The 231,335-nt window shown below is 43.9% G+C and overlaps 5 protein-coding genes across 8 annotated transcripts; 4 read left to right on the top strand and 1 right to left on the bottom strand.

The window, feature by feature from the left end:
• The first annotated feature begins 5,977 nt into the window (after window positions 1–5,977).
• On the top strand, window positions 5,978–72,121 carry slc9a1a (solute carrier family 9 member A1a). Of its 4 annotated transcripts, none has more exons than XM_072247384.1 (12): window positions 5,978–6,319; window positions 37,967–38,427; window positions 39,454–39,704; window positions 40,453–40,670; window positions 44,658–44,854; window positions 46,621–46,710; window positions 55,372–55,442; window positions 57,367–57,531; window positions 57,793–57,907; window positions 61,841–61,942; window positions 63,127–63,199; window positions 68,692–72,121. In XM_072247384.1, exons 1-12 carry the CDS (start codon window positions 6,034–6,036, stop codon window positions 68,940–68,942), a joined length of 2,280 nt encoding a protein of 759 aa, XP_072103485.1. In that variant the 5' UTR covers window positions 5,978–6,033; the 3' UTR covers window positions 68,943–72,121. The 4 variants fall into 4 exon arrangements, with proteins under 4 accessions (XP_072103485.1, XP_072103486.1, XP_072103488.1 ...); XM_072247385.1 differs by lacking the exon at window positions 68,692–72,121 and adding an exon at window positions 66,831–67,817; XM_072247386.1 differs by lacking the exon at window positions 5,978–6,319 and adding an exon at window positions 23,639–23,907.
• A 12,722-nt stretch (window positions 72,122–84,843) lies between these two features.
• wdtc1 (WD and tetratricopeptide repeats 1) lies at window positions 84,844–155,153 on the top strand. Its single transcript, XM_072247340.1, has 16 exons — window positions 84,844–84,968; window positions 96,012–96,203; window positions 96,875–96,958; window positions 98,058–98,104; window positions 98,519–98,630; window positions 100,815–101,002; window positions 104,336–104,518; window positions 107,795–107,889; window positions 110,227–110,330; window positions 113,075–113,147; window positions 137,397–137,493; window positions 140,042–140,215; window positions 144,959–145,194; window positions 149,536–149,710; window positions 151,260–151,452; window positions 153,420–155,153. The coding sequence occupies exons 2-16, from the start codon at window positions 96,153–96,155 to the stop codon at window positions 153,612–153,614; spliced, it is 2,007 nt and encodes a 668-aa protein (XP_072103441.1). The 5' UTR covers window positions 84,844–84,968; window positions 96,012–96,152; the 3' UTR covers window positions 153,615–155,153.
• Window positions 155,154–163,075: 7,922 nt separating this feature from the next.
• LOC140190543 (TMF-regulated nuclear protein 1-like) lies at window positions 163,076–163,679 on the bottom strand. Its single transcript, XM_072247204.1, has one exon. It carries the CDS (start codon window positions 163,600–163,602, stop codon window positions 163,174–163,176), a length of 429 nt encoding a protein of 142 aa, XP_072103305.1. The 5' UTR covers window positions 163,603–163,679; the 3' UTR covers window positions 163,076–163,173.
• A 5,911-nt stretch (window positions 163,680–169,590) lies between these two features.
• LOC140190479 (V-type proton ATPase subunit d 2-like) lies at window positions 169,591–189,469 on the top strand. Its single transcript, XM_072247093.1, has 8 exons — window positions 169,591–169,736; window positions 174,607–174,778; window positions 176,504–176,682; window positions 180,545–180,624; window positions 181,550–181,627; window positions 187,038–187,214; window positions 188,074–188,151; window positions 189,308–189,469. Exons 1-8 carry the CDS (start codon window positions 169,610–169,612, stop codon window positions 189,467–189,469), a joined length of 1,053 nt encoding a protein of 350 aa, XP_072103194.1. The 5' UTR covers window positions 169,591–169,609.
• Window positions 189,470–197,417: 7,948 nt separating this feature from the next.
• On the top strand, window positions 197,418–225,250 carry kdf1a (keratinocyte differentiation factor 1a). The gene is made up of 4 exons (XM_072247089.1): window positions 197,418–197,600; window positions 220,429–221,526; window positions 222,380–222,454; window positions 224,051–225,250. Exons 2-4 carry the CDS (start codon window positions 220,446–220,448, stop codon window positions 224,125–224,127), a joined length of 1,233 nt encoding a protein of 410 aa, XP_072103190.1. The 5' UTR covers window positions 197,418–197,600; window positions 220,429–220,445; the 3' UTR covers window positions 224,128–225,250.
• Window positions 225,251–231,335: the final 6,085 nt, after the last annotated feature.

Here is a 231,335-nt window from a genome sequence, read left to right as displayed (position 1 = left end):
CTTTATCGTTTAATTTATCGAAATTACTTCTTTAAGCCTTCTTTGAGTGATCCAATTTTCTTACTTTGGAAAAATAAAGGTATTAATCATGTTTAATATCACTGGTATACGTCATGAAATTTGTTAATTTTACAGCAATAATACAATGCAATACATTATAATATTGAAAAAAATGTGTCTTGTAGTGTGAGGCCTCCGTTGGTCAGAGTCGACCGTGGATATTGCATCCTAGCTGTCTAGATATGCAAGCCTGGGCAGTTCAATATGGAGGGCAGGCTGTTGCCCATGTGGCAATTTCCCCCTCTCCATGCAGAGACCAATACTGTTTGGTACCAGCAGCGTCGCAGGAGTTGTCAGTCATCATTGAACTCAATGTAGGACTGCCTTGGGGAATCCAGCTCCGGATTTTTCCCTCGGGGTTCACTCCCGAAGCCTTCCCCGTGAGTGGGTATAGCCACAAGGCAGCGGAGGTTTAAGATTGGAGATTTCCTTCTCCGAGATGAGCTGCCAACCACAGATGATGAGCTCCGTCTGATTGGTTTTAAGGTGCCAGTAACCTGACTTTGCCCCTTCTCCTGCCAGTAGAACTTGGTCAGCTGGATTTGGTTGTCAGAGGCTATTTGAGGCCCACGCCATTGGGGGCATTTTCTAGGTAGTGGAAACTTGTCCCCAATACCACCTTAAGGGTGTAACAATCTTAAGGAACTTACTGTCTTACAGTAAGTGTGTATGTATATATATATAATAGTTAAATTAAATGGGTAGTGCAAAAAAGAAAACAAAATAGAAATTAAAAAGTAGTGAGGTAGTGTTTATGGGTTCAACGTCCATTCGAAAATCTGATGGCAGAGAGGAAGGAGCTGTTCCTGAATTGCTAAATGTGTGTCTTTAGATTTCTGTGTCTCCTTCCTGATGATAACGGCGAGAAGAGGGCATGATCTAATTGGTGGGTGTCCTTAATGATGGACACCGCCTCTTTGAGGCTTCGCTCCTTGAAGATGTCTTGGATACTGCGGAGAATTCACTCCATTATATCTGCCCTGACCCGTCGTATTGTTTATCTTCAGTTGGCGAAACAGCATGCCGCCCCAGTGACCCCACAACCCCGGTTAAACCAAACCCAATCACGGGACAATTTACAATGGCCAACTCACCGACCCAGTACATCTCTGGAATACGGGAGGAAAACGGTGTATAGGAAACAGGCAGGCCCTCCTGCCCATCTGGTGCCTATCGGACCATTTAATCTGCTGACTCCCATCGACCTGCACTGGGACCATCGCCCTCCACACCCCTCCAATCCGTCTCCCTGTCCAAACTTCTCCCAAACGTTGAAATCGAGCTCGCGTGCACCACTTGTACAGGCAGCTCGTTCCACACTCTCACCGCCCTCTGGGTGAAGAAGTTTCCCCTCCTGTTCCCCTTAAAGCCGGGAAAAACCCGAGCATTCCACAGGGAGGATGTACAAAGGCTCCTTGCAGAACAGCGCCAGAGCTGAACTCTGAACTCCGTAACACCCTGAGCTGCGATAGTATTGCGGTATCTGCTCCACCATCGTGGCATCCATCTTCCCCACTATCCGTAGCCTAATGATGACTAAGATACTTGTAAACGGTTAACACTCCTGCGTGCCCAGGGTTAGTTGGTTCTCCAAGGCCGGATTGGAAGTGCGTTACATTCAGTGTTAATTGGCCATTCCTGCCCTGGCGGAGGGTGAGAGATTTTTGGCTGCAGGTTGGCCAAGCTGAGGATTGTGCTGGTGACCTCTCCATTAAAGCCATTTGGGTTACAGAAATCCTCCTTGCACAATTCACAAATCACTACCAAAAAATTTGAGATATGAAATAAGGTTTGCTTTTATGGATACTTCTCCTCCAAGAGAACCACAATCTTGCCGTGGTTTGGAGGCTTGCGTGCCTCAATGACCTGGAGAGCTACGTTGGCTGGAGTCAGGGCTTTATGCTTTGGCTCTTGGTAGGGCCACCCATGCCAAACTGGCCAAAGGTCAGAGGGCAGATGAAGAGTGGTCTTCTCAGGTTCTCTAGGTTCAGGGATTCAGCTCAGGGTTGACAGGTAAAACAAAATTGTTATGGAAACAGCAATGGGCATGACAGTATTCAGAATCAGAATCAGGTTTATTATCACCAGCGTGTGATGTGAAATTTGTTAACTTAGCAGCAGCAGTTCGATGCAATACATAATCTAGCAGAGAGAGAGAGAGAGAGGAAATAATAAATAAAATAAAACATAATAAATAAACAAGTAAATCAATTACATTTATTGAATAGATTATTTAAAATGTGCAAAAACAGAAATACTGTATATTAAAAAAGTGAGGTAGTGTCCAAAGCTTCAATGTCCATTTAGGAATTGAATGGCAGAGGGGAAGAAGCTGTTCCTGAATCGCTGAGTGTGTGCCTTCAGGCTTCTGTACCTCCTACCTGATGGTAACAGTGAGAAAAGGGCATGTCCTGGGTGCTGGAGGTCCTTAATAATGGACACTGCCTTCCTGAGACACCGCTCCCTAAAGATGTCCCGGGTACTTTGTAGGCTAGTGCCCAAGATGGAGCTGACTAGATTTACAACCCTCTGCAGCTTCTTTCGGTCCTGTGCAGTAGCCCCTCCATACCAGACAGTGATGCAGCCTGTCAGAATGCTCTCCACGGTACATCTATAGAAGTTTTTGAGTGTATTTGTTGACATGCCAAATCTCTTCAAACTCCTAGTGAAGTATAGTCACTGTCTTGCCTTCTTTATAACCACAAGGATATGTTGGGACCAGGTTAGATCCTCAGAGATCTTGACACCCAGGAACTTGAAGCTGCTCACTCTCTCCACTTCTGATCCCTCTGTGAGGATTGGTATGTGTTCTTTCGTCTTACCCTTCCTGAAGTCCATAATCAGCTGTTTCGTCTTACTGACATTGAGTGCCTGGTTGTTGCTGCGGCACCACTCCACTAGTTGGCATATCTCACCCCTGTACGCCCTCTCGTCACCACCTGAGATTCGACCAACAATGGTTGTATGGTCAGCAAATTTATAAATGGTATTTAAGCTATGCCTAGCCACACAGTCATGTGTATATAGAGAGTAGAGCAGTGGGCTAAGCACACATCTCTGAGGTGCGCCAGTGTTGATCGTCAGTGAGGAGGATATGTTATCACCAATCCACACAGATTGTGGACTTCTGGTTAGGAAGTCAAGGATCCAATTGCAGAGGGAGGTACAGAGGCCCAGGTTCTGCAACTTCTCAATCAAGGTTGTGGGAATGATGGTATTAAATGCTGAGCTATAATCAATGAACAGCATCCTGACGTAGGTGTTTGTGTTGTCCAGGTGGTCTAAAGCCGTGTGGAAAGCCATTGAGATTGCATTGACCTATTGTGGCAATAGGCAAATTGCAATGGGTCCAGGTCCTTGCTGAGGCAGGAGTTCAGTGAGTCTCCACCCAGGACTTGCATGACTGACAGTAGTGAAAACCAAGGAAGCTACTGACATGATGAAGGAAGCCTTGAACACCACTAGAGAGAGGGAGGACCTTCATTTCTGCTCTGAACACCAGGAGAGTAACAGGCATGTGAATGTGAACAAATCATGGCTACTATGGTTGGGGAATGATGTGTACTCCTGGGTGACAAGTGGCAGTCTGGATGTAGATGTGAATTATAAAACTAGGCAGTGAGCAGCTTCCGTCTCAGATCTGCAAACTCATTGTCTGCATTTGAGAAGAGAGAGATGGCTAGGGGACCTAATCGTGGCTATAACTGGGAGCATCTTTAAAGAGAAAGTCAACTAGTAAGGATCTGACGTTTCTATTGCCTGCAGGAATTCAGCTCCTTATGCCTGCTTAATGAGGGCATGCATGCCTATGAATTGATTTACGGTCCCACAATGGAGCTGATTTAAACAGACTAATGTTAACCTTCTATCTGCTTCCAACAGGACAGGTCTGATGGAGAAAGTGTTCTATTCCTCACCTAGATCCAACAATCAAGGTCACCCCAATTTTGGTAGGGCTGCAGTGTACAGATGGACCCTGAAAGCATACCAACGTGAAGCCTGCAAAATTTCTTCAAAACCACAGGAATGAGGGATAAGCAGGCCCTCCCAAGTCCTGAGCCCCCAGCTATACTCAGTCAGATCACATGCCCCAAACCAAACTCTCAAAACAAACACACTACTTCAAACTCAGTCATGCGAGAGATCACTAGACACAATTCGCCCTTGAGAAACAGTCCATTGACTTGATGAACTCTAACTCATGACTGTTCAAAGTGGAGCAGGACATTCTTGACTTATTGCCTGTTACATCGCAGGCGTTCAGAGCAGCAATGAAGCTCCTCCCTCTCTGTCGGTGTTCAGGGCTTCCTTCATCATGTCATTAGCTTCCTCTCGGTTTTCACTACTGTCAGTCATGCAAGTCCCGGGTGGAGACTCAGGAATACCGTTGCACTCAGATGTAGAAGGATTCTTCATTGCCGTTTCTGTAATAGTTTTGTTTGATCAGTCAGGGTAGTTAACCCTGAGATGAACCCCCGAACCTGGAGAACCAGTGGACCACTCTTAGTCTAGCCTCTACTCTTTGATCTGTTTGGCATGGGTGACTCTACCAAGAGCCAAAGCATAAAGCCCTGACTCGAGCCAACGTAACTCCCTGGGTTATTGAGACACGCAAGCCTCCAAATCCTACAACAAGGTTGTGGTCCTCTAGGAGAAGTGCCTTATTTTCTGGGCTCTTTCAGCTCTTGGTCCATGCCTCAAGAACACACAGAAAAGTTGAAAGTAAATTTTATCATCAAAGTACACCACATACAACCCTGAGATTCATTTTCCTGTGGGCATACTCAGCAATGCTATAGAACAGTAACTTTAACAGGATTAATGAAAGATCAACCAGAATGCAGAAGACAGCAAACTATTCAAATACAAATATAAATAAATAGTAATAAATAAGGAGAACATGATGATTAAACTGTTCTTCAAATTCATTCGTATGCTCCGGGAATGTTACAGTTGCACCATAAATAATTAAATTGTAATAAAACTATAAATAGTAACAGCGAGAAAAGATCATGACCTGGGTGGAGGTGATCTCTGATGATGAATGCTGCTTTCCTACGAAAGCCTAAATGGCAGAGGGTGCAAACCACTTCACAACCAGAATCAGGTTTAGTATCACTGGCATATGTTGTGAAATTTGTTAACTTTACAGCAGCAGTACAATGAAATACTTGATAAATAAATATAGAAAAAACTGAATTACATCGAGTACAGTATATATGTCAGAATCAAGTTGATTATCACTGGAATGTGACATGAAATTTGTTAACTTAGCAGCAGCAGTTCAATGCAATACATAATTTAGCAGAGAGAGCCAAAAATAATAAATAAAATAAAACATAATAGTAAATAAACAAGTAAATCAATGACATATATTGAATAGATTTTTTAAAATGTGCAAAAACAGAAATACTGTATATTAAAAAAGTGAGGTAGTGTCCAAAGCTTCAAAGTCCATTTAGGAATCGGATGGCAGAGGGGAAGAAGCTGTTCCTGAATCATTGAGTGTGTGCCTTCAGGCTCCTGTACCTCCTCCCTGATGGTAGCAATGAGAAGAGGGTACGTCCTGGGTGGTGAGGGTCCTTAATGATGGACGCTGCCTTTTTGAGGCATCGCCCCTTGCAGATCCCTGGATGCTGGGGAGGCTGGTCCCCAGGATGGAGATGACTAATTTTACAAGTTTCTGCCCATGCCAGGCGGTGATGCAGCCAGAAAGAAGTTTTCGGGTGTTTTAATTTGAGAAACCCAGTCTCCTCCAACCCAGGCAACTTCTTGCAGTGGGAGAACCCGCAGCCAGGTTGACTCGGCCACTCGCCGCCCCGGGCGTCTGGGATGACTGGCGCTGCCCGCCGGCCAGGGGGGCGGGTCCTCCCGGGCGGCAGGCGGAGCTCTAGGCGGGACTGGCGCCGGCGCCGTCGCCGCCTTCGTGAGCGGCCGCGCTCTCCCGGTTCCGAGCAGGATCGTGGCTGCTCGATGCGTGGCGGTGGCTGGCGGCGGGGGGCGACCATGGCCGTGATGTCGCTGCGCGTCGGCCGCCGGCGGCTCCTGGCCGGCCTGGTGGTGCTGGCGGCGCTGGGCTGGTCAGCCGGCGTCTCGGCATCGGACACCGCAACCCCCGGCTGCTGTGATTCCGCCTCGGCGGAGCGAGTCGCCAGCAACAGGACTAAGGCCTTTCCCGTCGTTACCTTTGACTTTGATCATATCCGTCCCCAGTTCATGGTGGCCCTGTGGATCTTACTAGCCTCCTTAATGAAGCTAGGTGAGTGACACAGCGGGGGGACAGGGGACGGGGGACAGGGACGGGCGGTTGTGCTGCAGAGTGGCGGGAGGGGGGCGAGGATGACCAAAGGCTTCAATGAGAGAGGGGTGAGCTTCCCGGGATGAACCGGGAGATGTATTGTCAGGTATGTGTGTGATTACCCTAACAATCCTCTACTACTACTACTTCGGACCCAGCTAGTCTCACATGGACGCATTTGAGCTGTTCCCTACCGATAGAATTAAGTTTGATTCGGAGTGCAACTTTAAAACCAAAGTTTTGACTAACAGCTGGCCCCCCACGTTAGTAAGAAAGATGCTCTGTCGGCTCCCAAACGGACTAAAGTTTGAGTGGATGCCGTCCAATAAGGTTTCTAGCCTAGGGCGCAGTTGGAGAAGGAACGCTACGGACTTGGCCAGATAATCGTGGCTATCCAGCAAAAGAAAATGTCGAAGCCCATCTGTCATGCAGACCGTGCTCTCCCCACAGTGATCGGCAGGTTCACATTCTTCGTTTGGTGAATACCATGTTTTGAGCAGGTTTTGTGAGTCGACTTTCGGCTTGCACCTTGATCTCTGGTGGCTGGTTAAATTGCTCGGAGCCAGGCACCGGGCTGATTAAGTTGCTAGGACGAAGCACCACTTATCTACATATAATCACTACATGCTACTCCTGTTAGTAGTGATTGAGCCTGCCGATGCCTCAGGCAGCTTTTAAATTCGGATGTTTCCCGGGGGGCGGGATTTAAAACAAGGCCCTTTGTTAAGATAGGAAGCAGGAAAAGCTTTGTTGGTAAAAGTAGGAACTAAATTAGTATATTTCTGCAAGGTTCAGAACTGTTCTGCCTTTCGCCGAAGCTGTGCAGCCAGGTCCTTTGAGCGACTTCCTGTAGGTTACTATTGGTGCCTTAGGGTGAACATAATTCCTTATCAGTTTAGCGTTATTTCTCTTAACAACAGAGGGAGTGTGCAACGATGTTTCGCCGCAGAGTGGTTTACCATCCAAAAAGGATTTTAGATTGTAGAAAGTTCAAAAGGCTGCAGGCCAAAACAAGCAAAGGCTGATTCATGTCTCAGCTTGAGGAAAATTCTCAGAAGCCATTGCGTGTTTCTTGTACAGATGTTAATCCCGCAATTCATATTTTTCTCCTATTTCTAAACATACACAACTAACAGACTTATTGCTGCCCCCCCACACACAAATTCTAAACAAGATGTAGGTTGAAGTAAATTAAGGCTTTAGGGTTATAAACTAGTAATTTGGAACTGTTTCTTGATAATAGCTGAGGAATTGAAATTCAGTTAGATGGGTAGATACGTTATTGATCCCAAAAGAAATTACAGTATTGAAGTAGCATTACAAGTGCACAGATATACAAATATTAGAAAAGTTGATTAAATAAACAGTTTATTTTATTGATTTAGAAATCTTGAAAGCAGAGGATTATTTTAGAAGGCCAATGTCCAGTTGGAAAGGAAGTCTCCGCTCCAAAAGGGTCTGGAGACCTCCTGAAATGTGACCATCTCTCCGGGAAAGGTCTTGTCTCTTTGCTATAGGACTCCTGTATTAAGGCTGGACTGTAAAAGCTGTTGCTGCTCGCACCTAATTCCTGGAAATTGTTAGCACTATATATATATACATGTATCTATTACGTATTATGTATTGTATTGTACTGCTACCGCAAAGTTATCAAATTCCATGGCATATGCCAGTGATATTAAACCTGATTCTTTCTCTCTCTCTCTCTCTCTCTCTCTCTCTCACTCTCACTCTCACTCTCACACAGAATTGGGCCATTTAGCCCATCGTATCTACTCCCCTTTTCCACCTGGATCTCACTCAACCCCGTACACCTGCCTTCTTGCCATATCCTTTGATGCCCCAACCGATCAGGAAACTAGTCTCCGGCTAAAAATAATTCCTCCTTACCTCTGTTCTAAAAGATCCCCTTCAATTCTGAGGCTGTGCCCTCAAGTTCTGGATACCCCCACAATAGGAAACATTCTCTTCATATCCACCTTATCTAATCCTTTCAGTATTTGGTAGGTTTCAATAAGATGCCCACACATTCTATTAAATTCCAGTGAATGCAGAACCAAAAACTGCCAAACCGCCTCGTATGTTAACCTTTTCATTCCCAGAATCCTTGTGAACCTCCTCTGGACTCTCTCCAATGACAACACATCCTTTCTGAGATAAGGGGCCCAAAACTGTTGGCAATACTCCAAGTGCAGCCTGACTAGTGTCTTATAAAGGCTCAGCACTATCTCTTTGCTTTTACATTCTATTCCCCCTTGAAATAAATGCCAACATTGCATTTGCTGCCTTTGCCACAGACCCAACCTGTAAATTCACCTTCTGGGGGTCTTGCACGAGGACTCCTAAGTCCCTCTGCACCTCTGATGTTTGAATTTTTCCACATTTAGATAATAGTCCGCACTGTTGTTATCGTACATTTCCCAACACTATTCCATCTGCCACTTTTTTGCCCATTTTTCCAATTTGTCTAAGTCCTGCTGTAATTGCATTGCTTCCTCAGCATTATCTACCCCTCCGTCTATCTTCGTATCATCCACAGACTTTGCCTCAAAGCCATCAATTCCATTATCCATTATCCATTGGCAAACAACGTGAAAAGTAGTGGTCCCAAAACTGACCCCTGAGGAACACCACTAGTCACTGGCAGCCAACCAGAAAAGGCCCCATTTATTCCCACTCGCTGCATCCTGCCTGTCAGCCATCCCTCGATGCATGTCACTATCTTTCCTGTAATGCCATAGGATTTTATCTTGTTAAGCAGCCTCGTATGGCACCTTATCAAATGCCTTCTGAAAATCCAAGTAAGTGACATCCACTGCCTCTCCTTTGTCCACCCTGCTTGTTACTGCCTCGAAGAACTCTAACACATTTGTCAGGCAAGGTTTCCCTCAACAGAAACCATGCTGACTTTGATTTACTTTATCTGTCGTCTCCAACTACCCCAAAACCTCATCCTTAATAACGTGGCCAAGTGGTCAAGGCATTGGACTAGCAACCTGAAGGTTGTGAGTTCGAGCCCCAGCCGAGGCGACGTGTGTTGTGTCCTTGAGCAAGGCACTTAATCACACATTGCTCTGTGACGACACCGGTGCCAAGCTGTATGGGTCCTAATGCCCTTCCCTTGGACAACATCGGTGTCGTGGAGAGGGGAGACTTGCAGCATGGGCAACTGCTGGTCTTCCATACAACCTTGCCCAGGCCTGCGCCCTGGAGAGTGAAGACTTTCCAGGCGCAGATCCATGGTCTCGCAAGACTAACGGATTCCTTTTAATAATAAACTCCAACACTTTACTAACCACTGAAGTTAGGCTAACTGGCCTATAATTTCCTTTCTTTTGCCTTCCTCCCTTCTTAAAGAGTGGAAGGATATTTGCAATCTTCCAGTCCACTGGGACCATGCCAGAATCAAGTGTTGCCTGAAAGATCATGACCAATTCATCTGTTATCTCTTCAGCAACCTCTCTTCAAGACTTCGGAAGTAATCCATCTGGTCCAGGTGATTTATCCACCTTAAGACCTTTTGGTTTGCCTAGCACTTTTTCCTTTGTAATAGCAATGGCACTCACGGACCTCTGGCACACTACTGGTGTCTTCCACAGTGAATACTGATGCAAAGTAACCATTAAGATCATCTGCCATTTCTTTGTCCCGCCATCACTACCTCGCCAGCATCATTTTCCAGTGGTCCAATATCAACTCCCACTCTCTCACCTCCCTTTTCCTCTTTATATAACTGAAAAACGTTTAGTATCCTGCTTTATATTATCGGCTAGTTTGCCCTCATAGAAAACCTACAGCACAGTACAGGCCCTTCGGCCCACAATGCAGTGCTGAACACGTACTTACCTTGGAAATTACCTAGGGTTACCCATAGCCCTCTATTTTTCTAAGGTCCATGTACTTATCCAAGCACCGGAAGACTTTTGCACTGTGTGTGTGTGTGTGTGTGTGTGTGTGTGTGTGTGTGGTGCACTCCTGTGCATGGATGCAGATACAATCAAACATTCAAATGTGGGAAACAAATGTGGAGCCTGGTCCCTGTGTTCATTCTTTGCAAGTCTCCATCCCCAGCAGTTTCTTTTCTAAATGTCTTAAAACCTTTCAACAATTTTCTTGTGTATCTTTTACTTGTATTGTGGATGTGGTTAATTTAAGGTTTATTTTTAGTGATTCTAAGCAATGTGTGCCCAGAGAGGCTGGCAGCCTGCAATGTCTGCTGTTGAGCTTTGAGTTAATTGGTAGGTAACATCTGAAGATTGTACGTTGTGTGACAACTTGGTTGTGCAGTGGGATGACTGTGAACCAGTAACCTCTCTCACAATATTTTTCCAGCACGTGAGGCAGTCTAAATGTAAGTCTATTTTTGTTCAGGAATTAAAACATTCTATGATGGTTAAATTCAAAGCTTTTAAGTTATCTTATTTCTAATATAAATAACAAGAGTGTCCCACAGAAATGGCAGTGACACAAGAGAATGGGGTTTGGAGAGAATTTCCTCCACAATTCATATCTGCAAAAAACACAAACTCTGACAAAATGTTAACCAGTACCTGGAAGTCTCAACGAGATCTGCTATTCAGGAATGAGGCAGGGCGGGTGACAGAAGTTTGTGTAGGGGAACACTTTGCATCTAATGATCATAATGCGATTAGTTTCAAAGTAAATATGCAAAGAGATTGCTCTCGTCCGTGGATTAAGATTCTGAATTGGAGAAAGCCCAGTTTTGATGGTATTTGAAAGGATCTGGCAAGTGTGAATTGGGACAGGCTGCTTTCATGCAGAAGTGTACTTGGTAAGGGGGAGGCCTTCAAAAGTGGAAATTTTGAGAGTACAACGCTTGTATGTGCCTGTTAGAATAAAAGGTAAAGATAATAGGTTCAGAGAACCTTAGCTTTTGAGAGATTTTCAGGCCCTGGTTAAGAAAGAAAAGTTGCATAGCAGATATAGGCGGGTAGGAACAAATGAGGTGCTTATGGAGTATAAGAAATGCAAGAGAACACTTGGAGAAATCAGGAAGGCTAAAAGTAGGCTTGAGGTTGCCTTAACAGACAAGGTGAAGGAGAACCCTAAGGGATTCTACAGATCCGTTAAGAACAGAAGGATTGCAAGGGACAGAATTGGTCCTCTGGAAGTTCAGAATGGTAATCCATGTGAGGAGCCAAAAGAAATGGGAGAGATCTTAGATGAATTTTTTTTGCACCTGTATTTACTCAGGAGATGAAAACAGAGTCTATACAAGTGAGGCAAAGCAGCATTAACTTCATGGACCCTGTACAGATTACAGAGGAGGAGATGTTTACTGTCTTGAGGCAAATTCGGGTGGATAGATCCCCAGGCCCTGACTGGGTGTTCCATCAGACTCTGCAGGAGGCATGTGAAGAAATTGCTGGGACCCTAGCAGAGTTATTTAAATCATCCTTAGCGAAGGTGAAGTACCAGAGGGCTAGAGGATAGCCAGTATTGTTCCGCTGTTTATAAAAGGCTCTAAAAATAAACCAGGAAGTTACAATGAGCCTGACATCATTAGGGGGAGGGTACTCTAAGGCAGGGCTCCCCCCAACCTTTTTTGCACCACGGACCGGTTCAATGTTAACAATATTCTTGCGGACCGGCTGACCGGAGGGGCGGGGGCGGGGGGTGTTCAAGTAGGGTTAAACTCACCTCAACATGTCTTTTACAGTTAGGGTTGCCAACTTTCTCACTCCCAAATAAGGGACAAAAGTAGCAGTCAAATCCCAGAAACAGGAGAAAATCTGCAGATGCTGGAATTTCAAGCAACACACATAAAAGTTGCTGGTGAACGCAGCAGGCCAGGCAGCATCTCTAGGAAGAGCTCCTGTACCTCTTCCTAGTCAAATCCCGGGACACTTTACCCCAGGAAAGACTACCATGACCATGAAGCCTTGCGCGTGAGATATGCGCATGCACGTATGTGCTGATGTTTTTCCCACTAATCAATTTTGCCTTCATCTTCCTGACTATACATACATTATTTCTACTTTATATAGGCTGTATTTATCATATCATTCCTGCTTTTACTATATGTTAGTGTTATTTATTTTCGGTTTTATGTGTTATTTGGTATGATTTGTTAGGTTATTTTTTGGGTCTGGGAATGCTCAAAAATTTTTCCCATATAAATTAATGGTAATTGCTTCTTCGCTTTACGCCATTTCGGCACAAAAGGTTTCATAGGAACGCTCTACCTTAGCGGGGGAAGTTAGGGACAAGCCAATTTAGCCCAATGTATGGGATGTCCTGGCAAATACGGGACAGTTGGCAACCCTATGTTCAAGTTCAACAGTGCCTGACAGGGAATGAGGAAAGGTGCAGCTGACTCATATCGTTTCCTCGTGGCCCGGTAGCACATGCTTTGCGGCCCGGTGGTTGGGGACCGCTGCTCTGAGGGACCAGGTAAATGTGTATTTGGAGAGACTTGGACTAATTAGGAATAGTCGGCATGGCTTTGTGTGTGGTAGGCCATGTCTAACCAATCTTATAGTCACCTGGCATTCAAGGTGAGGTTATAAATTGGATTAGATACTGGCTTTGAGGGAGAAGCGAGAGAGTAGTATCAGATGGTTGCTTCTCTGACTGGAGGCCTGTGACTGGTGAAGTGCCGCAGGGATTGGTGCTGGGTCCATTGTTTGTCATCTTTATCAATGATCTGGATGATAATGTGGTTAACTGGATCAGCAAGTTTGCAGATGACACCAAGGTTGGGGATGTAGTGGACAGTGAGGAAAACTAGCATGGCTTACAGCGAAATCTGGACCAGCTGGAAAAATGGGCTGAAAAATGGCAGATGGAATTTCGTACAGACAAGTGCGATGTGCTGCACTTCAGTAGAACCCATCAAGGTAGGTCTTACACAGTGAATGGTTGGGCACTAGGGAGTGTAGTAGAACAAAGGGATCTGAGAATACAGGTCCATACTTCATTGACAGTGGAGTCAGAGGTAGATAAGGTCATAAGAAAAGCTTTTAGCACATTGGCCTTCATAAATCAAAGTATTGAGTACAGGATTGTTTGAATAGGTACAGGGATGATAGGGGTATGGAGGGCTATTGTCCTGATGCAGGTTGATGGGAGTAGACAGTTTAAATGTTTGGCATGGTCTAGATCAGGGGTGGCCAACCTTTCACATTCCATGCGTCAATTTTGTCACACACGAGTTCAGATGCGCCATACAACTCTTGTACCCCCATTCAATTCTTGTAAAAATTTGTTAATATAGACATCTTTAGCATTTTTACATGATATATTGATTTAATATAAAAACAAGATAAACATTACTTACCTTAACGAGACTTTTGAGTCTGTTTTGATTTAGCCAAGCTTTTAATGCTTGGAGTTAAATTAGTTACTGAGAGCAGCAGAGAATCCTTCAAATTTGAATCAGTCAATCGCGACTGCGTTTTGTTTTTAATCAATTTCATGGCTGAAAATGCTTGTTCACATCTGTACGTCGTTCCGAAATGACAGGTATAACTCTGGGCAAATTTTCTCAGTTCTGGAACATGTTCACGGTAATGATCGCCAGCAATTAATCATGTCAGGAGCATTTGGGACTGAGGGAAGCTCATCAAATTGCATGTTCAATAATGAATTTGTTTTCAATTCAATAAGTTCCATTTGTATGTTACTAGGTATCTTCATGGTTTTTTTGTTCACTAAGTGAAAATGGGTTTAGAAATGCAAGTATGCAGTCTTCTTCTTTAGCAAAATCACGAAAACAACTTTCAAATGACTCTTGCAATAACCTGATTTTTTTCAATATATTTTGTAAAGTTGTCATTATCTTCAGCACATTCACTCTGCTCTTTTAAGTCCGGAAACTGGCTCAAATCCTCATTTTCTAATTGAGAGGTGAACAGTTTCAACTTCATCTTGAATGCATTGCTGTCATTTATTAAGCTAACAATTTGTTCTTGCCCTGGAGTTTCAAATTTAGATAATTGAGATGGCTGGTAGCATCAACTAAAAATGCTAAATCAAATAGCCAATTGTTATCACATAAAAGGGCTTTTTCCTCAGGCAAACAACAGGAATTCTGCAGATGCTGGAAATTCAAGCAACACACATCAAAGTTGCTGGTGAATGCAACAGGCAGCCCATTTTTCTCTTCTAGAAAATGATGAACAGTATTTTTGAGTTTCCAAAATCTACTCAGAACCAGTCCTCGAGAAAGCCAGCTCACCTTCCAATGAAGGATGAGATCGCCATATTCCAAATTTAGCATTTCACAATATTCTCTGAATTCTCATCAGTTTAACTACTGACACAGAGTCTTGTCATCTTCAGAAGTTTCCTGATGACTCTACCATAGTTGGATGTGTCAACAAGGGAGATGAGGCTGAGTACAGGGCCACGGTAGGAAACTTTGTCACATGGTGTGAGCAGAATCATCTGCAGCTTAATGTGAAAAAGGCTAAGGAGCTGGTGGTAGACCTGAGGAGGGCTAAGGTACCGGTGACCCCTGTTTCCATCCAGGGGGTCAGTGTGGACATGGTGGAGGATTACAAATACCTGGGGATACGAATTGACAATAAACTGGACTGGTCAAAGAACACTAACGCTGTCTACAAGAAGGGTCAGAGCCGTCTCTATTTCCTGAGGAGACTGAGGTCTTTTAACATCTGCCGGACGATGCTGAGGATGGTCTACGAGTCTGTGGTGGCCAGTGCTATTATGTTTGCTGTTGTGTGCTGGGGCAGCAGGCTGAGGGTAGCAGACACCAACAGAATCAACAAACTCATTCGTAAGGCCAGTGATGTTGTGGGGATGGAACTGGACTCTCTGACGGTGGTGTCTGAAAAGAGGATGTTGTCCAAGTTGCATGCCATCTTGGACAATGTCTCCCATCCACTACATAATGTACTGGTTGGGCACAGGAGTACATTCAGCCAGAGACTCATTCCACCGAGATGCAACACAGAGCGTCATAGGAAGTCATTCCTGCCTGTGGCCATCAAACTTTACAACTCCTTCCTTGGAGGATGAGACACCCTGAGCCAATAGGCTGGTCCTGGACTTATTTCCTGGCATAATTACATATTACTATTTAACTATTATGGTTTTATTACTATTTATTATTTATGGTGCAACTGTAATGAAAACCAATTTCCCCCAGGATCAATAAAGTATGACTATGACTATGACTAATCCTCTTGCTCTAATTTTATTCGTGCATTTCACAACCAGTAACACAACATGCTGCAAATTTAAAGTTTTTCCACACAGTGACTCTTGGTGTATAATGTAGTGATATTTTAGCAGAGGACGGCCTAAAAAGTTTTCAAGCAAATTTGTCGTCCCAGCAGCTTTACCTATCATTGACGGCGCTCCATCAGTGCAAACACCGATGACTTTACTAGGATCTAGTTGTAGATTTTCTAGGCATGATTTTACTTTGTCAAATATGTCTGATCCTCTTGTTTTTCCATGAAGCGACTCAAGACCGATAAGTTCTTCAATGACACTAAAATTATCATCAATTCCTCTTCTAAAAATGCTTAACTGGGCTACATCACATAAGTCAGCAGGTTTATCCAAAGTTAAAGAAAAGAAAGTGTAAGCATGGACAGGGTCTTTCAGTTGCTCAGATACATCCTGAGAGAGTTCTTTGGTGCGTCTCGTAACTGTTTGCTTTGACAGAGCAATTTCGTCTCCTTTCCTTTCGATATTTTTATCACCAAGACATCTTGCAAATATTTGGAGACAAGGCTTAACAATTTCTTCTCCATCAGAGAAAGACCTCCTTTTTTTGGCCAACGCTAAAGCAATTTCGTAGGACACTTCTGTCGTCGCCAAACTTTCACAACTTCCTGCTTTTCTTTTGCTCATTTTCTTTTGCACTGTGATGGGTAACAATGTAAAAACGAGGGTTAATTTTTGAACAAGTATGAAACTGCAAATGTTTACAAAGGACGAACAAAGCACAACTCCACAGTGCACGAGTGTCAATTGTAAACTGGCTGGCAAAAACCTGCGACGCACCGCTGGTGCAGATGCCTGGCGTTCCATAACTGCTCAATAGACGTTTGATACTTGTTTGATCCTGACGCGCCACTGCAGAACAAAAGTCCTCCTTTCCTAGTTTAACTCATTGAACATTTTTTAAAATTGAAAACAGGTTAGTGTGAAAGAAGATAATATTCGCCAAAAGATGTGCACGAAATAATAAAATCACTGAAAATAATTGCTAAGTTTTAGATTTATTCTCAGTAAAACCCATTTCTAGCTCTAAGCTACTTGAATTCCTGTTAAAGAGTTCTTTTCTACAAATCGGTTTTTGGTGAATACTTTTTGCATGAGTAGGCTTACTTTTTTATTATTATCACTAGGGTGAAATGCGCCACTTATCATCATCCAGTGGGCCACAGGTTGGCCATCCCTGGTCTAGATGGACCAAAGAGCCTATTTCTGTGCTGTACTTTTCTATATGCTATGACCATTTGACACAGTGGGAAAAATGACAAAACAGAAGTTGCAGGGAAGGGGTAGAGAGAACAGAGAGTTCCTTGCCATCAGCTGCGGACCAAAATTGTCCAGGTAACAATTACTTAAAAGAAACAGTAACTGGGGACAGAAGACAAAAAAAGAAACAGTTTGAAACAATAGGAAAAGGACACCTGTTTCGGGGTTGGGGGTGGTGTCAGGGCAGAGGGGAGGGGGAAGAAGTAGTGACTGTTAAATTAAATTAAATTCACTGTTTGGCCCGCATATAGCCGAATACACTCCCAGTCCTTGAGAACATTAGAACAGTGCATGAGGTTGAAAGTGGGAATGAAGCAGCGAATTAATGAGATTGTTCACTAAATGCAAGGTCACCCTTGCAGATTTGCTGGTGGGTTTCTGCAAAGCAGTAACCCATATACTTTATACTTTACTGTCGCCAAACAATTGATACTAGAACGTACAATCATCGCAGCGATATTTGATTCTGCGCTTCCCGCTCCCTGGATTACAAATCAATAGTAAATATTAAACAATTTAAATTATAAATCATAAATAGAAAGTATAAAAATGGAAAGTAAGGTAGTGCAAAAAATCCGAGATGCAGGCCCGGATATTTGGAGGGTATGGCCCAGATCCGGGTCAGGATCCGTTCAGCAGTCTTATCACAGTTGGAAAGAAGCTGTTCCCAAATCTGGCCGTACGAGTCTTCAAGCTCCTGAGCCTTCTCCCGGAGGGAAGAGGGACGAAAAGTGTGTTGGCTGGGTGGGTCATGTCCCTGATTATCCTGGCAGCACTGCTCCGACAGCGTGCGGTGTAAAGTGAGTCCACGGACGGAAGATTGGTTTGTGTGATATGCTGCGCCGTGTTCACGATCTTCTGCAGCTTCTTCCGGTCTTGGACAGGACAACTTCCACACCAGGTTGTGATGCACCCTAGACATTTGATTTCTCCAGTGTAGGAAATATCATAATAGTACAAACCAAAGGCAGTGTGCTTGTTTTATAGAAGTGCAACCTCATCAGGTGGCACTTTCTTATGATACAGAAGGTCGTCTTTGGCTCATTGATTCTATGTTAGCTTATCGAGCAATTCTATTTGCCTCTCTGTTTTTTCTCGAGATTGATCTGCCTGCATTCCCATCAATTTCCTCCTCCTCCCCCCACCCCAGCCCAAGAAAAGATTGCACCACCCACTTACATTATGGGGCATTTACAATGTCCAATCAACCCACCAAGTAGCATAAACACAAGAGATTCTGCAGTTGTCTAGTGCTGGAGGAACTCAGCAGGTCAGGCAGCATCTGTGGAAATTAGTAAACAGTCAACATTTCAGGCCGCGACCTTTCATCAGGACTGGAAAAGAAGGGTGCAGAATAAGGAGGGGGAAGGAGGAGGAGTATTCATACTGGCTGAATTAAAACTAGAATATGCAAGGAAACCAGATGGCCTAGAGAAATACGAAGTTCAAGTTTAATTGTGGTTCAGCTAAATCGAACAGCGTTCCTCTGGGACCAAGATGGCAAAACACAGCTCAGTACCGAATAGACAACTTCCGGCCCAACCAGCTGTCTAACTTTTTAACCCTTGCCTAACCACACTGTCCATTTAACCCGCTAATCAGCACGTCTTTGGACTGAGGGAGGAAACCCACGCGGTCACGGGGAGAACGTACAAACTCCTTACAGGCAATGCCAGAATTGAGCTGTAAATTCTGGAACGCCCTGAACTGTAAGAGCATTGCGTTAACTGCTACTCGTCCAAAATGCGCCCCCTCACCCCCCACACACACACGCGCTGTGTTGTGTAGGTGTTATTACAGCACTTCCAGTCACAATAATATATTAGCACCAGGCAGCAAACGAAATGGTGCAGAAACTCAGCAGGTCAAGTGAATAGATGGTCAACGTTTCGGGCTGAGACCGGTCTTCGGGTTAGTAGTACTAGTGTCCAGGATTGGAGCAGCGAGGTGGAAACTTCCCGCTGTGTCTTTGCCACTCCGGAGGTAAAGGTGGAAGTGGACCAAATAGAGTGGTCCCTTCGGAATGCTGTAAGGGTAGGAAGGTGGTGACGTAAGAATCAGCTCTTCATTTGTAGATGTTGTTTCTCACCCCTTCCACTCTCTCAGACACAGCACATCTTTCCAGCACTAATTCAGTACTAACGCTAGTGTAACGGGCAGCACGACTCTTTACGGTACCAGTGACCCGGGTTCAATTCCCCGCCGCTGCCTGTAAGGTGTTTGTACGTTCTCCCTGTGACCGTGTGGGCTTCCTCCGGGTGCTCCGGTTTCCTCCCACGTTCCAGGTTGGGGGTTAGTAAGTCGTGGGCATGATGCTTTGGCATTCGAAGGATGACAACACTGTGGGCTTCTCCAGCGCATCGCAAACGATGATGTGAACTGAATGTTTTGATGTTACAATCTACGGTACTGTGCACGAGTCTTAGGCATGTATGTGTAGCTAAGGTGCCTAAGACTTTTGCACAATAATGTAGTAATTTTATGTATTGCTGCCATACCAAAAAAAAAGGAACAAATTTCATGAAGTGAGAATCAGCTTTTTAACCTGATTCTGATTTGGGTCTGTATTGTGAGCTGAGAATGGGAAGTGGACAGGGAGAGGGGAATCATGGTTGGGAAAAGGGAAGGGGGAGAGGGGAGGGAGCAGGAAGTACCAGAGAGACATTCTGTAATGATCGATAAACCAATTGTTTGGAATCGAATGACCTTGCTAGTGTCTCAGGGCTGGGTGTGTCTGCACCTGTGCCAGCCCCTGCCCCTGGCACTCCTTCTCTGCCATCTGCCCCACACCCCTCCACTCCATGTTGACATATACAGTCTCTTGCAAAAGCCTCAGGCACCCTCACTCTGTGTGTGAGGGTTTTGCACAGTACTGTACTTGATCTGTGAGGACTTCCACCTGCTTCTGTTTGTTTTTTGTGGCATTTTGACAGGAGTGCAGACTAATGATGATCTGCTTGCTTCAGGAGTTAATAGATTATTGATAGAATCAACATCTGCATCCTCTGATGGTGCCTTGAGTTGTTGACATTTCACACACAATTCTCATTTCAGTCGAGTCCCAGTTAGTGAAGACGGCTGAAAAGGAAAACTTGCACTTGTATTTATATTTTACGTATTTTACAACATAGAAGATTGAGGGGAGATTTGATAGAGATATACAAAATTATGAGGGGTATAGGTAGGGTCAATGCAAGCAGGCTTTTTCCACTGAGGTTGGGCAGGACTACAACGAGAGGCCATGAGTTAAGGGTGAAAGGTGAAAAGTTTAAGGGAAACATGAGGGGAAACTTCTTCACTCAGAGTTGTGAGAGCGTGGAACAAGCTGCCAGTGAAAGTGGTGCATTTGAGCTCGATTTCAACATTTGAGGGAAGTTTGGATAGATACAAGGTTGGTAGGGGTATGGAGGGCTATGGTCCTGGTGCAGGTCGATGGAGATAGGCAGCTTAAATTGTTTGGCACAGACTAGATGGGTTGAAGGGCCTTTTTCTGTGCTGTACTTTTCTATGACCCCTATGTCTTTACAACCACTAGTTTTAAAATTGAGTCACTTGTAGAAAAACCACAATAGCTGCTGCTAATGCCGTTGACAGTAACACACATCAAAGTTGCTGGTGAACGCAGCAGGCCAGGCAGCATCTCTAGGAAGAGGTACAGTCGACGTTTCAGGCCAAGACCCTTCCTAGAGATGCTGCCTGGCCTGCTGCGTTCACCAGCAACTTTGATGTGTGTTGCTTGAATTTCCAGCATCTGCAGAATTCCTCGTGTTTGCCGTTGACAGTAGCTCATTTGATACAGTACATCTAGGTGTCCACGATCCCCTCGGTCCATGGCATAAAAATATTTAGGAACCTCTAATCTAGATTAATAAAATTTCCTGGGATCTGGGACCTGTTGGGTTAAAATATTCTGAGGGAGAAAACAAAAGATAAAGGTTGAGAGAGATTTCAGTGACTTGGTGTCTCGCATTAGGACACTTGCTTTCTGTGATGTAGTGGATTCGGTTTACTGGGCCATCGGCTAATCAGAGCAATCGCTTATTTGGGACAAGAACAAAATCAAATTGATAAAATAACTGAGATTCCCTTCGTTTATTTGGGACATTTTGCTGCTTAATTGGGACAGGAGACTGTTGCTGAAGTTTCTAACTAGCATCTGTCGCCTGTAGTGTTTCACCATGCTTAGAGCGGGCGGTTTTTAAATGTCGTCGGTTCCGTGTGCTTGTGTTGAAAAAGCAGTGATTTTTGTCACTGGTAGTTGGTGAGAAATAAGCAGTAAGATAATTTGGAACTGATCTGCTCACTGCAGTTTCAAGCAGTCAGGCTTAGAGATATCAGAAATGGTCGGGAATGAAAATGCAATGATTCAACAAGTTAGGAGCTGCAAAGAATTTGAAGACATTGACAAGCATCTTGAACGTTACAATGAAAATGAAGGCATGGAGGATGCAGTCAGTGAAAGCATTGTATGAAGACAGTCCATTATCTGCACTAGGTGTCTGCTGATTTTGTTAATTTACAGTCAATCGGAAGAACGCGGCAGTGTCCACTGATTGAATTCCTCTGTCAATAACTATTAGTCGTAGTCATACTTTATTGATCCTGGGGGAAATTGGTTTTCATTACAGTTGCACCATAAATAATTAAATAGTAATATGTAAATTATGCCAGGAAATAAGTCCAGGACCAGCCTATTGGCTCAGGGTATCTGACCCTCCAATGGAGGAGTTGTAAAGTTTGATGGCCACAGACAGGAATGACTTCCTATGACGCTTAGTGTTGCATCTCGGTGGAATGAGTCTCTGGCTGAATGTACTCCTGTGCCCAACCAGTACATTATGTAGTGGATGGGAGACATTGTCCAAGATGACATGCAACTTGGACAACATCCTCTTTTCAGACACCACCGTCAGAGAGTCCAGTTCCATCCCCACAACATCACTGGCCTTACGAATGAGTTTGTTGATTCTGTTGGTGTCTGCTACCCTCAAACTGCTGCCCCAGAACACAACAGCAAACATGATAGCATTGGCCACCACAGACTCGTAGAACATCCTCAGCATCATCCGGCAGATGTTAAAGGACCTCAGTCTCCTCAGGAAATAGAGACGGCTCTGACCCTTCTTGTAGACAGCCTCAGTGTTCTTTGACCAGTCCAGTTTATTGTCAATTTGTATCCCCAGGTATTTGTAATCCTCCACCATGTCCACACTGACTCCCTGGATGGAAACTAATACACAGTTTTATAGTACTGCAGTAATACTGGTAGTGTTCTGATTCATTCTGTATATTATTTAAATGTATAATTTATTATTCAGTTAAACAGTAGTTTGTCCTTTTTATTCATTTTTAATTATTTCCATGAAACTTTGGCTAATTGGGATGGTTGCTTAATTGGGCCAAAATGTACTGGTCCTGATGTGTCCCAATAAACAGTCAGTATATGTTATTGGTATTTTAACCAAGGTGTATAAAATTGTATATGTCAATGAACAAATCAGACCTTTTTCCCTGATCAGACAGGACACTAATTTGGGGCCCCTGGATTTAAATTAATTGGTAGAAGAATTAGGGAGGAGTTGAGATGTTTTTATTCAGGAAATTAATATAGCGGGGGTGTGCCTAAATCTCACTATGAAAAAGGCTGTAAGAGTCAGAAAGCTTTGAAGAGTTTACAAGGATTATTGTATTGGTTTGGTACTGGTTTATTATTGTCATATGTACAGTGAAAAGCTTCACAAACATGAGAAAATCAGCAGATGCTGGAAATCCAAAGCAACATGTACTCAGGTTGGAGAAGCAACATCCTGTATTCTGTCTGGGTAGCCTCCAATCTGATGGCATGAACATCGATTTCTCGAACTTCCTGTAATTGCCCCCCCCCCTTCCCCATTCCTGTTTCCGTCTCTCACCTTATCTCCTTACCTGACCATCATCTCCCTCGGGTGCTCCCCCTTCCCCTTGTTCCATGGTCTCTGTCCTCTCCTGTCAGATTCCCCCCTTCTCCAGTCCTTTATCTCTTTCACCAATCAACTTCCCAGCTCTTGACTTCACCCCTCCTCCTCAGTTGGTTTCACCTGTCACCTACTACCTTGTACTTCTTCCTCCCGCCCCCCCCCCCCCACCCACCATCTTACTCTGACTTCTCATCTTCTTTTCCAGTCCTGATGAAGCGTTTTGGCCAAATACCAACTGCTGACTTCTTTCCAGAGATGCTGAGTGCCTCCAGCATTTTGTGTGTCTTACGGTGAGAAGCTTGCCTTGCATTCTGTTTGTACAGGTCAAGTCATTACACAGTGCACTGAGCTAAAATAATAACAAAACAGAATAAAATGTGGAAGTTATCAAGAGAGTGCAGTGCAGGAAACGATGAAGTGTAAGGTCATATTGAGGTCAATGATGAGGTCAAGACTCCATCTTATCACCCAAGAGATCTGTCCAAGAGTCTGATAACAGTGTGATAGAAGCTGTTCTCAGGCTGGTGGTGTGGTCTTTCAACCTTCTGTATTTTCTGCCCGATGGGAGAGGGGAGAAGAGAGAACGCCCAGGGTGTGTGTGGTGTTTGATTATACTGACTGTTTTACTGAGACAGAGTCCATGCAGGGGAGGCTGTTATTGTAATGTGATTTAGATCAGCGGTCCCCAACCACCAGGCTGCAAAGCATGCACTACCGGGCTGCGAGGAAACGATATGATTTGGCAATATGAGTCAGCTGCACCTTTCCTCATTCCCTGTCACGCCCACTGTTGAGCCATTACGCACGCGAGGTCATTACGCACACGTCATCCATGTCGGTGCGGCAAGAAGATCAACTCCTCGAGCTTGCGAATGACGACGGGCTGAAAAGTATGTTTGACATAACATCTCGGCCGGCATTCTGGATCAAAGTCAAGGCTCATGAGATATATCCTGAGATAGCCACGAAACCACTGAAAACGTTGCTTCCATTTCCAGCATATCTCTGCAATGAATGCAACGAAAACTAAATTGCGGAATAGACTGGACATAAGGAACCCCCTTCGAGTATCGCTGTCTCCCATCACCCCTCGATGGGACCGTCTTGTTGCAGGTAAACAAGCCCAGGGCTCCCACTGATTCAGCGATATTGGTGTGTTGCCATGATTTTATATGTTCATACGGGGAAAATATGTGCTGTGTGTTTAATATCAAAACGTTACTTAAAATGTTATGATGCTATTGACTTATATAACCATATAACAATTACAGCCCAGAAACAGGCCATCTCGGCCCTTCTAGTCCATGCCGAATGCTACTCTCACCTAGTCCCACCGACCTGCACTCAGCCCATACCCCTCCATTCCTTTCCTGTCCATATACCTATCCAATTTTTCTTTAAATGATAATATCGAACCTGCCTCTACCACTGTGTTCAACACTTCAAGCTCCCCTGTCCTCCCCTGATAATTGACTTATCACTATATTCATGCGAGGAAAATATGCGCTGCGCTGTGTGTTTAATATTAAATTCGTTAGATAAACCTTTTTAGAAACGAAATTGAGTGTATTAGCCACTTATCACCGATATTCCGGTCGTGATTAACACCACCCCCGAACAGAATCACCAAAAACGATTTATAGAAAAATAGCGGCATGTACACGCATGCGCACTGATGCCCGTGCAAGGCTTCATGGTCATTGTAGTCTTTTTCGGGGTAAACCCAACATATTTGACTGCTACTCTTGTCCTTTGTCAACCCTGCCACCCCCCCCCCCCCCCCCCCCCCGGTCGGCCGGTCTGCAAGAATATTGTAATATTGTCAATGTGAAACCGGTCCGCAGTGCGAAAAAGGTTGGGAACCCCTGATTTAGATCACTTTGTAGGAATCTGTTTTCACTTTGACACGAGAGTCTGTTTCTGTTGATCACTGTCAAAAAAGCCAAATTAAATCCATTTTGATTCAATGTTGTAAAACAATTAAACATGAATACTTCTTGGGGGGGGGGTTGAATTATTTTTTATAGGCACTGTTTTTACCATGAGACTGAGTGCATATCATTAGAAATTGGGATTTTACCTCATTGTCACTGTTAATGGGGCTTCACAAGTAAACAGTTACAACATACTCTCCAATGCACTGTAATTACTCCTACTCTCACCATCTTATCCTGCACCTGAATTAGTTGTGACTCATTTTCCACAGGAGCATGCCTTTCAAGATTCATGATGGGTTGACGTCATTTCCAGTACTCAAAGGAGAGCGAAGTAAATTGTTACTTCAGATCCAAAGCAGCATATCCAAGCATGCTAAGATAAAGAACACAATAATTTAAATAATGCAGTAAATATAAATACATAAAATAGCTTACATACAGTACATTGATTATATATAAATAGGATGGATGCAAGCACAGGTGTGTCTGTACGTAAGGTGACTGACAAGAAATGATAAAGTGGTGGGCGGAGGTGTTGATCAGCCTTACCGCTTGGGGAAAGTAACTGCTTTTGAGGCTGGTGGTCCGGGTGTGATTGCTACATAGCCTCTTCCCCCACAAACAGTCAGTGCGTGAGCAGGGCGGGTGCAATTGTCATCTCAAACATTTACCTCTGAGAATTCACTCTCACACTGTTAATGCTCATATCTAGTTGCGGTTTAAAAAGCTGATTTTTTTTGAATGACGGAAGTTACTGCTGCAATGCTGGTAGATGAAGGTTTGCGGGTAGACCTATCTGTAATGAAGGAACAGTTCATATCTATCCAAATCAAGATGGTGTGACATGTGATTCCCCCCCCCCCCGCATAAGCCACCTGGTGGTAGGAGTTGCAGGAGTGAAAGTTGGCAAAAATATCTTGCCAAATCACAGCAGATAATCCCATAAATGAGCTGGCTGGTGGCGTAGTGGCATCAGCGTTGGACTTCGGGACGAAAGGTCCAGAGTTCGAATCCAGCCAGCTCCCCGGCACGCTTTCCCTCCGTGCTGGGTTACGAGTTGGTGATCTCTTTGGAAACTCACCCGCCAGAAGGCAATGGCAAACCATTGCTGTAACTTGCCTCGTACGCGGTTCCCCACTACATCAGAGAGGCGTGGAGGGAAATTGTCCGCTAACCGGAGAAACTCCGGACGCCACGTACCTTTCCTTTATCCCATAAGTGGTATAAACTACAGCCACATTGCATTATTAAAAGTGTAGATATTTAAGATAGTGAGTTAGGTGTCATGTTTTGTAACTCCATAACATCAAAATAAAAACACAAAGCCAGAAGATAACTTCCGTACATTTGTTTTTACTCTAAGCAAGGCATGTACAGATGATGTGACAGCATAATAACGTATGGCATTTACATACTTTTACATATAACCATAATGAATCATTTAAACGAAGAAAGAATACTTAATCAGCAGTAGATTTATAATATTACTCAAATATTAAATACACAATACTCCTCTCTGATTAGCTATGAACTACAACTCAATTTAGAATGTATCTCAACATACATGGTATATATATTTCATTTAATGCTACTTTACTCTTATTATGTTTGAGTTTGCAGTGCTATCCTTGAACACTGCTGTGGCATCTAGTAGTTTTCTTAATTCACTTTCAGCTGATTCTATAGCTGGGAATGTGGCATATGAATTGTGAATGGATCTCCAATCAGTTGTCGTCGTTTCAGCCAATCCCATTCCCACAATGTTGGCCTCTAGTTTTTACCACATACAAGCCCAATGTGGCTTGTTGGTTGTTGTACGTTACTGTTATGAATGTTACTCCCACAGAAGTTATCTTTTCCACAGTGTAAGTTCTTAATTGGATATCTACAGGCTTCAGTTCAGTATCTTTAAAATGCCATTCAAATTAATTTTGTGGAATGACTGAAACAGCCGAGCCAGTGTCCAATTCCATTTTAATTAATTCGCCATTCTTGTCTTGTGTAAGCCATTTTGTTTGTCTGTTGTTAGTTTTCAAATTGTGAATATGGCTATCCTGTCCTGTGTCAATCTCATCATTATCAGATTTTTCATCAACAGCATACAGATTAGTGCTCTTTTTGAAAAAACAACTTGACTTTTTGTCTCTTCCCTGTGCAGTTCATTAATTTTTGTCTGCCTGGCATGATCTTTGAATGTGCCCTACCTTGTTGCATTCTCTGTAGGTTTCGCCTTTAAACCTGCATTGGTCCGGTGTATGTGAGGCCTTGCCAAACCGGTAACATGATTTGTTTGGCCAAGCTAGTTTCTGTTTAGATGCTGCAATTTTGTTCACCCTCACTTTCATTCCTGACTGCAACTCAATTGCGTCTCTAGCTGCTGTTTCCATTGATACAACAATTTCAACTGCTCTTTTAAATGTAAGTTGTGCTTCAGTTTGGAGCTGTTTTTGAATGCTTCCTTGAAAGATTCCACAAACTAAAAGATCTCTCAGTGCATCATTAAGCCCTTTACTGAACTGACAGTGCACAGACAATCTCTTCAATTCAGCCATGTAAGCTGAAATGGACTCACTTTCCTTTTGATTCCGCTTATAAAACTTAAATCATTCTGCAATTAACGATGGTTTCAGTTCTAAATGTTCCTGCATTACTTTCATAATATCAGCAAAGCTCATTTCGACTGGTTTGGTTGGAGCATTCAAACTTGCAAGCAAACTGTATGCTTTTTCACCTGTTACACTCAATACCTCCAGCACTCATTCCTCATTGGCTATTTAATTTGCTTTAAGAATATGGCTCAATTCACTCAGTGTACATATTCCTGGGTGGCAGGGTGGTGATACGTCTCTATCAAAGGAGGTGTAAAGCACTCCTTCCCTTCACTAGTCAACAGGTTACACTTGGATAAGGTGTAGCAACTGTTTCTCCCCCACTAATCTGTCCCTCTAATTGTTCCTCCCCACTAATCTCTCTCTTGGCACATATCCCTGCAAGTGGCCAAATTGCTACACCTGCCCATTCACCTCCTCCCTCGCCTCCATTCAAGGCCTATTCTGCGCTGCTTGTCAACAAACAAATAAATAAATCCCAAATTTCCATGTGACGCTGGAGAAGTCCATGCTGCCTCACGGAACAATCCCATCACCCCAGTAATTTTCCGATGTTACCTATTCTCAGAATCAGGTTTAATATCAACCTGACATATGTCCTGAAATTTGTTGTTTTGCAACGCATAATAGAAAAAATAAATTCAATATATATTCAAGTAGTGTAAAAGGAGAGGAGATAACAAAATAGTGAGGTAATGTTCATGGATTCATTGTCCATTCAGAGAACTGATGGCAGAGGGGAAGAAACGGTCCCTGAATCATTGAGTGTGTGTCTTCGGGCTCCTGTACCTCCTCCCTGTTGGTAACAATGAGAAGGGGGAAGGTCCTGGGTGATGGGGACCCTTAATGATGGATGCCACATTTCTGAAGGTGTCCTCGATGCTTGGGAGGCTCGTGCCACTGATGGAGATGGTGAGGTTATAACTTCCTGCAGTTTATTCCAATCCTGTGCAGTGACCCCGCCATACAAACTCAGTGTTGCAGTGGGTTAGAATACACTCTACGGTACATCTGTAGGAATTTACGTGTGTCTTTGGTGACATACCCAATCTCTTCAAACTCCTAATGAAAATTAGCCACTGTCATGCCTTCTTTGTAATTGTGTCAATATGTTGGGCCCAGGACAGATCTTCAGAAATGTTAACACCCAGAACTTGAAACTGCTCACCTTTTCCACTTCTGCTCCCTCGATGAGCACTGCTGTGTGTTCTCTCGATTTCTCTTTCCTGAAGTCCACGATCAATTCTTTTAATGATGTCGAGTGCAAGATTGTTGCTGTGATGCCAGTAAACCAGCTGATCTATCTCACTCGTAAACACCTCCTTATCACCATCTGAAATTCTGCCAACAATTGTTGTGTCATTGTCAGATTTCTAGAAGGTGTTTGGGCTGTGCCTTGCCACACAGTCATGGGTGTAGAGAGAGTAGAACAGTGGGCTAAACACACATCCCTAAGGTGCGCCAGTGTTGATTGTCAGTGAGGAGGCAATGTTATTAACAATCTGCACAGATTGTAGTCTTCCACAGAAGAAGTTAAGGATCTCATTGCTTAGCAGGGTACAGAAGCCCATGTTTGGAGCTTGTTGATTAGAACTGGGGGTATGATTCTGTTGAACACTGAGCTGTAATCAATAAGGAGCATTCTGAAATAGGTATTACTATCTTCCAGGTGAACCAAGGCAGAGTGGAGAGCCAGTGCGATTGCATCCATTATAGGAAAATTGAAGCGGATCCAGCTCCTTGCTTAAGCAGGAGTTAATTTGGGCTACGACCAACCTTTCAAAGCACTTCAACACAGTAGATATGAATGCTACTGGACAATGGTCATTAAGGCTTCTCACTCTGCTCTTCTTGGGCACCGGTATCGTTGTCGTCCTTTTGAAGCAGATGGGAACCACAGAAGTGAGGGACTGCAGATATCCTTGAGTGCTCCCACCAGTTGGTGGCACAGGTTTCCAGTGCCCTGCCAGGTATATGATCAGGGCCTGACATGTCAGCCTCTGAGGCAGAGCTCACAGGGTCACTAGATGCTGCAGGGATTCACACAGTTGTAGTTTTATTCTCCCTTTTAAAGCGTGCATCAAAGGTGTGCTCCTCTGGGAGTGAAGCGTCACTGCCATTCATGATGTTAAGTTTTGCTTTAAACTAAGAAGTAGTGGCCTGCAAACCCTGCCAGAACGGTCGTGCGTCTAATTATGTTTCTAACCTCAATCGGAATTGTTTTTCGCTCTTAAAGTAGCTTTCCGTAGGTCGTACCTAGAGTTATTGTACGGTTCTCTTTATCTTTTCAAAACAATCTGCCCTCTTGCTTCCTCACACCCTCCACCACCAGATTGAACTTAGCTGTCCGTTAAGGACAATTTGCAATGGCCAGTAAATCTGCCCAGCTGCAACTCCCTGGGATGTAGGAGGAAATGGGGCTTCTGGAGGAAACCCATGCAATTACAGGACAAATGTGTTAACTCTGGAGTACAGGTCTCCCCCGCCATCCGAAGGTAGAGTGTTCCTATGAAATGGTTTGTAAGCCGAAATGTCGTAAAGCGAAGAAGCAATTGCCATTTATTTATATGGGAAAATTTTGTGAGCATTCGCAGGCCCAAAAATAACCTACCAAATCATGCCAAATAACACATAAAACCTAAAATAACAGTAACATATAGTAAAAGCAGGAATGATATGATAACTACACAGCCTATATAAAGTAGAAATACAGTACTTCTCTACAACGACTGCTTGCACAGATCTCCGTAGCGAAAATCTCACGCAAGCGCTGTTGGCATAAACGCGCTCTCCAGTAACCTTTAAACTATGAAGCTGCCAAATCTACAAATAACACGTAAAAATACATAGCCGATATAAAGCAGAAATAATGTATGTACAGTGTAGTATCACTTACCGGAATTAGGAAAACAGCGCCAAGCCCACTGATGATGGTGTGTTAGACTGAGTCGTCGCAGGCTGAGTGATGCAGTGGCTCCCACCCTCCGGGCCGCCGACCCGATACATTGCCACGAAGAATGCAGCAGTTGCCGGGAGGCACACAGCACATCATTAAGAAAAAAGTCGAAATAAACATGCTAATTAATTAGGTGCCGCTGGCACATAATTGTCTGCCCAGATCATAGGCGATGCATTCGGAAGTCGGCACTGATCTGGGCCGACAATTACGTGTCGGCGGCACCTAATTAATTAGCATGTTTATTTCGGCTTTTTTCTTAAAGATGTGCTGTGTTTGCTCCCAGCTACTGCTGCGTTGTTCGCGAATCGGTACAGTATCTGTCCGGGGCCCGGGTGTTGGGGTGGTGGGACACGGGGGTGTCATCTCATCGTCGATGAGGGCAGACAGCTCATCTTCTGCTATGACTGCCTGCCTCGATGTCGAAGGTCGAGGTTCGTCATCTGCTGTGGCTGATGTGGAAGGCTTGCTTGACTGCTGAGCCTCGCACGTTTTTCTATCATATAGTTGTTTGTAAGCACTCAAACCATCCTGCAAATATCCCCTAAACCTACGTACCCTTTCAAGATTAAAGTTGTACTTTATCATTGCAGCGAAAATCTCACGCAGTTGCTTCACTTTCTGCATTCGGTTTCGATCGTTATCCTTTCCTCTTCCAATTGCATCAGCTCTTCATCTATCAGTTCTTGGTCATGGGATGCCAAAACCTCTTCATCATCATCTTCGTCAACTTCCACAAGCCAAACTCACTTTGTCCTTGCTTCGTTCACCACGATCGAAACGCTTAATTATATCTAGTTTTACGCTAAGTGTAACACCCTTACTCTTTCAGGCTTTTCCGACACCTTAGAACTCACCTTGCTAACGGCTGCTCAATACAACGTGTTTCAGCAATGCCGTTCCGAATCCGGGGCAGAGCAGCTGCTCGGGGCGCACGCTGCCTTTTATCGCGCGCTGTCTTTCTTCGTAACAGCGAAAACACCTTCTGAAAGCGAAAACAGGGTACTAATGTAGGTCTTTCGTAACAGTGAGGTTTCGTAAAGCGAACATTCGAAAAGCGGGGGACACCTGTATAGTGATCAAACCTGGGTCATACTCAACATTTCCTCTAATACTTTTTTTTACAGTTTTGCTCTGAGCAGGAATACTTTACACAGCCTGAAAACTGCATGGCACTTTAAATGTGTTTTTTGAAAAATATGCATACTATGAATATTTAGGATGAAATTTGAGAAATCAAATATTTTTGATTTTATTTATTAATGGAAAGGTAAAATGAAATACAGTACACCAAAGAAAATCTTTCATGTTTCGTAAACTTTTATTTGTCTGCCTTTATTGCAAATCCATTGTCTGTGAACCCTGTCCAGATTGATTTCACATCCCGATGAAAGGTACATCTTAGTCCTCATCCTCATTCGATTACGCAGATGTTTCACTTCGAATCTTTTTTTGGATTTACATTTGATTAAAGTCATAAGACTGAATCCACGTTTGCTGTCAGCACTAGAAGCTTGAAATGTTCTAATAATGTCAAGAAGAATGGACAGTTCTTCAAATTCCTTGTTTCTAAGCATGTGTCAGTGAATGTCTTAATTAAACAAGCCTTAACTTAGTCGGAAAAAACAAATTCAAAATCACAGTTTTGCTGTGATATTTTTCAGGTAACATTTTCATTGTAATTCCTAATAGTAGCTGAGTATTCTTCTGTTAGTCGTACAACGTTCTCTTCCCCAAATTCAAAATTGGCGGTGTTTTCAATAGCAACAAGGTCAAAAGCTTGCTATTCTCGTAACTCATCATCAGGAAATCTATTATCAAAGTGATTACACACTTGGTTAATAGATTAAATGAATTGAATAATAGGTGCAGTATTGATGTCAGAACCTGTAAATGCAAACAAATCTTTCACTTTGACACTCCGATAAACGGTATCACCAAGTTACTGTGACCAGAACTTTTTAATTATTGCTTTTGCATACTGTAGGGCTTCAATTGTATTCAAACAGCTTTTCTGAAGGAATTTACAAAGTGATGCCAGATCTTCTAAAACATCGTTAAGGACAGTTATTACTACTCGATTTTGGTGGATTGATCAAAATCTTCAGATTGTAGTTGCAGATTGGATCATTACGTTCACTAACTTGCTTTTTGTAATACTGGATCAAAATGTCATATATCCTTATTAAAGGCAGCTCTATAAAACTCTGGTTAGGCCACACTTGGAGTACTGTGTCCAGTTCTGGTCACTTCGCTATAGGAAGGATGTGGAAGCATTGGAAAGGGTACAGAGGAGATTTACCAGGATGCTGCCTGGTTTGGAAAGCATGCATTATGATCAGAGATTAAGGGAGCTAGGGCTTTACTCTTTGGAGAGAAGGAGGATGAGAGGAGACATGATAGAGGTGTACAAGATAATAAGAGGAATAGATAGAGTGGATAGCCAGCGCCTCTTTCCCAGGGCACCACAATACAAGAGGACATGGCTTTAAGGTAAGGGGTGGGAAGTTCAAGGGGGATATTAGAGGAAGGTTTTTTACTCAGAGAGTGGTTGGTGCGTGGAATGCACTGCCTGAGTCAGTGGTGGAGGCAGATACACTAGTGAAGTTTAAGAGACTGCTAGACAGGTATATGGAGGAATCTGAGGTGGGGGCTTATATGGGAGGCAGGGTTTGAGGGTCGGCACAACATTGTGGGCCGAAGGGCCTGTACTGTGCTGTACTATTCTATGTTCTATGTAAAGCAGTACGTGGCAAAATGTCTCGACAGCCATCTGACCTCGTCCAATGATCTAAATGACATATCACGTTCAATGAAACTAGCTAATTCTTCTAACTTTACTTTTTTAACCAACCTGCCGAACATTGTATATACTGGTTGTGGCAGTGTTTCTATACCCTACATAATAGATACTTTTGTTCCATGTGTCATCTAAACTCAGACCTTCTCTGTGTGTAATGTAATATTGATTAGACAAATGCTTTATTTCTCCTCAAAGAATTGTTGCTACACCATTATTTTTTTTCCAAGCACTGACTAGATGGGCCAAAGGGCCTGTTTCTGTGTTGTACTTTTCTATAACATTTGTCCTGTCTGACATAAACATTGTCATATGAATATCAAGATTGTTGTTGATACACATTTTTGTATTGCTTCAACAATAGTGATTTGGTCACGTGTAGCTAGTTTCAAAGTAACTACCAACACAGTTTTATAGGAAGTTTCGTTTTCCACTCGAAACTTAAGATACAGAATTAACACCTTGTGTACAGGAATGTCTATTTTCAACAGCAATTAGTGTATAGAAAGCAGATTTCGGCAATTCTCCAATTATCTGTTTCTGAAGCGCAAAATTGATGCACTCAACAAATTCAAACTCATAGTTCTTGCTGTGCCAACTCTCTGGTATGTTTAACCCAGCAGGCTAACCTAATTTTATAAGCAAGTTCCATTTGCGTAGCAACAAAGACTATGTGTGCAGGAGCATTTCTGTTGCTGTGCGGCCACTCACCTGCGCAGCTTAGAGGGGACAGTGGTCATACTAGCTGTGATAGCGTACCACCTTAGGTCTAAAGCTGTATCGATCATAAAATATGTCCCAATATTTATATTTTTCTGCACTTTCGATAAACCATTATAAAATATAGGAACAGAATTAGGCCATTCAGCCCATTGAGTCTGCCTTGCCATTCAATCATGGTTGATTTGTTTCTCTCTGAACGTCATTCTCCTGTCTTCTCCCTGTAACCTTTGACATCTTACCAATCAAGAACCTATCAACCTCCACTTTAAATATACCCCCAATGACTTGTCCTCCACCGCCGTCTGAGGCAATGAATTTCACAATTCCCCACCCTCTGGCTGAAGAAATTCTACCTCACCTCTGCTCTAAAGGGATGTCCTTTGAGGGCTGTGCCCTCTGGTTCTAGATTCTCCCATTAAAGGAAACGTCCACTCCTTATCCTCTCTGTCTGGGCCTCTCAATATTTCATAGTTTTCAATGAGATTCCCCTCCTCCTCATTCTTCTAAATTCCAATAGCACAAGCCCAGAATCGGCTTCCTCATGCATCAAACCTTTAATTCCCAGAATCATTCTTGTAAACTATGCAAATCCTTCTGCACACTCTCTGCTTCCTGAACACTACTTGCCCCAGCACATCTGCCAACTTACCCACAAACAACAGAAGATATCTCAATGCAGGTCAACCAGTTTGTGTAGGTGTCAAAAAATGTTGCTAAAAATACAGGTCTGGCAGCATTCTGTGAAAGGCATGGGTTAACTTTTTCAAGTTAACTCTTTATTGGAACTAGGGAATTAAAAGTGTTTAAATCTAATCTAAATGTGCAGATAAACAGGAACAGTTGTAGATTGAAAAACAGAGTAATCTATGAGAGATACAGCACAACAGTTGTTGAAATTTGAAATGAGAGTGAATGTTGGAAATGAGAGAGAGAAAAGCTGAGATGAGCTGGATCACCTTGCATCAGGGCAAGCCAGTTCCAACACAAACAGAAAATGCCAGTAATCTGAGATGGTTGAATTCTATATTCTGATCCAAGACCTGCAAAATACCTAGAAGAAGGAAGCTGTATGGTGGAGGGCATTCCAACTGGCTGCGTCACCGTCTGGTATGGGGGGTGGGGGGCTACTGCACAGGATTGAAGTGAGCTGCAGAGAGTTGTAGTCTTAGCTCCATCGTGAGCACGTGCCTCCGTGGTATCCCGGACATCTTCAAGGACCGATGTCTCAAAAAGGCGGCATCCATCATTAAGGGCTCCCATCACCCAGGTCAAGCCTTGTTCTCATTGCCACCATCAGGAAGGAGGTACAGAAGCCTGAAGGCACGAGAGTTGCAAACTCATTTTCGCCGTATTGGTGCATGACAAATTGTACTATGCAACGACAATAAAGGTATTTCATTCCATTCATTCAACCATTCAGGAACAGTTTCTTCCCCTCTGTCATCAGATTTCTGAATGAACAATCAACCCATGAACACTAGCTCACTACTTTTCATTTCTATGTTTTCACTGTTTATTAATTTAACTATATGTATGTATATGAGTTACAAAATACACGTGGACGAAGATGTTAACTGTCCTGTGCTATACATATATGTGTATGTATATATGTATATATACATACACACATACATGGGGTAATTCATATTTTTTCTATTATTATGTTTTGCATTGTACTGCTGCCCCAAAGACAACAAATTTTACAATGTATGCCAATGATTTTAAACTTGATTCTGACTCTGAAGTGCTGAGATAGAAAGCTAAAGGAACAGTCTTGTGAAACCTGTGGTCACTCATCTGGACTGAGCAGAGGTGTTCCACAAAGCCTTGACTAACTTCTTTGTGTGTTCTCCAGTGTAGAGAAAACTGCTCTGCACCAGATTACAACATAATGCTCTAAACTGGAGAAACGGCAGATGAATTACCGTTTCACTTGCAAGGACAGTTTCATTGACTGGATGTTAGGAAGAGACCAGGTACACGGGCAGATATTGTAATTCTCACACTGATTCCAATAAGGACTGCATTCTGTCCTCCCATTTCTTGCTCTCCGTCGTGGCTGTCTTGATGATGAAACTTTACACACTAGAGCAGTCCACGGCCTCCTCTTTTGCCACGATGAGGCCACCCTCAGGGTGTGGAGCAACAGCTTATAGCCTTTACAAATCGATAGTAAATATTAAAAATTTAAATCATAAATCATAAATAGAAAATAGAAAAGGGAAAGTAAGGTAGTGCAAAAAAAAAACTGAGAGGCGGGTCTGGATATTTGGAGGGTACGGCCCAGATCCGTTCAGCAGTCTTATCACAACCTTCAACCTGAAGGCATGAATACTGATTTTTCTTCCCAATAAAAAGAATTCCCAACCCCTTCCCTCTTTTTCTATTCCCCATTCTGGCCTTTTACCTCTTCTGTACCTGCCTTTCACCTCCCCCTGAGTCTTCTCCTTCCTCCCTTTCTCCTATGGTCCACTTTCCTCTCTTCTCAGATTCCTTCATCTCTAGCCCTTTACCGTTCCGACTCACCTGGCTGGCTTCACCTATCACCCCTCCTCCCGTCTGGCATTTCACACACTGATTCCTATAAAGACTGCATTCTTTTCTGGCACCTGCCCCCCTCCTTTCCAGTCCTGAAAAAGGGTCTCAGCCCAAAACGACGACTATTTGTCCATTTCCACGCATGCTGCCTGACCTGCAGAATTCCTCCAGCATTTAGTGTACATTACCTCAGGTAGATTGCTTTTTCCACAACCGTGGCTTCCTCTTGATCATTATTAATGGAGTCATCGGTCTTATTTGCCCCATTTCCCACATTCCCACCTGACAGAGGTCAAGATTAAAGTTCCCTTTGCCTTTACCTTCTGTCCTCCACATTCAATAGCAATGCGATTTCTCCATGATTTCTGCCCCCTTCGACAAGATTCCACCACCGTACAAATCTTATTATTAAAAGTCTCAGGTCTCTTAATCTTGCCTCTGACTCCCCATGATTCAAACCTTTAATCACTATGGCGGGGTGTTTCTGTTTACTCTGCCTCAGCCAGGCAGGTTTCAAATACCTTAATCAAGTAACTCAGCTACGATCAGAAACACCTAAGGCCTGCATTTGTACTTCAAAGTTTCAAAGTACATTTATTATCAAAGAATGTATAAATTATACAACATTGAGTTTGTTTGTTTACGGGCAGCCACAAAGCAAGAAACCCGAAAGAACCCAGTTAAAAAAAAAATAAAGTCTAATAACCGATGCACATAGAAAGGGGCAAAAAAACCCACAAATCACACGAACAGTAGAAGTGGGTTAATGAGGTTTTATATGGATGAGAGGTGGGGTGGAGATACGTCTCTACCAAAGGAGGTGTAAGGCGCTCTTTCCCTCTGTTAGCCTGCAGGTCACCCTTGGGCAAGGTGTAGCCCCTGCTTAGCCCCCCCCCACCCCTGAATCGGGGTCACGTGAAGCCATGGGAGCAGGTGGTGGATGGTCGTATGAGCAGCTGGTGCACATCACAAGTCCTGGTTATGTGACCACTGACGCCAGGCAGACAATCTCTGAAAGAGTATTGATAATGGCTGGGGTCACCTGTCTCTGTCCAGAAGAAGACAGTGGCAGACCTCTTCTGTAGAAAAAATTGCCAAGGTAATTGTGATCATGCGACCTGGCACATGATGATGATATAGATTCAACATTACATTATCTATCTGTCTATCTATCTACCTCTCCCCCTCCCCCTCCCCCCACTCTCCCCCTCCCCTCCCCCTCCCCCTCCCCCTCCCCCCTCCCCCCTCTCCCCCTCTCCCCCTCTCCCCCCTCTCCCCTCTCTCCCCCCCTCTCTCCCCCGCTCTCTCTCCCCCCTCCCCCCCTCACACCTACACCTACAACTTACAATGGTTGGTTAACCTACTCGCTGCCCTTTGGAATGTTGGAGGAAACGCGTGTTCACGGGGAGAACATGCAAACAGCACCCAAGGTCAGGATTAAGCCTGGCAGTGGCTCTGTGGCACTATTTCAGTTTAAAGATGAGTTTTGTTGACTTCTAGGGAGGGTGGGTAGTTTGTGATCTAGAACATCACTTTCCAACAGTTACCAAATTTTTTTTGTTATTAAACGGAATATTTTTACCAATTCATCATTTTTATATTTTTTTAGGTTTTCACTTTTTTCCGAAGGTGCCCTCGATTGTCCCAGAGAGCTGTGTGCTGGTGTGTGTGGGCCTCGTTGTCGGAGGTCTGATAAAGGGCGTAGGGGCCGAGCCACCAATCCTGAAGACAGATGTGTTCTTTTTCTTTCTCCTTCCCCCCATCATTCTGGACGCCGGCTACTTCTTGCCAATCAGACCATTCACAGAGAACCTGGGAACGATACTGAGCTTTGCGGTGATCGGAACGCTGTGGAACGCGTTTTTCGTTGGAATGCTGATGTACGCAGTGTGCCAGTTTGGTGGGAGCAAGCTGCAAGATGTCAGCCTGCTGGCCTGCCTGGTTTTTGGCAGCATCACTTCAGCGGTGGATCCTGTGGCGGTGCTGGCTGTCTTCGAGGAGATTCACATCAACGAGTTGCTGTACATCTTGGTGTTCGGAGAGTCTCTGCTCAACGATGCAGTGACTGTGGTGAGTCTAACATACTTGATTCCATTGGAGACTCTTTCTGTTGTGTGGCCTCTACCTTTTTGTTCATTGTCTCTCCCCACCCCATCCCTGTGCACAGTTTCTCCCTCCCCCACAGCATAGACCAGGGGTTCCCAACTTTTTTAATGTGATGGACCAGTACCATTAAGCAAAGGGTCTGTGGTCACCAGATTGGGAACCCGCAGCTTAGACGTTATTTACTGCCCCTTACGCCGCTGGCATTTAGGGCAGCAATGAAGGTCCTCCATCTCTGGCAGTGCTCAGGGCTTCCTTCATCGTGTCAGTAGGCTCCCTCTCGGTTTTCACTACAGTCAGTCTTGTAAGTCCCAGGTGGACTGTGCCTACTGTGCATATTGTCTTGTTTATTATTTATTGTACTGCCCTGCACTGTCTTGTGCACTTTATGTAGTCCTGTGTAGGTCTGTAGTCTAGTGTAGTTTTTGTGTTGTCTTATGTAGTCTAGTGTAGCCTTGTGTTGTCTCACTCAGTCTAGTGTAGTTTTGTGTTGTTTCATGTAGCACCATGGCCCTGCAGGAACGTTGTTTCATTTTTACTGTGTACTGTACCAGCAGTTTATGGTTGAAATAACAATAAAAAGCGGCTTGACTTGGAGATTCAGGAATACCATCACACTCAGATGTAGAAGGATTCTTCATTGCTGTTTCCCTAACAATTTTGTTTTATCAGTGAGGGTAGTTAGCGCCCTGAGCTGAACCCCTGAACCTGGAGGTCTTAGTGGACCACTCTTAGTCTGACTCCTACCCTTTGACCTGTTTGGCTTGGGTCAAAGCACAAGGCCCTAACTCCAGCTCTCTGGGTCATTGAGGTATGCAAGCCTCTAAACCAAGACAAGGTTGTGGTCCTCTTGGAGGTTAGACTGTTTAGCAGAGGATGAATCCTGAATTCTCCTCAACCAATCTGTGCAGGAATTGTGCCTCTATGAGTGGGAACAATTATGCAGGGCTCTTGAACTATATAATTTAGTTGATGTGTGTTTTATTCAAATAGGTGCTCTACCACCTTTTCGACGAACTTGCTGGTGCCACTACAATCGGAGCCAAGGAAGTGGTCCTGGGATTCCTGTCATTTTTTGTGGTGGCTATTGGAGGTGTCCTTGTTGGAATTTTCTTTGGAATTTTGGCTGCCTTTACCTCCCGCTTCACATATCGCATTCGGGTTATCGAGCCCCTCTTTGTTTTCCTCTACAGTTACATGAGTTACTTGTGTTCGGAGCTCTTCCATCTTTCAGGAATCATGGCGTAAGTGACCTTGAAACTACTGTACTGAAAATGTTTTGTCATCATGTGAGAATGTTTTTCCATCATGATTTACCTGCTTACTGCCCATTACGCCACTAGTGTTTCGGGCAGCGATGACGGTCCTCCATCTGTGGCAATGTTCATGGCTTCCTTCATCTTATCAGTAGCTTCCTCTCGGTTTTCACCACTGTCAGTCATGCAAGTCCCGGGTGGAGACTCAGGAATACCGTCGCACTCAGATGTAGACCAGTCAGGGTTATTAGCTCTGAGCTGAACCCCTAAACCTGGAGGACCGGTGGACTGCTCTTAGTCTGGCCTCTACCCTTTGACCTTTTTGTTATGGGTGACCCTACCAGGAGCCAAAGTATAAAGCCCTGACTCCAGCCAACATAGCTCTCCAGGTCAATGAGGCATGCAAGCCTCCAAACCCAACGACAAGGTTATAGTCTTCTTGGAGGTCCAGTATGATTTATTCTCCACATAATTGGTTTGAAGTCCTTTCTTGTTGATGTTCAGTGAGAGCCTGCAGTTAGTTGGGTAGAGGCAGTGTTGGAGTTGGACTATTCCTCAACCATGTGGTGACAATGGGAAGGTATGTTCTGGGAGGTGGTCCCAGAAGGTCTCTTCTTCCTCTTGTCCATTATTTATTTGTGTTCATCCTTTGGCCTAATTTAGAAATACGGCCATAGGGATATTTTGTGCACATTCAGTGTGTTTCACTGAGCTAGGTGTTACTTGTGTTTTGCAGCCTCATTGCCTGTGGTGCAGTCATGCGTCCTTACGTGGAGGCAAACATATCTCATAAATCGCACACCACCATTAAATACTTCTTGAAGATGTGGAGCAGTGTCAGTGAGACTCTCATCTTCATCTTCCTGGGTGTGTCCACTTTTGCTGAGAAACATGATTGGAATTGGACCTTCGTGACCAGCACAGTGCTATTCTGCCTGATCGGTCGAGTCCTCGGTAAGTGGAGGAGGTGTGGGCTACTTGTTAAACTACAGAGCTTATTTAAGCTGTAGCAAGCTATTGTACAGTTTCAGCCATGATAGAGACGAATGTAAAAGAGACAGATTTCTAATCAGAGAGCTGCACTTCGAGAGATCACACACTCATCCCACTCAGGCAATATGGGTAGAATTCAAAATAAGAAAGAAGCGATTACTCTAGGGTTATACTATCTGCCTCTTAATAGCAGCTGGGTGATTGAGGGACGGATATGTAGGCAGATCATGGAAAAATGTAAAAATTGGTTATCATAGTAGGACTGGGACTTCCTTAGAACAAGAGGCCTAAGATGGGACAGAATTAGTTACATTCATCCAAGAAGATTTCTTGAAATGGTATGTAGATGATCTAACTCAGGGGTTCCCAACCTTCTTTATGCCATGGACCAATACCATTAAGCAAGAGTTCTGTGGATCCTAGGATGGGAACCCTTGATCTAACTAGAGGAGATGCCATACTACAGCGGTCCCCAACCACCTCAACCACAGCAAAGCATGTGCTACCGGGCCACGAGGAAACGATATGAGTCAGCTGCACCTTTCCTCATTCCCTGTCAGGCACTGTTGAACTTGAACATAGGGTTGCCAACTGTCCCGTATTTGCCAGGACATCCCGTATATTGGACTAAATTGGTTTGTCCCATATTTCCCCTGCTAAGGTAGAGCGTTCCTATGAAACCTTTTGTGCCGAAATGGCGTGAAGCGAAGAAGCAATTACCATCAATTTATATGGGAAAAATTTTTGAGCGTTCCCAGACCCAAAAAAAAACCTAACAAATCATACCAAATAACACATAAAACCAAAAATAAATAACACTAACATATAGTAAAAGCAAGAATGATATGATAAATACACAGCCTATATAAAGTAGAAATAATGTATGTATAGTGTAGTCGGGAAGATGAAGGCAAAACCGATTTGTGGGGCAAAAAACCTGCACTTACCGCATGCGCACGTCACGCATACGCACACAGGTGCCCGCGCAAGGTTTCATGGTCATGGTAGTCTTTACTGGGGTTAAGTGTCCTGGGATTTGACTGCTACTTTTGTCCCTTATTTGGGAGTGAGAAAGTTGGCAACCCTAACTGTAAAAGACATGTTGTGGTGAGTTTAACCCTACTTGAACACCCCCCGCCCCCCACCACCGGTCGGCCGGTCCGCAAGAATATTGTCAATATTAAACCAGTCTGCGGTGCAAAAAAGGTTGGGGACCCCTGCCACACTATACTTCTATATTGGGATTAAAACCTGTCCAGATGATTGGGGATTCAGTGAGAGAGTATTTTGGGACCAACTTCTTAAGTTTAAAGATGACTATGAATAAAGGATAATTCTGGTCCTTGGAATGTGGTCAAATAAAGGAAGGTACAACAAAAGGCAAATTAAAACGTTAGGCAGGAGCTAAGCGTGGAAGATTGAAGTAGCTCCAAGTCCACATCTCACACTTTGGTGTCATTTAAAGACCCTGATCAGAATCCAGGGCCAGAATGTTCCAGGAGGGAGGAAGAAGGCTGGCAAGGTATCAGAACCATGAATGACAAGGGATGTTGTAAATTTAGCCAAAAAGGAAAAAGCAGCATAGGTATGCTTTAGAAAGCTGAAATCAGTCAGGAACTTTAAGGAATATAAGGAAAGCTGTAATTAACTCAATCGGGGAATTGGGGGGGGGGGTCAAAGGGGACCGTGAAATGTCCTTGGTAAGTATGATTAATGCAAAAAAGTGTTTTATACATACATTAAAAACAAGATGGTATCTAGGAAGAGAATAGGGTCATTCAAGGATAAAGGAGGAAATTTATGCCGAGAGCCAGAGGTACTAAATGAGTACTTATTAATATTGATGAAAGGAAAGGGCATGAAGGATGGTGAGATCAATGTGAGGTATGCTAATCAGCTAGGGCATGTTGAGGTGGTGTTGGGTCCACTGAAGAACATTGGAGATGAGACCCAGGAGTCTGATGGGATTTATCCCATGTTATTGAGGGAGGATAGAGGAGATTGCTGGAGCCTTGACAAAGATCTTTGTATCCTCTCTATAAAATAGATAAGTAAATAATTCAAAAATAGAAATTAACAAAAAAGTAGTGAGGTAGTGTTGATGGGTTCAACGTCCGTTTAGAAATCGGATGGCAAAGGGGAAGCAGCTATTCCTGAATCGTTGAGTGTGTGCCTTCAGACTTCTGTACCTCCTACCTGATGGTAGCAATGAGAGGGGCATTTCCCGGGTGATGGGGGTCCTTCAGAATCAGAATCAGGTTTATTATCACTGGCATGTGACGTGAAATTTGTTAACTTAGCAGCAGCAGTTCAACGCAATACATAACCTAGCAGAGAGAGAGAGAGAAAAAAATAATAGTAATAAATAAAATGAAACATAATAAATAAACAAGTAAATCAATTAGGTAGATTGAATAGTTTATTAAAAAATGTGCAAGAACAGAAATACTGTATCTTAAAAAAGTGAGGTAGTGTTCAAAGCTTCGATGTCCATTTAGGAATTGAATGGCAGAGGGGAAGAAGCTGTTCCTGAATTGCTGAGTGTGTGCCTTCAGGCTTCTGTACCTCCTACCTGATGGTAACAGTGAGAAAAGTACGTGCCCTGAGTCCTGGATGCATGCTGCCTTTTTGAGGTATCACTCCCTGAAGGTGTCCTGGATACACAGAGGCTGGTGTCCATGATGGAGCTGACTTAAGTTTACAACTCTCTGAAGTACTTCTATCCTGTGCAGCTCCCCCCGCCCCCCCCCCCGCCTTTTCCATACCAGACAGTAATGCAGCCAGTTAGAATGTTCTTCATGGTACATCTGTAGAAATTGCCAAGTGTTTTAGGTGACATACCAGGTATCCTCAAACCCTTAATGAAATATAGCCACTGTGTTTGTAGGTGCATGGATATGTCAATAATTTAGTGTGGAGGGCTGTTAATTCTGAGGTGTCCACAGCAATCAGTGCTGTATGTAACTTGGGACAAAAATGTGGATGGGCGGTTATTGAGTTGGCAGACAATACAAAAACTGTGAGTTGTGGTTAGCATAGCAGAGTGTCAATGGGTACTGTAGGATGTGAATCAGCTACAGGCATGGACAGAGAAATCACAGGTGGTGCTTAATCCACATATGTATGAGGCGTTGTACTTTGTAAAGTCAAATGCAAGAGAAAAATGTACAATAAATGACAGGACTATAAACGTTAATATAAAGAGGGATCTTGAGATACCAGTCCATAGCTTCCTAAGAGTGGTAACATAAGTAGGGAGGCTGTTAAGGAAGGTGTATCCCTTGCTGGCTCTTATTGGGCGGGACATTGAGATTTAGAGTCAGGAAGACATGATGCAGCGGTGTTAACTTTGGCTAGGCCACATTTGGAGTATTTCATTTAGTTGAGGTCACCACATTATAGAAAGGACATGGAGGCTCTGTAGAGGGTGCAGAAAAGGTTTACCAGGATGCTGCCTGGGTTAGAGAGTACCAGCTATAGGGGTGGAGGGATAAGCTTGAACTGTTCTCTCTGGAGGCTGAGAGAAGATCTGGTTTATATAATAATGAGGGGCACAAGTCAGATAGGTAGAGTCTTTTGGGTGGAAATGTCAACTACTGAAGGGCGTGACATTAAGGTGAGAGGAGATACCTTGAAGCAGAAACAGAGAGGTAGGTGCCTGGAACCCACTGCCGGGGGTGATGGTGGAAGCAGATAAGATAGTGGTGTTTCTGATACAATTAGATACGGACATGAACATGCGTGGAATGGAGAGATATGGATCAGATGATTTTGCTTTAATTTGGTGTCATGGTTGGCACAGACTTGGTGAGTTTGGGGCTTGTTCCTGTGCTGGTCACCTCTGTGTTCTGTTCATTCTGTGATGTTGGACTTTGCTGATGAGTATGGAATCAGGTAAATGTTATGGAAGCCAAAGTGCATTCTACTAACTCTGCAATTTTCTTTCAGGTGTTCTGGGTCTGTCTTTAGTACTTAACAGATTCCGCATTGTGAAGCTCACTCCCAAGGACCAGTTCATAATTTCATATGGGGGCCTACGAGGAGCTATTGCCTTTTCACTTGGCTACCTGCTGAACAAAAATTTCCCTCGACCCATGTTCCTCACTGCCATTATTACTCTCATCTTCTTCACTGTCTTTGTTCAGGTCTGTATATTTTTTAGCTAACCTCTACTTATAATCTGCACGTGGCGTCACGGTAGCAGCGCAAGGCCGTTACAGTTCAAGACGTCGGAGTTCAGACTTCACTCTCGGCATCCTGTTGAGTTTGTATGTCCTCCCCATGGAATGTGTGGGTTTTCTCTGGGTGCTCCAGTTACCTTCTACAGGCTAAAGACCCATTGGTTAGTAGGTTAATTGTTCATTGAAAATTGTTCCATGATTAGGTTAGGGTTAAATCGGTGGGTTGCTGAAGGGCCTATTCTGCGCCATATCGCTAAATAAATAAATAATGGCGCGCCCTGCAGTTCGTGAGTTACAGCGTAAGCAAGGGGGTGGGTGCTTCACCTCCTGGTTTGTGGGTAGACCCTTCGTTATTCTGTGCAAGGTCGTTGCTGCTGGGTCCCAGATCACAAACAAAATACCCGTTTGCCCCGAGATATTTCAGCTGAGTGATTCCGCAATTCCACAAGCCACACAGATGCACCAAGGGATTTTTGGAAAGATGATCTAATCTTGTCAAAAATTTTAAGGGGCGGCTATACGGGAAGAAAAATGTGGGAAGGAAACTAGCATTAATGTTGTTAAGTGAAGTGATGCAAGTTGGAAGCGTGGAAAAAGCCTGAGTTCAAAAATGGCATTGACTTCCGAGGGCTGGAGAGGGTCTAAGCCGTGTGGACACATGAAAGTGAATAAGTATCTTACAGGACCAGAAGCCACAAGATTACTCGAGTTTAATTTGCATACTGCAATGGTAATTAACCTTTTACATTATCGAATTTCAGAATAACGGCAAAGGCTTTGTATCCCTTAAACAGCAAATTATGAATGACCTTATGGTCTACTTGTATATTTATCAAAAGATGAATTCTGTCCTTTGAGTATAATCACACCATGATAGCTCTTTCAGAAGACTAGGTCCTACACTTTACTACTTCCTCCTTCTGCCACAGTATTTCTACCCCTCTTAAAACCCACACATTCCACAGGGAGGACGTTGCTGGATATATTCTTTGGGATTTAAAATCTTCTACATTAAAGATATAAATCCAAGTTGTTTTAAACAAAATCAGTGATGATATGCCCGAGAGTGTAATGGAGTCCTTCAGAATCTCCACATGTAAACCGGGGGACCGCGTTGTTGAGCACTTCCACTCCACCCACCGAAAGCAGAATTTCCCTGTGGCCAACATTTTAATTCCTATCCCAGTTCCCGTTCCAACTTGTCCATGGCCTCCTCTTCCGCAATGAGGCCACTCTAATGCGTGGAGGAGCAACACCTAATATTCTGTCCAGCTAGCCTCCAACCTGATGACATGAACATCGATCTCTCCTTCCAGTATTTATTTTCTCTTTCCCCTATCCCTTTCCTCTTCTGTTTCCCACTCTGGCCTCTTATCTCACCCTAGTGCCCCCTCTTCTTCCCTTTCTCCCATGGTCCACTCTCCTCTCCTAGCAGATCCTTTCTTCTCCAGCCCCTTTACCTTTCTCACCCACTTGGTTGTCCTACTTCCCCTCCACCCCACCTTTTTATTCTGCCGTTTAAGCTCCTTCCTTTCCAGTCCTGCAGAAGGGTCTCCGCCCAAAAACGTTGACTGTTTATTCCTTTTCATAGATACTGCTATGTCCTGCTGAGCTCCTCCAGTATTTTGAGTGCGTTGCTTTGTATCATTAACCATTGTTTTCTGTGGAACTGAAAGTAAACCCACAAGAAGTTTTGAACTGCACTAACTGACTTTAACCATGGCCGGCAGGGGATGACCATTCGACCGTTAGTTGAATTGCTTGCTGTGAAGAAGAAACAAGACACCAAACGTTCCATTAATGAAGAGATCCACATCCAGGTACGGAATGTTGTCTGTGCTCTCTGGACTCAATCAGTCACTTCTGAAGGACTATTATCTCTGAACTTCTTCCTGTACAGTGGGCGTTACAGTATGTGTGTAGGTTTCTTAAAAAGTAAGATCAGTTAGTAGATTAATTGGCCATTGTAAATTGCCCTGTGATTAGGCCAGGGTTAATCGGGGGTTGTTGGGCGGTGCAGCTTGAAGAGGCAGAAGGGTCTATCCTGCACCATATCTCAATAAATAAATTAAATGAATAAAAACAGTACTGTGCAGAAATCTTAAGCACATGTATGATTTTTACACAGTACCGTACTTGTCAATATAGAATGCAGAGTGAGTTTGTAAACCTGGTGGGAGCAAAGGTTGTGGGACAGGTAGCAGAGGAATCCCAGGGGCAGGGGGTGACACTGCTGCAGACACACCCAGCCCTGACACACCAGGCAAGGTCATTTGATTCCAAACAATTGGTTTATTGATCATTACAGAATGTCTCTCTGGTGCTTCCCGCTCCCTCCCCTCTCCCTTCCCCCTTTGCCAACTGTGATTCCCCTCTCCCTGCCCCCTTCCCCCACTCAGTCCACGATAGAGACCCATATCAGAATCAGGTTTATCATCACCCACATATGTAATGAAATTAGTCTTTATACTTTTGCACACTACTGTAAATAAATGCAAGTCTGCCTGGAGAGACTGAATGCTTTCTTTTAGTGTGTGTCTGAGCCCTCTAATGAAGATGAGTAATATTGCAGTGACTGGGCTGAAGATCGAGAACACTCATGAGTTCAAGGGACTTTTCTTCACTAAGTAAATACTTCAGTGAAAAACTGTGAAGCATGGGAGCAGAATTAGACCATTTGGCCTGTCGAGTTTGCTCTGCCATTCCATCCTGGCTGATTTATTATCCCTCTCAACCCCATTCTCCTGCCTTCTCCCCATAACCTTTGACACCCTTACCAACTAAGAGTCTCTCAATCTCTGTTTTAAATATAACCTATGACCTGGCCTCCACAGCCATCTGAATTCCACAGATTCACCACCCTCCGGCTAAAGAAAAATTCCTCCTCATCTCTGTTGCAAAGGGACATCCTTCTGTGCCCTCTGGTCCAAGACTCCTTTATAGGAAATAATCTCTCCACATTCATTTTGTCCAGGCCTCTCAGTATTCGATAGTTTTCAAGATAAGAGGCACTGTCAGCAGGTGGTAACATCAACCATTCTACCTTTTCCCAATCAAACCAATCTTGAATCTACTCATCTAATCAGTGACACGAGGCAAAATTATCTGAAAACATGTCATTAGCTTCCTCATTAATGGTGGTGAAACTCAGCTTTGACTCACCAATGATTTCTCTTGACCTTCTCCCTGACTTTAATTTGACAAGCGCTTGTCAGCACTCAATGCTGGATGAGTGTAAATTTAGTTTGTGAAATTTAGTTGTCCCCTTGTAACATTTGACTGCTCGTGCAGATTCCTGACAAGCCGCCTGTATTCATCAAAATCACCTGCCCAGAAAGTCCTGCTCACTGAACCCTGATGCTTGCTGACTCCTCGTTTAGTATAACCTTGATTTTAAAATTCAGAGTCCTCCATGATCACTCCCTCTCTATTTCTGTAATGTCATGAAATTTGTTGTTTTGCAGCAGCAGTACTTTGCAATACATAATTTTTAAAAACTGTCAAATACAATGTGTGTGTGTGTATATATATTTTAAATGCATCCGTAAGTCTTGCGAGACCATGGATCTGCGCCTGGAAAGTCTTCACTCTCCAGGGCGCAGGCCTGGGCAAGGTTGTGTGGAAGACCAGCAGTTGCCCATGCTGCAAGTCTCCCCTCGCCACAACACCAATGTTGTCCAAGGGAAGGGCATTAGGACCCATACAGCTTGGCACCAGTGTCGTCACAGAGCAACGTGTGATTAAGTGCCTTGCTCAAGGACACAACACGTTCCCTCGGCTGGGGCTCGAACTCACCACCTTCAGGTAGCTAGTCCAATGCCTTAACCACTTGACCACGTGCCTATATATATAGTGCAAAAAGGGAGGAAAAAATACTGAAGTAGTGTTCATGGTTCACTGTCCATTCAGAAATCAAATGGCAAGGGGGAAGAAGCTGTTCCTGAAATGTTGACCACGTGCCTTCAGGCTCCTGTACCTCCTTGTTACTGGCAGCAATGAGAAGAAGACATGTCTTGGATGATGGGGGTGCTTAGTGATGGATGGTGCTTTTTTCTGAGGCATCGGTTTTTGAAGGTGTCCTCGGTGCCGGGGAGGCTAGTCCTGTGATGGAGCTGACTGAGTTTACAACTTTCTGCGGCTTTTTCCGATCCTGTGCAGTGGCCCCTCCGTACCAGAGAGTGATGCAGCCAGTTAGAGTGATGTCCACGGTGCATCTGTAGAAATTGGCAAGTGTCACTGGTAACATACCTAGTCTCCCACAAAACTCCTGATGAGAGTAGGGCAGTGGACTAAGCATGCATCCTTGCGGTGCACCAATGTTGAGTGTCCTTTTATTTGCAATTGTGCCTTGAGTTGCAAAGGCTCATTAGGTTTTGAGAAGGAATTTCAGTACTTTGTGACTCGTTTTCTACCTTTAAGATACTCCCAGTGACCGATTCTTTGACCATGTCTTGGTGTCAGATTTTGATAGCACTCTGAAATACTGTGGAATGTCCTTGATATGTTAAAAGCAATGTATAATTGGAGGTTCTTGTCTTATATGTGTAATTGACTGTAGTAATCAGAAAGGTATTAAGGGAACTGGACTCAGTTCAAACTACATTTACTATGCTGTATACAACCTTGAGATTTGTCTTCTTACAGACAGCCACAAAACCTAATACAACCCATTAAAAAAAGACTCCTAATGTGCGAAAAAAAGAGATCGTGCAAACAATAAAAAGTAAATAATTAACACGTTAATCTAAATTCCATGGCAACAAAGTATGTTCATCATTGCAACCAGTCCAGGAGCCTGGCCTGTTAGTTGTAGGCAACAGCCTTAGTTCAGCGCAAAGATGAGTGAACCTCGCGGAGCAGTGAGCTGAACACCAGCTCGTACCTCACCCAGACCTCTTCAATCGGCCTTGTGCTTAAATCGTCCAAACGTCAGCTCCTTCCTCACTCTTGGACTCGGGCCCTGCTGCTTTGACTCGGCTCCAAGCCTGCTCCAGCAATGGCTCATTCCTTAAGTAAAGTAAATACTTTATTTATTTAGAAATACAGACCCTTCCAGCCAACCAGCAACCCACCTATTCAAACCTACACGCTCACGGGAAAGACGTACAACTCCTTAAGAGGACGTTGGAATTGAACTCTGAACTCCAACGCTGCCAGCTGTAATAGCGTCACACTGACTGCTCCACTACTGTTGTGCCCCCTTGCTGCTGTTATCTCCGAACTCAAGAGTGGCACGCTGTGGCTCCTGAATCTGAAAGCCAAATGCTCAAGTCCTGCTCTGGGGACATTTGCATTGAGGTGTGCCGTCCTTCAAGTTCAGGGGGTAAAAGATCAAGTGAATTGTAAAAAATATGCCGGCCAATATTCAGCCTTGAGTCAATAACACAAATCATTTTCTTAATTGTTTCTGAGACCATATGACAGTGGACCAGATTTTTTTCATATTGGCTCTGGTCATTTATTTTGAAATAGTTACTATACTTCAATGCATTTAGTTGACTTAAAACTTATTGGGATAGGTGAGAGGCACCCTTTTTGGAATGGAAATGTTGTAAGTACCCTGATTAACTTATTACCCCTATTAACTGAATTAACTCATAAAAATGGGTTGATTTGTGAGAAGGGGAAATGAGTGGACAACTATTAGGAGATCTATAATGTCTAAACTTGGGTGAAGCTATTTGTTACATAGGGTGATTTAAAGCCTGTATGCTAATAAGAGATTTCACTCTACAGAGAAGCTTTTAATTACCTATTCAGTGCATGGTTATTATGAACAGAATCAGACATTTCAGCCTCTTGACCTGGTTCTATAATTCACTTTTATTGTAGCTGATCTGTTTGTGCAAACCGCATATGATTTTATACCCTTGAAAGGCCATGCCCCCTAAAAAATTAATCAATCCAATTCTAAAATATCTACTTGTGTTAACATCTTGTTGGGAAAAGCAATGTCAGGTTTTCATTTCTCTTTGTGACAAGGAGAGTTTCTTGATGTCGTTCCTGAACAAGCTAACTGTAGTTTAGTTAAGTACAATATTGTGGAATTTTAATGCCAGAAATGAGATAGTTACACTGTTCAGCTTATCAAATCAGTTAATCAATTGAAGCATTTAAAATTCTTTTGGCAATAGTAGGGCTAGGGTTCAGGTTCTCTGTCAATCTATGCATTTGATCAAATCTATGCATCTCATTCTCTCTAATCTCCTCTGCTTGCTTTCTAAACTTTTCTAGTTCTGATGAGAGGATATAAACTGGAAACACTAACTGCTTCCGTATCCTTAGATGCTGACCTGCAAAGCATTTTATGTTTTTAATTTCAGAAATTGGTAATTTCGCCCAATTTGCTACTCTGGTTTCTGCCCCTTTACAGATGTCTCATTCCGGCCTTTCAATACAACTTTTGGGTTATATACTTGTACTGCCCCTGCTGTGGTTTTGTAATATCAACTAGACAGTCAGCCATACTCAATTCAAAACTGGCATGAGAGTCAGTGTATAGCCTCCTAGCTCCTTGATCTTATTGCAGACTCAGTGGTGTGACGTAGCGAATAGGGAGTGAAACAGAAAGCAAACAAAATACAGTGTAATTGTCGCATTGTTCCATTCACGCAAGTAAATATACACAGATAAGTAAGTACTTAGTTAGGTTTCCTTCTGCAGAATAAAATTGCCAAGAACAATCATGGTCACGGAAAGACCATGATCATCCACGTCAAACGACACGGCATGTAATGAAGAAGTCATTTAACACTGCACATAATGATGATGTCATTTAACACTGCACATAATGATGATGAAAATAATCTTAAATTATGAATAACATGGCTGCACCACTTAATTTCATGGAATACTGCTTTCTACCTTACTTCAATCTAAATAACTACCCTTCACCCCTATTCTCTACTTTATGTTTTTTTTTCATTTAGCTAATTTGCTATCCATTCTGCTATTTGTCCCTGATTCTACATTCTCTAACCCTTGTCCTGAGTCTACCGTCTGGTCCCTTGTCGAAGACCTTTTTGAAAGTGAAAGTGAATGAATCTTCATTAGCCTTATCTGCTCTTTCCATAACCTCTTCAAAACTATTATCAGGTTAGTTAAGCATGTTGGAATTTTCTGGAATCCATGCTGATTGCTTTTTTTAATTCTGCTTCTAGATGTTCTGTTAATATTAATATAGTTTCTAGTAATTTTCCAAAGTATGGTTTGTAATTTTTTTAATTTGTTATTCCTTGTGCTTTTATCTGGTTATTGACTATTTTTGTTCAGCATTTTGTTGTTAATTTTTTTTCTTTAAAAAATTTTAAAGTTGTGTTTCTGTAAATCTTAGCATTCTCCCAAGTCAGTGTCACCTCACTCTGTCAAATTATTCATTTAAAATTAGCTTGCTATTCTACTGGAAGGGTGTAGGTATAGCCTAACCCAAAGATGCAGCTCCTTTCTGTCCTAGTATGCAATTAACCCATGTCATCGAATCTGCCTTCCCGCGTTACCCTTTTATTTACTTACAGATACAGGCCGGAATACACCCTTCCGGCCATTCAAGCTGCGCTCCCAGCAACACCCAATAATTAACCCTACCTTAATCACGAGACAACTTACAGTGACCAGTTAACCTCCTGACTGGCACATCTTCGAACTGTGGGAGAAAATCGGAGCACCCAGAGGAATCTCACACATTCCCCGGGGAAGACGTATGACCTCCTTACAGAGGACGCCAGGATCAAACTCCGAACTCCGACCTTCGGAGCTGTAACAGTGTCGCGCTAATCATTATGCTATCGTGGCACCTGTTTCATCCCAAGTCAGTTTTTTCTGACTCAGTGATACTGAGAAATTTTACTTATTAAGTTTTTTGATTGTAAATTCTGCTCTTAGCTCCTGATATTCACTTAGCAAAGCCACATCCCCACCCTTTGTGTATAATTGTTTCAATCAGGAAGCATAAAATCTTTATTATTTTCCCTCTATATCCATTTTCCAAGTCATTCCACCTATTACACAATGATTCTTCTCCTAATACCAGAGGGCAAACATAATAATTGGGATTCATGATCCTGACTGTAAAGATTCCAAATTATAAACCCATTATTACTATAATCTTTCTTTCTCTGCACCTCCTCTATTCTTCAATTCCACAAGCTCTTGGTCAAATTCTTGATGTCCTTCCAACATACAAAGGGTATAGGGCACTCTGTACCTGTTGATTTAAGGGGTGAGTTGGATCTTTTATTTACTCGTTTAGAAATGTGTGCAGAGCAAAGCTAGCACCATTTAACCATCCCATGTTGCTATGTAAGGTATGGGAACAGGAGTGTGCCGCGAGCCTGCACTGTTGCTCAGTCAGATTTCTGCCTGATCTGATCTTTGCTCTCAATCAACACACATAAAAGTTGCTGGTGAACACAGCAGGCCAGGCAGCATCTCTAGGAAGAGGTACAGTTGACGTTTCGGGCCGAGACCCTTCGTCAGGAGCTAGTAAGAGATTTGAAAATGGGAGAGGGAGCGGGAGATCTGAAATGATAGGAGAAGACAGGAGGGGGAGGGATGGAGCCAAGAGCTGGACAGGTGATTGGCAAAAGGGATATGAGAGGATTTTGGGACAGGAGGCCTAGGGAGAAAGAAAAGGGGGAGGGGGGAAGCCCAGAGGACGGGCAAGGGGTATAGTGAGGGGGACAGAGGGAGAAAAAGGAGAGAGAGAAAAAGAATGTGTGTAAATAAATAAATACTGGATGGGGTACGAGGGGGAGGTGGGGCATTAGCGGAAGTTAGAGAAGTCAATGTTCATGCCATCAGGTTGGAGGCTACCCAGATGGAATATAAGGTGTTGTTCCTCCAACCTGAGTGTGGCTTCATCTTGACAGTAGAGGAGGCCGTGGATAGACATATCAGAATGGGAATGGGATGTATGGCCACTGGGAGATCCTTGCTCTCAATGTTGTCTTGATTGCTCAATCCCTTTGTACCCCCTCCCCTTCCCCAAGTCTTGATTCTCCTGTCATCAAAATCTGTTCTTCTCAGCTCTGAATACATTTATCATCTATAGGTCCTTGTGATGAAGAATTCCAAAAATTCACATCCTTTGAAATAAATTTGTCCTAAACTTAGTCCTGTGGTCAACCCCTTATCATTACACACTCTACCCATATTCTTGACTTTCCCATCGAAGTATCTTTATTCAGTCTAATATGTCAAGTGCTCTCAGAATCTTGTGTTTTAATGAGACAACTTCCTATTCTTCTCAATTTCACAGCATATGCACTCAATATTTCCTACTCTGCTGAATCAGATGGATTTGCTATTTCCTGCGTTCTCACTTTGTTTTTGTATTAAATTCAGCATGCATGACGTTTTGCATTTCACACTACCTTTGTCAATAAGCTTGCTTCATCTTGCTTGAATACAATGGAGTCTGGTTAATTTGGCCATTGGTTAATTGGGACAGCCACTTATTCGGGACAACTCTTAACGCCTAACCGGCGGAATTGAACCCATTCAGTAGTCCTGTGATAGTGTTACACTAATGACTACACAATCATGCCACCCACTTATACTGGAACACTTATTCAGACTCCTGTTGTCTCTACTCTTATGTCGGAAGCAAGTCAGGCTTGCATTAAGTTATCAGTCATTGCAAACTGTATTTTTTATGGTGTGACTGGGCTCATGAGCTTGCCAAAGCTTATCTGCTTGCAGAGTGACCGATGTTAGCTCCTGATATGAAAATATCTGTTGGCATAACCCTCCGTATTTCCGAAAGCTACTCCATCCTAAAATGTTCATGTCATCAGCACTCCGTGACTTCTGACCTGCTGTGCATCTTTGATTTTAATAATAGTATCTTTGATGGATGAAAATTTATCAGCATCCTACAGCAAACTAGATGTATAGATCTAAAGGCTCCCAGAGCTCTGGAATTCATATCCTAAACCATAAACTCACTTTTCCTTTTCTGCAAAGTCTCCTAAAATCTAACAGTTCAATCATCTTTTGGCTCTATGACTTAGTATTAAATTTGCCTGATTACAGTCTTGTGAAACTCATTGGGATGTTTACTGTGTTAAATGTGCCATATAGTTTCAATAATTTCTCCTACATATGATCGGGACTTCATATCTCTAATCCATTCAGGCTAAAATTTGAAAGAAAAGATTTCATATTATTGTGTTTTCTTCAGGAGCAAGTTAAAGAAAAATAATGATTATACAAACTGAACTAGGTGAGGAGACGTTTCAGAGCCAGTATGAACACAAGAGATTCTGTAGGAAATCTTGAGCAACACACACAAAATGCTGAAGGCCGTTGACTGTCTATTTCCCTCCATGGATGCTGCCTGATTTGCTGAGTTAATCTAGCATTTTGTGTGTGTTTCAGAGCCAGCAGATGTTTTACCATGGTTTGAAGCTTTTGATTCTGTAATCCTGGTAAGAATTGACCACATTTCTAATTGGATATTAACGGTATTCATCTCTCCTCAGTTCCTGGATCATTTACTGACTGGTATTGAAGATATATGTGGACATTATGGACATCATCACTGGAAGGACAAGTGAGTCAAGCTTCATCAGCTGCTTGTCAGACTTCCTGGTAACCAGGACATCGATACCTCACTTCCTCATTATGCATGCCACAATTTAAAACAGGCCTTTCTGGCCTTTGAGCCATGCCGCCCAGCAAACTGATGTAACCCTCAGCTAATCACGGGACAATTTACATTGACTAATTGACCTACCAACTGGTACATCTTTGGACTGTGGGAAGAAACCGAAGGACTTGGAGAAAACCCACATTCCAGGGGGAGGACGTACAGAGCCTCCTTACAGATGACATTGAAATTGAACTCCGAACTGCAACGTCCCTAAGCTGTAATAGCGATTCACTGTTGCGGTACCGTTGCGCCCTATAAGGAGTCAATGAGTCACTAAATGCGCCACACCAGCCTCCATAGTACCTAAAACATCTTCAAGGAGCAGTACCTTAGGAAGGCAGCGTCCATCATTAAGGACCCCCACCACCCAGCCAATGCCCTCTTTTTTTTAGATTATGAGGACACTCAGTCCTCGTTTATTGTCACTTAGAAATGCATGCATTAAAAAATGATACAATGTTCCTCCAGAATGATATCACAAGAAACACAGGACAAACCAAGACCAAACCACATAATTATAACATATAGTTACAACAGTGCAAAGCAATACCGTAATTTGATAAAGAGCAGACCATGGGCACGGTAAAAAAGCACTGTCACTGTCAGGAAGGAGGTACAGAAACCTGAAGAGACACTCTCAGTTACTCAGGAACAGCTTTTTCACCTCTGCCATCCATTTTCTAACTGGACATTGAATCCATGAACTCTACCTCACTACTTTTTCATTTCTGTTATTTTGCACTACTTGTTTTAACGTAACTATTTAATAGACATATACATACTTAATGTAACTCTTTGTTTTTCTCTATATTCATTTATCAGGCATTTCATTGTACTGCTGCCATAAAGTAAACAAGTTTCACAACATATGCCGGTGATGTTAGTGCTGGCTCTACACTACGGGTAGCGGAGGCATACCTACAGGAATGCATTATACCTCATTGCACTTAACAGCTGACTTGCGATTCCCCTTTACTCGACACCTCTGCCCTTTCTCAGTGCAGATACAGGACGAGTTTTCCATTTCTCAGCAGAAATGCTGAGTTTTCCATTTCTCATCGTTGTGTCAGAGCTAAATGGGTTTACCTTTGAATATTTACGTTTAGTTCATCTCAGCCATCTGGAGGAGTATTATATACTCGGGCTACACATGCTCCAAGGAGCAAATACAACAGGGTTTTGTTTTGTCAGAATCAGAATCAGGTTTAATATCACCGGCATATGTCATGGAATCTGTTAACTTAGCGGCAGCAGCACAATGCAATACGCGACAAATATAGAAATCAATAAATTACAGTAAGCATATATATGTGTATTAAATAGTTAAATTAAAAATAGCAGTGCAAAAACAGAAATAACATATATTAAAAAGGTGGGGTGGTGCTCATGCGTTCAATGTCCATTCAGGAATCTGATGGCAGAGGGGAAGAAGCTGTTCCTGAATCACTGGGTGTGTGTCTTCAGGCTCCTGTACCTCCTTCCTGATGGTAGCAATGAGAAGAGGGCTTGTCCCTGGTGATGGGGATCCTTGATCATGGACACCGCCTTTCTGAGGCATTGCTCCTAGAAGATGTCTTGGATACCACAGAGACCAGTACCTATGATAGAGCTGACTAATTTTACAACTTTCTGTAGCTTCTTTTGATCCTGTGCAGTAGTTCCCCCCCACCAACCCAGACAGTGATTCAGCCTGTTAAGTGATTGATTACATTATATCCTCGCTGAAGTGTATGCTCCAGTCACTGAAAAATAACATTTGCTAAGGAAGACACTTCAGAACATGCACACCAGAAATGATTTTCATTTCAAACTGTTTTTTTTCCAGGCTGAGCCGGTTTAATAAAAAATATATTAGGAAGTGTTTAATTAGCGGCGAAAGGTCCAAGGAACCACAGCTTATTGCATTTTATCACAAAATGGAGATGAAAAATGCGATTCAGATGGTAACGACTGGTGGCCTGCCCAAGGTTCCAACGTCAGTGTCCATTCAGTAAGTGACCACAACAGAGAGAACGGGAAGAAGGGTGTTCGGAAGGAAGACGTGGAGAGGGTGATGGGAGGGATTTTAATGAGAAGTCCTAATCATAAGATAGAAAAAGTTTTAAGTACAAAAAAATTATATTCAAAGGATAAGCATGAAGCTTTGGATTCTTATTGAAATAGTGGGATTTTTTTTTTTGTAACTGCTTTCTCACTTCTTTCCCTTAGCTTGATGGTTAACTCTCTTCTGTTTCAAACTCTTTTTCGATAGGGATATGACAAGAAAGGGTACAGCTACTGAACGACTGCTGCCCACACTTTCTAAAGAAAAAGAGGAGGAAGTCCGGAAAATACTTCGAGAGAATCTCCAAAGAACGAGACAGCGGGTACGAATATGTTCAGGTTAAAGATTATTCACTGACCACAGGTACTCTCCAACTATGCAGTTACCATGCAGAGTAGTGGAGAAGTAGAAAGCAGGAAAATGGAGCAGGAGCGGGAGCAAGAGTAAGGATAACGGGATTATGGTATAAATTCTGAGCAGGGGGGCAACTTCCAATAGAAAAGCTAGCAGCTCTACTAGGCTGAGAGCAATGACTCCTGGGGAGGATAAGCCAGTATTGTGGAGGAAAGTTACAATTAACTTTTGACAGGTGAGCATCAATGTGCTATATTGTTGCAGTTGGCCATTGTGTCTGATGATGACAGGGAACCAGTGCGGGAGAGTTTATAAGGTGAAGAAGTCGTTGCACTGGGCAGTTCCACTTTCTCGACCTCAGAAGTCCGAATCCAGTGGTACAAACAACCATCACAAACTGGGGTCTTTCTTGGTTGTAGTGGATGACCGTGATGTCTCCTGTGCCTTGTCATGCCCTTCTTTCTCCATGGAGCGTTGCAGTACTGCCTTCCTAGCCGTTGGATTTCACTGTAGTTCTCATTCGCCCAGTCCACTGGAGCTACTTTGCACGTTAGGACAGGCATGTCCCTATCTCACCAGGGTATGAGGCCACCAGCTACCCTCACCCGGTTTAGCCTGCTTAAGCGGTGTACCGGGGTGTGGCTGCTGTCGCATGCAAACGGTTACTTGGAGACACGGGTGAGAGCTGAGTGTCCGGTGGGGACCAAAGGTGAGAGAGCTGCCCCGGAATGGACACAAGCCCCTTCACCAGAAGTGCTACCCCTCCCTGGAGCCCTCCCATACACTCCAGCATGCTATATAAGAGAGAAGAGATAAGATAGAATACATAGACATGAGTAGCACTGCAACAACTACCAGGTGGCCTGAGACTGATATGAAGTATATGCATATAAATGCAGAAAGTTTTTGGTAAGCAAGTGTGGTAAATTGCAGATAAAAGTCAATGAGCAATAACACAAAGAACAAAAAGATTGGGATCCTAATATTGCTGGTTACAATGCATTTGGGAATGATTTGAAAGGGAAAAAAAACTTGTTGCATGACAGGGAAAAATCTAAGCGAGGAGCTAAATATTATGATTATGTTATTGGAACTCAGAACTGCAGGGCCAGAGGAACTTGCACAGTGATATACACCTCCAATCACGTGGATATTTTTCTGTTGATGTCTTTACTTACTTTCTGCCCATTACACCATTGGCATTTCGGGCAGCAATGAAGATTCTCCATCTCTGGTGGTGTCCATTGTGCCAGTAGCTAACTCTCGGTTTTCATGACTCTCAGTCTTGCAAGTCCCAGGTGGAGACTCAGGAACACCGTCGCACTCAGATGTAGAAGGATTCTTCATTGCTGTTTCTGTAACAGATTTTTTTTATACCAGTCGGTGTTGTTTAATGCTGAGCTGAACCCCCTGAACCTGGGAGACTAGTGGACTACTCTTAGTCTGGCCTCTACCCTTTGACCTGTTTGGCGTGGGTACCCGACCAAAAGCCAACACGTAAAGCCTTGACTCCAGCCAACATAGTTCTCCGGGTCACTGAGGCATGCAAGCCTCCAAAGCCCCACGACGAGATAGTGGTCCTCTTGGAGGTCCTTTGCTGTCCAGTTGACTTCATATTTGCAAGGGCATTTGATGCCACATTCAATCAACTGCTGTCTCAATGTCAAGAGCAGTCACTCTCACCCCAGCTTTGGAAATCAGCACTATAGTCCATGTTTTGTCCAAGAGGAGTAGATGCCAATATTTTGACCTTACTGGCAATGTAAGCTAGTATAGATCTGGAGTTTAGACCTTCAGTACTACAAGTAGTATGTTCTCTAGTCGCAGATCCTTTGCTCTTGGCCATGTCTTACTTTTACGAGAGTAAATTGAGATGGCCAGAGACAGACTTCTATGTGGGTTGGATTCAAGATGGAAGGAAACCAAGGAGCATCACCAGCTGAACATCATGACCAATGAACACTTCAGTCTGAAAGCAGATTCACCAAACGTGTGCAGGATCAATACATACTTGAAGAAAAAATATTTGGAAGTTTTTTAAAGCATGGGGTATAGTAATAACTGCACTAAATGATCAAAACAAACTGGAAAGGACAACAGGATTTTTCCTAAGGCGTCACGGTAGCATAGTGGTTAGCATACGCTATGATAGCTCGGGGCGTCAGGAGTTCAGAGTACAGTCCCAGCATCCTCCCGAAGGAGTCTGTGTACATCTTCTCCATGGAATGTGTGTTTGTGTTTTTTTTTCCACCGCTCCAGTTTCCTCCCACAGTCCAAAGATGTACCAGGTAGGTTAACTGGTCATTGTAAATTGTCCCATGATTAGGTTAGGGTTAAATTGGGCTTGTTAGTGGTTGCTAGGGTGGCGTGGCTCAAAGGGCCAGAAGGGCTTATTTTCCACTCAGTATCTCTAAATAAAATTAAATAAGTAAATACATATAGTATACTATGATTCTGTGTTTATGTTGCAAAATATGTGGCTTGCCAAATGTTTCTTACAGATTTTCCATAATGCTCCCAACAGAGCCACAGCTGATTAAACAATACCATCTTCATCCCATTACGAGATGCAGAAAAATTTGTATCATTTGCAAAACAAAATTGCCTTGGTTACAACTCAGAAGCATATGTCAAAGGCTAAAATAACAATGACATTAGTGTTGTTATGTGGTGCCTGTGATCTATAAAATAATGGACATTTCAAACACCAAAATATTAGGAACTGTAGCAAAGGCTGTTTTAATTGTCTCACTAAAATGAATTATTTAAAATTGCTCTTTAATAAACTAGTGCAAATGACAAGAACTTGCACGTTATTTTGTTAATCCATACTTGGTCTCTAAAGCCTTCAGGCACTTCAGGATTAATTGTGGCATTCGCTACGTGAAGAGCAACATTCACAGCAGAGATTTAAAAACCACCACCTACTCATGTCGATAAGGCACGTATAGAATTAAAGAGACAGAATCTTTCTTTTTGCTGGCCTAGGTGCATAAAACATACTTGTCAGATTTATTTATTTGCTGAGGTATACAGTGTGGAATAGGCCCTTCCAGCTCCTCAACAATCTGCGGATTTAATCCTAGTCTAATCACGGGACAGTTTACAAAGGCCAATTAACCTACCAATCAGGACACCTTTGGACTGTGGGAGGAAACCAGAGCACCTGGAGGAAACCCACACAAGTCCCAGGGAGAACGTACAAACTCCTTGCAAGCAGCGGCAGGAATTGAACCCAGGTTTCCTGTCCTGTAAGGCGTTGTGCTAACCACTACGCTACCTAGCCGTTCTAGATGATTTCATCTAGATCTCCATATAATTGCCACTTTTTTTTCCAGTAAACCATCTTTTTGCACAAATAACTCTCAGAAATTGTTCAGGTTCACCAAAAAAAAATTGAGTCCAGCTGTTGTATGGTACTGTCACTATTCAGGCATTGATAATTCATGACAGTTATTTGTCAGGATAAAGATGGGAGAAAGATTAGCTCATGACAACAAGTGCTGTCAGGATAACACTTCCCATTTGTTTCCAGAGTATTTGTTATTGATTGAGTTATGTGTTTTCCTGCACTATGTTAGACAGTGGTGACTTTGAGGAACTCTTGCAAATAATCCAATACTTTGCTGTGTGAACCAGAGAGTAGGGGAGGGAGGGAACGTCGACTCAGACCATGAGAGGCCTGCGTCGGGCATTTTCATGCCTTACAAGGCGCAGATTGGAAGTCTGTGTGGGGCGCCACTCCTCGCACAGACTAGAGCAATGTGGATTAAGTGCCTTGCTCAAGGGCACAAACACGCCACCACAGCTGAGGCTCGAACTAGCGACCTTGAGGTAACTAGACGAACGCCTTAACCACTTGGCCACGTGCTCAGAGAGTAACTTCAGCTTTATTTTTCAGCTTCGATCCTATAGCAGGCATACTCTGGTTGTTGACTCATACGAGGACCACTGGAGCCAAATAATTCTGAAACGTCAAAGATTGCAGAGCTCTGAGCCACGGGTAAGTGACCGATTCAGATTCACTGTGAAGATAAAATTTGCTTTAGTTTGTGCGAACGCTTAACATATTTGCATATTCAGTATCATTCCCCACTGCTACTGTTAATCAAATCTTGGAGCAATATCACTGTACTCAAAATCTTTATCTCTTCACTTTAACGTTTGACAATTCCACGAAACCCTTTTATTTCCCAGGGAATTTTATTGAATAGGGTCCATATTAGAAGCTTAGAATAGATTAGATTAGATTCAACTTTTATTGTCATTGTGCCGAGTACAGATACAAAGCCAATGAAATGCATTTAGCATCTGACCAGAAATGCAAAGAATAGTGTTATTTACAAAATAACTGTGAATTAAAAAAGTGCGACAGCACACAAATATAAAGGTACTGAGACAGTACAATACAGATGCAATACTGCTTAGCGCTGTGATGTGACGTTCAGCAGGGTCACAGCCTCAGGGAAGAAGCTCTTCCTGTGCCTGCTGGTGCGGGAGCAGAGGCTCCTGTAGCACCTACTGGATGGGAGAAGAGTAAAAAGTCCATGGTTAGGGTGAGATGCATCCCTGATGATGCTTTTCGCCCTGCCCAGGCAGCGTTTATAGTAGATGTTCTCAATGGTGGGCAATTGGGTGCCGATAATCCGCTGGGCAGTTTTCACCACACGCTGCAGTGTAGTGTGTCTAATTACTGAAAAGGAGATGATTTAATATTGTAGAGAGATAATTAATCAAATTTGAAATTAGTTGTAGTTGGGAGTGCATTAGTGCTAAAAGTATGGTTTTAAAACAGGAGCTTAATGTCTCCAGTCTCCCCAACTTGCCCTAATCAAAATTAGACAAAATAGCAATAAAAAGGGAGTAACCAGAAACCGGAAACACATGTAACATGCAGAGCCCAATCCACAAACCACAAGGATTAAATCTTGCCCAAGACCCAAGACTCCAGCACCATCCTCCGTCAGCAATGAGAGAGACCGGTCGAACGCAGTCACCTTCCTTAGGCAGCAGCAAGCAAATGAGTGAGAGAGAGTGAGTGAGTGTGAGAGTGAGAGTGAGACTGACTCTCTCTCTGACTGACTAGTCACGCGCAGGCAGATGGCGCTGAATACCTGCTCGTCTTACACTCTCGTCCTTGCTCGACACTTAATTCTTACTTGAACTCCTTGGATGATCTTTTTACAGACACCTTCTCAGGTATTAACTCAGCCTCTCGACTGGGAATCCCCAAGAGCTTCCAATCTAAAAGTGGAATCAGGTAATGCCATAGGCACCATCTCTTGCTTTACTCTCCTAAACAGGATTTACAGAGGGATCTTAACCAGCTGAGTTAGTGGGTGGAGGAATGGCAAGTGGAGTTTAGTTCTGATTAGTGTGAGGTGTTGCATTTTGAAGACAAATGAGATTAAGGCATTTACAGTGAACAGTCGGGCCTCGGGAGTGTTCGAGATTAGATTAGATTAGACTAGAACAGAGAGACCCAGGAGTTCAAGTGTTTAGTTTCCTGAAAGTGGTGCCACAGGTAGATAGTAATGAAGCACACTGGCCTTCATCGGTTAAGGCGTTAAGTATAGACGTAGGTGTAGTGGTTACTTGTAAGCAAACCAAAACCACTGAGGGACCAAGCACGGGAGTTAACACTGTGATGTGCTTCGAATATAACAGAGTTCCAACTCAAAAAAATGTATGTTCGACCCTTTATTACAAAACCAGCAAAGACGAGTGATCTTTCAGCAGTTAAGTACTAACAGAACTAAATTAGCAATATAGCAAAATAAGAGTAATTAGCATTAAATTAGCATAACTAGGCGAAGATCATAAATAAGTGTAACTAAGCAAAGATCATTATAACAAAATAAGTGGTCAGCAAAGAAATATCACCCTCTGGTTTCACTCCCTCTCCACGAAGCTGAACTGAGCTAACGAAGACAAAGCAAGAATACGTTACTCTACTCATTTGCTTCTACCACACCCCAACCCTCACGACAAATTGCCCATAATGAATGTGCAACACAAAACAATACAGACAGATAGAAAATAGATATATGGCTCCTACAGGGGGAATGTTATATTGCAGTTGTACAAGATATTGGTGAGGCTGCAGTTGGAATATTTTGTTCAGTTTTGGTCAGCTTGCTATAGTAAAATGTCATTAGGCTAAAAAGAGTGCAGAGAAGATTTGTGAGGATGTTACCAGGGTTCAAGGGTTAGGATTTGCTGGAACTTCATTCATGGCTGGGGGCGGGTGGGGGGGGAAGAGTCAGGAGCTATCTTATCAAGGTGTACAAAATTCTGTGGGTTATGGACGGGGAGAATGTGCAGTCTTCTTCCCAGGGCTTCAGAATCATGAACACAGGCTTTTTAAAGTGAGAGGGGAGAACTTTAATAGGTAACTGAGGGGTAGCTTTCTCACACAGAGAAGTTCATAGTACACTTATTATCAAACTATGTATACACCATACGCCTTGAGATTCATCTCCTTACAGGTAGCCACTAAACAAAGAAACCCTAAAGAACCCATTTAAAAAAAAGACCATCAAACACCAAATGTGCAGAGAAAAAAAAACAAATCCTGCAAACAATAAATGCAAGCAAATAGGACACAACTGATCTCCACAAAGGGAGTCCACCCACAGACCCATAGTTCAACATAGAGCCTAGTAAACACCCTATGTTGCCGGTATACAGATTTGCGTTATCAGAGGGAGTAGCTGTGGCAAGTACATTAGCAACATTGATAAGGTGGTTGGACAGTACAGATAAGTTGGACTGGACAGATAAGGTAGATGGATGAGAAAGGATTGGATGGATGGGGGCCAAACATGGCAAATGGTACTCGCTTAGATGGGAATTTAGTTGGTGTGGATTGGTTGGGCAGAAGAGCTGTGTGACCCTTTGACAGTTTTAGTGTGAAATTAAGGTCGTTAGTTCAATACACAGGTTGCCTGTAGGAATTACAGGAACAGAAAATATACACCTTCTGCTTTTCTTTCCTTGGGATCCCTAGCCCTTCTCTTCCTCCGCCTTTCCATAGGACCAAAAAATATATAGGAACAGAATTAGGCCATTTGGCCCATCGAGTCTACTCTACCATTTCATCACGGCTGACCCAATTTTCCTCTGAGCCCCAGTCTCTTGCCTTCTCCCCATATCCCTTCATGCCCTGACCAACCAAGAATCTATCAACCTCTGCCTTAAATATACACAAAGACTTGGCCTCCATAAAGCTGCCTGTGGCAAAGAATTTCACAGACTTACCGCTCTCTAGCCAAAGAAATTCCTCCTCATCTCCATTCTGAAAGGACACCCCTCTATTCTGAGACCTTGTCCCCGCGTCTTCGACCCTCCCACCATAGGAAACATCCTCTCCACATCCACTCTCTCAAGGTCTTTCACTATTCAATAGGTTTCAATGAGGTCACCACTCAAACTTCTGAATTCTAGTGAATACAGGCACAGGGCTATCAAATACTATTCATATGACAAGCTATTCAATCCTGGAGTCCTTTTCATCAACCAACCAGAAAAGGCTCCCTTTATTCCCACTCTTTGCCTCCTGCCAATCAGCCACTGTTTTATCCCTGCTTGAATCTTTCCTGTAATACCATGGGCTCGTCACATATAAACAGCATCGTGTGCACCTTGCAAAGGCCTTCTGAAAATCCAAGCACACAATGTCAACCGATTCTCCTTTGTCTATCCTGCTTTTTATTTCTTTAAAGAATTTTGATGGATTTGTCACGCAAGATTTTCCCTTGAGGAAACCATGCTGACTACGGCTTATTTTATCATGTGTCTCTGAGTAGTGTGGGACCTCATCCTCAATAATCAACTCCAATATCTTCCCAACCACAGAGGTTAGGCTAACTGGCCTATAGTTTCCTTTCTTCTGCCTCTCTCCCTTCTTGCAATTTTCCAGTCTTATGGAACTATTCTAGAATCTAGTGATTCTTGAAAGATCATTACCAATGCCTCCATGATCTCTTCAGCCACCTCTTTCAGAACACTGGGGTTTACACCATCTAGTCCAGGTGACTTATCTACCTTCAGATCTTTCCACTTTCAAAGAACCAACACTTCATGACCCCCGACACCTGAAACTTCCACCATACTGCTAGTGTCTTCCACAGTGAATACTGATGCCAAATACTTCTTCAGTTCATCTGCAATTTCATTGCCCCCCATTACTACCTCTCCAGCATCATTTTCCAGCGGTCCGATAACCACTCTTGCCTCTCTTTTATACTTTATGTATCTAAGAAACTTTTGGTATCCTCTTTAATATTACTGGCTAGCTTACTTTTGTATTCCACCTTTACCCTCTTAAACAACAGGAATTCTGCAGATGCTGGAAATTCAAGCAACACACATCAAAGTTACTGGTGAACACAGCAGGCCAGGCAGCATCTGTAGGAAGAGGTGCAGTCGACGTTTCAGGCCGAGACCCTTCGTCCTGACGAAGTCTCGGCCTGAAACGTCGACTGCACCTCTTCCTACAGATGCTGCCTGGCCTGCTACTTTACCCTCTTAATGTCTTTTGGTTGCTTCTGGTGGTTTTTAAAAGCTTTCCAATCCTCTAACTTCCCACTAATTTTTGCTCTATTATATGCCCTCTCTTTGGCTTTTATGCTGGCTTTACTTTCCAAAGTAAAGCTTCACCTTCAGACTTCTGGTGACTGCAACTTTCTTCTTCTGCTTATCGCCTCCCCTGGTGCCCCTCCTTCTTTGCTTGCTCCCATGGTCCACTCTCCTTTCCTATCAGGTTCCTTCCTCTCTCGCCCTTTACCTTCCCTACTCACCTGGCTTCACCTGTCACCTTCTAGCTAGTCGTCCTTCCTCTAATGCTCCCTGCACCATTTTATTCTGACGTCTTCTCCCTTCCTTTCCAGCCTTAAAGGAAATTGTTGGCCTGAAATGTCAACCGTTTACTCATTTCCATAGATGCTGCCTGACCTGCTGAGTACTTCCAGCATCTTGTTGCTTTGGATTTCCAGCATCTGCAGGATCTTTTGTGTTTCTACTTGGCCAGAAGCCTTGAGGAGGAGAATTGGAACGCAGAAACGTGGGAGAAAGTCAACTGATTCCTTGGTCCTGCCCTACTTTTCAGTATGATCGTGGCTGATCCTCCATTACAGTATTGTAGCGGCAAAACTAATCCAAAAGCAACTGCCACTTGCCTGCAACTGTACAGACTGTTATACATGAGTGACACACCCACGGCTGCAATGATTGCTCCAAAAGTCAAACCCTTTATTAGCAATTAGCAAACACTATTAATCATCATTGAGTGTTATCTCAGTGATCAGCAAAAGATATGACCTCTGCTGGTCCCAAGCTACGAACTGTAACAAACTAAGCAAGGATACGTAACTTACTCCCCTACCAGGCCCCCACTCATGTGACTAGTTACCGTGATAAACATAGTAACCAAGCAACACAGAATACAAAACAGATACATCACTCCTACAAATATCCCATTCTTGCTTTCGTCCCATATCCTTTGATTCATTTAACATAAAGAAATAAAAATAAATCCGATAAGTGAACCACTCTTTGCTTGGGTGTCTTTACTCATGAAAAGGAACAATATCCCAACATTTTTTATGCTATGGACCCCTATCCTGAGGGGTCTGTAGACCTCAGGCTGGCAACCCTCGCTCTAAGTACTTGAATTTATGCAATGCTTTTTAATATCCCTGAGCTTAAAGCAGTTTGAAGCCACTTTAAATGCTCCTGAAAGGTAGTCACTGCTGTAGGCAAACATCTCAGCCAACACACACAAGATGCTGGAGGAGCTCAGCAGGCCAGGCAGCACCTATGGGAAAGAGTGAACAGCTGACGTTTCAGGCCGAGGCCTTTAATCAAGACTGGAACAAGAAATAAGAAGTCAGAGTAAGAAGGTGGGGGGAGGGGAGGAAGAAGTACAGTGGTGATCGGTGAAACCAGGAAGGGGTGAAGTCAAGAGCTGGGAAGTTGATTGGTGAAAGAGATAAAGGACTGAAGAAGGGAGAATCCAATAGGAGAGGACAGAAGGCCATGGAAGAAAGAGAAGGGGGAGGAGCACCAGAGGGAGGTGATGGGCATGTAAGGGGGAAATGGGAATGGGGAAGGGTGGGGCGGGGCTGTTACCTGATGTTTGAGAAATTGATGTTCATGCCATCAGATTGGAGGCTGCCCAGATGGAATAAAAGGTGTTGCTCCAACCTGAGTGTGGCCTCATCGCAGCAACAGAGGAGGCCACTGGACTGCCATGTCCGAATGGGAATGGGAAGTAGAACTGAAAAGAGTGGCTGAAAACATTTCAGCCACTTTGCCCATAACACCTCAAAAAAAGTGAGGGAGGGGGAGACAATGAAATGATCTCGTGATGTTAGTTGTGGAGTAAGTATCAGCCTGGACAGCAATGAAGCACAGCCTGCTTTGATATCACAAGTTTCATGAAATCTTTTGCACTCAAGCTGCCTGAATAGCAAATACCTATTTTTTGAGTAAATTTGTCTGTCTCTAAGCCAGGAGGGGCTCCCAACCTTTTTTTATGCCTAGACCCCAGGTTGGGGACCCCTGGTCTAAACCATGCAACTGGCCATAGTGAAATAATTTGTAAACCTAAGAGTAAACTGGGTATAAATTTTACAAAGCTACATAGTTTGAATAGGAATTTTCAGATTCCGTTTTCCCAGGTTCCAATTACAAATAGCCAAATGAAATACGAGGGGCACATTACTGACCACCCTTCCTCTCTTCATTCAGATTCCATGAACAATGAAGGCATTGATCCTGCAGAAAACGTGCTAGTGGTCTCTGTTAAATTGCCCACCGATTCCTCCTCGTCGACAATCGATACTTTACGCAAACCGTCTGCATTAGAGCAGGAAGACGGAAGTTTCGATGTTACACGTTCACATTCGCCCGTCCCGGCTGCCTCAGCCAGTCAGCGCATCCTGCGCTTTGTGAGTGACCCAGGACCAGACAGCAAACCTGATGACAACGACCAGTCATAGAACCAACGAAGAGGTGGCCACTAAATCTCAGTTCCTGCCAATGCCATTCGTCAGCCAAATTATGTTTGAAGCCTGTTTCTCATGGTGTATTTTCAGAGATAAAATTACCGTGTCACGGAGCAGTGTAAATACCAATCTTATAACAGGGAGTAGGGGACAAAAAAAAGTACTGAAATTCTGTTTGTGGTAGATATATTTTTGGTTGATATTATTGAGAATCCAGTTGATATAATTAATGGATAACATCCTGTACAGCAATTTGTCAAGTATTCATTCCAGGAGCTGTTCCCTGGTAAATCTGTCAACATCTCTTCAAATGGCAGAACTGGGGCATACAAAAGAGCCACAACACTTCGAGAAACAGGCTCTGGTTCAAAGGTCAGCATCAGGTCAAGCGCACAAAATGTATGCCTTGAAACCAAAAGACAAATTTATTTTTCTAGTTGTTATCAGAGACTGCTTTTCATCGGATTGTATTGAAGTAGTTCCATTTTAAATTGTATATTCTCATTGTGATAGAAAGATAATCACTGCTAAATGTCCGCAGGGCCCAATTACATATAACGTCTAATCAGTGCCAGTATTTCAACTTGTGGAATGCACTATTCACTGGAGTCGGGGACCAAATCACTGGCAATTCTGGTCCAGCCAGCGATTCCAGCTTAAGCCATTTTAACCGTGCACCCTTTATTCCAGATGTTGGCATTAAAGGGCTCACTGGAGCTCCAGCTGGCGGAGTGAAAAAGGACAGGCGTTGGGCGTGCAGCAAGGTTTAGTGCAGAGGATTTAGTTTGTCGGAATGCAAAGGGGAGGTGGGGGGGCAGGGTGGCTGGGTGAGGCGGTGTGGGTAGTTTGACTGAGCCCAATAGGAGGTTGAATGTAAGGAATGGAGCTGAGCACATTTTGAGGGAGAGGTTTGGGATGACTGATTGTATTGTGGGGGTTGTAAGAGGGAGAACATAATCAAGGGCTGGTACGGGGAGGTAAGATTTGGTCTGGCTAAATAAAGTATGAAGAGATGGGGTGGCTGGGAACAGAGATAAGGGATAACCAGGTGGGGATGGGGAATGAAGGAGCCTAGAGGGATGAGTTAGTAGTGTGCTTAGGTTGGGGATGGGCACAGTGGGTAATGGTTCAGGTGCAACCCACCACAATTTAAGTTTGTTTGGGACATTTTATAAATATAACTTGAACTACTTGAACTTGAAATTGGCAGCACAAAATGAACCAGAAGTGACACCCTGTTTAGGACAGTGGTGAATGTTGGTAGCTTGGGTTGGGGCGTTTGACGTCGCCGTGTTTGACAAGCTTGGCAATTAGCGTGCAGATGTTTAAACACCAGTTGAGGTGACGTCCTCGGTGCATTTGTATAGCACCCCCCCCCGCCCCGTTTGCCTGCACAGTCCTGATTGGCTACCCCTCAGTTGACCTTTGAATTCTATTGACTTGCATTTCATTGGCTCTTAGATGTTCGTAGATGGGGTCTTTTTTGATATGTTCGTTTATGGATTTGAAGGTCAACTGAAGAGGTAGCCAAACAGGACTGAGGCAAGCAAATGGGTGGGGGGGGATTGGCAGGGGCTATATAAATACAAGCACTCCCAGAGAGAAGTACCAACAACTGCACACTCAGCACATCACCTCGACTGGCGATGAACTGCCAAGCTCGGTGAACACCATAACATCGAATGACACCCTGCGTTGAAATCGAGCTCAGGCTTGGGGGTCAGATCAGGAGATCAGGTGTCAGCTTCTAATTCACAGAGGGAATCAGGCCCAAACTCGGAGTGTTATAGGACCCAGTAAACGCCCATAATTTTTGTTGACCGTCATTCGGCATTCCTGAAACAGGGACACTAAACATCTCTAAGGGAAGATGGTCATTGGGAAGTATGTTGGTATTGAATGATTTGCTGCTCTCACTGATTTGCTTTCAAGAATATTAACTAAGTGATTAATTTATGCACTTTTTTTCAAAATAACTTGTTTACATATGTTTCAGTACACAAGGAGGAAAGTAACTTGTTGTGCTGTGGGATATTTGGAGATTCTGGTGAGTTGCTGTAATGCTGGGATATTGATTTTTTTTATGCTTGTTTTTCAGAAGCTTTTATATTTGTGGAAAGATATATATTCAATTAATTCTAATATTGCCGTGCCTGTTCAGTATGTCAATTCAAAAACTTGAAGTGTTCTTCCCCTGCAACACTAGGGAGTACATCAAGTAAGGGCTTTAGCTAAGATCTGTAAACTATAAGTCTGTATACGTGGTCGTGGAAGGCCCACCCTGTAAGACCATGTGTGAATCAATGGTCTCCTGTCCATCTCAGTTTTGGACCAGATCTCAAGAGGGAAGCAGGATGGAATCAGATGTCTGGATCCACCAGCTGCAGATATCACAGAATCCAAAACAGAGAAGCTTCATTCTATCAAATGCCTTCTCAAAAATGGATTAATAAACTGCAACCAGGCTCACGTGATGAGTCTGAGTTCCATTTGAGAAACGGTTGTATGTAGAAGGTCCAACATAGGGGCTTTGCTTATATGAGAAGATTCCCTGTTGGGAAAAAATCCATACTTTGTAAACAAACAGGGTTGCACTGTGTATGTGAATATGAGTGGGATTCCTTACAAGCATTGACAGAAGCCTTGAGACTCACTACAAACATAAATTGAGGGGGGAATTTGCTAAAGATGACACAATAGGAACTAGCCGCACAAATGAAACAGCTGAAGTTGCACCATCTTGCACGTGGGTGGCAACATCGGACAAACTCCACAGTACACGACTGGGAATGGGTTAAAGGTGGCAGATGGACCTAACCTACGGCACAGAGAACATCTCTGCACATTTAGACAAATGGATAACCCTTACCCTGAAGAATAAGCAGCCAATGCATAGATGAGTAGCAATATTGTAGGATTTTGTGAGTTTGAGGGCTTTAATTGCGATTATGCTCGTGTTATGTGTATCTAATGAAGTTGCTGAAATCGAGTTGTTGGTAAAAGTTTTGTTTTGTTTGGTCTCCAGCTACTTGTGGCATTTCTGCCATACTCTGATTGTGTACGGCAGTACTTGTTGTCTCCGATTCCTAGCCCACATGGTGGCATCCTTGTACTAGACAAATGCAGGAGTCAGTTTTGATACTGTGTATGTATCAGAGGCAAGGTATAATTAATAAAATTATACACATAATTTTATATACTATGGTTTCATTTATAGGTAGAAATCTACGTTTTGTAATATTTGGAGGTTCTTGGTATCATGACAAATGGAAATGTATGAGAAACTTTGTTTTGCATGCCATCCAGTCAGATTGTCCCAGACATAAACACATCAAGTAGTACAAAGGGAAAAGCAGTGATGCAATGCAGAATATAAAAGGATCTGATGCAGTGGTTGAAAGGATCAAGCAGTTAGTTTTATAAAATATATTTATGTAGCACCCCTGGCCACCCTCAGGGTCGCCCGGCTCGCTGTCGTCTAGGGAAACAACCCTCGGCCCCACCAAACTGGGTAATTAGTTTGTGTGGATGCTGTGTGATGTACCCCACCCCGCCCAAATACAGTATCTTCAAATACACCAAAATCATAACAACTGTCCCAATTGGTTCATAACATCTTCTTATCAGTGATGTGATTCAACAAACTGCTAGTGGGAAGAACTTTCTCAGAGTTTAACATAACAAAGAAGCATTCCTAAATATAACATAAGCCATTTGAATTAACCTCCGCAGTAACATAAAAGACAAAACCCCCTTACATTTATTTATTAGTTTATTTGGAGATACAGCATGCTAACAGGCCCTTCTGACCCATGAGCCGGTGCTGCCCAGTTACAAGCCGGTGACCAATTAACCTACTAACCTGTACATCTTTGGAACGTGGGAGGAAACCCATGCAGCCACGGGGAGAACATACACACTCCTTAAAGACAGCGGCGGGAATTGAACCCCGGTTGCTGGCACTGTAACAGCTTTACGCTACTGTGCTGCCCCAGTAGTTGCCTGAACTACTTTGAAAGAACCTCCAAATACACAACCTCTTCCACCAAGAAGGACGAGGGTAGCAGGCACACAGCAACACCTGTGCTTGCACAATTTCTTCCAAGCTGGATGAGAATTTGAAAGAGGTTTACAATTAGTTGTACTACCCTTCTTTTTCTTATACCCAAACATTTTTCTGAATATATGTTCAGTTTGCTTTTTGGAAATTGCGAAAAAGTGATGTTTTTGGAAATGTATGGCAATTTCATCACTCAGATTAAATCCTAGAACTCACTACCCAAAAGCGTTGTGAAGATACATTCACCAGAAAGATGGCAATGGTTCAAGAAAGTAGTCAATATCTAAAGGGTGGATAATAATTGCTGACATTACCTGTGACACTCACATCCAAAACAAAATGTATAACTATTTAATAACAGGTAACCATGGGCACTCGCATGTGTCCTAGCTATGCCTACCTGTTTGTCGGCTACGTGGAACAGTCTATGTTCCAAGCCTACACTGGTGACCATCCCGCACTTTTCCTACGCTACGTCGACAACAACATTGGTGCTGCTTCCTGCTTCCTGCACTCGTTGACTTCATCCACTTTGCCTCCAACTTCCACTCTGCCCTCAAATTTACCTGGTCCAATTCCAACACCTCTCTCCCCATTCTCAATCTCACTGTCTTTATCTCCGGAGACAGCTTATCTACCAATATCTATTATAAACCCATGGACTCTCACAGTTACCTGGACTATACCTCATCCCATCCTGTTACTTGTAAAAACACCATCCCTTCTCCCAGTTCCTCCGTCTCTGTCACATCTGCTCTCAGGATGAAGTTTTCCATTATAGATCGAAGGAGATGTCCTCCTTTTTCAAAGAAAGGGGCCACCCTTCCTCCACCTTTTAAATCTACTCAGCTTTTTTCTCCAGTCCTGCCAAAGGGTTTCGGCCCGAAATGTCGACTGTACTCTCTTCCATAGATGCTGCCTGGCCTGCTGAGTTCCTCCAACATTTTGTGTGTGTATAAATATACCTTTTTAAATTATAATTAATCTTTGATAGTAATTTGGCAGGTCAGGCGGGATCTCTGGCGGGATAAACAACATCTCAGTTAAGTGACCTTTCACGATAACCAGAAAATATTAAAGTTTTGATTATATGTGCAAGGGAGGCAGCGAGACCTGTGGAAAATGAATTAAATTATAGGGTGTTCTGATGAAGTGGAATAGAGAATTAAAAGAAATGTCAAAGAGGTGTAAATAAGAATCGCCCAATCATTTGAAATATTGAACATGTTAAGTTCAGAAGGCTGCAAAATGGTGTTGATTTGAAATGATGTGAGACTGAGATGGGGTGGAAAGGAAAATTAAGGTCAGGTTTGCCGCCACAGTGGAGGTGTTCTGCCTGATCTTCAGCACAACCATCATAAAGGGATCTGCAGCAAAAGCAATGAATACACTATACAAAGTTATAAGTATTGGAAGTAAATTTCTGTGTCTCTTGGAAGAGATATTTGAGGATCTAGATTGACCATAAGACATGAGAGCAGAATTAGGCTCTTCAGGCCATCAAGTCTGCTCCGCCATTTCATCATAGCTGACCCATTTCCCCCTCAAGCCCGTTCTCCTGCTTTCTCTCTGTAACCTTTCATACCCTGACTAATCAAGAGCCTATCAACCTTCGCCTTAAATACACCCAATGACTTGGCCTCCACAGCTGCCTGTGGCAATGAATTCCACAGATTCACCACCCTCTGGCTAAAGAAATTCCTCCTCATCTGCGTTCTAAAGCAACATCGCTCTATTCTGAGGTTGTGCTGTATAGTCCCCCAATACACGAAATATCCTCTCCACATTCAGTCTATACAGGCCTTTCAATATTCAATACATTTCAATGAGATCCCCCTCATTCTTTTAAATTCCAGCGAGTAAAGGCCCAGAGCCATCAATCATTCCTCATAAGATAAGCCTATCATTCTTGTGAACCTCCTCTGAGCCCTCTCCAACGTCAGCGCATCCCTTCTCAAATAAAGGGGCCAGATCTGCTCACAGTACTCACCAGTGCCTTATGACAGGAAGGGAGAAGATAAAGGGACATCAGCATTTGTTGATTCGGAAGATACAATTGCATCTCTGTCTACACGCACCTTCCCACCTGCGATTTTCCATGCAGATGTTTCTAATATGTTCTGAGAATTTCCCTTGATCGTAGTTGACAATATTCTTCACTATGAGCAGTTTCAAGTTCCTGGGTGTGAACATCTCTGAAGATCTCTCCTGGATCCAACATACTGATGCAATTACAAAGAAGGCACAACAGTAGCTATACTTCATTAGGAAGTTAAAGAGAATTGGTATGTTGCCAAAGGCTCGCAAATTCCTACAGAGAGCATTTAACTGGTTGCATTACTGGTAAGGAGAGGCCACTGCACAGGATCGGAAAAGGCTGCAGAAAGTTGTAAACTCTGCCAGCTCCATCGTGGGCACTAGCCTTCCCAACATACTTCAAAAAGGCAACATCCATCATGAAGGACCCCCCAATCACCCAGTACATGTCCTCTTCTCATTGCTACCATCAAGGAGGAAGTACAGGAGCCTGAAGGCACACACTCAACATTTCTTTCCCTCTGCCATCAGATTTCTGAATGGTCAATGAACCCATGAACACTACCTCACTACTTTTTCCTCCCTTTTTGCACTATATAATTATATACATACTTATTGTAATTTATAGTTTTTATTATTATGTATTGCAATGTACTGCTGCTGCAAAATAACAAATTTCACAACATACGTCAGTGATATTAAACTTGGTTCTGATTCTGAACAGCGAGTCACAAAGAGAATGGTGCTTTAACAATTTCCCGTTTCTGATTTCCTGCAGATCAAAAAGGTATCTTGTATGGCACTTGCTCTCGTCTCCTCCCGCACCAAACGCCAAAGCTAAACATGCCTTTTTCCCTCCTCATCCCCTGGCACTGGCATGTTCCCATAAGAGATAACAGCTACCCCTTCACCTTCGTCCAAATCAAACTGATTGTCACTCGCACAAGTACATTATGCGCAGGTGCAATGAGAAACCCATATACAGCATCATCACAGGCACTTAACATCACATACACAACATTCACAAGAAAAACAAATTAAACATAAATTATACACAATTTTTTTACAGGAAAGGACATGATTGGAACATAAAAAAGACAAAGCTCTTTGCAATGTAAAAGGATCACTCTGTTGCTATATAGAGGTAATGATTAGGGTTGTGTAGGTTGTTTCAAGATCAAGATGTTTGAAGGGAAGTAGCTGGTTTTGAACCAGGTGGTGTGGGACTTCAGGCTTCTGCACCTCCTGCCCAATGGTAACTGTGAGAAGAGGTTCCTAGATATCATCTAGTCTTTGTAGGTGAGACAAAGATTCACTTTGTCTGCTGCATCCAGCGCTCACGGCGTGGCCTTTGCTACATTAGTAGATGGGCTACTGTTTTGCAGAGCACATGGGTTTTGTCCTCAACAGCAATCTGCCAAGCTTCCATTTACATGTCATTTTAATTCTGTTTCCCATTCCCACCCTGACCTGTGTGTCCTCTGTTGCTGCAAAAAGAACAAAACCGATTTGGAAGAAAAACATCTCATATTCTGCTTGGGAAGCTTACACCCCAATGAATTTTCCAATTTCAGGCTACCTACATCCCTGCTATTCACAATTAAAGTTTTTGTCCTCATTCAACGATCTATATTGTCATCACTCCTCTAATGTTATTTGCATGGCATGTAAATACATCCTTCTTCAAACACTACAAAGTATGTAATTTTCTCAAAAGCATTTAAAGTAAATTTATTATCAAAGTGCATATATGTCACCATATACAACCCTGAGATTTGTTTTCTTGTGGGCATACTCAGCTAGTATCAATGAAAAACCACACCCAACAGGACAAGCAAACAACCAGTGTGCAAAAGACAACAACCCGCAAATACAAAAGAAAAAATAAAGTAACAAATAAGCAATAAATATCAAGAACATGAGATGAAGGGTCCATGAAAGTGAGCCCATAGGTTGTGGGAACAGTTCAGTGATGGGGCGAGTGATATTATCCCTTCTGATTCAAATGTGTGATGGAGGAGGGATAATAATTGTCCCTGAATCTAGTGGTGTGGGTCCTGAGTCTCCTGTGCTTTCTTCCTGATGGCAATGTGTGAGGAGAGCATGGCCTGGAAGGTGGGGTCCTTGATGGATGCTGCTTTCCTGCAACAGCAGCCGGTGTAGATGTGTTCAGTAGTGGGGCAGGCTTTCTCCGTGATGGACTGATTCCTGTTCTGGTTGGTACAGTAAACTGCGTTAGTAAAGAATGCAAAACCTTACAATTTATTCTCAGTCCACCACTTCGAGAGTAATGGACTGCATTATCTCCTTACAAGAAACGTAGCCAAAAATTTTTCAAATGTTCTGTCTCTTGCCCTTCCCTCTTCATCAGCAAAGATTTTCCCACGTGAAAGGCATTGTATAATTTTAGCATGTCCAAAGCTACCTGCTCTTTTAGTTCCTTGAGCAACTATTTCCCATAGTTCCCCTTCTTCCCAAAGCCTCTGATCTTCCCTGTTCACTTTTCTTGCAGTGTAAGTCTATTCCTTCCTTTAGGTTTTAGCAAGGTATAGCCTGATTGCATAAAATATTATATTCAAAGGCATCTGTTAACAGCAGTAGGTGTCCACCGTTTTCACCTTACCTACACATCTCCGTCAAACCATCCCCACTGAACCGCTGATACTAAGTGCCATCCTGGCATCCACGTTGGTCGGTCTTGTTAATAACCCTCTCCTTAGATAATGTCAACGCTCTCCTCCCATTCTTCATATCTGCTGTTAACTCTGTTTGAAAAATGTTTGAAGATAAGTGCCCACTTTTCAAACCTTGCTTGCCCATGAAAAATCCTTAAAATTATTGAAATTCCTTAAATATCTCCAATTAGAGCAGGGGTTCCCAGCCTTCCTTATGCCATGGACACCCACCATTAGCCAAAAGAGTCCATGGACCCCTGGTGGGCAATGTTATGTTTGTCATGGGGTTTTCAATATTTAGGTAGTTTGGAAAAATCAGGTTGGTACTGGATCCCAGGGGAAGGAATTTGTAGACTGCTTAGAAGATGGCTTTTTAGAGCAGCTTGTTCTTGGGGTGGGGGGGAAGGCAATTTTGGATTTGGTGGTGTGCAATGAACCAAATTTGATCAGGGAGCTTAAGGTAAAGGAACCCTTAGGAGGCAATGATTGCAATATAATGGAATTTACCCTTCATTTTGAGAGGAAGAAGCTAAAAGCAGATATATCTGTATCACAATTGAGCAACATTTTTTCTACTGCTGCATGCACCACCGTAGCTCTGAGCAGAAAATTTTTACGTCGCCTGAAAACTCTGCAACACTTTAATTGCCGCTGGAACCCCTTTCTTCCCTTCCCCCACCACCATTCTACAATTCCATGTCTTTCAGACCCCACCATCAGCTCTTGGGTTCTCGGAACCTACATCTACCTCTCAGCCCACCTTCCCTGAACACCCCAACCCACCCCTCTCCTCTGACACTACCAATCCCCTTCACCCCTCTGATCCCAGCTCTCATCCATGCCAGGTCTTCACCATCCTCTCTGACCTTCCCCTCTGAGGCAGACATTCTGTCCACAGTAAAGGCCTCACCTTTGTCCCCATATGCCCACACCTCAGTGAGTTCTGCACCCTTCATGACTCTGAGCTCTTCTTTCGCCTCCTCCGTCTCTGTGCCTACTTCTCTGGTAAGGACTCTCCACCCGCAGTGATGACCCCTTCTCCAGTCTTCAACTCTCCTCCTCTTCCTAAACAGCCTGCTCTGGTCTTCTGCCTGCCCTGGATCTTCTCATTGCCAACTACCAATGGGACATTAACCATCTAGACTTTAACACTCCTCTCTCTCCAATTCCAACCTCACGCCTTCCGAACACTCGGCTCTCCACTCTCTCCGCACTAATCCTAACCTCACCATCAAATTCTCAGATAAGGGGGGGTGCACCTCTACTTTGCTGAAGTCCAGCGACAATTGTCAGACACCTGCTCGTACTTACCCCTTGAACAGGATCCAACTTAGAAGCACGAGACCATTGTCTCCCACGCCATCACCAACCTTACTAATTCTGGGGATCTCCCATCCACTGCCACCAACCTCATAGTTCTCACACCCTGCACCTCCCGTTTCTATCTCCTACCCAAGATCCACAAACCTGCCTGTCCAGGTAGACCCATTGTTTCAGCTTGTTCCTGCCCACTGAACTCATATCTGCATACCTCGACTCTTGTTTTATCCCCCCAGTTCAGTCCCTTCCTACCTTCATCAGTGACACTTCAAATGCTCTTAATCCTTTCAGTGATTTCAAGTTCCCTGGCCCTGAGCATCTTATTTTCACCATGGATGTGCAGTCCCTATTCACCTCCATCCCCCAACAGGAGGGCCTCAAATCTCTCCATTTCTTTCTGGACACCAGACCCCTACCAGTTCTTCTCCAACTGGTGAAGGCTGTCCTGATTCTCAGTAATTTCTCCTTTGGCTCTTCCCATTTCCCTCCAACAAAAGGTGTAGACATGGGTACTCACATGGGTCCCAGCTATGCCTGCCAGTTTGTCGGCTACATGGAACAGTCTATGTTCCAAGCCCACACTGGTGCCATTTCCCAACTTTTCCTACATTGATGACTGCATTGGTGCTGTCTCCTGCACCCACGCAGTGCTTGTCGACTTCATTAACTTTCTTGATCTCTCTGTCTCGATCTCTGGAGACAGTTTATCTACTGATGTCTATTATGAACACACTGACTCTCAGAGATACCTGGACTATATTCTTCTCACCCATTATCTGTTAAAATGGCATTCCCTGCTCTCAATTTCAACGTCTCAGCCGTATCTGCTCCCAGGATCAGACTTTTCATTCTAGAACGAAGGAGATGTCCTCTTTCTTCAAAGAAAAAATATGGTGAGGGTCATGTTTTTTGACTTCTCCAGTGCGTTCAACACCAACCGCCCTGCCCTGCTGGGGGAGAAGCTGACAGCGATGCAGGTGGATGCTTCCCTGATATCATGAATTCTTGATTACCTGACTGGCAGACCACAGTACGTGAGCTTGCAACACTGTGTGTCCAACAGAGTGACCAGCAGCACTGGGGTTCCACAGGGGACTGTCTTGTCTCCCTTTCTCTTCACCATTTACACCTTGGACTTCAACTACTGCACAGAGTCTTGCCATCTTCAGAAGTTTTCTGATGAGTCTGCCATAGTTGGAAGCATCAGCAGGGGAGATGAGGCTGAGTACAGGGCTATGGTAGGAAACTTTGTCACATGGGGTGAGCAGAATTATCTGCAGCTTAATGTGAAAAAGACTAAGGAGCCAGTGGTGGACCTGAGGAGGGCTAAGGCACCGATGACCCCTGTTTCCATCCAGGTGGTCAGTGTGGACATGGTGGAGGATTACAAATACCTGGGGATATGAATTGACAATAAACTGGAGTGGTCAAAGAACACTGAGGCTGTCTACAAGAAGGGTCAGAGCCGCCTCTATTTCCTGAGGGGGCTGAGGTCCTTTAACATCTGTCGGACTATGCTGAGGATGTTTTACGAGTCTGTGGTGGCCTGTGCTATCATGTTTGCTGTTGTGTGCTGGGGCAGCAGACTGAGGGTAGCAGACACCAACAGAATCAACAAACTCATTCGTAAGACCAGTGATGTTGTGGGGATGGAACTGGACTCTCTGACGGTGGTGTCTGAAAAGAGGATGCTGTCCAAGTTGCATGCCATCTTGGACAATGTCTCCCATCCACTACATAATGTACTGTTTGGCCACAGGAGTACATTCAGCCAGAGACTCATTCCACCAAGATGCAACACAGAGTGTCATAGGAAGTCATTCCTGCCTGTGGCCATCAAACTTTACAACTCCTCCCTTGGAGGGTCAGACACCCTGAGCCAATAGGCTGGTCCTGGACTTATTTCCATCTAGCATAATTTACATATTATTATTATTTATGGTTTTATATTACCATATTTATAATCTATTCTTGGTTGGTGTAACTGTAACGAAACTCAATTTCCCTCCGGATCAATAAAGTATGACTATGAAAGAGGCTTCCACTAACAATACTGCCCTCAACCACATTTCTTCCATCTCACACACGTCTGTCTTCACCCCATCCTCCCACTACCACAACAGGGATAGGGCTCCTCTTGTCTTCACCTACCACCCCACCAGTCTCCACGTCCAGCACATAATTCTCCATAACTTCTTCCAGCAGGATCCCACTACCAAGTACATCTGTCACTCTCCCCACTTTCTGCTTTCTGCAGGAATCGCTTCCTACACAACACCCTTGTCCATTCGTTTGGCACCCCCCCCCCCCCCCACTGCTCTCCTTCCTGGCATTTATCCTGCAAGTAGAACAAGTGCTACGCCTGCCTCTACACCACCTCCCTCGTTATCGTTCAGGACCCAAAACAGTCCTTCCAGGTGAGGCGACACTTCACCTATGAGTCTGTTGGAGTCATCTACTGTATCTGGTGTTGCCTCCTGTACATCAGGGAGACTCAACGCAGATTGGGAGACCGCTGCACTGAGCACTTAAGCTCCATCTGCCAGAAAAAGTGGGATCTCCCAGTGGCCGCCCATTTTAATTCCACTTCCCATTCCTATTCCGGCATGTCAGTCCATAGCCTCCTCTACTGTCGCAATGAGGCCACACTCAGGTTGGAAGAGCAACACCTTATATTCCGTCTGTGTAGCCTCCAACCTGATGGAATGAACATTGATTTCATGAACATCTGGTAAAGCCCCTGCCCCTTCACCATTCTCCATTCCTATTTCCCTCTCACCTTATCTCCTTACTGGCCCATCAACTCCCTCTGGTGCTCCCCACCCCACCTTTGCTTTCTTCTAAGGCCTTCTGTCCTCTCCTATCGGATTCCCCACTCTCCAGCCCTGTATTTCTTTTACTGATCATCTTCCCAAGCTCTTTACTTCACCCCCTCCCAGTTTCACCTATCACCTACTACCTTGTACTTCTCCCTCCCCTTCCTCCCCCCCTCCATCTTCAAACTCTGATTTCTCATCTTTTTTTTTCCAGTCCCGATGAAGGGTCTCAGCCTGAAACTTCCACTGTTTACTCTTTACCATAGGTGCCGCCTGCCCTGTCGAGTTCCTCCAGCGTTTTGAGTGTGGCACTTTAAATGTTTTTTTGTAATATGCATACAATGAATATTCAGAATAAAAATTGAAAATCATATTTTAATTTTATTTATTAATTGAAGAATACAATGAAATACAACAAAGAAAATTGTTTTGTCAACATTTTCTAGCTGCATCCAATTCCAGCTGCGTGGCAACAAGGGCTATGTGCATGGGAGCATTTCAGATACTGTTAGGCCTCGCACCTGTGCTGCTCAGAGGGAACAGTGCTGTTGAATAAAGGGAACTACAGAGGCATGAGAGGGGAGCTGGCCAGAGTTAATTGGAAAGGGTTCCTAGCAGTGATTAGATTAGATTATGAGGATACGCAGTCCTCTTATTATCATTTAGCAATGTATGCATTAAGAAATGATGCAATTTGTTCCTCCAGAATGATATCACAGAAACACAAGACAAACCAAGACTAAAAAACTGACAAAAACCACATAATTATAACATATAGTAACAACAGTGCAAGCAATACCATAATTTGATAGAAGAACAGACCATGGGCACGGTAAAAAGTCTCAAAGTCTTTCGAAAGTCCCATCATCTCACACAGACGGTTGAAAGGAGAAACTCTCCCTGCCATGAGCTTCCAGTGCAGCTAACTTGCAGATGCAGCATCCTGGAAGCACCCAACCACAGTCCAACTCCGAGTCCATCCGAAAACTTCAAGCCTCCGACCAGCCCTCTGACACCGAGCACCGAGCACCATCTCTGCCGAGCGCTTCGACCCTGGCCCCGGCAACAGGCAATAGGCAAAGCCGAGGATTTGGGGCCTTCCCCTCCGGAGATTCTCGATCGCACAGTAGTAGCAGCAGCGAAGCAGGCATTTCAGAAGTTTCTCCAGATGTTCGTCTGTGCTTCTCATGGCTATCTCCATCAAATCAGGATTGTGCATGGCACCCTAGTTCACAAATACAGATATCATTCGGAGCGGCCGCATGCGCTGCGTCGTGCCACCATCTGCTCCTCCCCCTTTCTCCCCGTTTCCCTGTGAGCAGCAATGGTTGGAATTTCTGTAGGTAATTAGGACACAAGGTCAGTTCATCACAAAGAAGTAGTATTTTAAAGGGACGATGAGGCAACCGTGGCTGACAGGGGAAGCAAAAGACAGTATGAAAGTAAAAGAAAGGACATACAATAGAGAAAAATTAGTGAAAAGCTAGACGATTTGGGGAAGCTTTTAAAAAGCAACAGAGGGCAACTAAAAAAGTAATAAGAGAATAGATGAAATATGAAGGTAAGGTTTCCGGTAATAGAAAAGAGAATACCAAAAGATTTTCAGATATATAAACTGTAAAAGAGAGGCAAGAGTCGACATCTGATCAGTAGAAAATGACACTAGAGCGGTAGTAATGAGGAACAAAGAAATATCGGACAAATAGAATAAATATTTTGTGTACGTCTTCGCTGTGGAGGATGCCAACAGTATGCCAGAAATTTGAGTGTGTCAGGGGGCAGAAATGAGTAGTTGTTATTACAAGAGAGAAGGTGCTTGGGAAGCTGAAAGGTCTGAAGGTGGATAAGTCAGATGGACCACAGTTCTGAAAAAGGTGGCTGAGAGATTGTTGGGGCATTAGTAGGGATTTTTCAAGAATCATTAGATCCTGGAATAGTTCCAGAGGAGTGGAAAATTGCGAATGTCACTCCACTCTAAGAAGGGAGGAAGGCAAAGAAACAGGAAGTTATCGGCTGGTTAGCCTGACTCCAGTGGCTGGCAGGATGATGGGATCCAATATTATGCATGAGGTTTCAGGGTACTGGGAGGCACATGATAAAAAGGGCCAAAGTCAGCGTGGTTTCCTTAAGGGGAAATCTTGCAGACAAATATGTTGTGTTCCACAGAGGTTAGTGTTGAGCCCACTACTTTTCATGTTTTATGGTACTGATCTGGTTGATGGAATTGACAATTTAGTGGCCCAGTCTGCAGAAGATATAAAGAAAGGCAGAGGTGTAGATGGTGTTGAGGAAGCAGCAGGTCTGCGCATAATTTCAACAGAAAGAGAATGGGCTAAGAAGTGGCAGATGGTACACGGTTTCAGGAAGTGCTTGTCGTGCACTTTGCTAGAAGGAATAAAGGCATAGCCGATTTTCAAAATGGGGAGTGTCGGCCACAGGGATTACTACAGTCTACAAATTAGTGGGCTTGAATGAATCAATGATGGTGGAAGTAGATAAAACGAACTACAGTCCACAAATAAGTGGACAGGGGAAGCAGTGAAAAAACACAATTGTCTTCGTTCCCCCCCCCAACCCCCCAATTCTGTGAACTCTGAACCAATTCTTGCTCAGAGCAAATGAATATTTATTCTGTTGGCAAGAAGGAAGAAACTAAAATCTATTGCTGTTGGTGCTGTCACCCCGTAGAAGCAATAGCATGGAATATAGATTAAACGGTAACATTCCCTGAGACTTAGTTCCTCGCATCTTTGGAGGGTCCAGTCCGAAAATCCAGCTCCAGATTCGCTGGGATCCGATCCGGGATCCGGGATCCAGGTTTCCATGCTGGAAACTTCAGCTCCCAAAATACTACTGTCCTCATCCACCTTTGCACAAACAGCCCCGAGACCTCGATAGTTCTGATTGGTCGGAGATGAATGACTGGGGCGGGTCGCGTTGGTGATTGGGCGGCGGCCCGTCAATCAGGCTCTGAGCGCCGGCGCCGGGGAGCGGGGGCAAAGCCAGCGCAGTGACGCAGTTTGTATACGCGGTGAGCGGCCTAGCGGAGCCGAGACCGGGAACCCACCTCAGCGAGTTGGCTATGGATTTAGCGGCTGCATGGAGACGATAGGTAGGAGGCGGGTCCGGTTCTCACCCATCAGCCTCTGACAGGAGTGAGGACTGCAGCCTGAGCCGGTCTCCCAGTCCCGGGACACCCTCTGCAGCCAGAGCCCGGGGCCCAGGAGAGCCGGCCGGGAGACTTTAACTCGGGAATTAACTGACCCGGCACGTCTGAGGTCCTCCGCACCACCTCAGCGGTACTTACCCCGCCAGCCGGTGATATCCACAGCTGGGTCACCAACATCCAGCCCTGTTGGTGCGGACACCCACCCAGTGTCATAGCCCCGCTCTCTCCGGATGTGATCGCCAACTGGGCCCTCTCCCGGCCGCTGTCATGACCCCTATTCCTCTCCTGCGCTCCCCACCCTACCTGCAGCACTTGCTCCGATCCCTTTAACCTTCTGGCACAGCAACCAACTCTCACCACCAACCCACCCTCCCAACCCTCGCTACTTTGTCTCTCACAACATCGCCCCTCTTCTGGTGTCAGTGGCAAGACTCTGGCCAAACCCTCTCACTGTCCTCCCCCCGCCCATTGTCAGGGCACTCTGTCCCCTTCTTTCCACCCTCTCCCCAACACGCAAACAATTTGTCTCTGCTCCACTACACCAACTGGTTTATTTGCCGTTCCATTGTTTATCCTTGTTTACCACAGTTTTTAACCATGGGGAAAGGCAGATTAGAGGGCCTGTGGAAACTCGGCATATGAGAATAGGGTTGTGGAATTATTGCTTATTTAGAGCAACGAGCCGCACCGCCCAGCAAATCACCTATTTAACTGGAGTTGAGGTGTGCCTTAAATGGAAGGGCAGCTTGTCAAAAGAACACTGCAGCACAGAAACAGACCCTTTGCCCATCTAGTCCGTGCTGAATCATAAACTGCCCTCCTGTCGACCTGTATCTGGACCATAGACCTCCATACCTCTCCCATCCAAACTTCTCTTAGATGTTGAAACCGAACCCTTATCGTCCACCACTTGCACTGGCAGCTTGCTCCACACTCCCACCACCCTCTGAGTGAAGCTCCCTCTCATTTCACCTTTCAGCCTTAACCCATCACCTCTAGTTGTAGGCTCAGCCAACCTCACTGGAAAGAGCCTGTTAGTGTTTACTCTATCTACACTCCTCATAATTTTGTATATCTTGTCAACTGTGCTGTGGTGCAGAAGACTTACTGAAATTGGGGGCGAAGAGTTGAAGGAAGATATTAGTTGAAGTTTTTTTTCTCTGTTTTCTGGGAAGTGGGTCTGCCTGCATTTATTGTCTACCCGTAATAGTCTTTAAAATGTGATAAGCAACCGTCCTGAACTGCTGCAGTCTTACTGGTGAATATACACTCGCAATGCTAACGGGAAGAGAATCCCAGGATTTACACCAATGACAATGAGATGAGGATGTTGAGTGAAGCAGAAGGAAATTTGCAGGTTATGTTGCTGGCCTGTTGTGCCTGTCCTCTTGTGATTGGGGTGTGAGGTAGAGAGGAGCAATTCTAAGTGCAGTGGATGGTGCACTGTGCAGGCACAGTACGCAGGTAGTGGAGAGAATGAATGTCTATGGTGACAAGTGGTCTTTGTTGACCTGAATGAACGTCTGTGGTGTTGGATGGTCTGTGTCGACCTGAATGAACGTCTGTGGTGTTGGATGGTCTGTGTCGACCTGAATGAACGTCTGTGGTGTTGGATGGTCTGTGTCGACCTGAATGAACGTCTGTGGTGTTGGATGGTCTGTGTCGACCTGAATGAACGTCTGTGGTGTTGGATGGTCTGTGTCGACCTGAATGAACGTCTGTGGTGTTGGATGGTCTGTGTCGACCTGAATGCTGCCAAGCTCCTACACTTTGGGGTTTCACTGAATGAGTCAAGTAGACTGCTGTACTATCATATTTCTGACTTATGGCGGAAAGGGCCTGGAATGTCAGGAGGAAGGTCCTATCCTCCCTTGTGTTGTTGAGGTCACGGTATTTCTGTGGCTGGTCTAGTTCAGTGGCAGCTTTTCCCTTACTCCTGCTCCCCATCCCACCCCAAGGTATTGATATTTGGGCACTTTGCAATACTGTTGCCATTGAACATCAAGGGTGAATTTGTTGGCAAGGTTCTGTCTTTCTCAGACCTGGCCGTTGCCAGGCATGTTCTGTCATGAATGTTACTTACTTGGCACCTATCAGTCCATGCCTCAATCTTGCTGTATGCAGGCAGTGACTGAGGAGCTGCAATTAGAATGGAACATTGCAGTCGTCAGTGAGCTGGACTTTACACATCCATGCTCAACGTCCTTCTACAGATGCACAGTAGGGAGCATCCTAACAAGCTGTGTCACTGCTCGGACTGCGCTGTGGCGGACAGGAAGGCTCTACGATTGCCCCAGTGCATCACTGGCACCTGCCTATGCAGCATCAAGGATGTATATAAAGAAAGGTGCTGGGAAAGGGCCAGTGACATCATGAAGGATCCCACACACCCTGTCCTAGACAGTTTGACACACTCCCATTAGTGAGGAGGCCGTGTAGCATCCACGCCAGGACCACCAGACTCAAAGACAGTTACTTTCCCCAAGCAGTCAGGCTGATCAACACCTCCACCACAACTTTATTATTTCCCATCAGTCAAGTCAGCTTATGTGCAGGCTGGTGTCATTTTACAATCAGTCTATCTAGCTACCTTAATGTATGTATATTTATTGTGTGTTTTTTTAAATTACTATTGTGATCTTTATCTGTGTGTGTGTGTGTGTGTGTGTGTTTTGTGCTGCATCAGATCCGGAGTTACAATTATTCGCCTTACACTTGTGTACAGGACATGACATGAAAAAACATTGGTTCTTGAATGTTTCCACTTCTAACCTTCGCATGGAAAGAAGGGCACTGATGAAGCGGCTGAGTACAGTTGGCCCTTTGTCACTGCTGAGGAACTTGTGGAGCATAGGCAGGCCTGATGGCCTCGCCTGTCATTTGGAACTCTACCCTTTGCAGGTTTGGACCAGGGTTTGATGAGCTCGAAATGCAGGTGGTCAGGACATCAGTGAGTGGGTTATTGGTGCTAGTTCACACTATTAATAACAACTTCTTTTGCATTGATCATTTTTGTGAGTGGACTCGACGAATGTGTTTATCTTTTTTTTATGAGCAGGGCATGCCTGGGCAATTTTTCACGTCAGTTAGATATTTAGTTTTGTTAGTGTATTGGAACAGCTTGGATAGAGCCATGCCTCATCCTGGAGTGCCAATCTTCAGTATTACAGACACAACCTTAAGCAACACACACAAAAACTAATGTCCCGATGAAGTATCTCAGCCCAATCATTTCCCTCCATAGATGGTGCTTGACTTGCTGAGCTTCATCAGCATTTGGGTATTTTTCCTGAAGATTATCTTGTGTTTACAGACCAGATCTCATCTGGTTACATATCCTCTGCTGCTTCTAATACTTTCAGCTGCTGTTTAATATCAGATGACGTGGAGTGGAATGAATCAGCTTAAGACTGGCTTCTGTGATGCTGCGGATTTCAGAATGATGCTGAAAGGATTACGTGGTCGGCATTTTCAGCTCAACTTACTCGTGAATGCTTCAGTTTTGTCCTTGCATCCAAAGTTCACTTATTATCAAAGTATATTTACAGCATACAACTCTGAGGTTCGTCCTCCTGCAAACAACCACGCAACAAAGCAACACCATGGAATCCATTCGAAGACCCAACACAGAGAAAAGGAGAAACACCATGGAATCCATTCGAAGACCCAACACAGAGAAAAGGAGAAACTCCATGGAATCCATTCAAAGACCCAACACAGAGACAAAGAGAAACATCATGGAATCCATTCAAAGACCCAACACAGAGACAAAGAAGAAATTACGCAAATGGCAAGGGAGCAAGTGAACAACGCAGAGTATCAACGTATCAAACCAGGAGTCCAGGAGTATTCAGTTCAGTCTAGTTCAGTCCCCCAAAGTTCCCCAATAATGAGTCCACAGCCACAAACCTCGTCAGTCAATCCTTGTAACATGGATCCCAAGACTCCTGCATTTTCCTCTGACAGCAGCTAGCCAGAGGGAGAGGAACACTGGTCAAATACAGACAGATGACACCGAACACCCTCCTGTCCTTGGCTCTCATCATTGTCGACTTCAACCTTACTCGATGCCTTAATCAGAGAGAAGCAATAGAGACGATCAAGGGCTCGTGCCCCATCTCCAGGCTTCCAGCCCTCCAGGTCGCACACTCTGCTCCCAACCTCACTGAACTCCCTGAGAGACAGCAAAGCGCCAGATCGCTCAATTGGCCCAAAACCCCTCTGGTAAAATGTAAATCACAGGCTCCAGTTGCCCACAGCTTGGAAGTACAATTGTATTTGAAAGGAGTAGTAAGAAGTCTTGAGCTTGATTGTCTTAGAGGAGAGACATGTTTTTGGAGCTGCTACCTTCTCTCAGGGGTTGCCAACCTTTTTATGCCATGGAGTCTGACCATTAACTGGGGGGTCTGTGGATCCCAGGTTGAGGATGTAAGACTTGGATGTTTAATTATCAAGGACCTCTCACAATAAGATGTGATTGGATTGTAGAGGTTTGATCTGGTCCTTAGGCTGTGGCCTCAATCCTCTGTCTATTACTTTTTAATATCAATGTGTGGCTTCATCAGTTTAGCACCTCTCCTGCTGTTTTCCCCCATGTCTTTCTGGACTTGTTGAATCTGGGTTGATTGGCTGGCGTGAATGTAACAGTAGAGTGAGAGTTATAGCAGGACTTGGGGATGTCTGCTAATGCTGATGTTTTCCCTTGTCTTGTGGATTCCCAACTTTTCCCCACTCCTGAATCTTTACCAATCATACTAACTATAGTGCCTCTCAGCCCCGTGATGTGTGTCCTATATGTGAGGCAAAACCTCTTTGTAACTAGGGTAGATGGTCCCAATGGTACTTTGCCACCCAGTGTCAGGGTGAGAAACATCTCAAACCTGCTGGGGAGGCCATATTCAGTTGGCCACAGCCTTGGCTGGGACCAACAAAGCAGATAAGAGGGCTCCCAGATAAGGAGCTGGGAAGTAGAGTCGCAGAAAAAGGCCCTGGCCCAACTAGTCTGTGCAGAACCCATTTAAACTGCCTACTTCCATCGACCTGCACCATCTATGTATCTATCCAAACTTCATTTAAGCGTTGGAATCAGGTAAACTTAAAACAAATCACAGTACCTAAAGAATCATAGTCTGTAGGTTATTTTTGTTTTAACTTTTATGCTGGTTGAGATAAGTTTGGCTCAAAGTTAAGTTTATTGTCACATGCAACACGTGTATTGAAAAGCTTACTTGTAGCAGCAGCATAGACACACAGCATCCTATAAGCAGCATTCACAAAAAAAACCTAAATTAAACATAAATTATGCAAAGGTGAATTTCATGTGTATTCAGTTAGCTCTTTGTAAGAATGTTTCCTAGAATATTCAAAGGCTCCGGTTGTGTTAAATTTTGTCTGGCTTAGGATCTGTTACAATTTATGAATAGGTGTATAAAAGCTATCAAAGTGTGATTGAGTTTATTGCAGTGTTTATAGGCTCAACTGGTAACTGTCAAAGGAAGTGAGAATAAGTTCAAAAGAAATGTGAATATTGACAAAATTGTCATGGATCCTGGCAAATGGAAATGTGTTGGTAAATGACAGCAGAAGCTGAGAAAACAGTAGGTGACAGCAAGGTTTCATTTCTGAGAACTGTTCGAACCTGAGGAGTTTGCAAGTCGGAAATGCAGTATACCTTTTTAAAAACAGGCCAACCAGGGGCAATGTGTAGTGAAAGCAGGGCATTTAACTCTGCCAGGTGCAAGAGGCAATGATCCCATGAACCAGTTTCCCATATGATGGGAGATGCAATGGCTGGAAAATCCAGCTAGCCGCTCTCCCAAACACTCGTTTGTTTGGAAGGGACATATATATTTTGGGTGTTCATAACGTGGAGTGGACCTGTAAATGCTTCAAAGAGAAGTGCATAATAAACTTCGAAAAGGTATATAATTTTTTCTAACAGTTGTATTCAGAAAAAGAGGATGGTTAGGAACAATGTGTAAAAGTGAGAATGCAAATGAAAAATATGTAAATAACAGGTTGAGTTTTTTTTCCAAGTCCCTAGCTGTGGATACACTCTTTATCATCTTCCACTGCAATCTATGTTCATTCGTTGTGTGCTGTGTCGTATGATGTAGGCGATCATGGTCCTTCCATGACCATGATTGTTCTTGGCAAATCTTTCCACAGAACTGTTTTGCTGTTGCCTCCGTCTGGGCAGTATCTTTACCAGACAGGTGACCCCAGCCATTATCAATACTCTTCTGAGATTGTCTGCCTGGCACCAGTGGTCGCATAACCAGGACTTGTGATGTGCACCAGCTGCTCACATGACCGTCCACCACTTGCTCCCATGGCTTCAGGTGACCCTGCAGCTAAGCAGGTGCTACACCTTGTCTGAGGGAGACCTGCAGGCTAGCAGAGGGAAGGAGCACCTTAGACCTCCATTGATAGAGACATATCCCCACACTGCCACCTACATCAATGAAGTGGAATAATTGGTTTACATCATTGATTACAGTGGAAGACGGTAAAATGCTGTGTATCCATGGCTAGGGGCTTGACAAAAATTATATAATCAAGGCTATAAAATCAAAAAATCTTTAGCATCTTTTTAAAATCCCATGGTTTTAATGGACATTTGTGAAGATTTTAACAATGATCTATTGAACTTTTCTGGAATTGCAACAAATTTCATGCCATATGCTAGTGCTATTAAACCTGATTCTGATTCTGTTAATCTTTTAAAGTGAGGGTCATGAATGCTTTTAAAATCACAATTTAATCTATCTGGAGGAGGATTCACAGGGAACTGGATGATTGAACTATGATATACTGAACCCTGTGTCTGCTGAAAATCTGAAATAAAAGACGGTACTGGGAATACTCAGCTGATCAGTTACCAACTGAAGAAAGTAAAAATAAAGTTACGTTACTGGTGAATCTCCTTGCACCAGTCTGGCCTAGATACTTGGAATTACTGTATTTGAGGTTGACTCTTGAGGGCTGTAATGTTCCTGCATTGAAGATGTTCTTTGATCTTCCTTGTTGATGTTCCTTGAGTTGGCATTACACTTCATTGTAACAGCATAGAAGGTTGAAGAAAGTGAAATTATAGTGGGAGTGGTATTGAAAAGTTAAATGAGCAGGCAGCTGGAAGCTCGGAGGTTACTCTCATGGTCTGAGTGGAGGTGCTGAGCAAACTCAGACTGTATTTGGTTTCTTCAGTGTAGAGCTGACCACATAGTGACTACCTAATGCAGTATACTAGAGTGGGTAAAATGCAAGTGAATCACTGTTTCTCCTGTTTGGGTCCCTGGTGGATGGAAAAGAGTAGGTAAATGGGCTGGAGGGCATTACCTCCTCTGCAGATGCATGAGTAAGTGCGCTGAGATTGGGAGTCGTTGGTGGAGATGGAAGAGTGGATCAGGGATTTATAGAGGGGATGATGTCTTTGAAATACTGAAAATGGTGTCTTGGTGGTAGAGTCTTGTTGATGAACATTACAATGAATGTGTAGCAGCTGCTCAAGCAAACCAGCACTGCTTAGAGACTACGTGGGGGGGGGGGGGTTGATACAGTACAAAGCACTCTCTGATTCAATAACAAAGTTCAAATATCAAAGAATATGTTCACTCTTCTATGAAGAAAAGCACAAATCAATCTTGAAACTAAAACTAGCAATATAACACAATAAACAGTCTTAGCGTATTAAACGTACTTAATCTAAGCATTCTTAAATAATTCAAGAATATTCAAATGTATTTAAGCCGATTCAAGTGATTTTAAGTGTTTAAGCTTTCTTAAATGTAATTAAGCAAACTTAATCCCTTAGCTCTACCCAAACTGGACTGCCCCCAAAGACAAACTATGAATACGTAATTAAGCTCTCAGCTTCGACCACGCCCCAACCTACATGAGTAACTACCATACTAAACATAATAAATGTGCAACACAAAATACAATGCAGATAGAAAATAGATACATGGCTGCTACAGAATGATCCATTGAACATGAAAGATGAAAACAAGGAAAGCTCTTGGTCTGGTTAGGAGAATATGTAATGCAACCAGAAGTTCAAAATTCAAAGAGCTTGAAGTAAGTTTATTATCAAAGTACATATGTCACCATATACAACCCTGAGATTCATTTTCTTGCGAGGCATACACAGTAAATCCAACAAACACAATAGAATTAATGAAAGATTGCACCCAACAGGACAGACAAACAACCAATGTGCAAAAGACAAACTACAAATACAAAATGAAAAAAAAATAAGCAATAAGCATTGAGAACTTGAGATGAAGAGTCCTCGAAAGTGAGTCTATAGGTTGTGGGAACAAACCTTTGTGCTGCAAATGGAAGGGTGAGGCCTGCCAACAATGATAAATGGGCAAGCCATAGTTAAGGAAAAAGAAGGATTTCACAGAAAGACTGGTAAGTCTCATAATCAGCAAGTGTGAAGGAACCAGAAAACAGAATAGTTTCTTGGTAGGAGGAGTGTAGCTAAGACTAACTGTAAGATCTGTTGACTTGCATTTTAACTTCATTACAAATCTCATTTTTGGAGATGGAGACATCTAAAGGGGGATGGACAATGTCAGATATGGTCTGTGTGAAATTAAAGGCAAGGTGGAATTGGTAGCAAAGGTATTGAGATTTAAATTCTGCAGGAAAAGCAGGTCAATATCGTCATAACTGTATTGGAAAAAGGTGAAGGAGGCAGCCTGAGTTGGACTGAAACAGGGAGCATTCTACATATCTGTCAAAAAGACAGGCAAAATAGGGCCCATGAGAGATCTCTTTGATTTGGGGAAAGTGATAAGCTAGGGGAGAAGTTGTTGAATTTTACCCAAAAGGATAGGAGATAGTGAAGGAAGTCTGTTCTAGAAAGGGGTGAAGAGCTCTGACCATTAGCTGTGAGGTGGAGCTGGAGAGGGAATGTGGTGTGAAGATGAAGTAGCTGGGACAAGGAATAGTAGGCTATTCAGGCTATAGAAGTGGGAAAAGGCTGGACAAAAGGAGCAAAATAATGTTAAAGTAGGAATCATTTAGTTACGTGGAACCAGAATATGTTGAAACAATGAGTCTTTGGGGCAGTCCTACTAATAGACCGAGGAGGAACTAGAGGTGAGATATGAAGTGTTAAGAGATATGAATTATAAATCTATTTGCATAAACTCTGTCTTAGCAAATTGGATAACTTGATTATCTTGAAACTGGTCAATTGATCGGAAGGCCACCGTGGCATTTTAAGACAAAGGTTATGCAAATTGAACTGATTTTAAGTTATTTAGTATGTCTGAGAATGTTATTTACATAAATTTCTGGAAGGCATTTGGTGAGGATTCTTTGCTGTAAACTAAAGTTAAAGCAATTTGTTTTGAAGCCATGCCATTCACTTAGGGAATTTGCTAAGCATTGGAATAGGAGATAAAACCGAAGCAACACACGGAAAATGCTGCAGGAACTTAGCAGGTCAAACAGCATCTATGGAAATGAATAGATAGTTGATCTTTCGGGCTGAGACCCTTCTGAGAATGTAGGGGAAAGATGCCAGAATAAAAAGGTGGGGAGAGGGGAAAGGGGCTAGCTGGAAGGTTTATAGGTGGGTGGGAAAGGTCAAAGGCTGGAGAAGAAAGAACCTGAGAGGAGAGGAGAGTGGACCATAGGAGAAAGGGAAGGGGGGGGACCCAGGGGGAAGTGATAGGCAGGTGAGAAGAATATAGGGAATAAAGGAAGGGGGTGGAAGTTGTTTTCCGGAAAGAGAAATTGAAGTCAGGTTGGAGGGTACCCAGAAAACTGGAGGTGATTAGCATCATTTTGTGAGGAGCTGTGTAGGGCTTCAAGTCTCTCAGTGTGTTTGTTAGCACTTAAATGACTTACTATCTCATTATCAAATCTAAGTTTGGCGATGTAAAGATGAGCAGCATAATAAGCCATACTAATGGAAACTTTAAATTATGAAAAGTATTAGTTAAGAAAACAATGAAACTCTAGAAATGGTTTTAATTTCAGGCAAAAATGAGGACATCTGCACTGGATCTGAGAATAGGTCAAAGTACCTTACAACTGGAGGTAGTGCAGGTCCAAGAAAATTTTGTGATCTTTGTGGAGAAGTACAAGTAAATAGTCATATGGTCTTCAGACTGCAAGAAGCTGGAAGTAACGCCACAGCTTTATAAAGCAGAGAGCAATTCTGGGTACTATGTCTCAGGATGTACTGTGTCATTGGAGGGAATGCAGTGTAGATTAGTCCAGTATGATATACATTAAGTCCAAGGAGTAAAATACAAGAGTAAATTCCCTAGAATTTAGAAGGTTAAGGAAAAACTTGGTAGAAATTTTGAAGCTATTGAGGGTAATTAACAGGGTGGAGTAAGAGTATATCTTGCAGTTGGAGAGACTGGAACATGGGGTGGTCTTCCTGTGGTGAAGCCAGGAAAAGTAGAGGATGGTAAAACTTCAGAACCAACTTCTGCATTTGACATTTGATAGCAGGTCAGTTGTTAACTTTAACTCTAACCTCTGGTTAGCCACTATTAACAAGTGTTGTGGAGGGGAGTGGGATATGGTCTTATATCAGCCATGATCTGATAGAATTGGGAAATCTGCTCAAGTAGCCAAGTGCCCTGTTGCAGTTCCTGAATTTCCCATTGCTGGTTTTGCATCACTGTTGTCCTGTCCAGATCCACCTTTCTCTCCTACTGTCTCCCAGGCACTATCTCCCTCCCTAGTCACCCTGACAGCCACTTGCACCGTGCCCCTCCCATCCCTTCATCCTAGAACCCATCAGTGGCCCATCAGGCCTCCTTTGTGATCTCTACTCTGCTTCCCAGCCCATTTCCCAATGCCTATTCCTGAAGAAGAGCATCGGCCTGAAACATTGACTGTTTATTCCTCTCCATAAACGCTGCCTGACCTGCCACTCTACAATTCTTTTAACGAAATGAGTGCTTTCCCCATATCTCGGAGTTCTGTTATTTTAGTTCTCTGCTGTCTTTTCAGATCCCAGTGCTGTGTGTTGTTCCACGCTTGGATTCAATGCGGACTGTTCCTTTGCTACTGCGCTCTATGACGCCTGGTGGTGAGCTACAATACAGTGAAAGTTGATCATTTGTTCATCTGTGAGCTTCCAGCCAAAAAAAAATGATGGAGCTGCCCAATATAACCAAGGACATCATTCAACGGCAGATAAAGGTACTAAATATTTCAGGGTCTTTCCTACTTCAGGTGCTAGCAAAGAGAGAGAAGCTGACCAAAGAGGTGAGAGAAGCTTGTATGGTGGGTGGGTGCACGTTGCTGGAATGAAATGCTGGATGCTATATGAGCTAGTTCCACGCTCGAGGGATGTCTCTCTTTTGAAGATGTCGGAGAATGTTACTGTGGTTCTGGGTTTATGGATTTGGACTGTGGACTTTTTCAGTCTTATGGTTTTCGTATTCTGTGTTTTTGCCCATTCTTTCTCTTTTTTTGTGTGGGGGGTGTTTTGGGGGCTTAGGTTCTTGTTGCATTTTGTATGGAGGGTGGGGACGGCTTGATCGTATTGCTGCTCTTTTTTTGTGTGGGTGGAGGGGTTTTGGGGGGGTTGATGATCGTGTTGCTATTTCTGTTTTGTGCGGGGGAGGAGTGGGTTTGCTGTTTCTTTGAACTGACTTCCAAGGTCGTCTTTGTTTCTTGGCAAACAGGAGAAGATGATTCTCAGAGCTATATACTGCATATATACTTTGCTAATAGGTGAACTTTTGAACCTTTAGTATGGGAGTTGAAGGAGTGGATGCCATTTGTGTGTGGGGAAGGTGGTGATACTTTGCAGTCTGACCCCCTCTCCCCACCACATCTCACTCATTCACGCTTTTTTCTATCTCAAGGAGCGGAACACTCTGCAGTTTGAGCGTCGATACCATGTCATTGATCCGTTCATCAAACGATTGGGCCTGGAATGTGAGCTTGAGGTGAGACAACTGAAACAGTCTTATCCATAATTACTGCCCTGTATGTGCCCCTCCAAACGCCCCTGTATTATAAATGGTTTGGTCTTGGACCATGTTGCTCATGACAGCTATCTGAAGGAGTCAGACATTTATCACTTTCCTGCCATTGAGGCATGGCAGTGGATATATTTCATTAAGAGTTTGAGGAGAATTGGTACGTCACCAAAGACTCTCGCAAATTTCTACAGATGTACCATGAATAGCATTCTAACAGGTTGAATCACTGTCTGCTATGGAGAGGCCAAAGCACAGAGCTGCAAAATGCTGCAGGAAGTTGTAAACTCAGCCAGCTCCATCATGGGCACTAGCCTCCCCAGCATCCAGGACACCTTCAAAAGGAGACGCCTCAAAAAAGTGGCGTTCATCACCCAGGACGTCCTCTTCTCATTGCCATCAAGGAGGAGGTACTGGAGCCTGAAGACATGCACTCAGTGTTACAGGAACAGCTTCTTCCCCTCTGCCATCAGGTTTCTGAATGGACAATGAACCCATGAACACCACCTCAGTATTTTTCCCACTTTTTACACTACTTAATTAATTTTTACATAATATAATACATATATTTATTATAATTTTAGCTTTTCTAGAATTATGTAGTGCAATCTATTACTGTTGCAAAACAACAAATTTCACAACATATGCCAGTGATATTAAATGAGATTTTTGATTCTGGTTTCCTTTGAGCATTGTAAGCTTTTCAAGCATTTATCCAGTTCACTTTTATAAGTTATTACTGAACCTATAAATCTTTTTCCATTTTCAATTCATCAGCACCTTTTAGATCATAATAATTTGATGCTTCAGAATAAAGTTTATTATTTCTTTTCATTTTCCATTTCCTCCTAAACTTTTGGTCTCTGAAATGATTTGGTTCCTGAAACATTCCCATCTAGCTGCATATAATTTATGCACCTATATTAAATGACCTTTCTATTTTAGTGCTCAAAGAGAGCATCCCAGCATTGTTTGTAAATGTTGTGACTGGTGTTTTGAGGTATCTACATTATGGGCATTTGTTTAACATCTGAATCTTGTTCTGTTCTTTCACTTTTTCCCACAGGGTCACTCTGGTTGTGTGAACTGTCTGGAGTGGAATGAAAAGGGCGAGTAAGTGATGCTAACCATTTCTTTTAACTTCCCTGCCCCAGCACCAGCCCACATTTATCACCTCAGCCAAGTTATTGCTACCAACCTGCCCTCCTCCCAACATCTCCACTAAGTATATTGTAGTCTCACGCACCCCCCCCAACCATCCCCGGTCTCTACTCGTGACACATCCTGTCTATTTTTAGACTTCCTTTGCAGCACAACTTTATTGCAATGCACCTCCCAAACATCCTGATATCAGTGTGTTCCCCGCTATCTAATCATGGCAATTCTCATCTACCCTCTCCCTTTTCTACAGTCATCGACTACTTCCCTTGAGAACAGTTTGTTTCTCCCGGCTCCCCCCTGTTCTCCACTGGGCCTCTTGTGTTGCCAAGTCAGCTGCTTACACACTTTTGTGGTCTTCAATTACAGTTTGCTGGCCTCAGGATCAGATGATCAGCACACTATTCTCTGGGATCCTTTCAGCTCCAAGAAACTGCTGACTATGCATACAGGGCACACTGCTAACATATTCACAGTGAAGGTATTCTCTTGTCTCTTATTTAATGAATTCAGTTTTGAATTTGTATTTAGATTTGGTTGTACAAGTGTGCAGCTACTGAATCTCTACTTTAGAAACATCCCAGAGATCAAATTCAGGCATCCTGACTTTAGTTTAAGGTTCAAGGTAAATTTATTTTCAAAGTACATAAATGTCACCAGATACTACCCTGAGATTAATTTTCTTGTGGGCATACTCAATAGATCTATAGAATAATAATCATAACAGAATCAATGAGAGACCGCCCAACCTGGGAGTTCAACCAGAGGGCAGAAGAGAACAAACTGTGCAAATACAAAAAGAAATAAATAATAAAAATAAATAAGCATTAAATATGGAGAACATGAGGCGAAGAGTCCTTGAAAGTGAGTCCATTTTGTTGTGGAAACATTTCAGTGATACGACAAGTGAAGTAATCCCCTTTTATTCAAGAGCCTGATGGTTGACGGGTAGTAACTGTTCCTGAACCTGGCGGTGTGGGTTCTGAGGCTCTTGTACCTTCTTCCCAATGGCAGTAGAGAGAAGAGAGCATGTCCTGGGTGGTGGGTGTCCCTGAAGAATGATAATGCCCATTTATTTAAGATTTATATTTGACCTGGTAAATGTGCCTCACCTGTTTCTATTCTGACTGGGCCCCCTCAATTCCAGTGGCAACACCATGATAACCTATATTTATTTAGCTCTGATTTTATCCAGAAATGATCAAGTTCACCATAGAAGTGCTTCCGCAAGTGTAATTTTGGAGAAATTTCACCATGTGGTGGACTGTAACGAGTGAAAGGATTAATTTCCTATTCTGTACAAAATTTGATTTACCAGTGTTTTAAGTAGAATGTAGTGATTTAGTGCTCTTGCTTGCTCAAATGAGAGAGTTCAAACACCCTCCTTTTGAGCTGTATGATTCTGTGATTTCAGTTTTTACTGCCAGCTAATATAGGGAGGAGGTTGCAGCTAATATAGGAAACATTACTTTCTCAAGAAAAGAAGCTCTCTTTCTTCAACAGGTGCTGGAACTACAGGGTAACACACCAAAAATACTGAAGGAACTCAGCAGGTCAAGCACCATCTATGGAGAGAAATAAAAATTTGATATTCTGACATTGGAAGCATCAAATTTTTATTCATCAGGACTGGTACAGGAATCAGGAATGGTACAGAAGCAGTCCTGGTGAAGGGTCCCGGCCCGAAACATTGACTGTTTATTCCTCTCCATAGACGCTGCCTGACCTGCTGAGTTCCTCCAGCATTTTGTGTGTGTTGTGATCTTTCTTCAAAGTGTGTTGTCTGGAGCCAATTCCAAGATTCCAACCTATTGTTCCTGAATTAAGGACTTCTCTAGCCACTCTCCATCCATTCTGTGGCAAATAGAGTAAATGTGGATTTCTTTCTATAAGCTACTTCACTACCTTCTCCTTCAGCCTGGATTTTGATTGTACCTCCCAGTACCTACAGATTTATGTTAAGAATATAGAAGATAGACATTGTATCCATTCCCCCCTCCCCCCTTGTGTGTTAATGAAACAGCCTGGGAAGAAGAAGCATGGATTAGACATACAGAAATGGAATGAAACTCTACAGAATCAACAAATGTCCTCAGTATTTTGTACATGTTAGTATAAAATGCAAGTATAAACTCTGCACAGACCTATGAAATAGTCCCAAGGGCTTTGACATACTGTAGCTATTTTGTAGACACATTATGGCAATATAAGGAAATCAGGCATTGGAACCATGAAATAAACAATTAGATAGTTATGTCAGGTAACATTAATTGAGAGAAGAATGTTAGTGCAAATTGAATTGGGTTAAGAGAATGGTCCAGATTATGACCACCACAAATCCCATTTAAAATATGTCCTTTTATAATTAGAAGGAGAATGAATGACAGAAATGTTTACCACAGAAATGGGTATTACTGTGATACTAAGTGATTAATATTCTGTCTTGATGGTGATAAATATTGGCAGTAAGTAGCTGGTGATAGTGGCCATTTTGTGCAAGTCTGTCAACCAGTCCGTCAGATTTCATTGTGTTTTGACCAGGGTACCTATCTTTGTTCAATGTAGTGAACCTCTGTTAATGGAAGCTACACCTCTCTGTATCTACGCACTCTTTGTATTGATATGGTAAGGAGTTGATTGCTCTATGAAACTCCTTGTTTTCCAGTTCCTTCCCCACTCGAATGACCGCACACTGATCACTGGGGCTGCTGATTCCAAAGTGCACGTCCATGACTTGACCGTAAAGGAAACTGTTCACATGTTTGGCGAGCACACCAATCGGGTGAAGCGAATTGCAGCAGCTCCCATGTGGCCCAGCACATTCTGGAGTGCAGCAGAGGATGGAACAGTCAGGTATCTTTTGCAGCCTAGGCTCATGTACCATGTACAATCAAAGAGATAAAGAACAGAAATGACCATTCAGCCCACAGTTCATGACAGCCATCAACCACCTACTTACACTAATCCTACATTAATCCCTGCTGTAGTTTGTCACCAGTCCACATTACATTCTTCTCTGCTTGTCATTGTTTTTACAATTCAGCTCACTGATAGAATTTTAAGAACATGCGTTTTGGCTTCATTCTGCCTTTATAATAGACGCTGCCTCTTCCTTGGCTTACTAACCACCACTTTACGCTTCTCTTCATTATGTGCTCCAAGATCAGAATGGAGACCTGCCATTTCTGCGCCACATGGGCTCCTTTCATTCTGAAGCACAACGGCAGCTTTCATTCGGTACCTACAAGAAGAACATCCTAACGACTTAAACCTAATTAGAGCAAACTCACAACCTCAGAGACAACAGAACTGTCATGTGAAAACTTGGAGATTTTAAGAAAGGGGTTAGAAATGGTGATACAGTGGATTCTGATTAATTAGGCAATTGGTTAATTGGGACAGCCACTTATTTAGGGCAACTCTTAAAAAAACAAAAACTAATTGGATTTGCTTTGTTTATTTGGGACACCATGCCTTTTAATTGGCGTAGGAGACTGTTGTTGATCAGTTTCTGGCTAACGTCAGATATGTGCACTTGTGTGGCTGTTAGACACTGCACTGTGCTTAGAGCGAATATTTTTAAATAGCATTAGTTGTGTGTACTTATGTTAAAAAAGCAGTGACTTTTGTCACTGATACAATAGTCAAAGTAAATTTATTATCAAAGTACATATATGTCACCATATACAACCCTGAGATTCATTTTCTTGTGGGCATGTTCAATAAATCTACAGAATAGTAACCATAACAGAAAGACCACAGTGAAAGCCCACACCAACTTGAGCATTCAGCCAGAATGCATAAGACAACTAACCACGCAAATACAAAAAGAGAGAAATAATAATAAATAAGCAATAAATATCAAGAACCTGAGGTGAAGAGTCCTTGAAAGTGAGTCCATTGGTTGTGGGAACATTTCAATGTCAGGGCCAGTGAAGTTGAGTGTAGTTATCCCCTTTTATTCAAGAGCCTGATGGTTGAGGGGTAGCAACTGTTCCTGAACTTGGTGGTGAGTCCTGAGGCTCCTGAACCATTTTCCTGATGGCAGCAGCGAGAGGAGAGCATGTCCTGGGTGGTGGGGGACCCTGATATTGGATGCTGCTTTCCTGCAACAGCATTTCATGTAGATGTAGTCAGTTATGGGGAGGGCTTAACCCGTGATGGACTGGGCCATATCCACTGCTTTTTGTAGGATTTTCCGTTCAAAGGCATTAGTGTTTCTATATCAGGCTATGATGCAGCCAGTCAATATACTCCCCACTACACATCTATAGAAGTTTGTCAAAGCTTTAGATGTCATGCCAAGTATCCGCAAACTCCTAAGGAAGTAGAGACACTGTTGTGCTTTCTTTATAATTGCACTTACTTACCAGGCACAGGGCAGATCCTGCAAAATAATAACGCCGAGGAATTTAAAGTTGGTCGACCCTCTCCACCTCTGATCCTCTAATGAGTATTAGCTCATGGTCCTTCTGGTTTCCGTCTCCTGAAGTCAGCAATCATCTCCTTGCTCTTGCTGACAATGAGTAAGAAGTTGTTGTTACGACACCACTCAGCCAGATTTTCAGTCTCTCTTACATGCTGATTCATCACCACCTTTGATTCGGCCTGTGACAGCGGTGTCGTCAGCAAACCTGAGTGTGGCATTGGAGCTGTGCAGGGGACTAAGCACACAGCCTTGTGCACATTTACTAATGGAAATCGTAGAGGAGCTGTTGTTGCCAATCCATACCGACTGGGGTCTGCAAGTGAGGAACACAAGGATCCAATTGCACAAGGAGATATTGAGGCCAAGGACTTGGAGCTTGTTGATTACTTTTAAGGGGATGTTGGTATTGAATGCTGAGCTGTAGTCGATAAAGAGCATCCTGATGTATGCATCTTTGCTGTCCAGATGTTCCAGGGTTGAGTGAAGAGCCAATGAGATGGCATATACTGTGGACCTGTTGCTCCGGTAGGCAAATTGGAGAGGATCTAAGTCGCTTCTCAGGCAGGAGTTGATGTGTTTCATCACCAACCTCTCAAAACACTTCATCACTGTGGATGTAAGTGTTGCTGGGCAATAATCATTGAGGCAGGTCACCACGTTCTTCTTGGGCACAGGTATAAATTGAAGCAGGTAGGTACCTCAGAATGCCACACTGAAAGGTTAAACATCTCAGTGAACACTCCAGCCAGTTGATCAGCACAGGGCTTTAGTACTCGGACAGGTACCCTGTCTGTGTCGGATGCTTTTCGTGGGTTCACCCTCCTGAAGGCTGCTTGCACATTGGCCTTGGAGACTGAAATAGGATCATTGGGGGGCTGTGGGAATTTGTGATGGTTCCTCCATGCTTTCACGGTCAAAGCAAGCATAGAAGGTATTGAGCTCATCTGGAAGTGAAGCTCTGTGGCTTGATTTTATTTTATAACAGGTGATAATATACAAGCCCTGCCACAACTGTTGGCAAGAAATGAGGGTTAAGACAGTTTTGAACTGTTTAGATCACTGCAGTTTCAAGCATTCAGGCTTGGAGATGCTAGAAATGGCCAGGAGTGAAAATTAAACGATTTCACAACAAGTTAGGACCTACAAAGAATCAGAAAGTATCAGCAATCATCATGAATGTTACAATGAAAATGAAGATTTGGAGGATGTAATCATTGATAGCATTATATGAAGGCAGTCCATTATCTACACTAGGTGTCTGTGCTGATTTTTGTTCATTTACAGTCAGTCGAAAGAACGTGACAGTGTACAGATACACTGGCTGAATACCTCCGTCAATAGCAATTGGGAACTAATACAGATTTATAGTACTGTAGTAATGTTGATAATGTATTTCATTCAAATACATAATTTATTACTTAAACAGTAGTTTGTCTTTTTATACCTATTTCCATGAAACTTTAGCTAATTGGGAAAGCCGCTTAATTGGGCCAAAATGTACTGATCCCAATCTGGAATCCACTGTACTTAGGGCGGGAATCTAAAGCATGAATAAATGAATTCATGCCCACCAACAGTAAGATTGAGGAATAAAACAGTACAAGTATAAAAAACCAAAAATCTTTGCAAGTTGTAGAACTAGAAGGGATTCCAGAGCCTGGGAAGGATGAGGGTATAGAAAATTATGATGTCACAGAAGATCAGATAATAGACAAGCTACCTTTGCCTCCATTGATATGCAGTCTTTTCTGTTGTAGACAATATGATCTCAGAGAGAGCAGCAAGCGCTCGCAGATACTGGTGGACCTCACAGAATACTGTGGACAACAAGTGGAGGCCAAGTGCCTGGCCATTAATCCTCAGAACAACAACTATCTGGCTGTCGGGGCAAGTGGGCCCTTTGTTCGGGTCTATGATGTTCGCATGATTCACAATCATAGGTAAGTAGGATGGCACAGCAGGTACATTCAGGTCAGTATTTGATTTAGGTGCCTAGAAACTGTAAATTTTGTGGTCCTCTCTGATGTGGAACTCAGTACTACCAGCTGGGATGGCTAGTTTTTATTTTTGGAACAATCGAACCATCATTCTTTGAGATGGCGTATATTCTGGCACTTGTTTTGGGAAGTGCAGGAGCTGCTTGTAAATGTCCACTTTTAATTAAATATAAAATCTGAGTAGTGTTGGTCAGCAGGTTTCTTTGAAGGTTAATCATATCCAAACAGTTAGAGCTATGCCTGCACAGCACAATATCCAAAGTGCTCCTTAACAACCGATTACATTGGGTTGGTTATATGTACATTGCTGAATTCTCCACAAGGAATCACCAGTTTTAAAGATTAAAAAGATTAAAGGTTAGCTTTATTTGTCATCAGAATATGTCATTTGCGTGAAATCAAACCAGCGAGGGTCATGCTGGACAAGCTGTAAGTTTCGCCATGCTTCCAGCGCCAACGTAGCACGCTCACAACTCACTAACCCAAACCGTACTTTGGAATGTGGGAGGAAACCAGAGCAAACCCACACAGTTACAGGGAGAACGTACAGACTGTGGCAGGATTGAACCCCGATCTTACAGCTATTGCTGAAAAGTGTTGTGCTAACCGCTACACTACCATGCCACCCATTGCCAAGGTCCTCCTTATTTTACAGATAGGTTTGCCTCTGACTCCCCTTTCCTTCATCTCATGGCAGAATCCTTTTTGTAGAACCTGTTTTGCTATACTTTGGTTCTAGGGAACAAGCTGCAATTTTACATCTTTGTTACAGTGGTAAGTGTAGAATGAAAGTGGTAGCACATTACATCACTGGAGCTGCGCATCATGTTTGAGCAGATTGTCATCCTCACAGATAGGCCCATAATTAGGGTGCATGATTGTGCTATTGTGGCATAATTTGCTGAAGGGTGCATTTTGTCCATAATTGATCAACAACACTGTGGAACATTTACAATTTATTATGTGCTTGATGTTGAAAGGAAGAGTTTGGAAATTATGAGCGATGATTTCCTCAGCTTACTAGTTCTATCTGATTTCAGTCAAATGTTTGATTTCAAGCTCTTTTTTTCTTAGTTGTTTTTTTAATGTCTTGTTACCGTCCAGAAGAAGGTAAAGAAGCTTGAAGGCTCACACCCGGCGATTCAGCAACAGCCTCTTCTCCTCTGCCATCAATTTCCAAATGGACATTGGACCCATGAATACAACCTCACTACTTTTTTATTTCTGTTATTTTGCACTATTTATTTTAACAACTATTTAATAGACATCTTTATATATACTCAATGTAACTCAGTTTTTTCCCTCTATAATTATTTATCATGTACTGCTGTCATAAAGTTTACAAATTTCACGACATATGCTGGTGATATTAAATCTTATTCTGATTCTTGTACATCTCCAACAAAAGCCCATTCTTTACATACCATGTTTTAGGGAATGGTGAACTGGCATGCCTGCTGCTAATTACATCAATTTCAGCTGTTCAACTTCAAAAGGATGCAAAATGGACCCCGGCTAATTTACCCCACATTTCTGGGAACCCTATTATCTCCTGTATGTAAATTCCCAGGACTAACTTGTTCAGATATCACTTGTCTATTATATCAGATAGTGAACTAATAACAAGCTAGGGAGGAGGCATTCCTCCTGGGCTCTTATCTGACACATATGTTATCACTTAAAAAGTCTGGTTCTGTACTAATGCAAGAATCCTTTGACTTTAATAATCCCTTTTTAGTTGATGGTTATTGGTCATTATATAATTCCCTTAGTTATATTCATTGGATTAGATAAGTCACACCAGATTCCCACAGTATCACTGTTGGTGCATAGCAGTTATGCTGGTTCATTCTGTCTATATGATCATTAAAACAGGCACTGTTCAAATATTTTTGTGTTTAGCATAAGCAAGCATTTAACTAAAGTAGGCTTTAAGATTTTACTACACTCCTAATATATTTTTTGGCTAAGCCTTTTGGATACAGCCCAGTCTGTCACAGACAAAGCCTTCTCCACCATTGAGCACATTTACAAGGAGCACTGCCACAAGAAAGCAGCATCCATCATCAAGAACCCCCACCATCCAGGCTATTCTCTCTTTGTGTTACTACCATTGGGCGGGAGATACAGGAGCCTTGGGTCCCACACCACCAGGTTCAGGAACATTTATCAACCATCAGATTCCTGAACCGGTATGGATAAGTTTACTCACCTCAACTTTAAACTGATTCCACAACCTACAGACTCACTTCCTCTGAAATTCATGTTCTCAGTATTAATTATTTACTTATTTAGTTGCACAATTTGTCGTCTTTTGCACATTAGTTCTTCGTCAGTCTTTGTTTATGAAAAGTTTTTCATAAATTCTATTGTATTTATTTTCCTGTAAATGCTTGCAAGAAAATGAATCAGGGTCGTATATGATGACATATGTTTAGATAATAAATTTATTTTGACTTTGAAATCTCTACAAGAGATAACAAAGATGGACATAATATAGTTAAATTATTTTTTAATTAGGTGCTAGGGGCAGCATAGTAGTATAGTGGTTAGCTCAACGCTCTACAATACAGGTGACCCGTGTTCAATTCCCGCCACTGCCTGTAAGGAGTTTGTATGTTCTCCGCGTGACCGCATGGGTTTCCTTCCACAGTCTAAAGACGTAACATCAGTAGGTAATTGGTCATTTTAAATTGTTCTGTGATTAGGCTAGCATTATCCGCCCAGTATCTCAAGAAGTAAATTGCTTATTTATTACTCAGAAATTTCAGGATTTCAGGATGTATGCTGTATGCATTTCTCTGACATTAAATTGTATCTTTGAACCTTAACGTATTCATTCTCTGAGGAGCATAAGCAAGGCAGTGTTCATTGCTCATTCCTATTGGCCTTCAGAAGATGGTAGTGAGCTGCCTTCTTGTAGCCCTTTGATGGAGGAGTTCCTCAGGCGATCATGGAGAAAGTGCAGACTCCACATAGACAGCATTGGAAGTCAGGATTGCACTTTGGACTCTCTGGCACTGGTTCCATGGGTTCTACCACAGTGGTTATCATCAAGAGTTTAAGTAGAGATTCACTCAAAGAATCGTTTGGTATAGAAGTAATTTCTTTCCACTAGTGGATGGATGAATGGATATTTTTACATCTGATTGCAACGTTTGTTTGTTCTTCAGTCTCCAACTGGTGTTGATTATAAGTTTTCTTTGTTTCTGTTTGTAGAAAAGCAGTAAAGCAAAGCTCAGTGCCTGGAGTGCATACATTCTGTGACAGGTACAAATCTGTGCCAGATGGAGCTGTTCAGTATTATGTAGCAGGTATGCATACACTTTTAATATTTCCAAAATTTATATTTGACAGACCTAAAAATATATAATAATCTTTGGCACAAGAGATTCTGTAGATGCTGGAAATCTGGAGGAACTGAGCAGGTCAGGTAATGCCTATGTAGGGGATAAACAATTGATGTGTTGGACTGAGACCCTTCTTCAGAACGAGGGGAAGAAGGAAAAAGACAATGAGGGGGTGGGGGAGAGAGGAAGGCATTCAAGTTGGCAGGTGATAAGTGAAAGCAAGTGAGGGGGAAGGTAGGTGGATGAGTGAGGTAGGGGTGCCGAAGTAAGAAGCTGGGAAGTGATAGATGGAAGAGGTAAAAGATTGAAGAAGAAGGAATCTGATAGAGGATGGTAGACCATGGGAGAAAGGGAAGAAGGAGGGGCACCAGAGGGAGATGATGGCCTGGTGAGGAGAAGAGAAGGTGTAAGAGGGGAGCCAGAATAGGGAATGGAAAAAGAGGTGAGGAGGAGGGGGGAGAAATGCCATCAGGTTGGAGACCACCAGGCAGAACATGAAGTGTTGAACCTCCAACCTGAGTAGTAGTAGAGGATGCCATGGACTGACATCTCAGATTGAGAAATGGAAGTCAAATTGAAATGGGTGGCCACCAGAAAATCACACATTTTGTAGCAGATAGATGGAGCGATGGTGCTCAATGAAGCAGTTCCCCAATTAACATTGGATCTCACCAATGTGGAGGACACCATACCAGGAACACAAAATACAGTAAATGACCCAAACGGATTTGCAAGTGAAGTGTAACCTCACCTGGTGTGGTGGACACTATTAATATTTGGTGTGTACCTGATGGTCCTAGAGATTTTTATTAGGAAATTCCAACCCAAAAATGAAACCAAGGCAAGTGATAGTGGGAACACTAATCTGTCCTTGAGGTGAAGAATAGGATATTGAGAAATTATATTTTCTTCGTAACAGCGATATAGAATGTCTTGTGCCTTTCTGCATTGGGGATGCAAGGAGTTTCCTAAAACCTAGAATAAGCCAGCAGAGAAAGTGTTTGTCTCAATAACTGACACCTTTCAGAATCCATGACTTTCTGCCTTCAAGTTGTTCCTGCATCTCATAGTCAAAAACCAGTAAGTTTCAAGATAGTTAAAGAAATAGAGAGTAGTAAAGTGGTAGAGATTTAGTTGATATATTCTTTTATATGGCATTTTAAGAACAAGTTGCTGGGATTGAGCATCACTCCTGATGCAGACTGTAATTGTGAATGGGCGGGGGGTATTATTGATGAATCTGTTAATAATATCTGTAAGGGGAGAAATGGGAGATATTCAACATATGAATCCTGACTTGAAAATAAAAGTTCCCAACCAACCTCAAATTTCAAAGTAAAATTTATTGCCAGAGTACATACAACACTGCATGTGGCCACGTACAGCCATGAGGTTTCTTCTGTGGCATACTTAGCAAATCTATAGAACAGTAACTGTAAACAGGATCGATGAAAAACAAGCTGTGCAATTGCAGACATAAATAAATAGCAATAAATAACTATCATGAAGTAACAAGATAAAAGGGTCCTTTAATGAGTGTAGTTATCCCCTTTTGTTCAAGAGCCTGATGATTGAGGGGTAGTAACTGTTCTTGAACCTGGTGTTGTGAGTCCTGAGGCTCTTGTACCTTCTGCCTGATGGCAGCAGCAAAGGAAGAGCATGACCTAGGTGATAAGGAACTTTGATAACGGATACTGCTTTTCTATGGTAATGTTTCATGCAGATGTGCTGAATGGCTGGGAAGGTTTTACCCGTGAAGCACTGGGCTGAATCCACTACCTTTTGTAGGATTTTCTGCTCAGAGGCATTCGTGTTTCCATATCAGACCATAATGCATAATTTCCACCACACATCTATCAAAGTTTGCCAAGGTTTTTGATGACAACCTATCAATTCAGCATTAATTTCCTGGATTATTACATACGCGAGCTATGCATCTGTAAAGATGCTTCCATCAAATTTTAATTGTAGCATGTAAATCTGCTGGTTAAGGGATTGTTTAGCTGTCACCTTACTTTGAATGGATATCTGAATATTCCAGTCACTTTTAGTAAATGCTGGAGAGCAGCTATTGGTGCAATATTGCCTGCAAATTCAGTGTGGTTCTAGGTTTGGTTGTATTTATCCCTAATCGAAAACCAGTGAATTGTGCATGAACCTTAAGTAAAGCCAGTGATTCTATATAGTTCATTAGTTTTCTATCACTGGAAAATTGAGGCCTAAATAAGACTGTCGAACTACAGAATGAGTTGCTTAACTGTTTTGTGAATCGTCTGTCTAGTTCCTCCTTTTTTCCTTCAGGTCATCTCCCAGATTATAATAACCGTCTTCGTGTGCTTGTGGCCACTTACGTGGCCTTCAATCCTGATGGAACTGAGCTCTTGGTCAACATGGGAGGGGAGCAGGTAGGAAAAAGTGCAACTCATCATTCCTTTGTCAAAAGGCACCCCAGCACAGTTGCAAAACGTTTAACATAATATTATTACAGCAATCAGCAATGAGGGTTCAATTCCCACCACTGTAAGAAGTTTGTGTGTAACCCTGGTGACCGCGTGGGTTTCTTCCAGGCATTTGGGTTTCACCCCACATTCCAAAGTCATACATTTTAGAGTTAATAAGTTGTGGCAATGCTCTGTTGGTGCCGGAAGCACGGGCTGTCCGTCAGCACATATTCAGACTCTGTTTGTTCGAAGATAGTGGGTTGGAAAATACAATGCCCAGGGAAATTGTCTAGAAAAGAGTGTGTTTGCATCACCTCCAGCCAAATCCATGCTGTGATAATGAGAGGATTAGCAAAATTTTAAGATGGGAGATTTTTAAAAATTTTGCACAGTGGCCTCAAGATTTGTATTTCATTAAGACCAACAAGACATACGAGCAGAATTAGGCCATTCTCCCCATTGCGTCTGCTCTGCCATTCCATCATGGCTGATTTACTTATCCCTCTCAATCGTGTTCTCCTGCCTTCTCACCATAACCTTTGGTGCCCTGACTAATCAAGAACCTTTCAACTTCTGCTTTAAATATACCCAATGACTTGGCCTCCATGGCCATCTCTGTCAATGAAATCCACAGATTTACCACTCTCTACCTAAGGAAATTCCTCCACATATCTGTTCTGAGGCTGTGCCCTCTGATAACAGACTTCCCCAGTATAGGAAACATCCTCTCTACATCTAGGCCTTTCAATATTCAATAGGTTTCAATGAGATCCCTCTTCATTCTTCAAATGATAGAAGGACAGTCATTTTGAAGAAGAGCAAGATTGCCTTCATTAGAATCCTGTCCTGAAGAACTCCTCCAGCAATATCCTGAGCTAAGATAATTAACCTCCATTGAGAGCCATCTTCATCCGTGTAGGAATAACTTCAGCTAATGCAGAATTTATCCCAAAATTCTGGCTGTCAAGAACTCTCATCTCATCTTGGAAATATAGCTCTTTTTTCCAAGTTTGAACTGAACGCTAACTAAAGGCACTAACTAAACACATGGCAAACCGTATACAGTTGATGAGTTATACTTGGGAAGAAATTGAAATGGAAATGTCACAATGATTGCTACAGGATTATGTTGATGCAGCAATGTTTTGACCAATAGCAGAAATCACTGGAAGGAAGAAAACACTCTTTCAATCCTTCTGCTCCTTTTCGATTGCCTTTACAGAAATAGGTGGTGTTATAAACAGTGATGATCGTTATCAGGATTTACAGAGACATCTGTATAGGTGGACCGAGGAATGGCAAATGGAATTTAATTCAGATATGTGAGTTGTTGCACTTGAAAGCAAATGAACTCAGGGTTTTCATAGTGAACGGTAGGGCCCCAGGGAATGTTGTAGAACAGAGAGATCCTGTGAGTACAAATGAGCACAGGATTTTCAAAGTGAATGGTAGGACCCCAGGGAGTGTTGTAGAAAAGAGAGACCCTATGAGTACAAATGAGCACAGGATTTTCACAGTGAACAGTAGGACCCCAGGGAGTGTTGTAGAACAGAGAGACCTATGAGTACAAGTACATGGTTCCTTGAAAGCAATATAGGTGATGTCCTAATAGGGAAGTCTTTTGGTTTGCTGGTCTTCATAAAGCTGGAATGTTGTTCTATGACATGTTAATGTGGCTATATTTGGAATATTGTGTGCAGTTTTAGTCGTCCTGCTATAGCAGGGATTCCCATGCTGGGGTCTATTGACCCATTGCTTAATGGTACTGGTCCATAGCATTAAAAAGGTGGGAACCCCTGTGCTATAGGAAAAATGCTATTAATCTGGAAAGAGTGTGGAAATAATTTATGAGAATGTTGCTGGGACTCCAGGGATTGAGTCATGAGGAAAGGTTGAGAAAGTTGGAACTTTATTCATTGAAGTGAAGGGGATGTATGATTCGCCCAAATCATACAGAGGTGTAAAAATTCATGAGGGGCCTAGATAGAGCATATGCACTCAGCCTTTTTCCATGGTTTGTGGAATCAAGAACAAGAAGTTTGAGGTGAAGAGACAGATTTAATAGGAACCTTAAGGGACATTTTTTGTTACCTAGAGAGTGGTCAGTATATAGAATGACCTTCTTCTTCTTCTCTGTCTTGTTTTGTGGCAGTTGGCACCCAGCTTAATGGTGCAATACCGCCACAGATAGAGAGAGTGGTTGAGGTGGGTATATTAACAGCATTTAAAAGACATTTGGATAGCCATATGTATAGGAAAGGAGGGATGTAGGTCAAACACGGGTAAATGGAATGTGCTTAGATGGCACCCTCAGTCAGTATAGACCAGTTTCTGTACCGTACAACTTTGATTCTGTGTATTTTAATTAACAACTGTGATCTTTGTCGATTTGTAGCAGAAGTGTTACTGGACACAGAAACATATTTAGCTAATGCTTGCTGTGTGTGTTAAAGTTCAACCTTTAATTGGATTGATTTTATGGTATGCCATTTGTTAGCGTATTTTCCTTTGCTTGCCCAGTCTAGTTATATCTAAAGAGGTTAACCATTCCAACCCATAATCCTGTTCTTCATTGCCAGTCTGCTTATGGAGTTCTGTTGAAACATGATAATATAGTTGATTTTGTGTTTGACTGCTCTCAGCTGGTTAGGTTTTAGAAATATGATACAAAGGATACTTCACGGCAAATGAATGTCTTCTGTTTACAGGTTTATTTGTTCGATCTAACAAACAAGCAAAAGCCCTACACATTTTTGCTACCCAAGAAGTGCCACTCTAGTGGTAAGTTACATCTTAAGTGTAATTTTAGTAGTAGATAAAGAGATTGTGTATCATAGTAATAGCTGACTTCAGCTCCCTGTGTGCATAGCTGAATTCCTATCATGGTATTAATTGTACAGTGTAGGACTCTGAGCTTGATGGTTGGTAGGATTTTTTCTGTGGCTGCAATAGTGGTTTGTGTAGATTTGTTTGCAATCCCCTGCTGTAGTAATAGTAAGCTGCCTGCAGGATTGTGTACTTTAAATCTAAAATGGCAGGACTACTGGGAGTAATCCTGATATAACTGAACTGTTGTGTATTTTTCTCAGAATGATGAATCTGTGAAGCAGACTTTCAGTATAAGGATTTACTGTGACAATTAACTTTTTAATTCTGGATAAATAAGTTGTCTTTTGTTTGAAATCCATATTGCAATGTATAGATAGAATTGTAGGACTCTGGAAGCAAGTGGTAACGCTGATCACTGTCGGTTGGGTAACTTGCATTGCTTGCATATTGGAAGAGCGGTTGTCTTTTAAACTATTTAGTGTTGGAGTAGCTGACTTTATAGTTATAATATTTCAGGGTTTTTTTCAGAACTATGCCCAGCATTTTTTTGCACTGAACTATATATGATTTTAAAATTTCAAAAATTATAATAAAGAGCAGAGCGACCAATTAGAATCCCATCCTTTTAGATCCCATTTAAGGGCAACTCAATGTGACCAGTAACTTTGTAATTCATTACATTTTGAAATACAGTGCCTTCTGATTTATTGGGATATATCGGCACCAGTATAATTTGGTTGCAATTTACCAAAGTTTCATGAAAGTAGCTAAAAAGGTTTTTTTAAAAAAAAAAGGCAAGCTACAGTTAACTGAGTAACAAATTACATATTTAAATGAATACAGAGCAAATTAGAATACTATCAATACTAGTACTATAAAGCTAATAATTAATCGTGTTCTTGTGATTGACTGTAAATTTTAAAAATCAGTACAGAAACCTAGACCAATTGCAGGAGGAGATAGAAAAGGCATGTCAGAAGGGCAGTGTCATGAAAGGCATGTCAGAAGGGCAATACTACAATTTTTTGAGGAAATCACAAGCAGGGTAGACAAAGGAGATGCAGTAGATGTGGTGTACTTGGATTTTCAGAAGGCCTTTGATAAGGTGCCACACATGAGGCTGCTTAGCAAGGTAAGAGCCCATGGAATTCCAGGGGAGTTACTAGCATGGGTGGAGCATTGGCTGATCGGCAGAGAGTGGGAATAAAGGGATCCTATTCTGGCTGGCTGCCGGTTACCAGTGGAATTCCACAGGGGTTGGTGTTGGGACTGCTGCTTTTTACAATGTATGTCAATGAGTTGGACTGTGGGCTTAATGGATTTGTGGCTAAATTTGCCGATGATACAAAGATAGGTGGAGGAGTGGGTAGTGTTGAGGAAACAGAGAGCCTGCAGAGAGACTTAGATAGTTTAGGGGAATGGGCAATGAAGTGGCAAATAAAATACAATGTTGGAAAGTGTATGGTCATGCACTTTGGTGGAAGAAATGAACGAGCAGACTATTATTTAGATGGGGAGAGAATTCAAAATGCAGAGATGCAAAGGGACTTGGGAGTCCTTGTGCAGGATACCCTAAAGGTTAATCTCCAAGTTGAGTCAGTGGTGAATAGGCAAATGTAATGTTGGCATTATTTCTAGAGGTATAGAATATAATAGAAGGGATGTGATGTTGAGGCTCTATAAGGCACTCGTGAGACCACACTTAGAGTATTGTGTGCAGTTTTGGGCTCCTTATTTTAGAAGGGATATACTGACATTGGAGAGGGTTCAGAGAAGATTCACAAGAATGATTCCAGGAGTGAAAGGGTTACCATATGAGGAACGTCTGGCAGCTCTTGGGCCGACTTCCCTGAAGTTCAGGAGAATGAGCTGGGATTTCATTGAAACATTCCGAATGTTAAAAGGCCTGAACAGATTAGGTATGGCAAAGTTATTTCCCATGGTAGGGGAGTCTAGGACAAGAGGACACAGCTTCAGGATTGAAGGACGTCCATTTAGAACAGAGATGCAGAGAAATTACTTTATTCAGAGGCTGGTAAGTCTGTGGAATTTGTTGCCATGAGCCGCTGTGGAGGCCAAGTCATTGGGTACATTTAAGGCAGACAGAGATAGGTTCTTGATTAGCCAGGACATCAAAGGGTATGGAGAGAAAGCAGGGGAGTGGGGATGACTGGAAGAATTGGATCAGCCCATGATTGAATGGTGGAGCAGACTCGATGGGCCGAATGGCCTGCTTCTTTTCCTATATCTTATGGTCTTAAATAACGGACTGCCTTCATATAATCCTTTCAATGATTACAACCGCCAAATCTTCAATTTCATCTTAACAATCAAGATGATTGTCGATACCTTCAAATTCTTTGTAGTTTCTAACTTGTTGAAGTAGTAAAATCGTTTCATTTTCACTCCTGGTCATTTCTGGCATCTTCAGGCCTGAATGCTTGAAACAGCAGTGAGCAAAACAGTTCCGAATTGTCTTACTGCTTATTTCTCACCAACTATCAGTGACAAAAATCACTACTTTTTCAACACAAACACACAAGCAACCGGCACTATCTTAAAAACTGTTTGCTCTGAGTACTGTGTAGTGTATAACGATCACACAAGTGCACTCAATTGATGCTAGTTAGTAAATATTTAGCAACAGTCTCCTGTCACAATTAAGCATCATGGTGTCTCAAGTAAACGAAGGGATTCCCAGTTATTTTATCAATTAGTTTTTGTTCTTTAAGAGTTCAAGTGTTTCAGATAGTTCAATTTAGTTTAGTGGCTCGATGGATGCAATTCAGTATTCCTGTTTCAGCCTGATACAGCCAACAATCACAACTGCTTCCACGGTTTGTACAGTTACAGTGCGATTGAACAGTCTATGGCTGCTTAAAACCAACGGAAACAATGCTGATTGTGGCCGTACTTCTCGTCAGATTCCTCAATGGAAACGTGGCTGCCGATCAGGGATACAGGTGCATTTAAGAAAATGGGGTTTTCAACTCCCAGTACTGACTATCATGCTGGCAGACGTACAGTCTCTAGTAAATAAAATTTAAGATCTCAGAGCTAGGCTGCTGTATCAGAGGGCCATTAGGACCACTTGTGTCCTTAGTTTTACGGAATCCTGATTAACCCCTTCTGTACTGGATGCAGCAATTCAGATTGACAGGTTCACTATGGACCATCAGGATAGGACTGTCGAGTCTCTCAAAAGCAGAAATGGAGGTTTATACCTCATGATCAACTCCTTGGTGCAGAAATGTATCAGTGTTGTCCCAGTTCTGTTCACCAGACCGAGAATATCTCTCAGTTAAGTGCAGTCCATCTTACCTGCCACAGGAGATTTCAGCGATTATTTTGGTAGCTGCGTACATTCCATGTCAAACAGCCTCTACATGATCTGAGCAATGGGATCAACATGTGTGAAACAGCACACCCTGATTACCTTCACCATTGTTTTGGGGGATTTTAACCAGGCCAGCTTGAAAAGATCACTAAATAATTACCATCAACAAATCACTTGTAGTACCAGAGGAAGCAACACACTGGACCACTGTTACACCACCATCAGGAAGACCTACCGTGCTATTCCACGCCGTCACTTCGGAAAATCTGATCACCTCACTGTACTTCTAATCCCTGAGTATAGGCAGAGACTGAAAACTGCAACACCAGTAGTGAGGACCAAAAAGGCATGGACAAGGGAAGCACAGGAGCGCTTACAGGACTGCTTTGATTCGGTGAACTGGACTGTGTTCAGGGATTCATCTTGGAATCTGGATGAGTGTGCCACAGTTGTTACTGATTTAATTAAAACCTGTGTAGATAAGTGTGTGTCTATAAAAACTTGCTGTACATTCCCAAACCAAAAGCTGTGGATGAACCAGGAGGCTGGTCATCTGAGGGCTAGATTTGTGGCATTTAAGTCTGGTGACCCAGGTCTGTACAAGAAAACCAGGTATGACGTGGAGAACTATTTTAAGAGCGCAAAAACGTTTCCGAGCAAGATTGGAGGCAATCTCAGATGCAGGTCATTGTTTGCAGGCCAGTACTTCCTACAAAATGAAACCCAATAGCATGAATGGCAGTGATGCTTCACTACCAGATGAGCGCAATGCCTTCTATGCCAGCTTCGAAAGGGAGAAGATCCCTGCTGTACCAGGTGACCCTGTCTTTAAAGAGCATGAACCCTCGCAAGGCAGCGGACCCCGATGGATTACCTGGTAAGGCTCTGAAAACCTGTGCTAACCAACTGGTGGGAGTATTCAAGGACATTTTCAATCTCTCACTGCTACGGTCGGAAGTTCCCACCTGCTTCAAAAAGGCAACAATTATACCAGTGCCTAGAATAGCAGTGTGAGCTGCCTTGATGACTGTCACCCAGTAAGCACTCACATCTACGGTGATGAAATACTTTGAAAGGTTGGTCATGGCTAGAATGAACCATTGCCTCAACAAGGACCTGGACCCACTGCAGTTTGCCATAAGACATAGGAGCAGAAATCAGTCATTTGGCCCATCAAGTCTACTCCGCCATTCAATCATGGCTCCTCAGCCCCACCCCACTCCACGGCCTTCTCCCCGTAACCTTTGATGCTGTGGCCAGTCAAGAACCTATCAATCTCCGCCTTAAATGCACCCAACAACCAGGCATCCACGGCTGCCTGTGGTAACAAATTCCACAAGTTCACCACTCTCCTAGCTAAAGGAACTTCTTCGCATCTCTGCTTTAAATAGATGCCTCTCTATCCCAAGGCTGTGCCCTCTTGTCCTCCCCCACCACGGGAAACATTCTTTCCACATCTACTCTCTCTAGGCCTTTCAACTTTCAAAAGGTTTCAATGAGATCCCCCCTCATCCTACTAAATTCCAATGAGTACAGGCCCAGAGCCATCAAACATTCCTCATGTGATAGACTTTTCATTCTCGGAATCATCATTGTGAACCTCCTTGAACCCTCTCCAATGCCAGCACATCTTTTAGATAAGGAGCCCAAAATTGTTCACAATACTGTAGGTGAGGACTCACCAGAGCCTTATAAAGCCTCAGCATCACATCCTTGCTCTTGTATTCTAGAGCTTTTGGAATGAATGCTAACATTGCATTTGCCTTCATCACCACGGACTCAACCTGCAGTTAACCTTTAGATTAGATTATGAGGACACTCAGTCCTCGTTTATTGTCATATAGAAATGCATGCATTAAAAAATGATACAATGTTCCTCCAGAACGATATCACAAGAAAACACAGGACAAACCAAGACTAAAACTGACCAAACCACATAATTATAACATACAGTTAAAACAGTGCAAGGCAATACCATAATTTGATAAAGAGCAGACTATGGGCACGGTAAAAAAAAAGTTTCAAAGTCCCGATAGCCTCATCGTCTCACGCAGGCAGAAGAAGGAAGAAACTCTCCCTGCCATGAGCCTCTAAGCGCCGCGAACTTGCTGATGCAGCATCATTGGAAGCACCCGACCACAGCGGATTCTGAGTCCGTCCGAAAACTTCGAGCCTCCGACCAGCCCCTCCGACACAGCCTCTCCAAGCACCATCCTCTGCCGAGTGCTTCGACTCCACCCCGGCTGCCAAGCCACAAGCAAGGCCGAGGACTTGGGGCCTTCCCCTCCAGAGGTTCTGGACCACACAGGAGCAGCAGCAGCGAAGCAGGCATTTCAGAAGTTTCACCAGATGTTCCTCCGTGCTGTCACGTCCGTCTCCACCAAATCAGGATTGTGCATGGCACCCTACTTGACAAATAACAGACATCACCACCGGAGTACCATCTCCTTGTCCCACGTTATTACTTCTCTGGCCCCATCTTCCAGCAGTCCTATATCCATTCTCATCTCTCTTTAATATACTTGAAAAAGATTTTTCAGTCCATCTTGATTATTGTTTGGTAGCTTGCTTTCGTATTTCATCTTCTCCCTCCTAATGATTCTATGGAAGATGCAATCTCAATGCTCTTCACACAGCCTTAGAACACCTGGACAATACAAACACCTTAATCAGGTTGCTGTTCATTGACTTTAGCTCAGCCTTTAGCACTATCATTCCCACGATAAGTTGCTGAACTGGGCTCTGTACCTCCCTCTGCAATTGGATCCTCGACTTCCTAACCAGAAGACCACAATCTGTGTGGATTGGTGATCATTTCTACTCCTTGCTGACGATCAACACTGGTACACCTCAGGGCTGTGAGCTAAGCCCACCGCTCTACTCCCTCTATACCCATGACTGTGTGGCTAGGTAGAGCTCAAATGCCATTAATAAGTTTGCTGATGATACAACCATTGTTGGTAAAGTCTCAGATGGAGACGAGAGGGCGTACAGGAATACCAGCTAGTTGAGTGGTGTCACAGCAACGACCTTGCACTGAATGTCAGTAAGACTATAGAACTGACTGTGGACTTCAGGAAGGGTAAGATAAGCGAACACTAACCAATCCTCATGGAGGGATCAGAAGTGGAGAGAATGAGCAATTTCAAGTTCCTGGGTGTCAGTATCGTCTGAGGACCTAGCCAAGACGTAACATATTGATGCAGCTATAAAGAAGGCAAGACAGCAGCTATATTTCATCAGGAGTTTGAAGAAATTTGGTTTGTCATCCAAAACACTCAAACTTCTATAGATCTACCACTTACAGCATTCTGTCAGGCTGCATCACTGTCTGGTATGGGGAAGTGGGGTGGGGGTGCTACTGCACAGGACCAAAAGAAGCTACAGAAAGTCGTAAAATTAGTCAGCTCCATATTGGGTATCAGCCTCCATAGTATCCAAGACATCTTCAAGGAATGGTGCCTGAGAAAGCAATTGTTAAGAGCCCCCATCACCCATGACATGCACTGTCCTCATTGTTACCATTGGGAAGCCTGATTGAATTGAATTGACTTTATTTCTTACATCCTTCACATACATGAGGAGTAAAAATCTTTATGTTACATCTCCATCTAAATGTGCAATCATAGTAATTTATAATAAATAGAACATTCAGTGTAATATAGAGTACATTCAAGTCAGCATGAGTTCTTCAGTCTGATGGTTTGTTGGCAGAAGCTGTCCGAGAGCCTGTTGGTCCTGGCTTTTATGCTGCGGTACCGCTTCTCGGATGGTAGCAGCTGGACTAGATTGTGTTTGGGATGGCTTGGGTCCCCAATGATCCTACGGGCCCTTTTTACACACCTGTCCTTGTAAATGTCCTGAATCATGGGAAGTTCACAATTACAGATGTGTTGAGCTATCCACACCACTCTCTGCAGAGTCCTGCGATTACGGGAGTTATCATTCCCATACCAGGCAGTGATGCAGCCAGTCAGGATGCTCTTAATTGTGCCCCTATAGGAAGTTCTTAGGATTTGGGGGCCCATAACAAACTTCCTCAACCGTCAGCTTTTTCATCACACAGCTGGTGTGTACAGACCACATGAGGTCCTCAGTGATGTGGATGCCGAGGAACTTGAAGCTGTTTACCCTCTCAACCCCAGATCCATTGATGTCAAGAGGGGTGATCCCTTCTCCATTCCTCCTGTAATCCACAACCAGCGCCTTTGTTTTTGCGACATTGAGGGAGAGGTTGTTTCTTGACACCACTGTGTCAGAAATATGACTTCTTCCCTGTAGGCCACCTTGTTATTGTTTGAGACAAGGCCAATCAATGTAGTGTCGTTGGCAAATTTAATTAGCAGATTGGAGCGGTGAGTGGCGATACAGTCATGGGTATACAGGGAGTAAAGGAGGAGACTCAGTATGCAGCCCTGAGGGGCTCCTGTGTTGAGAGTCAGAGGGTTAGAGGTGAGGAAGCCCACTCTTACAACCGACTGGCGATCTGGCAAGTAGTCCAGGATCCAGCTGCACAAGGCAGGGTCAAAGCCGAGGTCCCTGAGCTTATTGTCGAGCCTGGATGGAACTTTGGTGTTGAATGCTGAACTGTAGTCCAAGAACAGCACACACTCAGTGATTCAGGAACAGCTTCTTTCCCCCTGCCATATGATTCTTAAATGGACATTGAACCCACGTGTGTCCCAGTGGCCACACATTTTAAATCCACGTCCCATTCCCATTCTGACATGTCTATCCACACCCTCCTCTACTGTCAAGATGAAGCCACTCTCAGGTTGGAGGAACAACACCTTATATTCTGTCTGGGTAGCCTCCAACCTAATGGCATGAACATTGACTTGCTTAACTTCCATTAATGCCCCTCCTCCCCTTCACACCCCATCCCTTATTTATTTATTTAATATATTTTTAATATATTTTTTATTTTTTCCCCTTTTTTTCTCTCTCTGTCCCTCTCACTATAACTCCTTGCCTGCTCTCCACTCTCTGGGCTCCCCTCCCCCTTCTCTTTCTCCCCAGTCTTCCCGTCCCATGATCCTCTCCCTTCTCCAGCCTGGTATCCTTTTTGCCAATCAATTTTCCAGCTCTTAGATCCACCCCTCCCCTCCTGGCTTCTCCTATCATTTCAGATCTCCCCTTCCCCCTCCCACTTTCAAATCTCTTACTATCTGTTCTTTCAGTTAGTCCTGACGAAGGGTCCCGGCCCGAAACGTCGACTGCACCTCTTCCTACAGATGGTGCCTGGCCTGCTGCATTCACCAGCATATTTTGTGTGTGTTGCTTGAATTTCCAGCATCTGCAGATTTCCTCGTGTCTGCGTTTTTAAACAAATGCAACAGTTTACCAACCCAATGAGCGGAAAATATCCCAGAAGGCACAAAAAGAATTTTAAAAAAGCCAAAACCAGAGGGGAAAAATAGAAAAAGTATACCCCACATAAAAAGATCATCTTAGGAGATGAAAAGCAAATGGCTCAGTGATTTATGATTTTTAAGAGGTGAAAGGAGGAGGTAAGAAGGGGTGGGGAGAAAAGGAAATAGGAAACCATGGTATAGCTGGATGGTAGTGTCTGCAGAAGCTGGGTGAAGAAGGAATCTGATTAGATTCTGTTAGCAGGCTATCTGTGGCCATACCACTTTCTGAGATCTGAAGTGAGGAATCAGAGCTGTTGTAGACTTGGGAGACAAAATGGAGTACATGCTTGACTGAAATTTCTTATACTCATTTCAGTTGTGTTACTATCAGCAGCAAGAGAAGCCATTCCATAAAGCCTACTGCTCAGAAATCAATTGATCACCTCTACACTATAATTAAACTATCGCCTAACCATATATTGTTATCCTTCCATAGATAAAGAAGTTTCTTCAGATGATCCTATTTTATATTTTAAAAACTACTTTATATTTGAAGCCTCTAACTTTGGACTTGCTTGTGTCAGATCTGAAATTATTGCTGTAATTCCGTTTAATTGTTAGGAGTGTAAATACTTAAAGTTCCTACCCATATCTGAGTTGAGTGCTGTTTTTACCTCCTAAATCTCCAACTTGAAGGAATAGTGTAGCAGTTACTTGAAAACAAACCAACAGCTCTGAGAGACTGAGCCAGGCTTCAGTTAACGAATTTCCATCTCGAAAGAGGTACGTTCAATCCTTTAATACCAAACCAGCGAAGAGGAATGATCTTATAGTGATAAAAGCTAACAAAACTAAATTAGTGATATAGCAATCAGAGTTCAAATCAGTGTAGTTAGCAAAATAATTAGCATTCCAATAACATCCCAATTAGTGGACAGCAAAACAATATCATTCCCCGTGGCGTACTCACTCTGAACTAGACTAAACTAAACAACTAAGCAAACAAGAATATGTAACTATACTCATTTGCTTCTACCACACCCCAATACATGTGACAAAATACCATACATAATAAATGCAGCACAAACTGCAATGCAGACAAAAAGATTCATGGTTCCTACATTCCAGCCCCTTAATTATTACACTATAATAATTACAACTGCGTACTACTAAAATAGGAGGCATGAAACCTTCAAGAACAAACATCTTAACATTTATACAAATGTCCTCTTTCTTCTTCCAGTCAAGTCATGTAACAGTCGTCCAGGCCAGATGTTAACCAACACTTAGCCCAATGCAGTGATCTTTACCACCACTCTCAAGTCAGTCAAGTCAAAGTCATGAGGGATCTAGAGCTGTAGCTTCTGAAGCCTTTCCCTTCTATAGAAGGCAAGTTTCAGTTATAGACCTGTCCAGATAGCTGTTCTTGGTCTGACCTGGTGCACAAATCCTCTTCTGTCTGGAAAGACTTGAATGACTCTTCCCACCATACATGGGTTTCAAGGTGCTGTGTTGTCAACTATAAGCACAGATGTCTCCTGGGAGGAAATTGTGTTTTATACCTGACCATTTCTGATGTTCCTGTAACTTGTGATAAATACTCCTTGACCTACCATTTCCTAAACAAGTTTGACATATTGGACCTGCTTCCATCTGCGACAAGCATAAATATCTTCCTTTTGGAGCTCTCTTCTTGCTGGTAAGTATGGTGGGGACACCGGGAGCACCAGATAAAGTAGATGACCCCAACAGACTCCCAGGTGCAATGTCGCCTCACTTGGAAGGACTTTTTGGGGCCCTGAATGGTAGTGAGGGAGGAGGTGTAGGGGCAGGTGTAGCACTTGTTCCGCTATGCCAGGAAGAAGGTCAATGGGGAGGGGCGAATGGATAAGGGAGTCACGTAGGGAGTGATCCCTGTGGAAAGCAGAAAGTGGGTGAAAGGGAAAGATATGCTTAGTGGTGAGATCCCATTGGAAGTATCAGAAATTATGGAGAATTACGTGCTGGAATTGGAGGCTGGTAGGGTGGTGGGTGAGGACAAGAGGAACTCTATCCCTGGGGGAGTGATGGGAGGATGTGTGTGGAATGGAAGAGATGCGGTTGAGGGCAGCGTTGATGGTGGGGGAAGGGAAGCTGCTTTCTTTGAAGAAGGAAGACACCTCCTTAGTTCTGGAATGAAAAGTCTCACCTTGAGAGCAGAAAGTTGATGAAGTCGATGAGCTCCACATGGGTACAGGAAGTAACATCAATGCAGTTGTCATTGTAGCGTAGGAAAAGTCGGGGTGATACCAGTCTAGGCTTGGAACACAGACTGTTCCACTTAGCCGATAAGCAGGCAGGCGTAGTTGGGACCATGCGAGAGTCCATGACTGCATTTTATGTTTGATGGAAGTGAGAGGAGCAGAAGGAGAAATTATTGAGAGTGAGGACATGCTCCACCAGACGGAGGGCACTGGATTGCAGAGTGGTGACGGCGGTAGGGGAGATGGGTTCCAGCGGCAGCACACGAAGACCCTGTCAATCAAAGCTGGAGTAGGAGTTGGAGGTTGCACAATCAGCACTTTGAAGGTGTCTGTTTGTTGGAACCGGCATTGATGGCAGTGGAGTCCGGGTTCTGAATCTGCTTGGGATTGTTAGAACCGTTGAGGTTGGCAAAGGGATCACAATCTGGAGATATCTGTGCCTGCCAGCGTAGGAAGCAGCAGATTCTGTAGTCTGTAAACAGGTGATCTTCCGATCCTTGCAGGATGTGAGAAAGTTGAAGAACTGGTGATTGAAAGTGTGGATCTGGTCGAGGATAAAGTAGTAGGGAGGTGCATCACAGGCAGCAGAGAGAGATCTCCATTTTAGCCTTTCTGAGCTCCTCCACTGAGAGAGATTCTCGGCTGATCTGACCTTTGGCTTTCTTAATCTCTATCTCTCTCTCTCTCTCTATCTCTCCCTCTATCTCTCCCTCTATCTCTCCCTCTATCTCTCCCTCTATCTCTCCCTCTATCTCTCCCTCTATCTCTCCCTCTATCTCTCCCTCTATCTCTCCCTCTATCTCTCCCTCTATCTCTCCCTCTATCTCTCCCTCTATCTCTCCCTCTATCTCTCCCTCTATCTCTCCCTCTATCTCTCCCTCTATCTCTATCTCTATCTCTATCTCTATCTCTATCTCTCCCTCTATCTCTCCCTCTATCTCTCCCTCTATCTCTCTATCTCTCTCTCAAGAATACCCTAGTTGTTCTTCAGCCAAGTCAGACTGAACAGTGCAACATTTACTTGCTTCCTCTTCTGACTGAGAAACAAGAGCAGGTTATTAAATTTTAAGAATCCAAGTCACTGTCTTCCTCAAACAGGTCCAAGATGAGAAGTGGATTCTACGTGTTATGGCATCCACCTCCTCTTAATTGCATCAGCATTCTTTGTAACATTCCTCTTGACTTCCCGATCATATAGTGGTTCTCCAGAACAATCAGGATTTTCAGGCCATTGGCTTTCAGGCTGAAGAAGGTTCTGAGGCCTTGATGCACATGTCTAATTCTTCAGAAATGCTTTCGCCTTCAACCCTCCAGAGGCCACATCTGCCAGGTTGTTTGAACTGTTTACATACCACCATTGAGATGCTTGTGAGATCTTAAGAATTTCTGAAACTCTGTTTGCATCAAAGGCTCGGAACCTGGAAGTTTCATTCTTGATATACTTCAGCACAGAAGTACTATCAGTCCAAAACACTGAATCCTGAAGCTGCATGTGCAACTCCTTCCTCCACATTGTGTCCATACGGCTTGCCATCATAGCAGCGGTGAGCTCCATACAAGGGATGGAAACTGACTTCAACAGAGTTGCCCCGGATTTTCGCATGATAAAGGCACTGCACCTGAGAGTGAGTGTTGTGCAACGAAGACTGTCTTTGCTTGAATCTGTAAAGTGGTGTAATTGTGTCTGTTAAAGTGGTGTATTTCCTCCAAAATCCAGGAGTTTCAAACGTCTTAACAACCCTGAAGTCTTCCAACTGGCAGAGTTCTTCCAGCCAGCGCATCCACTCATGAGCAACTGATGTTGGTATAGCATCAACCCAGCCTAGCCCTTTCTTACATTGATCTTGTAGGATCTTCTTGGCAGATACCACCACCAGACTCAGGATTCGTAAGGGATCATAGATGGAACTAAGGGTAAGAGTAGAGAGGATTCCCCCTTCTGATGAGTGGTCCGTCTTAGATTGTGAATTCAAACTTGACAGTATCAGACGGAGTGCACCATTGCACACCCAGTACTGTTTCTACTGAAGGAATATCTTGATCCAAATCTAAATCCTTCATGTCTTTCACTCTTTACTTTTCTGGTATCTCTGCTAGCACTCTTAAGTTGTTTATCCAGTTTGTGAGATGAAAGCTGCCTTTAGCATAAATGGATACAAGGACATGATAGAGAGACAATGCTTCTTCCTCAAAGGACACTAACACAAGGCAGTCATCGACACCTCACAGCTGAACTGTTCTTTATTGTCTTCTGTGCATTGTCGAAGAGCAAAGTTGGCACAGCTTAGTGATGAAGTTGCTCCAAGGAGATGTACCACCATTCTAAAGTTCACCACATCTTGGCTGAGGTCACCATCAGCCCACCAGAGAAACCTCAGCAGATCTGTATCTTCCGCTGGTACTTTAACCTGGTGAAACATTGATTCAGTTTCTGCTATGATCACCACTGGTTCCTGTCTGAATCTGGTTATGACTCCAGTCAGTGAGCTAGTAAAATCTGGCCCCTGTAAAAGCTGAGCATTAAGTGATATTCCCTGAAAAGTTGCTCCGCAGTCAAACACAATACAATGTTTCTCTTTTCTGGAGTTGTAAACACCATGATGTGGAATATATCAGACTTTCGCATCACTGCGTTCCAGATCCTCTGCTGGCACTCTTTTGACATAACCATTGGAGATGACATCCTTTGTGAAAGCTGTGTGGTCAGTGGACTAATCCTTCTTAAACCTCTTCCTTAGATTTAGAGCATTCTGTCAGCAACCTTCGTATTACTTAGCATGTTAATCTCTTCCTTTCTCAAAGGTAAACTAATCTGTTAGTGTTTATTCATCAGTTTTGCAGAATTTGTAACCGGCTGCATGAACTCGTGATCGCCTCTTGACAAGCCAGGTTTATCCTGACTGCATTCAGGGAAGTCTACCTTCAACTACTGCTGCCAAAGCTCATCCAACTTCAAAACTGAAATCCTGTTAACTGTTAGCTCTGGCCGTGCACTGTCTCTTCCAGTGGTCCTTTCACAATCAACCCAACATTGTTCTAATTGCATAGGGGGGGTCCATCACTAACACTGCGAATCACTTGTAACTGCTGCAATGCTTTAGGCACGTTCATCTTCATCAGCAGCTCAAATCAATCTCTGGCAAATGGACGTGTTTCAGGTGAGACCACCCCTGGAAATCCTTCTGTTGTGGAATGTTCCATTTGTGGACAGGCATACGTTCCTGTGTATAGATGTTAGATAGTTCACAATAGCTTTCACCACCTAAGCCAGCCATTTCCAATCCTGAAAGAATGTAGCTACCCACAATCTTCTCTTGACCCATGATGTGTAAGAGAAACAATGTCGTTTTTCCATTGAGCTTGTTCATTAGGCTCGCTGTGCAGAACACTGTTGTACTTCCTTGATCTAGGAAAGCATAAGTAACCACTGTCTTGTTGCTCTTCTTAGACTTCACTTCTACTGGAATTACGGGAAGTTTACAGTCATGACTGCCAGCCCCTGTAAGGTCATTAGATACCAGGGCACTGCTCACTGCTATGATTCTTTCATGGCTTGTTTTGATTCTGCACACTTTTCATTGAGTGAATATGAAGTGTGCTGGGATGCTTGCCACTGCATACCTTGCATGAAAGACGCTTCCTGTAATCCTTCTTCACAATCAGCCAAACCAGACACCATTTTTTTTTCTTCTCACTATGAGCCCTTTTCTCCAGCTGAGGGCATGAATCCAAAGTGTGTTCACCTTCACAGAACAGACAAGCCCTTTTGTCTGACCAGATCATTTCCTTCAGTTCGTTCCAGGTTTAGTTTGAGCTTTACTTCTCACAGTGGTCTCAGTAGTGGCAAAGCTGCTTCCTTTAGCCTTAGAATGATACTGTGTCTTAGTTTTGTTTACACTTCGCTTATTGCCGGTGATGTACCATCCTGTATATTCCCAAATACAGGTCTGTAGCAGTCTTTGCTTGCCTTTCTATAAAATCAACAATGTCAGTGAAAGTAATTTTACATTTGTGCCTTTTTTGCAGTTTACAGACCACCGTTTTCCATTTATTCCTCAGCATATAAGGCAGTTCCTTTACAGCAATCGACATTTTAGCAGGCACATCCAGCTCGCACATGGACTGCATTTCTTCCACAGTATTGCAACAGCCTCTAAGTAAAAGACTCTAGCCTTGCAGAGCTTTCTGTCTTCAGATTTGATAGATACTCACAAAAGAGCCTTTTGCATGTGGGCAGGTGTAATTTTCTGTTCATCACCAAAATGTCCCTGTAGTAAAGCCTTTGCTTTTACATATCCTTTCTTAGGGTAAACATGCTGACAAGTTCTCTATGGCGACCTCTAGTGTACTGTTCAAGGAAATAGAGACAGTCACTGCATTTGTCAGTCCTGCCTTCAACACTGTTTTCTAAAGTCCTTATGAATGCATGATCCAGGAATAGATAACCATCAAAGATTTAAATCTCTCTTGTAGGTAAAGATGAAATATGTTGCGGTTGTACCAATAAGGTTGTTATTCCATTTTGTTTCCTCATAATATCGTTAGAACTATTTTGACCTCTATCATCTAAAACAAGTGAGTTTCCCTGCTGTAAGTTAATGTACGCATGAGCACTTCGAGCTGTTGGTTATGACATTGATTCAGAGTGCCTCATTAGTGCAGGCTGAGAGTAAACATCCTGAACTACCTCCTGGGGGTCTTGTTCATGTTTCACAGACACTTGAGGAACAAATAAATCAGCATTGACATTGTGTGTTTGTGTTTTTGTTTTTCGTTATCTTTTCGGTATAGGAACTCACACACAATAGGACTGTCATGCTGGAGCTCTTTTAGCGCTCACCACATGTGAAGCCCTTAGCACATTAATTTTAGCCATATGTGCGTCAATTTCTTCCTCCAACTTAAGCTGTTCCTTCCTTTTCCGTAGATGCTCCTCTTGGTGTTCCATCTGCTCCTCTTGCTCTTGCAGTGCATGTTTGTCCTTTAGTAATCGTTGATATGCGATTCATGCAGCTAAATCAACCTCTTTTTTAATGTGTGCAGTGGAGGTAGTAGATGCAGCAAAGCTTCAAGCGCTGACATTAGACACAGTTGGTTTCACATCATCTTGTGGGTCACATGCTGTATGAGTAGTCAAAATATGCCATGGAATTTGAGAAACAACTGATGAAAGGTGAGACACATATTCACTTGTTGCAGCAACATGATCTTCAATGTAATATGTTGGGGTCAACGATTGTTTTGTTTCCTCAATGTACTGCAAGAACAATCAATGTTTGAAAACCATCTGTGTGGTCTTTCTTGCTCAAGCTTGGAAGGTAATGGGATTTACATGTCATGTTGCTCAGAAACAGCCTTATATATAATAGTTAACACCTCAAGATGAAATTGTACTTGTACAGCAGTTTCTTTAATTTTATTGACATTTGTTTCATACTCCTTTTGAAGACTTTCATTTGGATTAGCCTTAGCTTTAGCTTTAATTTTTCTTTTGCAAGCCCCCATTCCAGTGTTTTTGGGGCAGTTTCATGCTTCAATACACTTGTGTTACTACCTCTATTTGTGTGACTTACAATTAGCACTTCGTTCTCACACAGCACGGGCAATATTTGATTCAATAATGTAGTGAACAAACAAACTATTTGCAGATCTACAGCACTTAAACTAGACTAAGCAAACAAAGTGACAAACTCTCAAGCAAAAACCGCATGATCGAGCAGCAGTCCCCAATGGACAGCAGCCCTGACCATTCAAAATTGTGTTCAAACCACAAACACAAAATTAACCTCAGAGTTGTATATGGTGACATGTACTTTGATGATAACTTTTTCTTTGAAACACGGCATGAATCAACAAAGGGTTGCAGATAATCCTACTGCAAGCTGCTCCTGTTTCAGATCTGTTCTCAGTATTGCGATTCCAATTTCACCTACCAGTCCAAGGCAGTCCTTTGCTGGAGACTGGTGTTTTTTAGTATAACTGTTTTTGTTGATACAATGCAGCGTTTACTTGAAAACAAACCAAAACCACTTAGAGACTAGGCCAGGGTACTGGACACTGTATAACGTGCTTCCAAATAATGAATTACAAAATCAAACAAGGTACATTCATAGTGTCATAGAAAAATACAGCACAGAAACAGGCCATTTAGCCCATCTAGTCCATACCGAACCATTTAAACTGCTTACTCCCATCGATCTGTACCTGGACCATAGCCCTACCATCCATGTACCTATCCAAATTTCTCTTAAACATTGAAATTCAGCTCGCATCCATCACTTAAGCTGGCAGCTTGTTCCACACTCTCACAACTTTCTGAATGAATAAGTTTCCCCTTGTGTTCACCTTAAACTTTTTACCTTTCACCCTTAACCCATGACCTCTAGTTGTAGTCCCACCCAACCTCGGTGGAAAACCCCTATCTGTACCCATCATTATTTTGTATGTCTCTATCAAATCTCCTCCCAGTCTTCTATGTTCTAAGGAATAAAGTCCTAACCTATTCAGTCTTTCCATATAACTCATGTCCTCCAGACCTGGCAACATCCTTGTAAGCTTTCTTTGTACTCTTTCAACCTTATTTACATCTTTCCTGTAGATATGTGGTTGACCAAAACTGCACACAACACTCCAAATTAGGTCTCACTAATGTTTTATACGACTTCAACATAACATCCTATCTTGTGTGCTCAGTACTTTGATTTATGAAGGCCAATGGGCCAAAGGCTTTCTTTATGACCCTATCTACCTGTGATGCCACTGTCAATAAATTATGGACCTGTATTCCCAGATCCTTTTGTTCTACCACACTCCTCAGTGCCCTACCATTCACTGTCTAAGACCTACCCTGGTTGGTCCTACTGAAGTACAAGACCTCACACTAGTCTGCGTTAAATTCCATCTGCCATTTTTTTCAGCCTATTTTTTCAGCTGGTCCAAGTCCCAGTACAAGCCATGATAGTCTTTCTTGCTGCCCACTACGCCCCCAGTCTTGGTATCATCTGCAAATTTGCTGATTCAGTTAACTGTGTTATCATCCAGATCATCAAAAAAGGACCCAGCACCAATCCCTGCAGCATGCCACTAAGTCACAAGCCTTCACTCAGAGAGGCAACCATCTACTACCACTCTCTGGCTTCTCCCACAAAGCTAGTGTCTAATCCAATTTACTACCTCATCTAGAGTGCCGAGCAACTGATCCTTCTTAACCAGCCTCCCATGTAGGACCTTGTAAAATCTCTTGCTAAAGTCCATGTGGACAACATCCACTGCCTTGCCTTTGGTAACTTCCTTGAAAAACTCAATAAGATTGGTTAGACATGACTTACCATGCACAAAGTCATGCTGACTATCCTTAACCATGTCTATCCAAATACTCATATATCCAGTCCTTTAGAATACTTTCCAATAAGTTTCCCACTATCAATGTCAGGCTCATTGGCCTATAACTTCCTGGTTTATTTTTAGAGCCTTTCTTAAACAGCACAACAACATTGGCTATCCTCCAGTCCTGTGGTACCTCACCTGTCCTTAAGGATGATTCAGATATCTCCGCTAAGGCCCTGGCCTCCTGCAAAGTCTGAGGGAACACCTCATCAGGCCCTGGGGTTTTATCCATCTAGTTTGCCTCATGGCAGCAAACACCCTCTCCTCTGTAATCTGTATATGGCCCATCAAGTTGATGCCATTTTGCCTCACTTCTATAGACTCTGTGTCCGTCTCCTGAGTAAATACAGATGCAAAAAATTCACTTAAGTTCTCCCCCATCTTTTTTGGCTCCACACATGGATTACCATTCTGATCTTCGAGAAGACCAATTTTGTCCCTTGCAATCCTTTTGCTCTTTACATATCTGTAGAATACCTTAGGATTCTCCTTCACCTTGTCTGCTAAGGCAACCTTGTGCCTTTTAGCTGTTCTTATTTCTTCCTTAAGAGTTCTCGTACATTTCTGATGTTACATAAGCACACCTGCCTATACCTGCAGTGTACCTGCAGGCCTTAATACCTCTTGAAAGACAAAGTTCCCCACACCTGTTATCTTTACCTTTTATTCTAACAGGCACATACAATCTTTGTATTCTCAAAATTTCACTTTTGAATGCCTCCCACTTACCAAGTACATCCTTTGTCAGGAAACAACCTGTCCCAATCCACACTTGCTAGATCCTTCCCGATGCCATCAAAACTGGCCTTTGTGTAATTTAGAATCTTAATCCAAGGACCAGAGGTAGCTTTTTGCATATTTACTTAGAAACTAATAGTGTTATGATCACTAGATACAAAGTGTTCCCCTGCACAAACTCCTGTCACTTGCCCTGTCTCATTCCTGAATAGCAAATCAAGTATTGCACACTCTGTGACATTTTCTCTGACTAGTAATGCCACCGCTCCTCTTTTAATCCTTCTGTATGCTCTGTAGCATCGAAAACATCGGAAACCCGGAATATTGAGCTGCCCGTCTTGCCCCTGCTGAACTGAAATATACACAGCTCAGGACATTAGTTGCACCATGCTCAACCATGCTTGATTCCTGGCTTTGAGGTTTTAACAACATCTGTCTTCAGAACCTCTCCACTATCTGTTCTGACAGTCTGGTTGCCATCCCCCTGCAACTCTAGTTTAAACCCCTTTCTCTTCAACTCCCAACCCCCCCCCCCCACGCCAGTGCAGCACTACAGCACAGCAAACCTTCCCAGTAGCATATTAGTCACCTTCCAGTTCAGTGCAAACTGTACTTTCTGACTTTCTGTACAGGGCTCACCTTCCCTGGAAGAGAGCCCAATGATCCAAAAATCTTATGCCCTCCCTCCTACATCTACTCCTTAGCCACAGGTTAAACTGTATAATCTTCCTATTTCTGGCACTGGTAGCAATCCTGAGATCACAATCCTGGAGATCCTGCCCTTTAACTTAGTACCTAACTTTCTGAACTCACTTTGCAGAACCTCGTCGCTCTTCCTTCCTATGTCATTGGCACCTATGTAGACCATGACCTCTGCCTGGTCACCCTTCCACTTAAAAATGCTGAGGACTCAATCTGAGGTGCCCCTGACCCTGACACCGGGAGGCAACAAACCGTCCAGGAATCTCATTCTCGTCCACAGAACCTCCTTTCTGTTCTTCTAACTCAGCGGTCCCCAACCACCAGGCCACGAGGAAACGATATGAGTCAGCAGCACCTTTCCTCATTCCCTGTCAGGCACTGTTGAACTTGAACATAGGGTTGCCAACTGTCCCGTATTTGCCAGGACATCCCGTATATTGGACTAAATTGGTTTGTCCCATATTTCCCCTGCTAAGGTAGAGCGTTCATATGAAACCTTTCGTGCCGAAATGGCGTGAAGCGAAGAAGGAATTACCATTAATTTATATGGGAAAAATTTTTGAGCATTCCCAGACCCAAAAAATAACCTACCAAATAACACATAAAACTGAAAATAAATAACACTAACATATAGTAAAAGCAGGAATGATATGATAAATACACAGCCTATATAAAGTAGAAATAAGGTATGTACAGTGTAGTCGGGAAGATGAAGGCAAAACCAATTTGTGGGAGGAAAAAATCAGCACGTACGCAGATATGCACATCACAGGCACACGTCACGCATGCGCACACAGGTCCCCACACAAGGCTTCATGGTCATGGTAGTCTTTCCTGGGGTAAAGTGTCCCGGGATTTGATTGCTACTTTTGTCCCTTATTTGGGAGTGAGAAAGTTGGCAACCCTAACGTAAAAGACATGTTTAGGTGAGTTTAACCCTACTTGAACCCCCCTATATATAGCATATATTGTCGATATTAAACCGGTCCGCGGTGCAAAGAAGCTTGGGGACCCCTGTTCTAACTAATGAATCGCCTATCACCACAGCTCACCTCTTCTTCTCCACCATCCACCCCCCCCCTTCCCTTCTGAGTCACAGAGCCAGACTTATTCCAGAGACCTGACCAATGTGACTTTCCCCTGCTAGGTAAATTGCCCCCACTCCTCCCCAAATAGTATCTAAAGTGATATACTTGTTGTTGAGGAGGGCCACAGGGGTACTCTACACTGGCTGTTTATCATATCTGTCACATCCTCAGCCTCCCAAATGATCCGGAGTTCATCTAGTTCCAGCTCCAACTCCTGAACTCTTAGTGTTAGAAGCTGCAGTTGGATGCACTTCTCACAGTTGTAGGCATCAGGGATACTGGAGGTCTCCCGGCCTTGCCACATCCCACAAGAGGAGCATTCCACTATCCTGCCTGGCCTCTTTACTGTTCTAACTGAGCATATATAAAGAAGGAAAAATGTTGAAATTGTATAAGACATTGGTGATGCCTAACTTGGACTATTGCGTGGAATTTTTGGTCACCTGCCTACAGGAAAAATGTAAATAAGAATGAAAGAATACAGAGAAAATTTACAAGGATGTTGCTGGGACCTCTTGAGTGAAAGGGAAAGATTGAATTGGTTAGGACTTTATTCCTTGAAACATAGAAGATTAAGAGGAGAGTTAATAGAGGTGTACAGAATTATGAGAGGTGTAGATAGGGTAAATGCAAGCAGGCTTCTTCCACTGAGGTTAGTGAGGCTATAACAAGAGGTCATGGGTTAAGGGTGAATGGTGATAAGTTTAAGGGGGACATGAAGGGAGACTACTTCACTCAAAGGGTTGTGAGAGTGTGGAATGAACTGCCAGTACAAGTGGTGCCTGCAAGCTCAATTTCAGCGTTTAAGAGAAGTTTGGATAGGTACATGGGCGGTAGGGGTATGGAAGGCTATGATCCCGGTGCAGGCAGTTTAATTGGTTTAGCATGGACTGGATGCTGAACTAGGGCCTCTTTCTGTGCTGTAGTTTTCTATGACTCGTAATAAACTGTGGGTGGAAACTCCACCTGCGTCTTTTTTGCCTTTTCTCAGTCAAGCCTCTCCTCACTGAAGCTTCAAAGAACTAAAGCCTCAAAAACTCCACTCTAACTCTGGCCACTCCAAGAATAGCCGCTCCGCTTGCCTGACTTTAATTTGTTCTTGCCAATCAATCCCAAGTGCTGACTGGCCGCTGTTCACACTGCCAAGTGTCGCTGCTTTTCTACTCAATCATTGAATCTGAATGAGCCAGTCTTCCCAAACTTCGGACCTCAGATTTTTGGCTGCTCAAAGTTCGATTCTTTATTCTGAAATCAGCAAAGACAAATGATCTTGTAACAATTAAAAAACAACAAAACTACATTAGTTTATGGTGAGAAAGTAAATTAGCAATATAGTGATCTTGGCATTCAAATCAGTGTAACTTGGCGAAATAATGAAGTTAGTGATCTAGTTAGCGTTCCAATAACACCTCAATCAGCTGTCACCAAAAAAAATCATGCTCACTCTTCACTAAACAACTAACAAAGTGTGAATACGTAACTATGCTCATTTGCTTCTACCACTCCCCAACCCACGTGACAAATTACAATAATAAACTACGATACAGACAAAAAATAGATATATTGCTCCAGTTGGACAGAAAATAGATACATGGTTCCTAAAAGTAGTATTGTCGTAGAAATTACTTCTAAATATTAGAGATTTGGCTTGTGAATATTTTGCAAAAATATCAGCACTATCTTAAAACAGTGCCACATGAGAGATTATTAAACAAAATGAATGCATATAGTAAGCCTAATACATTGATTTGGATTGAGGATTAGTTAATGGAGAGACAACAGGGGAAAAAAAAGGATAATTTTATGTTTGGAGACTGACTAAGGCGTTGCCATGGGCATTGTAATTGGGGGCCCCAACTGTTCTCAATCTTTGGAACAAAGATTTTGGATTTAGGCATCAAGTGTAATATTCAGGTTTGTTGCTGATATAAATGTATTGCTAGTGTGGACTGTGGGGAGGAATAAAGAGATTCCTCCTGTGGGATATATATACATGCAGTAAGTTTACCAGGAGTGTTTTAGGAATGAAGCGATTTAATTATAAGATTGGAGAAAATGATATTTCTGTTTGAAGAATAAGTAGCTAAAAGAAGGTATGGGAGGTATTCAAAACTGAGTTCTTAACTCATAGGATAAAGCAAATCATAGTTGGGGACTTCAACCAGGCTTGTTTGAAGAAAATCCTGCCCAATTACAAACAGCATATAACCTGTTACACTAGAGCTCCCAACACACTGTACCACTGTTATACTAAGGTAAGGAATGCCTACCATTCCATGCCCAGACTGCATTTCAGTAAATCGGATCACTTGGTGTCCTCCTACCTGCATACAGACAGAGGCTAAAGAGTAAACTTCCAGAGATTAGGACAACAAAGAGGTGGTCGTGGGTGGCATGTCCTGGAGGGGGGAGGTGCCACCCAGAGCATGCTCTGTTCTCACTGCTCCCATCAGAAGAAGCTACAGGAGCCTCAGGTATCACACCACCATGTTCAGGAACAGCTACTACCCCTCAACTTTCAGGCTCTTTAACCAAAGGAGATAACTTCTCTCAACTTCAATTGCCCCATCTTTGAAATTTTCCCACAACCAATGGACTCTCTTTCAAGGACTTTTCATCTCATGTTATTGATATTTATTGCTTATCTATTTATTTATTTATTATTATTTCTTTCTTTTTGTATTTGTAGTTTGTTGTCTTTTGCACACTGTTTAAACATCCAAGATGGTGCGGTCTTTCATTGATTCTATTATGGTTATTATTCTATTGTGGATTTATTGAATATGCCTGCAAGAAAACGTACTTTGATAATAAATTTATTTTGAACTTTGCACAACTAGAGGTCATTCAGAATTAGAAGACCAAAAAAAAAGAGAAATTACTTCAATGTTTCAGAGCAGGGATAGAATTAAAGATTTCCTCATCCCCCTTGAAATTTTTTTTTGATTTTGTTTAGCTCCTGAACTTGTACTAAAGTGCTCCCTTATTCTTGTTTCCTTCGCTGATGAAAATAGTTTAACTTTCTACCCATCTAATGCTTTTATATTTTTATCGCATCAATCAGGTTGTCAAGCCCTTGATCCTTTTCACTAAAAAAAAATCATACTTCCATTATTCAGGCCAATTCTTAGCTGTCGTGTTTACGTTAGGACAAATAATCAGATAACTCCAAGCAATTGTACCATGGGTGATTATCTATAAGGTACAGAAAATCATTTGGCCACTTAACCTGGCTGTTCATTGATTCTATTAATAGTTCTTTTTATATGGATATTATGACAGAAGTATCCAAAATGCACTGCTGCTTCTGTCACTGAAATTCTGTTCCCTAATGGTGATCTCACATGTTGTAGATTTGCAGAATGGAAAATCAATGGCTAATGGAGTTACAAATGGAATCCATCTTCATAGTAATGGCTTTAGGCTGTCGGACGCATGGCCACAAAGTAGGTAAGAAATCATTCACCTTGAATGGCAAGGATTGTATTAGATTTGCACAACTGGGATCTGGTAAGGGTGAGGTTCTGCAACTGTCCTGGGGTTAAATTTTGGGCTTTAATGATCCGGGAAAACAAAAGAGTTGTATTTCTACAGACCCTCTCAAATACACAAGTGCTTGGCTGCCAAATTTTCTTCAAGTATGATCAGAATTAAAATGTGGGAAGTGACAGCTATCATTTTGCACACAGTGTTTCCACAGACAGGAAATTATGATTTGAGCAATGAATACACTGGCCAGTGATGTTCTTCAGAATTGTCCCATTTATTCAGCTTTGGCTTCCTGAGAAAGGATTCTGAGTCTCAGTTTATCATCTCATCAGGAAGATGTAGCTTTGTAAACAATAGAGCAGACACCAGCTTCATTAGTACAGTACTGTCATTGGCCAAACTCAAATCCCTGGAAAACAGCTGCAGCTCAATTTTAAATCAGATGTAAGTGCTGCCAACCTGTACTCAGCTGACACCAAAATGAGTCTGGGATCCTTCTGTTCCTCTGGTTGATAGTCATAGAAAAGTCTTGAAGTTAAGACCATAAGCTAGAATTGGAAGTTTAAAGACTTTGGAGGAGGTGCAGTTGGCACATACAGGCTTTGCTAGGATTCTGCAGAGGAGATGAGGAACCAATTTCTATACTTGTTCTGCTTTTAAAAGAGTCTTTAATAAACCCAATTTGCACAAATAAAGTTTCTCGAAATAGAACTTCATTAGTTTGTTTCAGACAGTGGAAGTTATTTAAGCAAATCAGCTCATACCTGGTTTGTAATTTACTCCTTTTTCCTGCCTTTACTTCATAACCTTTAATAGATTTATTTGGTGAAGGAATAAATCTCAATTAATATCCAGTATCATAGCTTTTTAAGAAAAAGAGTTTCTAAACAACATGCGGGTGGTCCCATTATAATGAACTGGTTCCATTTTTGTAAATATCTGTAAGTCAATTTTGTCCATAAGTTAGAATAGACAAAAAATGCTCTATGGCAGGGCTTCCCAACCTTTTTATGTCATGGGCCCTTACCATTAACCAAGGAGTCTATGAACCCCAGGTTGAGAACATATGCATTTAGGAAGTCAAATGGCTTGTGTTCTAAGAAGGTTTGAGTGTATAAGGAAGTCTTATTGAGGTTACTCAGGGCTTTTGTGGGACCTTATTTAGTGTGATATTTGCAGGTCTCCTCATCTTTATTTGCCTTGGATGCATACAGTGCAGTTCCTATAGATTAGTGCTGAGGAGAAAGTAAAGTTAAATTGGTCAATACCAACTAGATTTTAGAAGAGTGACATTGAGTCATGTAAATTCTGAATGAGATTAATAAAGATGTACTAAATTTTTTTTTCGTGCAGCTGGGGAGTATAGAAAAAGGAGGATAGTCTCAGGATAAAGGGGTAACTGTTTTAGAATTGAGATAAAGTTAAAATCTACGTGGAGAGGGTTTTGAATTTTGGAAATTCAGTATATCATAAGACAGTCTACGACCCTTGCAGTGCATATACAGGAAGCTATTCAAAGAGTTAAGCACATTCTCAAAAATCACCCAAGCAGGAAACGTCCTTCAGGGTTTTTAATGAGATCTTACTTGTGAAACTCAGAAAGTTAAGCAAAATACTTATTAAACCCAGTACAAGAACGCCATGCACCTGAATATACTAATACTGTTGATTATTCTCACGATCAACGTTAACCATGGTAATTCACACACTCCACACCCCATAACTAGGCCATGTAAATAAGAGTAAACTCACGGTGCAACGATATCTTAATAACCTTCAAAATATATCTACTAAATGTTTACCAAAATTAACAAAACTTAAGACTCACAGATGTTGCTGTTTCAGACGTAAATAAATAGCAGATGGAGATGGATGTGTTTCCATGACATGCCTCAAAATAAAATCCTAATTAACCTCTGCTGGAAATGATATAAAAACAGCTAATGTACAGGAAGTGATGTTCATACGTACGAAACGAACTGCACCTCTAAAGCCCATAACACTCTTGCGTACTCAGTCACGGCTTGGATCATTAAATTTTTCGGCTAACGGAAATGAGTGGTATGGTTTTGGACAGGAACGTGTTTCCAATCTGGGATCAGGCATGACCATGTTGAATGGGCAGAGCAGGCTTGAAGAGTTGTTGTATGGTTCTGTGCTCATATAAATCACCCTCTCAGCCTTCTAAACTGTTAAAACAGTAATGGTATTAACAGTTCAGGAAGGCACCTCATCATTACCTTCAAGAGCAACCAGGCTTGGGCATTAGATCCTGACCTTGCCGGTAACATCCGCATAACAATGAATAAAACTTTTTTAAAATAAACCTTTTAACCTCACTGCATTGTATTTCCAAGCTCTATGTGGTAAGCTGCAGTGACAGAAACGAGCAAGTATTTCAAAAGTTTGGGGTACTGTTTTAAAAATAATGGGACTCTAACTTTATTGTGGATATTTAATATACTCTCTTTGGTTTTGGTCATCAGGATGTGGACTTTTCTCTTTACAGTGTTCCCTATGAATTGTCACCACACTTGGAAAAGCTCAAACAGCAAGCAAACGATGCCTTCGCTCGGCAACAATGGACACTGGCCATTCAGCTTTATAGTAAGGCCATTCAACAAGCAGCCAGAAACCCCACGCTTTATGGCAACAGAGCTGCAGCCTTCATGAAACGCAAATGGTAAGGAACGTTCCTGCTTCAGTACTAGAGTTGCCTAACTATCTAGTGGACTGTAGGTTCTATTAATAAGTATGTCTGATTATTTAGATAACTAGATATTTGGCATAGGTAAGGTAGAGGGTACAATTTTTCTCCAGGTTAAAGGAGTCCAAAACTAGGGGGCATGGGTTTAGACTGAAAGAAGAAAGATTTATAAGGAACCTAAGTAGCATCTTTTACACGCAGAATGTGGTGAGCATATGGAATGAGCTTCCAGAAGAGGTGGTTGAGGCAGGTGTGATACTATCATTTAAGAAGCACTAGGATAGGTACTTGGAGGGATGAGGCTTACGGGGCTGTGGACCAAATGCAGGAAATTGGGGAGTAGCTGGGTGGGCACAGTGGTCAGCCTGACCTGGCTGAGCTGAAGGACCTGTATCCGTGCTGCATTGCTCTATGATTCTTACCATTTTGCTTTGCCTCTTCTTATTCCTGCGTTGCTGCACTGAGCTGGAATCTCTTCTGTAGGGCCACCTATCTGTTTTCTATCTGCGTCGTATTTTGTGTTGTGCTTAGTATGTTTAGTATGGTAAACATTATTATGCTTACTATGGTAGTTAGTCACATGAGCTAGGCCGTGGTAAAAGCAAAGAGTTCAGTTATGTATTCATATTTTGTCTTTAGATTTTGGTTGGAGTAATTTAGAGTTAGAGACAACCAGGTGTTGTTTTTGTTTATTGCTTAACTTTGTTTAAATCCGTTTAATTTTGCTTAATATTGCTAGTTCTAGTTTTGTTAGTTTTATTGCTTCAGAATTGTTTGTTTTGCTAGTGGTTTAAAAGCTAACAGCGGTGTTGATTTGTTCGAGTAGCTGTTACATCTTCCATGTTTGTTTGTTTTCACTTTCTGAGACTCTGCATGTGTAACGTTGATCATAGCTCACTTATGCTTTCAACATATCACTTAAGAATAGGGATAACCTGAATGGCAATAGCAACATTTGAGCTGGAGTTAAAATATTAAAACATAATAAGCTTTCTATCAGTGTTTTTTTTTTTGATAATGGGTGGGTGAGAAGCAAGGTGCTAAATATGGAGGATGGTGGGCAGGTAGTGCTGGGGTCTGGAGTGCACTTCTAAAGGTAGTTGTGGAGACAAATTAAAGTTAGCACCAAAAGAAGTATTGGAAATGAAATAGTTCTGCAGTCCATTGGGGAGAGAGGAAAAAAAATGGATTGCTTATTCAATAAACCACCACTTGAACCAGAGAGGGACTAATTCTTGCAGGGAAATTTGCTACTGCCACATGGTAGGGTTTAAGCAACATAGGCAGTCAGGGGGTAGATGTGTGGGTCTTTGAGCAGGAGTAAGTTATGTGATAAAGCAACACCAACACAAGCAAGTTTAGTAATCGCGATAGCCAGGGGTACAGTAAAGAGAGGGAAAGAATACTCATTTAAACTGCATTTATTTTATTGCCTGAGGCTTAACAGTTAAGGTGACTGAACCAAAACATGGATTGGCATTAGGATGTTATAGCCATAACATTAATGTGGCTGAAAGAAGGGCAGGACAGACTACTTCAGGGTACAGATAATTCAGGTGTGACAGAGGTACAGGTAAGCTAGGAGAGGGTGTTGCTTTTTTTGATAAAGGAGTATGTAACGGCTGTGCTTGGAGATGACATTCTTGGGGGATTGTCCATATGGGTAGGAATTTAGAATCAAGAAAGGGAGAGTCACTCTAACTGTATTATAGACTCAACAATAGTCAGTGGGAATTTGACGAGCAGATGTGTAGAGAAATTGCTCATAGTTGTAAGAATAATAGGGTTATATTAGTGGGAAATTTTAATTTCCCCAGTTTGACTAGGTCATCCAGAGTGTTAAGGACCCGGAGTGGTTGGTATTTGTCAAATGCGACCAGGAAGATCAATATATGGTGGTGCAGTGACATCAGCGCTGGGCTCGAGAACAGAGGTTCCCGAGTTTGATCCAGTGACAGACCGCCCCCGTATGCACTCTCCATCCGCGCCGGGTTGATGTCGAGCTCGCAACTCGGCCTTGTAAAATAATACTGCGAAGTGTCTGTGCAAGGAGTGGCGCCCCACGCAGCCTTTCGAACTGCGCCTTGTAAGACATGAAAATGCCCAACGCTGGCCTCTCAGGTCTGAGTCGACGTTGTCATCGTCATCGTCATCATCACCATCAATCCGGCCATTGGTGTAGTGGCATTGGCACCGGACTTTAAGGCGAGGGATCGAATCCAGCCAGGGCCCCTTGCACGCTTTCCATCCATGCTGAGTTGAGCATTAAGTTAGTAACTTGGCCTCGGGAAAAACAGACAAATGCTGAGGAAACAGCAAAAAATGCCACCTGATGCGCCACAAGGCACAAAAAGGAACGACAACGGGTAGGAACTAGCAACAGTTGATTGGGTAAGTCTGCTTGAAGGCAAAGGAACAAACAACAAGTTGGAAGCTTTTAAGAGTCCAGGGGCAGCACGTTCCTGTCAGGTTGAACAGTAAACCTGGCAAGCTTAAGGAACCCTGGAGAACAAAAGCCACTGAGGCTCTGGTCAAGTACAGAAAGAAGCATACATTGAGGTTGAGGATGAGTGAATCCCTTGGCAATTAAAAAAAAGAGATTAACAATATACTTGAGGGAAATAAAAGAGGGCAAAGGGAAGGTAAGAGACGGATCTGGCAAATTCCAAAATGTTCTCTAGCTACATTAAGAGTGAAAGAGTGGCTAAGCAGAGAGCAGGTCCCCTTAGAGATCAGCAGGGCCACGCTATGTTTCCAGTTGCAAGAGGTATAGATGATATTTAATGAATATTTCTCCTGAGTTTATGGTTACTCAAGAGATAAGGGAAACAGGTGGAGATGTTTTGGAGAACATTTATATTACCAGGAAAATGGTGTTGCAACTTTGAAGGGCATTAAGGTGAATAAATCCCCAGGGCCTTACTGAGTGCAAACTTGGAGCTTATGGGAGGGTTAGAGAGGAATGCTTCCATCTTTGGCTACAGGTGCGGTTCTCAAAGACCAATAGGTGGCTGAAGTCATTCTGTTGTTTAAAAATGGTAGCAAGAACAAACTAAAGAAGTACATGCCGTTCAGCCTGACATTGATGGTGGGGAAATTACTGGAGGAAATTCTGAGGGAGAAGATCTACCAGGATCTGTACAGGCAAAGTGTGATTAGGAAGAGTCAGCGTGGCTTTGTGCATGAATCTTTTAGAATTTTTTTTTTTGAAGAGGTAACAAGAAGTGTGGATGAGGGGGCAAGGCAGTGAATGGTCTTTAGCAAAGCCTTCTGCAGGGTCCCATATCGTAGTTTGGTCTGAAAGGTTAGATCCCATGAAATCCAGGGAGAACTAGTTAATTGGATTCGGTACTGTCCTGGAGGTTGGAAGCAAGGGGATGATAGTTGAAGTTTGTTTCTTGTAATGGAGGCCAGAGGTGTACCACAAGGAGTAGTGTTACAGACCTTGTGGTTCATTATTTATATAAATGATATGGATGCAAATGCACAAAGCTTGTTCAGTAAGTTTGTGGGTGACAGGAAATTAGGATGGCTTGTTAGTGAAGAAGGCTATTGTAGATTACAGAGGGATCTTGATCAGTTAGGGAAGTGGCAGGAGGTGTGCCAATAGATCTCAATACAAATAAGCATCAGGTGATGCGTTTCATTTTGTAAACGCAAGCCACCATAGGAGCTGCATTGTAGGTCAATCGGGAATGTAGTGGAATAGAGGGAACTAGTTCATTGAAAGTTGCATCACAGGTAGACAGGATTGTGAAAAGAATGTTTAGCGTGCTAAAGAGTGTTTATCAGTCAGGACGTTGAGTACAAGAGTTAAGACTTTATGTTGCAGATGTACAAGTCGTTGGTGAGTGTAAGTATATTTGATTAAACATTTTGTCCATTTAAATAAATAATTACAGGTTATATGTAAAAGTACATGAATGGCATAGGTCATCACATCATAAGTACATGTTTCGCTGAAAAGTAAAAACGAAATTAAGACACGTTATTTCTGGCACCATGTTTTATTTTGATTAGTTTTATGTTTTAGAATTACAAAACAACAGTGGCAACAAGGAAAATTTAAATGAACCTGAGGCGACAACCTACCTGTGACTACCTACCTGTAGCGAGACATAGGAACATAGAACATAGAAAACCTGCAGCATAATACAGGCCCTTCGGCCCACAATGCTGTGTGGAACATGTTCTTACTTTAGAAATTACCTAGGGTTACCCATTGCCCTCTATTTTCCTTAACAGGCTGTGATGCAGCCAGTCAATACACTTTCCAACACATTCAGAGCATAGTAGCCTATAAGCCAAGTCTGACAGTTGTGCACAGGCTATAATGCATCAAACATATACTTAAGTGCTTTCATAAAGTAAAATCTGTCACTTAGTTGACTTTATTGATTATAACTAATGCTGCTAAATCCACTCCACACACCCTTTGCCTGAATGTCAGAGCAATTTAATGATCACTGTTTTCCTATTTATGGCTGACTCTGCATTCTCAAATTTTTAGTGAGTGTTTGAATTATAGTCAGTGTACTATATATAAAATGAAGTGGGTGTTTTTAAAAAATGTGTGCCATTTATTATTGTGAAAGTATTTTGAATCATTGTGTCAATATAGGTGTTCTTTTTTCCAAGTAAGACAAGATCAGTGTCGCGTGAGCATAATAGTTTCATCCTGAGTAAATCCAGTATCTGATTCTATCCTTTTTCTTTCAGGGATGGAGACCATTACGATGCTCTCAGAGACTGTCTGAAAGCAATTTCTTTGAACCCCTCCCACCTGAAGGCCCATTTTCGTCTGGCACGTTGCTTGTTCGAGTTGAAGTATGTTGCCGAGGCTCTGGAGTGCCTTGATGACTTTAAGGGCCGTTTTCCTGAACAAGCCCATAGCAGTGCCTGCGATGCACTAGACCGAGATATCAAGGCTGTGCTCTTTGCAAAGAATGATAACTGTAAGTCCCTACAATGTTGCTAACCGCAGTGCACCAAAGTCCCTCCACAAAAATCAGACTTGTAGATGTAGCATTTATAATCTGTAATTGTAAAAGGGCATATAAGAATTGGACAGGAGATTCTGCAGATGCTGGAAATCCAGAGCAACACACACGCACAGTCTGGTCAGGCAGCATCTACGGAAATGAAAATAATTGACTTTTCTGGCCGAGACTCTTCCTCAGGAATGGAAAGGAAGGGGCGAAGATGCCAGAGTAAGATGGTGGGAGAAGGGGAAGGAAGACAAGCTAGAAGGTGATAGGTGAAGCCAGGTGTGTGGGAAAGTTAAAGGGCTGGAGAAGAAGAGATTGGACCATGGGAGAAAGGGAAGAAGGCGGGGCACCAGGGGGAGGTGAGGAGAAGGGGTAAGAGGCCAGAGTAGACAACTGAAGACACAAAATGTTTGTACAAAACCCAAGAGTCAGTACATACAAACAAGGAAAGAAACAAAAAACTAACTAAATATGGACATTGCCGGAAGAAATTACAGGCCCCAGATATAGGTTCAGATGCCTGAACTTTATGTCTCAGTCATTATGTTCTAACATGGAAACATGTCGTCTGGTCCCTTGCATCTGCACCTACATGGATCCTTGCAGAAGATGCACAGACACCTTTGTGACACCAGAAACACGTGGCGCATATGGCAAGGCATTCACATTATAACCCATTACAAATCCACCCTATGCATCAATGACAGTGACTCCTCCCTTCCTGATCAGCTGAATGCCTTCTGTGCATGATTTGACTATTGAATGATGTGAGATCAAGGGAAAAAACCACCTGCCCCCCACACCCCAGTGAGGAACAGGCACCCTCTCTGGCCAGGATAAACTCACACAAAGCTGTGGGGCCAGACGACATATCTGATCAGGTGCTGACGGACTGTATGACCCAGTTAACAAAGGTCTTAATGGACAGTCCATTTCCCTGCAGGATTCAAGGCAGTCACCATCATTCCAGTGCCCAAGAGAGTTATGGTAACTGGCCTAAACGATTACTGCCCAGTGGAACTGACTTGAACGGTTATGAAATGCTTTGAGTGGCTGTAGTGGATTGTATAAAATCACACCTACGAGCTACTTTGACAGCCTTCCAATTCACTACCACTCAAACTGGTGCATTGATGATGTCATAGCCTCGGCCCTCCACTCCACCTTGTCCCATTTAGAAAACAATGCCTCATACACCAGGATGTTGTTCATCGACTTCAGCTCGACCTTTAACATGATCATCCTCCCAGAGGCTGGTAGGTAAACTATCCTCATTGCGACTCAACACCCCTCTGTAACTAGATCTTGGACTTCTTGATAGAAAGACCCCAGTCAGTCTGAGTTGGCAGCAACATCTTAAGCTCCATCATGCTGAGCACTGGTGTCCCCCAGGGCTATGTGCTCGGCCCGCTCCTCTTCATGTTCTGACTCATGACTGCACTGCCAGATCCAGCTCAAACTGCATCATCAAGTTCACTGACGATACAGCAGTGGATGGCCTCATTATCAATTCTGACAAGTTGCCATACAGAGAGGAGGTGGAGCAACTTGTCAAATGAAGCAAGAACAACCTGAGTCTCAACGTGAACAAGACAAAAGAGATGATTGTGGACTTCAGGAAGAAGCAAGTCACCCTCCCTCAATTGCTGTGCCATTGAGAAAATGAAGAGCACGAAGTTCCTTGGTGTGCACATAAATGGACCATCTTTCCTGGACCCACAACACCTCCTCACTAGTCAAAAAGGCACAGCAGCATCTACTCTTCCTGAGGATACTAAAGTATGCAAGGCTCCTCACCCCAATTCTAACAACTTTCTACAGGAGCACCATGGAGAGTGTCCTGTCCAGCTGCATCACTGTGTGGTATGGAACCCGCAAAGCATCAGATCGCAAGATAGTAAAGCCTGCTGAGAGAATCATCAGGGTCTCCTTCCCCTCCCCTCCCATTTGTGACATTTACAGGAGCATTGTTGAGGATTCCTAACAACCATCCCACAATCTCTTTGACCCACTACTGTCAGGAAGGAGGAACTGAAGCACCAGGACTAGGACTGTCAGGCTGGGTAACAGGCTGAGACTAGTAAACACTCTGCCACCACCAAGGTCTCATCACTAGGACAGAGAGCTGTTTACTGTACTGCCTACCTCTGCTGCACACTGCATGCAATTTTAATTATATTATTAATCTATTTATGGTAATTCAGTGGATTCCAGTTAATTGGGTCATGTTAATTAGGGCAGCTGTTTATTTGGGATAACTCTTAAAGAACAAAAACTAAGTCAAAAAAATAGCAGGATTCCCTTCGTTTATTTGGAACACTATGCTGCTCAATTAGGGCAGGAGGCTGTTGCAGAATAGGTTCTAACTGGAATCATTTGTGTGCACTTGCATGGCCATTTGACACTACACCGTGCTTAGAGTGATCAGTTTTTAAATAGCATCAGTTACAGAAACAGCCAGGAGTGAAAATGAAACAATTTCACTACTTCAGCGAGCTAGGAATTACGAAGACATCGACAATGATCTTGAATGTTACAATGAGAATAAAGATTTGGAGAATGCATTTGTCTAAAGCAATGTATGAAGGCAGTCCATTATCTGCACTAGGTGTCTACACTGATCCTGTTCATTTACTGTCAATCAGATGAACACAACAGGTGAATTCATCCATCAATAACTATTAAAGTTCTAAGTTCAAAGTAAATTTATTATCAAAGGACATATATGTCACATGAGATTGATTTTCTTGTTGGCAAACTCAATAAATCCAATAATCATAATAGAATCAATGAAAGACCGCACCTACAGGGCGGGCAGCCAGAGTGCAAAAGACAACAAACTGCAAATACAAAAAGAAAGAGAAAAAAAGAGAAATAATACTAAATAAATATTGGAGGAGGAGAAGATGGCGGCACGACGCAGCTTGCGCGGCCACTCCAGTGAATGACATCTGTAATCTGTCAAGTAGGGTGCCGTGCACAATCCTGATTTGATGGAGACACATGAGAGAACGGAGGAACATCTGGAGAAACTTCTGAAGTGCCTTTTTCGCTGCCGCTGTTACTGTGTGATCCAGAATCTCCTGAGGGGAAGGCCCTGAGTCCTCGGCTTTGCTTGTTGCTCGGCGGCCGGGGCGGGGTCAAAGCACTCGGCAGAGGATGGTGCTCAGTGTCGAAGGGCTAGTCGGAGGCTCAAAGTTTTCGGACGGACTCAGTGTCAGCTGTGGTCGGGTGCTTCCAATACATCAACAGTTGTCGGTGCCTGGAGGTTTATGGCAGAGAAAGTTTCTCCCTTCTGCCACCTGCTATTGGGAGTTGATCGGAACTTTGAGACTTTTTTTTAACCATTCCCATGGTGTGCTCTTTATCAAATTATGGTATTGTTTTGCACTGCTATAACTATATGTTATAATTATGTGACCTTGTCAGTGTTAGTCTTTGGCTTATCCTGTGTTTTTTGTGATATCACTCCGGAGGAACATTGTATCTTTTTTTAATGCATGCATGCATTTCTAAATGACAATAAATGAGGACTGAGTGTCCTCATAATCTAATCTAATAAGCAATAAATATTGAGAACATGAAATGAAAAGTCCTTGAAAGTGAGTCCATAGGTTGTGGGAACAGTTCAGTGATGGGGAAGTGAAGTTGGGACTATAGATGAATTTAAGCTCAAGGATAAAAACATTAAATTTGTGGTTTTTTAGGGGTATCACAGTCAATGGGGGTCAGCTGGAGCGATGCCAGAAAGATACTTAGTGAGAGTGAGGTATGGGTATGATGTTCTGATGGACTGACTTGCAGAGTGATGATACTATCAGTCTCTCCTGGGCTGAGACGGCATAATTTAGACCTTCTGGAGAGCGTCCAGCATCATTACTACAGCAATTCTCAGCAAGGGTTTGTCTTTATGGAAATTCAGGCAATTTGGAGTGAACTTTACATGTCATTAAAGACTGTCTTGTTAACTACAGTTGTGTGTCCATCTTGATGAACAGAGTCACTTCCTTGTGGCACTAGAGGCCCGGGTTCAAAATCTGACCTCGGGTGTTGTCTGCATGTTCTCCTCGCGGCTGCCTGGGTTCCTTCCCCTTGCAGTTCAGTAGATTCCACGTTGTGTAAGTGAGTGGCCGCATCACATGCAAGCTGATGAGAATTTGGGAAGAGTTAAAAATACGAATAATGTAGGATTATTGTAAGTGGGTAGTTGATAGAGATTCAGTGGACCAAAGGGCCCGTGATTCTGACTCGAAACAATGGAAAGGAGTCTCCACTTTTATTTGAACTTCTCACTCTCCACTTTTGCAGCTGATGAGAAAAAGACAGGTTCTACAACCCCAATCCGCGTCCGATCAAGTGCGAGGAAGGATTCCATCTCCGACGATGAGGTGATTCTGAGAGAGCGAGGTTACGATTATAAGTCGCGCTATTGTGGCCATTGCAATACTACTACGGACATCAAAGAAGCCAACTTTTTTGGGAGGTAATTATATAATTTTCACAAAGGCACCAAGGATTTCTAACGCTCTTTTAAGTTTTCAGTGTGTATAGAACCAGGCACTAAATTGCAGCAAAATGTGGTTTTAAAGGGCCACTGCTGTGCACTACTTTATAGGGCAGCACGGTAGCGTATTGGTTAGCACAACACTTTACTGTACAAGTAACCCGGGTTCAATTCCCGCTGCTGCCTGTAAGGAGTTTGTTTTCTCCCCATGACTGCATGTGTTTCCTCCATGCCCCGGTCTTCCAAAGGTTACCGGTTGGTAGGTTAATTGGTTATTGTAAATTGTTCCATGATTAGGCTAGGATTAAATCAGGGGGAAGGGCTGTGCACCTCAAAGGGCTGGAAGGGCATATTCCGCTCTGTATCTCAATAAAAATATTCCCAGAATCGTTAATATATTCCAAGCAGAAGGTAAAAGTCCAAACTGTGTAAATATGGCAACATTTCAGTCTCAGCCCTGGGAGTTGCTGTTTACTGCTGCTTGTATCTCCATTTCTAGAGATCTCTGAATACACAGAACATCAAATGTTGAACTGGATGGGTTTCAACAGCAGAAGACCACAAATATAACCTTCAGTGGCCACTTTATTAGCTACAGGAGGTACCTAATAAAATAGCAACTGAGTGTATTTTGGGAGCGTTAATGATGCTAGGACATTCACCACAAATGATCTGCAGTAGTACTGAGGAAAAGAAGGATATTGGAGTACAAGTACATAGATTCTTGAAAGCAGCAACACAGGTAGACAATCTGATTAAGAACACATATGGGACACCGGCCTTCATTAGTCAGGGCTTTGAATACAGAAGAGGCTGGAAAAGCTAAGTCTGTTCTTCTTGGACAGGAGGAGGTTAAAAGGAGATGTGATTAAGGAGCATCAAATTATGAAAGATATCAATAGATTAGACTGCAGGAAAATTTTACCCATAATCAGAGATATATAGAACTAAAGGACATAGACTTGGCTTAAGGGGGAAAAATTCATGGAAGAATTCATACAAGACAAAGGAGACTTTCTTCACCCAGAGAGTAAGTACCCGGAATGCACTGACTGAGAGGCTGGTAGAGCTGAGGTGTTGACAGCACTTAAGAAATGTCTAGATCAGGGGTTCCCAACCTGAGGTCCACAGACCGCTCAGTTGGTGATAAGACTCCATGGCATTAAAAGGGTTAGGAACCCCTGGTCTAGGTGAACACTTGAATTGCATAAGCATGGAAGACCTTGAACCAAGTGCTTGGCGACTAATCAACTTGGACATTAGGCCGATGGCTTTAGAACTGTGTGGTTCTATCTTCATAGTAGCTGGGAGCTGATAGTGGAAGGAATTGGCACAGGGATTTGGTGTAAGGAAAATATCAGGACTACAGGGATGGGAAGGCTTGAGGGAATGGGGTACATTTGGCAAATGGCTGAATTTAAATGCTACTTTAATATTTCAGCAGAGGGGGTGGATAAACAGACCGTGGTTTGATTATAAATGAGATGATTTCCTTTTGTTGTGGCAAATGATTCATCTTTCCTTTCAGTAATGGTCAATACATCGTCAGTGGATCTGACGATGGATCGTTTTTCATCTGGGAAAAAGAGACAACAAACCTCGTTCGTGTTCTGCAGGGCGATGAATCGATAGTGAACTGTCTCCAGCCTCACCCAAGGCACTGCTTCCTCGCAACAAGTGGCATTGATCCTGTGGTTCGTCTTTGGAGTCCAAGACCAGAGGTACAAACGAAAAATGACTGAGTTTCCAAATTGGGGAGTGGGGGCCCAGGGAAAGCAAACTAAATGCCACATTGACCTGTGGAGCACAAGAACTACCCAACAACTTACTATTACAAACAGAGCGAAATGCAGCTGCTAGCTGAACATTAAGCCAACTATTATCAACATGGTAGCAGGTTCACTATTGTAAACACATTCTGGAAAGAAGCCTCCCGACAATTCATTTATGGAATTTAATAATGAATGTCTACAATAATGCCTGTGAGGTCTGGACTTCCATAAGTATAAATGCATCACAGTCTAACTTCATACTGTGCATGTGGCACCGTAGGTTAACATGGTTACCAAGAACTAAGCACTAGATCCTTGTTCAAGAACTATTTTGTTCTTATTTAGAGGTACAGCATGGTAATAGACCCTTTTGGTGCAACGAGCCCGCATTGCCCAGTTTCACTTGTGTGACCACCTGGAAGAAACCCATTCAGCCACGGGGAGAATATACACTGTCCTTACAGCGGTGGAATTGAACCCAGGTTGCTAACGGTGTAATGGTGTTATGCTGCCCACTACACTACTGAGCTGCCCACCCAACCAGTTCTACAAGTTAGACTGTGACTTACGAAAGTCCAGACACAAGACCAGAATCGGGTTCATTATCGTTGGTATGTGTCATGAAATTTGTGAACTTAGCTACAGCAGTACAATGCAATACATGATAATATTGAAAGAAAGATCAATCAATCAACCAACCAACCGACCAATCAATCAATGAAATGAAATTAAAAAGTAAATCAATTACAGTAAGTGTTTGTGTATGTGTATATTTTATATATATTTTTTAAATAGTGCAAAAACTAATAATATATATTAAAAAAGCAAGTGAGGTAGTGGTTATGGGTTCAATATCCATTTTGGAATCGGATGGCAGAGGGGAAGAATCACTGAGTGTATGCCATCAGGCTCCTGTACCTCCTTCCTGATGATAACAATGAGAAGAGGGCATGTCCTGGGTGATGGGGGTCCTTACTAATAGACATCGCCTTTCTGAGGCACCGCTCCTTGAAGATGATTGAAGGTCCTTGAAGAGGCATTATTGTAGAAATCAGTTAAGAAATTCCATAATTGAGTTATGGAGAGGCTTCTTTCCAGAACATGTTTAGAATGAGACAAGCCATGTCGGTGCATGTAAAGGCAGGAAAGAACAGAAGGTTATGCTGATTGGATGAGGTGATGTAACAAGGGAGGAAGCTAATGTGGAATGTAAACATAGCATCTATCAGTTAGCCCAGAAAACATATTCCTGGGCTATGAATACTACATTTTAAAAAATGGATGTTAACAATTGTCCTTCCCAATTTTGGTAAACTAAAGTTCTGCATAGGTGAGAAGCTCTCAAGTAGTCAGCAAAGGAGGGAGAGGATGGTGAAGGCTTGACAGAGAAATATGATGTTGGTGGGACACTGTACACGAACTGTGTGAATGACTAACAGAAAATATAACTTTTAGATTTTAGCTTGTATAACAGCAGGTCATTTAACTGTGAATGGGTCACTTGTGCATTGTTATTAGATTCTCTGAAGTTTGAGACTGACCCACTCTGGGTTTAAATTATTATTTTTTTTTAATGAAGGTAATTAAATCTAGGATTTTAAAAACAAGCGCAGATTGTGGGAGGGGGAAAGAGTAACTTCAAATGCAAACGTGATATCGAGGCAGAAAGTGGCTACTTCAAATGATAGAAGATTTAAATCAGCACAGGAAGGAATAGTGATGTATCCTTTTTGGCACTTGGTATTAATTTGCAATGGATCTGTGAAGCATCTGCAACAGGACCACAATCTCTGAGCTTGAGATAGATAGAAGAAACCAAAGCATCATTGGTCCATTGTAATGGCTGAGCACGTGAATCAGTGCGTTAGCCTGAGGAGCCGATCTCATACCAAGTAACCATATTCTTTGTTTCCCAGAGTGAAGATCAAAACGAAAGAGTGATTGAGGACATGGAAGGGGCTTCACAAGCAAACCAACGACGAATGAACGCAGACCCGTTAGAAGTAATGCTTTTAAATATGGGATGCAGGATTACCGGACTATCCAACAGTGGAATGGCCTCAGATGATGAAGAAAACTCCGATGGCCAGGTGCAGTGTCGGCCGAGTTAAGCGACTGGAAGGACAGCGCACTTGGGACAGACCAGCAAACAACCATCAGTTTAGTGTCCGTGGCTGAAACACTACACTGTCCTCAGCTACACATAAGCCATGTTCAAGAAGCAGTGACAGGGTTTGCGTCCTTTCCAACGTCTGTCTCACTCTCATATGGATGGACCCTATACCAGTCTGCAGAAGCTTCAGCAATGTTGCAGCCCTCTAGTGAACTGGGTCAAAGCTGACCTGAGACACATACAGGAGACAAATTGTTTCTGATGACTGAGAAAGACACGTTTGATAAGCAGAACATTTTGTAAATTGTTTAGGTGCTGCTTTCGGTTTGTATAAATGCTTCCTCTTCTATCATATTCAGTCCCTTCATGGTGATGGTCCATCAGCAACAGACAGTCATATTGTGGTAAAGCAAATTCTGTTAACAAACCTACAGTCACACTTTGAGTCTGTGTTTCCAAATGCAATTTTCATTGTAGGATCATTGTAGAGGGTCACTGTCCTTGATAAGGTCCTTAGCTAACTCTTCTGTCCATCTCAGCCCAGTTATAGAGTGGGAAGATAAGTAACTGAGCATGTTAGGTGAACCAGGCATGCTGATTTATGGTCATGGGAAGCAATCCAATTGCATTTGCTGTGAGGTTGACAATAACTATAGTAAAGGATGAGCCTGATTCAGGAATACCTCAGTACAGGGCCTGTGAACAATCTAAGTGGGTTTCTCCCCATATACATTGCCCCAACTCCCTCCTCTCCCCTCGAACCCACACCTTCCCCTTCCTCTCCCCTTGGCCTTCCCCATCCCTACTCCTTGCTCAGCCTCTGCCAAGCCCTCCTCTCCCCTCGAACACCCCCTCCTCTGCTCTCGAACACCGGCCACTGCTCTCTTCTCGAACATCCCAGCCCCTCCTCTCCCCTCAAACACCCCCTACCCCTCTCCCCTCCAACATCCCAGCCATACTTCTTCCCTCGAACACCCCCCTCCTGTCCCCTCGAACACCCCACTCCCTCCTCTGCACTTGAACACCTGCCAGTACTCTCCCCTCGAACGCACCCTGCCCCTCTCTCCTCGAACACCTTGGCCACGCCTCTCCCCTCGAACACCCCACCCCCTCCTCTGCACTTGAACACCTGCCAGTACTCTCCCCTCGAACACACCCTACCCCTCTCTCCTCGAACACCTTGGCCACGCCTCTCCCCTCGAACACCCCACCCCCTCCTCTGCACTTGAACACCTGCCAGTACTCTCCCCTCGAACACACCCTACCCCTCTCTCCTCGAACACCTTGGCCACGCCTCTCCCCTCGAACACCCCACCCCCTCCTCTGCACTTGAACACCTGCCAGTACTCTCCCCTCGAAAACACCCTACCCCTCTCTCCTCGAACACCTTGGCCACGCCTCTCCCCTCGAACACCCCACCCCCTCCTCTGCACTTGAACACCTGCCAGTACTCTCCCCTCGAAAACACCCTACCCCTCTCTCCTCGAACACCTTGGCCACGCCTCTCCCCTCGAACACCCCACCCCCTCCTCTGCACTTGAACACCTGCCAGTACTCTCCCCTCGAAAACACCCTACCCCTCTCTCCTCGAACACCTTGGCCACGCCTCTCCCCTCGAACACCCCACCCCCTCCTCTGCACTTGAACACCTGCCAGTACTCTCCTCTTGAACACCCCCTACGCCTCTCCCCTCAAACACATCGGCCACATCTCTTCCCTAGAACACCCCAACCCCCTTCTCGAACACTCTGGCCCCTCCTCTCCCCTCGAACATCTGCCATTGGTCTCTCCTCAAACAACCTGGCCCCTCCCCTCCCCTCAAACACCCCTTACCCTCTCCCCTCGAACACCTCGGCCACATCTCTTACCTAGAACACCCCACCCCCCTCTCCTCGAACAGCCTGGCCCCTCCTCTCCCCTCGAACTCTCCCCTTGATCTACCCCCCACCCCCAGCCCTCTCCTCATTGCTTTTAACGCACCGAGTCTGTGATTATCATCTCTCCAATACGTGGAATGTCCAGTGCTCCTAATAAGGAATCCCTTGGATTGTATTAAAGAGCCAAATCTTAGTCCTTTTAGGATCTTGGAATAATGTCATCTTTGACAGAAGACTTAGCATATGCCGTGTGGATTAGTTATCTTTTGGTCTGTTTTAACGGCCTGCAGCACTCGGTTGATGCGGTGTATACACTTAGTGAAATACTGTGTTACCAGCTTTGCATAAATGCAGCACTATCAGTGGTGGAGCAGGGAGGGTTGATCTGTCAGTCTCATGCTAACTCCTCATTTTTGTTTTGTGAAGTGGAGGAACTTTTATTGGGTATTTAAAAGTTGTGGAGTGAGGTAGAGGAGAGAGTTTCACCTCTGGGAGAGGTGGTGTGAAATGCTGGCTGGAATGTGTCTGGAGATGGTGGGAGGCTAACACCCATTTTATTAGAGTATAGAATGGGATGTATGTCAAGCCTGGTGGAGTCAGTAAGCAAATTATATTTCCACTTCTGAGACAGCGCTGAAATTTAACACTGAGGGAATATGCTGCCTCATTTGGTTCCCCTTGAACTGAATGAAGTATTACACAGAAACTAATGATTTGGAGCAGGAAGGCAGATGGTGTGCAAAGTGGAATATCTTGGAGTTGACAAAGTTCTGTGCTGTGATGTAGGGTTCTCAGTACAAGGGCACTTACCTGCGAGTGTGTAGTGGAAGACAACAAATTGTACGCTCATTGTGCATAAGAGATCTGATTCGTTCTGTCTTTGCTGCCAATGAGTGTACAATACAGAGGGTGTTTGATTTACTGACACCATCACTTTCTGTACAAGCAAATTCATCACTTGTATAGGCTGTTTGCTGGAGACAAGTCTTCTTCAATGACACCCAGTGTTCACTTACTGCTGAATTGGAAATGGATTCATGCCACTGCTGTGTCCATTTATTTTGAGGTCACTAATTTATTACTTTCATAAGAATGGAAGAAATTATTGGTTCCGGTCCACAAAAATGGGTCAAAAGCCCCCCATCATCTGCACAATGATGGCTTAGTCACTGATCACTTGAAATTACCAACCCAGCAATTACTTTTCTGCTTAAATACTCACTTAAGCTGATCAAATAGAAGGTGAGGTGTTAAATTATTTAAGATATATTTCTTGAAATTCTCCATAGGATCTACAGTTAGTACTTGACCAGGAGAAGATGTTAAGATTGAGATATTGTCAGAATCCAAAGTTAACTGCCAGCTACTCCCACTATCAGCCATAATGTCTCTGACTGCATTGCTGAATTGTTAATAGTTAAGTATAATTTAGGTATGATGTGGTTATGAATCAGAATATTTCAACATAAAATCCTGCCTGGGTCTTTTGCTCATTTGCAGTTGTTTGAGACTCTGGAACTGAAGCTGTAACTGACACTGGCGTCAATCTATCAATGCGTGGCACTGGGATTACTTTCAACTGGCTTATTGGCTGAGTCATTGTGGTGAGATTAGTGGGTCAGTAATTGCAAATCCACCAACTCACGAGTTTGGTGCCAATTTTATGTTTAAACCTCACACAGTTTGTTGCTCCTGTTCTTGTCTGTGTATTGATGATGACTTGCCCGTGGGAAGCTGCTAACTGTAAAATTAAAATGTTGCTCCAGAGTGTTGAATTTTGCCAGCATTAAATGGCCAATTTAGCAGAGTGTTGGTTTTTCTATAATTCCTCATTCTAAATGGACTACTGCTTTCAACAACCTTGTTACTCCTCGTGTCAGTGCAATAAAAACTCAAACCCCAGTAATATGGTCATTAAATACTGAAGTTTTACCTATGTCTCAGCAAGTTGCTCTCTTCAGGCCTGTGCAGTGACAAGTTGGTGCTGTACAGTCCCAGTGATAAGGGTTTAAATGTAACCTACATGGTCTCCATATTTCATCATGTGACCACTTTCGATTTCCCCGTGTGTGTCAGTATTTTCCCATGGCCCAAAGAGGCTGTCTGGCAAATTGCCCCAAATATAGCTGGTCGGTAGAAGTATCAGGGTGGAATTGATGGGGATGTGGATACATCCCCGCTTTAGGCCACCTTATTAGGCACAGGAGTGGAGCCCGGTCTGACATCTTGCAGCTGTAGCCCATCCACTGGTGTGTGTTCAGAAATGCTCTTCGCTCCACTGTGGTAATGCCTGGTTATTTGATTTCCTGTTGCCTTCCTGTCAGCTTGAACCAGTCTGGCTATTCTCCCCTGACCTCTCATTAACAAGACATTTTGCTCACTGGATTTTTTTTTGTTTTTCACACTATTCCCTGTACATTCTAGAGAAGGCATTCCCAACCTTTTTCTATGCCATAGACTTCTATCATTAACCAAGGGCTCTGTGGACCCCGGTATGGGAACTCCTGCGGACTGTTCTGTGTGAAAATTCCAGCAGATAACAGTTTCTGAGGTACTGGCAAAAGTCACGATCACATTTCTTCCCTAGTCTGATGTTTGGTTTGACCAACAACAGAACCTCTTGACCATGTCTACATGCTTTTAATGCATTGAGTTGCTGCCACATGATTAGCTGATTTGATAATTTGCATTAATGAGCAGGTGTACAAATGAGCAAAAAGGATTATAATACTTTGAGAGATGTGATCAGCAAAGAGTTGAGGCATCACTATAGTGATGAAACAGGCAGATAATGGTTTAAATTGTTCTGCATAGAAATCTGCAGCACATTAAACGCCCTTCAGCCCACAATGTTGTGCCAACTATGTAACCTACTCTTATATTACTGACTTGCTTACCTTCATATTTCATCTTTTCTCTCATGGCTTTTTTAGTTGCTTTCTTTTGGTTTTTAAAAGCTTTCCACTAAGCCCTCTCTTTAGCTTTTATACTGTCTTTGCCTTCCCTTGTCAGTCACAGATGCTTCACCTCCCTTTAGAATACTTCATCCTCCAAATTGCTCCCAGAAACACCAGCCGTTGCTGTTCTGCCGTCATCCCCGCTAGTGTCCCATTCCAATCAACTTTGGCCAGCTCCTCTCTTGTGCCTTTGTAATTCTGATACATCTAATTTTGGCTGCTGCCAAAATCTGGGTCATTACGTAACAGCCAATCCAAATTTGCTGTTCCCCAGAAGGTTAAACACAAGCTGCTCTAAAAAGGCATTCTACAAATTCCTTCCCTTGGGATCCAGCACCATGTTCAAGGACCAACTTCAAGAACATATTGCCAGTGGTTTCTGTAGATTATGCAATAACTACAACTATAGAAGAAAATCTAGGTGTGTAAACTGCAACTCGGATCTCTTAAATATCAAGTCGTCATCTATATGGAGCCAGGAATATAATCCGTCAAGCAAGTCAGACCTCTAAGGAACTCCCACTCAGACAATAAATTCCAGATGCCAGCCACCCTCTTAGTGGAAAACATTCTTGATCGAATCCCCTTTAAAGCTCTTGCCCATAACTTTCAACTATGCTGTTTCAAAATACATTTGCCAATAGGAAAAAGTTTGCTACCACTTTAGTTATTGAGATACAGTGCAGAATAGGCCCTTCCAGATGCACTGCACAGCAATCCCCCGATTTAACCCCAATCTAATCATGGGACAATTTACAACGACAATTAACCTTCCAACCGGTATACCTTTGAAGTGTGGGAGGAAACCAGAGCACCCAGAGGAAACTTACGCATTCACGGGGAGAACGTGAAAACTCCTTACTCTAGTGAGAAATGAACCCAGGTTGCTGGTACTGTAGAGCGTTGTGCTAACCACTACACTACCATGTTTATGCCTTCACAATTTTGTACACTTCCACAGTATTTTTCCTTATGTTTCTGAACTACTTATTTTTATATATATACTTCATTGCATTTTGCAGTTTTTATTATTATGTAATACAATGTACTGCTGCCACATTTCACGGCATATACCAGTGATATTAACATAGAAACAGAAAACCTACAGCACAATACAGGCCCTTCGGCCCACAAAGCTGTGCGGAACATGTCCCTACCTTAGAACTACCTAGGCTTTACCCATAGCCCTCTATTTTTCTAAGCTCCATGTAGCCATCCAAGAGTCTCTGAAAAGACCCCATCGTTTCCACATCCACCACCACCGCCGCTGGCAGCCCATTCCACGCACTTACCACTCTGTGTAAAAAAACTTACCCCTGACATCTCCTCTGTACCTACTTCCAAGCACCTTAAAACTATGCCCTCTCGTGCTAGTCATTTCAGCCCGGGGGAAAGCCTCTGACTATCCACATGATCAATGCCTCTCATTATCTAGAACACCTCTATCAGGTCACCTCTCATCCTCCGTCGCTCCAAAAAGAAAGGGCTAAGTTCACTTAACCTATTCTCATAAGGCATGCTCCCCAATCCAGGCCACATCATTGTAAACATGTGGAAATCTGCAGATGCTGGAAATTCAAGCCACACACATAAAAAAATGCTGGTGAATGCAGCAGGCCAGGCAGCATCTATAGGAAGAGGTACAGTCGACATTTCGGGCTGAGACCCTTCATCAGGACTCCTTGTAAATCTCTACACCCTTTCTATAGTTTCCATATCCTTCCTGTAGTGTGGCAACCAGAAATGAGCACAGTACTCCAAGTGGGCTCTGACCAGGGTCCTATAGAGCTGCAACATTACCTCTCAGCTCTTAAACTCAATCCTATGATTGATGAAGGCCAATGCACCATATGCCTTCTTAACCACAGAGTCAACCTGCGTAGCAGCTTTGAGTGCCCTATGGACTCAGACCCCAAGATCCCTCTGATCCTCCACACTGCCAAGAGTCTTACCATTAATAGTATATCTGCCATCATATTTGACCTACCAAAATGAACCACCTCACACTTATCTGGGTTGAACTCCATCTGCCACTTCTCAGACCAGTTTTGCATCCTATCAGTGTCCCGTTGTAATCTCTGACAGCCCTCCACACTATCCACAACACCCCCAACCTTTGTGTCATCAGCAAACTTACTAACCCATCCCTCCACTTACTCATCCAGGTCATTTATAAAAATCACGAAGAGAAGGGGTCCCAGAACAGATCCCTGAGGCACACCACTGGTCACCGGCCTCCATGCAGAATATGACTCGTTTACAACCACTCTTTGCCTTCTGTGTGCAAGCCAGTTCTGGATCCACAAAGCAATGTCCTCTTGGATCCCATGCCTCCTTACTTTCTCAATAAACCTTGCATGGGGTACCTTATCAAATGCCTTGCTAAAATCCTTATATGCTAGATCTACTGCTCTAACTTCATCAATGTGTTTAGTCACATCCTCAAAAAATTCAGTCAGGCTCATAAGGCACGACCTGCCCTTGACAAAGCTATGCTGACTATTATACCTCTCCAAATGTTCATAAACCCTGCCTGTCAGGATCTTCCCCATTAACTTGATTCTGATACCCCTCTGTCAGATTTCCCCTAGCTTACTCCACTTCAAGAAAAACCCAACGTAAAAACCCAAGGTTGCACTACCTCCCAGGCAACATCATCTCTGCATCAAGTACTTTCACATTTCACAATTAATGTAGAATCATTCAGCGTTCCATGGTGCAGCTTAATATAAACTGCACTTTAGATCTGGGTTAATTAAAATTTGTTGAATCAATTAACTGGAACTTTGCAGATTTGCACAGACAGAAGCGGATATGTAAAGAATAGTATTGAGGTGATTTCACGTTTGAAAGCACATGTTAGCTTGGGAAGCTGTTTGGGACACCAGCATTTCCTGGAATGACAGATCAGACAAGCAACAAAAGGAACTGCTGGGAAGATTTTACAAACCAATGCCTGGAGGTTAAAGAAATTGAGCTGCAATTAAGTATTATTTCCAGAAGGTGCACAGAAATCAGTGTGCGTGTTATATGGGAAAACATGAAACGGCAGTTTGCACAAGGTGCTAATGAGTTTACTTTAGCATCTTAAAAAGTACTTAGACACTTGAATAGAAAACTAGAGTTACACGTGCTTAACCAACACTTACAAAATGCTGCGAGAACTCAGCAGATCAAGCAACATCTGTGGCGGGGAATAAACATCAAACCTTCAGGGAAGGTCTCCGCCTGAAATCCCCCTCCATAGATGCTGTTTGACCAGATGAGCTCCTCCAGGTGTGTGTGAGTGAGTGTGAGAGAGAGAGAGAGACAGACAGACAGAGACAGACAGATTCAATATTCCCAGCATTTGCGGAATCTCTCATGTTTATCAGACAGGCAGCTCTATCATGGGCACTAGACTCGCCACTATCGAGGATCTCTTTAAAGGGCAATGCCTCGGGAAGGCACCATTCACCACGGACCACCCCCACCCTCCGGGACACTGCCTCACTATTTTGCTCTGTTTGCACTTTACGTGTTGCAGTTATTAGTAATTTTTGTATATTGCCCTGTACTAGTGTCACAGACGACGAATTTCATGACAGGGTCAGTAAACTTGATTCTGATATGAGATTAGTGTAGATGGATACTACGGCAGACGTGGATGAGGTGGGTTTAGGTCACATTTATATCATTCAGCTCTTACAATACAATCATGGCTTGTGGCAACTGGTATTGCATAAAAGGACATAGATTAGAGATTTGGCTCCATTTCGAGACTAAAGTATTCCGCAAGTATAGACTTGAATCCTATACATCATGATTTATTGAGATACAACCCGGCATAGGCCCTTCCGGCTCCGTTAGCCACGCCACGATGTGACGCTAGCCTGACCACGGGGCAATTTACAGTGGCCAATCAACCCACCCACCGGTAGGTCTTTGGAGCGTGGAAGGAAACGGGAGCACCCGGAGGCACCCCACACGTTCCCCCAGGAACTTCTGGCTCTTTCAGCCGGTGCCCAGCAACACCCCAACTAAACCCTAGCCTGATCACGGGGTCAATTTACAATGACAAATTAACCCCACTAACCGGTAGGTCTTTGGAGCGTGGTAGGAAACCAGAGCACGCGGAGGAAACCCACGCGTTCCACCGGGGGGGGGGGGGCGCGTACAAACTCCTCACGGGACCCCGGAGGGAACTGAAAGCGGGTCGCTGGTATTGCAAAGCGTTGGGCTCACCACTACACTACCGTGCCGCTCGTTTGAAGGTACAGGTGTTTGAAACCAGCTGAAAATTGTAAATAAGATCAGGACACCGCAAAGATACTTGACTACGTCAGCCAGATCTTAAGGCGACGGGGAATTGACTCGTGACCAGCAAGTGATTAATTCGGAAAAACAGTATTATGCAGGTGGCGAGAGAAGCTACTTTGAACCCCACGGGGAAAAGGCATTAAAGCTGACAAGATGTAGGTAACTGAGGAGGAACGCACCGCGTCAATCTCCAATTCAATCCCCTGCCCTTCCATGATAGGTTCTAACCAGCCCCAAATTCAACCCATTATCTGCCTCTTACCATCACTCGCAAAGATCGCACATCCCAACTTAGACAGAGACAAACGCTCCCTCAAAGTCATTGCGTTAAATACATTTATTTTTCGATTTGATTTACATTCTGAATGTCGATAGAATTCGGGTGACCCATAGCTCAATGCCGCCGGTCATTCAGTTCTCATCTTCATTTACTGGCCCAGGGGACACAGCCGCGGAGCCGTAAGGCGGCGGCGACCAGGAAGGGCGTCCGGTGTCCCCTACACTTCAGGCGGGATTTGATGCTCTGGCTGCGGGCGGCCAGTCCAACCTCTCCCTGTTGAGCTCTAAGCCGGATCCGATTAACCAGCTCCCCGTGCTCCACCGCCTCCTGCTCGGCCCGCACCAGCATATCGTGCAGCTGCTGCAGGCTGACCTCCAGCTCCCGAACCCGGCGCTGCCGCCGCTCCAACTCCAACAGTCTCCGCCGGGCTTCCGCGAACTCCACGCTGCTGCTCGGCGTTATGGCCCGGGACACCGCTTCGCCCTCCGGGCTCTCCCCGTCCTTCACGACATTCGCGTCCGGAGCCGTTCGTGTGGCTGCTTTCGCCGCCACCTTATCCCGGAGCTTCACCATAGCGGAGCCGGCTTCGGGTCCCCGGGACCGCGGAACTGGCGCAGATCGCGCTGCGGGGGCGGAGGTGTCGCAGAGTGGGCGGGGCTGCTACATGATGGGCATGAATGGGGCGGGCGGGACTTGTGTGTGATTGGCAGGACGGGGTGGGCGTGGCTGCTACATGATGGGCATGAATGGGGCGGGTGGGACTTGTGTGTGATTGGCAGGATGGGGTGGGCGTGGCTGCTACATGATGGGCATGAATGGGGCGGGCGGGACTTGTATGTGATTGGCAGGACGGGCTGGGCGTGGCTGCTACATGATGGGCATGAATGGGGCGGGCGGGACTTGTGTGTGATTGGCAGGACAGGGTGGGCGGAGCTGGTATGGTTGGGCATGAATGAAGTGGGAGGGACGTCTGTGATTGGCAGGAGCGGGGTGGGCGTGGCTCTCTGAGGACGAGTAGTCCACACATTATGGTATATTTTGTAGAATCATCTCGGCTCTGAGTGTAGCGGTGAGGATTAGTAGGTGTTGATAAATGAATAATTTCTGGGGAACTTTACACATACACGAGACAAATCAATATCAGTACAGAACTCGAAATGGTTGAACCGCTGGAATGTCTGTCTGTCTGTCTAGGTACCGTATCCGATGCGGACTTTGGTGACCTTGGTTTTCCATATAGTTCTATCCTTCATTTTTTGGATGACTTCCATTTCCTCGATGTGCAGCCGCCTGGCTGTGCTTTTGATGTACGTAATTCGAGGTCTTCCTCTAGGTTTACTCCCCTCGATCTTTCCAGAAAGTATGAGTTTTTCTAGTTCATCTTTCCGCATGATGTTGTCCTAGGAACACACATAAAAGTTGCTGGTGAACACAGCAGGCCAGGCAGCATCTCTAGGAAGAGGTGCAGTCAACGTTTCAGGCCGAGACCCTTCATCAGGACTAACTGAAGGAAGAGTGAGTAAGGGATTTGAAAGTTGGAGGGGGAGGGGGAGATCCAAAATGATAGGAGAAGACAGGAGGGGGAGGGATGGAGCCAAGAGCTGGACAGGTGATTGGCAAAAGGGATATGAGAGGATCATGGGACAGGAGGCCCAGGGAGAAGGAAAAGGGGGAGGAGGGGGGAACCCAGAGGATGGGCAAGGGGTATAGTGAGAGGGACAGAGGGAGAAAAAGGAGAGTGAGAGAAAGAATGTGTGTATAAAAATAAATAATGGATGGGGTATGAGAGAGAGGTGGGGCATTAGCGGAAGTTAGAGAAGTCGATGTTCATGCCATCAGGTTGGAGGCTACCCAGACAGAATATAAGGTGTTGTTCCTCCAACCTGAGCGTGGCTTCATCTTTACAGTAGAGGAGGCCGTGGATAGACATGTCAGAATGGGAATGGGATGTGGAATTAAAATGTGTTGTCCTAGGAATCTGAGTTGTCTTTCTCTTATTGTTGGTATGAGTGATCGAACTGCTTGGGCTCTTCTGAGAATTTCTTCATTTGATGTGTGTGTGGTCCATGATGTTTTTAACATTCTCCTGTAGAACCGTAATTCAGCTGCTTCTAGACTCTTTTCCATTTCTGGAGAAATGGTCCAGCATTCACTTCCATAAGTCAGGATAGAATGCAGGAATGTATACAAACTGAATATCTTCATACTTGATAAGGGAGCAGACCAGAAAGTCGCTCACTAACACAACATCTTCGACACCAACTTGAATCCCAGATCCTCGGCAACTTCCACATCCTCTCTAATACATGAGCTTATTACTTTCTCCCGGGTTGGAAATCTCCAATACTAGAGGTGAGAGAGGGAGGTGAGGTGAGAGAGGGAACATTCAAGGGAGATGTGTGAGGCAAGCCTTTTTACACAGAGAGACTGGGTGTCTGGAATGCGCCACCTGGCCTGACGGTGGAGGTAAATACGATAAAGGCATTTTAATGGCTATCAGATATGTCAATGAATGGAGAGAGATGGGCGTTGGGTAGGCAAAAGAGATTCGTTTAGCTATGTGTTTAATTGCCAGTTTAATTAGTGTGACACGACACTGTCATTCTGTTCTATTTTCTATTGCCAAGCCGTCTCTTCAATGTTTATTGATTCCATTTGTCACATTGCCCTTCTCTGGCGTTCTTTCTATCATGGCTGTTGGGGCAGATAACAAATATTATACCACAGCAACAGTATCAGCAGCAGCCATTCTTCAGACATGAACATGGATTGTAGATTAAATTTAAAATGCAGCCCGGAACAATAGTGTCCCTGGAGATGGGGACACCAGCTGATTGCAAACCAGACAATTTTGATTTGCACTGTTTGGGTGTCTGGAGTGTGGGTGCGAAGAAGGAGGTGTGAAAACTATATGTGATTCAAAGGAAGCATTGTAGATACTTTGTAACTATAGAATTCTCCTTCAGTTACCTTTGATCTTTAGCATATAAAATGTCATGTGATAATGGGTTGAACAGGTCTGTTCCTCCAAGGGTGTCTCATTTTGTTGAATAAAACAATTCTGCATCCACTGGTTTCAGTGTCTCTCCACCTGCTGCAATTTATTATTCCACTGTGTTGGTCACCCGTAGGACTAGGGAGGAGAACTGAAGATGCTTCAGGTGTATATAGACAAGTGGGTAAGCAAGAACGAAGCAGCTGCATTCTAATGTGGAAAAGATTTTGAGGTTATCCACTTTGCCCAAAGCAGATCATTTTTAAGTGGTGAGGGATTGGTTAATATTGATTTTCAATGGGACTTGGGAGTCTCTGACAACCAACATGCAGGTGCAGTAAACAGCATGTTGACCTTTGTAACGAGGAGATTTAAGTATGAAAGTAAAGATGTCTTGCTGCAATTTCATAAGGGTCGTAGTGAAACTGCATCAGGAGTATTGAGTATACTTTGGTCCTTTTACCTAAAAAGGTTATTCAAAGTACAATCATTATCAAAGTGTGTACACAGTGTACAACTCTGAGATTCGTCTTCTCCAGACAGCCACGAAACAAAAGAAAAACATCAACCCCCCCCCCATGTGCAAAACAAAACTGTGCAAATGGCAACAAGGCCATCGAACCCCACCCCCCATGCACGGAAAAACAAGTTGTAGGAGCAGTTAGTCGACTGAGCCTCTACAGAGTTCATACGAGTGAGGGGAAGTGCAAAGTTCTTACAGGATCCAACAGACTGCATGTTGGGGGATGATTCCCCTGACTGAGGAGAGTAGAGCTGAGGATTGCCTTTAGGGCTGAAAGAGGAGAAATTTTTTCCATCAGAGGGTGGTGAATCTTTAAAATTCTCTACCTTGGAGGACTCGTGTCCTCGATATTTATCGCTTATTTATTGACGATTATTATTTCTTTCTTATTGTACTTGCATGTTTTGTTGTCCTTCGCACACTGGCTGAACACCCAAGCTGGATGATCCTTCATTGATTCTGTTGTGGTTATTACTCTACAGGTTTATTGAGTGTGCTTGCAAGAAGGAGAGTGGGACAAGTGAGGCTCCCGAATCACCATCTTAACTGCATTTTACAGGAGCACCATTGAGAGCATCCTGAGAAGCTGCATCTCCATCTGGTATGGGAGCAGCCGAGCATCGGACCTGAAGCCCCTACAGAGAACTGTGAGAATGGCCGAGAGGAACATAGGGTCTCCCTATAATCCACTGGGGACATTTATCAGTAGTGCTAGGTATACAGGACCCATTAGCATTATCAATGATCCCACCCCTCCATCCAGCATCCTCTTTGACTTTCTACCATCAGGCAAGAGACTCCGATGCAGAAAAATAAGAACGGTCAGGATGGGAAACAGTTCCTTCCCTCAGGCCAATAGGCTTCTGAACTCCCTGCCACATCGCATTTGAAGTGTCACCAGATAATTTATACTGTACCCTATAATATTTAATTTATGCACTTTACTTTGTTTATCTATGGGTAACTTATTTGTAGATTTAATTCTGACTTTCCTGAGTGATTGTGTGTTATGTGTGCTTTACACCCTGGTGCAGAGAAATGTTGTCTTATTTGAGGGTATACATGTATATAGCTAAGTGACAATAAACTTGACTTGTCTTGACTTGAAAAGTAATCTCACAGTTGTGTATGGTGACATATATGTACTTTGATAATAAATTTACTTTGGACTTCAGAGATTGAAAGTACATTTATTATCAAAGCAGATTTGTTTGCTTACAGGCAGCCACAAAACAGGAAAACCAAAAGAAACCAATTTTAAAAAAAGATCAACACCCAATGTGCAAAGAGAGTGGAAAAAAAAACAAATCATGCAAACAATAAAGTAAGCAACAGAACTTAGAGCGACCTTGAGTCCACAGACCCGAAGCCCGGTGCAGCTGGAGTGGGCCATAGTCTCAGTTCATCACACAGAGGAACATGTTGGTGTGAAGCTCGCAGACAGGAGGCAGACGGAACTTCGTGGAGGCTCTGTCAATCCATTCATTCAAAACAGACTGACAGATTTCCAGATCAATGGAAATGGGGATAGTGCAGGAAAATGGATAGTGGGGATACTGGCACTTATCCCTGTAAGCGCAAGTGCTACACCTGTCCCTACACCTCCTCTCTTGCCACCATTCAGGGCCCCAAACAGTCCTTCCAGGTGAGGCAACACTTCACTTGTGAGTCTGTTGGGGTCATCTATTGCATCTGGTGCTCCCGGTGCGGCCTCCTCTACATCGGTGAAAACCGACGCAGATTGGGGGAACCGCTTCGGCGAGCACCTCCGCTCCGTCCACCACAACAGACAGGATCTCCCGGTAGCCACCCACTTCAACTCTGCTTCACACTCCCATTCAAATATGTCCATACATGGCCTCATCTACTGCCATGATGAGGCTAAACTCAGGTTGGAGGAGCAACATCTCATATACTGTCTAGGTAGTCTCCAGCCCCTTGGTATGAACATAGAATTTTCCAACTTCCGGTAATTCCCTCCCCCTCCCTTCCCCTATCCCTATTTCACTCTGCCCCCTCCCCCAGCTGCCTACTACCTCCCTCATGGTTCCGCCTCCTTCTACTACCCATTGTGTTTTCCCCTATTCCTTCTTCAACTTTCCTGCCTATCACCTCCTTGCCTCCCCTCCCCACCCCTTTATCTTTCCCCTTACTGGTTTTTCACCTGGAACCTACCAGCCTTCTCCTTCCCACTCTCCCCCCATCTTCTTTATAGGGCCTCTGCCCCCTCCCTCTTCAGTCCTGACGAAGGGTTCCGGCCCGAAACGTCGACCGATCTTTTCCATGGATGCTGCCCAACCTGCTGAGTTCCTCCAGCGTGTTGTGAATGTTGCTTTGACCCCAGCATCTGCAGGTTATTTTGTGTTAATGGATGGTGGGAATAGTGAGGTGAAGGATTAGCCCTGACTATGATAAATGGTGGAGCAGGCTCGTATAGAAACATGGTCTACTCCTGTTCCTTTCTCGTAGAGTCACACTGAGCAGAATAATGTGGCTGTCTCAGGTGGAATCCAGTCTGCCTAGTCCTTTTGGATCAGTGTAGGCTGAACAGAACTAGTCGGAGACAGGACTGAATCTGCAAACAACTGTTCTGGTGACAGGGATCTGCTCAACTCTCTATCAAAGACTGTGCGCTGTGTGAATTACTGAAGGTCAGGGCAGTACTTCACCACAGGAATAAGTGAAACTAGAAACGAGTTTGTGTGTGTGCATGTGAGAAAGGAAGATATTGAATCTCTGAAAAGGAGGGACACGGGTGGATTTAAACACATCCCAGGTTTGGCTTTCTACTTGAGGGTTTTTGTTTAATGTGCAACATGATTCTCTTGTGTTTTCAAAGGCTCTGTTTTGTAACAACATACAGAGGCAGAAGGACTGAATCTCCAGCAGGTTCAGGGCAGGAGTGAGGATTGGCCAACCCAGCCAGGTTGTGTCAAACACAAACAGCCGGAATTACCTGCCCCAGCAAGGATTTCACCAAGGACTCTGTTAGTGCTGACCTTCAGAGTGCGCACAGCATCTGAGAGAGAGGAGAGAGGCTCAACACGGCAACAAGCTGAGCAATGAGCTTCGCGGAATTCTACTTTAACGTGGACAACGGTTACCTGGAGGGTTTGGTCAGAGGATTTAAAGGTGGGATCCTGAAGCAAGCGGATTTCCTCAACCTGGTGCAATGCCTCACTCTGGAGGGTGAGTTTTCCTGCTGCTTTCCACTCCACTGTCACTGGGAGAGTTTGTCAGGCCGCCACGTTGGCGCCGGAGTGTCTGGTGGCACTTGTGGGCTGGCCCCCGCACATCCCTTTGTTAGTTATTCACGCAGATGGCGCATTTCACTGTATGTTTCAATGTACATGTGATAAATAAACGCACCTGAATCTGAAGGTGAGAATCACTTTCTCCAGCAAAGTAACTCCTTCCTCCTATAGTTCTTCATCGGTGGATTAGCTTCTGAATGTTGGCGGCTATGAGAGGGAGAGGTGCCGGGGCGGAATGGGGGGAATGTGGCGAGGGAGGACCCTGTGGGCTGGACAGGAAAGCAGGGAGTGAGGAGGGCATGGATTATGCAAAGGGATATAAGTAACCGGGCAAAGATGTGGCAGGTGAGGTATGAGGTTATCCACTTTAGAAAGAAGGATAGAAAAAAACAGAATATTTTTCAGACCAAGAAAGATGGTACAATTCTACAGTCTAGGTGGATCTAGGAATTCAGTATTTTAAAAATAGCATACAGGGATTGGAAGAGAAATGGGAAGTTGGGTCTTTATGGATGAAGGGGAAGGATTGGGGAAAGTCTTGCTGTAGATGTACATTGGGGAGACAGCAATGGAAGGACTGTTAACAGTTTTGGTCGTCTTTCATAAAAATGGATTTTCTTTGCATGGGAGACAGTTCAGTACATGCTTGTTGGTCAACCTCAGGATGAAAAGGTGCAGATTGGACATATACTCGCTGGAGTCTGCAAGAGTAAAAGCTTATTTATACAGTACATACATTTTCATTAGATACAGCACAGAATAGGCCCTTCGAGACACTCAACCCAGCAATCCCTCGATGTGATCCTAGCCTAATCTCGGGACAATTTACAATGACCAATTAACCCATCAACCAGTACGTCTTTGGACTGTGGGAGGAAACCAGAGCACCTGGAGGAAACCCACATGGTCACAGGGAGAACACACAAACTCTTCACAGGCAGCAATGGTACTGGAAAGCTACCCTACCAATTATGAAATTTAATATTCTGAGGGAACTTAACATTGTGGGATATCTGAAGTTAGTCCTCACTTTAGAATAATAGATCACTATTTAAAATGAGTAAGTTTTTTGTCCCTCTCAGAGTTATGGATCTTTCGAATTCCTTATCCCAAAGAGCTGCAAAGCCTGACTCTTTAGTTATATTTGAGACAGAAGTGTTTGGTTTTTAGGGTAACCAGGAGTTAATGGTCAGCAGGCAGGAGTGGGAATGGAAAATAACAGTCAATCAGCAATGATCGAATAGAAAGGTGGAAGGGAATTAAGGAGGCACATGGCATCTTCCCCATGCTCTTCACGTTCTTGTTTTCTAACTGCTTTCTGGTGTGATACATGTTTAACATCACAGAGTCCCCAGAGGCTCAGTGGCATTATCCAAACCCCACCACCAACATTGTGAGAGTCACTGGACAAGTTATGTAAATAGCGCTGTAAGCATGGCGCCGACTAGGTGTCATGTAGCTCATGTCCTGATTCCAGCCCCCGTACCCCGTCTCTTTCCACTATTACACGTCAGGAGTACACTGAGTGAAGTTCCAACTTCAAAGGATGAACCCATCTGAGATGAATTACTCAAATTTATTGGCACCCAAACCATATCACATAGCCACTCTTCCAAAGTCCTTGGGACTTTTTCAACTTTCACCAATTTCTGCAGTACAGAGGCTTCTCAAATGACCTGACTTAAGGAAATCCAACCTTACACAAATTCTCCCATATATATTTGAATGTGTTTTTCAATCTAGCAATCATAATTAAATATTTCATGTTATTCATTATTGACTGGGTACGATATGTGCTAGGGCAATTATTCAATGGCATCTAAAGTTCAAAGTTCAAATTTAATTTATTATCAAAGTACATATATGTCACCATATACAACCCCAAGATTTGTTTTCTTGTGAGCATACTCAATAAATCTATAGAATTATAATCACAATAGAATCGATGAAAGACACTCCAACTTGGGTATTTGACCAGACTGTAGAAGACAACAAACTGTGTAAATACAAAAAAGAAAGAAACAATAGTAATAAATAAATAAACAATAAATAAAGAGAACATTAGATGAAGAATCCTTGAAAGTGAGTGCATTGGTTGTGGGAACATTTCAGTGATAGGGCAAGTGAAGTTAAGTGAAGTTATCCCCTTTTATTTAAGAGCCTGATGGTTGAAGGGTGGTAACTTCCTGGACCTGGTGAAGTGAGTTCTGAGGCTCCTGTACCTTCTACCTGATGGCAGTAGAGAGAAGAGAGCATGTCCTGGGTGGTGGGGATCCCTGATGATGGATGCTGCTTTCCTGTGATAGCATTTCATGTAGATTTAAGCAAGCATACATAGAGCATTTACGTATGGGTTTCTATGGAAACAGGCATTTCTGACTTATGAAGAAATTGGCTTGTGGATAGGTATCCTGAAGTAACCTGGGACTGCCTGTAGATCTGTTTTGTATTGGGACTAATTAGTTCCTCATTCTCTACATCCCAACCATCTCCAGCAGGTTTTTAATATACACAAAATATTTGCATAATTTAGACCATAAGACCATAAAAATATAAGCAGAATTAGACCATTTGGCATCGTCTGTTCCACCATTTCATCAAGGGTGATCTATTTCCCTCTCAGCCCCAATCTCCTGCCTTCTTCCGGTATCTCTTCACATCCTGATCAATCAATCTATCAACCTCAGCCTTAAATATACATAAAGACTTGGCCTGCACAGCTGCCCGTGGCAATGAATTCCACAGATTCACCACTCTCTGGCTGAAGAAATTCTTCCTCATCTCTGTTCTGAAAGGTTGTCCCTCTATTCTGAGGCTCTGTCCTCTGGTCTTAGACTGTCGGACCATAGAAAACATCCTCTCCACATGCACTCTATCGAGGCCTTTCAACATTCAATAGGTTTCAATGAGGTCACCCCTCATTCTTCTGAATCCTAGTGAGTACAGGTCCAGAGGCTTCAAACACTTCTCATATGACAAACTTTTTACTCCCGGAATCATTTTTGTGAACCTCCTTTGAATCCTCACCAATGTCAGCACATCCTTTCTTAAATAAAGGGCCCAAAACTGCTCACAGTACTCCAAGTGAGGCCTCACCCGTGCCTTATAAAGCCTCAACATTACATCCTTGCTTTTATACTCTAGTCCTCTTAAAATGAATTCTAACATTGCATTTGCCTTCCTCACCACCGACTCAACCTGCAAGTTAGCCTTTAGGGAATCCTGCATGAAGACTCCCAAGTCACTTTGCACCTCAGATTTTTGAAGCTTCTCTCTGTTCAGAAGATAGTCTACGCTTTTATTTCTTCTACCAAAGTGCATAACCATACCATTTTTTCTGCAATGTCCTTATTCCATATTAGAAAGCTTTCCTCCTCTTGTCTTTTTGGGAAACACATTTACTCTCATCAGTCGTTTTCATTTTACAAAGTTCCCAAGGCATATGTCAAAGAGCAGAGGAGGTGTCCCCAAAGTTCTGGTCGATATTTAACCTGCAGTCCATACCCTTAAAAATGTATGCCTGATCATTATTGTACTCTCATGATAGGGTGAGTTTCCCCCAATACAATCGTGATCACATCATCATAGGTGAAGGGTGGCCCATTGGTTAGAAGCTGTTTTTTAAATAATCCAACGTCATGTAAAGGATTTTGAAATGCTAATCTTTAGTTTTACCTGGACTAATTGAGTCATTAAATAGAGGAGCCAAAATAAGTGCTTAATTCCTTGACCCAGCCCACCACTGAGCACATTTACATGGGGCATTATCGCAGGAAAGCAGTATCCCATACCAAGGTCCCCCACCAAGCAGGGCACGGTCTCTCCTCACTGCTGCCATCCGGAAGGAGGTACAGGAGCCTCAGGGCTCACACCACCAGGTTTGGGAACAGTTATTACCCCTCAACCATCAGACTCTTGAACTAGTGGGGGATAACTTCACTCAACTTCACTCATCCCAACACTGAACTGTTTCCACAACCTATGGGCTCACTTTCAAGGACTCTTCATCTCATGTTCCCAATATTTATTGCTTATTTATTTATTTATTTATTTATCATTGTTATTTATTTATTTGTATTTACTGTGAATACCCACAGAAAAATGAATCTTATGGTTGTATATGGTGACATACAGACGTGGTGGTTGTCTACCGTATCTGACGATGACAGGAAACCTGTGTGGGAGAGTTCTTAAAGTGGAAAAGTCATTGCCCTGGGGCAGTTCCACTCTCTCAACCGTGGAAGTCTGGGCCCAGTGGTACGAACAAGTGTCACAAACTGGGGTCTTTCTTGGTTGCAATGGATGACCAAGATGTCTTCTGTGCCTTGTCATGCCCTTTGCCCTCCACAAAGTGTTGCAGAACCACCTTCCTGGCCGTTGGATCCCACTGTAGATCTCATCTGCCCAGTCCACGGGAGCAGACTTTGCAAGCTGGGACAGGCATGTCTCTATCTCACCGGGGTATGAGGCCTCACCTAGCTTAGCCGGCCTGTCGAAGCGGTGTACCAGGGTGTGGCCGCTGTCACATGCAGACAGCTACTTGTAGCCACAGGTGAGAGCCAGGTGTCCAAAGGGGACCTATAAGATGAGTGAACTGTCCCGGAATGGACATGACAAGCCCCTTCATTCAGAGGTGCTACCCCTCCCCGGACACCCCACCCACACACACCGATGCTGACTTTGATAATAAATTTACTTTGAGCTTTAAATCACAGACATTCCAGTGTCAGTCTTGCTCTTAATTAAATTTCATCTGATGTTTAGTGTTTTATGAATAGATTTGCTGTCTAATTGTCTTTCTGCAGACCTGAAGCTCCATCTCCAGAGCACAGATTATGGTAGCTTTTTGTCTAACGAAACTGGCCCTCTGACGGTGTCGGTGATTGATGACAAACTGAAACAGAAACTGCTGCTGGAATTTGTCTACCTGAGGAACCACGCACTGCCGCCACTCACCACCTTTCTGGATTACATCACGTTAGTAACCAGGACTTCGTACTGTTGTGTTCCTTAGGGAAGAGAATGCTAAAGGGTGCCTGAATAAATTGCAATTCATTACCCAGAAACGCAACGGTGGGCGAGCAAGTAATCAAAGATTAAAAACTTGCTTTATTTGTACATTGAAACATACCATTGCATCAAATCAAATCGGCGAGGCAGCCCGTGAGTGACGCCACGCTCCCAACGTAGCGTGCCTACAACTCCCGACCCTAACCCGTACATGTTGTGTATTTCATATACCAGTTAGGTTTGAGTAATTTTGTCTCTGTATTGGTTGATTAAGCTTTCCAGTTCGTTTAAATGATTAATTACGGGCTATCTGTAAATACAGGCATCCATTAGTGTCGTGAGACCATGGATTTGCACCTTGGAAGTTTTCCAGTACGCAGGCCTGGGCAAGGTTGTATGGAAGACCAGCAGTTGCCCAAGCTGCAAGTCTCCCCTCTCCACGCCACCGATGTTGTCCAAGGGAAGGGCACTAGGACCCATACAGCTTGGCACCGGTGTTGTCGCAGAGCAATGTGTGATTAAGCACCTTGCTCAAGGACACAACATACTGCCTCAGCCGAGGCTCGAACTAGCGATCTTCAGATCAGTAGACTGACGCCTTAACCACTTGGTCACGTGCCATCTGTAAATATACATTAATTGTATACGTCACCACGTGACACGTGTGCTAAGAGTAAACTCGAAGTTAAACCCGTATTTCATTTGAAATAGCTTAATGCTTTGAAGCTACGAAACATGACAGTACGTCGTTGGAATGTGGGTGGAATCTAGAAAACCCACGTGGTCAGGGGGTGGGAGGGGGAAACGTACAAACTCCTTACAGACAGCAGTGGGAATTGATCTCCAATATCCAGCTAGCACTGTAAAGCGTTGTGATAACCACTACACTATCACGTTGCCCTGAAGATTAATTAGAGAATAATTGTGCATGATTGACAGTCAGTAACTGGGCTACATCAGGCTGCACTGGACTAACTGTATTAGGCCCCCATTCCTTTACACATACTAGGCTACAGCGCCAACTCTCAATGTTAGCTTCAAAACTCGTAATACAGAGCTCAACTTAATGACAGTATTATTCAGAAGAGCCCAAGCAGTTCGCTCACTCATACCAACAATAAGAGAAAGACAACTCAGATTCCTAGGACACATCATGCGGAAAGATGAACTAGAAAAACTCATACTCTCTGGAAAGATCGAGAGGAGCAAACCTAGATGAAGACCTTGGCTTATGTACATCAAAAGCACAGCCAGGTGGCTACACATCGAGGAAATGGACGTCATCCAAAATACGAAGGATAGATCCATATGGAAAACCATGGTCACCAAAGTCCGCATCGGATACGGTACCTAGACAGACAGACTTTATGAAATGCTACAGAGTTCAGTGTAACACCTGCCCGAAATAACACATGCCTAATGTAACATGTTCCCCAATGTAACAGGTGCCCCAATGTAGCACATGCTCAGTGTAACACGTGCCTAATGTAACATGTTCCCCAATGTAACATGTGCCCAGTGTAACACGTGCCTAATGTAACATGTTCCCCAATGTAACATGTGCCCAGTGTAACACGTGCCTAATGTAACATGTTCCCCAATGTAACATGTGCCCAGTGTAACACGTGCCTAATGTATCATGTTCCCCAATGTAACATGTGCCCAGTGTAACATGTGCCCATTATTTTAAAGGTACAGCTACATGATTGACAACGTCATCCTGTTGATTACGGGCACATTGCGCCAGCGTCCAATCTCCGAACTCCTTCCCAAATGCCACCCCTTGGGCAGCTTTGAGCAGATGGAAGCTGTTCACATTGCCCAGACTCCTGCTGAACTCTACAATGCCATCCTGGTTGACACACCACTAGGTAAGGGAAGACCTGGTGTCCATTATAGAGGCCGCTGGAGTAGAAACAGGGCAGGCAGCAGAGGCAACGGCGCGGGGGTAAAAGCAGAGTTAGTATTTCAGATCAATGACCCTTCATCAGAACTGTGTGGAGAATTTTGGAATTTAAGTAGGGGGACTAAAATTTAACACAACTTTTGGTTAAGAGCAATTAACTTATTTTTTCATAAGACCATGAGCCATAGGAGAAGAATTAGGCCATTCGGCCCATCAAGATTGCTCTGCCATTCCATCGTGGCTGATTTATTATCTCTTTCAACCTCATTCTTCTGCCTTCTCCCTGTATTCCTTCATGCCCTGATTAATCAAGAATCTATCAATGACATGGCTGTCTATGGCAGTTAATTCCACAGATTTACCGCTCTCTGATTAAGGAAATTCCCCCTCATCTCTGTTCTAAAGGCACATCCTTCTATTCTCAAGCTGTGCCCTCTGATCCTGGACTTTCCAGGCTCAACACTTCAGTTGGATCCAGGCTCAACACTTCCATTAGCTTCTAGATTGGATGAATATGGGAAGGTATCAGGTTACAAAATAAATTGGGATAAAAGTGAAATTTTACCTCTTACTAAAGGAGACTATAGTCAATGTCGATTAGTAACCCAATTTAGATGGCTGGTAAATGGTATAAAGTATTTAGGTATAAGACTTGATAATGATGTAAAGAATTTATATAAATTTAATTAGTTACCACTGTTGAAAAAAATTCAAGAAGATTTTGACAAATGGATGATACTACCAATAACATTAGTAGGTAGAGTCAATGTTGTAAAAATGAATATATTTCCTAGATTACAGTATTTGTTTCAAACATTACCAATACAATTGCCACAGAAATTTTTTCAAGAGTTAAATAAATGTGTGAGAAAATTTCTTTGGAAAGGTAAAATGTCAAGAATATCATTGGAAAAATTGACATGTAAATTTAGGTTAGGAGGGTTACAACTTCCAAACTTTAAAAACTATTATAAAGCAAATCAATTTAGATTTATTGCATCTTTCTTCGATGATCAAAAACCAGCATGGATTAAAATAGAACTAGACAAGATAGGAGAAAATAGACCTGAAGATTTTATATATAAATGGGAATCTAAATGGATACGGGAAAAGAAAGAATCTCCTATATTAACACATTTGATTGATTTATGGAATAAGATAAATGATGATAATGAAACACAGAAATTTCTATTAGCAAGGAGACCTTTGTTTCAAAACAGACTTATTCCTTTTACAATAGACAATCAACTTTTATATAATTGGTACCAAAAAGGGATTAAATTTATAGGAGATTGTTTTGAACGAGGTATATTGATGTCATTTGAACAATTAAAGGATAAACATAAAATATCTAATAATACTTTCTTTTGTTACTTTCAATTAAGGGCTTACTTAAAAGGTAAGCTGGGTCAAACAATGTTTTTGCCAAAACCTAATGAAATTGAAATTTTAATTCAAAAAGGGAAAATTAAAAAATTTATTTCTTGTATGTATAATTTGATTCAAGAACAGACAATTAAACAAGGAACCCATAAGTCAAAGCAAAAATGGGAAACAGATTTGAATATTAATATTGATGAAACAAATTGGTCAAGACTCTGTCTTGACAGTATGACAAATACAATAAATGTTCAACTTAGATTAGTACAATATAATTTTTTACACCAATTATATATTACACCACAAAAAATAAATAGATTAAATTCAAATCTATCTGATAAATGCTTTCGGTGTAATCAAGAAATTGGTACTTTTTTACATTCTACTTGGTCTTGTTTTAAAATTCAACCCTTTTGGATAAATTTAAGAGTCTTATTGGAACAAATTACTGGAACTCAACTTCCACATAACCCTGTATTATTTCTATTAGGTGATATTGAAGGGATAAAGCCGAAACTTAAATTGAATAAATATCAGAAAGAATTTATAAAAATTGCATTGGCAGTAGCTAAGAAGACTATAGCAGTTACTTGGAAATCTGATTCGTATTTAAGTATGGATCGTTGGAATAATGAAATGGCTAGTTCTATTCCACTCGAAAAAATTACTCATAATTTAAGAGATAAATATGTAACATTTTTGAATATTTGGCGCCCTTATTTACGAAAGATAGGATGGCATATTTAAGTGCTCCGATAAAGATCTTGGTCCCTTGGGGAAAGTAACAAATAATTATACCAAATTTATTTTGAATCCCATGGAGCATGTGGAAACCTTCCAACACCCAGGCGGTTTTTTTCTATTTTCTCTCTTTCTTTCTTTTTAGGTAGGACTATATATATGGGGGGGGGGGAGGGTTAAGGGGAGGGGGGAGGGTAGATTTTATCTTTTCATGTATTCTTTTTGAAAACTCAAAAAAAATTATATTAAAAAAAAACACTTCTGTTAGATCTTCATTGCCTACAATTCCCTGAGCTTTCAAAAATTCCTCTTCCTCCTTTTTAATTATTCATGATGATCTAGCTTCTACATTTCTCCGAGGGGAAAGAATTCCAGAGATGCCCCAATCTCTGTGGAAAGGAACTTCTGTGTACCTCTGTCTTCATTGACCCACCGATTATCTAGAAAGTATGACCTTCCATTTGAAACTCCCCTAGTAGTGAAAATCTCTCGACATCTACCCTATCATTCCCTCTTAGGACCTTATGTTTCAGCAAACTCACCCCTCATTCTTCGAAACTCCAAAGAATAGTTTCTCTTGATCGGACAGTCCTCTCATCCCAGGAATTGGACAGCCTTCGACATTGCCATATTATCTTATAGATCAGGGCACCAAAACTGTGCTCAGTACCCCAGCTGTGGCCTCACCAATACCCAGTACAGTTGTAAAAAAGATTTCCCTATTTCTAACCTCCAGCTGCTTTGCAATAAAAACCACTCTGCCATTAGCCTTGCCATTGGTACTCTTTGTACTTCAAGCACAAGAACGCCCGGATCCCTTTATACCTCACTCACCTGCACTCTCCCACCACACTGTGTAGATTTTTACTAATTTAAAGGCAATAATGGGAAACAAATTTCAGAATCAGACTCAGGTTTAATATCACTGACATACATTGTGAAATTTGTTGTTTTGTGACAGTACAGTCCAATACATAACATATGCTACAATTTACAATATCTGCATACATATTCAGTATAGAATAGTACCACTACATATATACTGTACATTTTATATATATATATATATTTCTGATATATGTGTAGTGATTAATGATTCATGGACCATTCATAAATCTATTCATTCTCCTTAGCCATTAGAAATAATAGAAAGGGACACTCAGAATTACGAAACAATACTTCCACTATTAATTCATAAATTCATACCAAAATATTGTCCAAATAACCTGAAAATAGTGAAAACGTGCTCTTTTTTCACTAATCTGATCATATCCAAGTTCTTCTCTCCATTAGTACATTAGTTCGCAGTCTTAAAAATATTCTGAGCTCTGTGAAAACACTTCTTATTTGTCATTTGCAAGATGTACCTGCATCCTCACAGCATTCAATTAAAATATCTTAACACTTCTCTCTGAGTCTATTCTCTCCTCGTTCCTTCCAATTGTTACCTACTTTGAGCAACAAGATTCTACCTTATCGGGAGGCTGAGGATCTGGCTTCATGCAGAAATTGCTGAACCTCTCTGTGTGACTGGTCAGAGCAATGGAACGGGTCTTTTGTCTTGTGTAGCTGGTCAGTGGTGGGGAATTGAGGCTCTTCCTGTGGTCAGTGTTTCTGATACTAAATACACTTGTCATGTGACAATTTTTCTGGAGAAGTCGGTATGGTTAACCCTGAACACAAATTTGGTGATTTTCAATTCTCAGCTTCCTTCTTTCAAGACTGCATCTCAGAGAACGACCTCGATGAAGTCAACATTGAAATATTACGAAACAAACTTTACAAGGTAATGGCAGGAGCATAAAGTTCGAAGTTGAAAGTAAATGTTATCGCCAAAGTACATATATGTCACCATACACAATCCTGAGATCCATTTTCTTGCAGGCATACTCAGCAAATCTATAGAATACAATGAAAGATCAACTAGAGTGCAGAAGACAACAAGCTGTGCAAATGCAAATATAAATAAATAGCAATAAGTAACGAGAACATGAGATAAAGAGCCCTTAAAGTGAGATCATTGGTTGTGGGAACATCTCAATGGATGGGCAAGTGAATGTAGATATCCCTTTTGTTCAAGAGCCTGATGGCTGAGGGGTAGTACCTGTTCCTGAACCTGGTGGTGTGAGTCCCGAGGCTCTTGTACCTTCTGCCTGCTGGCAGCAGTGAGAAAAGAGCATGAGCTGGGTGGTGGGGATTTCTAACGACGAATGCTGCTTTCCTACGACAACATTTCCTGTAAGGTGTGCTCAGTGGCTGGGAGGGCTTTACCCGTGGTGTACTGGGCCATTTTGTAAGATTTTCCGTTCAAGGGCATTGGTGTTTCCATACCAGGCCATGATGCAGCCAGTCGATATACCCTCCACTACACAAGTTTGTCAAAGTTTTAGATGTTGTGCAGAATCACCGCAGACTCTGAAGAAAGAAAAGACTCCTAAGGAACTCTGAAGGTAGATTCCAGCATCTAACTCTACCTGGTGTATGTTATTCTATTTAAACATCTTTTGACTCCTTTGAATAGGACACAGTCTGTTATTCACTCTAGGTCCCTATTATTCCATATAAAAGGGGGAACACCCTCCAGCACCACCCCCCATATAAAAACCTTCACATAAATCCAAGTTAAATTAATTTTATTTTCTCAATTTACTTGGGCATTACTAGACATCATCAATTATTTCCTCCTCATGAACCTCGACTTTGCTTTTCAGGCATATCTAGAATCATTTTACAATTTCTGTAAGGAGCAGGGTGGACAGACCGAGCAGGTGATGTGTCCCATTCTGGAGGTAGGAACATCAATCTCTTCTACTCGAATTGTTATCTGTAAAGAGTGACTCCAGCAGTCTGGCCTGGTGATCCTCAGTCCATTGGGACGGTTGTTAAGGTGTTGAGCCAAGTAGAGGCTTGAGTTTGAATGCAGTCGCAGGAAGCTTGGAGATGGCCTTTTTGGCGTGAAATCTGTAAGTGGGTGCGGAGATGACTTTTAAAGTTGTCCATGTCTGTCACTTGACTCAACAGCAAATATTGCCTGACTCTGGGTCTATGTTTGGGGTTTGAGACAAAGACCAAACTAATAGATTGGCAGAACTTAATTAGGAGATAGACAACTAATGAAAAAGTTCACCTGTGATCTTATTCAAAGAAGAGCAGACACCTCCTCTTCATTGGAGAGAAAACTCCACTTCTGGAAGACTTTACTACTTTGCCATGTAACATTGTTAATTATTGTGGTTAATATACCATGAGATGTAAGGAGGAGTCTACAGGAAGGCAGAGCCTCAGAATACGAGGACATACCTTTAGGACAGAGACCAGGAGGAACTTCTTCAGCCAGAGGGTAGTGAATCTGTGACATTCATTGCCACGGATGGCCGTGGAGGCCGAGTTATTTGGTATAATGTAAGGTTCTTGATTAGTCAGGGAGTCAAAGGTTACGGGGAGAAGGCAGGAGAATGGGGTTGAGGTGGATAATTAAAATAAGCTGAAGAATAAATTGCAGTGTAGCTATTTCATTTATTACAGAAGGGAATAGTATCACAGGATTGTTGGACATTGATGTTATTCCTGTATTCGAAAAGGAAGAGGGTACATCTTCAGGAAACTAAAGACCAGATGCTTGATAATTAATCTTTACTGAAAGATATGACAAAAAAGCTTATAAAGGGAAGAAAATGCAGTAGGGGTAATCAGTATGCAGTAATCTTTGACGAGTGCTGTCAGTATAGACTTCAAAAAAAAGAAGATGCTCATGCTGAATTCTTTGAAGCAACCATTCGGATTAGGGTGAAGTAGTGGATGGAATCTTAGTGAATTTCCTAAAGATCTTCAATAGTTTACCAGAGAATAGACTCATATTGAGGGTAAGAGTATTAGCATGCACAAGGAAGAATAGAAAGGAGGTTGTTGATTGAGTTCCTCTCCGCGCCTCGTGGTACACCGGACAGCAACCTGGCTGTTTCTTTGGCATTTTTGTCTGTTTTTTTACGAGGCCGAGTTGCTAGCTCGACACTCAACCCAGCACGGACTGAAAGCGTGCAGGGAGCCGGCCGGATTCGAGCCCAGGACCATTCGCCTCGAAGTCCGGTGCGGATGCCACTACACCACCGGCCAGCTGGGTTGCCTATTAAACAGAAAAGGAAGAATTCTCTGGAGATGCCAGAAGTACTGACTCACAATAAACAGTGCAGGACTCACTGGCTGTCAAGCACATAACAAAAAGGGCCATGTCCTCTCATCCTGCTTTGACATTTAATGAGATTACCATTGATCTAGTGCCCCAGAACCACTTTCCAATCCAACCCCCATGTCCCCTATTGACCTCAACATCTAATCAATGACTACTTTACTCTTCATTTACATTAACAATTTGAGCTTGGGAATCAGAAACTCAACTTGAAAATTTGCAGAGGACACTAAATTACCATTTGTGATTGCAACTAAGGAAAGATGTGACAAATTAAAAGCACGTTAATAAGCTTGAGGGATGGATGATCAATTTACAAATGAACTGCAGTATAGATCTATTGATCAGCAGAGAAAAGAGAAAACTAAGCGTATTATATAATTGGTGAGAGACAGTGGTGCTCTGAGACACAGATGAATCTACATGATTCACAAAAGGTTTGTGTGTAAGTACAGAAAATAATTGTAAAACTCACAGTCTAGTTTCTTTAATGTAAGTGGAACTCAATACTAAAGAAAGTTATGTTTTTTTTTGTGTTTGTCCATCATCGTCGAAGAGGACCTTGACACCATTATTGATGGTGTCGAGACTAGCGCGTGACTTGGATTTAAGTGAGGGAGAGTTGCACAGCATCAGCCTCACTCTCTCTTCCCAATTCCCATCTGGATCCAGTGGTAAGACAGAGTCGAGACGGCTGGAGATGGGACTAGGCGCAGTGGATGACCAGGACATCTCTTGTGTCTTGTCCTGCTCTACACGTTCCACAGCGCTTGCAGAGACCGCCTTCTTGACCGTTGGACCTTCCATTGGTCTCGTCCGCTCAATCCACCGGAGTCTATCTTCACATGCTGGGATAGACAACTCCCTATCTCACCGAGGGTTTGAGACCCAGCGGCTACCCTCACCTGGTTTAGCCGGCTTGTCGAAGCCTTTGCCTAGGGTGTGGCCGCTGTCGCATGCAAACAGCTACGGGGAGCCACAGGTGAGAGCTGAGTGCCAGGTGGGGACCAAAGGTGGACAAACTGCCTTGAAAAGGACATGACATGTTCCCCCACCAGAGGTGCTACCCCTCCCTGACACCCCATACACCCCATGGTTATATTAGGTATTGGTGAGACCACATCTAGTAATGGTCGACTTATTATAGGATATTAGTGCTTTGGAAACAGTGCAAAGAAGTTTTACAAGACTGATACCTGGAATAAGCAGGTTGTTTATGAGGAAAGGGTGAGTAAACTAGGCTTGCATTCACTGGTTTAGAAAAGAAAGAGGTGTCTGGATTCAAACATTTAGGATCCCGAGAATGAAAGTAGGGATGGTGTTTACTTTGGTGAGATGATCTAGGACAAGGAATCATGGTTAAAAAATATGCAGATGTCTATTTTTGACAGAAATGAGATGGATTTTTTCTTTCAGAGGATTGTGAGTCTTGTGAAATTCTTCCTCAAAGGCCCGTGAAAGCAGGGCCTTTTTTTAAAGCAGAGGAAAATAAATAAACTCTGCTCTGGACGGCCTCAAGCCCGGCTACAAAAGGAGGAGGGATGGACTTGGGGCTAGCAACCCCATCTCATAAAAACCCAGAGCTACGGAAACACCAACAGGACCTGCAAAGACCTCATTCCTGGGAGAGGAAGGATCTTCAATGGGCCACACCTTGAAAGATTGGAAGACTGAAAGTCCAGGACAGAGGACTCTGGCAAACTTCTGTCAGTGGCCTCTGCCCCAGTGGGTTTAAGAAGGGGAAGAAATGAAATACTCAATAAGCAAAGAGTTGAAGGGGTAGCGGGGGTTAAACCTGGTGAACTGTCTCTCTCACTTTCCACCTCCGATGTTTACGCCACCCTGAGCGTAATGTACGGAAGGCAGCTGGTCCGGATGGAATACCTGGCCGTATGCTCAGAGTCTGTACAGGGCAGTTGGCCGAGGTCTTCACAGACATTTTTAATCTGTCCCTGCCCAGGCAGTTGTCCCCACAAGCCTCAAGGTCGCCACCATCACGCCAGTGCCGAAGCATTCCACTGCCGCGGGCCTGAATAACTTCCGTCCAGTTGCACTCACCCCCATCATTGCAAAGTGCTTTGAGAGACTGGTTCTATCACAACTGAAATCCTGTCTGCCCACTACCCTGGACCCCCATCAATTTGCCTATCGCACCAACAGGTCAACAGAGGATGCCATCTCCATGGCACTTCACTCTGCCCTGACCCACCTGGACAGCCCCAACTCTTACGTCAGAATGCTGTTCATTGACTTTAGTTCGGTATTCAACACTGTGATCTCCTCCAAGCTGATAGCCAAACTTCGCCAGCTTGGTATCAGCTCATCCCTCTGCAATTCGACCTTGGACTTTCTGACTAACTGACTCCAATCAGTTAAGTTAGACAACCTCTCCTCCTCCACTCTCACCCTGAACACCGGCGTGCCTCAAGGCTGTGTGCTGAGCTCTCTTCTGAACTCCCTTTTCACCTATGACTGCGTTCCTGTACATGATTCTAACTCCATAATCAAGTTCGCACACGACAACACGGTGGTTGGTCTGATCAGAGGGGATGATGAGATGGCCTACAGGGATGAGGTCCAGCACCTGGCTGCGTGGTGTGCCAACAAAAATCTGGCCTTTAACACCCAGAAGACCAAGGAGATCAATGTGGACTTCAGGCATGCCAGGAGTCACACTCACGTCCCCATCTACATCAATGGAACTGTAGTGGAGCGCGTATCAAGCTTCAAATTCCTTCGTGTCCACATTTCCGAGGCTCTCACCTGGTCCCTGAACTTCTCTAACCTGATCAAAAAGGCGCAACAGCGCCTTTATTTCCTGCGAAGCATGAAGAAAGCTCACCTCTGTCCCAGGATACTGTCGGACTTTTACCGCTGTACCATTGAGAGCATACTCACCAACTGCATCTCAGTGTGGTATGGCAATTGTCCCGTATCGGACCGCAAAGCACTCCGGCGTGTGGTGAAAACTGCCCAGCGGATTATCGGCACCCAATTGCCCACCATTGAGAACATCTACCATAAACGCTGCCTGGGCAGGGCGAAAAGCATTATCAGGTATGCATCTCACCTTAACCATGGACTTTTTACTCTCCTCCCATCCGGTAGGCGCTACAGGAGCCTCCGCTCCCGCACCAGCAGGCACAGGAAGAGCTTCTTCCCTGAGGCTGTGACCCTGCTGAACCTCACGTCACAGCACTAAGCAGTATTGCATCCATATTGTTCTGTCTCAGTACTTTTGTATCTGTGTGCTGTAGCACTTTTTTATTCGCAGTTATTTTGTAAACAACACTGCATTTCTGGTTAGATGCTAAATGCATTTCATTGCCTTTATGTACTCGGCACAATGACAATAAAGTTGAATCTAATCTAATCTAAAAAAAAGAGGTTACCCACAGTTCAGACGCAATCATACTGAGTGACTGTGAATGACAACAGGCTTCAAGAGTCAAATGGCCCACACCTGCTCCTGATTCATCAGATGAAATCATTCAAATTAATTATGAATAACAGCCCACAAAGAGCAAACAAAACCACAGGGATACCGATAGTGGTAGAACTGGGAACAGAGCGTTTGACTTGGTTTGGTAATGTAACAGGTTCTGTGCACTTTCAGGTACAGAACTGGTGAAAGTGCAAAGAAGATTTGCCTTTCACAATGATATCAAAGGATTTACTGGGGTAGATTTAGAAGGCAGTACCCAACGATGTAGGTTAAAGAACTTGGCAGGATCTTGTTTATCCGGAAAGTGGTGAGCGTGTGGGAATCACAGTCGAAAAGGGTGGGCTGAGGTGAATAATGCCGATGCGTAATTGGAAATGCGAGAAGAGTGTGGGTGGGAATGGATTGCTGTTGGTGGTTGAAGTTAGAATGAGGCTTTATGTGGGGCAGAGACACTGGGACACAGCAGCATTTCAGCGCTGTGCTTTCCGCGAGGGATTCTGAGGGCCTCTCTGTGGGTGGCGTCTCCTTCTGGGCCTCCGCCTTACTCCCCAGTAACTTCTCCCTGTAGTTTGAGGCTGACCGCCGTGCGTTTATCATCACCCTGAACTCCTTTGGGACGGAACTGAGCAGAGAGGACCGATCTGCGCTGTACCCATGCTGCGGCCGACTGCACCCTGACGGTCTAACCCTCTTGTCCAACGCAGAAGATTTTGAGCACGTGCGTGCAGTAGCTGCATATTACGTGGTAAGTTCTCTTCCTGAAGCTTCTCATTGACCCCACTAACAATATGCCATACTTACATTTCAGGCTATGGGTGCTGAAAAGTGTCGAGGTGAAGAAGAGGGTTAATGATTAGTCAAGGACTCATAGCTTCTTGATCTCTTTATGTGGCTGAAAGACTGGTCTTTATTTTCAGTGGAAGTTGAGGGAAATACCCAGAGAGAGTCACCAAGATGATGAAAGGATCTCACTAGCCAGGGAGTGAAAGAGTTGCTCTTCTTAATGGCTGGAGAAGTGTTCTGATGAAGAGCCTTGGCCCAACGCGTTAACTCTTTTCCACTCCATAGATGCTGCCTGACCTGCTGAGTTCCTCCAGCATTTTGTCTGTGTTACAAGGAGGAGAGTCTGGCCAAAAAAAAACTTTAAATCACAATAGGTTCTGCAGATGTGCACACCCTGAGCAAAATACACAAATTGTTGGAGAAACTCAGCATGTCGGGCAGTAATTTATGGAGGGGAGTAATCAGTTGATATTTCAGGCTGCAGAGTCCCTCCTCTTGGCATAAAAATATGACTTTTTACTCCTCTCCATAGATGCTTCCTGACTTGCGTATGAAATTTTGTGTGTATGAAACTTTTAAAATTTTACTCCCCTTCAGCTAAGACCACTAAAAGCCCTCTCCTCCCCCCACCTCCTCAAGCACACACTGACCAGTACTGTATCCATGCCATGCAATCTGCCTTCAAGTTTCCTCCCAAATTTCAATGGTCTCACATCCGTGATGATTGACAATCACTGTCGATGGGTGTGATCCCAAACCCATGTGTCCAGTCACCTCAAATAATGCCAACTTCTGACTTCTTCCTTCCTCTTTGTCAACAGGAGTATAAATACTTGTTTGAAAATGCAGGGAAGGATTCTGATGAGAAGACGCTTGAGGACAAGTTCTTTGAATATGAGGTAAAGGCTACTCCTCCACTTGGTCAAAGATCCTTCTTATCCCCTCAGGCCACCGTCCACGCTCGTCCCTGACCTCCCATTTACTCCTCCTCATCCTCTGCGCATCAACTTTCATCCTTTCTTACCTCTGCTACCCCAGGCCTCCTACTCACCCCATCTCATCTACTCGGAACGTAGTGCCCTGCCTTAAGACATAGGGGCAGAGTTCAGCCTGTCAAGTCTGCTCTGTAACCCTGCAGCGTTTCCTCCACAACTCCCCCACACAGTCACCCTACCACCGACCCCTTTTCTCACCCCATCTCCCTACTTCCCTGTCTCCTCAAAATGCTCTTCATCCTACGTAGGACTCATCAACCAATGTCCTACAACCTCTCCCTTTCCCGCTCTTGTTTCAGCTTCTCCTTTTATTCCTCTTTCCCCTGGTTCCTGCATGCACTCTTCTCCGCCATGCCCACCCAACCCCTGCCTAACACCATCAACCACCGGCCCAGTTTAATTAAGTTCAAGTTTAATCACTCATCCATGCATGAATACAGCCGAAAGAACCAGCCATCCTCTGGGGCCAAAGTGAAAAACATATTACCAACAGCACACAGCACAAATGGATGTAATTTCAGAAAAACATGCAGTTCTAAAGAGAAAAAAATAATAATGCTGTGTTTAGGCCTGGGCACATTTTATTGTTATTTATTTGGAAATACAGACCCTTGCAGCCCTTCCAGCTGTGCCACTCACAACCCCAGATTAATCCTAGCCTAATCAAGGGACAATTACAATGACCAATTAACCTACCAACCGATACATGTTTGGACTGTGGGAGGAAACCGGAGCACCCGGAGGAAACCCACGTGGTCACGGGGAGACCGTACAAGCTCCTTCCAGAGGGCGCTGGGACTGAACGCCCATCTCCGACGCCCCGAGATGGGATAGCATCACGCTAATTGTGTTTTGAACCTGGAACATTTGAGCTGGTCCCAGATTCGCACGTTTGTTCAATTTGGGCGTATCTCCTGGGCAGGACTCAGTGCAGGGCAGAGGGTTGAGGCCGTGAGCCGGTTCAGAACGACGGGGGCGTGGAGCTGCCATTGCTGGTTAGAGATTCTCGCTGAGGATAACGAGGCGAACGCTCTAACGCTGTCACCCTCCCACCCCGCAGGTGAAGCTGAACGTGCTGGCGTTTGACAGCCAGTTCCACTTCGGCGTGTTTCACGCTTACATGAAGCTGAAGGAGCAGGAGTGCCGGAACATAGTGTGGATCGCAGAGTGTATCGCTCAGAGGCACCGTGCCCGCATCGACAGCTACATCCCGATACTCTAAACGCACAGCCACATTCACATCAGCAGTGCGAATGTCACCAACTCTTGCAGCGTGTACCAAGCGGCTGAACTTCAATAACCAGCCCGCCCGAGTAACTACCATCCCAATAAACCTCAACTAATTTGCTTTTTTGCTCATTGTATAATTTGTCGTCAGTAATCAGCCTTCAGTCATTAGCCGGCTTCCATGGTCTATCCGGTGAAAATGGTTCCCAATAGAAGACCAAGCATTAACGTGATCGGACTCATGTGATCCTAGTAATAAACTGTCTGGGTTATTGTATTCTGCAGTTTCACGCCAATCAGAATGATTTATTTGACCGGATTCCACTCTGCTACTGGTATTCAGCTAAAGGTGAGAGTAAATCCTTGTGCCAAACCATTTTAAAAAAATCATAACTACTTTTCAGAATCAGAATCGAGTGTAATATCATTTGCATATGTCATGAAATTTGTTGTTCTGTGGCAGCAGTACATTGCAATACATAATAAAATCTGTAAATTACAATAAGAAGTATATATTTAAAAATTAAAATAAATAAGCAGTGCAAAAAGAGAGAGATGAAGTAGTGAGGTAGTGTTCGTGGGTCCAGTCAGAAATCTGATGGCGGAGGGGAAGGAGCTGTTCCTGAATCGTTGAGTGTGGGTCTTCGGGCTCCTGTACCTCGGCCCTGACGGTAGCAATGAGAAGAGGGCGTGGGGGGTTCTTAATGATGGATGCCAGCTTTGTGAGGCACTGCCTTGTAACGGTGTCCTCGTTGCTGGGGAGGCGAGTATCCATGATGGAACTGGCTTGAGTTTCTTTTCTGAATTCTCTGTAGAGGAACATATAATATGTCTATGTCACAATGGTAGTGTGTCAACTTGTCGGGGTCTGCTCTTCGTGAGAGTCACATTGCTTGATCCCACTATATATTGTGCCCCACTGATACTGTGTAATGTGATTGTCTGCGTCAAGATCAAGATCAAGATAGGACGTCATTCTTCATGTTCTAACAATGCATGAAAAACAGGCTCTTCATCGTCAAGAAAATGGGTCTGTTATACCGTGCCAAACCAGATAACGAACAGACCCATTGCGGGATAATGGACAGTCCCATTGCAGGATAACGGACAGTCCCATTGCAGGATAACGGACAGTCCCATTGCAGGATAATGAACAGACCCATTGCGGGATAATGGACAAGTCCCATTGCAGGATAACAGACAGACCCATTGCAGGATAACAAGCAGACCCATTGCGGGATAATGGACAGACCCATTGCAGGATAACGAACAGACCCACAGCAGCATAACAGACAGACCCATTGCAGGATAACGGACAGTCCCATTGCAGGATAACGGACAGACCCATTGCAGGATAACGAACAGACCCACAGCAGCATAACAGACAGTCCCATTGCAGGATAACAAACAGACCCACAGCAGCATAACAGACAGTCCCATTGCAGGATAACAGACAGTCCCATTGCAGGATAACGGACAGTCCCATTGCAGGATAACGGACAGTCCCATTGCAGGATAATGAACAGACCCATTGCGGGATAATGGACAAGTCCCATTGCAGGATAACAGACAGACCCATTGCAGGATAACAAGCAGACCCATTGCGGGATAATGGACAGACCCATTGCAGGATAACGAACAGACCCACAGCAGCATAACAGACAGACCCATTGCAGGATAACGGACAGTCCCATTGCAGGATAACGGACAGACCCATTGCAGGATAACGAACAGACCCACAGCAGCATAACAGACAGTCCCATTGCAGGATAACAAACAGACCCACAGCAGCATAACAGACAGTCCCATTGCAGGATAACAGACAGTCCCATTGCAGGATAACGGACAGTCCCATTGCAAGATAACAGACAGTCCCATTGCAGGATAACGGACAGTCCCATTGCAGGATAACGGACAGTCCCATTGCGGGATAACAGACAGTCCCATTGCAGGATAACGGACAGTCCCATTGCAGGATAACGGACAGTCCCATTGCAGGATAACAGACAGACCCATTGCAGGATAACAGACAGACCCATTGCAGGATAACGAACAGACCCACAGCAGCATAACAGACAGTCCCATTGCGGGATAACAGACAGTCCCACAGCAGCATAACAGACAGTCCCATTGCAGGATAACGGACAGTCCCATTGCAGGATAACAGACAGTCCCACTGCAGGATAACAAGCAGACCCATTGCGGGATAACGGACAGTCCCATTGCGGGATAACGGACAGTCCCATTGCAGGATAACAGACAGACCCATTGCAGGATAACAGACAGACCCATTGCAGGATAACGAACAGACCCACAGCAGCATAACAGACAGTCCCATTGCGGGATAACAGACAGTCCCACTGCAGGATAACAGACAGACCCATTGCGGGATAACGGACAGTCCCATTGCAGGATAACGAACAGACCCACAGCAGCATAACAGACAGTCCCATTGCAGGATAACGGACAGTCCCATTGCAGGATAACAGACAGTCCCACTGCAGGATAACAAACAGACCCATTGCAGGATAACGGACAGTCCCATTGCAGGATAACAAACAGACCCACTGTGGGATAACGGACAGTCCCATTGCAGGATAACGAACAGACCCATTGCAGGATAACGGACAGACCCATTGCAGGATAACGGACAGACCCATTGCAGGATAACGGACAGTCCCATTGCAGGATAACAGACAGTCCCATTGTAGGATAACGGACAGTCCCACTGCGGGATAACGGGCAGTCCCATTGCGGGATAACAAGCAATCCCATTGCAGGATAACGAACAGACCCATTGCAGGATAACAGACAGTCCCATTGCGGGATAACGGACAGACCCATTGTGGGATAACAAGCAGTCCCATTGCAGGATAACGGACAGTCCCATTGCAGGATAACAGACAGTCCCATTGCAGGATAATGGACAGACCCATTGCGGGATAACGGACAGACACATTGCGGGATAACGGGCAGTCCCATTGCAGGATAACGGACACACTCCACTCTGCAAATGCGCGAGAATGGAACAGAATAGAACTTTATTGTTAGTGCTCAAGACACTGAGATTTGGTGCCACTCCAGACTATGTAAAACAGATATTTACAATGCATGCAGGATGGCTTAATTTGAAAAAAAAAATAGTAACAGTCCATAACCCTCAAAGGGATTGGCATTTATTTGTCAACATTATACTCAGCCACTGGTATTCAATTGAAAGTGAAAGTTAATCCTTGTACACAAACCATTAAAAATCATAACTGCTGTTCAGAATCAAATCACAATCAGGTTTAACATCACTGGCATATGTCATGAAATATGTTATTTTGCAACAGCAGGATATTGCAACACATAATAAAGAATATAAATTACAATAGGAAATGTGTTGAAGTTAAATAAGTAGGCCAAACAGAAATACAAACATACTGAGGTGGTTCACTGTCCATTCAGGAACCTGGTGGTGGAAGGGAAGAAGTCGCATTGATACTGCACAATGTGATTGTCACGGTCAAGATCAAGTGTAGCATTATTCAGCTGCATAGCCCCCCTCAGCCCACTAGAATGCAGTTATCATGTGGTGCTGAATTCTCACTTCTATTACAGACATGCCGCTGATAACTGGTAAAAAGGCAAACTTAACTTTATTTATACTCTTAATTGCAAAGTTGAAATATAAGCACAATGCCAGGTGTTCAGTCTTGGATCTGTGGTATCCTGCTTTCTCTGAGCATTCTGGGGTTTAGTAAGGAGTTAAATTTGGTTTCCCAGACCCACCTCTCTCTTATTCCGTCAATTGTCCTCAAATGAGACAGAGCTGCATCAATATCTCAGCCTACGTCTGACTCATTCCGGCTGACCAGCCCATACAGGCACTGGGATGCAAAACCACCAACAGCTGCCTTCTATTTCAGCAACTGTGCTACGTCTTTGTATTGGATCCTGAGAGAACCAAGCAGAGCGGGGGTCGATCTGATTGATCCAAATGCTCATATAGAGACATGGACATCACTGGGGATTTCTTTGAATGGACCGGACTAGCCAGTCTTATTGTTTAACAATTTATTAGAATTCTGAGACTTGGGGTCTTAATAAAGTGGGCTAGTTTCTTAATGTATCACTGCCACTTTACAAAGTTGAGAGAAAGTTACATTAGGGTGTAGTTTTGTACTTCACGGTTTGGTTCCACTGGTAATCAATCAATCATCCCTTCACTTAACTTGTTACTAATCCCTTGTCTATATTCTCTTAGCATTAATAAAAACTATCCTTGTGTGGCAACCCAAATGTTGGTCCAGACAGAAGCAGTGTTTGGGGATAGTGTTCTTAATTGTAGTTATTGATTGACCGATTGAGATACAGAGCAGAATTTGCCCTTCTGGCCCTTTGACCCACACCGCCCAGCCACCCCTCCGGTTTAACCGCAGCCTAATCACGGGACAATTTACAATGACCAATTACCCTACCCAGTATGCCTTTGGACTGTGGGAGGAAACCAGAGCACCCGGAGGAAACCCACACATCCATGGGGAGGACGCACAGAGACTCCTTACAGATGACATCGGGATTGAACTCTGAACTCTGACCCCCCTGAGCTGTAATAGCGTCGCGCTAAACGCTGCGCTGACTGGAGTAACAGGTGTGTCTCCACTCGATGTTTGTCCACTACACTCTGATGTGTCAGGGTAATAGGCTGAAGACTGGGGTAACCACACTGCACCAAGGGACGAGGATGGATTGGTCACGTTGTGCAGTGAGCTTGGTGGAATACTGGGTTGGGGCAGCTCTGCTTAAGGAACTCAGCGTTAACCAGAGCAACCAGCTGAGTCTCTTTCTAAACTCTGCCTTTGTCACTCTTTCCTACCTGTACGATAAAGACTGGACCCTCACCATGCACCCCCTCTCTGGCTCCAGGATTACCCTTAAAACTGGTCCTCGGCAGATGAGATAAAGGCTCGTGCTCGTGTGTGCTGAGAATAATAATTAACCCTAAAGTATAGTGGGTGCTGACACCGCCCCAGTCTGCTACATTCCACCTTGTCGATCGGCCTCTGTAGGTATCTCTAAACATGCAGCATGTGGCTGTGTGTGTGTATGCGTGTGTGTGTGTGTGTGTGTATGCGTGTGTGTGTGTGTGTGTGTGTGTGTATGCGTGTGTGTGTGTGTATGCGTGTGTGTGTGTGTGTGTGTGTGTGTGTATGCGTGTGTGTGTGTGTGTATGCGTGTGTGTGTGTATGCGTGTGTGTGTGCGTGTGTGTGTGTATGCGTGTGTGTGTGTGTGTGTGTGTGTGTGTGTGTGTGTGTGTATGCGTGTGTGTGTGTGTGTGTGTGTGCGTGTGTGTGTGTGTGTGTGTGTGTGTGTGTGTGTGTTCCTGCTGAACAGCAGGGTCATGTGATATGATGATGTTAAAGTTTGTATAATTTTACTTTTTATTTATTTTGCTGTGTACGTACATCTACTGATGCCTCTGGACACATCTTCAGTGATGTTTCTGGAATCATTGGGTGTTTCGGGTCTTTCAACATCATACACCCTCCTCCAGGTGACCCAGCCGGGGCTGATCAGACCCCAGCTTGTGTCCAGATGGCTAGCTACTTATGACTCCATGGCTCCCCTCTTTTGAGCCGCAGCCATCTTGAGGCCCTCTCTGCCGCATTGGTGGTACTGCGGATGGCTCTCCTCTTCCTCTCTCCCTCGATGCCCAAAATGCTGAAGGCTGTAACTAAAGAACGGGCTACGAATCCCCTACAACCAACCTCCACTGGGAGACACCTCGCTCTCCATCCAGCCTGCTGACAGTTGCTGACCAGTCCTGTGTACTTGGAGAGCTTCCTTTCAAAGGCCTCTTCCAAGCAATCTTCCGATGGGACTGTCAGCTCCAGCAGCACCACTTGCTTAGTAGACTCAGACACTAGGACAATGTCTGGTTGCAGGGTGGTGGCTGCGATATGGTTGGGGAACTTCAGCTGCCCTTCGAGGTCCACCAACAGCTGCCAGTCCCTTGCAGAGGTCAGAATGCCTGCAGATGTTCTTTTGGCAGGTATTGGCTGCTCCCCAGCTCTGACAAAGGCAATGGTCTGCTTGGAGGGTCGGGACTGCTTCGCCCACTCAACTCCTGTGCTGACGGCTTCAGCGATACAATGTAAGAACAGGTTCTCCCAGACCATCCAGTTACACCCACGTGGCCCATTACCCTCCTAAACCTTTCCACTTTCCTCTCCCGGTCTTCGTACTGTGGGAGGAAACCGGAGCACCCGGAGGAAACCCACGCGGTCACGGGGAGAACGTACAAACTCAGCGAGAATTGTACACGGGTTGCTGGCACTGTAATGGCGTTGTGCTACGGTGCTGCCCATCACGGGCTCAGCAATTCAACATGTAACTAGGGTAAACACGAGGAATCTGCAGATGCTGGAAATTCAAGCAACACACTTAAAAGTTGCTGGTGAACGCAGCAGGCCAGGCAGCATCTCTAGGAGGAGGTACAGTCGACGTTTCGGGCTGAGACCCTTTGTCAGGACTAACTGAAGGAAGAGCTAGTAAGAGATTTGAAAGGGGGAGGGGGAGGGGGAGGGGGAGGGGGAGATCCAAAATGATAGGAGAAGACAGGAGGGGGAGGGATGGAGCCAAGAGCTGGACAGGTGATTGGCAAAAGGGATATGAGAGGATCATGGGACAGGAGGTCCGGGGAGAAAGAAAAGGGGGAGGGGGGAAACCCAGAGGATGGGCAAGGGGTATAGTCAGAGGGACAGAGGGAGAAAAAGGAGAGAAAGAAAAAGAATGTGTGTAAATAAATAAATACTGGATGGGGTACGAGGGGGAGGTGGGGCATTAGCGGAAGTTAGAGAAGTCAATGTTCATGCCATCAGGTTGGAGGCTACCCAGATGGAATATAAGGTGTTGTTCCTCCAACCTGAGTGTGGCTTCATCTTTACAGTAGAGGAGGCCGTGGATAGACATGTCAGAATGGGAATGGGATGTGGAATTAAAATGTGTGGCCACTGGGAGATCCTGCTTTCTCTGGCGTACAGAGCGTAGATGTTCAGCAAAGCGGTCTCCCAGTCTGCGTCGGGTCTCGCCAATATATAAAAGGCCACATCGGGAGCACCGGACGCAGTATATCACCCCAGCTGACTCACAGCTGAAGTGTCGCCTCACCTGGAAGGGCTGTCTGGGGTCCTGAATGATGGTAAGTAGGGTAATGTAACTAGGGTGCTGTCTTGTGAATAAACCTCTACGGTTGTGGATAGAGATCCCCCTCCCCCAGGTCGCCTACAGCCCGTACACACGAGTGGGCCTTCGGGAGGCTGCCAGGCTGGATTTGCCGGCTGCCCCATCTCCTGCCCTGTGGCAGTGCGGGCGCATCTTGCAGAGAAGTCTGAATAGCTAACAGGCCCATTTAACTACACGTTGCCCTGCGCTCTTCATTAAATTCATCGCCCAACTCCAGCCTGTGAAACCTGCGGGCCCCTGTCGTAACCTGGGTAGGCCCCACTGAGTCTCGATTCATTCACACGAGCATCACCATCTCCTGTGGTCAGGCTGCCCTTCACCAAAACCCCTTTATTGTACCTTGTACTTTCACAAGGTCAAAGGCTGAGGCCCCAGGATCATTTAACCATTTCCTTTCTGTTTCTTGTCACTGGCGACATAGGGGGTGCGTGGCTGTCATTTGTCCCGGAACTTTGCACCCTCCTGCCATTCCATCTCACGTTCCCGCTGCACCTCCAGAACCGCAGATGTGCTCACATCTGCCTTTAAATCCGCGCTGTGTTTTGGAATAACACATTAACTTGGCGGTGTTGTGAGGCAGCCGGTCTGTAAACAAGGTGGAGTAAGTGGTTTAGTCCCCTGCTGTAAATATTTGGCAACAATTTAATTATTACAAGTTTAACCAACCCCGCGTTTCCTGTTTCATTTTTTTCCCCTTCCTGGAGCACCTCGTGACGTCAGCGCTCACCTGGTCCAGGTGAGGATCTGCCGGGACGGGGGAAGAGAGTCCAAGGGATCGACAAGGGAGAAACGGGATCGTGGGGAGTGGGCAGGGATCGGATTGCAGTCCGGAGCAGAGCGCGGGTCGCAGGAGGCGACCTCGGCGGGGCCTCGCCTCCCAGGAACGTGTGTTATGGTAAGGACCCGGAAACCGAGGCCCGGCCGCAGATCCCGGGAAGTTCTCCTGGCTGTTGAAACTTTTTTTTAACTCCCTGGGGAATGTTGGCAAAGGCTGGGGCGAGAGAAGAGAGTGTGGAGGAGAAAGAGAGAGAGACAGGGAGTAGAGGGCATGTAAGTGAGCGTGAAGGGAAGGAGAGTGAAGCAGGAAGATTAGTCTACAAGGAAGGGGCCAGATTGAGCGAACGGTAGGGTTGGGGAGAAGCCTGGGACAAGGTCTAAGTCAGAGATTTTACTTTTCTGTAGCGTGTTGTGACTTTTTTTTCTGCTGCAAGTAAAACAAGTTTAAACTTTACTCGATGTTGTGGTGTGGGGGACGTGGCCAGCAACTAGCCAGGGCAGGGGTAGGGGGTAGAGGGTAGAGGGGGTCGCCTGACCACGGGCATGCCAGTGGTGGGAGGGTTGTCTGGGGAGCTGGCGCCCGCTCCGCGGCCCCCCGTTGCTTGCGGGCAGAATGTCCGGCCGCGGTGCTTTCCCGAGCGCTTCGGCGGCCCCTCGAGCGGTCCTGGGACGGCGAGGCTGCTACAGCTTTTCAAGGAATTTCTGAGGAGATCCGTGAAGCATTTTCTCTGATGAGATCGAGAATCAGGCTGATTGTCACCGACATTTGCCGTGAAGTTTTGTTTTGCGACAGTGCGATGCAGACTAATTTAAAAGTGTCTATAACTTGCAATAAAGATATAGCAGGTGGTGCACAAAGTGAGGTGGTGTTCATGATTTCATTCAGAAATCAGATGGCGGAGGGGAAGAAGCTGTTCCTAAAACATTGAGGGCGGGTACTGTACCTCCTCCCTGATGGTGGTAATGAGAGGAGAACATGTCCAGGTTGGTCAGAGTCCTTAATGTTGGATTCTGCCTTCTGAGAATGCCCCCACAGGTGCCCACGATGGAACTGGCAGAGTTTACAGCTTTCTGCGTCATTGGAGCCTCTGTACCAGCCTGTGATCGGCCATTCAGAATACTCTCTGTGGGTAGATCTTGGCAAGGGTCTTTGGTGACACACCAAGTGTCCGCAGGCTCCTAATGCAGTGTAGCTGCAGGCGTGCCTTCTTTGTAATTGGGCCCAGGGTAGACCCTCGGAGATGTTGACACCCAGGGAATTTGAATTTGTTCATCTCTTTCTGCCACTGTCACTTAGACCTTGTCAGGGCCTTCTCCCTCCTCACTCTTCCAACCCTTGCCATTCCCTCTCTTTACCCTCAAATCTCTTCTGCTCCCTTCCTCGTTCACCCCCGGTGAATACTGGAGTGTGTTCTCCCGTCTTGCCCTTCCTCAGAGCAAAGAGCTGGTTCTGTGATGTAGCCGGTGTCTCCTATGCTGAGGAACAGGCCATCTGAGTCATCTGCTTGGTGTTGGAGTTGATGTGTTGTCCAAAGCTTTCTCTGTCTCTAATCCTCCCAGCACTGCTTTTCATTGTGTAAATTCAACTCCCCTTTAAAGGTGCCCTTGCTATTTCCCCCAGCTGCTCTTTGTTACAGTGGTTTATTTACTAAAGTAATTATTCATTTAAAGCAAGGATGTAACGTTGGGGGTTTATAAAGCACTGGTGAGGCCTGGCTTATTGTAGTGCTGTTCAGCAGCTTTGGGCCCCTTATCTAACAAAGGGCGTGCTGACACTGGAGAGGGTTCGAAGAAGATTCGAGAAAATGATTCCGGGGTTGAATGGCTTGTTGTATGAGGAATGTTTGATGGCTCTGGGTCTGTACTCACTGGAATTCAGAAGAATGGGGGGTGACCTTACAGAAATTTACTGAATGTTGAAAGATCTTGATAGAGTGGATGTGGAGAGGATGTTTCCTATGGTGGGAGAGTCTAAGACCAGAGGACACAGCCTCAGTATAGAGGGGCGTTCTTTTAGAACGGAGATGAAGAGGAATTTCTTTAGCCAGAGAGTGGTGAATTTGTGGAATTCGTTGCTTCAGGCAACTGTGGAAGGCAAGTCATTGGACATACTAAAGACAGAGGTTGATAAATTGTTGATTAGTCAGGTCATGAAGGGACACAGGGAGAAGGCAGGAGATTGGGGCTGAGAGGGAAATGGATCAGCCATGGTGAAATAGCAGAGCAGACTCGATGGGCCAAATGGCCTAATTCTCCTATATCTTATGGTCTTGTTTAGAGATGCAGCAGAGAACAGACCGTTCCAGCCCAGCGAGCCACACTGCCCAGCAACCCAGCTATCTAACCCCAGCCTAATCACACAACAGCTTACAATGACCAATTAACCCACCAATCAGTTGGTCTGTGGACTGTGGGAGGAAACTGGAGCACCCGGAGGAAACCCACGTGGTCACGGGGAGAACGTACAAACTCCTTACAGGCAGTAGTGGGAATTGAACTCTGAACTCCAGTGCCCCAGTGGTAGCTGCTGTGCTACCTGGCACCCAGGTATGTACATACCTGGATAGAGAAGTTTCTCTTGCATCGTAAATACAAAACGATGACAGACTCCCTGTAAGTGGAAGCATCTGTGCCATCCGCAGGAGCCCGTTCGTTATCAGAAATCCCTCAATCTTCATCACGGGTCGAAAGGGCTCGTTCCTGTGTTCTATCGTGCTCTGCTTTTGGTTTCCTCGTCTCTGCGCGGATCTGACGCTGTGGCTGTTGGACGGGCCGCGGTGATGACTGGCTTCTGGGCTGCAAATTCACTTCCGTGACCTTTTGTTCTAAATGTTATTTGCTTACTTTTAATCGTTTGCACGATTTGTTCTTCGATTTTGCACGTTGGGTGTTTGGCAGGTGTTTTTTTTAAATGGGTTTCTTTAATAGTGCTCCTTGGTTTTGTGGCTGCCCGTAAGGAGACGAATCTCAGGGTTGTATGTAATATACAAAGTTTGGTAATAAGTGTACTTTAAACTTTGGACACTAGTCAATCTTTCCTGATAGGCATCACCTCTCTGTTTGATTGCTGTTGTAGAGGAGCTTTTCGGTGTGAGGAGCTTTTTGTATGGCAGGGCAGGATGCCACGTCGTGGCAGCTCGTATGCGGCTGGGCATCTTCAGCTGCTGCGTTAGACTCCCTCAGCAGCCTGTGCATCCGTTTGGGATGTGACGCTGTTGCCTTTGCCTCCTTTCCTGTCCTACCATGTTGGTTCCGTCTGTAATCTTTGGTTTTTAAAGCCCAGCTCAATTTGAATATTTGAATGATTGGACAAGTTTGAGACCACCTGTGAAAGGATTTTTACCGACGTGTCAGTGCTGTTTGCCGCTGCATTTCCCTGAATGGCAGAAACATTTTAAAATTTCATTACATCATTCTGTATGGGGGTGGGGGAGGGTAGGGGGAGTGAGATGGCAAAGACTACAGAGAGGAAAAGCTAAGGGGTAGTGACCACCGATCAAAAGTGCTTTGGTAATGAGGATGTGAAAAATGTTTTAGAAATGTAAGAGATTCTTGGTAAATTTTTTTTTAGAGTCGTACTACAATACAGGTACATCTGACCCATCGAGTCTGTACCAGGTCTTTCAAAGACCGGTCCGGTTAACTCTTCCCCTTGTCCTGTGGTTATTTATCTATTTCCTTTCACAAAGTTACTGTTGAACCACTTCCTCTGTGGCACTGCGCTCTAAATTCTCTCTGCTGCTTGTATTTTTCTCCGATTCCTTTGTCAGTTGTCTTGAAGCTGTACTCTGATTACCACACGTAACCTCTTGCAGGCCAGTTCCCTTTACTTACCCTGGGTTAACTCTTCATTCTGTTGAACGGCTTCTGGATTTCTTGGTCGTGGGGAGAGCAATGTGCTGATTGACAGCCTTGCGATTCATCGTTGAAATCGTTCCAGCAGATTCCTTTGTTATCTTCTCTGAATCTGTACCTCTTCTTAAAGTGGGATGTCCAAATTTAGACATCAGCTGGTCATTTCCCTCCTCGCTCTTCCCCCATCTCACTCCCTCCCCCCACCCTTTGCTCCTTGATGGTCCCTGCATTGTTGTATAATTATTTAAATTTTCACTCACACCAAACTAAACTAGAATATGATTTGTGACTGTGATGCAAAGAGGCTTCAACTGATGCCAGCAAATTGAGTGAGTGAGCAACAACGTCTTCGATAATGTGCATGCAGAAAATTGTGGGGTTATCCACTTCAATGGGGGGAAGAAATGGAACTGCTGAGGGCTTTTAAATGGTGAGAGAATGTGGGATCCTGTTCAAAAGGACCTGGCGTCGTATCTGGCCTCTTGTTGCTCTCCCTGATCTTTTATCTGCTTTCTGCACCATACCTGTGTCTCAGAATATCTAAATATCAGCTGGTCTCATCCTGGAGTACAAGGAACTGAACAAAAAAACAAAATGGCCAGAGGAACTCGACGGCTCAGGCAGCACCTGCGGCAGCAGAGACCCTGAACTACAACCCTACACCAGACTTGAAGTAGGGTCTTGACCTGAAGTGTTGGCCTTCCATTTACCTCCTCAGACGCTGCCTGACTTGCTGAGTTTACCCAGAGGGTTTACCTTTGGCTGCAGGCCCCGGGATCTGCAGTGCTTTGTGCCTCCAGCTTCCATAGCGCCCCCATGTGGAGAATTTCAAAGATTCAGCACCCCCTGCATGTTATAAACACACCCAAAGTCCGCATGCTGTATGGTATACGGAACTTGGGCAGCGTGCACTTCGAAGTATGTTTAATTTATGGTCATATATTAGTTTATGTGCTCTGTGTGTTTTCTGTTTTGAGGTCCGGCGGAACGTTGTTTCGTTTGGTTGTATATATGTACAGTCAGATGACAATAAACTGGAACTTGAAACACAAGGGTTTCTTCGGATGTTGGAAATTCAGAGCGACGTGCACAAAATGCTGGAGGAACTCGGCAGCCCAGGCAGCATCTCCGGAGGGGAATAAACAGTTGACGTTTCAGGCCGAGACCCTTCTTCAGGACGGGAAAGGAAGGGGTAAGAGGCCAGGATGAGGAGTGGGAGAGGAAGGACTATGATCTGGTATGCAATGGGTCAATCCTGTGTGTGCCAACTTGTACTCTTTCCCCACCCCACCTTCTTATTCTGGCTTCTGCCCATTTCCCTTCCAGTCCTGATGAAACGTCTCGATTGAAAACTGTTTATTCATTTCCATAATTGCTTCCTGACCTGCTGAGTTCCTCCAGCATTTTTGAGAGCATCCTTTCTTGCCTCTCTGGTGTTGTTTTCAGGCACCAACCTGCTCCAACCTAACGGCGAAAGGAGTCTTCAATGGCCAGAGCAGCGAGTGATCGCGTAACTTATATATCAGATCAGAGTACTGCAGGCTTGGTACCCATCACGGTGGCCTAGCAGTCAGCGTGAGCCTGTTACAGATCGGGACGTTCTGGAGGTGGGAGTTCAATTCCGGTGCCGTCTGTAAGGAGTCTCTGTATGTCCTCCCCGTGGAATGTGTGGGTTTCCTCTGGGTGCTCTGGTTTCCGCCCACAGTCCAAAGACGTACTGGATAGGTTAAATGGTCATGTAAACTGCCCCGTGAGTAGGCTAGGGTTAAATTGGGGATTGTTGGGGGTTGCTGGGGGCACAGCTCAAAGGGAATGAAGGGTTCTTTCCTTCATTCCTAAATAAATAAAAATAAAAAATATAAATAAAATATAAAAAATCTCTAAAAATATAAAAAAAATTCCAGAAGACAGTTCTTAGCCAATTAGTTTTATGCTGCGCAATGCTAAAGGACGACAGAGACCATGGGACAGTTCAACTTTGTGGCTAAGTTTGCGGATGACACCAAGATAGGTGGAGGAGCAGGAAGTGTTGAAGAAACAGAAAGGTTGCAGAGAGACTTGGTCAGTTTAGGAGAGACTTGGTCAGTTTAGGAGAGTGGGCAAAGAAATGGCCGATAAGATACAATGTTGAGAAATGTACCGTTGTACATTTTGGAAGAAGAAATAATCGGGCAGATTATTATTTAGATGGGGAGAAAATTCAAAAATCAGAAGTGCAAAGGGACTTGGGGGTCCTCGTGCAGGATACCCTAAAGGTTAACCACCAGGTTGGATCGGCAGTAAGGAAAGCGAATGTTATGTTGGCATTTGTTTCAGGAGGAATAGTGTATAAGAGTAAGGAGGTGTTCATGAAGCTCTATGGGGCACTGGTGAGACCTCGTTTGGAATACTGTGTGCAGTTTTGGGCCCCCTATCTTAGAAGGGATGTTCTGATGTTGGAGAGAGTTCAGAGAAGATTTACGAGGATGATTCCTGGAATGCAGGGACTAACATATGAGGAGCGTTTGTCGGCTCTTGGACTGTATTCATCAGAGTATAGAAGAATAAGAGGGGATCTCATAGAAACATTTCGAATGTTGAAAGGGTTGGACAGAGTAGATGTGGAAAAGCTGTTTCCCCTGGTGGGTGAGTCCAGGACAAGAGGCCACAGTCTTAGAATTAGAGGGTACCCAGTTAAAACAGAGATGAGGAGAAATTTTTTTAGCCAGAGGGTCGTGGATTTGTGGAATTTGTTGCCACATACAGCTGTGGAGGCCCAATCATTGAGGGTGTTTAAGGAGGAGATTGACAGGTATCTAATTAGTCAGGGTATCAAGGAATATGGGGAAAAAGCCGGAAATTGGAACTAGATGGGTGAATAGTTTAGCTCATGGTGGAGTGGCAGAGCAGACTCGATGGGCCGAATGGCCTACTTCTGCTCCTTTGTCTTGTGATCTTGTGAACATTCTTCCTGTATGCATAAAACTTGTGTTGCAGAAATAGCTATATATATCCACTGTGTTTACAACAGTGGCTGGAGTGGTAAGCAGTAAGGCTGATCAACACCTCCACCCGCTAACCCACCCCTCCACACTCCATATGTAAAATATACATATCCACCCGCTAACCCACCCCTCCACACTCCATACGTATCCTATACATATCCACCCGCTAACCCACCCCTCCACACTCCATACGTATCCTATACATATCCACCCGCTAACCCACCCCTCCACACTCCATACGTATCCAACCGCTAACCCACCCCTCCATGCTCCATATGTATCCTATACATATCTACCCGCTAACCCACCCCTCCACACTCCATACATATCCTATATATATCCACCTGCTAACCCACCCCTCCACACTCCATATGTAAAATATACATATCCACCCGCTAACCCACCCCTCCACATTCCATACTCATCCAACTGCTAACCCACCCCTCCATGCTCCATATGTATCCTATACATATCCACCCACTAACCCACCCCTCCACACTCCATATGTAAAATATACACATCCACCCGTTAACCCACCCCTCCACACTCCATACATATCCTATACATATCCACCTGCTAACCCACTCCTCTACACTCCATATGTATCCTATACACATCCACCTGCTAACCCACCCCTCCACAGTCCCCACCACCACTACTTTATCATTTCCTGTCAGTCACCTTATGTACAGACACTCCTGTGCCTCGTCTCTCTTTATGAACATACAATCAATCTAAGCTATTTTACATATGTATACTTATTGTGATTTTTAACATAATTGCATCTTTATCTTACTGTGTTTTTATTTTTGTGCTTCATCAGATCCAGAGTAACAATTATTTTGTTCTCCTTTACATTTCTCTATATGAAATAACATTAAACAATCTTGAATCTTGGATGAACATCCAGGAATGTCTTGTCCTGCAAAAAGCAGAACAAATTCTGGGCCCAAGACATCGACTGTTTATTCATTTCTATAGCTGCTGCCTGACGCCATGAGTTCCTGCAATATCTTGTGTGTGTGTGTGTTGCTTTGGATTTCCAGCATCTGTGTTTACAAGTTCCATTGAGCTAACTACATCAGGGTGGTGTTATTAACAAGGTTACCAACCATAAGAAACGGGAGCAGAATTAGGCAATTGGGCCCCTCAAGTCTGCTCTGCCATTTGATCTTGGCTGATTTATTTTCCTTCTCGACTGCATTCTGCTGTTTCTCCCTGTAGCCATTGACACCCTTCCTAATGGAGAACCTGAAAAGCAGATTGTTAAGTATCAGGTGGTCAATGACAAGCTCATGAAGCTCAGATTGGGTCTTGCCAAAACCACTCGCTCTGGACCTTCACCCAAACAAGTACAACCAGACTGAGCTCTGGAACTGGATCGAGCGATTTCTTTGACCACAAGGTAACATTTGGTGCAAAGGATTGGAAAATGACAGAAGTGCTGTCCGTGACTGTAGTCATACATCACACAGTGGGCACGGTTGCTACTCTGGAGGTCAATTTCTCAGCTCCAGGACATTGTCTTCCTCGGGTCAGTATCCCCAGCCCAGTCATCATCAGTAGTTTCCACCATGACTCTTCATTTCAGAGGTTTATTCAAGCCAGTCACGATGTTCTCTGATGACTGATTCACCTTCTGATTTCCAGAAAGCGTTGTGCCAATCTGCAAGGCACAAGTCAAGAGTGAGATGGAATATGTTCCACTTGTCTGCGTTTGTGTAGTTCCAAAAACACTTGGGAAACTTGTCAAAATCCAGCCTGTTAAAATGGCAGCCTGTCTCCCCCTGAAATTCAAGCACTGGCCGCAGTGTGCAACATCTACAGTTTTTCACTAGGGCTAGTTGTCCCAGTCCCAGAACCTTTACTCTCTGGAAGGGCAAGGACAGCACATACAAGATTTACATCCCCACTGTCCTGATCTGCAAATGCATTGTTATTCTTTCATCACTGGATTAATCTCCTGCAACTTCTCAGGGGCAACCGGAGTTGGGCATTGACCAGTCATGGTATGGATAAAAACAGGGATATTGGTTGGCAAATCATTGACACGAGGTACTGCAGATGCTGGAAATCTCGAGCAATGCACATAATGTGCTGGAGGAGCTCAGCAGGTCGGGCAGCATCTTACTTTATTGTCGCCAAACAATTGATACTAGAGCGTATAATCATCACAGTGATATTTGATTCTGCGCTTCGTGCTCCATGGAGTACAAATCGATAGTAAGTAGTAAAAAAAAATTAAATTATAAATCATAAATAGAAAATAGAAAAGGGAAAGTAAAGTAGGGTAAAAAAACCGAGATGCATGTCCGGATATTTGGATGGTACGGCCCAGATCCGGGTCAGGATCCGTTCAGCAGTCTTATCACAGTTGGAAAGAAGCTGTTCCCAAATCTGGCTGTACGAGTCTTCAATCTCCTGAACCTTCTCCCGGAGGGAAAAGGGATGAAAAGTGTGTTGTCTGGGTGGGTCGTGTCCTTGATTATCCTGGCAGCACTGCTCTGACAGCGTGCAGTGTAAAGTGAGTCCAAGGACGGAAGATTGGTTTGTGTGATGTGCTGCGCTGTGTTCACGATCTTCTGCAGCTTCTTCCGGTCTTGGACAGGACAACTTCCATACCAGGTTGTGATGCACCCTAGAAGAATGCTTTCTACGGTGCATATATAAAAATTAGTGAAGGTTTTAGGGGACAGGCCAAACTTCTTTAGTTTTCGCAGGAAGTAAAGGCACTGGTGGGCCTTCTTGGCAGTGGACTTTGCTTGGTTGGACCAAGTCAGGTCATTTGTGATATTGACCCCGAGGAACTTAAAGCTTTTGACCTGTTCCACTTGCGCACCATCGATGTAAATGGGGTCGTGCGGTCTGCTACTCCTTCTGAAGTCAACAACCAATTCCTTCGTCTTGCTGACGTTGAGGGATAGGTTATTGTCTTCGCACCCTGCCACCAGGTTCTTAATTTCCTCTCTGTACTCAAACTCATCATTACCCAAGATACGGCCTACAGTTGTTGTGTCATCAGCAAACTTGTATATTAAGTTTGATGGAAACTTGGCTACACAATCATGGGTGGGAATGAATGGTTGACGTTTCAGGCCGAGAGGCTTCATCAGGACTGTGTGCTAGTTCATCACGTACGTTTCAAAGGGCAGCACGTGCATTCATCCTCTTTGTTATTACATCGGCAGTGAAATTGTAAATTCCTAGGACTGAGAACCAGGTGTAGGCCATTTGGCCCTTTGTGCCTGCTATAACGGTCAACAAGGTTATGGATGATCTTCGGATTTTTCTGCACTAACCAAGTATTCTATAACGATCTTAAAAAGTTATAAATCAATGTGTCTATGCCTTGAATTTTATTTATACCTCATTGAAACCTGTTGAATATTGAAAGGCCTGGATAGAGTGGATGTGGAGAGGATGTTTCCTGTAGTGGGGAGTCTAGGACCAGAAGGCACAGCCTCAGTATAGAGGGGCCTCCATTTAGAAAAAGAGACGAAGAGGAAATTCTTCAGCCAGAGGGTGCTGAGTGTGTGGTATTCATCACCACAGACGCTGCAGAGGCCCAGTCATTGGGTATATTCAAGCTGAAGGTGGATGGGTTCTTGATTAATCAGACTGTCAAAGGTTACAGGGTGAAGGCAGGAGAATGGGGTTGAGAGGGACAATAAATCAGCCATGATGGAATGGCAGAGCAGGCTCGATGGGTCAGTGGCCTAATTCTGCTCCTATATCTTACGGTCTTGTCTCTGTAATGACGAACTGTTTAGCATTGATTCCATTCATGCTTTCCTTTCTGGAAGCACATCCTTAGCACTGAGTGATCTCCCCAGTCAGCGCCAACCTTCGTCACTCATTCAGCCTCTCGCCATTTCATCGGCGCAGGCCGCTCTCCCAATGGGACTTCCTCTCATGCTGGCGTGTACCTGCGTACACATGTACGCACCGGGCCTGCATTTTCATGTTGCCTTGTTCCTGCGTACACGCATACACACCTGGCCTGCATTTTCATATTGGCGTGTACATGCGCACACGTGTACACACCAACCCTGCATGCACACACTGGGTGATGTGTGGGCAATGTCACTATTTTGTGTAGGAAAAAAATTGCCTAAAACAATCATGGTCATTGAAAGACCATGTCCTTGTGATACGACATGGCACGTAATGGTGATGATTTACCAGCACCTGATCTATAGCTAGTTCAGACGTACCAATTATCATATCGTATCCCTCTCTATCTGTGACCTCATTGGGTGCTACAAATGTTTGTTTTCTTCCAGAACTTTTTCCCCCTATGAATCCCCAGTTTTCTGTGTTCCACTGTCAGTGGCTCTGCTTTCAATAGCTAGCGACAGCAGGATGGCTGCTGGGACTGTTGTTTGTCTTCTGTATTAATGATTTTGCTGGTGATGTGGATCAGCAATTTTCTGGATGACACCAAGATTCAGGGTGTAGTGGACAGCAAGGAAGGCTATCATGACTTGCAGTGGGATCTGGACCAGCTGGAAAAATGGGCTGAGAAATGGCCGATGGAATTTAATACAGACAAGTATGAGGCTTTGCACTTTGGGGGGGACCATCCAGGGTAGGTCTGACACAGTGAACGGTAAGGCACTAAGGAATGTGGTAGAACAAAGGGATCTGGGAATACAGGTCCATAATTCCTTGAAAATGGCATCACAGGTAGATAGGGTCTGCATGCTGTGTACAGTTCTGGTTAGCTACCTGCAAGAAAGATTGAAAGAGTACTGAGAAAATTTACTAGGACGTTGCTGGTACATGAAGACCTGAGTTGTAGGGAAATGTTGAATAAGTTAAGACTTTATTTCCTGGAGCGTAGGGGAATGAGAGATTTGATAGAGGTGTACAACATTATGAGGGGTATAGTTAGGGTGAGTGCAGGCAAGTTTTTTTTCCACTGAGGTTGCGTGAGACTAGAGTTGGACATCATAGGTAGAGGGTGAAATATTTAAGGGGAACCTGAGGGTGTCGCGAGTCTGGGATGAGCTATTAGCGGGAAAGGGTGGACGTGAGTTCCATTGCAATATAAGAGAGTATGAAAGGCTGCACTCCAGGTACGGTTTGCTGGGACCAGCAGAATAATAGTTTGGCACAGCCTAGAGGAGCTGAAGGGCCACTTTCTGTGCTGTATAAACATCTCTCTCTCTGCCTCTCTGCTTCCCTAAAATAATCCAATAGATTATCCGTTCACCAGACTTTTTGGTCAACCTTTGATTCACATTTTTGCCTGAATATCACCTCTGCAAATTCTTTCAGGAATCTCAGTATGTCATAGTTGTTTTACATTCGCTCATGATTTCCCGGAAAGTGGGGTAAGTTATTGCATGTTTAAATGATCTCCTTTTGTGCTGTCAAATTTTTATCCTGGTAAAACACCAGATGAGCAATAGTTTGATCGCCTGGGGCCTTATTAGAGCTCAGAATAGACTTTGTACACCTCATTAATCATCTTAAACTGGCAGCACCAAAGGTGGATCCTCAGCTGAGTGTGCTTGTTAGCTTGCCTGCTTTAGATACACGCACTGCCTTTTCACCATAGGCCTGCCAAATGGGGTGCTCCGAATCCATCCTGTGGAATTTGCTCCCAGCTTTCCCGTTGGCACTACCTGAACTACTTTCTCTGTGGAGGCATCTCTCTCCTCGCTTCCCTTCGTGTTCTTCTGCCGTGTACTAGTCACCTCTGGTAACTGACTCACGGAGCACAGGACACAATTGCTCCCGCGTGCTCTGTCAAAGGATGCAACAGCTTCAGCAGATTTCCCCTTCGCCTTCTGAGAAGAATAAACCTCTCCACGTGCCTGTAGATCACGCTATGAATTAATTGCCCATTAGGCCGCTGGAGTTTAGGGCAGCAATGAAACCCCTTGGTCATGTAGAGGAATCTTCGTTGCTGTTTCTGTAACGCTTTCCTTTTGACCAGTCAGGGTAGTTAAGCCCCCGAGCCGAACACCCGAACCTGGAGGACTGGTGGACTTTGACCCGTTTGGCAGGGGTGACCCTACCGAGAGCCACATAAAGCCCCGATTCCAGCCAACAGGGCTCTCCGGGTCACTGAGGCACGCAAGCCTCCAAACCCTATGAAAGGTCCTCTTGGAGGGCGGATCACACTATTAAACCTGTAACTCTTTAAGACCTCAACCAAGTTTTAGCGTTCGAAGTTCAAAGTAAATTTATTATCAAAGTATGTGTCTGCCACCATGTGCTACCTCGAGATTTGTTTTCCTGCGGGCATTCACAGTAAAACAGAATCAATGAAAAACTACACACAAAGACTGACAAATAACAAATGCCTAAAAGACAAAGTGAGCAAATAAAATAGTAAATAAATAATACTGAGAACGCGAGTTGTAGTGCAGAAAGCCTGAGGTCCCTGGTCAAGGCCTAACAAAAGACCTGTAAGGTTTAGCACAACTTCCTTGTTTCTGTATTCAACAATCTTTTAACTTACTCTACCACTTTAAAAGACTTGTGACTTAGGGAAAGTGAGGTAGCGACGGATCTTGTTCAGTGACTGTGTGGGACAATGAAACCTGTTTTAAGTCCCCTTAGAGTATCGCCGACAACGATTCTGGGAAATCTACTAAGTCCTGTCACAAAAGCCAAGAAAGTAGACGATAAACGCAAGAGATTCTGCAGATGCTGGAAATCCTGGGCAACACACACACAAAGTGCTGAAGGAACTTGGCAGATCAGGCAGCATCTGTAGAGGAGAATAAATGGCCGACGTTTTGGGCCAAAACCCTTCATCAGGACTGGAAAGGAAGGGGGCAGAAACCAGAATGAGAAGGTGGGTTGGTGGGGGATTGTGAGCTGGCAGATGATAGGTGAGACCAGACGAGGGGGAAGGTGGGGGATTAAACTAAGAAGCTGGGATGTGATGGGTGGAGGAGGTGAAGGGCTGACGAAGGAGGAATCTGATAGGAGAGAACAGTTGACCATGGAAGAAAGGGAAGGAAGAGGGGCACCAGAGGGAGGTAGACGATAGATTAAATGGGAGAGGTGGCAAAAAGAACATGGAGGGAATGAAGAAAAGAAATGAGTCCACAGAGAAGACAGTTATGATCTGAACTGGGCTAGCAAAGGGACTGCTGGAAGCAAATTCCACTGGGTGTTTCGGACCATTAACGGAATAAGAGGCATTGATACAATGGACAGCCAGCACCCTTCTCTCTGAGTGGAAACAGCAAATACAACAGGGCATAATTCTAGGTGATTGGAGGAAAGTATTGGGGGGGGGGGTAGATGTCAGAGGTGGCTCTTGCACAGAGTGTTGGGTGATTGAATGCCCTGCAGGTGTGGTGGTAAAGGCAGACACATTAGAGACATTTAAATGTGTAAAGGTGTAAAGATGAAAGAATAATGGAGGGGTACATCAGAGGGAAGGGTTAGATTGATCTTGGAGTAGGCAAAAAGAGTGGCACCGTACTGTGGGCCAAATGACCTGTACTTGTGCTGGTATGATTGTGTTTTATGTTCAAAGTCTCCATTCCCATTCCCCTAGACCACAGAGTTCAAAGTAAATTTTATTATCAGAATCAGGTTTATTATCACTGGCATGGAATGTGAAATTTGTTAACTTAGCAGCAGCAGTTCAATGCAATACATAATCTAGCAGAGAAAACAAATAATAATAAATACAATAAAATAATAAATAAACAAGTAAATCAATTACAGTATATATTTATCGAATAGATCTTTAAAAATGTGCAAAAACAGAAATAATATATATTAAAAAAGTGAGGTAGTGTTCACAGGTTCAATGTCTGTTTAGGAATCGGATGGCAGAGGGGAAGAAGCTGTTCCTGAATCACTGAGTGTTTGCCTTCAGGCTTCTGTACCTCCTACCTGATGTCAACAGTGAGAAAAGAGCATGTCCTGGGTGCTGGAGGTCCTTAATAATGGATACTGCCTTTCTGAGACACTGCTCCCTGAAGTTGTCCTGAGTACTTTGTAGGCTAGTACCCAAGATGGGGCTGACTAGATTTACAACCTTCTGCAGCTTCTTTCGGTCCTGTGCAGTAGCCCCTCCATACCGGACAGTGATGCAGCCTGTCAGAATGCTGTACACAGTACATCTATAGAAGTTTTTGAGTGTATTTGTTGACATGCCAAATCTCGGCAAACCCCTAATAAAGTATAGCCGCTGTCTTGCCTTCTTTATAACTGCATCGATATGTTGGGACGAGGTTAGATCCTCAGAGATCTTGACACCCAGGAACTTGAAGCTGCTCACTCTCTCCACTTCTGATCCCTCTATGAGGATTGGTATGTGTTCCTTTGTCTTACCCTTCCTGAAGTCCACAATCAGCTCTTTTGTCTTCCTGACGTTGAGTGCCAGGTTGTTGCTGCGGCACCATCCCACTAGTTGGCATATCTCACTCCTGTACGCCCTCTCGTCACCACCTGAGATTCTACCAACAATGGTTGTATCATCAGCAAATTTATAGATGGTACTTGAGCTGTGCCTAACCACACAGTCATGGGTATATAGAGAGGAGAGCACACACACCTGTGGTGCGCCAGTGTTGATCGTCAGCAAGGAGGATATGTTATCACCAATCCGCACAGATTGTATGTGTCACCATATACAACCCTGAGATTCATTTCCCTGTGGGCATACTCAGCAAATCTATAGAAAAGTAATTATAACAGGATCAATGAAAGATCGACCAGAATGCAGAACGCAACAAACTGCAAATGCAAATATAAATAGACAGTAATAAATCATGGGAACTGAATATCGAGTCCTTAGCGGGAGACCGTTGGTTGTGGGAAACATCTCAATGGATGGGCAAGTGAGTGTAGTTATCCCCTTTTGTTCAAGAGCCTGATGGTTGAGGGGTAGTAACTGTTCTTGAACCTGGTGTTGTGAGTCCTGAGGCTCTTGTACATTCTACCTGATGGCAGCAGTGAGAAGAGAGCATGGCCTGGGTGGTGGGGATCTCTGTTGATGGATGCTACCTTGCTTCGAAAGCGTTTCTTGTAGACGTGCTCAGTGGTTGGGAGGGCTTCACCTGTAAAGTACTGGACTGAATCCACTATCTTTTGTAGGATTTTCCAGTCTAGACTTCCCCACCATAGGAAACATCACCGCCCCCCCCCCCCCGCCCTGGTCTCCCACCCCACCCTCCTCCCCCCCACCCATCTCCTCCTGATTTTCACTTCCCTCCTGATCAGCTGTCTTTCCCGTCACTCAATACACAGGTAGTTTATTCTGGGATCCACCTGAAATATATTTTTATGGGGCAATGCACGAGTGGTCAAAATATCAGGCTGACTCCAGAATAAACTACTCGTGCATTGCCACTTTAAAATCAGGCAGTATTGTAAATATTTGTCAATTTAGGCACTGAAGTTTATTTCTGTCAGTTTGGTATCGTGTATACAATGCAGGTATGGGCAGATGTGAGCTGATTTATCTGAAGCTGGTGTTTATCGGTATCTGCCCTGGATTCCTCGACTATCTTGATTTCTTCCCAGCCATTTACTTTATTCTATATTCCATTCTCATCGTTTTTAATTTGGTCTCCCCTTCACTCTGCTCCAATTCTGCCACATTCCACTGTTCAGTATTTACTTAGCCAGAGCTGTGTGAGCCTCAGCTTGTAATTGTCCCACATCTCAGTGATGGGATTATTCATGTTACCGTCCAGCACCGCCCCTTCCCCACATCACAGCCAAAAGTTCAAAGTAAATTTATTATCAAAGTACGTATATCTCGCTACGCACAGGCCTGAGGCCCAGTTCCTTGTGGACACACTTACTCAGCAAATCAGGTAACCGTAACAGAATCAATGAAAGGCAAAGGACAAGAAACTGTGCAAATATAAAAAGAAATGAAAATAATGAACAAATCTCAAGTACGTGAGATGCAGAGTCCTTGCAAGTGGGTCCATAGGTTGTGGGTGAATGAAGTTCTCCCCACTGGTTCAAGAGCCTGCTGGCAGTGGTGAGAATGGGGTATGACCTGGGCAGAGGGGGCCCCGATGATGCAGGCTCCTTTCCCGCGACAACGCTTTGTGTAGATGTGCTCGGTGGCGGGGACAGCTTTACCCGCGATGGACTGGGCCCCGGCCCACAACCTTGTGAAGGGTTTTCCGTTCGTGGGCATTGGTGTTTCTGCGCCAGGCTGTTGGATAACGTTCAATAAAATGGGTGCCGATGTGTGAAGAGGTAAAGTGTCTATAGAGGTGGCTTCAAGTTTACAGGACAAATAAGACCGACTGAGAAAGCATTGCAGCCGGTAAATTTGGAGGTGTAGACCATAAGGCTAAGGAGCAGAATCAGGCCATTCAGCCCATTGAGTTTTTACTGCTGTTCCATCATGGCTGATTTATTATCCCCCTCAACTCCATTCTCCCTGCAACCTTTGATGCCCTGACTAATCAAGAACCTATCAGCCTCCACTTTAAATATACCCAATGACCTGGCCTCCAAAACCATCCATGGCAGTTAAACCCACAGATTCACCACTCTCTGGCTAAAGAAATTCCTTCTCATCTCTGTTCCAAAAGGGCGTCCCTCTATTCTGAGCTGTGTCCTCTGGTCCTAGACTGCTCCACTACAGGAAATATCCTCCCCACATCCCCTCAATCTAGGCCTTCCGATACCCGATTGGTTTCAATGAGATCTGAACTTCTGCGTGTACAGGCCCAGAACCATCAAACACTCCTCATATGTTATAAGACCTCATTAAAAACAGAGCAAGGATGAGCTTTCCCAAAGCAGTTAGGGTGAGGCAGCTGTGTGTGTTGGGTGATGTTATAGAGGTAGGAATGATTTATGTAATGCCACGGTATGGTCTGAAACTCATTCTGTGGTTGAGTGTAACATGCGAGTTGTGAAGAGTTTGGTCTATTTTCAGTTGCTAAGATTTCAGTGAGTAGAAGGAAACATGGTTTATGGGATTGACAGATAGTTGTGTTAATCTTTCCAATATGTTTAGTTGTAGGAAGTTTCTATTTATCCAGTTTTGAATGTAACGTGAGGATTAATTACAACAGGTGGAAGGGGCTGGGGAGCTGGTGATGAGGTAAAGCCAAATGCTGACAAAGGAAAATTTTATATCATTCCAACCTCAACAAAACATTCAGGTTGTGATCAGTCCTCCCTTTTCACAGACGTGGCAGCGATCTAGTAATGTAGGGACTTAAATTAACAAACCAGAAACCTGATTTCAAACTTCAAAGCAAATTTATTGTCAAAGTATGTATATGTTACCATATACCACCCGGAGATCTATTTTCTTGCGGGCATTTATATGAAAAATAAGGAAATGCAATAGGAAAAACAAAGACTGACAAAGAACCAATATGCTAAAGGAGACAACTTGTGTAAATAAAAAATAATACTGAAAACATGAATTATAACGAGTCCCTGAAAGTGAGTCACTTCGCTGTAGAATCAGTTTATAGTTGTGGTGCATGTAGTTTTCTGTGCCAGTTAAGGAGTCTGATGGTTTAGGGTAATACCTGTTTGTTATTACCTGCTGGTGTTGGACCCAAGGCTCCTGGACCTCTTGTTCGACAGAAGCAGTGAGAAGCGAGCATGAGAAAACTTCAGTATTGCGATGAAAATGAAGATTTGGAGGATGCAGTCGTCTAAAGCATTGGATGAAGGGCAGTCCAGTATCTGCATCAGGTGTCTGCACTGATTTTGTTCATTTACAGTCAATCAGACAACATGGCAGATGAATTGTTCCATTGATAAATATTAGGAACTAATACAGTTTTATAGTAGAGGTATTGGTAATGTTCTAATTTGTTCAGTATTTCATTTAAATACATAATTTGTTACTCAGTTAAATGGTAATTTGTCTATTTTATATAGCCTTTAACTATTTCCATGAATCTTTGGTTAATTAGAACAGCCAATCTTTTAAAATTTTAGGCCAAACTGTACTGGTCCGGATGTGTCCCAGTTAACTGGAATCCACTGTACATGGCAAGTTCATCATGGTCATCACTGGATCTAATTGTGGAACTCCCTACCCAACATGCAGCAGTCCAAAAGGATGGTTGACCGCCACCACCTGAAGCGCAGTTAGGGAAGGGCAGTGGGTGTGGCTTTATCAGCAGTGCTGAGGTCCTGAAGCGAGTGAATAAAAATAATGGTTTGTGTAATCATTCTATCCAGCTGCGTGGCAACAAGGGCGATGTGCACAGGAGCATTTCAGTTACCGTGCGGCCACGCACCCGTACAGCTCAGAGGGAAGAGAGATAAAATCTATAAATTATAATAAAGAGCTTCATATGAGTAAATAGAGCAAAAAGAGAGGGGACATACCGAGGGGGTGTTCATGAGTTCATTGTCCATTCGGAAATCGAAGAGGAGGAATCTGTTCCTGAAACATTGAGTGTGTGTTTCCTGTCTGCTGTACCCTCTCCTTGATGTAGCAAAGAGAAGAGGGTGATGAGGGTCCTGAATGACGGATGTACTTTTGAAGCTGCCCAGGATGTTGGGGAGGCTGGTGTCCATGATGGAGCTGACTGAGAGTTTACAGCTTTCTTCAGGGTTTTCCAGTCCTGTGCAGTGGTCCCTCCATTCCAGACATCACTGTGCATCACCGCACTTCGAATGCTCTCCACAGTACATTCGTGGTGACACATCTCCTCAGGCTCCTCATGAAGCATAACCACTGTGGTGCCTTCTTTGTAACTGCATTGATACGTTGGGCCCAGAATAGATTTCAGAGATGTTGACACCCAGGAACTTGAAACTGCTCACCTTTTCCACTACTGATCCCCTGATGATGGTGAAAAGATTTTCTGAAATTTTCTTATTGGATATATTTGTGACCGTTTTGCATTTATAGTCGTGGCTCTGCTCTTCCATGGATCAAACCTTTGTGTATTCCTATAGAACTCGATTAGCTCCTTGTCTAGCCCCTAGACCAGGGGTCCTCAACCTTTTTCATGCCATGGACTCCTTTGGGGGTCCACTGAAGCCTAAGGACCCCTTCTCGGAATAATGTATGTAAATATATAAAATAAATTCGATGGGATTATAAAAGAAACCAATTCTATTGATATACAGTTATCAAAATACCAAAAAAACGCAAAATGCAACATAGTAATATGTGTGCTTCTTTACTAACACGTTAAATAACAAGTAGTGATGAACATGCCGTAAATGATATAATGTGATATGAAAATATTTGTGATTTCTATTGGTGACAAAGTCACAGGTACTGCTAATACTACTGTGGTTCGTTGCCTACATTCATAATTGAAGGAAATGCTAAACCACAGTTAGAGGTTCGTGAAAAGAAAGATGTAAGTTTTTTTCCCATGAACCCCTGCCCTGTAGGAAATAACTCCAGCAGGGTCAGTATGACTATCAGCAGATTGAAAAGTTTGAGCATATAGACATTAAGAAAGATGATGTGTTGAAGCTTTTGGAAAGCATCAAGTTGGATAAGTCTCCAGGACCGGAGGAGATGTACCCCAGGCTACTGTGGGAGGCAAGAGAGGAGACTGCTGGGCCTCTGGCAATGGTCTTTGCATCATCAATGGGGATGAGGGAGGTTCCGGAGGATTGGAGGGTTGCAGATGTTGTTCCCTTATTCAAGAAAGGGAGTAAAGATAGCCCAGGAAATTGTAGATCAGTGAGTCTTACTTCAGTGGTTGATAAGTTGTTGGAAAAGATCCTGAGAGGCAGGATTTATGAACATTTGGAGAGGCATAATATGATTAGGAATAGTCAGCATAGCTTTGTCAAAGGCTCGTGCCTTAAAAGCCTGACTGAATTTTTAAGGATGTGACTAAACACATTGATAAAAGTAGAGCAGTAGATAGAGTGTATATAGATTTCAGCAAGGCATTTGATAAAGTACCCATACAAGGCTTATTGAGAAAGTGAGGAGGCATGGGATCCAAGGGGATGTTGCTTTGTGGATCCAGAATTGGCTTGCTCGCAGAGGGCAAAGAGTGGTTGTAGGCAGGTCATATTCTGCACGGAGGTTGGTGACCAGTGGTGTGCCTCAGGGATCTGTTCTGGGACCCCTTCTCTTCGTGATTTTTATAAATGACCTGGATGAGGAAGTGGAGGGATGGGTTAGTAAATTTGCCGATGGCGCAAAGGTTTGGGGTGTTGTGGATAGTGTGGAGGGCTGTCAGAGGTTACAGCAGGACATTGATAGGATGCAAAACTGGCCTGAGAAGTGGCAGATGGAGTTCAACCCAGATAGGTGTGAGGTGGTTCGCTTTGGTAGGTCAAATATGATGGCAGAATATAGTATTAATGGTAAGACTGTTGGCAGTGTGGAGGATCAGAAGGATCTTGGGGTCCGAGTCCATAGGACACTCAAAGCTGCTGCGCAGGTTGACTCTGTGGTTAAGAAGGCAGACGGTGCATTGGACTTTATCAACTGTGGGATTGAGTTTAAGAGCCGAGAGGTAATGTTGCAGCTATATAGGACCCTGGTCAGACCCCACTTGGAGTACTGTGTTCAGTTCTGGTCACCTCACTACAGGAAGGATGTGGAAACTATAGAAAGGGTGCAGAGGAGATTTACAACGACGTTTCTGGATTGGGGAGCATGCCTTATTTGAGTAGGTTAAGTGAACTCGGCCTTTTCTCCTTGGAGCGATGGAGGATGAGAGGTGACCTGAGAGAGGTATATATGGTGATGAGAGGCATTGATCGTGTGGATAGTCAGAGGCTTTTTCCCAGGGCTGAAATTGCTAACACAAAAGGGCACAGTTTTAAGGTGTTTGGAATTAGGTACAGAGGAGATGTCAGGGGTAAGTTTTTTATACAGAGAATGGTGAGTGCGTGCAACGGGCTGCTGGCGATGGTGACGGAGGCAGATACGAGAGGGTCTTTTAAGAGACTCCTGGATAGGTACGTGGAGCTTAGAAAGTTAGAGGGTTATGGGTAACCCTAGGTAATTTCTAAAGTAAGTACATGTTTGGCACAGCCTTGTGGGCCGAGGGGCCTGTATTGTCCTGAAGGTTTTCTATGTTTCTATTTCATTATAACAAATTAGTTTAGTCTCTAATGCATTTGCTTTCATGTTGGGATTTTCCACATTTTTCGATAGATTCTTCCAAGGTAGACAGGGTTTTCAACTGTGCCTCATCTATGTCCCGAACCTCTGGTCTCAGTCCCTCTCATATATAGGACAAGCTTAGGATTCCCTTTGACCTTGCCTTCCACCCGACCTGTTTCCACGCTCAGCAGGTCAACCTCCACAATTTGTGCCATATTCAACTAGTTCCACCACTAGATACATCTTCCTCTGCCCTGTCGGTATTCGAAGGGACTATTCCTTCCGCAACTCCCTGATCCACTCTTCAACTTTCCCAACTCTTCCCACCGGCCAGGAACCGTAACAGACCTTTGGAGGAAGTCATGATTTACCTGCTCTTCTTCCAGCTTGATGTCCATCATTAAGGACCCCAACCATCCAGGGTCAGAAGCCTGGAGACACACACTCAACGATTCAGGAACAGCTTCTTCCCCTCTGCCATCCGATTTCCAAATGGACACTGAACCCATGAACACTACCTCATTACTTTTAATTTCTCTTTTTGTACTACTTATCTAACTTAGCTATTTAAAATATACAGTGATGCTAGAAAGTCTGTGAACCCTGTAGAACTTTTATCTATTTCTGCATAATTATGACCTAAAGTGTGATCAGATCTTCACGCAAGTCCTAAAACTAGATGAAGAGAACCCAATTATATAAATAACACCAAAAAAAATTACAGTATACATGTTCATTTATTTATCGAGATAAATGATCCAATATTACATGTGTTAGTTGGAAAAAGTCTGCAAACCTTTGCTTACGGTAACTGGCCCTTATACGGCAATAACTTCAACCAAATGTCTCCAGTAACTTGATCAGGTCCTGCACATCGACTTGGAGGAATTCTAGGCCATTTGTCCTTACAAAGCTGCTTCAACTTGGGGATGTTGGTGGGCTTTCTTGCGTGAACTGCTTGCTTCAGGTCCTTCATAGCACATAACAAATGAATGATATATTTAAACTACTTTAATAACTGTTATTTCGGTGCTGCTGGTTGGTGCCGGGCACGGTGTAAAGTGATGGTTTTTCTCTCTGTTGCCCCACAGATCCTTCAGTCTCAGCCATGCAAGGTGCTCAGCGGAAATCTCCGTCTCGGCAGACTGACCCGGCGGCGGTGGGGAGCCGCCACAGCTCCCCGGGCCTGCCGCCCCTCTCCGTGGACTCCCTGAGCCTGGAGGCCTACGACACGTCGACGCCAGAGCACAGGCGACCCCGGAGGAAGGGAAGCAACCCGCTGTTAAAAAGCCACGACCGCAAGGCCGGCCCCAGGGATTCCAACGGGAATAACTCGGAAAGCATCGGGTTCATCCCGCGGTCGGCTGAAGTTGTAGAGGACTCGAGTGTGTGCGAGTCGTGCGGCCTGGGAACTTGCGTCACGTGGCAGACCTTCAAAGCGGTGTTCTGCTGCGTGGTGACTTGTGGGATGTGTAGGCTTGGCCCTGGGGGGTATAATCCGTGTACGAGGGCCACAGAGTCATCGACGGATGTTAAAACTACAGAGACTGCCAATTTAAGATATGTTTCAAACCCAACACATGGGGTCACTCTGAGCCCTGACCCCAACCCCAGTAAGAAGACCAACCTGGCAGGCAACAGTTTCAATTATTACGATATCAAGCTGCGAGGGGAAGAGGTGATCTGGGACAAGAACAGGCACAGTCTGTCTACGGACTCGTGTCGCAAGGACTCACACATCAGTAACTCTCAGAAGTCGGAGAGCCCCGGCAGCACCTCGCCGAATTCTCACAAGCGGCTGTCCGATGAGTTCCACTCCTTCCTGGAGGAGGACCTGGAGAGCAACGAACTGAACGGCTCGATGTCCAGCGCCGAGCTGGACGAGTACATCAACAAGAAGCTGCTGGAGCTGTTCAGCATCCACCAGATTGACATGCTGGCCCAGTGCACGTCTGACACCACCTTCATCAGCAAGAGCAGCGAGATCAGCGAGCTCATCGACAGCATCACCAAAGGCTACAAGATCAATGAGAAAGACGCCGAGTGCCGGATCGTGACCGGCATAGTCCGGATCAGCACCAGGAAACCCAAAAAGAAGCGTAGCCCGCAAGAGCCGAATGAGGAAAGGCTAGTCAGCCTCACCTCCACCGATGCCAAACCTCAGGCAGAGACTTTTCTGCCAAGTGATGGTGAGGGAATGAGACTTTGGAGCCGGGCTAGGACATTGGGAAGCTCACACAAAAGGCTGGAGGAACTCAGCAGCTCAGTTGGAATAAACAGCCGATGTTTTGGGCCCGAGTCCTTCATCGGGACTGGAATGGCGGGGGAAGAGGATAGAATGAGGTGGGGAGGGGGAGGGAAGGCGTACAAGCTGGCAAGGGATGAGTAAAAGCAGGTAAGGGTGGGGAACAGCTGGGTGAGGGAGGGGGCGAAGAGGTGAGAAGCTGGCAGGTGATAGGTGGAGCAGATTAAGAGCTGAAGAAGAAGGGGAATTTGTGGGTGGACCACGGCAGAAAGGGAAGGAGCAGGGGCACCGGTGGTGGGCAGGTATGGAGAAGAGAAGGGGTTCACGGAGAATCAGAATGGGGACTGGGGGGTAAAAAAGAGTGAAGGGGGAAGTGGGGAGATATTACTGGTGCTGCCAAGTTGGAGGCTACTCAGACAGATTACAGTGGCCATTGGCCCTTGATTAGGAGTCGAGGTTTCAGTGGGGTGTTGAGGTTGATAGGAGCTGCATTGGACTTGCACTGGGGGCACCGAGATTGCACGGGAGTCTGGGAGACTCAAAGGCGAGGGGTGAATTGGGATTGAGGTGCATGAATGGCATTTGTGGGCCAGGCTGTCTACATGACCGGGACCTCAGCAGGGCTGTATCGGAGCGATGGCTGCTGCAGGCATGCACTGGTGGTTGTGTCATCGGCGCATTTAGTTGGGGTGGGGGAGATGCAGTCGGGATTATCGCTGGGAGATCTGTGAAGCTTGAGAATGACTGGAAATTACTGTGTGTGTAGTGTGTGATCTGAAACTTTTGTTTCTGCTTAGACCTCAACCTGGAGATTTCGGTCGTAGACCCGCTCGATTTGAAGGCAAGGCAAATGCAGGGTTTGGCCAGCCCAGGTAATTACTGTTTATCATGCTGTTGATATGCGGCAGAAGGCATGGAAAGATCCAACAGCGCAAGTCAATCTTAGTCTGCTAAACCAGTGGGGTCACTAACCTTCATTGGCAGTTGAAAGACCCAATTATCTCTGCTCTGTCCGCATCAATTAATTATGTCAGCTTATAGAACAATACAGCATAGGAACAGGCCCTATACGATGCCAATCCAACTAATCCTATTGGTCCATATCCCTCCATTCCTTCCATTTGTTTATCTGCCTGCCTAAATGTCTCTTAACTTTGCTGTCATCTCTGCTTCCTTCCACCACTTCCTTGGCACTGCATTCCAGATACCTGCACTCTTAGTTTTAAACAAAACACCTCATAAGTCTCTTCCAAGCCTTCTTACCTTAAAGCTGTGTCCTTTTTTTTTTAATCAGCTGCCTGTTACACCGCTGGCGTTTCGGGCAGCAATGAAGGTCCTCCATCTCTGGCAGTATTCGTGACCTCCTGTCAGTAGGTTCTTCTCAGTTTTCATTACTGTCAGTCACACAAGTCCTAGGTTGAGACTCAGGAATACCATCACACTCAGATGTAGGAGGATTCTTCATTGCTGTTTCTGTAGCAATTTTGTTTGACCAGTCAGGGTTGCTAGCCCCGAGCTGAACCCCCGAACCTGGACCACTCTTAACCTGTCCTCGACCCTGTGACCTATTTGGCATTTGACCCTACCAAGAGCCAAAGCATAAAGCCCTGACTCCAGCCAACGTAGCTCCCCAGGTCATTGAGGCACGCAAGCCTCCAAACCCTACGACAAGATTGTTGTCTTCTTGGAGGGTAAGACTATGTCCTCTAGTATTTTACCTTTCTACTTCAGGGAGAAGAATCGACCCCTCAGCGCCTCTGCTCTTTCTTCTCCTCTTGCTATGCTTGACAGTCTCAACTAGGTCTCTTGCACCTCATCTCCTGTGCCTCTGTTCTTCTTTCTGTTTCTCTCCCTCATTCCCCTCCACCCAGCCCCTCGCTTTCATCCATCATCACATCCCTTCCATTGAACCTCTTCTGCCAGAAACTGGCATCGGCACTGTCCTTGCTTTTGACCTTTTACGCCGTTATTGAGTGGCGGGGTGGGATGACGTCTCCACCAAAGGAGGTGTAGGGCTCTCCTTCCCTCCACTCGGCTGCAGGTCACTCTTGGGCTAGGTGTAGCACCACATCAGGCTGAAGCCATGGGAACGGGTGGTGGATGGTCGTATGAGCGGCCGGTGCACATCACAAGTCCTGGTTATGTGACCAGTGACACCGGGCTGACCATCTCTGAAGAGTATTGGTTATAGCTGGGTCACCCGTCTTGTAAAGACACTGCCCAGAAGGCAATGGCAAACCACTTCTGTAGAAAAGTTTGGCAAGAACAATCGTGGTCATGGGACTTGATGATATCGTGCAGGATGGCGCATAATGTCGATGACCCCAGTACTGCAGAGCCCACTCTCCACGGGGTTTTAAATGCTCTAATTTATTGCTGTCTCCTCTAGAATGTCGATGACCCCAGTACTGCAGAGCCCACTCTCCACGGGGTTTTAAATGCTCTAATTTATTGCTGTCTTCCTCCAGAATTGCGGAAAGACGAATCTCTTCAGGACACCGAGACCGATTCTTCAGGAGCTCCGCTGCTCAAAGTCTACATCTAGGATCAGAGGGCAGATTGATCAGAGGGCATGATGGGTGGATCCAGGAGAGTCGAGTGGAACACACGGAGCTGAATCCCTTCCTCTCTGGGTCTTGGCTGTTTTCAAGGTTGTGTTGTTCTCTCCCTCCCGCTGACACCTTCAGGACTTTCACTAGTTCTGGGTACAGTCTCCAATTGCCGGAGTTTGCTACGACTGGCCTTTAATACAACCATTCTTCTACTCCTTTGCACCCTACTCCAACCTTCCAACCTTCACCATCTCCCCCCCCCCCCCCCCAACCACCCACCCTGAGGATGAGGAGTCCTACCTTGGTGCAGGAGATCTAGAGTCAGTGGACTGGAATGAAGAGATAGGACCCACCACGCTTAGTGAGTGGGCACAGGATCTTTCACCAGGGTAATGGTAAGTTCTCGCTCAGGTGGAAGGGTTATGATTGGTTGTGTGTGTACAGTTACTTTTGTTTTGCACTGGTATCCTTGCTTAGCATTCAAAGTATGTTCCGGGAATAAGCAGTCCTGGAATCAACACTATAATCTGTCGTTATAGCACTATGTAAGAGATAAATTGCCAACCACACGGATATCCAGCACTGAACTTCCCCAGGGCTCAATGCCAAGAGTTGGGGGATGTGTAGGACCCAGGACTGTGTCTTGGCCGGCAACAGTGGGCAACCAGTGGGCCTGCAACCACTGGACTTGGGGAGAGTGTGCAGTCAACACAGGAGGGCAGCATCCACGAGGCGATGTTGAGAGACCGTCAGCACGAGGAGCAGGGTGCTTCCAGCCTCCAGCAATGGGTCTACCCGCTGTGCCAGCCTAGGTGCCCTCCGGAGCCACACACCTCAATGCTGAGTGGCCACACTACCCCCCGCAGCCCGCCCAACGCCAGCCCTCACGTGCTGAACTTGTAATGATTTGCTACTGAGGCTACGGTGGCGAAGGGCAGGGTCTCCCGAGCGGATGCCCTGTGTAAGGTACAGCACAGTACATAAAGGTGATTGTGTAGCCTGGTGGACTAAGAGTACCAGAATATATTCTCTCCATTGAATGAGATGCTGGACTGTAGTGGGCAATATTGATGGATTTTAATGAGTTGCTTTTTTATATTAAAACGAAAAACTTTATCTTTGTGATCTCGAACTTACTTCCACACCTGACCTCCGCTTCCAACACTCGCCCAAAGAGATGGGTCTAGTTAACATTATGATTTAGGATTCCTCCAACTGGGCCTTTGTTTCTTGTGTCCTTTATTTTGATATGGACAAGCTCGCAGTATCAGTGAAATCTTTGGGATCAGCGTCCATCATGGGGTTCTACCATTGGCGATGAAGCTGAACTTCATCCTGTAGACTGGCAGAGGAATTTGGGTTCAGACCTCCACCTGGAGTTGTTAATCCCACCTTTGGGGAAACACCACTTGTTTCATTGCTACTTCTTTCATTGTAACTCACCCCCTCATTTCCTGCTTTGTGCAGAAATTTCTTTATTTGTGTTTTCATGGGCAATTGCAAATCATACCTTGCCAAAATTCACACATGGACTGACCATGAATCACTGGACAATTACTGGACCCCAGGGACAGACACTGCTATGGAAAAGTGAGTTTTGACAGCTATTAGGAAGAAGCAGAGATCAGTGAGATAGAATAGATGGTCTGTTTTTCTTTAGTGTTTCTGGTGCTACCCCTTCCAACCGCCAGATGGTGCTGTAGAGTCAAGCATGGCCCTTTGCCGGGACACTCATCCATTCTATTAAACACGGTAATTTTCCTTGGTTAATTAATCCATTTTTTAAATGGGTCATGTTACATTTAAAGGAACATGTTTCAGTGGGTACAGTAACCCATTGAAGCACGCTCCCCTAAATGTAAGGCAACTCAATTATGCTTCTGTCTTGGTGCATTATCAGTTGATCATTGTAAATTATCCTGTGATTTGGCTGGGGTTGAATCAGTGGGTTGTTGTGCAGAGCAGCTCGAAGGGCCTGTTACGTGCCGTAATGCTAAATAAATAAACAAATAGAATTATCCCATTCCTCTCTTGGCACAGTAAACAATTAAAACCCATCCCTGGATGCATAATTGAAGCACCTTTCTCTGGTACCTAAGATCCACTTGAAAACACGATTGGCCATTTCAGAGCAAAATCAAAACTGCTCGAAAAATCTTTTGCATGCTACATTTCCTGAAGAGACATTGGATTGCCGAGGGAGACAGGGTTTAAAAGAGCAAACGGGGGCAGTTGGCACTTTTTACATGCCACAGTTCCCAAGGAGACATTCGGTTGTGCATAATTAGGCACTTGGCAAGATCCAATAAAAAGAAGTTGAATTTAAGTGCAGTGGCTATTGTGTAAATGGGCCAGTGTCAGAGTGGGCTGTGAGGCTTTGGCTCATAGAGGTGTAAGCTGTAGGTAGATTTTATCTTTTTTGTTTATTATTTATTCTTTCTTTCTTTCTTATTGCACGTTTGGAGCAGTAGTGATGCCAGGCAGGATTCTGGAGTGCTGCTCTTGTGGGATGTGGGAAGGCAGGGAGGCCTCCAGTGTCCCTGATGACTGCAACTGCAAGAAGTGCATCCAGCTGCAGCTTCTAATACAGCGTGTTAAGGAGTTGGAGCTGGAACTGGGTGAACTCTGGATCATTTGGGAGGCTGACGGTTTGATACAAGAATAGGCAGTCAGCACAGAGTACTCTATGGCCTCAAGAACAGGTATATTGCTTTGGATGCAGTTGGTGGGGAATGATCTAACAGAGGAAAGCCACAGCAGTCAGGTCTGGCTCTATAGCTGGGAAGGGAGGCAAAAGGGAGAGTTGTAGTGATAGGGGATCAATTGGTTAAGGGGGAAGAAAGGAGGTTTTGTGCATGAGAGTAAGATTTCCGGGTGGTGTGTTACCTCCTGCATTCCAGGGTCAGGGACATCTTGGATCGAGGCCAGTGGTCATGGACCCTGTGCAGATTACAGAAGAGGAGCTGTTTGCTGATGAGGCAGATCAGGGTGGATAAGTCCCCAGGGCCTAACAAGGTGTAACTTTGGACCCTCGCAGGGGCCGTGGCAGAGATATTTATTATCCACGGGTGAGATGCCAGCCAATTGGAGGACAGCTAATGTTGTTATGTTGCTTAAGAGGCCGGTGACTAGTGGTGTGCCTCAGGGATCTGTACTGGGTCCAGTGTTGTTTGTCATATACATTAATGATCTGGATGATGGGGTGGTAAATTGGATGAGTAAGTATGCAGATGATACTAAGCTAGGTGGAGTTGTGGATAATGAAGTAGGTTTCCAAAGCTTGCAGAGAGATTTAGGCCAGTTAGAAGAGTGGGCTGAAAGATGGCAGATGGAGTTTAATGCTAATAAACGTGAGATGCTACGTTTTGGTAAGACTAATCAAAATAGGACATACTTGGTAAATGGTAGGGCATTGAAGAATGCAGTAGAACAGAGGGATCTAGGAATAATGGTGCATAGTTCCCTGAAGGTGGAATCTCATGTGGATAGGGTAGTGAAGAAAGCTTTTGGTATGCTGGCCTTTATAAATCAGAGCATTGAGTATAGGAGTTGGGATGTAATGTTGAAATTGTACAAGGCATTGGTGAGGCCAAATTTGGAGTATTGTGTACAGTTTTGGTCACCAAATTATGGGAAAGATGTCAACAAATTAGAGAGTACAGAGAAGATTTACTAGAATGTTATCTGGGTTTCATCACCTAAGTTACAGAGAAAGGTTGATCAAGTTGTCTTTATTCTTTGGAACGTAAAAGGTTGAGGGGGGACTTGATAGAGGTATTTAAAATTATGAGGCGGGGTTGATAGAGTTGACGTGAATAGGCTTTTTCCATTGAGAGTGGGGGAGATTCAAACAAGAGGACATGAGTTGAGAGTTAAAGGGCAAAAGTTTAGGGGTAACATGAGGGGAACTTCTTTACTCAGAGAGTGGTAGCTGTGTGGAACGAGCTTCCAGCAGAAGTGGTTGAGGCGGGATCGATGTTGTTGTTTAAAGTTATATTGGACAGCTATATGGACAGGAAAGGAATGGAGGGTTATGGGCTTAGTGCAGGTGGTGGGACTAGGGGAGAGTAAGAGTTTGGCATGGACTAGAAGGGCCGAAATAGCCTGTTTCCGTGCTGTAATTGTTATATGGTTATATATGGCTGTAATTTTTATGTATTGCACTATACTGCTACTGCAAAAAAAAAACACGTAGGTGATGATAAACCTGTTTCTGATATGGGTCTCTATTGTGGACTGAGAATGGAAAGGGGACTGGGAGAGGGATTATCATGGTTTGGAAATGGGGAAGGGAGCAGGAAGCACCAGAGAGACATTCTGCACTGATCAATAAACCAATTGTTTGGAATCAAATGACCTTACCTGGGGTTTCAGAGCTGGGTGTGTCTGCACCTATGCCAGCCACCTGTCCCACACGCATCCCTTGGGTCTTCACCCTCATCATTCCCAACATCCTTTGCTCATGCCAGATATACAAACTTGCTCTCCACTCCACATTGACTGTGCAAAAGTCTTAGGTACCCTAGTTATATATAGACTGAGAATAGACAGATCAGTGCAGGAATGGGAAGAAGTGACATGAACTGGGAATCACAAGATGGCCTTTGCAGGTAGAGTGCAAGTGTATCCTGAAGAATGGTCGCCCAGCCTGTTGTTGATCTCACCTGTAGGTCATCATTAGCATTGAATGCAACAGGCCAGGTTGGAGTAGAATGTGAATCTCTGCCTCACCTGAAGGATAGTGGTGAGAGAGGACGTGAAGGGACAATGTTGCACCTCCTACAGCTGCAAGGGGAAGTGTCAGGGGAAGGAGTGGGTGAAAAGTGATGAGTGAATCATAAAGCTGTAACCGAATCAGTAAAACCAGAAAACCAATAATAAGAGAAATGCAACTTCAGTATGTATCTATCAAGTGAATGAAATCAATAATCAACTACTAAAAACCCTAGAAGAAATGGTGAGAATTAGCAGATAACACAGGCAGAAAAAGTACAGTAACGCAAAGATAAACACGTGTAGTCTAGAGAATAGATTGGTTAGTGTTCCAGGTAGAATGACTACCTAGGAAAGTGATCCTTGCTGGAATATTGACTTGGGAGAGGACTTGACCATTTTTGAGCTTATTCTTCCTGTGAATTTGAAGAGTCTGACGGAGGTGGCATTGGCAGCTTCTTCTCTGTGCATGAAGGTGCCTGCTGTAGGTAGTCCAGGACTTCTATTTAAGTCCTTGAGACGAGGATTCTCTGCTACACGTTAACTGGGGTCTGAGGTCTTGATCTACAAATATTCTTTTCCATAATTAACTGACCCCTGTGTTGCCCCATTGAAGGTGACGAGATAGCTGCTCTGGAAGCAGCTTCCAAGGAATGGATGATTCACCTGTTCTACCATCTTGCTCTAAACATTTGTAGACAGAAGGCACAGCAAGAACAGGCTGATAGAGGATGCATGTCTTACAAATGTTGAATTTAAGGTCAGTTCTTCTGTATCCTTCACTGAGTGGATTGATGGTGGTTTGGAACTTAGCCTCTGAGTGCTCCTTTGCATACTGCAGACTGACTAAGGTTCAGGCAGGTTTAGTTCTGGAGTATCACTCCCGTACATTGCAGTTTCCCAAAAGTTCTGAAGATTAGCATTATTCCTGGCAGGCTGTTGGAGGTGAGGTGCAATATTGGAGAATGACATTTGAGTGCCAGTATTTGAAGCAGTGGCAAGTGATGTTATGTACAATGAGGCAGCATGCTCTTTTTCATCTTCACTTTCCTGGCCTCCTGCTTCTCTTTCAAACTTGGTTGTTGAAATTGTGGTGATAGTGGTGAAGGGGCAGATTCCCTTCGTAATCGCCAAAGACATGACACAATATGGAGCAATGGATTAGCAAGAGATGCAGATTAAGACAATGGACAGCAGTCAGGGACTGTACAGAAACACATACATTAGAATATTCAAGGCAATGTCAACTTCATTAAAGTACTGGTAAATAAGATTAGCGTTGATGGGTCCATAGACATGATGGATTGAGTGGGCTGTTTCTATGCTTTATAATTTTGGCTCTATTATTAAGAAAAGCTTGGACCAATAATGAACCTTGTTGGACACTGGTTGACATTGGCTCTGGCTTGTTTCACATCCTAATGTTCCTACCTTCAACGGAAGATGGAAGTGAAATTCTGTGGGCAGTTGAATTTGAGAAAGTCATAGGCTTTAGTGAAGCTGGAAGAGGCCATGTATCTCCCACCAAAGGTCACATCCATTCCTCTAAGTCATGGAGCACTACAACACAGAAACAAGCCCTTGGACTACAGCCCTCCGGGTGGAATCCTTGTGACACCTTTTCAGTCAAGGCAGTTAAGGAGGAACCTGCCCACATCTTTCCCCTTTGCAGACAGCAGGGAGACATTTCTATAGTTACTACGGTCAGATTTGTCTCTTTATGAAGATGATTGTGCTTACCATATCTCTGCAGATAGTGAGATTGTTGATTTCTGACAAACTTAGTTTTAGAACTTGAGGGATATTGCCTGAGGCTTTCTTAATTTTTATCTTTCCAATTTGTTGGTCAGGAGCAGCAGTAAAGGAGTTGCTGTGGGGTGAAGAGTATTTGTGTCAAGAAATACAGTGTAATTAGCCTTCAAACAAGTTCATTAAAGTGGGTATTGACTATCTGATTGTGCAGGGGGCTTGGTATCTTGTCTCTAGTCAGCTTTTACCAACATAATAATTGTCAGCACATTACTGACTCTTCCACCCTCTATCCTTTCAGCATCTGATCAATAGGTTATAGATTTTCTGATTAACCTTTGATTTTGTGTGTCGACCTGTTTCTGTTCCCTTGACGAATAGTAGACTTTGGCAATCCAGCACCCTTGGAACTGTGGTTGTATCAGACTGACAGATTTTTGAACTCTTGGATATTACTCCTAATACACACCGTACTCATAATTCACCTCTTAAAAATTTTTCCAGTTATCTAAATGAGTTTTAAAATAGGCTTCCAAACAATAGGATGGATTATCAGAATTTTACTGTAATCATTTACACTAGCACCCTACATGCATGCACACACAGAATTTCAATGGTGGGTAGGCTACTGCCCAGACATACCCTTCATCTGTCATGTTGTAAGTAAAATGTACACCACATCCTACAACACAGCAAAAGAAAACTTTTATGTAGTTTGATTCTTCACTTAACATTCTTA

The sequence above is a fragment of the Mobula birostris genome, chromosome 30 (genome assembly GCF_030028105.1).
Source record: "Mobula birostris isolate sMobBir1 chromosome 30, sMobBir1.hap1, whole genome shotgun sequence".
Lineage (NCBI taxonomy): Eukaryota > Metazoa > Chordata > Chondrichthyes > Myliobatiformes > Myliobatidae > Mobula > Mobula birostris.
This window is presented reverse-complemented; position numbering and strand designations above follow the sequence as displayed.

Excerpts from the sequence above, each read along its gene's own strand:
- kdf1a (XM_072247089.1), top strand. The coding sequence starts at position 220,446 with ATGCAAGGTGCTCAGCGGAAATCTCCGTCTCGGCAGACTGACCCGGCG. Across the intron at positions 221,527-222,379 it reads GACTTTTCTGCCAAGTGATG|ACCTCAACCTGGAGATTTCG; the intron begins GTGAGGGAATGA and ends GTTTCTGCTTAG. Across the intron at positions 222,455-224,050 it reads GCAGGGTTTGGCCAGCCCAG|AATTGCGGAAAGACGAATCT; the intron begins GTAATTACTGTT and ends GTCTTCCTCCAG.
- wdtc1 (XM_072247340.1), top strand. The coding sequence starts at position 96,153 with ATGATGGAGCTGCCCAATATAACCAAGGACATCATTCAACGGCAGATA. Across the intron at positions 98,631-100,814 it reads CTAACATATTCACAGTGAAG|TTCCTTCCCCACTCGAATGA; the intron begins GTATTCTCTTGT and ends CTTGTTTTCCAG. Across the intron at positions 104,519-107,794 it reads CGCATGATTCACAATCATAG|AAAAGCAGTAAAGCAAAGCT; the intron begins GTAAGTAGGATG and ends TTCTGTTTGTAG.
- LOC140190543 (XM_072247204.1), bottom strand. The coding sequence starts at position 163,602 with ATGGTGAAGCTCCGGGATAAGGTGGCGGCGAAAGCAGCCACACGAACG.
- slc9a1a (XM_072247384.1), top strand. The coding sequence starts at position 6,034 with ATGCGTGGCGGTGGCTGGCGGCGGGGGGCGACCATGGCCGTGATGTCG. Across the intron at positions 6,320-37,966 it reads AGCCTCCTTAATGAAGCTAG|GTTTTCACTTTTTTCCGAAG; the intron begins GTGAGTGACACA and ends ATATTTTTTTAG. Across the intron at positions 61,943-63,126 it reads TGCAGAGCTCTGAGCCACGG|ACACCTTCTCAGGTATTAAC; the intron begins GTAAGTGACCGA and ends ATCTTTTTACAG.
- LOC140190479 (XM_072247093.1), top strand. The coding sequence starts at position 169,610 with ATGAGCTTCGCGGAATTCTACTTTAACGTGGACAACGGTTACCTGGAG. Across the intron at positions 176,683-180,544 it reads CCTGGTTGACACACCACTAG|CTTCCTTCTTTCAAGACTGC; the intron begins GTAAGGGAAGAC and ends TTCAATTCTCAG. Across the intron at positions 187,215-188,073 it reads CAGTAGCTGCATATTACGTG|GAGTATAAATACTTGTTTGA; the intron begins GTAAGTTCTCTT and ends CTTTGTCAACAG.